Raw genomic sequence first — 209,029 nt, 5'->3', positions numbered from 1 at the left:
TAAGAAAAGGAAAAGGGGGAGGGGAGGATTTAAATTTTTTTTTTATTTTGGTGAGAAAGGTGAAGGGAAGAAAGGAAAAAAAAAGGGAAAAAAAAAATATTTATAAATGTAAATTAAAAATATGGGTAGAGGAGGATTGAGGAGGGTGTGGGGGGGGGGAATAGAAAAAATATAAAAAAAAAGAAGAAGGGGGGGGAAAAAGAATTTTTTTAAATTTGGTAAATAGAATGAAATTTAATATTTTTTAAATGTTTGGGGTGGGGGGGGAGGAAAAATTTTTTTGAGATTTTAATTTTTTTTTTTTAATTGTGAAAGTTAGGGGGGGTGGGTGGAAAGAAAAAAAAATGGGGGGGGGGGATGATGAAATGGTAATTTAAAAAAAATAAAAAAAAAAGAAGAGGGGAAAAAATTTTAAGATAAGGGAAAATAAAAAAAAAAAAAAATAAAGGGTAGGGAAAAAATTTAAATCAAAAAAAAAAAAAAAAAATAATTTAAAAAGGGAAAAAAAAAAAAGGGGGAAAAAAAAAAAAAAAAAAAAAAAAAAAAGGAGAAAGAAAGGAAAAAAATAGGGGGAGAAAGGGGGGGAAAAAAAAAAAAAGAAAAGGAGTGGAGAAGGGGAAATTTGGAAAAAGGAGAAATTAAAAAATATAAAAGGAAAAAAAAGAAAAATTAATAAAATAATAACTGGAATAAAAATAATATTATAAAAAAAAAAAAAAATAAAAAAATTTTTGAGAGGAAAAAAAGGAAAAAAAAATAAAAAAAAATTATTAATAAAAAAAAATGGGGAGGAAAAAAGGGAAATAATTGGGACCAAGGGGGAAAAAAAATTGAATATTTGGGGTGGTTTTGGGGTTAGAAGATGAAAAAATTTCGTAAAGGGAAAGGGTTATGATGTTTTTTGGGGAAGGGTTTATTATGATTAAATGTTGGGTTCTATTTAAATGAGGAAAGGAAGGGATTGGGCAAATAAAAAAAGAATATGAGGAAAAATTATGGGGAGGGGAAAAAAAAAAGATAAACTAAAAAAATAATAAAAAAAATGGGTATTTAAAAAGATAATCTTTCACCAAAAAATTTAAATTTTAAAAAAAAAGGAAAGAAAAATAAATAAAAAAAAAGATTGTGAAAGAGAAAAAAAAAAGGGGAGAAAATAAAAGAGGGGAGGGGAAAAAAAAAAAATAAAAAATTAAAGGGATTTAAGGAGGAAATTCTAAATGCGGGGGGGGGAAAGAAAAGTAAGAGAAAAAAAAAAGGGAAAAAAGGAAAAAAAAAATTTGAAAAAAAAAAAAAAAAAAAAAAAGGGGAAAAAAAGGGAAAAAAAAAAAATAAACAAAAATTGGGGGTTTTTTTGAAAGGGGAAAAAAAAAAAGATAGAAGGAAATAATTGAAGGGAAAAAAGGAGGGGAGTTGGGGTTTGAGATATTGTAGGGGGGGGGTGGAGAAAATAAGGTGAAGGGGGAATTGTAAGAATTTGTAGTTATCCTCTCAAGTGCGATGCACTTCCCAAAGATACCTCACTTATGTATCCAACGGTGCACTAGGCAATGCACCTTTAAAGTTCATCCTCTCAATCTCATGGCGGCCGTCGGATGCTCAAGTGCGATGCACTGTGCACTTGATAGGATAAAAATTTATAACAATGTCATTTACAAATATTCAAAGTCACAATAGTCAAAGAAGCAGTACATTAAATGGCAAGGCAGCGCATGGTCAGGTGCTCATTGACAGACATAGGTTGACATTAATAATAACTCTAATCTAATTAATAGTTCCCATTCATAAATACAGTAACCTTATTTTGAAGAGTTCCATTCAATCATCAGAGTTGAAAGATAAAAGAGAAGACTGTGTATAGAAGAGTACTCGTATTTAGCCATGGAAGGAGAGCATGTTAGAAGGAGTCTTGTTGTGATGATTTTAGTGTTGGCAATTTTGAAGGGGCAAGTCATAGGAGAGGAGCCGGATCCAGATTGGCAAAGCAATGCCTCCATAACATGCTCTCTCAAATGCTTCAAAAAATGTGTTAAGATGCGCCTATTCTTCTTTTGCATTGATTCTTGTTTAAAAGATTGTACTGCTGGCCCAGCAGATTGCAATCTCGGTTGCACAATATCTAGGTGCACCAATTTCACCTTTGGTATAACTCGCTGCATCTTCTGGTTTTTTTTTTTTAAGGTCTTTTTCTTTAGGTAGGATACTAATTAATTCAACTAAGTTGTAAAGCTTTGCCTGTTTCAATGAAAATTTGTTAGTAGAATTTTACATTTTTCTTTTCTATTTCTCAATGTCATCTTTTGCATTTTGCATCCAAACAATTTCGCCTTTACACGATCCAATGTAGAAAGATTTTTCTCCACAAGACTTCAAATTCTACCACTTGAAAGGATGATGCATGTGACAATCTAAATTGGTAAAAAGATAGGGGATGGTTCAGATAAGTCACATGTCAAATTTTGGACTCATATTCAATCATTTGTCTCGTACTTGTATTGGTATGTATCCTCATATATGTTCATGCAAGTACATACTACTCCGATTAGTATTGCACACTCTCCCATTTTTTGGATTTTTTAAGCCCTATTTTGCCACTTAGGAAATTCTGTTTGGACTGAAACTTGATATATGAGTAGTAGACATGTCCATAAAACTTGGGCCTTCATTGGATCATACCACGTGGCAAAGCAGGTGATCGACTTTCTCCATGGCCATGAAGGAAACTTTTGTGCCCTGATTCTTTTGGTTAATACCCTTAACAATCCTATTTCTTATTTGATTGTTGTTTTTCAATGGTGGAATGTATGTTTTTATTGGTACAAAAAATCCATATTTAGGCTTCCTTTATTTCCATGTACAAGAGTTGAAAAATTTTCATGTAAAATAGAAGTTTATACAGTTTACTTTGACGAATGATTATCAAATGCTCTTTCTGGCTAGAGGATAACAAGTAGCTTAATCCGATCGATATACAAACTAATCAATGAACATTTTGTGACTATTTTTTTTGTTATGATTTTTCTTAGGGAAAATTCTCTTTGAGCATAAGGCATTTTCTACACCTACTCACATACAATGTGTGTTATGTGACAGATGCGGCGAAAATGGAAGAGTGTCAGAATTCCTGCTCCAATACATGCATGAAGGATTAGAGATTGACAACCGCTTTGAAGAACATGATGAACATATACTAGTATTTTGGATACATAAGAATAAGAGGCTAATTATGTTTATCTTTGATGTAAGGAGATCGATGTAAGCATGAATGCTTTGCTTTATTAAATAGAGTAATGTACTTTATCTAAGAAATTTACATACATGGCTTCAAGTGGTTAAGAGACTGCCTCATCCCTTGACCACTCCTTCGCTTGAATGCTTACAGAACCAATGAATTATGGTACCTCTCGCATAACTTTAGGGCTTTAAGAGGGTTTCCGTTGTTATGAATACTAGATGGTCAATAGGTAATCCATTCATGCCCTTCGCTGAGGCCTAAACAGCAAAGGGCATGAAGAGATGGGGGAAACAGGGAAGGGAAATTAGATGAGAGAAGGAAAATGAAAAATGATATATAAAAGATGGGAGTAAAAGAAACGAGGCACAACCTAGTAGGTTAGGAGAATCTCAGCTAAATGGGGTATGGTACATGGATCCTTGCCCTCTAGGCTCTATCCGAGGTCATACTTGGAACAAGACCTAGACTATGCATGTCCTTCCTTACAACTTGTCCTATGGTCATCATTTTACAAATCGTACAACTAGGATCCCGCACAAATGTTAGTTGGCACTCCCTTATGCCGCTCAATTATGACATAATGCTGTTAATTTTTATTAGAATTTTCCAAGATGCCCTTTGTGAACCCAAACTACATCAAGGACTACAAATTTACTTTCAAGTAAATGGATATGATTGCTTAGTAACCTCGTCCCAATATTTTACCCTACTTTTGTGTATTTTTATTCTATGTACTATCTAAAGCTAAATCTGTTCATCAGCTTTACTTAGTATTATGCTTTGACCTCAAATGCTTAATGGATATTGATGTATTTGGTTAGTTTGTTGGTTATTAAAAAGGTGCAGAATTTGAAACATCATTTACATTGTATACATATTGTGCTATCTACGCTGGTTTTGAGCTTCTTTTTTTTTTTTTCAATCAGATCCTACTGAGGGCCCATAGACCACTCGGGGTGTTAGCCCAAAAGGGCAATTAGGGTGGCATCCCAACTCCTAGAGGAGATGGAGGCTAAGAGAGAGGGGAGGAGGGGGGAAAAATAAGAATGTTTACATCCAATGGGGGCGAAAGTAAAACCAACGACCTCTCCTTTGGTCTTAAGCTAGAGCCTAATTGCATCGGCAACCACCATCGCCAAGGTGCTTCCCCTTTTTAGTTTGTTGGTGGCAAGGAACTATGTGGTACATGGTTAACATTGGCACTTTTGATTTTTCTATTTGCTCCTTGATTTTCTTTTGGGTGGATCAGAAACAAGTTTTCCTTCTTAGGTGGTTATTTGGGTTGACAGGTCTAAGTTTGGTTGTGTGCTCAATTAAGTTCTTTTCTACAAAAAAGACAAAGTAATGATGAATTGTTTGTAAGAAATATGATGTTAGCCTCTACTATTTATTTAACCAAGAATAAGATAAAACTTTGATTCCATAAACAAAATTTTGAGGTTTGTCTTATGGGATGAAGTTCTCTACATTGGGGGTGCAGGGTGCGCCTAGACACATGGGGGTGGGCAAAAAGACAGGCCCCCTCCCTGAATGACCCAAACCCGCCCATGTCCCGCCCCATGTGTTTGTGCGCAGTTTGTGAAAAGACACTTCTACCCTCTTATTTTGAGGAAGAGAGAGATAGACACATGGGAGTGCTGATGTAGGCCACACTCCCGTATAGAGAACTACTTCCCTTAGTTTATTTATAGGCATCACATTCTTTAAAAAAAGGAATTTCCAGATTTTTGGTTCATAAATTTGACAGTTAGGAGGACCCACGCGGAGGAGAACTTTGTCGTATAAATTACAAATGACTATTATATGTTGCAATGCCCAAATCTGGCGCATGAAAAGGGGAGAAGGGGTATTCATGGGAATAAAATAAACATGTCATTGGCTCTGAGATGCACGTTTCACCTGCAGGTACGTGCAGATGATCCATTCTCGTATTTCCCAAGGTTTTGTTATCATCGAGGCAACTCCTAGTCTAGCCCCTTGAAAAAGATCTCATTTGACCAACTCAACTATCATTTTCAACTGGTCTTCTTTAGTTTGATCCTTATCCTCTCAAATGCGATGCACTGCCCAGTACACCTCACTTATGTATCCAACGGTACACTAGGCAATGCACCTTTAAAGTTCATCCTTTCAATCTCATGGCGACCATCGGATGCTCAAGTGCGATGCACTGTGCACTTGATAGGATAAAATTTTTTAACAATATCCGCTACAAATTCAAAGTCACAACAGTCAAAGTAGTAGTACATTAAATAGCATGGCAACGCATGGTCAGGTGCTCATTGACAGATGTAGGTTGACATTAATAATAACTCTAATCTAATTAATAGTTCCCATTCATAAATAGAGTAACCTTATTTTGAAGAGCCTGATCTAGATTGGCAAAGCAATGCCTCCATAACATGCTCTCTCAAATGCTTCAAAAAATGTGTTAAGATGCGCCTACTCTTATTTTGCATTGATGCTTGTTTAAAAGAGTGTACTGCTGGCCCTGTAGATTGCAATCTTGGTTGCACAATATCTAGGTGCACCAATTTCACATCTGGTATATCTCTCTCTCTCTCTTCTGGTTTTTTTTTTAAGGTCTTTTTCTTTGGGTAGGATACTAACTAATTCAACTAAGTTTTAAAGCTTCGCCTGTTTCGATGAAAATTTGTTAGTAGAATTTTGCATTTTTCTTTTCTATTTCTCAATGTCATCTTTTGCATTTTACATCAAAACAATTTCGCCTTTACACGATCCAATGTAGAAAGATTTTTCTCCACAAGACTTTAAATTCTACCACCTGAAAGGATGATGCATGTGGCAATCTAAATTGGTGGATAGATAGGGGATGGTTCAGATAAGTCACATGTCAAATTTTGGACTCATATTCAATTATATGTCTTGTACTTGTATTGGTATATATCCTCATATATGTTCATGCATGTATATACTATTCCGATTAGTATTGCACACTCCCCCGTTTTTTGGATTTTTTAAGCCCTATTTTGCCACTTAGAAAATTCTGTTTACGCTGAAACTTGATGTATGAGGAGTAGACATTCCCATAAAACTTGGGCCTTCATTGGATCATACCACATGGCAAAGCAGGTGATCGACTTTCTCCATGGCCATGAAGGAAACTTTTGTGCCCTGATTCTTTTGGTTAATACCCTTAACAATCCTATTTCTTATTTGATTGTTGTTTTTCAATGGTGGAACATATGTTTGTATTGGTACAAAAAATCCATATTTAGGCGTCCTTTATTTCCATGTACAAGAGTTGGAAGATAAAAATTTTCCTGTAAAATAGAAGTTTATACAGTTTACTTTGATGAATGATTATTAAATGCTCTTTCTAGCTAGAGGATAACAAGTAGCTTAGTCCGATCTATGTACAAATTAATCAATGAACGTTTTGTGAATATTTTTTATTTTTATTTTTATGAATTTTCTTAGGAAAAATTCTCTTTGAACATAAGGCATTTTCTACACCTACTCCCATACAATGTGTGTTATGTGACAGATGCGGCGAAAATGGAAGAGTGTCAGAATTCCTACTCTGATACATGCATGAAGGATTAGAGACTGACAGCCGCTTTGAAGAACATGATGACCATATACTAGTATTTTGGATGGATAAGAATAAGAGGCTAATTATGTTTATCTTTGATGTAAGGAGATCGATGTAAGCATGAATGCTTTGCTTTATCAAATAGAGTAATGTACTTCATCTAAGAAATTTACATACATGGCTTCAAGTGGTTAAGAGACTGCATCATCCCTTGACCGCTCCTTAGCTTGAATGCTTACAGAACCAATGAATTATGGTACCCCTAGCATAACTTTAGGGCTTTAAGAAGGTTTCTGTTGTTATGAATACTAGATGGTCAATAGGTAATCCGTTCATGCCCTTCGTTGAGGCCTACATAGCAAAGGGCATGAAGAGATGGGGGAAAGAGGGAAGGGAAATTAAATGAGAGAAGGAAAATGGAAAATGAAAAATGAAAGATGGGAGCAAAAGAAACGAGGCACAGCCTAGTAGGTGAGGAGAATCTCGATCAGCTAAATGGGGTATGGTACATTAATCCTTGCCCTCTAGGCTCTATCCGAGGTCATACTTGGAACAAGACATAGACTATGCATGTCCTCTCTTACAACTTCTCCTATGGTCATCATTTTACAAATCGTACAACTGGGATCCTGCCCAAACGTTTGTGGCACTCCCTTATGCCGCCCAATTATGACACAATGCTGCTAATTTTTATTAGTATTTTCCTAGATGGCCTTTGTGAACCCAAACTACATCAAGGACTACAAATTTACATTCAAGTAAATGGATATGATTGCTTAGTACCGTCATCCCAATATTTTGCCCAACTTCGGTGTTTTTTTATTCTATGTACCAACTAAAGCTAAATCTGTTCATCAGGTTTTACTTAGTATTATGCTTTGATCTCAAATGCTTAATCGATATTAATGTATTTGATTAGTTTGTTGGTTATTAAACAAAGTGGAGAATTTGAAACATCATTTACATTGTATACATATTGTGCTATCAACGCTGGTTTTGAGCCTTTTTTTTTTTTTAAATCAGATCCTACTGAGGGCCCATAGACCACTCGGGGTGTTAGCCCAAGAGGGTAGTTAGGGTGGCATCCTGACAACAAGAGGAGATGGAGGCCAAGAGAGAGGGCAAGAGGGGTGAAAAAAAAGAATGTCTCGCATCCAATGGGGGTGAAAGTAAAACCAACGACCTCTCCTTTGGACTTAAGCTAGAGCCCTACTGCATCGGCAACCACCATCGCCAAGGTGCTTTCCCTTTTTAGTTTGTTGGTGGCAAGGAACTATGTGGTACATGGTTAACATTGGTTCTTTTGATTTTTCTCTTTGCTCGTGGATTTTCTTTTGGGTGGATAGGAAACAAGTTTTCCTCCTTAGGTGGTTATTTTGGCTGACAAGTCAAAGTTTGGTTGTGTGCTCAATGAAGTTCTTTTCTACAAAAAAGACAAAGTAATGATGAATTGTTTGTAAGAAATATGATGTTAGCTTCTACTATTTTTTTAACCAAGAATAAGATAAAACTTTGATTCCATAAACAAAATTTTGAGGTTTGTCTTATGGGACGAAGTTCTCTGCATTGGGGGTGCCGGGTGTGCCTAGACACATGGGGGTGGGCAAAAAGACCGGCCCCCTCCCTGAATGACCCAAACCCGCCCATGTCCCGCCCCATGTGTGTGCGCAGCCTGTGAAAAGACACCTCTACCCTCTTATTTTGAGGAAGAGAGAGATAGACACATGGGAGTGTTGGCATAGGCCACACTCCCAAACAGAGAACTACTTCCCTTAGTTTATTTATAGGCATCACATTCTTTAAACAAAGGAATTTCCAGATTTTTGGTTCATAAATTTGACAGTTAGGAGTTGGGACCCACGCGGAGGAGAACTTTGTCGTATAAATTAAAAATGACTATTATATGTTGCAATTCCCAAATCTGGCGCATGAGAAGGGGAGAAAGGGTATTCATGGAAACAAAACAAATAGGTGATTGGCTCTGAGATGTACATTTCACCTGCATGTACATGCAAATGATCCATTCTCGTATTTCACAAGGCTTCGTTATCATCGAGGCAACTCCTAATCTATCCCCTTGAAAAAGATCTCATTTGACCAACTCAACTATCATTTCAAGTGGTCTTCTTTAGATTTGATCTTTATCCTCTCAAGTGCGATGCACTGCCCAGTACACCTCACTTATGTATCCAACGGTGCACTAGGCAATGCACCTTTAAAGTTCATCCTCTCAATCTCATGGCGACCATCGGATGCTCAAGTGTGATGCACTGTGCACTTGATAGGATAAAAATTTCTAACAATGTCAGTTACAAATTCAAAGTCACAACAGTCAAAGAAGCAGTACATTAAATGGCATGGCAGTGCATGGTCAGGTGCTCATTAACAGATGTGGGTTGACATTAATAATAACTCAAATCTAATTAATACTTCCCATTCATAAATAGAGTAACCTTATTATGAAGAGTTCCATTCAATCATCAGAGTTGAAAGATAAAAGAGAAGATTGTGTATAGAAGAGTACTCGTATTTAGCCATGGAAGGAGAGCATGTTAGGAGGAGTCTTGTTGTGATGATTTTTGTGTTGGCAATTTTGACGGGGCAAGTCATAGGAGAAGAGCCGGATCCAGATTGGCAAAGCAATGCCTCCATAACATGCTCTTTCAAATGCTTGAAAAAATGTTTTAAGATGCGCGCACGCTCATTATGCATTGATGCTTGTTTAAAAGAGTGTACCGTTGGCCCTGCAAATTGCAATCTTAGTTGCACAATATCTAGGTGCACCAATTTCACCTCTGGTATATCCCTCTCTCTCTTCTGGGTTTTTTTTTTTTTTTTTTTTTTTTAAGGCCTTTTACTTTGGGTAGGATACTAATTAATTCTACTAAGTTGTAAGGCTTTGCTTGTTTCGATGAAAAACTGTTAGTAGACTTTTATATTTTTCTTTTGTATTTCTCAATGTCATCTTTTGCATTTTACATCAAAATAATTTCTCCTTTACACGATCCAATGTAGAAAGATTTTTCTTCACAAGACTTTAAATTCTACTACTTGAAAGGATGATGCATGTGGCAATCTAAATTGGTGGATAGATAAGGGATGGTTCAGATAAGTCACATGTCAAATTTTGGACTCATATTCAATCATATGTCTCGTACTTGTATTGGTATGTATCCTCATATATGTTCATGCATGTATATACTACTCCGATTAGTATTGCACACTCCCCCATATTTTGGATTTTTTAAGCCCTATTTTGCCACTTAGGAAATTCTGTTTAGACTGAAACATGATGGCCTTCATTGGATCTTACCACGTGGCAAAGCAGGTGATCGACTTTCTCCATGGCCATGAAGGAAACTTTTGTGCCCTGATTCTTTTGGTTAATACCCTTAACAATCCTATTTCTTATTTTATTGTTGTTTTTCAATGGTGGAACATATGTTTGTATTGGTACAAAAAATCCATACTTAGAATTCCTTTATTTCCATGTACAAGAGTTGGAAGATAAAACTTTTCCTGTAAAATAGAAGTTTATACAGTTTGCTTTGACGAATGATTATCAAATGCTCTTTCTAGCTAGAGGATAACAAGTAGGTTAGTCTGATCGATATACAAATTAATCAATGAACATTTTGTGACTATTTTTTTTGTTATGATTTTTCTTAGGAAAAATTGTCTTTGAACATAAGGCATTTTCTACACCTACTCACATACAATGTGTGTTATGTGACAGATGCGGCAAAAATGGAAGAGTGTCAGAATTCTTGCTCTGATACATGCATGAAGGATTAGAGATTGACAGCCTCTTTGAAGAACATGATGACCATATACTAGTATTTTGGATACATAAGAATAAGAGGCTAATTATGTTTATCTTTGATGTAAGGAGATCGATGTAAGCATGAATGCTTTGCTTTATTAAATAGAGTAATGTACTTTATCTAAGAAATTTACATACATGGCCTCAAGTGGTTAAGAGACTGCCTCATCCCTTGACCACTCCTTCGGTTGAATGCTTACAGAACCAATGAATTATGGTACCTCTAGCATAACTTTAGGGCTTTAAGGTGGTTTCCGTTGTTATGAATACTAGATGGTCAATAGGTAATCCATTCATGCCCTTTGTTGAGGCCTACACAGCAAATGGCATGAAGAGATGGGGGAAAGAGGGAAGGGAAATTAGATGAGAGAAGGAAAATGGAAAATGATAAATGAAAGATGGGAGTAAAAGAAACAAGGTACAGCCTAGTATGTTTGGAGAATCTCAGCTAAATGGGGTATGGTACATGGATCCTTGCCCTCTAGGCTCTTTCCGAGGTCATACATAGAACAAGACCTAGACTATGCATGTCCTTCCTTACAACTTCTCCTATGGTCATTATTTTACAAATCGTACAACTAGGATCCCGCCCAAACGTTTGTTGGCACTCCCTTATGCCACTCAATTATGACACAATGCTGCTAATTTTTAATAGTATTTTCCTAGATAGCTTTTGTGAACCCAAACTACATCAAGGACTACAAATTTTCATTCAAGTAAATGGATATGATTGCTTAGTACCCTCGTCCCAATATTTTGCCCAACTTCGGTGTTTTTTTATTCTATGTACCAACTAAACCTAAATTTGTTCATCAGGTTTTACTTAGTAATATGCTTTGACCTCAAATACTTAATGGATATTGATGTATTTGGTTAGTTTGTTGGTTATTAAACAAAGTGGAGAATTTGAAACATCATTTACATTGTATAAATATTGTGCTATCTACGCTGGTTTTTGAGCTTTTTTTTCTTAATCAGATCCTACTGAGGGCCCATAGACCACTCGGGGTGTTAGACCAAGAGTGCAGTTAGGGTGGCATCCCAACTCCAAGAGGAGATGGAGGCCAAGAGAGAGGGGAGGAGGGGGGCAAAATAAGAATGTCTAGCATCCAGTGGGGGCGAAAGTAAAACCAACGACCTCGCCTTTGGATTTAAGCTAGAGCCCTACTGCACCGGCAACCACCATCGCCAAGGTGCTTCCCCTTTTTAGTTTGTTGGTGGCAAGGAACTCTGTGGTACATGGTTAACTTTGGCTCTTTTGATTTTTCTATTTGTTCGTGGATTTTCTTTTGGGTGGATCGGAAACAAGTTTTCCTTCTTAGGTGGTTATTTTGGTTGACAAGTCAAAGTCTGGTTGTGTGCTCAATGAAATTCTTTTCTACAAAAAAGACAAAGTAATGATGAATTGTTTGTAAGAAATATGATGTTAGTTTCTATTATTTATTTAACCAAGAATAAGATAAAACTTTGCTTCCATAAACAAAATTTTAAGGTTTGTCTTATGGGATGAAGTTCTCTGCATTGGGGGTGCAGGGTGCATCTAGACACATGGGGGGTGGGCAAAAAGACCGGCCCACTCCCTGAATGATCCAAACCCCATCCATGTCCCGCCCCATGTGTTTGTGCACAAATGCACTCCTAGACAAAGAACATGTGCCCTGTCTTATATAAGGTAGTGATTGTTTTTCTTCTGCCTTATACTGAACTGTGCTTCCCCAACACAAATATTACATACACAACCCTTTTTTATAGTACCAATAATAGAAAAATTCCCTTTTCACCCAAAAACTTTTCCATGTTGTTCACCCTGCTTTGATACAGAACCTTATTCAAGTAATTGACCGATTTAAATCCAAATCAATCATCCCCAATTCTGCTCTGCTCGATTCTCAAACCCCGCTTTTGTATCGACCATGAATGCACTTAGATCTTCATTTTTCCCATTACTTTTACTAAGTTTTTTATTTTATTTTATTTTATGAATGTGTAATCTTATCACACAAACCACACACCATTACTTTTACTATGTTAAATAGTAGAAAATCAATGAAACTTACCAGCAAGACCATAAGACTTTTGAATCAAAATTCCAAATAATAAAGACTTGTGCAAATATTTGCTTCTCCTTCCCCATTCCATTTTCTACGATTTCAGTCGATTCCTACCTATTCCCAGCTGATTCTTTCCGATTCCAATCCAATTCAAATCAGAATCGATGGAACTTGATCCCATGTCCAAAACTGGTTTTTTAATCCTTTAGTAATTTCCGTACTAAAAAATGGAATTCATACACTGGTGCAAGAATGATTTTAATGGTTGGTTTTGCTTTTATTCCAGAGGCCAGGAGCTTGAGAATAAACATTCTAAACGTTTCTCCAATTCTAAACAATTGGAGAAATGTTTAGAATGTTGAGTGAAAGGAGGACAAGGCTAGAGAGTTTCTTGGATTCCCTGATTCTGCAAAACAAAACCAGACACACTCAGTGAGGTACTACGGGATGGTGTTGCCTTAGTTTCTTGGATTCCCTGTTTTCCTCTCTTTTTCAAGAATGAAAGGCAATAACATTTCTTGTGAAGGCTTTTCAGAGGATAAAAAATCCTGATAACAGCCCATGAGAAATTGGAATCAATGTAGATTTCAGGGACAATTTTCGTTTTCTTTCCCACACTTCCCCTGTTTCTCTTTTTCTTGGTATGTTGACTGATCACCAAAACATTAAATTAAAAATAAACATCTAGTAGACCCCCTGAGGTTTGTTCACATATCTTGTAGTCCCCAATTTATTAAAACCTTACTTACGGATCCATATGATGGACGGAATTCTCGTTCCGTTATAGTCAACATGTTAAGTGATGATGTCAACAGATTAAAGGTTATGTAAATGCCAAAATTACCCTTGTACATCTTTAATGAAAATAGTCATAGTAGAAATTACATGTCTATCCTTATTTCATCTCCAACCTTAGAATTAAGATTTGGAGATGCCGGCCGTGAGGAAGAGCCAGGAAATCTCACTCATAATCGAAGGTACCCTTTCCCCTAACTAAATCACTCCTTAATTTTGCCCTAAATCCTATTCCATTTTCCTAAATCACTTTCCTTATGATGGCGGCAATGGCTACCTTCAGTTTCTCGATGTAATTCTTTCTACTAGATGCAAAAGTTAGGATTCCAGCTTTGATAGAGAAGGTGGCTTCTGAACATGGGATATTAGATTGAAATCGGTCATAAATGGAGTAGAATCCACACAAAAAAATTCGACTGGGATCGATTGAAATCGATCAGAATCTGTGGAGTTGCAGATGTGACTAAGTGCGGTGGAGAAGATGAAGTGGCTCACTAGGTTCTAAGCCTTTTTAACTTCAAAACAAAAAAACTATAGGGATTCCTCTCAGAAAAGAGCACACACCATCTCTTCCCTTTTGTCTTTTCTTCTCCTTGCAAACCCTGCACCGGATTCCTCTCTCACAAAAGAGCACACGCAATCTTCCTTTTTGTCTTTTCTTTTTTTCCTTTTGGTAAAACCCTTTTGTCTTTTCTTCTCCTTACAAACCCTGCACCGATCCATTAGAGAGAAAGAGAGTATTGCAGAACTTAGAACCGATTAAACCGAGGAAAAGGAAAGACAGGCCGTCTTAGAGGGAGAGGCAATGCAGGAAAAAAAAAATCATGGAATAAAGGACCAAGAGGCACGATGCCAATTTACTTCGAGGTTGAGCGGCAATGGAAGGGATGGATTTGAATTAGTTTGTGTTTGAGGATGATGAAAATCAAGATGGATAGTCTCTTCTTTTACTGCTATTGAAGATGGATCTCCTCCATTGGGTTGTTGTTGTCGAGGCTTTGACCTTTTTGCTTTTGCCTATTTATGTTGTTTTTCCTCGGCCCGTTCTTGACCTGCTTTTCTGTCTGGTTTCAGTTGTTCCTCCGACAAGGGCACCTTGTGAAGTTGAAAATCTGATGGAACAGTCAGGCAAAGAGAATGGTAGAATTGTCTTTTAAAATAGCCTTTGTATTTTATTAAAGATGTATAAAGGCTATTTTGGTCTTTTACTTTGTTAAACTAATACCTAACTAGCACCATGATATTAATGGGTCCGTAAGTTAGGTTTTAATTAATAGGGGTTACAAGATAGGTGAACAAACCTCAGGGGGTCTACTAGATGTTTACCTTTAAATTAAACATTATCAAATAACCAATTTAACCTTTTAGGATTGGTGTTTGGTTTGGGTGATTACACTTTCATAAAAATAAAATGACCAATTTAGACATTTAACTTGATGTCCAAGTCAGAAATATCCCCATCAATCCTTCTCTGCGTGGCACCTCTGGATCCATAAGACATTGCATTTATAATGGAAAGTTCTGATCAGATAAACTAGACACGTGGCAAGATTGGTACTCCTGATCCTGAGGTTGCTTCAAGCATGTTTTTGGCTTTTTCACTATTAATGGATATTAAAAATGCCCAGTGACAGTAAATTAAAGTGACATCATGAAAAATTGTGAAGATTTGCGAGTTGCGAGTCTTGCGACCCACTAAGTCCTCTTCAAAGAAGGACCCAAACCTCGAAGAATCCAGAAAGAAGACTTCGGCTATCAGTTTCGAACACCAGATCAGAGGAGAGGAGAAAATGGTTAGTGTGGTGGAATTGTTGCCAAAGGAGTATGGCTACGTTGTTATAGTGCTGGTTCTCTACGGTTTCTTCAATGGCTGGATGGCCTTCCAAGTCGGCAAAGCTCGGAAGAAGTAATCTATTCCTTCATCTCTCTGTTTCTCAATCTCTTTTTCTCATAATCAAGCAAAAGCCATGAATCCTTGATGATTTTTTGCAGGTACAAGGTTTTTTATCCGATCCTTTACGCCTCAGAATCAGAGAACAAGGAGGCCAAGCTTTTCAACTGCGTTCAGGTTCGATTTCTATAGAAAAAGATCCTGTTTTGTCTAAAAAAAATTCATCTTGTATGTGGGTTTTCAATTTGGTTTAATGGGTTTTGTGGGGGGATTGAATTAAATGATGGTGGGTTGCAGAGAGGACACCAGAACTCGCTTGAGATGATGCCTTTGTTCTTCGTGTTGCTTCTGCTTGGAGGGCTTCAGTATCCTGTGGTTGCAGCTGGGCTTGGCCTTGTTTACATCGTTGGTCGTTTCTTCTACTTCACTGGCTATGCTAGTGGGGATCCCAAGAAACGTATGAGAGGGTGAGTCTTTGAAATCTGAAATCACCATATTCGAATCCAAATGGGTTTCATTTCAATGCTTTTTGAAAGTTTTTTCTTTTGGGTTTTTGGATTATGAGGAATTGCATCTTTTCTGGTTTTGTCGATTTGAACAGAGGATTCAATCTATTGGCGTTGCTTGGGCTTGCGGGTTGCACTATTTCATTGGGAGTCAATCTTCTGCTTAGGTAAATTTTCTGCAAATTAGAGAAAAAACTGTTCATGTTTGAATAAAGGCCTAAAAGGGGAGGTTCAATCTATCTTTGGCCTTATTTTTTTCAGATTAGATGGTGTGTATTAGGTTTTTCCTTCAAGAACTTGTTCAATTTATAGAGACTTTTTCTCTCTCTCTCTCTCTCTCTCTCTCTCTCTCTCTCTCTGTCTCTCTTCTAATATTCATTTTCTGAAGATATTAACTACTAACCTGTGTGAAAGGGGAGGGGGGGAATTTTGACGGTTGACTGCAAGTAATTTTTTTAATTTTTTTCCTCTCCCTTTGGAAGAAGCTTCATCGACTAGGGGGGCTGGATTGGGTGGTTTGCCGTGGCAGGTAGCTGTTGTTAGGTTAACGACTAATGAGCATTGGTTACTCCCAATTTGACAATTCTTAGTCAATGTCAACAAACTCCGAATCTGTCGATCTCCAAGTCATTTTCTTAGTATTTCAACTTGAATCGGATTGATTTCTGAGTTGATTCTGGAGCGGACCAATTCCGGTTTTGAACAATTCGAACCTGATTTTGGTTCTTAAAACCTTGGCAACCACATTTAGGGTTATCAAGAGTTATCAGTTGACTTTTCAACTTAAACCTAGTTTCAGTGAAGAAAAATCTCTTATCTCTTAATCGTAAGTGAGATAGGCATCATTATAAGGGGAAGGATAGTTGTGATTTCGTCTAGTAAGACACAAAGAGTCAAAGATTCGTTATGGATATACTTTTCCTTCATCTATGGTGGAGAAAAACGTTATTTTTTTGACTGACTTTGAAAGCTTTTGTAGTTTTATTTCTATCATTAATAATACAAATAGTCAAATATAGAATTCCTAACATGTGAGCCATATAAGAAAATGATACCCAAAATTTGAGATTTGTAAAAGATAACTTCTCATCCAACCAAATTGAGGATCCAATCCGGATTCCAAAATGGATCTGGTTATGGGATCCAAACCTGGTTGAAAATTGAAATTGGATATTGAAATGGGTGCATCTTGGATCTGTTTTGTTGCGTTTTTCAATTTGTATATGTGAAGAAGTGCCCTAGGCACTTGGTAGTATGTGATGTGTTGAAGGCCATTGCTACTAGGAAGTCTTGAGTTCAAATCTCTTGGTTCACATCTTCCCTCCTCCCATAGGGTAACTTCCTTACTGCTTCTTCTTTTTGAAATCTTTTATGCTCCAGGCGCAAGAAAGTCTAGAAATCCACAGATGCCAGTTTCTTTCAAAAAATCTATTTTCATTAAGGGAGAGGGTTGGACACACCACTAGCTTTCCTGAAACTAGTTGGCTGTGCCCAATGGAGAGGTTGAGATGGGAGGGCAGGGAGGTCATTTCCATGTAGGATGGAACAGAGACAGAGTTTTACCCTTTCATTAATCACTCATTTTTAACCTCCATAAACCCAAAAGCTGACTTCTTTAGAAGCTGTCCCAGAAGTTTACCCAATCATATGCTAACATAGACAAAAGCCATTAGGAAAGTGTTTTTTTTTTTGTTTTTTAAACATTAGGAAAGTTGACATACAGGTCTGTATCTTCAAATTTTGAAGCTCATCTGAACTCTATGTTGCAGCATGTATTGGCCCCTTTTTTTTTCAATTTTCAACCATCAAATTCTTCTCCTAAACCATTGACTTTTCAGTATAGATCCCTCTGAATGTCACCTACCCGGAGACAAAAGGAGTTGGAACTAAATTTCATTGCCCTTGTGTTTTTTATTTTTTCATATTATGGGTGACTTTTTGGGGAGAAAAAAAAGTGTTCTTTTTATTATAGCTCTTAAATTTGGGGTTGACATCCCAAACACTTATATAGTTTGGGAATATTTTTAAAAGGAAAAAGAATGCAAATCAGTCGCTTGGTTCCTGTGCCTGGGATCATTTAAAATTAACATTCAACACTCAATGAGCTAAAAAATCTCATTCAATTAAATGATATTGCGTGCATTTTATTGGTTCTCACGCTAGTGCAGGCGCTAGACAATTGGTTAGTGTTCTCTTGCCCTTTTTAAAAATAATATTAACTTTCTCCACAACTACGCTTACCCGAGTTCATGGCTCGCATGACATACATGGCAAAGGGGCAATCAAAGAGATATACCACAAAGAGGGGGATGGGAGGAGATTTTAGTGGGTTCGTAAGAGAGAGGCTTGAGGGATTTTCATCCTTTCAAGTGCGGTGCACTGCTCAATGCACCACACTTAAGAATCCAATCGTAAAAACATGGGTAGTGACGTCTTTTTATCCTTTTAAGTGTTTGGTGTCGGTTGGATTCTTAAGTGTGGTGCACTGCACTTGAGAGGATAAATTCCGAAGTCTGAGTGGGTTTGAATCAGTACAGGGAGATATAATGCAAAGCTATATCGATGACCTTTGGGGGTGGGGGAAAAGGGAAGAAGGTTTACCAGTGGAATAAGAGCGCAGGGGGAGAGTGGTGCATTCTTCATCTTTGATATCATAAATCAAATTGAAATATCCGGATGGAAACGAAAACTGGGTCTAACATGAATTACTTTAATGAATGCAAGGTATACTAAAATGTTTTATGGAAACTAAAACAAGAAGAGAAAAACTACATTTTGTTAAATAAAAACTACTATTTACATTAAAGCAAGTTACTTTAATGATCTACATCATGCCAGAAATAATAAGAAAGAAAGGAAGAGACCGATACCTATCACAAAATAAAAGAAATAAAAGAAAATATACCAAATACGAAATATATGATGTCCCACGGCTCAAGTGGGGACAAACGATCGGCTTTTCTCTCTTTTGTCGGATAGAGTAACGACTATGTAAAACGGATTCGGGTTACTCAGACTTCAGGCATAGTAGCGGTTGTAAAAAGGAAATTTTCGCTACTCAAACTTCGGGTAGAATAACGATTGAAAATGAGCTCAAATCTAGTTAAGAATGGTGAAAAGTGGGGTTTCGAGTGGCTCGGGTTACATATAGGGTAACAGGAGTGCAGGCTTCGAACTAAGATGAATGGGGGATTGGAAGAAGACTCAAAAAGAGATTTTGGATACCAAAAACCAAGAAAACATGGTAGAGGATGCGCTTCCTCGAGGATGGAGTCTCCTTTCTTCATCAAACACAACGGTTTTGTCCGTATGCCGAGGCCTGTGGTGTGGTCCCCACTTTCTGCGACACCGTGACATCGTGAACAATCCCCTCCATTTTGGTCCAAATTTTGGTATTTTTTGGGATTTTGTGAAGTACCTCTTTCAGCATTTGGAAAAAAAAAGGGCTTTTGAATCATTTTTAAGGATGTGAGGACGATATGGATTGGGTGCAAGTGCAAGAGTTCTCTTTGAGAGAGATGTCAATGTCTATCTGTGTCCTGTTGTCGTCATCACTGGGGGTGACAAAATTCAACGTCTACATTAAGAGAGCCAAGTTAACCTCTTTGAGCCAGTGAATTCTTAACCCCCTTCACCTTTCAGCTTGCAAACACTATCCCACTTGATTACAAGTCCATTCCTACCAGCAAGTCGAGCCACAATATATAGTTTGTCCAAATTAACACCGAATTGCAAAGTAGGAAATTCAGATATAAGCAAATGGACTTCCATAATAAGGTCATTATTAAGAATCACATAGTTCTTTTTGAGAAATAAAATTTGGCGAACCCTATAATTATGTTTGAGAGAGAGAGAGAGAGAGAGAAACAATCATTATAGCTCTTTGAATATATGACAACTTTGGAGAACTGATTACATGTAGATGGTTGATCAGTTTATCAACAGAATGGTTACAATCGTAGCAGACATTATTGTAACACCATTTGCTGATTCAGTGATTACTACAAAATCTGGCTTGCCAAGACATAAGCATCCAACTAATATATTTCAATTTCTTCTACCCAGATGTCGTATGCTTTCCTGAGAATATGCATATCAAACCATGGAAAAAAACCTTTTGGACGTTTTGCTTGAGATATCTCTTTGGTGAAACCGATAGAGCAGAAAACCCCTGTCCTAGAAGGCAAGAATGGACCATTCAGATGTGTATAGAGTTGATAAACTTCTCTTGTGGATATAGCTGATGGGTACCTAGTTTTCCTCTTCCGGAGGGAAAGTAGAAAAGAAAATTAATAAAAATTAAGGATACTTTCTTTAATAAATAGAAGATGTCATTAGACATTACCTTGTTGTAAATAGCCATCAGGCCATGACATAGCATCCACCATGCAGGATCAACAATAGTAGTCTACAAGTATGAAAGCCAGTTTTAACCATGCCATTCAAGTTTTTTCTTCCTCACCAGAAGTCTCCACAATTGCAATCACCATCTTTGAAATGATGAAATCGACTGGAATCTCTTACAGTTATCTCTCTTTTTGTGATCATGGTGATGAATTTAATGGCAGAGTGGCAGTCCCCACAAACTCGCAAATTCTTGGTAACAAAAATAGGTTTGCCAAGGCTCAAACTTAGAATTCCAAATGCAATAGCCAGCTTCTCACTGTGGTAAAGGAGACTTCGCTCTTTCTCCTCCTCTTCAACATCTTGGAACACAAAACTAGTATCTACATGATAACCCAATTTCTTCATCTCCACCAGTAGTTCCTCTAGCTTATTGTATATCTCTGATGATTGTGGGTGGGACTGATCTCCACCAACAAATGCATGGATGATCCCATAAACCTCAACCCAACTGCATCCAGGGCTTTTCCTAAAACCCAAGTCCCTCTGCATGACTCTAACATGTGCTGCATCATCCCATCTCCCTGCAGCACTATATATGTTTGATAACAGTACAAAATTTCCAGTACCTTCTGGACCCAGCTTCTGAATATTTTTTGATACTTTTTCTCCGAGTTCAATATTCTCATGGATTCTACATGCCCCAAGCAAGGCTCCCCAGACACGAACATCAGGCTCGAATGGCATTTTTTTGATGAAATCATGGGCTTCATCCAGAAGAGCACCCCGGCCCAATAGATCTACCACGCAGATATAGTGTTCCATTCTTGGAATAATATTAAAATCACAAGTCATTGAATAAAACCAATGCTTCCCTTCCACAACAAGTCCAGAATGGCTGCAAGCAGATAAAAGACAGATGAAAGTCACATCATCTGGCTTCAGACATACAGTCTGCAAAGCATGGAACAGCATTACTGCTTCCCTGCCAAGCCCATGAAGTCCATACCCAGCTATCATTGCATTCCATGAGACAATATCCTTGTGCGGAATCCTATCAAAAACTTCTCTAGCAACATCAACCCTTCCACACTTTGAGTACATATCAATGAGCGCGTTCCCAATTGAGGTTTCTGATGCAAATCCACGAACTATTATGTATCCATGATTACGGCGCCCATGTTGCAGATCAGCCAAATGAGCACAAGCTGGAAGCACACCTATCATTGTTGCAATATCTGGTTCAATCCCACATATTTGCATCTCATGGAAAATAAGCAAAGCCTCCTCTACATTACCATTTTGTACACATCCCGAGATGATAGCGCTATATGAAACAGTATCTTTAGACACAATTTCATCAAAGAACATGATAGCATCATCTATCATGCCAGCCTTTGAATACATTGAAAGAAGCGTGTTTCCTACCATAATATCATAAACAAACCCTGATTTAATTGTGTACCCATGTATCTGTTTACCTTTACCTACATCTGTCAGCTTTGCACAGGCTCGAAGAACACTCCCAAGAGTGGCTGGTGTAGGACTCACAGCATCGTCAAGCAACATTTCATTGAACATCCCCAATGCTTCTCTCATATGATCACATAGAACATATGCTCCAATGATCGCACTCCAAGTTACTTCATTCCTAACAGTCATTCTGTTAAAAACTCTTTGAGCATAAGTTAGGCTTACACATTTCCCATACATATCTAAAATAGCAGTTCCAACCAGCACATCTTTGTCAAGAGCCCTCCTTATACAATAACAATGTAAGCCACTGCCTTGAATCAATGCCTTTGCCTGGCCAACGGCAGGTAGAACTGCAACAACTGTTGATGTGTTCGGACTTGTCCCTTCCTCCTGCATCTTCAGAAACAATTGGATTGTGTCTTTGTAGAGTCCATGCAGTGCAGACCCTGCAATCATGGCATTCCATGCAACAACATCTCTTTTAGGCATTTTGTCAAATATTCTCCGTGCCTCCTCCAAACACCCACATTTAACATACAAATCGATCAACGCAGTCGAAACAAAGACATCAGAATCCAACCCTGCTCTTTTCGCATGATCGTGAATCTCCTTACCATCTTTTAAAGCTTGTAAACTCGAACACGCCTTGAGAACAAAAGGGTAAGTGAATTTATTGGGGCTGACGCTCAATTCAACCATCTTGTAGTACAAATCAATAGCTCTATCAAAGGGTCCATTCCAGGCATAAGCTCTGATCATCGAATTCCATAAAAAGATATCCGGGTTTGGATTTCTGTCAAATGCAGGCCGAGCGAGGTCAATTTCACCACACGCAATATACATATAAGTAAGCTTTTCTTGTATAAGCGAATTGTTTATGTGGGTAGTGTTCTTAAGAAGATGCTGATGGATTCTCTTGCCTTGGGTGAGTGATTTTGATCGAATACAAGATTCGAGAAGCCGAGTATAGACAGCGATTCCCACATTGTTTGAACGTTCTAAGATTTTAATGGCCTCACTGATATTGGGTAAATCAGAAAGGGTCCTGAGAGCACATAAATTTGATCTGGATATGCTTTCCTTATGAAAATGGATCAAAACGTGAGGGCTTGGGAACAGAGGCTTTTGGAGTATGAAACACTTTGCAAATAACATATCTTGCGTTCCCGCGCCAGAATTCGGTATTGCAACGTATAATGGTTGTTTTTAATTTATACTGCATAGTTCTCCTCCGCGTGGGTCCCAATTCCTGGATCTTTATCCTCTCAATTTGCCTGCCCATACCCGACGTCAAGTACATTTAACAGCCCTGCTTGAACACACTGCTCGAGGTAGGGTCCATGTGGGGTCCATCTTCTTCTATTAGATGTACTTGACGTCGAGTACGAGCAGACAAATTGAGAGGATAAAAATTCCCCAACTCCTAACAGGGAAATTTATTAATGAAAAATCTGGAAATTCTTTTTTTTCAAGAAAGCGATGCCTATAAATAAATTAAACTAGACATTCCAATTTTCCAGTCATATATACTATTTTTGGTTTGGGAAAAAGATTTTTACTTGGTGGTGTTTCCTACGCCTCTCTTACAGGGCACCGTGAAATGATGCTTCTACCCCTGGGTAGATAGATACTCAGGCATGCTCCCCCATTGGCCCAGACACTTGTGTAGAGACCATGCGACCAAATAGAGATTTCTTGCTCGGTTGGTTTTTATATAAAAACATTTGTAAATATATATTAGAGGGCACGCCAGGGGCTCGACACAGGCCTGGCCCGACCCTAATCCAGGCATAAGAATCTCAACCCTGGCGCGCTCTGTGGACTAAAAAGCCCAGCCCAGGCCTAGGCTAGGGCGGGCTTGGGCTTAATTGCCGGCCAAACTTGCACCTCTAGTTCATACAATTACACCCGTCCTTTATAGGTCTCCTACATTGTAGAAAAACACTGTATTAAGCCACAATTCGTGCATAATAGAGTTGAAAAAACGGTGCATCAACAATTTTATCTCTGTAGATTCTATTGCAACAGGATTTGAGGTGGTGGATTGGGCCATTGTTCAGTACACAACTACTTTATTGGTAAATAATAAAGTAGCAGATCATGTACTCAGAGTTGCGGGTTTAGTGGTCATCTTTTAGTTGGTAGCTTCAACCTCATGAATATGCACATTTAATGGGCAAATATATGATTTTGCCCTGACATAGCCCACATAGTAAACATTCTAAGTCAATTTATGCACCAGCTTCGCCAACCCCATTTGGATGCTACGCATCGTTTACTTAGATTTTTAAAGGCTACACTAGGGCAAGGAATATTCCTTTCTTCTACATCATCATTTGATCTGTGAGGATATTGTGATTCCGATTGGGCAACTTGTCCAATAACCAGACAGTCGATGACTGGGTACTGCATTCTACTCGGCTCTAACCCCATTTCTTGGAAGACCAAGAAACAAACTAGTGTATCTCGGTCCTCTATAGAGGTGGAATATAGGGCCATATTCGTGGCCACATGTGAGATATCCTGGTTATCGTATCTGTTGAAGGATTTGGGAATTACTCCAACATCCCCAATCACATTATTTTGCGACAATCAAACGGCAATCCATATAGCATCCAATCGAGTTTTTCACAAATGCACCAAGCACATAGAAATTGACTATCATGTGGTTCGTGAAAATTTTCAACAAGGCCTTATTCGCCCAACCAAGATTCCCAGTTCGGATCAAATTGCAGATCTCTTCACAAAATCCCTTGGTCAGGAACTGTTTCAATATCTCAGTTCCAAGTTGGGCGTTTGTAACCTGTACGCTCTAACTTGAGAGGGAGTCTTACCAAATGAGTTTTCAGACTTATCTTCTGACTAAGCCAATTGATTTCATTACACAATCATAGGAAACTAATTGATTTCATTTCACAATCATAGGAGTTAATCAGAGGCTAATATTGGGTGATATGATTGACCCTTGTAATCTTGTACAAATTAGACACACTTGCATCAATGGAAATACACTAAATTCAAATCCCATCTTCTTGGGGGTTCATGTGTTTATTGGAGATATAGCAGATATCCCATATGATTTAGAGATTGAACTATGTGGGTATATAGTCAACAGCAATGAACTTCTCTATGGCTGCCTTCGACGCAGCAGCGAATTCATCATGGGCTGGATGTGCAACATACTCATTAACAGCTTCCAAACTCTCGAAAGTGGCCTCGAACACATGAGTGAAGCCCTCATGCTTGTTAGACGTGCTTATATCCTTTCCCCTGTTTTTTATTCCAACAACAAAAACCCAATAAATATTAAACAGAGAGAGAGACACAGAGAGAGAGAGAGAGAGAGACAGAGAGAGGGGGTGTTACCAGTGGAAAGACTTCATGGGCTCAATAAGATTGACAAGGTTTGCAAAGTTCTTAATGATCTCATCTACCTTCTCTGGTGGGGTATCATCCTTAAACTTTGCCAGCAAAATGTGCTTAACCACTCCCTTTGATTCCTCCATTTCTACTGTTTCTTTTTCTCTGCTTGTTCATTATCTCCTTGTGTTCTTTCTCTATATATAGTACAGGGTAGATATTAAGGTATACCTAAAAGAGACTCATTAGATTGGTTATGATGACCAAATCTCCTTCTTACTGTTTTGCAAAAAACAAGCATGATCAGTGATGCATAAAAAGTACAAGTGTCTTTCCATGCCGTATAGAAATGATTCCTGCATTGTAACTAAAGTCATATGCTCTGAACCAACGTCATTCCTAATGTGATCTCCATAAGCGATAAGTAAGATCCCATGGGGCTGGGGGTGTCACGGATCGTGCCAACTCCCAACTCTCTTATTAACCAAAAATCTGGAATTTTTTTCCCAAGAATCTGATGCCTATAAATAAATAAAGGGAAGCAGTTTTCTGTTGGTAAATGTGGCCTACGCCAGCACTCCCAAGTCGGGCCAGGGGCTCAACACAGGCCTGGCCTGACCCGACCCTAGCCCAGGCATAAGAATCTCAACCCTGGCCTGCTCTGTGGACTGAAAAGCCCAGGCCTAGGCTAGGGCGGGCTAGGGCTTAATTGCCGGCAAAACTTGCACCTCTTGTTCATACAATTACACCAGTCCAATCCTTTATAGATCTCCTACACATTTGTAGAATAACACTAAAGCATAGAACTCATTTGTATTAAGCCACAATTCTTGCATAATAGATGTTAAAAAAGATGGATCAACAGTTTTATCTATGTAGATTCTATTGCAACAGGATTTGAGGTGGTGGATTGAGCCATTGTTCAGTACACACTACACAGCTACTTTATTGTACCTAACAAAGTAGCAGATCATGTAATCAGTGGTCATCTTTCAGTTGGTAGCTTCAACCTCATGAATATGCACATTTTACTGGGCATATATATGAGTAATTTTTTTTCCTGGCCACTCGAAGGAGAAATTTTGTGAGGTCTGTGATGGTAGCGAAGGTGATGGATCGATCCAACTTGGAGGAGCATTACCTTATTTTATTGTCTAGTTGTATAAGCAAGGGAGAGTAGTGCGATTTGGGGGCATTTTTTTCATGTTAGGGTTTACTAGGGAGAGTTCTTGCTACGACTTTTAGTGTTCTTGGGAAATCTCCACTGTAATTTTTCTTCCATTACATAGTGAATCATCTTGAACTTCGCCCATGGATGTAGCACATCAAATTGGTGTGTGAACCACATTAAATCTTTGTGTCATCATCTTTGCTTGAATCTGTTTTGTTTCTTCATGTTTCTTGGTGTTTGTATTAACAAATCTTCATGACTTACATTTTTAAATTAAAGTTCTCTGAAAGTTAAATACAACAAATCAGGAGCTAGTACATGCAAAACTCAATTGATTGTAAGAGAGAGAGAGAGAAAGAAGAAGAAGAAGAAGAAGAAATGGAATTTTGGAGATATAGCAGATATCCCTAGTGATTTAGGGATTGAAATATGTGGGTACATAGTCAACAACAATGAGCTTCTCTGTGGCTGCTATCAACACATGAGCGAATTCAACGTGGGCTGGATGTGCAGCATACTCATCAACAGCTTCCTTACTCTCGAAAGTGGCCTCGAACACATGAGTGAACCCCTCATGCATGTTAAACGGGCTTATATCCTTTCCCCTGTTTTATTATTACAACAACCCAGTAAGTATTATAAATACACAAACAGAGACAGAGACAGAGACAGAGACAGAGAGAGAGAGAGGGGTGTTACCCGTGGAAAGACTTCATGACCTCAATTAGATTGACGAGATTTGTGAAGTTCTTAATGATCTCATCTACCTTCTCTGGTGGGAGATCATCCTTAAACTTTGCCAGCAAAATATGCTTCACCACTCCCTTTGATTCCTCCATTTCTACTGTTTCTTTCTCTCTACTTTCTTCTCCCTGCTTGTTCATTGTCTCCTTGTGTTATTAAATAGCACAGGGTAACTATTAAGAGAATCATTAGATTAGTTATGACGAAGTCTCCTCAGTTGTTTAGCAAAAAAAGCATGATCAGTGATGCATAAAAAGTTGAAATGTTGACAGGGGAATGAAGGGGTCTGTCTTTCCATGCCATATTGACATTCCTCTTTCCATGCCGTATAGAATGATTCCTGCACTGTAACACATTTTATTCATCTACTGCTTCAACTGTCGGTTTAGCTGTATTGATAGGAATAAAGGTAGAGATAGTTTCACTTTGGGAGATTCTATAGTGGAGGCAAGAACTCCCCAATTCCATCAAAACTTATTATGGGTGAATTTATTGAATTGGTTTATTAATAGACTTTGGGATGAAAATGAAAATAAAGAATTCAAAATTGGAGGAAGGGGTCAAACTTCCTGAATGAAAAACATTAAAAACTACTGTTATGTATGTCTCAAAATTTTGGATCCGTTTCGAAGAATGACCCGCTCCGACATTTTTGGTGGTGACCCGAATGGAACTTTTTCTGAGATCAGTGATGGTAGCGGAGGGCTTGGGCTGGCCCAGCATTGATCTCGTTGGGGGTGCGGGGGCTTTCCACCGAGGTACGGTTCGACCCAACCCGATCCGATGGAGGAGTATTTATATTCTTTACCCACTTTGATGTAAAGAGAGTGAGATTTGGGGTTTTCGATTTACGGTTTCTGGGAGAGAGCAGCAACGCCGTTTTGGATGTTCTTGAGGGATCTCCATTGTAACTTTCTCCGATTAACATAGTGAAACAGCTTCACCTTTGCCCTCGCCCGTGGATGTAGCACACCATATTGGTTGTGAACCACGTTAAATCTCTGTGTCGTCTTGCTCTGTAATTGTTTCTTTTCGTGTTTTGGTTGGTGTTTGCTCTAACAACTACAATAAAAATATAAAAAAAAAAAAGAAAATATGGGGATATTCCTTTTGATCAAATGGTTTAGCTTAGGAGAAAATTCTCTTGTCTCTAGTGCTTTTTTTTTGTTTTGTTGGGCGGGGGATAGGCAATATATTCAACGAAGCGCAATAGATACAGAGAACCACCCAATGAGGGGAGAAAGAAGAAGAAGGAAGAAAAAAAAACCAAAAAAGAAGAGGAGAGAGAAATAAATACAACACCTAAGAGGGAGGGCAAGCATGTAAGAGGGGAGGGGGCACCGCCAAGAAAAAGAGAGGAAGATTCCACGCTCTAGCAATAAGCCTATCTCCAAGAGTATCAAGGATTGCACTTAAATCACAACCAAGCATCCCACGAACTTCAAAAGAGATGGCGTTCCAAATTTGTAGATGCATTCTAGACTTGGCCATCCATCTTCTCAAATTTCTCTTGTACCAGATGTGATAAATAAATGCACAAAAAGCGAGTTTGCCCACAAGATCACAATGCGACTTGCCTCCGAAAGTGTACTTAACCCACACCCATTCATGCTCTATAGCTCGGACGCCTCGAGAGAAAGGTCAGCGTTTTCAAAGAATCTCAATCCAAATATACCGATAGTAGGGGCGGTCGAAAAAGAGATGCTCTTCATCCTCAGCCCCTTTCCAACAAAGAATGCACAGGGAATAGGCAGTGATATGCCTAGGAAAAAAAGGAGAGCTTGGGTTGGCAAAGCGTGAGAGAAGGCACACCAAGTGATGAAGCTATGCCTCCACGGATGACCTGGAAACCAAACAATATTAGCCCATGGGACTAGGGGGTGATGCAAGCGAATCCACTCCCAAGCTAAGGCGAAGGAGAACAACCCCGACGAAGTGGCAGTTCAGATCAAGTATCAATCCTCCCCTTAGGCCTTCTACGGATGTTTGGGAGGGCTGCCGAGGCATCTGTCAAGGGGGGGGGGGGGCGGATTCCAATAGCCATCAAGAAGAACAGATGAAGGTCATGCTTGGCGTGTTGGTCAAGTGCTCACTTGCTGAACGCTTGGTCATGGGTTCAAGTCCTGGAAACAACCTCTCTGGAAACAGGGGTAAGGCTGCGTAAATTTTGACCTTCCCCAGACCCTGCTAAACGTGGGAGCCTTGTGCACTTGGTACGGCCTTTTTTATCAAGAAGAATAGATGAAACTAAAGTCATATGATCTCAACCAACGTCATTCCTACTGTGATCTCCATTAGTGATAGGCAAGATCCCATGGGGTGTCAGGGATAAGCCAAGGCCGCCCGACTCAAGAAGCATCAGAGTCATAGGGCACTCTTTAAATGGAGTCCTTCCTAAGATACCTCATGTAGTTACAATCTTCCCATATACTAGGCTGCTTGGAAGACATCTTCCACACCATCTTCAAGGTACTAGCCAAACACACTTCCTTGATTCTTCTAAGCCCTAGCCCACACTCAATTTTGGGCTTGCACATAGAGTCCCAATTGATAGAATGCAAGAATCTATTATTGTCACTACCTTTCCACAAAAAAAAAAGCACTCATTAGAGACTCTTTTTTCCCGATAAATTCTCATTAGAGATTCCAGATGGTTAATTATTCTAGAAGGCAATCCAAAAATCCCAATCTAGTAGATGTATGATTTAAAAGAAAACCTACTTTGTGACCGGAGTCGGATGAATTGATTTCATTGTCTATGTATGTTTAAATATAAAAGAGAGAGAGGAGATTTCTCTGTGATATCCTGCTAATACAAAGTAACTAAGATATGTACAACAATGAAGACTCTATAAGGAAAGATTATAATCTAAGATCTGTACACACGTGAAAAATATGTTCAATACTCCCCCTCAAGTTAGACATTGGAGATCACGTACCAACTTGCCAATGAGATTATGAAGGTCAGATCTTCCCAAAGCTTTGGTAAGAACATCTACAACTTGGTTCCTTGAGGGGATGAAAGAACTTTTGATGTGGTCAAAAAGAATTTTGTCCCAATATAGATGACAACTGTCTGTATATGCTTTATTCTGTTATAGAAAACGGAATTGGAAGCAATATGCAGATCCACCTGATTGTCGCAATAAAGTGTAGCAGTGTGATGTGACACATGCGATGGTCATAGAGCAACTATTGCAATCAGTGATTTCACAAGTAGCAGATGGCATGGCATTAAATTCAGCTTCAACAGAGGACCACAAGACTGCATGTTGTTTCTCTAATTTGCAAGATATAGTGCTCATGCCAAGAAAGCTACAGTAACATGTGATGGAGCATCATGTAGTAGAGCAAGCATTCCAATGAGTTAGAGTAAGCGATTAAAACGAGTGGGCTAGTTGCAAATAAAAAAATTCATATACTAGGATTGGATTTAATGTATCGAACAACGTGAACAATCACTTGCCAATGAGGTTCTCGTGGTGTGCTCATGAAGTGACTTTAAGACATTACCAAAATATGCTAGATTTGGTCGATTAATGGTAAGGTATAATATGGTCCTTTTAAAGTCTTCTATAACACGCAATAAGCAAAATGGATTTAATGTATCGAACAACACGAACAATCACTTGCCAATGAGGTTCTCGTGGTGTGCTCATGAAGTGACTTTAAGACATTACCAAAATATGCTAGATTTAGTCGATTAATGGTGAGGTATAATATGGTCCTTTTAAAGTCTTCTATAACACGCAATAAGCAAAATGGTCAGTCAATGAACTCTTGACTATGTGTGTGCAAGAGGAAGAGAGATTGAGAAGTGAAACAATGGAAAGTGCACATCTCACCATGCACTACAAGGAGCAAAGCAGCAAGTCCTTACAAAAGAAGAAAGGGAAGTTGCCAGTGCAACAGACAATGCTAGAGAGCAACATGGGCGGCACTAGGGCGCAAAGAAAGTTCTAGCTCGTCAAAGGCAAACAATAAATGGAGCTAATTAAATGGGTGTGTCCTATGCCATAGGCAACAACACACACACTTTTGGGTGCGACTACGACTCGAATATATTCTAAGGGTTATGCTCAGGACATAGCAACTTTGGCCTAGAAGTAGTTGGATCCTCGGATCCATGCCAACAACTAGTCAAGAAGGGATGGTCATTCATTTGTTGGCGCATTTCGATCTAAACCAAATGGGGTCAAGGAGTTCGTTTTGCACATGTAGGACAGATAAGAGCGGTTGGTGGGCCCTCCTATAGTGTGATACCTCCCATTGGAGAAGTAGCCCTCAAGGAGCAGTGAGGTCCTTAGGAGTCCCCAACTACGAGCGTGGGAGACTTGCCGCCGATGGGGGCGGGTTTGAAGGGAGCAATGGGAACAACAATGGTGGGGTGGGGTTGCAGAGAAGATATGACAGAGAGAGAGAGAGAGAGAGAGAGAGATTCCCATTTCTGGCATGTTTCATAGCAAAAAATACACCCTCAAGTTTGTATTTACATAGAAATTCCCAATACAACACTGTGTGGTTACATCTCACTTCAAATACAGAGGAGAGAGGATATAAACATTAAAACAGAAAGAAATTATTGAAATATCAGAAACTTTGATTGATTTAGAGTTTGACAAAGGTGGGTTTGTAGTCAACAATGATGGCCTTGTCCAATGCTGGAAAGAACAAGTTTAGGAATTCAACATGGGCTTGGTGTGCAACATACTCTGCAACTCCTTCCACACTCTCGAAAGTAGACTCAAACACATGTGTGAATCCTTGATGCAGGTTCTCTGCGCTTACATCTGTTCCCCTGTTTTATTCAAAACAATCCCCACAATGGAATTCAGAAATTGGAACTATGAGGCAATCTAAACATAAAAATACAGAGACTTCATTCATAAAGTAGATAATACTATCCAAATCCATTTTTTGGGTATAACAGAAAAAAATAAAAATAAATTTTGTTAAGAGGTAGAATATTATGTACATAGAGAGAGAGATATGATTTACCATTGGAAAGCCTTCATGGGTTCAATGAGACTGACGAGATTGGCATAACCTTTGATGAGTTCGACTATCTTTTCAGGTGGGATGTCGTCCTTGAACCTGGCCAACAATATATGCTTCACAACTCCCTTTGCCTCCTCCATCGTAGCACCTCTCTCTCTCTCTCTCTCAATGCTTCCCTCCTTGTCTATTCCATTCTCTGCTATTTATAGATCTCAGCCTATAAATTTTTTTTTTTCTGAAAACAATTTATGAGATGGAATTAGAAATCATTTTGTAACTAATAGACAAAATAGATTATAATATGTGAAAATAGATGAGGCATACCCATGTGCAAATAATTTCTAGGAAAAAAGATTGCCACGACACCACTGTGCAGTTTTTGTTTTTTTTATTTTCTCTCACCAACTCTGAAAATAGTATGATACCTTTTTCAGGACAAATATTGATATTACAAGTAGATTCCTCCCTACACTGGCAGCATGACAAATCCTCTCCCTAAATTCTGTAACTCTAATTAATATTAGCTAGAAAGAACGTCACCCGATTGTGTACTATAGCATGTACCTGCGCCAAGACACAGTAGGACACAAAATAACTGACACACCCTTGCCTTTTCGTGGGGATTAGTGATCATTTCGCACCCAATTGTGTTTGGGTGCAGGTACACGCCAAAGTGCACGACTGAATGACGTTCCTTTTCACTTAATATTAATAAGAACAATTATTACCAAAATCACATTATAGCCATAGAAATAGAATCTTCTCTATGCTAGTTCTTTTATTTTATTTATTTTTCTGGTACATTGCAAGTTGCTTTCCTATCACCATTTTGTGTAAATAATGACTTGAAGCTGCAGTTTCAATGGTTCCAATCACTAGGATTGGTTCCATCTTTGTTCTTTTTTATGCCATCTCTGTTCTGGAAAATGAACTATCGAGGCATGATTTGTGAGATTATCTTGGGTGGAGCATGGGCAACCCTTTCAAAATCTTATTTAATTCCATTGCTGTTCTTTCTACTCTGGAAAACAAAAAGAGTAGATATATAAAGGTTAAAAAAGGTCAATTAAAAATATAATATTCAACTCAAAATTTTTTCTTTACTTTTCAAAGATTTAAGACAAAAAGCATGCATTTTCAATGCCCTTTCTCCTCTTTCTTTAAAAAATGCCATGTTAATGCAAAGAAGGCATACATTTGGGATTTGGATGGAATCATGGACTAGTAGAGAAATCAACTCCCAGAATAGCAATTTTGCAGAAGAAAAATGAAGAGAACGAGAAAAATAAGCAGACAAAACAAGATTTACGTGGTTCACCCCGAGAAGGAAGGCTATATCCACAGTCGAGCGATAGAACGATTCCACTACTTCTGTGAAGCAAAACACAAACCCTCAAACTCGCATCTCTCGAAGGGATAATGACATTATATAAGAAAACTCTAACCCAGAAAGTACAGGACTGCCTTGATCTACACTCATCTGGTCCGGGTTGAACCTGAACCAACATATGTCGAAATACATATCAAATCAAAAATCTCAACAAGCCCAACAGGGAATATTTTGACGCGATTCAACGGCAAAACGACCTGCTAAAGAATCACCACAACACGTTTTGGACTGAGATCAGGCTTCATCAATAACATGGATGGAGTGCTTATGCTTCGGACGCTTCCACTCCATTCCCAATGCCACCACAACAACGACAAACACTTGTTGTGGAGGTGGTGTCATAAGTCAATTACACAATTCAATTTAAGTTGTTATGAATACGTGCTCACTGACAGCTTAGCATAATTAGATGTATATTTATCTGCTGCAGTTCCTCCCGCTCTGTTTCCCCAAGTTCCTCTAATAGAGGGGGGTGGACCCCACCCGAGTAGTGTCTTCAGGTAGGAGTAGGGTGGTCATTTCTACCCTCCTCTATTAGAGGAACTTGGGGAAATGGACTTGCCCAGGAAATGGAGCAGATAAAGGTCCATAATTAGATAGATAGAAGTAATTTACACCTGAGAAATAAAAATTTCCCTCCCATAAATTTCTCATTTCTTAGACCCGTAAAAATTTTAAAGTGAAAATAGAGATATGCCGCAAAATGTTAAGTTTAGATACTCAAGTTTAATCATAAATACAGAAGGAGAAATAAAAGATGATGTAACACAAAGAATTAAAGCATGATAGATGAAATGGATCCGAAGGATTCCTTTAAAACTCAAACAAAAAAATTTTAAGATTATATGCGACCAATAATGATGTATAGAGTTAAATGTTGGATAGTAAAACAATATTCAAACAAATTTTAGTATAACTGAAATGAAGGTATTGAGATGGATGAGTGGTAAAACTAGAAAAAGATAAAATAAAAAACGAACAAGGTAAAGATAATTTAGGAGTAATTCCTATTCATGATACGTTGGGAGAAAATCATTTGAGGTGGTATAGACATGAGTAAATGAGGCTTTTGGATGTGCTAATAAGGAGAGTGATACGATCAAATTGGAGGAAATGATAGAGCCACGAGTACATTTAAAATGACTCTAGAAGAAATGGTGAGGAAAGACATACATAACTTAAAACTAGAGCCATTGGCATAAGCTACACTAGCATTTCTGTATCTATCTCTCTCTTCCTCGTGTGAAATGTCCTTATTGCCCTCCAATGTATGATACAATTTTCCTGCCCTTCATAAGTGGGCTACTCTCTTCCTAAGACGATTCTCTCCCAAAATTAAATTAGAGAGAATTACATAATCGTGTAAGATATTGTTTACAAAAGTTTCTTTTCAACTTAGATATTCAAAAAAAGAAATGTTTCAAAATAGTTTTGACTATGAAATAAGAGTTTTTATAGCTCAAGCGTCCGTCATTGATCTGCCTATTTGTTAGGATTAGGGATACCATAATAGCAATCTGAAAACACAAAAGAAAAAAAATTTGTCCCTAAATAATTTGGGAAAATTATCACCTCAATTTGCTTGCCCATTAATTTTCTCAATTTCATCTAATAGAGAGGGAGGGGGGAGGGGGACCCCACCCGAGCAATGTGTATTTACTATTTACTCTGCTATCATCTCAAGACCTCTCCTCTTTCAAATTCAAATTCAAATTTGAGTTTCACAAAGCCAACGGGTGCAAGCTGACCAAGTCCGCGAGACTTCTCCTCTTTTCTCTCTTAGTTGTTGAGATGATCTCTAGCTATAACAAATCTTCTCTCTCTCTCTCTCTCTTATTTTTTGAATTTTCAAATACTCAATTGTAATTATCTATACCCTATAAATACAAAGTCTCCTATCAAGAGAAGATACGAAGAATTCAAACCAATGCACAATTCTATCTTCCCTTCTTTTATAGTTCAATTTATTCCACACTTCATTGTCTCCTTGTATTTAGAATTTCTTCATCCACCGTATCTGACCCTTCGATTGAGTTAGAGAAGGATATTTTAGACCATGAACAATAAGGATTGAGAGTTAATGATGAATCAAAGTCCAAACTATAGGGTTGCATCACAAACTCTCCTTACCTTGGTGAACAAAAACTTAAGGGGAGATTACACTATTATCCATAAATGGGTTTCATTTTATAAGATTACTTACTGAATCTATAATCTAATCAAATTACACCAAAAAAAAAAAAAAAAATGCATTACAAAATTACCCAAAATAGCGCCCTCTCACATTCACTTACGTTTTTAACCCCACTCCCCTCTTTCTTTCCTCTCCGATCACCACCTCAACCCAGTGAGAAGGGAAGAGGTGATGTAAGAGGCTGAGTGAGAGAGAGAGAGAGAGAGAGAGAGAGAGATGGATGATGATGTTGCAACAATGTAGATGGAAGAAGCATTGGAAATGGTTTAGGACCCTTTTTTTCGGTAATAAGAAAAATCATTCGCAAGGAAGAAATTCTCCACATCCATTTGGGGCTCCAAGCTTGCCGAACTTGGACAAGATTTGCAGGGAAGAAGCTAAAAAGGGAAATAACATGACAGTTTGATTCTTTCCCACGTCATTTGCAGGAGATAGACTGCAAATGTCTGGTACAACATCATCAAAGAACACGTCGACATCATCAATGTCCGGGTCAAAAGTTGTTGTAAATAAGCATCTGAAACATACATATCAATATATATATATATATATATATATATATGTGACTAAGGGGGTTAGATTACGTATCTTAATGTGGACAAACCGAGGTATATATATATATGTGACTAAGGGGGTTAGATTACGTATCTTAATATAGACAAACCGAGGTTGATGACGTCAATCTCAAGCACCATATAATGCGTCATAAGCCTGAAAAACATGAAGAAATTAAAAGAAATCGTAGGGCTGAGTCGTGACAAAAGTCACTCTCCTTAATACTCTAGGCAACCTATGGTGCAGCCAGGTCCTTGTGAATCAATCTCCAAGATAAAACAGCGTTCCAAACAAAATTATCTAGTAATGATGTACTTTAAATACTAGGCTACAAAGGGCACAAAGAGTTGCATTCAATTGGATATAAACAACGGAGAAATAAAGCTATGAGGAACAATAAAAAGAAGTTTTCTCAAAATTATTAGAGAAATGGGCAAAACTCTTCTCTTTATATAGGAGAAGAAAAGACACCCCCAACTCCCCAAGGGATGTCCCCAATTGATATACCCACAAAACATGGTTTTTCCCATAAAACTTATTTGTTGACCATTCAAACAAGTCTTCCAATAGGAACCCCAAGGGGTCAGCTCAGTTGGTAAAAGACCAACTCCTCAAATAAGAGGTCATGAGTTCAAACCACCTTGGGGTCTATCCCCGTCCCCTATCCGCCTCCCTATTAAAGCTTTCCAATTCCCCCCCCCCCCCCCAAAAAAAAGTCTTCCAATAGATACACCCATTAGTCATTTAGGTGTCTATTAGGGAACAACAAAACCCTCTAATAAACTTTTTTAATAAAAAAATAACAATATTTTGAATCAAATATTTAAAATCATTTAAGATTCCAATAAAAATGGTCATCTCACCTCTTGGTCGTGCTATTGCTATATCCAAAAAGAAAATTCCTAGGTACCCATTGAGAAAGGCGTAAGCCTTGCATTAAGTGTATAATTGTCAAAAAGCTTTATGCGTACATAATGGGAGGGAGTACATCTATCCCACTTCTTATTCAGGCAGTGGTTGAGGACATAAATCATATTTCATTTTATTTTATGGATAGTAATTTTCAATTTACTTCTAAGGAGTAGCTGATTCTTTAGCTAGGAGGGCCATGTATGTTCTGAGCATGGCCGTTTGCCCTATTTCCACTTCATAGTTGAGGGATTCTTGTAACTTTGCAACTGTGAACTTTGTTCACAATCATGAATGGATGTATATTTGCCCAAAATAAATAAGTGTTAAACTGTCAAAAAATGTTGCTGAATGAGGGAGGAATGGAGGATCACTGTTTTTTGGTAGTTTTGTAATACAAATTTTTGTTTTAAGTAATTTGGTTAAACTGAAGGTTGTGTTGGTAGTTTTGTAAGCTGAATTTTTAGATAATTTTGTAAGTTTGGCAAAACTTAATCCAATCTCCTAACACATTTTATTTTTTTTGCAATCTTATATAATGAATAATTTATTTCCATATTGAATACATTATTATTATTATTACTATTACTATTATGGAAAATTTCTATGATCACTCTCCTACACTTACACTTTATTTACTCAAACTTCCCTGTCAAAAAAAATAAAATAAAAAATTGGGTCAATCGAGCTCACATTGTTGGATGAAACATCTTCTACGTGTCGAGCTCTTAGGCCCAAACTGCAAGGCACTATAAAGATTTTAATCCGTTTATCAGAGAGAGAGAGAGAGAGAGAGAGAGAGAGAGAGTCCCCCCTCCCCCATTTTTATGTCTTTGCATGGCAAGGAATCCTCCTTTTACCTTATTATTATTAGGTGAATTGATATTATCACAAATGTCTGTTATTTTGTCACAAGACATCTTTTAAGCGAACGTGTGAACGTGTGATATGTCTATTCTTTTTTTTGGTAAAAGAATGACCACAATTAAAATAGATAAATGTGACATGTCTATTCTAATTGTTGGGTAGAGATGAAATGTCTAAATTAACCACATGTGAAAATACAGAGATTTTTTTTTTTTTGTAAATAAGATGCAGAGTATAATTCAATCAAATACCTTGTTTTCTATTGGAAATAATGGACAGAGTCTAGATTAGCTACGTGTCTGTTTCCACTGCGAGTTGGGAACTGCACAATAATGTGTAGACACTTGACAGTTGATACACATGCATATAGACATGCACGAGATGTGTGCCAATACAAAAAAGAATACTTGATTGAATTAGATTATAAAATTTGACATATGACTAATCAAGACCATGTCATCTCTATCTGACGGTTGGAGTTGACATATCATCTCTTCACATAGCAAAATAGATGCCTACCTTTGTGATTGGCAAGTGGTGCCCAGTCTGGGAGCGCAACCTATGCTAGTGCTCCTGTGTCTATCTCTATCCTCCCCCAAAACAAGGGACAATAATGTGTTTTTTAGCAAGGGAGAGAGTTAGACACATGGGAGTGGGGAGCTCTAGTACAGACCATGTTTCACAAGTCGAGTCCGGATCCTCTCCAACCACATTGAAGAGGATTCCTCTCCAATGACGTTCTCATAAGGCCAAGTTTCATATCAGTTCATGGAGACTTAACTCCATTTTCTTTTCTTTTTTTTCCAGTTCTCCCTCTTTTTTAGGAATCCATAGATTGGGTATCGATCACCTATACAATCCATACGATATCAATACGACATTGACACTGATCGGTTGTATCGGATCGACCAATTTGTATCAGTATCAGTTGAGACCAATACTGATTCCTGGCTGATCCTGTCTCGGAGGACCAGTACAGAGGGTAAAAAATTAAATAAAAAAAATCTAATTTTTTTGAAGGAAGCAAGGGTAAACCTAATCGATCGGTAGAGACTGATATCGATTGCTAAAACGCATGGTGGGTTTTAGTTAGGGCTGTAAATGGATCGGATTCGGCTCGGATAGCGCTATATCTGCAAGTGCATCCGATTAGCTATTGGACAGATTCGGATAGTGCTAAACGGATACGGACACGGACACGGATCGGATATTTTATCCGTTTACATGTAAATATAGCTTTTCGGATAGCAATAGCCTATCCATATCCGCATCCGTTTAGTTTTCGGACGGATTTAGATAGTGCTAAACGGATACGGGAACGGATTTCGGCTATTCATTTACACCCCTAGTTTTAGTGCATGGTATTGGATCAAGTATTGGTCACTTGCAAAACCAATATTATACCGCTACGATATCAACAAGGATCGATCGTATTTGACAAAATTACCTATGATTTCCATTTAAAAGAAGATATTTGACTGTTTTACCCCTTGTCCGTACTGTGTCACCGATACTATATCAGCACAATATCAAGATCGACCACAACCGAAACTGTTACATATCGCCCCCGATACAAACGATATGATACTGATACTTCAAAACCATGGCGATACAGATACATATCGCGGACGATGCGACAATACTTCACACCATATTTAAGAGAATCTTCGCGAATTGATATGAAAGATAGCCTTAGGAGAGTCATTGGAGAATGGAGAGGAATCCTCCTCAATGTCGTTGGAGAGGATCCGGGCTCTTAGAGTTTGGGTATGTCTCAGTTTTCCGGCAATAAAATCTCTCATTTTCACAAGAACTGACCTCGCTACCCTCCAATGTAGATACCGTTTTATAGAATAGCATTGGTGTGCTCGTCTATGCGACTTGGTAACCCTACCCCTTTACTTATACTCACTTTGTACGGAGGGTTTCACCGTTGGCGCATGTAGGATATTCCCCAAATCCAAATCGACATAAAATTCCCTTTTTAAAAGGATGTTAGAGATCTTAACAAACCATTTTTTTCTGGCGTTTCGAATTTCCTTTACAATATCCCTAATCTCATGGCTTGAGTCCGTGATAGATTGGAAATTCTAATTTCTAATTTTTAATTTTTTAAAAACCCCCAAAAACCCATTGAAGAGATCCAAAGCTTGAAAACCCAGAAACCAAATTCCATCGATGGAAAGCATCGAGAACAGACGAGAGCAGCAGCAACAGAATAATGTGGAGGAAATAGAGACGCTTTCAATCGAACGGATCTTCGATGCAAAAGTTCTTCCATCATGGCAGGAGCAACTGACCTTCAGGGCCTTCGTGGTGAGCTTTTTTCTGAGTGGTATTTTTGGTGTCATCGTTATGAAGCTCAACCTCACCACTGGGATTATACCTTCCCTCAACGTCTCTGCTGGGCTTCTTGGGTTCTTCTTCGTGAAGACATGGACCAAGTTATTGCAGAAATTTGGGTTTCTCAAGCAACCTTTTACCAGGCAGGAGAATACCGTCATTCAGACTTGCGTAGTTGCTTCTTCCGGCATTGCCTTTAGCGGTAAGTCCCCAAAACCACCATCGCCTCTATATCTCCCATTATTCATTGCAGAATCCAATAGATAGGAAATTTTTTTTTTTTATGGATTTGTTTCCGAAGGAGAGTTGAACTCATCCTTCCTTACCCACTGAGCTAACTCCATTACGGTGCGACTGTGACTCTGTGATGAAGCTCTCCTTTTCAAGAATATCCTGTCCAGCACTCTGTCCGGGCTGCATATGCAGCGCAGCGCCGGACTGAGTGAGGCGTGAAAAGACCGTCTCACCACTGCTCGGGCAAGGCACTCAGGCAGGGGTAAGGCGGTCTTTGCACTCCCCACTCTGTCCAGCGCTGCAGGGCAGAGTCCTGGACAGGAGTCGGGCCTCAAACTGAAACCGATTCATTGTCTCGTGACATGTGCTTTGTTTCTGGCTTGCCATTTTAATGGTATACTTGAAAAAGTAATTCTTAGCTGTGCAAAGGATATTTATGGAAAGGAAATTTATGGGTGAACAGTGACTGAGCTATTCACCACCTCACCCCATCAAAGTCAAATGGTAAAAGGAAGGAATTAGGCCGGATGGGAAAATTATCCTTTTCAATTCCTAAAAGTTTGGCGGTAGAGATGTCGATGCGTGGCAGTTCGGACATTCAGTGGTTGACTATGTTGAGCTCGGACCATTTGATGTCCAAACTGTCACATGTCGACATTTCCACTGAGCACTGCCGTACTACCAAGCTTTAGGAATTGGAGGGGATAATAATCTACAGTATGAGAGATAGACACATAGGAGTGCTGGCATAGGCTACACTCCAGGATAGAAAGCTATTTTCCATAAAAAAATATTTGATACCGATATTTTGAAGGAAAAATCGTTCATGGTACTAATATTTCAAAAACCATGACTCCTTCAGTTATTTCTAACCAATGTCCTTTCGCCTGTGGTGATGGTCTGATGGATATAGATGAACCACATTCGAGAATTTCTAAACGAACTTCCCTTCTAGAAGTTGGGCCGAAGCTCCATTTTGTTGTCTCTCCCTTTATTGAACTGCTACCTGCCTAGGTTACACATACTTAACTCTTTGAGTGGGAATCATAGCTGTCAAGGCATCTAGGCAAACCAAGCCATTGTAGGGGTCTAGAAGCAAGGCAGCCAAAACGCTCACCCAGGGTACCAAGGCGACACTAGTTGTCAAGGCAGTCACCTAAGTGACGCCAAGGCCAAGCCTTGACAACTATGGTAGGAATTGTTTTACTTTTGTTAGTTCAAGGCCTTAACGATCCTCGCTCTCTCTGAATCTGTAAGTTCTAGTAAAAGTAAATCTTTAGTCTATGTTTGTTTTCATGTAAAAAAAATGTAGAAAATGAATTTTTAATTTTTTTTTTGTAAAAAAGAATTTTCCACTTTTTGGTTTTATCATAAAAAACGTTCAAAAAAATTTGAAAAAATAGGAAAATTTTCATGTAAATTTTAGTTTGCATAACAAAATATTTTACAACGAACAAACATGTCCTTAATGTAAAACATGCAAAAACAAGAGTGAAAATAGCAATTTCCTTATGAGTTTGGATCATCCTTTCACTAGGATTTTTGGTCTTCTGGTTCAATTGCATCAGTCAAAATCACTTAGAAGAACAAGCATTGCCTATGAGGAAGTAGAAATCAAAATGGAAAACAATTTTCATAGATCCAGCGTTAGATGTGGTCATACTATGGCCTACACGGCCTTTTTTTTTTTTTTTTTTCTGTATATACCTTGTGTACCTCAGAGAATCCTCACTAGAGTTTAGTCCATCTGCCATTGTAGGATCCTTGAACTTTTGTTTCTATTTTAAGACTAAACAGATGATGATGATGATGCTTTTGGCCCCTATTGAAATGCCCCAGGGTGGGAATTGACGATGTGATGATGAGATTCCTGGTATTATTATGGTGGAACACCAATCCCTTAAACATATGCTTTAGAACTTTGCTTACTTAGTGTTTGCTTGCTTGAACAAAACAGGAGGTTTTGGGAGTTACCTCTTTGCAATGAGCGAGGCTGTTGCTAAACAATCAAAAGAAGCTAACAACGCACAAAACATTAAGAACCTATCTCTGGGATGGATCATTGGGTTTCTCTTTGTTGTTAGCTTCCTTGGGCTCTTCTCTGTGGTTCCTCTTCGAAAGGTAATTTCAGTGAACTTATCACTCAGTTCATGTGAATAGAAAGGCAGTAGGGTCTTTAACTGGTTGAGCAAGGTCAGGAACTGATATCAATTTTGGACATAAGGTTTTTCATTTGAGGTTCCGATTGGCAGCGTTTGGATGGGCTTAAACCAGGCTAGGTTTGGGACCATTCAAGCAAGTCCAGAGACCTTACTGGTTTGTTGATCAGGCCCTCTGTTACATGGAAAACTGATGATACCTGAGCGGTTGAGCCTACAATATTACCAAATAGATTCTAATGTATCGATATGATTTGAAATATTTCTTTCTCTAGATGATGATGTTGTATGTTTACATTGTTTTCTTATGGTTTCTTTCAGATTATGGTGATTGATTTTAAACTGATCTATCCGAGTGGTACTGCAACTGCACATCTTATCAACAGCTTCCACACTCCACATGGAGCAAAATTAGCCAAGTAAGGCTGCTTGATGTAGACATGTTAAATAAGCCATGGGAGGTTTCTTATCAATTTTCTGTTCAACTCTTTTCCGTTTCCAGGAAGCAAGTCATGGCATTGGGCAAGTTCTTCTCATTCAGTTTCTTGTGGGGATTCTTCCAATGGTTCTTCACTGCAGGGGGTGATTGTGGATTCTCTAACTTCCCTACATTTGGTCTCCAAGCTTATGAGAAGAGGTAATAGGATGTTTTACAGTTGAAGCAGGATGATTTGTTTGGTCTTAAGACAGATATGATACTATAGGGGTATAGTGATTTCCTCCATCTGATGCTGATTACTTTGGTATAGGCAAAGAGAACTCTCTAGATTATCATATATTCAACTTATAGTTCATTACTAGGGAGACCCACTCCAGCCGCATGGACAGGTGACATGGCCATCTAGACCACCTGTGTCCTTGTCCATGTCGGCTTGAGATGGAGCTCCTTGGGTCATAATCACCTATGCTTCTTCAATTTGCATGCCAAATGCCAGTATTCTTAAAAATCCTCAATGTTAGACATTTATTGTTCTTTCTTGCTGTCACTCAGGTTGTACTTCGATTTTTCGGCTACATATGTTGGGGCTGGGATGATCTGTCCTTACCTCATAAACATATCAATGCTAGTTGGAGCGATTCTTTCATGGAGTATCATGTGGCCTCTCATTGAAGCTAAAAAGGGTCATTGGTATGCTGCGGATCTTCCTTCTAGCAGCTCCCAAGGCTTACAAGGTTACAAGGTAAACTGCTTTGGCTAAAATGAGCAAACTAGCAACTAAGACAACTATTTCAGTCATTACACACCCCTAACACATCTCTAATATAGAAAGAACAAACAAGTTCATCGGGCATGCTTGCATTTTTTAATCTTAAACAAACAAGGAGCATTGCACAAGGAACATTAAGTGTTTCCAATAGTCACCGTTGAATGACATGGGTTCATTTGATCCAGAAAAAAAGACAAGCAGGTTGAAGAGTTATGATTATCCTATGACTCTACCTGTGTACTCAATGATCATGGAAGGCTTAATAGCTGAGGAATCAATCCAATTCCAAATACATCAAGCACTACGATATAACCTAATTTAACACTCAAATCATTTGATACTTGAAGGAACTTAATTGATTTGTCAAAATCTTCTCCATCAATTACACACTTTATATTTTGCACTACAGATTTTCATTGCCATTGCGATGATCCTAGGAGATGGTCTCTATAACTTTTTGAAGGTCTTCAAACAAACTCTCTTTGGCTTGTTTCAACAACTCTATGGCAACAAAACTGGAGAGCTTCCCATAGCTAGTCCCTCTGCTCCTGCGAGCCCACCTCTCTCCTATGATGATCAGCGGCGAACCCAGATTTTCCTCAAAGATCAAATATCTCCATGGGTTACAATTGGAGGCTATGTTACCATCGCTGTCATCTCCACCATAACAGTACCTTTCATTTTTCACCAGCTCAAGTGGTACCATGTCGTAGTCATCTACATCTTCGCACCAACCCTAGCCTTCTGCAATGCATATGGCTGTGGACTCACTGATTGGTCCATGGCCTCATCCTATGGGAAACTTGCGATTTTTACAATTGGTGCATGGGCAGGGGTCTCTAATGGTGGAGTTCTCGCAGGTCTTGCAGCATGCGGGGTCATGATGAACATTGTCTCCACAGCTTCTGATCTGATGCAGGATTTCAAGACTGGGTACCTAACATTAGCTTCACCTCGTTCCATGTTTTTGAGCCAAGTTATTGGAACTGCAATGGGTTGTCTTATCTCCCCTTGTGTTTTTTGGCTTTTCTACAAAGCCTTCCCTGATCTTGGTGCCCAAGGGTCTACATACCCTGCCCCTAATGCTCTCATCTACCGCAACATGTCAATATTGGGGGTTGAGGGGATCTCATCTCTACCAAAGCATTGCCTTCAACTGTGCATCATCTTTTTTGCTCTAGCCATTCTTGTCAATGCTATCAGAGATGCTGTAGGAAAGAAATGGGCAAAATATATTCCACTCCCAATGGCTATGGCTATACCATTCTACCTTGGAGGCTACTTCGCAATTGATATGTGTCTTGGGAGTTTAATACTGTTTGTGTGGGAAAAAGTTGACAAAGCCAAAGCAGAAGCATTCGGACCTGCAGTAGCTTCCGGATTGATTTGTGGGGATGGGATATGGACTTTGCCCACCTCAATACTTGCTTTAGCTGGGGTGGAACCTCCCATCTGCATGAAGTTTCTCTCAAGGAAAGCAAATGCCAATGTCGATAAATTGTTAGGCTCTTAAACCATGCCTCAGTAGTTTTAACTATTCTGTTCTAGTTATATTAGAAATATCATTTTATCTTTGAACCTCTGCATGTATGTGTAAAGGTAAACAATATAGTTCCAATACATCAAACATGACCAATGTTATATAGATGTTTCAGCATGTTATAAATTAGATTTTTTTTTTGTGCGCAAGTTGTCTCCCACACCATATTAGTTAATATTAGACAAGTATATGTGATTTTCTTCAAAAGGGTATTAGATCACTTTGGTTTGAAAACTGTTGAGTGAAGAAAGCCTCAAAATTGTCACAGCAGCAAAGAAACCGCTAGGAATAGAGGTCCAACTCCAGGCCAGGCGAGTTTATCTTCACCCATAGTGAAGGAAGAGTTCCCTGGCCACAGACATCTAAACCCTCTAATTGAATCCAAGAAGTGCATTTGTGACCATAACAATAGAGTGTGGGAGTTAATGACGAACCCAAATCCCAATTCTAGGTCGCATCATTAGTAGAGAACTTAGTCCTACAAATAAACTTGGTCCAAGCTATTTGCATCTTGGCTAGGTTAGATTCAATCTTTACATTGCCTGGCCCAACCCAGCCCAGCCCGTCCTTTGGCTCACCTATGCAGGAATTAGCCTAGCCTAGCCTAGGTCTTAATTTGTTTGGTTGCAAGGGAAGTAAAAATTTTCAAACCTAAAAAAGAGACTATTATAATGATTAATTACCTAACAAGATTATATAAAATACATAAATTTCTTACCATATTCAGTAATGATTTTTTTAGACGTAATTTTTATTTTACATTTCAAATCAAAGGGAATTGGATGCAAAGTAATGTGAAAATTAATAATCAAATATGGAATTTTTTGGAGTTAGTTGCATAATCATGTGGGGCATTGATTTCAAAACTTACCTTGTAGGTTTGAAAATTTCACTTCTATCCCTTCCCTTTAATTTCCCTTGCAACCAAATGGAGCCTAAGTGATTACTACTAGTTCAGGCAATATCTAATCAACAAATAAATAGTCAAATCAATATAAAATAAAACTAAAAAATGACTTTGCTTAACCCGAAGCCTGGCCTGTCCATGGGCCTTTGTTTTTGGGTCCGAGCACAGCCCAAAGGTTGAAAAACACCAGCCCAAGCCCAGAAAATTTAAGACGGGTCTTGGTGGGCTAGGGTTTTAGGGCCCAAGTTGAGCCACTAGATAGAAAATATCAACCCTTGTTAACAAGTCCCATTTTAGAAAAAAAAAAAATAAAAATTTAAGAAAGGTTTGGTTAGGTATTAGTTGCAATTGAAGTTGTTGAACTGTCTATAGTGTACCCATTCGACCCATTTATAAAAGGCCTAAGGTTCACTAAATGGTTATTAAGATAAGCTTATTTAAGTGGTTCAAATATTTGCCACATGGCATAATAGATGTGGCTCAAAATTTATGGACTTGTAAACCCCATGGTCTCCGTGTACATTTCAAGTTTCAGCTCAAATGGTAAACTAAAACTTTGAAAATCTACAAACTATTAGAGCCTGCATGAAAATAAAATGGTGTGCATAAACAGAAAGATATTTTTGAAATTTTTTATTTTTTAGTAAAAGATATTTAAAAAATTGAAGGGTTAAATCTAATAGGGATAGGGTTCGATCGGTCATTCCATTTTTTGTATACTCATGTTTTGATATTAGAAAATAGATCTTGGCATAATGGCTAAGATTGCTCTATTACGATCTAGTGATTACAGGTTCAAAACGGGAATATATTATGATCCTTCTCCAACCCTGCGGGAAAAGGAGCCTCAAGCAGTCGATAGGCCCTTTTTTTCCTTTTTTTGTTTTTCCATATTTACACAAGACCTTAATGATATGACCCATTCCCAATGTCACGATCTTAAAAGCAATAAAAGTCCAAAATCAAAAGAGACACAATACATCAATCATTTTCTCTTCGAAAGGAAAAGAATTTTGGGGACTTATGGGTTTCCTACCTATTTGGATTCTACAGGGCATAAAGTCTTGGAAGAAATAATGATAACATATTATAGGACTTTAAGAGTTCTGTGATAATTATTATGGGGAATTTTACTATAAAAAAAAACAAAGATACATTATTATGGGAAAAGGATTCATGCACGGAAAAAAAAAAAAGGGGGTCGTTTCGATATTTCCATGGAATAATTGGTCTCCATACAATAGTTCGTGTGTGACAATACATCATGAACGGACATGCATGAAACCTTTTATCTATTATTATCTTTAGGGAAAAAGAATGCTATTTTGTCGTATAGTACCTGTGCCTGTACAGCGGGCTGTGTAAAATTATCACTTAGCGCCTCAGCCTCTAGTGAATTAAAAATTTTCATTCAATTAAATGTTCCTCCTATACACGTCCTTATTGGTCTTGCACTGATGCAAATGCTTCACGATAAAATAACGAGTTCTTACCCCTTATCATTATTACTTTTTGGAGAAATGTTCTACATGGTAGAATGTACCCCCTACACCCAGACACATGAGGGGTGAAATGACCATCCTGCCCCATAAAAAGTGATAATTATTATGATCATATTGATACCATTGTGTGCACTCCCATTGACCTATGTATGCACAAGAACCGCACTCCCCACAGAGAACACTTGGCTTTACTTTTTAAAGCTTTGTCATATATATTTTTTTTCTTCCTTTGACAAGCTTTGTCATACATCTTAGTGAGGAGTGAGGACTGAAGTTGTGCTTATAAATTTAAGATATTGGGAATTGGGAGGTAAGAGCTTATCAGGGACAGTTCAGTTCGATAAAGTGACTCCACTAGAAGTGAATTAAAGTCAAAGTTGGGTTAGAGGAAATTCAGATTAATTTAGAAAGTATTCGTTTACCAATATAAAAGTTCAGGTAAATTAAAAATAAATAAAAAAATTATCCACAAGTCTTGTTTATGATAATGGTTGATGTTAAATATCTTGTTAATTGTTATCATATCCAAATGTCTATTGGGGCAGTGCAATTGCAAGGGACGAAGCCTAAGGAAGTTGAAGGTCCTGAGTTCGACTCTGCCTCCCCCTTTAGGGTCATCCATCTGAGAGAAAACTCCCTAGTGAACATGGGGCCTTAATATCTCTCGATTCATATGTATTGCGAGGTCGTGCACGAGCCTTGGGAGAATTAGTCGACCAAAGGCCGGACACCTCCAATTCCAACAAAAATAAAAAATGTCTATTGGGGTTAGCTGTTAAGGTCCTTATCAACTGTGGTTGAGAAATATGGTAGCTAAAGTAGGTTACCTCATTATTAGCTTTCATGCTAAGACACTCTATGGAGTATTAAGAAAATCAGAAAGGTTAAGCATATTAGACCTGGATTAAGCTTTAAGAATTTCTAGATGCTTGAAGGAATAAAGGGGTGAAAATATGAATATAGATGTCATGACATGACATCATTGTCGTTTCTCTCTCTCCTGTAAGGGTAGTTATCATGTCAATATATCAAATCACATGACAAGAATCATATCCAATCGTGTGACAAGAAATACAGAAATGGTGAAAAAGAAAATCACAACCATTGTACTGAAAGAATGGGTCTAATCAAAATTATTTGCCCCAATATGATATATTGGGATAAAAAATGTTACTAGATATTCTTTTTTTATTTTTTATTAATTTTGCTATTAAAATAGTAAAAAATGAAAGCAACCATTTGCATCTCCTTTCTCCCGTTTTTTATTTCATTCATTTTTTTTTTTTTTTTGTCAATTTTTTTATTTAATTAATTTTTTAAATAGAGTCTATCTGTTCCTTGGTTTTAGTGCACGGTATCAGATGCTTTGAAGAGAGTCGATCTATTTTATGGTTTTAGTGCACGGTATATTAGAACGAGTATCTATAACCTGCAAAACCAATATGATACTGATACAGTATCAGCCTGGATCAACTATATCGGACAAAATTACCCTTGAATCTCCTTAAAAATGAGTTTTTCTGATCATTTTATCCTTTGTTCGTATCGTGCTATCGATATGGTATCGATACAGTATCAGTGACTAGCAAAACCGGTACATATCGCCCGATACAGGCGATACGATACCGATACTTAGAACCATGATTTGTTCGAAGAAGAACGTTGAGGATGAAATATTGAATAAAAAACTGAATTAAATAGAAAAATTGAAGAAAAAAATAGAGTAAAAAACAAGAGAGAGAAGAAGCAGGTGGGTGCTTTCAATTTTTACAATTTTAATGACAAAAATAGTTAAAAATACAAGAAGAATAGTAGGTTAAATAGATTAGCATATTACTAGGTGATAAGGAAGGACAATCTGAGTATTTAGAAACATGAAGGTAGAAGGAGGTCTAAAAGTTTAAAAGTATGGTAGTTTTAGAAAAGAAGTTTAAGGTATGATAGTTTTAGTAAATATAGGCTAAGTGTAGGATAGTGATAGTATAGAATGGCCACAGGATCAAAATCTAAGTCAGACCACAAGTCAAGCTGCAACTGACTTGCAATTTGAAAGAAAATTATACAAAAAAAACAAATAAGAAAGATTTTTCCATTCTTCAAAACATTAACATCACTTCTTCTGCTACAAAGTCTCTCAAGCTTCCAGTTTTGAAGTGGAATATAGTGTGTGGTCAGCTCAGAGCCTCAGAAATTATTATTGCAGAAACCAAATTGGTACATCAAGATTCAGAATTCCATCGATGGAAATAATGGAGAATCAACAAGAAGAACAGCAGCAGGAGCAACAGCAGCAGAAGAAGAAGAAGAATAATATTATGGAAATAGAGACCCTTTCAATCGAACGGATCTTCGATAGCAAGGAAGTTCCATCATGGCAGGAGCAGCTAACCTTCAGGGCCTTTATGCCGTTTATGGTGAGCTTCCTTCTGAGTGTTCTGTTCTGCTTCATCGTTATGAAGCTTAACCTCACCACTGGGATTATACCTTCCATAAACGTCTCTGCTGGGTAAGTCCTCAAAACCACCACCACCTCTTCTATATCATAAGGATTGTTCCATTGATGAGTGATACGGATCCTGGATTAATTTTTATCCTATGCTGTAACTGCACGGTGCTGTACTGATCATGCGGCGCTGCAGAGGCCATGTGCGCCATGTGGGGCCTGCTGTGCCACATGGCCTTTGCAGCGCCGCACGATGCAGTACAACACCATGTTGTAACAGCAAAGGATAATGATTCGATCCTGGATCTGATTTTGAATCCAATTTAATAAACGAGAGGTTTTGGGATGGATTTTTCAACCGTTCCAGAATCAAAGAATTTTGGGTTTAGTAATCGGGGTCGGCCAGGAATCAGTATCAATCTCCACCGATTTCGATATGAATCGACTGATCAGATACCAATTGCTCAAAACATGACAAGACATGTTTAAAATGCATTTATTAGCCTAAGGGAAAATGTTGGTATGCTAGCACCCTATGCATCTATCTCTCTCTTCCCCCGTTGAAGTGTAAGAGAGTCATTTCAAAGGGAGAAGAGAAAGATAGACACATAAAGTCCAGCATACCCATCCATCTCCCTTAACCTAATGGTATGGATTGGAAGATGTTTATTTGATTTGAGACATATTTGCATGTGTTTATTTTCCCGCTAAAAACATATTTGTATGGTTAGGAATGGAGATCTCCTACGTATTTGATATGCATACATATAAATATATATATTTGATTATGGGCAAGAGATATATATATTTTTTTTGTTTTGGATGAATATGGGCAAGAGATTGCTGCTTTGTCGTGTAGCTCTTGCACCAATGGGGGCTACTGAGAGCATTCATAGAGGCATTAACACAGATGAGAGTTTTGATTTTAGGAGGGATTGGGCAGTAATTTTGCACACTGCTTTGTCTAGGTACAGGAGTCACACCACTAAGTAGCATGGAACCTGCGACCAAGTTAGGAATTGAATCGTCACATTAATAAACGAATCAGATCCTCAAGGGGCCATGCTAGCACTGGTGTAGGGGCCACGCAGTGTGACAAGGAATTCCCCCCCTTTGTTTTAGGCAAAAGTTTTCCTTCACAGTAAGTAAAATGAATCCCACTATTGGGATGCCATAATGACCAATTTCCCTCCCTATATACAAATATTTGAACTATCATCCCCTCTGTTGGAAGAGTCCCATGTGAGTGCTAGAACCCATGAGTGAAGGGATTCTCTATCAATCATGCGAAACTTGATCTTTATAGATGATGATGTGAAAAACATGTCCACCAAATTTTGGGCCCCTATTGAACTGCAACATAATGGTAACCGAAGGTGTGATAATGGAACTTTGCCTGCTTGTTTTTGTTTGCTTGAACAAAACAGGAGGTTTTGGGAATTACCTATTTGGAATGAGCGAAGCTATTGCTAAACAAACATCAGATGCTAACAAAACACAAAACATTAAGAATCCATCTCTGGGATGGATGATTGGATTTCTCTTTGTTGTTAGCTTTCTTGGGCTCTTCTCTGTGGTTCCTCTTCGAAAGGTAATTTTTGGGAACTTATCACTCAATTCATGTGAATAAAAAGGTTTTATGTAGTTTCCTTAATGTTTTCTTTCAGATTATGATCATAGACTTTAAACTAATCTGACCAAGTGGTACTACAACTGCACATCTTATCAACAGCTTCCACACTCCACAAGGAGCAAAATTAGCCAAGTAAGACTCTGATTCTTGCAGACAAGTTAAAATAAGCCATGGAAAGTTTAGTTTCTTATTAATTTTTTGTTCAACTCTTTTCCATTTCCAGGAAGCAAGTCAAGGCATTGAGCAAGTTCTTCTCATTCAGTTTCTTGTGGGGATTCTTCCAATGGTTCTTCACTGCAGGGGATGATTGTGGATTCTCTAACTTCCCTACATTTGGTCTCAAAGCTTATGAGAAGAGGTAATAGAATGTTTTACAGTTGAAGCAGGATGATTTCTTTGGTCTTAAGACGGATACTATACGGGTATAGTGATTTCCTCCATCTGATGCTGATTACATTGATATAGGCAAAGAGAAAACTCTCTAGATTATCATATATTCAACTTATAGTTCTTTACTAGGGAGACCCACACCAGCCACATGAACTGGTGACATGGCCATCTAGACCACTTGTGTCCTCGTCCATGTCAGCTTGAGATGGAGCTCCTTGGGTCATCACCTATGCTTCTTCAATTTGCATGCCAAATGCCAGTTTTCTTAAAAATCCTCAATGTTAGACATTTATTGTTCTTTCTTGCTGTCATTTAACAGGTTGTACTTCGATTTTTCGGCTACATATGTTGGGGCTGGGATGATCTGTCCTTACCTCGTAAACATATCAATGCTAGTTGGAGCTATTCTTTCATGGAGTATCATGTGGCCTCTCATTGAAACTAAAAAGGGTCATTGGTATGCTGTGGATCTTCCTTCTAGCAGCTCCCAAGGCTTACAAGGTTACAAGGTAAACTGCTTTAGCTAAAATGAGCAAAGTAGCAAATAAGACAACTAACTTAGTCATTACACACCCCTAACACATCTCTAATATAGGAAGAACAAACAAGTTCATGGGTCATGCTTGCATTTTTTAATCTTAAACAAACAAGGAGCATTGCACAAGCAGGTTGAAGAGTTATGATTATCCTTTGGCTCTACCTGTGTACTCAATGATCATGGAAGGCTTAATATCTGAGGAATCAATCCAGTTCCAAATAGATCAAGCACTGCAATATTACCTAATTTAACAGTCAAATCATTTGACATTTGAAGGAACTTAAATGATTTGTCAAAATCTTCTCCATCAATTACACACTTTATACTTTGCACAACAGATTTTCATTGCTATTGCGATGATCCTGGGAAATGGTCTCTATAACTTTGCGAAGGTCTTCAAACAAACTCTCTTTGGCCAACATCTCTATGGCAACAAAACCGGAGAGCTTCCCATTGCTGGTCCCTCTGCTCCTGCGAGCCCACCTCTCTCCTATGATGATCAGCGGCGAACCCAGATTTTCCTCAAAGATCAAATATCTCCATGGGTTACAATTGGAGGCTATGTTACCATCGCTATCATCTCCACCATAACAGTACCTTTCATTTTTCACCAACTCAAGTGGTACCATGTCGTGGTCATCTACATCTTCGCACTGACCCTAGCCTTCTGCAATGCATATTCCTGTGGACTCACTGATTGGTCCTTGGCCTCATCCTATGGGAAGCTTACCATTTTTACAATTGGTGCATGGGCAGGGGCCTCTAATGGTGGAGTTCTCGCAGGTCTTGCAGCATGCAGGGTCATGATGAACATTGTCGCCACAGCTGCTGATCTGATGCAGGATTTCAAGACTGGGTACCCAGCATTAGCTTCACCCCATTCCATGTTTTTGAGCCAAGTTATTGGGACTGCAATGGGTTGTGTTATCTCCCCTTGTGTTTTTTGGCTTTTCTACAAAGCCTTCCCTGATCTTGGTGTCCAAGGGTCTACATACCCTACCCCTAATGCTCTCATCTACCGCAACATGTCAATATTGGGGGTTGAGGGGGTCTCATCTCTACCAAAGCATTGCCTTCAACTTTGCATCATCTTTTTTGCTCTAGCCATTCTTGTCAATGCTATCAGAGATGCTGTAGGAACGAAATGGGCAAAATATATTCCACTCCCAATGGCCATGGCTATACCATTCTACCTTGGAGGCTACTTTGCAATTGATATGTGTCTTGGGAGTTTAATACTGTTTGTGTGGGAAAAAGTTGACAAAACCAAAGCAGAAGCATTTGGATCTGCAGTAGCTTCCGGATTGATTTGTGGGGATGGGATATGGACTTTGCCCAGCTCAATACTTACTTTGGCTGGGGTGGAACCACCCATCTGCATAAAGTTTCTCTCAAGGAAAGCAAATACCAATGTCGATAAATTGTTAGACTCTTAAACCATGCCTCAGTTTTTAACTGTGTTCTGTTCTAGTTATATTAGAAATATCATTTTATCTTTGAACCTCTGCATGTATTTGTAAAGGTAAATAGTATAGTTCCAATACATCAAACATGACCAATGTTATATAGATGTTTCAGCATGTTATAAATTAGATTTTTTTTATTTTTTTTGTGTGCAAGTTATCTCCCACACAATATTAGTTAATATTAGACAAGTATATGTGATTTTCTTCAAAAGGGTATTAGATCACTTTGGTTTGAAAACCTGTCGAGTGAAGAAAGCTTCAAAATTGTCACAGCAGCAAAGAAACCGCTAGGAATAGAGGTCCAACTCCAGGCCAGGCGAGTTTATCTTCACACATAGTGAAGGAAGAGTTCCCTGGCCCTAGACATCTAAACCCTCTACTTGAATCCAAGAAGTGCATTTGTGACCATAACAATAGGGTGTGGGAGTTAAAGATGAACCCAAAGCCCAATTCTAGGTCGCATCATTAGTAGAGAACTTAGTCCTACAAAGAAACTTGGTCCAAGCTATTTGCAACTTGGGTAGGTTAGATTCAATCTTTACATTGCTTGGCCCAACCCAGCCCAGCCCGACCTTTGGCTCACCTATGCAGGAATTAGCCTAGCCTAGTCTAGGTCTTTGTTTGGTTGCAAGGGAAGTAAAAATTTTCAAACCTTAAAAAAAGGCTATTATAATGATTACTTAACAAGATTATATAAAATACATAAATTTCTTACCATATTTAGTAATGATTTTTTTTAGATGTAATTTTTATTTTACATTTCAAATCAAAGGAAATTGGATGCAAAGTAATGTGAAAATTAATAATCAAATACGGAATTTTTTGGAGTTAGTTACATAATCAGGTGGGGGCATTGATTACAAAACCTACCTAGTAGGTTTGAAAATTTCACTTCAATCCCTTCCTTTTAATTTCCCTTGCAGCCAAATGGAGCCTAAGTGATTACTAGATCAAGCAATATCTAATCAACAGATAAATAGTCAATTCGATATAAAACAAAAACCAAAAAATGACTTTGCTTAAACCGAAGCCCGGCCCATCCTTGGGCCTATTTTTTTGGGTCCAAGCACAGCCCAAAGGTTGAAAAACACCAGCCCAAGCGGCTCGGGTTTTGGGGCCCAAGTTTAGCCCCTAGATAGAAAATATCAATCCTTGTTAACAAGTCCCATTTAAAAAAAAAAAGGCCAAAGATTTCATACACGGCCATGCAAGCATGCACGGTCATGTCCCTTCTCACAAAAAGTAGGAAAAGTCATAAACTGCCCACCCATATTTAATGTCTCAAAACTCCCACCCTCTCACACACATGGCTTACACAGCCGTGTATGAAAACTTCCCCCTAAAAAAAAATATAAAAATTTAAGATTTGTTTGGTTAGGTATTAGTTGCAATTAAAGTTGTTGAACTGTCTATAGTGTACCCATTCGATCCATTTAGAAAAGGCCTAAGGTTCACTAAAGGGTTATTAAGATAAGCTTATTTAAGTGGTTCAAATATTTGCCACATGGCATAATAGATGTGGCTCAAAATTTGTGGACTTGTAAACCCCATGGTCTCCGTGGATATTTCAAGTTTAAGCTCAAATGGTAAAGTAAAACTTGGAAAATCTACAAACTACTGCATGAAAATAAAATGGTGTGCATACACAGATATTTTTAAAAGAAAATTTTTTTGGTAAAAGATATTTAAAAAATTGAAGGGTCAATCTAATAGGGATTGGGTTTGATCGGTCAATCCATTTATTGTATATTCATGTTTTGATATTAGATAATAGATCTCGGACTTCTCGACACAACGGCTAAGGTTGCTCTATTACGACCTAGTGATTAGAGATTCAAATCCAGAAACAGCCTCCACGAAGTATATTATGATCCTCCTCCAACCCTGTGGGGAAGGGAGCCTCAAGCAGTCGATAGGCCCTTTTTTTCCATATGTTTTTTCTTTCCCATATTGACACAAGACCTTAATGATATGACCCTTTCCCAATGTCATAGTCTTAAAAGCCAAAAAACAGTCCAAAATCAAAAGAGAAATAATACATTAATCATTTTCACTTCGAATGAAAAAGAATCTTTGGGGACTTGTGGGGTTTTCCTACCCCATCGAATTCTACAGGGCAAAAAGTCTTGGAAGAAATAGTGAGAACATATTACAGGACTTTCCGAGAAGAGAGTTCTTTGATACATTATTACGGAGAAAGGTTTCGTGCACGGAAATAGGGGGTCATTTCGGTATTTCCATGGAATCATTGGTCCCCATCCAATGGTTCGTGTGTGACAATACACTATGAACGGGCAATGCATTGAGACCTTTTATCTATTATTATTATTATCTTTAGGGAAAAAGACAACCCAGATCCTCTATGGCCTAGGTACCCGTAGCGGCCTGTGTGGCCCAGACTGGGCCGTGCTCGCAATGATCGCTTTACCCCTGTTCGGGCAAGGCGTTTGGGCAGGGGTAAGGTGATCTTTATGCGCACAGCACATTCTGCACCACTCAAGCCGCTACGGGCAACGCACCGTAGAGGATCTGGATCTAGAAAAAAAATGCTATTCCTATGCCTAGACACAGGGCTGCATAAAATTATCGTTTACCCTCCAATGAATTAAAATATTTCATTCAATTGAATGCTCCTACACACTCGTATTGGTCCTCACACTGGTGCAAATGCTTCACAAGAAAATAGTGATCTCTTTTCCCTTATTTTTATTATTTTTTGAAGAAATGTTCTATGTAGAGAATGTAGCCCCTACACGGACTTGGATCCTCTACAATACCGGTGGGGCGGCAATGTGGCAGTGCGCATCCTACAGCACAACAGAGCTCACGTGGCACACATGACAAACATGGCCTTTGCTATGCCATCGGATGTGCATTGCCGCCCGCCGGTATTGTAGAGAATTTTTATTTAAGATCTTGGGAATTGGGAGGTAAAAGCTTATCATGGACCAGTTCAGTTTAATAAAGTCAGTCCACTAGAGCTGAATTGAAGTCAAAGTTGGGTTGGAGGAAATTCAGATTAATTGTTATCATATCCAAATGTCTATTGGGGTTAACTGGGTAAAGTCCTAATCAACTGTGGCTGAGACATATGGTAGCTAAAGTAGGTTACCTCATTGTTAGCCCTCGTTTCTCTCTCTCTTGTAAGGGTGGTTACGGTTACCCTAAAAAAAAAAACAGTCAGGTTGGTTACCATGTCAATGTATCAAATCACACGACAAGAAATACAGAAATGGTAAACCTCAAGGAGCAAGATAAGAGACGAGGCCTAAGAGTTCCTGAGTTTGATTCCGTCTCTTTTCTTGGAGCTACCCGTCAGAGAGGATACTCTCTAGTGAACGTGGGGTCCTTGTATCTCTCGATTCATGCCTCAACACATGGTTTTATTGGTTTCCTATTCTGACATAGGGGCCATGTAGCTTGGTAGCGATCCTCTTCTCGTACATTTTATACACTATTATAGAGGAGAGTTTCGTTTTCTCATTTTCCTTCCCTTAAATTTTCATTTACTGTGTTCATAAAATTTTTCCTTATCTATGGTATAGAGTTTTCTTTGGAGAATTGATTGTCATAATTACTCCTCTTTCTATATTATAAAGTCCGAAAATGCCTTTATATTTCTTAAGAGATCCAATAGTCGTAAAGGTTATGGGTGAAGAGAATTTTGGCTCATCATGGGTGAAGGAAAACTTGATCATAAATTTTTTGAAAGGAGCAATCTATCATTAGTTGCATCCCATGAATTTTCTTTTAATTTAATGATAATGACAATTCTAAAATCTATATAGCCCCTCTCTCAGTAGTTATAGATTCTCCCTCTCCCCGGTAGTGGTAGATTCTCTTATAGTTGGTAGTTAAAATCCCATTGGACAGATAAGTAGGATAGGAGGAAAAAATCTCAAATTGATTGATCAATCATTAATTAGAAAGAAAAAAAAACTTTCCAAATTATTACCTCTTTCTCTTTCTCTTTCTCTTGATTTTTACGATTTTAGACCATATTTCCTTTCACAAAGTCTTTCACTATAGGCATTGGTTGTCAAATGACCAAGGGGAGGGTAGGTTCAATTTCATCAATAAGGATACGAATGTAATGATAATCTTTGAATAAAGTATCTATAATGCATTTTGAAACTCAACTCTTTTCTATTTTTCTCGTTTTAGAATGCGTTTTAGATCTAGAATCTATTATGAGAATACATAGCAAAGTTTAGAGTTAATAAAAAATTTAAACAAAATTTCAAATGAATTAATTTGGAAATAAGAAACCAAGGTCACGGAGTTGAGGTCAATGCTCGAAACAAACGATCCACCTCTTTGGAATCACTCCACACTTCTTTGAGTCCCAGATTTAATAGAGGCATTTTTTTTTGTGGTTGCAGCCTTGCAGGTCTTGCACCTCTACCTTAAATTACTTAAAAGACCAGAGATCCTATGCAGATGCATTAATTGGGTACCAGATTACTAACCCATCACCAATGTGGATTCATTAAATCCCTTCCAGTGACAAGTCTTCCATCCATTACTGATCACATCCTACACACTCCACAGTTCATACCGCCGCCCATATGACCTTTCTCCCTTATTAAAATCTTCTACAGTATCGGCGGGGTGGCAGAAGCCATGTGTGCCACATATGCCACGTGGCCTCTGCTGTGCCGTCAGATGTGCACTACCGCACCGCTGCTCCTGCAGAGAATCCTGATCCCCTTTCTCCCTTAACTTTTTCTAATCTCCAGTGTGTAGGCTTTGTCCACTCGTGATCAAATTAAGAACTTTCACTCAGTGGGTTCCACTATACAATGGCCACAGGTTCAGAATCTAAGTCAGACCACATATCAAGCTGCAACTGACTTGCAATTTGAAAGAAAATTATACAAAAAAACAAATAAGATCTTTGGATTTTTCCACATTTTGCTTCAAAACATCAACATCATTTCTTCTGCTACAAAGTCTCTCAAGCTTCCAGTTTTAAAGTGAATTATAGTGTGAGGGCAGCTCAGAGCCTCAGAAATTATTATTGCAGAAACCAAATAGGTACATCAAGATCCAGAATTCCATCGATGGAAAACATGGAGAATCAACAAGAAGAACAGCAGCAGCAGCAGAAGAAGAATAATAATAATGTTATGGAAATAGAGACCCTTTCAATCGAACGGATCTTCGATAGCAAGGAGGTTCCATCATGGCAGGAGCAATTAACCTTCAGGGCCTTTATGGTTAGCTTCCTTCTGAGTGTTCTGTTCTGCTTCATCGTTATGAAGCTTAACCTCACCGCTGGGATCATACCTTCCCTAAACGTCTCTGCTGGGCTTCTTGGGTTCTTTTTCGTCAAGACATGGACCAAATTCTTGCAGAAATCTGGGTTGCTCAAGCAAGCTTTTACCAGGCAAGAGAATACCGTCATCCAGACTTGCGTCGTTGCTTCCTCTGGCATCGCCTTTAGCGGTAAGTCCTCAAAACCACCACCACCTCTATATGTTAAGGATTGTTCCATTGATGAATGATACGGATGCTGGATCTGATTTTGAATCCAATTTAATAAACGAGAGTTTTTGGGATGGATTGCTCAACCGTTCCAGAATCAAAGAATTCTGGGTTTAGTAATCAGTATCGGCCAGAAGCGATACCAATCTGGATCGGACAGATTTACCCTGTTTTCTTTGAAAATTTGAAATTTTTTTTTTTTTTTTACAAATTTATCCTTGTCCATATCAATCTACCGATACAGGATCGGTCAAGAATATCGGTATGAATTGACCGAATCAATACCAATTCCTCAAACCATGCGAAGACCCGATTAAATTGCATATATTAATTAGCCTAAGGGAAAAGGTTGGATATGGTATGTATCTGTCTCTCTCGTTCCCTTTGAAGGGGGTAATGAAGTCATTTCAAAGGGGGAAGAGAAAGATAGAAACATAAGGTGTTAGCATACTCATCCCTGAGCCTAATTATAAGGATTATGTAGTTTATGAACTAGAAGATGTGTATTGGAATTTGAGACATATTTTCATTTTTTTTTTCTCATTAAAAACATATTTGTATAGTTAGGAATGGAGATCTCTTAAGTAAGTATTTGGTGTGTATACTTATATTTTGATTATGGGCAAAATATTGATGTTTGGTCGTGCAGCCCTTGCAGTAATGGGGGGCAGTGAGAGCATGCATAGGGACATCAACACGGATGAGAGTTTTGATTTTAAGAGAGACAGGGTAATAATTTCGGACACTCCTGTGTCTAGGTGCTGGAGCCACGTCAATAAGTAGCATGAAACCTGTGACCAAGTTAGGAATTGAACTATCACATTAATAAACAGATTGGATCCTAAAGGGGCCATGCTAGCACTGGTTTAGGGACCACGCAGCTTAATAGGGTATGTCACTCCCTTTGTTTTAGACTTTTAGGCAAAAAATTACCTTCACGGTAAGTAAAACGAATCTCACTATTGGGATGCCATAATTATCTATTTCCCTATATACAATTGTTTGAACTATCATCCCCATCATGGTTTGAGGTATCGGATCGGATCGGCTGATATTGGTCTGATCGGATCGGTATCGGTCGAGGTCGATCCCAAGATTTGACCGATACAATAAGGTTTGACTGGATCGTTGATTGGATCGCCCAACTCGGTTGGATCGGTCGATCCGATCTGATCCTTGACCGATCCAACTAATTATTTTTTTTATTTTTTCAAAGTTTTTTTTAGTTTTTTATATTATCTTGACCGATACCGATCGACACTGACCGATACCAACCGATTTTGACCTATTCGATCTAGATAATATCGGCCGATCTGATCCCGAGATCACAACACCCACCAACTCTGGCCGATACATGACCCGATCCAAAAAAAAAAAAAACAAAAAAGGAATTTGGGGGGTTTTCTGACCGATTCTAACCGATTTGTACCGATCTAGAAAGGTTTCTGCCATGACTAATCTTGAGTCCGATACCTGGATTTTGAACCTTGATCCCCATTGTTCGAAGAGTCTCATGTGAGTGCCTCCCCTTGATCGACAAAAGGAGAGCACATCAGTCACGACACGTTTCGATAGTTCCTCAATAGGAAGGTGGGGAGCAGAGACAATCGTGATAAAGAGGAGTTGTTGGTGCCTAAGAGCTCAATGATGCTTTTTCCTTTTTAGGGGATATTTATTAGGGAAAAGAAGGTTGCTTGGTCACACCCCCTATGATGCGTGGTGAAGAAATGACCATCCCAATCCCCATATTGTATGTTTTTATATACCATCCCATTGGTCCCCACACTAACACAGGGGCTACGTGACCATATAACATTCTCCCTCCTTTGTAACCGTCTGGATCGAAGCAGAATCTTCTTACTCGTCAGAAAATTTCTTCTACATTGTCTTCGTAGAAACTGACAAATTTGAAAATCATTTAAGAGATTCCCCAATCGTGACAAATTTGAAAATCATTTAAGAGATTCCCCCAATCGTGCAAGAAATCTTTGGTCATTTTTTTTTGGGGTGGGAGGGAGCAATATATGATTCTTTTGGTGTGGGTGGGGGGGAGGGGCAATATATGATTCTTGACTTTGAAAAGTAATCTTGTTTGGAAAGAAAACCATCCAATAAAAGGGGGCCCACTTGGATGGGCTAGTCCAGTTAGTTCCAACAAATTTCCTTGCGCTTGTGCGTGCCTTGTGGTGTGGGTGACTCAAATTCGAGAATTTCTAAAGGATCGTTTTCCTTCTGGAAGTTGGGCCAAAGCTCCATATTGTTTGATCCATATCGATGCACCAATACGGGATCGCTCTAGAAGCAATATCGCCATCTGTCAATTCTGATACGAATTGTCCGATTCAGGAGATTTGATACTGATTCCTCAAATCATGATAGTGACAGTACTGGCAGAACTTAACAGGTCTAACTCAGGCAGGTTTTGGTCTAGACCAACCCGACCCCGTCCAGAAAAGCACGTACAGGATGACAGATGAGCTAAACCAATTCATTGCGTAATTATTTTGTTCTAAAACTGGGTTAGGCCTGTTTAATCTGAGCCCAATCTAGCCCAAGATTGGCAAGTTTTACTATTGCAAGGTGGAGTTTCCATAGGTGTCACATGTTAATTTTGGTGGACAAATCACCATAGGACTGATTTTTTTCAGGATTTGTTTTTCTTGTTTCTCGGACTACTCTTACTGAACTAACTTTTCTAAACTTTATAACGATAATTGTAGATGTCAGATCAGTTAGAAATTTTAAGACTAATTATAGATGATGATCTGAAAAACATGTCCACCAAATTGTGGGCCCTTGTTGAAGTGCGACATAATGGTAACTGAAGGTGTGATGATGGAACTATGCTTGCTTGTTTTTGTTGTTTGATCAAAACAGGAGGTTTTGGGAATTACCTATTTGGAATGAGTGAAGCTATTGCTAAACAATCATCAGATGCTAACGAAGCACAAAACATTAAGAATCCATCTCTGGGATGGATGATTGGATTTCTCTTTGTTGTTAGCTTTCTTGGGCTCTTCTCTGTGGTTCCTCTTCGAAAGGTAATTTCTGGGAACTTATCACTCAGTTCATGTGAATAAAAAAGGTTAATATGGTTTCCTTAATGTTTTCTTTCAGATTATGATCATAGACTTTAAACTGATCTATCCAAGTGGTACTGCAACTGCACATCTTATCAACAGCTTCCACACTCCACAAGGAGCAAAATTAGCCAAGTAAGACTCTGCTTCTTGCAAACATGTTAAAATAAGCCATGGGAAGTTTAGTTTCTTATTAATTTTCTGTTCAACTCTTTTCCATTTCCAGGAAGCAAGTCAAGGCATTAGGCAAGTTCTTCTCATTCAGTTTCTTGTGGGCATTCTTCCAATGGTTCTTCACTGCAGGGGATAATTGTGGATTCATAGACTTCCCTACATTCGGTCTCAAAGCATTTGATAACAAGTAATATAATGTTCTACAGTTCAAACAGGATGATATGTTTTGTTTCAAGTTAAGACAGATATGATACTCTTGAGGGGATTAGTGATTTCTTGGTACAGGAAAACAGTAAACTCTCTAGAGTATCATATATTCAACTTTTTAATAGTTCTCACTTCAGCCACATGGACTGGTGAGATGGTCATTTAGACTACCTGACCTGTTGGACAAACTATTGAATAGCCAAGACACAGGACAGAATCACAGTGAGTAAAAGTTAAGTAGAAACAAACCAGAATATGATTCAATCAAAACTGAACATCCAACACTTGGATGGGGCTGAATATTAGATAGAACAATTCCTAGAACCTGAAGATCATATGCTCCAAAGATCAGTTTGATCCAATGGTTGGATTAGTCAAACTTAATGATGAACAGAATTAGTGACTAGAAAAAACAGAATTTGGAAACTGAAATGAAACAGGGATAACTCACAAACCGGAGGTCAGATGGAACTCAAGTTCTGGTTCAAGAAAGATCCTATAGAGTAGAATAACTTCTCAAAGTTTGGGCTCTATCTGATGGTTGGATTGAAAGAAACACTATAACAAAATTTCAGTTAGAATATGTTAGAAATCAGAAATCATAGGAAGGAAAACAGGGTAGAGTCCTGCAGAAAAAATGATTAACAAATATATTATTGATAAAAGAAAAAGACATAAAAGGGATGAAAGATTACCCAAGGATGGTCACAATAGAAGAAGGGATGGTTGTGAAAATTGACAGAACAGTGTGGTAGAAGAAGAAAGATAAAGAGAGAAGATGAGAGAAGGTAGGGGGAATATGATTTGAAATCACCAAGAAGCCTAGGTCAGCTTCACCACCAACCAGCTTAGGTTTCACCACCTAGGAGCCTGCAACTGATTCACCACAGCATCCATAACTCACAATATAGCAATTTTTGAACAACCAAAATTGTGGGCAGCTTCCCTTCTTCTTTAATTATAAAGTCCAATCTCCCAATACAAGGAATAGTAACCCTACCATGAGTGGGATTACTTTGTTGCTAAGCCATTAAGGATCTTCTAGAAAAAGATCCAATGCTACAGCAATAAAATAGAAACTTTCTAAAATAAGAGGGAGACACTTATATACTTCAATGTTAGACATCTAATTTTCTTTCTTGCTGTGATAAAACAGGTTTTACTTCGATTTTTCTGCTACATATGTTGGAGTTGGGATGATCTGTCCTTACATCATAAACATATCATTGCTAGTTGGAGCGATTCTCTCATGGGGTATCATGTGGCCTCTCATTGAAACTAGAAAGGGTCATTGGTATTCTGCAGATCTTTCTCCTACCAGCCTCCATGGCTTACAAGGTTACAAGGTAAACTGCTTTAGCTAAAATGAGTAAAGTTGGAAATAAGGGAACTAAATCATTCATTACAAACTCCCCAAAACATCTCTAATTTAGAAAGCACAGGGCATACTTGTATTTTTGAATCTTAAACAAAAATAAGCATTGCACAGGGACAGTCATTGTATCTAATAATCACTGTTGAATGACATGGGTTCAATTGATCAAAAAGAACAAAAGCAGGTTGAAGGATTGTGATTGTCCTATAACTCAAACCTGTGAACTGAATGATTATGAAGGCTTGATAACTGAGGAATCAATCCAGATCTTAATAAATCAAGCACCAAAATATAAGCTATTTGAACCTTTTATCATTTGAGCACATGGAGGAACCGAATTGATCTGCCAGAATCTTCTTTATCATTTAACACTTATCTTGTGTTGCACTACAGATTTTCATTGCTATCGCCGTGATCCTGGGAGATGGTCTCTATAACTTTGTGAAGGTCCTCAGTCGAACTCTCTTTGGCTTGTTTCAACAATTTTGTAACAAAAAAACTGGAGATCTCCCCATTTCTGGTTGCTCTGCTCCCGCGAGCCCACAGATATCCTATGATGATCAGCGGCGAACACAACTCTTCCTCAAAGATCAAATTCCAACCTGGGTTGCAATAGGAGGCTATGTTATCATCGCTGTCATCTCCACCATCATACTACCTAACATTTTTCACCAGCTCAAGTGGTACCATGTCGTGATCATCTACATCTTTGCACCAGCCCTAGCCTTCTGTAATGCATATGGCTGTGGGCTCACTGATTGGTCCCTAGCCTCAACATACGGGAAGCTTTCCATCTTTATCATTGGTGCATGGGTAGGAGCCTCTAATGGTGGAGTTCTCGCTGGCCTGGCAGCATGTGGGGTCATGATGAACATTGTCTCCACAGCCTCTGATCTCATGCAGGATTTCAAGACTGGGTACCTAACTTTAGCTTCACCTCGTTCCATGTTTGTGAGCCAAGTTATTGGGACTGCAATGGGTTGTGTTATCTCCCCTTGTGTTTTTTGGCTCTTCTACAAGGCTTTCCCCGATCTTGGTGTCCCAGGGTCTGAATACCCCGCCCCTTTTTCTCTTGTCTACCGTAACATGGCAATATTGGGGGTCGAGGGATTCTCAACTCTACCAAAACACTGCCTTCAACTTTGCTACACCTTTTTTGCTGCAGCCATTCTTGTGAACTCGATCAGAGATGCTGCAGGAAAGAAATGGTCAAAATATATTCCACTCCCAATGGCCATGGCTATACCATTCTACCTCGGAGGCTACTTTGCAATTGACATGTGTGTTGGGAGCTTTATACTATTTGTTTGGCAAAAAATTAACAAAGCCAAAGCAGAAGCATTTGGGCCTGCAGTAGCTTCTGGTTTGATTTGTGGGGATGGGATATGGACTTTGCCCAGCTCAATACTTGCTTTGGCTGGGGTGCAACCACCTATCTGCATGAAGTTTCTCACAAGGAAAACAAATGCCAGGATCGATAAATTGTTGGGCTCTTAAGCCAAGCCTCAGATTAACTGTATTCAAGCTATATAAATATGCATGTAAGTTTCAAACTCTGTATTCATAAAGGTAAACAGTCAAGTTTCCTGTACATCAAACATGATCAATGATAGATATTGCAGCATATAATAAGTTAGATAGTTTTGTAGGTGCAGGTTATCTCCCACACCGAAACCACTAACATATTCCCCATTTCAATCCAACTATAACCACTCTCTTTCCTCAAACCTTTTCTATACATCAGCCCTCTTACTCTCCGCATCTCCTCTCATGAGTCTCATCTTCCCTTAGCAGCATACATGTTAGCCAAGAGAACACGAATAAAATCTGATTTCGGCTCCAATTTAAAGAGCTCCTCCACAGCCTTTATTCTAAATACCTGCTAGCTCTGCACCCATTTAGCCTCATTTACATAGCCGGCCCATGCTTGTGCAATGCATTTCCCCTGCCTCAATCCCATATTTTGTTCACATTGACTGGAAATGCAGATTCCCTCTGCAACAGGGCTCTATCAGCTAAATGCTTATAAGACTGCACCAAAGGTCATTGAATTTGGTTCCCATACTTTCCTTCCTCATTTGATCAAATGTTTCCAATGCCTTTGCCACCTGTCCATCTGCGGGTTGAATCATCAAAGGTGAAGGGTGCGCGGCTGGCCAAAAGCAGTAGCATGTGTGCATGACCAAGGGCAGGGTATTACTGCTACCAGAGCCAGTAGTGAGAGACAGGACTAAGCTTGCTGCTAGCCGGGCCTTGGCTTTTGGCCTGGCTGCGGCCTTCGCGTTCACAGAATAATATATTTTTTGTTGTAATCATAAAGATAGCAATAAACAAACAATGACATATGATTCAAAGAGCACAACAGGTACAACCTTTGGCTTTGATACCAACTGTAGGTGTTCATTATAAACTAAACATCAACATAAGTTCTTGCCTGTTAACATCTTGAATCACTAAAACATACAAGACTAACATTTGTGTGCCCAAACTCCAATGTTGGTTAACGATAAAAAATAAAAAAAAACTAAATAGTTTCTCTCTCTTCCTCCCCTTTAATGTGTCTTAGCAGTAGGAGCTATAAATCATATAATGTGTGGGATAGAGAAATAAATCACAATTTCTGATTATAGTTTCCCTTTCAATTAGTTAACTATTCATTGAATGGGTATCAATTATAATTAGAATCATCAATAGAATCCAAGTTACCAAAAAACAAAATAAATCAATGGGATAGTGGTGGATTTAGTCATGTGGGCCACACTAAGTGGATAAAATATCTGTGTAAACAATATTATTTTGGATAGAATCACTACAAAATATGTTATTAATTTCCATACTCCATTTTGAAGTAGCTGAACATTCTGATTTTGTCATTTTTGTTCTAGAGTTCTTTACTTGTAAGAAGGCATGATTTTAACTTAAATATTTGGAGGGGAAAAAAAAAAGACTAAAATTTTGAGTTGGATAGTATACTTTTAGTTGACTTTTTTGATCCATTATATACCAACTCTTTTTCTTTTCGATAGTAGATATGGGATTAAGAAATAAAAAATTACAGAATTATTCATGATTTGAATGGTAAGCTCATACATCATGCCCCCAAATCCATGAACATCTAGTAGCAGTCTAGGGTCCAGAACCATTGGAACTGCGATTTTATGTCAATATTTACACATTTAATGAATCATGCATGCACCTATTGTTCATTTTTCTTAACAGAGTGGGATTAAGTAAGAACAATGATGAAATTAATTATGACCCTCCCCAGACCCCGCAGTGGCGGGAGCCTCGTGCACTGGGTACACCCTTTAAATGATGAAATTCTATACAATGAAGTGGTTGCCCATGCTCCATTCAACCCTGATAATCTAATGAATCATGCCTCTGTCACCATGAACATATAGATATATATATATGCCTCCTCTGAGGTGGGAAGGACAGAAAGGGACAGCCTTCTATATATGCAGTTGACTTGTGCACTATGGCACTTAATTAAATCAATCTCACTAGTTGCATAGCAGTTTCTCAGATTTTTTTTAAGGAGGCAAAAGCTATGCTATTTAAGGGGTGGCTTGCTGGCTTTGAATTAAGCAACTTATAGCAATCATACATAGAAATTGAAACACCACCACATTATGATGATTCCTATTTCCACCATGCCACTATGGCTTCTCCCCCTTCTAGTTCTCCTTCCATTGATTCTCATTCTAAAGAGCAAACAAGTGAAGAGAACAAACCTTCCTCCTGGCCCTCCTAAGCTTCCCATCATAGGTAACTTGCACCAACTTGGTGAGCTGCCTCACCGCTCTCTACAGCAACTCTCTAAGGAATATGGTCCAATTATGCATTTGGAACTTGGGTTCATGCCTACAGTAGTTGTCTCATCTGCTGAAATGGCAAGTGAGATCATGAAGTCTCATGATCTTGATTGTTGCAGTAGGCCTGATTTGATGGGCCCTAGGAAGCTCTCATACAACTTCTTAGACATTACTTTTGCACCTTACAATGAGTACTGGAGGGAGATGAGGAAGGTTGCTGTTCTAGAGCTTTTCAGTGTGAAGAGGGTTCAATCTTTTCATTTGATTAAAGAAGAGCTAGTTGCTTCAATGATTAGCTCAATTTCGAAATCTTCTTTATCATCAACTCCTATTAATCTGAGTGAGATGCTCTTTACCCTTACTGATGATATAACTTGTAAGATTGCTTTTGGTAAGAGTTACAAGGGGAGAGAATTTGATAATGGGAGGTTTGGAAAAGCTATTAATGAAGCCATAGCTATCTTGGGTACCTTCTCTGGCACCGATTTTTTCCCTTATGTAGGGTGGATCATGGACAAGTTCACTGGACTCGATGGAAGGCGTGAGAAGTGCTTCCTTGAATTTGATAAATTCTACCAAAATGTGATTGATGAACATGTCAACAGTGAGAGAGCTGAATCAGAGCATGAAGACATTGTTGATGTCTTGCTCAAAGTAGGAAGGGATCATAAAGTTGCAGGTTCTCTCACCCATGATCATATCAAATCAATCCTCATGGTAAGCCACCTATCTCCAATTCTTATCCATTTTTTTTAATGAAATGGTCTTAACACTTTTTTTTTATATTTGTTTTCAGGATTTATTTTTAGCTGGAGTAGACACTAGTGCTGCTACAGTAGAGTGGGCAATGGCAGAGCTTGTTAAGAAGCCAGAAGTGATGAAGAAAGTACAAGATGAGATTAGAAGCACTGTGGGAAAGAAAGAAATGATTGTTGAAGCAGACATTGATCAGCTTAAATTCCTTAAATTGGTGGTAAAAGAGACTCTAAGATTGCATGCTCCAGGCCCTCTATTGCTCCCAAGAGAAGCCATGAACCAATTTACCATTAACGAATATAACATTTACCCCAAAACAAGGATCCAAGTGAATGCTTGGGCAATAGGGAGAGATCCAAAATATTGGGTGAACCCAGAAGATTTCAATCCAGAGAGGTTCATGAATAGCTCAATTGATTTTAAGGGAGCACATTTTATGTTCTTGCCTTTTGGAGCAGGTCGAAGAATGTGTCCTGGTATGCACTTTGGTCTTTCAACAGTTGAGCTAACACTCGCAAATCTTCTGTATTCCTTTGACTGGGGACTTTCTGATGGGATGAAGAAGGAAGATATAGAAATGGATGAGCAAGCAGGTCTTGTTGTTCATAAGAAAGCTCCTCTTTACCTTATGCCTATTAAAAATTAATTTGATGGCATGGCCCCTTGAGAGGAATCCTATTTGCATTATTTGAAGTAATAATCATTACCCTACCACCATCTTTGTTGTATACCTACTCTCGTTGTTGCTCCTTTGTTGTGTATAAAAGAGCGTCCCAGTGCACGAGGCTCTCGCTACTACAGGGTCTGAGTGGGGCAAACATATGCAGCCTTACCCGCAAGAGAGGCTGTTTCCAAGGCTCTTTCGTTGTGTATCTAGCTTACAAATTAGTAAATAAACAAAAAAAAAACATTTGCCTTTTCTTTGGAGTCTTTTTTTGGGGGTTGTGAGGTGGGGATATTATTTACCTTGGATCAAAATGCATACACATACATCGAAAGCAAGAGCAGAAAGACATGATGATGTGCCGGTTGTGTAGCATAGGCTAACCCCTCCCTATGTTGGGTACCAAGTGCATGAGGCTCCTGCCACTGCAGAGTCTGGCAAGGGTCATTATGTATGCAGTCTTACACCTGTTTTGCAGAAAGGCAATTTCCAAAGACTCGAACCCATGACTACTTGGTCATAATGGAGCAACCTGACCGTTGCACCAAGGTCCACCCTCAAACAAACAGAGATGGACCGAGTTTTTTCTTCCCCACTCTTGAAGATATTTTCTGATTTCTGTCTTTATGCCATACTCTAGGGGCAGACAAGGACTTCATCCAAATCTGATTCCGAGAAACTTTCTCCAAAACAAAACAAGATCTTCCTTGATTCTTCCGCATTTAGCCAAATTATTGACTTCAATTCTACTTCCAAGTCTCAACCTTGCAATTTTCAGAGAGAACGAGTATTGGGCAGCTCACAGCCTCAGAAATTACTGCAGAAACCACCAAGGTATCAAGTTATATAAACGAGGATCACACTAGTTAAAAATATCCCCAAAACCCATTCCAGAGATCCAAAGCTTCAAAACCCAGATCCACAATTCTATCGATGGAAAGGATCGAGAACCAACAAGAGCATCGGAAGAGGAATAATGTGGAGGAAATAGAGACCATTTCAACCGAACGGATATTCGATACCAAGGCGGCTCCGCAATGGAAGAAGCAGCTGACCTTCAGGGCTTTCATGGTGAGCTTCGTTCTAAGTGTTCTGTTGAGCTTCATCGTCATGAAGCTCAACCTCACCACTGGGATCATACCTTCTCTCAACGTCTCTGCTGGACTTCTTGGGTTCTTCTTCGTCAAGACATGGACCAAGCTCTTACAGAAATCTGGGTTGCTCAAGCAGGATTTTACCAGGCAAGAGAATACTGTCATTCAGACTTGTGTCGTTGCTTCCTCCGGCATTGCCTTTAGCGGTAAGTCCTCAACACCAAGGGTTCAAAACTCTTGTTTTTTTGGGGTAAGAAACAGTTTAATTAAAAGCCTTAAACTCTCAAAAACACAATACAATACAAAAAGAGATAGAATAGATGTTAAAAAAAGGGTGTACCCACTCTGCACAAAGCTCTTGCCACTCTAAGATTTTAGAGGATTATAATGTACATAACTTTACTCTCCTACTGTTTTATCAAAAAAAAAAGTTTTACTTTTACTTCACAGAGAGACTTTTTCAACCCATGATCACACTTGATCACAATGGAGCAACCTTACCATTGCACTAAGGCCCGCCCTCGAGCAGAGAGAATAAATTTGTGAAGTGAAAAAGAGAGAAAACTTCTTTTGCTAGTTCAATCTCATCTCATTTCCTCTTATGCTTATTTATGGGTTTTAATGATATATATCCATGTTTCATTCAAGATCTAAGTGGTGGTATCCTATCATTTCCTCTAATGCTTATTTATGGGTTTTAATGATATATATCCATGTTTCAGTCAAGATCTAAGTGGTGGTATCCTATTGTGCAAATCTATTTAGTCATCCCTATTGGATTTGATCTTTATTCGCTATTTAAAAAATAATAATAATTGCAAATAAAAACTTAAGAAACTCGTAAGGAACAGGACGTAATTTTGTTGCTACACTTGCAATAGGTAGTGTAGTAGCACAATTTTTTGCTACGCTCTGTTTGTTTCTGTGTAAAATTTTCCAGAGAAAATTTTACGAGGCAAATTTTACTTTCTAAATGTAAAATTGTACATGTATTTTATTTTTTTTTTGGTAAAGTAAAATTGTACATGTTGATATTTTTTTCTAATGTTTGTTTCCATAAAAAAACAAACATTGGAACACTATTCAATATTTGAAATGAAAATTTTACGACGAAACAAACGGAGCCTCGAACAAAGATAATTGCAAAATAAAGAGAACTTTGAGTAAAATAACATTTAAATTTCAATAAATAGTTTCACTATGATTTATTTCTCCCACTCGACAATTCACATAATGGATCTGTGACCATAAAAAAGCTTAGGGCTTTAGAGAGATCTTGTTGCATGGTCAATTGAAATTATATGATTGAAATGGACCATAAAACTCACAAAGCCAAATTTTCAAAATCTAATAAAAATGCCACAAGAAAATTTGTATAAAATTAAAAAGAAATATTATAATATATTTGATATTTTTTTGGAATTATTTTAAAAATTAAATGGTGCATGATCTTTCATCAAATGGACCCACACACATCTCTACAAATGGCATATTGTGAAAGGGTTAGAAGTAAGGTTTATTGAACTATACAGATCTATTATGGGTAAGACTTGCGAGGCACATTATTTCATGAATCATTCTTTTGTTTTAGAGAGAAGTGTATGATCCACATTTGGTGGATCAGTCAAGCTGCCTTCTGCCTTCTTGGCCCAACCCAATGCCTTAGAAGCATGAGATATTGATTGAGGTTCGGTAGACCAGTTGACCCAGGAGCTGGGTGGGTAGGAGCTGGGTGGGTAGGCCTGAAACGGTTCAGCTCACTTTTCAATCCTGGGCCTGTGTACATGTCCAATTCCAACAAGGTCTACAATGAGAGTAGTGGCAAACTGACAGAACTAAAAAGGTCTAACCAAGGCTGGTTTTGGTCCAGGCCAACCAGACCTGAAGTACCCACAGGATGACATATGGCTAATTAGATGATGATGTGGAGAACTTATCCAAACTGCCACAATGGCAGAAATTTATTGTGTGACGATGGGATGTTTAGCAATTTGGATCGTCTACGGCGCAGCTGCCCGTCCTGCCTGTGCTGCCTAGACACAGGGCCACGCGCAAAGACTGCCTTACCCCTGTTCGAGTGCCTTGCCCGAGCGGGGGTAAGGCGGTCTTTGCACGTGGCCCTATATCTGAGCAGCACAGGTAGGATGGGCAGCTGCGCCGTAGACGATCTGCATCTGATGTTTAGTACTATTGTGTTGGAACCCCACTCCCTAAAACATGTACTTCGAAGTTTTCTTACTTGTCTTTTGCTTGCTTGAACAAAACAGGAGGTTTTGGGAGTTACCTCTTTGCAATGAGCGAGGGTATTGCTAAACAATCAACAGAAGCTAACAAGGAACAAAACATTAAGAACCCTTCTCTTGGATGGATGATTGGATTTCTCTTTCTTGTTAGCTTCATTGGGCTCTTCTCTGTGGTTCCACTTCGGAAGGTAATTCTGGGTACTTATCACTCAGTTCATGTAAATAAAAAGGTTTATGTGGTTTCCTTAATGGTTTCTTTCAGATAATGATCATAGACTTTAAACTGGTCTATCCGAGTGGAACTGCTACTGCACATCTCATCAACAGCTTCCACACTCCACAAGGAGCAAAATTAGCTAAGTAAGACTTTGCTTGATACAGACATGTTAAATAAGCCATGCATGCAAGGTTTCTAATCAATTTTTTGTTCAAATCTTTTCCATTTCCAGGAAACAAGTCAAGGCATTGGGCAAGTTCTTCTCATTCAGTTTCTTGTCGGCATTCTTCCAATGGTTCTTCACTGCAGGGGATAATTGTGGATTCTCTAACTTCCCTACATTCGGTATCAAAGCATTTGAGAAAAGGTAATATAATGTTTTCTAGTTCAAGTAGGATGATTTGTTTGGTTTTAAGTTTAGACAAATATGATACTCTTTGAGTGACTTAGAGATTTCCGCCATCTGATGCTGATTACATTGTGGTACAGGCAAAGAATAAACTCTCTAGAGTACCATATATTCAACTTTTAGGTTTTTTTATTAGGAAGTCCCACTTCAGCCACATTGATGACAAGTGGCATGACCATCTAGACCACCTGAGTCCTCATCCATGTCAGCTTTAACATGGAGTTCCTTGGTCATCACCTTTGCATCTGCAATTTGCATGCAAAATGCAAGTTTTCTTATCCTTCAATGTTAGAAATCTAATGTTATTTCTTGCTGTAATAAAACAGGTTTTACTTCGATTTTTCTGCTACATATGTAGGGGTTGGGATGATCTGCCCTTACATCATAAACATATCTTTGCTAGTTGGGGCGATTCTGTCATGGGGTATCATGTGGCCTCTCATTGAAACTAAAAAGGGTCATTGGTATCCTGAAGATCTGAGCTCTGCCAGCCTCCATGGCTTACAAGGTTACAAGGTAAAGTGTTGTTGCTACCCCCATGACATCTCAAATTTAGCAAGTACAAACAAGCGCATGCGGCATTCTTATATTTTGAATCTAAAACAAACAAAAAGGCATTACACAGGGAACAATCATTGTTCCCAATAATCACCTTCAAATGACAGGGTTCATTTGATCCAAAAGAACACTAGCATGCTGAAGGGATGTATTATAATCCTATAACTAAAACCTATGAACTGAATGATCATGAAGGCTTCTTACTTGAGGAACCAATCCAATTCCAAATAGATCAAGTGCCAAAATACAAGCTAATTAAAACCTCTATAATTTGGAACACAGAGGAACTTGATCGATTTGTCAGAATCTTCTTCATCATTTAACACATACCTTGTGTTGCACTACAGATTTTCATTTCAATCGCCATGATCCTGGGAGATGGTCTCTATAACTTTGTGAAGGTCCTCAGTCGAACTCTCTTTGGTTTGTTTCAACAACTCTATGGTAACAAAACTGGAGATCTCCCCATTACCGGTCGCTCTGCTCCTACGAACCAACCTGTCCCCTATGATCATCATCGGCGAACACAACTCTTCCTCAAAGATCAAATACCAACCTGGGTTGCAATAGGAGGCTACGGTACCATAGCTGTCATCTCCATCATCACGCTACCTAACATTTTTCACCAACTCAGATGGTATCATGTCTTGGTCATCTACATATTTGCACCGACCCTAGCCTTCTGTAATGCATATGGCTGTGGACTCACTGATTGGTCCATGGCCTCAACATACGGTAAGCTTGCCATCTTTACCATTGGTGCATGGGCAAGGACCTCTAATGGTGGAGTTCTCGCAGGTCTTGCAGCATGTGGAGTCATGATGAACATTGTCTCCACAGCCTCTGACCTCATGCAGGATTTCAAGACTGGGTACCTAACACTAACTTCACCTCGTTCCATGTTTGTGAGCCAAGTTATTGGGACTGCAATGGGTTGTGCTATCTCCCCTTGTGTTTTTTGGCTCTTCTACAAGGCCTTCCCTGATTTTGGTGTCCCAGGGTCTGAATACCCTGCCCCTTATGCTCTTGTCTACCGTAACATGGCAATATTGGGGGTCGAGGGGTTCTCAACTCTACCAAAGCACTGTCTTCAACTTTGCTACACCTTTTTTGCTGCAGCCATTCTTGTGAACTCGATCAGAGATGCTGTAGGAAAAAAATGGGCAAAATATATTCCTCTCCCAATGGCCATGGCTCTACCATTCTACCTCGGAGGCTACTTTGCGATTGACATGTGTGTTGGGAGTTTTATACTATTTGTGTGGCGAAAGGTTAATAAAGACAAAGCAGAAGCATTTGGGCCTGCAGTAGCTTCCGGTTTGATTTGTGGGGAAGGGATATGGACTTTGCCCAGCTCAATACTTGCATTGGCTGGGGTGCAACCACCCATCTGCATGAAGTTTCTCACAAGGAAAACAAATGCCAGAGTCGATAACTTGCTAGGCTCTTAAGCCGAGCCTCAGTTTAATTATGTTCTAGCCATATGTGAAATATCCATGTATTTTTTAAACACTGCATGTATTTAAAAAATAGTCAAGTTCCATTACATCAAAGATGACTAGAGATAGATGTTGCAGCATAGAATAAAATAGATGGTTTTCTGGGTGCAAGTTATCTCCCACACCAAAAACACTCTCATCTTTCCCAATCTCTATCCAACTATAGCCACTCTCCTTCCTCAAACCCTTTTCAATACATTAGCCCTCTTACTCTCCTCCCATCTCCCGTTAGCAGCATAGCGAAGAAAACATTAATAGAAGCTTATTTGGGCTCCAATCTACCTAAAGAGCTTATCTGCATCTTTCAGCCCTAACTCTAATTCCTCACTAGCTCTGCAACAATTCAATAGTGCACCCATGACTCGCACTAGGCTCAAAAGGCATGTCTCTCAAACATTCTTTAGCCTCATTTACATGGCCAGCCTGTGCAAGGTCAACCACGCATGTGCAATGCACTTCCCCTGCCTCAACCCCATATTTTGTTCCCATTGGCATGAAATGCAAGAATCCCCCTTAAACAAGGCCCTATCAGCTACATGCTGAAAAGGCTGCACCAAATTTGATTGAATTCGGTTCCATACCTGCCTCCTTCATTTGATCAAATGTTTCCAATGCCTCAGCCACCCACCCATGTTGTGCATAATAAACTTCAACTAGTATCCAAGAAATGACAATTTTTTTTATACTCATTGAATCGAGTGTTCTTTGACCATCACAAGCACCCACATCTTGAATACATTGCCACTAGAGAATTTTTTGCAAAAATCTGGAATTCAAATCCAAACATGATGATACAACCATGAATTTGTTTCCTGAATTCAAGATCTGGAATGTTTGCACAAGCACAGCTAAAATGCTTGAAAGAGAATATGCATCAGGTAGGACCCCAACATGGAATTGCTGCCTAAATAATTTAATGCTTCTTCCCCTTCATCAATTTGGACATTACCGCTAATAATTGAAGTCCAAGAGACGACATCAGCTTCATTCATTGAATCGAATATCTTTATTGAGAATGCGATAAGCATATGCTTCACATACATAACCAAGAGTGCACTGGCAACAAAAACATGGGGCTCAAAACCAGTTTTTAGAACCAGACAATGGAGTTGCTCCCCTTGCTTGATGGCTGAACTTCATGCCATGATCATTCATAATTGCAATGAATTCCCACGCTTCACTACTCCGACCATTACTTGAATAACCCAAAATTATCTAATTCAAGACATTGAATCTCTAGTAAGAATTTCATCGAACATTTGTGCTGCTTGATAGAGTAACAACTCGGTTGTTACAAGATGGGTCATCCATGTCACAGCAAGAGTCCTTAGAGAACACAAACTCAAATGGATTATCTCCAGGATAACTCCTAAAGAATAGTCACGGCTTTTGCCTTATCTCTACTTTGAGTATTCCTCAAGTAATGAACATTGTATACGTTGTAAACTCTTATAAAACTTCAATTATAAATACACCACCTCATATACCAAAACGGTATTGAGAATTCAGATTGAATTAAATCTCTTTCATGGTATCAGTCGCCTGCTACGATTCTTAGCAGATCAATCCAAGTTTGTTTCTTTTTTTTTTTCTCTCCTTTTTTCGTGTCTTTACACATTACAACAATGGCTACTTCTTCATCTTCCTCACTTGCGACCACTCTTGTCGCTCTCTTGGCTTCAACTCCATTTGGATTTGGAGGGAACATCTCACACATCCTCCAAATCAAACTCGACCACAGCAACTACTTACTGTGGCGCGCCCAGTTTCTGCCGCTGTTTCGTCTTCACGGATATCTCAAGTATGTTGATGGGTCGTTTCCATGCCCATTACCCACCCTTGCTGCCACCGTCAATACTACTACTCCAGCTGCACCTGCACAACCACAACGCAATCCTGAGTATGATGTTTGGCACCAACAAGATCAGATGTTGCTTTGTTGCCTACTCTCGACTCTAAGCGAGTCTGTGTTCTCGCTGGTTGTGGGTCTTGACAATTCACATGCGATATGGATGGCACTTGAGAAACACTTCTCCTCTCGTTCTCAAGCCCTCATTATGCAGCTCGAGTTCTAGCTCCGTTCCCTAAAGCAAGGAGCTATGTCTATTGCCGAGTATGTTCAAAAGGTAAAAACCATCGCCGCCCAACTTGCTACGGATGCTCAGCCCGTGACTGAAAGCCAGATGGTTCTCAGCCTTCTTCATAGTCTTGGTTCAGACTATGATAGATTTGTTTCATCCATCACTTCTCGTCTGGAACCTATTGGATTGGGTGATTTCTTAGGTATTTTGGCCAATCAAGAGGTGGTGTTGCATAACCAAAATCTAGAATCTGTTGCAGCCACACCAAGTGCGAATGTGGCTATCAAAGATGCTCCTGCCACTCAAAACTCCAGCACCAATCCCCAGCCCTACCGTGGCCGAGGCCGTGGACGTGGCAGAGGACATAGCCGGTATTCAAATGATCATCGCACCAAGATCACATGTCAAGTATGCTCAACACCAGGCCATTCGACCTTGCAGTGCTACCAGCGTTTTAATCCCAACATCACTAAACAGCAGCCACATCCTACTGCTATGTACGCTGCTCCTTCTCACACAAGCACTGACAAAGCTTGATATCCGGACTCTGGTGCAACTCATCATCTTACTGCTGATATGGCCAATCTTTCCATACCGTCAACTTATCATGGGGAGGATCAGGTTCGCGTAGCCAATGGCTCAGGTTTGAAAATCTCTCATATTGGTTCATCAATTTTAAGTCCACTTGTGTCTTCGTTTCGTCTTAATCGTGTTTTTCGAGTTCCCCATATTCAAAAGAATCTTTTGTCAGTTTCTCAGTTTACAAAAGATAATAATTGTGCTTTTGAATTTCATCCTGACTTTTGTTTTGTCAAGGATCCATCCTCAAGGAACATCCTTCTTCACGGCCGGAATAAAAATGGACTCTATGTTCTCAATGGTGCTTCTGCTTCAAATAATTCTTTTTCAGGTGTTGGATCTCCAGTTTCCAATAAAGTTGGCTCTCCTACTGCTTACCTTGGAGAACGGGTGTCTCGAATGGTTTGGCATGATCGATTTGGTCATCCTGCTTATCGCGTGGCGAACTCTATTATTAAGAAAAATGCCTTACCTGTTGATTCCTCTTCTTCTTCTGATTTTTGTGAACCTTGCACTTTAAGAAAGTCTCATCGTTTGCCTTTTCATGGCTCTTTTAGTACTTGTAATGCACCATTGCAGTTAATTCATTCAGACTTATGGGGTCCATCTCCGGTTATTTCTCATGGTGGTTTTAAACATTATATTTCCTTTATTGATGCCTATAGCCATTATACATGAATTTTTCCCTTAAACTCCAAATCTGAGGCGCTTTCTACTTTCATTTCTTTCAAAACACAGGTGGAAAAATATTTTTGTATTAATATTAAGTTTTCAATCTGATGGGGGAGGTGAATTTCAAAAAATTCAAGCTTATTTAAATACTAATGGAATTTTGCATTGCTATTCCTGCCCTCATACACAGGAACAGAATGGGATTGTGGAGCATAAACATAGGCACATAGATGACTCAGGTCTTACTTTGCTTCGTAGCGCTAGTGTTCCATAAATATATTGGGAGCATGCTTTCCAAACAGCTGTGTTTTTTCTCAATCGCATGCCCACACCACTGCTACAACACAAGTCCCCTTTTGAGGTTCTTTTTCAAAAGCAACCCCTATGTAATGACATGAGGGTTTTTGGATGTGCTTGTTATCCTTGGCTGCGCCCCTATCAAAAGCATAAATTTGATAATCGATCATTGCAATGTGTGTTTTTGGGCTACTATATTCAGCATCGGGGCTATCAGTGTCTCCACGTACCCACCAACAGGATCTATGTATCACGCCATGTCGTATTTAATGAGAAGCATTTTCCTTTAATGGGTTCACTTACATTGCCATCTCCTAGGCCCAAGCCCCACTCACCTATCACATTTCAGTTACCATTAGTGGCTCCAACCCAGGGGGTGCTCACCCATCCATCTCAGCCACCTCTCCTACCCTTGGCTCGGTCCAATACTATTTTAGATTTGCCCACCCATAACGTTCCTTCTCAACCTGATTCACCACACTCACTCCAACCCGAACCAATGCCACATCAGCCACCTACAACCGATGTTCCACCTATTCCTTCCCAATCGGTTTCCACTTCAACTCATCACATGCGCACTAGGTCCAAAAATAAAATTTACAAGCCCAAAGCCCTTCTTAGCCCACTTCAACTGAATCAATTACCTATTGAACCCACATGCTTTACCATAGCCAATAAGGACCCTAAGTGGCGGACTGCTATGGCAATTGAATTCAATGCTTTGGTATGGAATGGCACGTGGGAACTGATTCCTCGCACACCATCGATGAATGTAGTCGGTTGCAAATGGGTATACAGAATGAAAACACACTCTGATGGATCCATTGATCGATATAAGGCTCGGCTTGTCGCAAAGGGGTATAATCAAGAACATGGGTTTGATTATGATGAGACGTTCAGTCCGGTGGTGAAGCCCACGACTATACAGCTGGTTCTCTCTCTAGCAGTCACATTTGGTTGGGGCATTCGTCAATTGGACGTCCAAAATGCCTTTTTGAATGGCAATCTCACTGAGCATGTGTATATGGCTCAACCCCAAGGGTTCATTGATCAACGGCATCCTGATCATGTTTGCTACCTTCGCAAGGCTCTCTATGGCGTAAACTAGGCTCCACGAGCCTGGTACCATCGCCTCAGCTCTTATCTCCTGACAGTTGGATTCCAAATTTCCAAATCTGATAATTCTTTATTTATTAAGAAGGATGGTACCTCCATATATTGTGATATTAGTTTATGTAGATGATATCATAATCACAGGTAGTGAATCCGGTGGAGTGTCTTCCCTCATTACAAAATTGGGAAAGGAATTTGCTTTGACAGATTTGGGTGACCTCAATTATTTTCTTGGCTTAGAGGTGACTCGTTCATCTACTGGTCTTACTCTCAAATAGACCAAATATATGAATGACCTCCACCGTACTACCATGCTTGATTGTAAGCCCTGTGCCACTCCCATGGCCACTTCAAGCACCAAACTAGCCATGGACACTGGCCCCTTATTTGAAGATGCCACTCTCTATCGCAGTACAGTTGGGGCTCTCCAATACTTGACGTTGACTCGGCCTGATCTCTCCTTTAGTGTGAACAAAGTGTGTTAGTTCATGCACAATCCAACTTTGGATCATTGGATGGCAGTCAAACGCATATTGCGCTATATAAAGGGCACTACGTCACATGGCATTGTTATCCACCGAATTCCCAAATTTGAACTCACTGCTTTCACAGATGCAAACTGGGCTGGATGCCCTGATGATAGAAAATCTACTAGCGGGTATTGTGTCTATTTGGGCCCAAATCTCATCTCCTGGAGCTCGAAAAAGCAACCAACGGTTACACGGTCTAGCACCGAATCCGAATATAAGGGCCTGGCCAACACGGCTTCAGAAATCATATGGCTCCAGTTTCTGCTTCGTGATCTAGGCTGCAAGCTGCAATATCCACCGTTGATTTGGTGTGATAATATCGGGGCCACATACTTGGCAGCGAATCCTGTTCTTCATGCCAGGATGAAGCATGTTGAAATCAACTATCACTTTGTACGTGATCAAGTCTCCAACAAGGTCCTCGATGTTCGCTACATCACTACCCAAGATCAAACGGCGGATATTATGACAAAACCGCTCGCACATTCAAGGTTCAAGCACATAAGGGACAAGCTCACAGTTCAAGAATTCCCATTACGCTTGAGGGGGTGTGATAGAGTAACAACTCGGTTGTTACAAGATGGGTCATCCACGTCACAGCAAGAGTCCTTAGAGAACACAAACCCAAATGGATTATCTCCAGGATAACTCCTAAAGAATAGCCACTGCTTTTGCCTTATCTCTACTTTGAGTATTCCTCAAGTAATGAACATTGTATACGTTGTAAACTCTTATAAAACTTCAATTGTAAATACACCACCTCATATGTCAAACCGGTATTGAGAATTCAGATTGAATTAAATCTCTTTCACTGCTCAACTCAATTCCCCTCACAGAAGAAAAATCGATAAGAACATCTCCAACAATCACATCACATAACGTGTTCTCTTGAGTCTTGAGTACGTGAGTATGGATTCATTTCCATTCAACCAATTTCGATAAATTGCTGCATGAGGTCAAGGACAAAAATCACAGATGATCGGTTGTTGATTCATCATCCGAAAGAAATGAAGAGCCTTTTCAGGTTCATTATTCTGCGAGCAAAAGGCAATCGCCGGAGACCAATAAAAAGCAATTCTTTTGGTAATTTGATCTAGATGAAGTGACCACTGTGCTAACGATAACACATGATCAATCCTTGAGATTTTTTCCCTTTAAAAGGGTAACTTGACACAAGTCTTTCAAGGGCCAAGTTTCCCTCCACCCATAGGGGACGGTTCACCCATTATTCTAGGGTTCACAAACCACACCTAGGGTTTTCGTATGTTTCAAAATACTCTCCCGATACCCTTTCCTGCCCTCTCCTGTCCCTCAGTGAATAGAATCCCATTCACCATGGATGGAGGGTAACTCGGTCCTTCTTTTAATTACCTCAAAAGTCCTTTAAGATAAGGGTCATGCATATATTTCTAAGTACACATGTGAAATGACACTATTATTTTGAGTGTTCTCGTATGAAAATACGTGTTATTTTCGTATTATAGAGTTACTCTTTTTATTTTGTTCTTGTATTTGCTTTATTTTATAATATATGTGAGAATCTACTAACCCTTTTGGTGTTTTTAGTTTTGCTTTGCATCTTATGTTAGGATTAGGTTTTGTTTTCATTCCTGATTTCATATCTCCTATGTGTTACCATTGTTTTTACAATGGCTTCCTATGTTTTCTTCCATAGCATTGTTCTTTGGGTCCATTTATTTTAAGCTTTTGCCATTGTAATGTAAGGCTGTTCTCATCCATTCATGGTTTTTGATCATTTTCATTGTTTTGGAGTAGACCTTGCTCTTCCACAATTTTTCTTATCCCTCATATTCTTTTTGTACAGAGAATGAATGCTACCTGGGTGCATGCAGTGTGCTACCTCTGTGTCCAGACACGGGTAAAATTGTAAAACAAAAAAAAACAAAAAAAAAGAAAAAAGAAAAACCCAATTTTTTAAAGAAAACCACGGACCAAACTATCAGATCCGAGCCAATCCGTAGCGGCATTGTATTGGTTTCCAAAATAGCCGATACCAGATCTGATACCAAATACTAAATCGATGACCTCCATTAGAGCCGTCTTAGATTCATGTTTTTATTTTGTTAGGCCTAGACCCTAAGTCTAAGTGACCACTCCTTATACCCAATTTTTCTTCTCCCAAAAGAGATGGAATAAGGATGTTTCCTAAGCAGAATTCCAGTGTTCCCACCTATGGTGATTGATTGTGATCTTTAGCCCATTCATAACGTCTTACTTGTGTTGTGTATATCCGTCATTCCACGGTCCTAAAAATCGGTTAACCATTTGGGATTGGTGTGTGATTTGTGTGATTACACTTTCATAAAAAAAAAAAAAACAGAAGGGGTGTGTGGGTTTAGTCCCACATCGGCTGTGTGAGTGTGGTGTGTGTTCTGTATATCCGTCATTCCACGGTCCTAAAAATCGATTAACCTTTTGGGATTGGTGTGTGGTTTGTGTGATTACACTTTCATCAAAAAAATAAAAAAAACACACTGAGAATTAAATTTCATAAAGGCCGCAAGACATAAAGGTTGTTGCTCATCCATGCACACTTAAACTCGAACGAACTGGCTCTACACACTCTTAAATCGTCTTTGGACCCTCAGATATGGCTTTTCAACATCAAATTCATGGAATAAATGAATCAAATATGAGCCATCTTTTTGTGGACAGTTAGATCCATAAGTCTCCTATTTTATTGTTAAATTTCTATCAGAGTTTTTCAAGTGGTAAAATAGAGCTTTGAAAAAATCGAGGACTATATAAGAGAGTGTACAGTTTAGATATAGATAGGGAAGCATGCAAATAGACAGAAGTGTGTTTTTTATTCGATTAGACTTTGAAATTTGACACGTGCCAAAAGCAATTTTCCATTTAATTGAATGATGAAAAACAACATAGAATTATATAATTATAATTTCATGGAATTTACATACATTTTAATTTAACAAATTGAAATGAATTAGATGATCAAGGCTTGAATGCTGAAAATGTTATAACCGAGTTGTGTCCTCCAAAGCCGAAAGAATTGGAAATTGCTGCAAATAATAACAAGATAATAAAATATGTATGAATCCTCTTGACATTTTTACTTCAAACATAAGAAGGGAAAATTATCGTCTCCATTTATCTGCCCCTCCATTTCCTCCATTCATCTAATAGGGGGGGAGTGGACTCCACTCGGGCAGTGTGTTCGGGCAGGGGGTAGGGTGGTTATTTCCATCCCCCCCCCCCCCCCCAACCCCACTTATGAGAGGAAATGGAGGAGCAGATAAATGGAGACTATAAAAATCCCATAAGAGGGTGTTGTCATGTGCTTAAAAAAAGAGAACCTTTACTTTCCTCTCCCCCTCCCCCCATCCATAACTTTCATGTGACAATTTCGTTGGACGTTAAATTTGGTAGATATGTTGTTCACATTATCATCCTACCAATGTTAAACTTTGAGGCTATTACGACATTTCCAACTATCACTTTAGCTCTTTTATAAGAGTTTATACACAAAGTTTTGCTACTCACCAACATTAACTTCATGTTGCTGCTTCTTGTTTGCAACTGTATCAAATTCCACAAATGGCTCAACATTCTGTCATAGTTCAAGAAAAATTTAAGTACAAATCAATTAGTTAGAAGAACCAGAGGGAAGACAAAAAAAAATTTGGAGCTCTTAAGTAGTTTTAAATACACTCTTATTTGTCCTTCATTCCAAAATTTAAGAATTAAATTTATACATACAAATTGATTTATTGTTGGATGAATCCACCCAGTAGTTATGGCTTTTAACACAGCAATGGCTTCTAGACCCCCAGAAGCACCAAGACAGTGTCCTATCATAGACTGTTACAAACCAAAAGGATAAATCATATGATGAAGAAACAAAAGAATTAAGAACATAAAATGGAAAACTGATCACCCAAATCATATATTGGAAAGGAAGAATCAAAAGACACTACTTAGTTAAATCAATCCTTATATGAAGATGGAGAGAGAAAGAGAGAGAGAGAGAGAGAGAGAACCTTTGTTGCATTTATCTTCATCTCTGAAGAATTCTTGAATACCATTTTTATGGCATTCATCTCTGCTAGGTCACCTACAGTTGTGGAAGTTGCATGTGCATTTATATAATTTACCTGGGACAGTAAAAATTTTTTAAAAAAAATGACTCTCATAAGGTTTTGAAAATTAAGTAGATTGCAACTTAAACATTATAATGTATGCAGCCTTACCTCTGTTTTGCAGAGAAGCTGTTTTCCGACTCAAACCTGCGACCACTAGGTCACAATGGAGCAACCTTACCATTGTGCCTAAATGGTAGACATGCATGCTAAAAATAACCAATCCAACAAAAAGAGTAGTACCTACCTCCTCTGGTGAGACACCAGCATATTGAAGGCTTCTTTTGATACATGATGAAACACCAAGTCCATCAGCTCTTGGATCAGTTAAATGGTAAGCATCAGAGTTAACTGCACCTCCTAAGTATTCAGCAATAATTGGTGCATCACGCTTCATTGCATGCTCCAAGCTCTCCATTACCTGTCAATATACATGATTAATGTAAAGCACAATTGAGGCAGTTATATTTTATTTTTGAGTAAATTACTTATACACCCCCTGTACTATGGCTCGATTGCTTGACACTCCCAACGTTTGAAATTATTACTTGAAGCCCCCCTGCCTTTTAAGATTTCTTACAACTAGTCTATGTCTGTTAGTCGGTCATCATAAGTAATTTATTCTTTATTTTTTTATTTGTTTAAGATGATATATCTAATAAAAAATTCTCAGCCTTTAGCATATAAAGAAGAAGATGGCTAAAACATACCAAAACTCCAGCACCTTCACCCATAACAAACCCATCTTGATCAAGTTATATTTTACTTTTGGGTAAATTACTTGTACACCCCCTATACTATTACTCGATTGCTTGACACTCCCAACGTTTGAAATTATTACTTGAAGCCCCTTGCATTTTAAGATTTCTTACAACTAATTCATGCCCATTTGTCAGTCACCGTTTAGTACAGGGGGTGTACAAGTAATTTACTCTTTATATTTTTTATATATATTTTTTTAAGATGATATATCTAATAAAAAAAATTTCAGCCTTTAGCATATAAAGAAAAAGATGCCTAAAACATACCAAAACTCCAGCACCTTCACTCATAACAAACCCATCTCGATCAAGTTATATTTTATTTTTGGGTAAATTACTTGCACACCCCCTATACTATGGCTCGATTGCTTGACACTTATAAAGTTTGAAACTATTACTTGAAGTCTCCTTGCATTTTAAGATTTCTTATAACTAATCCCTGTAAATTAGTCAATCACCGTTTAGTATAGGGGGTGTACAAGTATTTTACTCTTTATGTTTTTTATTTTTTTTAAGATGAAATATAGGATCATTATCGTCTCTTGTTCCCTGCCTGGTACAGTGGTCCAGTTCCTCTCATAGGGGGCGGGAAATGACGACCTAACCTCCTGCCCAAACACACTGCCCGAGGGAGGTTAAAACGTCATTTCTGCCTCCCTATGAGAGGAAATGGACTACTGTACATGGCAGGGAACAGGACAGGAAAAAAATTCAGGAAATAGATTCCTAAAACATACCAAAACTCCAGCACCTTCACCCATAACAAACCCATCTCTATCTTTGTCCCATGGCCTTGAAGCAGTTTGAGGATCATCATTTCTCTGTGATAAAGCTCTACAAGCTATAAACCCACCTAAGCTAAGAGGAGTAATTGCAGATTCAGTTCCACCAGCAATAATCAAATCAGCTTTTCCTCCTCGAATGTGGTTGGCAGCAGCATAGAAGCAGTGATTGGAAGTAGCACAAGCAGTTGAAATTGAATAGTTTGGACCCATGAAACCAAATTCAATTGCAAGCATTGCAGATGCTGTGTTTGTCATTGCAAAAGGAATTTCAAATGGAAGTATTTTCCTGCAATCTTTCTCTATTATAATTTGATGAGCTGCATTGACATAAGCTGAATTCCCACCAATGCCTGATCCAACAACCACACCAGCTCTCTCCTTGTCCATCTGTGAAAACACCATAATGGAGAACATTAGTAATATATTAGACAAGAAATTTACCTGTGAAGATGATCATTTTTTTTTGTTTCCTTGTAAGAAAGTATTGAAATTCATGCCGATGCACTTATTTTTGTCACATGGCAAATTAGATGGAGTTCAAATTTTATGGGAGATGGTTGGGCACGCAGCTGGGTTTCTTGGAGCTACATGGTTGTGCCCAATGGAAAGGGTGCGATAGGAAGGGCAGGGGGTCATTTCCATAGGGGGTGGGAGAGAGATAAATTTGGCGTTGTGCCTAGCCTTTACCCAAATTTTATTTATAGGTAGAAATTATGGTTCTCTTCTCACTTGTCAAGCTTTAACCTAAACAAAGTAGGCCACATTGCATAACAAAAACATTTAAAAACTAGGACTACAGATACTACCAATAGGGTGCACCACAATACATGGGAGGGTATACCAATATACGGAAACGTTTTTTTTTTTTTTTTTGCAGGCGACCGACCCACAAGGAGTCATAATAGAGACCCACAGAAGGGCCAGAAAGGCAAATTCGGCTCTCCTCCAGCCGTGGCGCGAGCTGGAGGATCCAGCCCAGCAAAAACAGGGTTGCAAACACCCCTGTTTTTGCTGGGCTGGATCCTCCAGCTCCAGCCACTGCTGAAGGAGAGCCAGGTCCCAGAATGGCAGCCTAAGAGGGTCACAACCTACTTGCAAAGCAGGAAAGATACTAATAGTTATGTACTTCTGTTAGTTACTTTTGTTGGCGTCAAGGGGACTTGATCCATTACCAAGTCCCTGAAGCACTCTCCTAAGAGATATTAGTGTATCTCCTCTTGAATCACTATATTTCCATCCTAAATTCCTGAAACATGTGAGCTCAAATGGCTGATCGAGCCATATTATAAAGGTGGCCGGGTTAATTAAAATGAGAAAGAAAAGGGAAAAAACCAAACAAATTCGGAATTCACCACCTTAGAGAGTTTATTAGAGCCAAGGCCTGCATCATTGAGAGCCTTTGCACCAGCAACAAGAACGTATTTGACATAATCATCAATCTGATCATGGTCTCTCATGTTCTTGATATAACAATCAGTGGTGAATCCATGGATTTGGCCCGCGAATCGGGTAGGGAACAAGGAGACATCAAAACTGTCGATGGCACTGATTCCACTCTTGCCTTGAAGAAGACAGTCATAGTAGGAATCAACATTGTTGCCAAAGACAGAGACAATGCCCATCCCTGTGATGACTACACGTTTCTTTGGATCCTTTTCCCTCTTTGGAGCAGAGGATGTCATAGGAACAACTGATGCAGCTATTGGCATCAATGGCTGCTTCTTCATATTTGCTCTCTTTGTTCCATTGGATAACTTTGGAGACTCTCTAAGGAAGGGCTCAGTGATAGAGACATGGAAGGTTGGTGACTGGAGAGCTGCCATTTTGGCTACTGCTGCTTTGTGTTGGTAATCAAGAAGTCGTGAAGGTTATATATACGCAAAAGGTTTTGTGCACAGCCATGCATTATGCATGACCACCCACATAACCTTAGATTGAGGATGAGGGTTTACAGTGCCCCCTTTTCACTCTATCCGACGGTTGTATGCATAGTCGTGCATCATATATACATGAATAACGTGCACAAAACCTCTTCCCTTATATGGTGAAGAATGAATGTGTCCATGTGCGTGTGTGAGAGAATAAATAGGGGGTGAATTTGTTAGGCGGACAAGTTTTTCTTCGCTCAAGATGAAGGAAGAATCTCTTGTATATTGTCATCGGTACCATCAAATGACTAAAGGGAAGGAGGGTATTTTCGAGTTCATCAATAGGGATGAGAGTTTGTTGATGGAACAAGAGTCAAATATGATCATATCACTAGTGGGTTGGAGATTCTTCTTCCCCCATCCGCGAAAGAAAACTTTTGCCTTTTTTTTAAATTTTAAAAGAGGCATAACAACAATAACCAATTGTGTAATTAACTCAAAAATATATTAGATATAGTTAAAAAAAAATTGGGGAGGGTTCCCTCTGATGCCCATGTGCAGTTTCATGGGTTGGAGAGGGTATTACAGGAACCTTGAAAATAAGGGGATAATTAGGACATTTTGAAGGGGAGAGTATGAACAGTGATCTAAGTGGGGAGGGGGATGCCCGCCTGCGATTCTGCCAAAAAAACTGTCATTGTGGAGATCTTTTCCCCCAAAAAAATACTAGAAATCTTTTCTCTCCTCCTCCTACCTTCTCCACCTTACAGTCAAATATCCTAACTCAAAATTTCTTTAATGATCTATTTTTCATATACTTTTACTTTTCAATTTTCCATTGAAATTTTATTTTACTTTACATTTTCTTAAAAAGGTACCAAGTTGGGAGCCCAAATCCTAAGCGAATTGCGATTTCCAAATTGCAAGGCTATACTTTTCTAGCCTTGCAAATCTGACACAAAAGATGTCACATATTAGGTATCTTGTAAGTTGTTTTGAGTGATGTATTTTCCAGTTTATTTCAATAGTTGCTAATGTTTTAGCATATGCTCTTGCAAGGAGGATCTTGTCTGTTACGAGTAGGACATCATGGCCTCTTCCCGATTCCTATTTATCTGAACTATATCACCCAGATTCTAGGAGTGTAACTCGCTTTTCAGAGTAGATTGGTTTTTTATCCACAAAAAAAAAAAGGTTTTATACCATTACAACAATGACCATCTTACTCTAAATAGATGGGCAACTTATTGGCATGCATGTTCCTTAGAAGCGAAGGTCTCCCCCACCCACCCCCCCCCCCCTCCCTCAATCCATCAGAAAATGGGGGGTGCACCAAATCACTCCCCTCTTAAGGGGTATTGATGGATGTAACAATGGGTTCATCAATTTTGGTTGTTGTCATAATAACTCATGACTTGCCACATTGAGCAACCATGGGTGGGTCCATGTAACATTAGACTAATAGACTATGATCATAAAATTAAAACAGTGTCACTAGATTCCATTATAGTGAAATATATGACATCCTCTTAAGTAGTCGTTCTCTAAGGTTTCTGTTTAGGAAACATTCATTAGTAGTCTTAAAAAATCTGGTACATGGCATGTTAGTTGGATTTTAAATATCCATACTACATTTGATCAACTAAGATCATGAATAGTCATAAATAGTATTTGTACACAAAGTAGGGACTTGGAAGCAATTCTTCTAAAATATACCATTAGTTATGCTATCGTACTTATAGAGTGGTGAATGTGGTGTTAGCACGCGTTAGTGCATAGTTGGCAAAGCATTTGCTAAAGATAAATGGTGTTGTTGATGGATATTATTGTACTTGCTTCTCTGGTTATTATGCCGATAAATGGAGTAAGACTTTGTGCACACAAAGTTAGGTGATAGTTAGCATTGATGCTGTCCTAAAACCAAGAATAACTCCCCCATACCACATTAAAATGGAGGGAAAGGCATCAAAAGATTTTTTTAGTAAATGAGATTTGGTATATAATATTTATCAAAATACCCGTTTGATGTTTTTTCTCTCTCTAATGTGTCATTCGATATCTCAAATTGATCCATTTTCTAACCCATCATTGGTTGTGGTGTGCAGATTTCTTCTTACACTGCCCTAGTAGGAAACCGTCTCCTTAGATTAAAATACAGCCCGGCTACGATATATGGTGCAGAATGTTGAGCAATTAAGAAGCATCATATAGATAAACTTAATGTAAATGAGATGAGGATGTTGAGATGGATATATGGCAAAACTAGGAAGGATAAAGTAAGGATGATCATATTAGAGCTGGTTTAAGAGTTGCTCGAATACATGATAAGGTGAACAGTTGTCCGGTCAGTTGATCAGTGGTTTTCCAGTAGAGTGCATGCCCCCAGGAGATAAAGGGATTGGCTCTCCTGTTTAACATTTGTACCATAAGGTACCCCACCCCCTCCCCCTCGGCAGTGGTTAAAAAATCTCTTGTAACTGTAGTTAAAGTTTCATTGGACAGGTAGATAGAATTGACCAAAAAAGAAAAAGAATACATGATAAGCTATGAGACACACATATCCAACATGTCTACCATATAAAAAACTAGGTCATGGTGTGAATTAACCACACATCAAATTCCAGACTCGTTTAATTATAGATCCTTCCATGTATATTCATTTTACCTTCTATTCATATTAAAGTTTGGGGAAGAGTTTTCAATCTAGGATTGTGGCCCCAAAGCCAGCACATGGGCCAATGAGAGCATACGTGGAAACATCAATAAGGGCAGAATTTCTGCCTTTTATGAGGGTGGGATAGTCATTTTGCCCCATCCTATGTCTAAGCACAGGAGCCACACTCCCAGAACAAAGTCCTTTTGTCCTTGAAGTTTATCAGATGTTACTCATAAGTTTTTCTTTCAACAAAAAAAAAAAAGTCAAAAATTTTTCAATATTTTATTTGAGGTGAAACTTGACTTGTGAGCAAGACAGCTTACCTAACTACAAAATTCCAATCTTATCCAATGTGACACATGAACGTGGGATTTTACTGTGCAAATACTCTATACACTCGTTGGTTCTCTGCAATTCAATTTGGAAAAAGTTTTCCTCCACCGATAGAGGACGGTTCACCCACCATCCTAGGGTTCACAAACCCCTCCTAGGGTTTTAGCATATTCCAAAATACCCTCCCGATATCCATTCCCGCCCTCTCCTATCCGTCAGTGAATGAGATCCCATTCACCATGGGTGGGAGAAAACTCGGTCCATTCAATTTTTTGTCACTTTTAAACGCATTCTCATTCAAGCATTCCTGTTTTAAACTTGTTTGAAAACACATTCTTTTCTTTTTATACGTTTAATATTTTAGGCTTGTTGAACAATGATTTACTTAATTGATCATACCTTTCAACGTTATTTTAGGCTTGTTGAACTATGGTTTACTTGGTTGATCATATCTTTCTCTATCAAACTTTGATCGCCTTGATTCGTTCGCCGGCGTAAAGCGAACTTGAATTGCTAAACTTCTCATGCTATCACCTTTAACTCACATTCAATGCACACACTTGAAAATTGAGATACAAATTGATGCATCTGCTGAAAATGGTTTCTAAAACGATGACTCTCAATTCCATCTAAACATGCATCATTCTGGGAGTGTATTGATTGTGTTGACAACACTGAATAACACCATAGCCAAGCCACATTGTTCAATAGGACTCTGGCCGAGTTCTTTTTTTTATGCTGTAAATTTGAAATTGTATTTTGAATGATATTGGATGAAAATATGTCTTGGAATATATAGGAATTAATGTTGGAATGTTATGATTGTTCTGGAACATTAGAAGCAGGTATTACGGAAATATTTTTCAATTTATAGAGTATATTGCCCATTTTTTGGTTTTTTTTTTTTTTTTTTTTTGGTCTAGACGTTTAAAACAAGTAGTGTCCATTTGCGTTATTTTTTGCCATTATCTGTTTTTTTTTTAACCCTTTTTTTGTTGGAATTTTATGTCGTTTAAAACCCTTACCATCCGTTTCCGTCCCGTTTTTATTAACTAAGCTTTTTTTTTTTTTTTTTGGTAATGTTTATATTAACTATCCTGGAAACAATAAAACTGGAAGTAGCAGACGTGTTGAAACTCCTAGTGCAAGCCAGGCATTATTTAAGGAACAAGAAATGGAGTTATGCTCCTCTAACCTTTCCCTATTAGAGATTTAATTCCCATTGCAAACCACGCAGAATTATACCTCCAACTCCAAGGCCTCAAAGCACACCAGCTTTGAGAATGCACGCCTATACTTGACTACAAAGAAGTTATATGCAAATACATGGAACAAACCTCGTACATGATTTTTTGAGTTTAAAATTTAACATATGACCAATCTGAAGGGTGATGAGGTTATTCACACTGATGGATATCTGGTGAATCAAAAGAACTAGGAATAATTGCTTGTTGGGGAAGTGTTCTCTGTCGGGGAGTGTGGCTCCTACACCTGCGTGAGGGCCTATCAGTGCCCCGCTTTCAATCTATGGGGCAGGGAGGACATTTTACAGGGAGGAGACACACAAGGGTGCAGGCAACAGGAAACTTCCTTGTTTTATTTAGTTTCCTCTTTTCATTTTCCCTAGAACATCTCTATGGCCAACCCTTGAAGCAACAGAACTACTACTATTCCATGTAGAGTAATTGGAGTTCTAAATCAATTTAGGAGGATTAGAGGGTCAATTTATGAATCTGTATACCTAACCCAAGAGCTCATGAGTAAAGCTATGAATTTTTTTTTTTTTTTTTTTTACATACATAGAGAGACTGGTTAGAGATTCTCAGGTGGTTATCTGGTGGGATTCCAGTAGGCATTGCAGGTGCAGGTAGATTTCTGCATCTTCTATCTCCCTCTTGATTTCTTCTTCTTCTTGATTTCTTCTTCCTCTTGATTTCTTCTTTTCTGGTTTCCTACTTTATTTCTTTCATCTGAATTTCTTATTGAACTAGCCTGCAGTACTCTCTGTTCAAAGGGGGGGGGGGGGGGGGGGGGGGGGGGGGGGGGGGGGGGGGGGGCGGGGGGGGGGGGGGGGCCCCCCCCCCCGTGGGGGGGGGGGGGGGGGGGTTGGGGATGGAGATTTTGATTTCTATTCCTTCTTCTGGTTTCTACTTTATTTCTTTCAATAACTAGCCTGCAGTACTCTGTTCAAGTTTCTATTTCCAGCTAGCTTCTGGTTAGAGTTGCTTCAGATTTGATACCTAAGTTCCTGCACATCTGCTGTCTTGAATTCTGGCGCGAGATCCTGAGTCTGATTAGCTAGAATCAGTTCTAGTATCACTGCCTTGTATTCCTATTTCCTAGTGGTACTAGGAGGGCCTGCACAGCTTTCATCTGAAGTCAACAACTACTCAGCCTGATACCAACTAAATGGGGTCAGCTACATGGATCTTTTGTGCAATCCGGGTAGGGTTAACCCTAATTGGATCGCATGTGGACCCACCCAAACAAGAAAACACTCAAAGTCCAAAGTTAAGCGGCAAAAAAGTAAATAAAGCAATGTTTAGGAAGAGGATGGCAATTCTGTAAATGGATTGAAGCTTATAAGAGTGGCAGATTTGTAATTAATGGAAGTCAAGTGAATGGAATAACACTTAAGATAGGGAGGTATTCTTGGAACAGTAGGTAAATAAGACTCAATAGTAATAACAGATTATGGAGAGGGCAATATAGGAATACGGGTTTAAAAGAGTTTTAATTAATAACCAGGGGAAGAGGACTCGTCTCAACCTCTAACCTGTGATATGAGCAGTACAGGAGGACTCCTTGCAGTGAAGAGAACTCAAACGATAGGAGTTCCAAGGGTATGGAATTCGAATCTTCACCTGTTTAACCCACTGGCAGCAAAGGTAAATATCTCACCTGAAGACAAGCAACTTCCTGAAAATTTTCTGACAGTAAACAGAGACCAGACTTGGTCTCAGGTTGGATAACACACCCTGAGAGGAGGATTTGGGGAGCCAATCCTAAACGTTTTGGGTCACCCTAGACTGATAATCCAACACAAAAAGTTTTGGGTCAGGCCGGTTCTCCACTGGAGAGTTCTAAACAACGCTTAAAGGACTGGTATTACCGCCAGATGCAGAATAGGAGTGGATGGACAGTAATACAACAGGAGGAAAAATAATTAAAGAAGTAATAGAATAGGGAGAAAGGAAACTAATATAAGGAGAGGATGAATAAAATAAGAGGGAAGTAAGGGCTGTACCTGAGATTGGGAAGAGATTGAAGGGAGATCAATTGGGGAAGAACCCATCCTGGGAGGAAGAAGGAACCACCAGACACTGGTTTCGCATGCTTACAGCAAGCACATTTGCACAAACAAGCTTTTCATTCTATTCATTCAATTCTGTGTTCTCCTACGTATTACAATGAATATAAAGAAACTCCCTAACATATTAAAATTGGAAACTAAATAAACTAGGAATAACTCAAATTAGCAACTACCAAAATAATTTCTACGTAATCTACCCACCAAAATAAAATAAAATAAAATAAAGATTGCATCCTATGTAGTCTACCAGCCCTTGCCAGACCAGAAAACTGATTTGGACCACTTGGTTTGGGCCTTCAAAGGAGGTTTCTGTTCAGCCAAGCTAAGGCAACTACTTCAACCCTTACCCCCCAATCAGCTATATTCGAGGTCATACTTGATAAAAGGCCTGAGCTATGGATTTCTTTCCTCGCCACTTCTCCTAGAGTCATTTTAGGTCGATCTTTGGCTCATTTAGCTCCTATTTGAATCAAATCACTCCTCCATACTGGAGCATCCAAAGACCTCCTTTGAACATGGCCATGCCACCTCAAACGACTTTCTTGTAGCTTATCATGTACGGAGCTACTCACAAATTAATATGATCGTTCCTTAATTTATCCTTCCTAGTTTTGCCACACATCCATGTCAACATCCTCTTCTCAGCAACACTGAGTTTCTTAATATGATGCTTCTTAACTGCCCAACATTCCAGACCATACATAATAGCCGGTCGTATCTGTCCCATAAAATTTTCATTTTTTCAAGGAATACGTTGATCACACAAAACTCCAAATGCATCCTCTCCACTTCATCCATCCTATTTGAATTCTCTATGAAACATCACCCTCTATCAAGGGCATACCCAGTGCACAAGGGTCACGCCATTGTGGGGTCTGGGGAGGGTCACAATGTATGCAGCCTTACCCCCACTTCACAGAGAGGTTGTTTCCCTACTCGAACCTGCAACCACTAGATCGCAATGGAGATATCCATGGGAAAAAAAAATGCATAACAATAGCTTGAGACAAAATATTCATCCCAGGAAACTGCTGAATATTAAATAGATTTCTGGTTACCAGTACTCTGGGAAGTCCTTGAACAATTGAAGTGAAACAAGGATCTGACAGGGCAGTCTCCATGAAGATTGTTTTAGTTATAATTGATGAAGGGATTGACCTCAGACCAAAGTCCAGATTTCAATTAACTCTAGCAAGGAATACACTCATGAAATTATTACCAACAGATCTTTGCTTTACCCAAATTCTCTAGTAGCAATTTAAAGTTCATCCTGAGACTGAGGCCCGAATCAGATTCTAGACCACATTGATCACAATACCTCTGCTTTCATTTTCAGAAACAAGAGAAATTCAACAACCCCACAAAGTAGAATAGTAAATTTAACCAGCTAACAGTTTAAAGAAGCCAAAGGAAAATCACTAGATAGACTATATTTAATTTCTGTCTCCCAACTTTACAAGAAAAGTTACTTACAGTAGCAATTCTATTCTTAATTTGGGGAAGCAGAACTACTGCAGAACTTTGTAAATTTATCCATAGATGCAGTAGAACAGATTTTTAATTTCCTTTTCCCATTTCTTCCAACAATTCATGGGAAGTTGCCATGGAATATTCAATAGCATTGCTTTGAAATTTTTTCAAGAACAAAACTGGAAATGAACTACAAGAATTTTAACAGAGGTAAAGAGATACCAGGAAACCCATTGTCGCCGTACAGAGAAACGAACTCATCTCTCCAATTATTTCAAATACTCAACAGCAAAACAATCCCTATTTTCAATTCTCCGAATCAGTCCCGAAGAGCTTCATCCTTGTCAATGGAGTCTGCAAAAAACCATCGACCTCGAACTTCTTTGGCGAAAGATCATGGTACTTTGCAAACTGTTCTCTTGCCTCTTTGTTTCTATCAAGCATGCTATAAATCACACCTTGGCAGAAAAAAGGCCTGAAATCTTTTGGGTCTTCCTTTGCTAGTTCTTGGTAACTCTTTAAAGCCTCATCAATATTTTTCTGAAGGAATTGAATCTGAGCCATAATTAATCTCACATCACGCGCTTCCTTACTTTTCTGCTCCTCCTCTGCAAGTTCCAGTGCTTCTTCGAGACGCTTTAAAACAGCCACTCCTTCTCCACAACGGTCCATAAGCAAGGCATTCTCGAATAGGGCTTCGAAAGAGAGAGGATTTACCGCCAAAATATCTTCGTAAACCTTTCGAGATTCAGCATTCTCTCCCATCTCATTCAGCAACCTCGCCATTAGAAATTTCCACTCCACCTCCAACGGTTGAACCTCAACTAGGCGTCTCAAGATCTTCAAACCTTCCTCGTCTTCTCCGTCTTCAAGCTTCCGTTGCAAGAGAGATTTCAACGCATCAACAGCATCAGAATGCGACTCAAGAAACTGTGAAAGCGGCGATTCCTTGGTTTCTTCCTCTTCAAACGCTTGCTTCTCCTCCGTCATTGTCTGCGGAGCCTCAGCTCTCGCAGGTAACCCAGAGAACCTCCCGAGCGTCAAAGCTGCGACTGTTGTAGTCAAGATCACAGTTCTAGCTACGTTCTTGATCCTCCGGATCACAGGGTTTTTCTCTCGTCCAGTCGATGAAACGCCAGTGGCAGAAACCCTAACCCTAATTTGAGAAATCGAGGGCTTTGGGGTGGAGAACCGGAGATTCGAAGGAGGCCATTGTTGCAAAGTTGGAATTGAATGAGGAGAGAAGAGAAGGAGATTGGGTGTTCCGCCATGGGCAAGGACTCCTCTGGTTAGAGAAATGTCCATGGCTTAGGATTTTGGGTGACTACTGAGAAGAGTTTGACCGTTGCAGGTTTAGCTGGAGATGAAGATGAAGAAATGAGGTTTTTGCCTCGCTGGTTAGTTAGGGCTTTTGTTTGCAACATGAGAAAAAAACAAAACGTAAAGAAAAAAGACAATAAAATATGAGAGAGGGTTCTTTGTAGGGGTGCAAGTGCAACCCGCCTTGAACCCCAACAGGGCCTGTACTGGAATATCTCGGCTGTGAGGGCAGATTAGGGTTGAGAATTTTTAACTCTGAGCCTTGGGGTCGGATCAAGGTTGAAGACTCGGATTTAGGGGTGTAAATGAATATCCGTTTTTCGTATCTGTTTAGCACTATCCGAATCCGTTCGAGAGCTAAACGGATGCGGATACGGATATGCTATAGCTATTTGAAAAGCTATATTTACATGTAAACGGATAAAATATTCGATCCGTATCCGTGTCCGTATCCATTTAGAACTATCCGAATCCGTCCGATAGCTAATCGGATGCGGATGCGGATATAGCACTATCCGAGCCGAATCCAATCTGTTTACAACCCTACTCGAACTTAGCCCAATCCAACCCAACCTGACCATGTCTTCTTTTTCTTTCTTCTTTCTCTTTTTCTGTGTTTTTCTTCTTTTTCTTCCTTTTGCTTTCTCTTATTTTTCTTCTTCTTCTTCATTCTTCTTCACCCTACCAGCCTGGTTCAGCCCCTACATCTCCCTTCCCCCTCCCCATGCTCAGAGCCAATTAGGGTCAGTTTGGCCCGACGCTGAGGTCAGGTCAAGGTTAGATTTTTCTGGCCTTGAGGCAGGACCTGTCCGAGATTGGGCCTAGCTAAAGGGACTCAGGATTGGGTTTTGTTTTAAAAAACCCGGCCCAACCCGACCTTATTGCAGTCCTTATTCTTTGTATGCCATTGTGGCCCATGTGCCAGTGTGATGGCCAATCACAGCATCAACAGGGAGATTTTTCATATTAAAGGGAGTGGGGCGGTCATTTTGCCTCCCTTCTTCTAGGGCCTGTAGGCACAAGCGCCACAAAGCTGGGTTCTTTTACCCTAACCTATTATAAAAAGTCAGTGAGATTGAAAATGACTCCCAAGTCCACATAGGTTACTAATGAGACTCAATCCAATATTTCAAATCTCCAATATTTGTCCATGCGACTAGCTCTGTGAATCTAACTATCATTGCCATTTTCAATTCTTGTTGGAAGCCCCTTGCCTTCGCCTCTTGTACACAGTTTGCTATTCCAAAATCCATAAAACCTCAAATAAATCTATGTTGTGAACAACCCTAGAAGCTCATCAGACCCTGCTAAACGCGGGAGCCTTGTGCACTGGGTACGACCTTTTAATCATAGAAACTCATCCTGAAATTCCACTACATGGGTCATGGGTTATGGGTCATAGGTTCCAGAAAATAGGGTGATATACATTGGCCAACCTTTATGTCACAGGGAGGGGGTGATGAGTTCAAATCTGAAATAGTAGATGATTGGATAAAACTCTCAAACCGGTAATCCAACGATTAAAATGAGCAAGAGTTAAACGAGGATTTGGCTTTGACTAAAGAAAACAACATTGATTACGAGCATGTCATATAAACTATAGTGTAATAGCAACCATAGAAAAGATACGATGCAAGTCACTACAACTAAAAGAAGTATTAGAAAGAAATGAATAGAAAATGTGTAATAACGCGTTTGCTTGGAGGAATTTCGTCCTCAATCATAGAGACCTTGCAAACCAGATATGTTTAACAAATTTACATGACAGTAAAATCAGATTCATTTCCCTCACAACAAATGTCATGGTTGGTCCATAATTGAAGCGAAAGGTAGCCTTTGCTTTGTAGGTAACCCACCTATCAAGATCTTCCAAATAAATTCCATTAAACTGTTACGAATACGAATTAAATATGGATTTTGACTATCTATTTACATCACTATTGGAGACTAGAGAGTAGAGTCGTGAGTATGTAGAGAACAGTGTTGCAGGCACAATGTCTGCTTTGGATGGTGAAGATTTTGAGAAGACAAAAATTCAAGAAGACAAGAAGGTGATGGGTTGAATCCATTACTGAAATTACATATATTTCCTCATGAAGCTTTGTTTTTTTTTTTTTTTTTTTTTTGTTAAATTATTTGTAATATAAGCGAATTGATAAGAGTATTATTAGTATAAAAAAAAATATTATTCATAAAATATTACTTAATCATGTTTTTATAATTGGACCTAAATGGATCAATTCAAATTATATCCGATCTGAAATAGAAATATTCATATCAACGTCCGATTAGCTTTGAATGGATTTGGATAGCTTTCGGAAACCGATTTTTTTATGCTTAAAATATGAGCAGTGGGCCTGTGGATCTACCTATCCACCAAATTTCAGTCCCTCCTAGTTTAACATGTGGTAGAAATAGGTGAACCACCCAGTGAACCTTTGCCTTTTTCAAGAAAGTGAAAGGAATAGGGAATAGAAGCACTTAAAGGTGTCAATTTGAAGACAACTGCTGATCAATTGGTTGTAGCCTTCCCAGTACAGTGCAGGCTCCTAGGAGTTCATGGGTTCAACTCTCCAATCTTCATCTTATGCCATAAGGCACCCCCTACTCCCCTCCCCTCCCCCCTTCTTCTCTCATGTAGATGTAGTTAAAGTCCCATTGAGCACTTAGATAAGATAGATCAAAAAACAAGTGTCAATTTGAGACCGAAACCGGGAACTGTTCCTGAATCGACCTGCTAAAACCCAGAATCGATCTGTCCCATTACTAAAAAATTCTTCATATTCTAGCAATGTGGGGAATCCTCTCCCTTACTTGAACAAACTTGATATAATCATTGTCAGGGATTCATTTGGCACCCAATTACCTAAAAGTTACTCCGGGGTTCAGCAAAGGTCTGCTTGAGCCTTGAAGCATATAAAGTGATTTTAGTGTCAATTTGAGCCTCATTTCTTCAAATACTGAAAATTTTCTACCCATAATCATTATTAAACTCTAATAATCTCTAGTAAAATATCCCATAAAAATTGGCAAATGTTCATCTAATGGGTCCTTGTGATTACATAAATTAAGCAGCGGTAAAACTGCTTACATTCTGACCCTCCCAGAATCGTAGTGGCGGGAATCTCGTACACTAGGTAAGCCCTTTAATCACGTATTCTTCCTAGAATTGTATCTTTCCCCTTCCCATGCCTTCACTTGTCCAACTTTCTAACTCTTCCATATTTATAAGATGGCTTTTGCGATATAGTAGTAAACGTATAATAACGAGAGCATGATAAAGTTCAAATACTGCATATTATATGACCAAGGGAGAGAAATCTCAATGCCACACCAATGGCTGTCCTGAAAAAAGGTGTCATTCACATAGGACTACATATTAAGAGCAAGAGAGAAAATAATAAAAAAAAAAAGGGTGAATGGTCGCGGTACGTACGTGAGAATTTGTTTGCAGAACGTTGTTCTCTGCTAACCATTGATTTCACCAAGTAGAATCTGAGTCGTTGAACCGCTTCTCCCTCAGTTCACCCAAAACCGTGACAGCCGGTAATTATTTGAAAACCCAATCCCAACCCAACGGATTAATCTCGCGAGGATTATGTTTTTCCGAAATCAAAGGGAGAGTGGGAGAGGTGAGCGGATCCAGATCTCTCTTGGGGATCTCTTTCTTTCTCTCTGCATCTGCTATTGCTTATACGAACAAGGTAAATCTCTCTCTCTCTTGGGCGTACCCATGTATCTTCCTCTTCCGTTTTTACTCTGTCTCCCTGGGCTTTTCCATCCATCTTCCTCTTCCGCTTTTATCGTTGGTTTCATCTTGGCTTTCACCAACTCAGTAAGAATTGGCTTTGATTGGATTGAGAAGCCTCTAGTTTTCACTAATCATGATTTAGAATTGGATGGTGGTCTGAAACGAATGCACAATAGCTTAGGAAACCTAGTTTTGACGTGAACAGTGCAGCAAGATCTGTCTGGACTGGAGTGCTCTCTTTTTCTGATGATTTTGAAAGTTCGTGTGAGGATGATGAAGAGGGGAAAAAAAGGGAGAGGAAAATAAGTTCCAAGAACAGTTAAGAGCATCAGAAGTTGAAGTATGTCTGCTTTTGCTGTTGCATTGGGTTTCTGGGGTTAGTAAAAGAGGGTGGCTGGTTTCATGATTCAAGGTCCATAACTAGAGCTCTGTGTTCAAGAGTTAATGCGAGAATAAAATTCAAGAAATCAAAATTGAATTTTTGCTTGGATGGATCAGGGAACTTCCCTGTTTTCTCAAGCTTGATTGCAAACCCTGCTGATGAAATTGAAATATCATCAAGCTGAGTATTGCAATGTTTACATTACAGATGTTAGACACCGCATGAACATAAAGAGAAAAATTCATAACATTTGGGTTCTCAAGTATAAATTTCTTGAGATACCCATACTAAATAATTAGATCATCCAAGATAATTTGGGATGCTAAGGTGTTGTTAATATTGGACTTCAATCAATTCTCAGTTTTGATATTACTTACACAGCGACAGTGCCATTCTTAAATGATGTGATTTTACTTTTTGACCGAGCTACACAATAATATTAACATTAGGATAAGTCAGAATTGAACAGCTGAAGAGCAGAGAAGATGAGTGAGTTTAACATACTTGATGACACCACAAGTTGAGGGCCTGGTGGTTCTTCACCACCTCCTCCTTCGAAGAATGAACCAGATAAATCTAGGGTAAGGGCTTTGACGGACACTTATCAAAAAAAAAAAAAAAAAAAAAAAGCTTTGACGGACAGGCCATGCCTGCTCCTCTGCTGCTGCTTGATTTTACTAGTGCAAGGTCTAAAAATTCATTCCTTCCATGTTCCATCCTTTCCTAATTAGCTAATGTAAAATCGAATGTCCAAAATAGAATGAAAATAAAGATTAAGAACAAGAATCCAAATGGCGCACTCCACCTTATGGCGTTAACAGCAAATCACCGCTCCATGGGGTCGCACTCCACCTTGTGAGGCAACTTCCAATCGAGGACCTGGCAGAATGAGGGAGAGATTGAGAGGGTTACGGTAGAGGAGAGAGGACAGCATAAATCAAAAAGAGATTGAGAGGGGTAGGGAAGAGGAGGGAAGAGAGAGGAATTGAAATGATATATCTCTGCATATATCGCTGCAATACCATCGCCAATCAGATGGAGAGAGAGAGAGAGAGAGCGCAGAGAAGGGATTGCGGGGAGGGAGATTTCCACCGACTGTCAGGGTGACAGCAAGTCTAACACTAACTAAACAGACTCATACATTTTTACGGTCCAGATTTTTTTGGTGAAATCCACGGTAATGAGAGAAGTACGTTTCCCAAACTAATTCTTAAAAGGACGTATCGCGACCTTTTTGCCATAAAAAAATTCCATGCGAAGAAAACTGCTCTCTGGCGTCATGGGGAAGTTTTTCTCTATTTCTTAAAAATGCTCCAGAATTTTTAATTTCAATATAACCTGCAAAAGCACAACCAATAGCCCAAAATAATGGACAAGGTACATCCTACAACAGCATAACCAACAATCTAGAGCTTATGGCTATGAGTAGAATTTAGTATCACAAGATTTCTAAAAAATCAAAGTGCATGTTTGCATAGCTTATTGAGCTTCTGCTTCTGCTTCTGGAACCAGGAGTTGGCCTTTTGGATATAGCCAAAAGGTGGGACCAATAAGATATAAAGCATAGAGACAGCAAAGACTGAATGCTCTTAATTTTTGAGTGTCCAACCATATATTGCTCGATATATGCTTTCACAAATAACAGATTTCTTCTTGCCTCTTCTTTTCCTATGGGCTAAACTCTTCTTTTGCTCAGTGACATCTTTCTTTTTTTAATTTTAATTTTTCCATTATGCAATCTGTCCCGAAATGCAAGCTTCAATTTGAGGTACAGACTTTCATTATTGAAGACATCTGGATCAGATCTTTTAACTCATCAGGTTCTAATGAATCCAAATTCACCATAGCACAATTATAGCTGTATTTCATGAAAATGCTAAAAGACAGATTGTAGAAGCAGGAGACGTTTGAAGTTAAAACAATTAACTCATATCATGCAATATATAAAGAAATATAAACAGTAAACCATGTAAATATAAGATAATTTAATAATTAGAATGAAAAATGGAAAATCTAACCCTATAAAACTACAAACTGTGTGACATGACTGTACACATATTTTGAACCACATCAATATTTACAGCAAGAAGGGGAAAACCTAGCAACATTAAACAGCAGCAAAGTGAGGCCATCATATTCCTAATCTCTTTCCACCACATTCTGAGCAAAACTTGGATGTCTCTCTCAAATAAGGAGCCCCACATTCGTCACAGAACTTTGCAGGGCTTGTTGGCTAGAAAACAAACACCAGAAGTGTGTCAATGATGTTTCTTTGTGAGCTGTCTCTAAACAAAATTATGAAAAACAAAGCAACTAAGTTCTAACAGCAGTCCATGCAAAAAATGAAAAAAAGAGAGATAGATATTCACTACCCAAGAACAAAAGAAACATCCATAAAGCACCAAATTTAATAGCACTTCAAAGATTAGACGACTGAAGGCGATAAAGGATCTTTTTGGTTCATAAAAGGATACTGTCAGAGTTTTACAAAAATAAATCATGCCACACCATGAAACTGTTCAAACATCAAATTATTGACGCAGCATTGCTTTCTTGTAAAGCAACAGATTCATGACACTCATTAATACAATGAAGCAAGGATTTAGAGAGTTGGTTGATCTTCGACAAGTATTTCTGCAATTTTAGAGCATGAAGCGGAAGAACAAAAAACCCTTCTCTATGTTCATAGACAACCAATCCATTTTCAAACACACTTGGGAAGCTAGCCCAAGAGACCGTTGTTTGGTATAATGGCTCCCATTTTCAGTCACTATCTTGATTTACAATGACTACCTCTTTTGGACAACGGTGTGCAAGTGGCGAATCTCTTGGTTTCCATTTTAAACAAACGAACAGACCAGGGCCTAACTATGATATATTGGGGTCTGCAACATTAAGGAGAAGACTGAAAGATATAAAGATCATTTAATATTGCAGTTCTTGGAGTTTCTGCTGAATGCAATTCAGGAACCTCTGTGGACTATAGCCTGTTAACATCTAGATAATTTTTCTCCCAAGTTAATCAAAGATTAGGAAATGGAGGGTTTCGCTTCTGTACACTATTAAATGTTTCATAAACATTTGCTTTCTTTCGAAAGGTATAACACTTGAATTTTCTCTTCCATTCCATGTTCCCAAAACGGATCCTATCAATTATTTCACATTTTCTATGAACATATCTATTTCAGGTATTCAGGGAATCCTCCTTACTAGACAAAATACTTGTCGATCTGATCCCTGATCATGATCATCCGATCTCACCTAGGATCGGTTCTTAAAAATTGCCAATAAATCTGAAAACACATTAACATCCATAGCTTACCCTCTTTGCTTTGTTACCTGTACTTCTCTTCACCAAATACCAAGTCCCAACCCCAACTCCATCTTCTCTTTCTTCTTCTTCGTCTTCTTGCTTGTGTCCATCCCTGATCATTAGTTGCATACCATCTTCACGCTTCCTAGGAAACTTTGAACTTCTCTTCGTCTATTCTGGGAAGAATTAGACACCTGTAGCTCATCCTTTTTGTCTTGACGACAACAGAAAACTGGCTGGAGCTATTAACATGCACCACAGAGAAGCTTAACAGGAGCACTTCTTTGCTCTCTGATTCTTCATAGCATAGCTGGAACACATCTCAGTAGATTTCATATATGTTGCTTAACGGATCCCTGATTTTTGCAGGGATCGGGCAGATCTAGGCAAAATGATGAGCATCCTTGAACTTTGCAGCATGGGCAGCTTGGATCTGAGAGAAATGACCCAAAATCGACTGCAAATCCTCTTGCTTCATCTTTCCCCTCTTTTTAAAAGTTCTGATCCAAAGCACGTTAGATCAGCCAATCTGCCCCATCCCTCAAACACATATATGTATTGGTCAAAAAAATTGTATTGGCGACTGCAATCTGCCATACTTAAAGCCATGCAAAGAAGTATGCATTGGAGACAACTTGATTACAGCGCACTGCGCATTCCATATCCAGATACATCAATATAACAAAATGGAATGTATCCTATAGGTTATTTATATCAAATACAACTTGCAGGTATCAAATTCGCTTGCACACATTATATTATATGTTTATACCAAATCTAATTGAATTTTCTAGGTTGATCTTATCTAGACCTGGTTCCACCTACACATTTTAACCAACCACTAACCTGCTTACCTACACAACGGAACATGTTGACAGGATATAAGCGTTTACAGACATTATAATATCTTGATGCATATACATTTTCATCTAAATATATCTCCATCTATTTTATACATGTAGAAGAACTTCAAATTTGTCTTTCCTAGGTTGTAGCTGCTACTGCATATTCTCAGATGTTTCATGCTGATCAGATACATGAAATCCCCCCCCCCCCAAAAAAAAAGGATCTTTAGCTTCTTTTTGAGATATAATTCAGATGCAAGCTCCCAATGACCAAGGACATAGCTCAACCACAGGGAATCACCAAGTGTTCCCTTGAAAATTTGGGACTACAACCACTGAATCCAAGGAGCTTTTCAGCCAAAAAGACCTAGATTTTAATAGAAAATGCTAAGAACTAAAAAACAGGAACGTTCCATTAACCTAAAACCTAATCCTTCTACTTTTTGCCAAGAAATACGTCCATGAAATGGTAGCCAAGGACCATTCTTTTAAAGATTGACTAGTTACCTAACTAATAGACTCACAAAACCCACTGGAGATGTTAACTAGATGGAACAATCAGAAAAAAATTTAGGACACCAAACCATTTATCCATGTGGAGGGAGAGAGAGCATGACAGACAGTCCATCTCATATCTGAACCTCTGGATCACCAATTTGTACACAAAAAACATGTGTTTGCGTGAGAGTATGCATGTGCACAGGTAAGAGAAGAATCAACATCATCTTACAAAAATACAACAGAGAAGACAAGATTAGCTTGGGAAACTGCTAACTACAAATGGCCAAACAATGTCATTCAAAATACAGAATGAATAAGGATGCTTTTAAAGGAAAGAGATGCTATTTTAAGATAAACTAAAAAAGAAAGAGAAAATGAGGTAACCTAGTCCTAGTACATTGCAACATGACTTTTCCAGAATCTCTAAAATAGAATTCCAATTCCAGCCAAGTGGAAGTGGCAAGGGTTAAAAAAAAATCCATGTAAAATCAAAACAAAAATTCATTCAAAGGAACACTCACCAGTACATGCAAGCGCCCTCCAACATGGCCTCCAGTGAGGGGTTGCAAGCAAGACATGTGTTGTGCCATAGTTGGTGATTGAAGGCCATGAGAAATCTCAGGAATATGTGACGAAGGTCCACACGGATGCGGATGAGAGAAATGCATCACATGTTGATTATGATGAATGGGTTGACTATGAGGTTGGAGTGGATGAAACTGGGTTTGATGTGGGAGTTGTTGTATGTGATGTTTGGATTGAGGAGGCTGCTGATTCTGCGGCTGCCAATAAGAAAAAGAATATTAAGGCCCAATATTATGTGGGTGATTTTGAAGTTATATCTCTGTAACATATGGCTTAAGCACCATCCAGTTACCAAAGTGACAAACGCATTGCACATGGGCAAGCCAACATATATGTGTTTAGGACTAGTACCAAAACTTTGGACTGGCCCTTCCCAGCCCATAAAGAGAAGAATGGGTGAGGGGCTCAATATCTCTGAAGTTTAGGATAGTTAAAGTTAGGGCTAAACCTGCCCAAAACAAAATGAAGTTCTAAGAGCATCTATTTATTTTCTGAAAAACCAAAGTTAGGGCTAAACCTGCCCAAAACAAAATGAAGGTCTAAGAGCATCCATTTATTTTCTTAAAAACCATTCACTAAATTTATATACTCTTAAACAGCTTTGGACTTATGAAGGAAACTTTTTCTTTTAAAGCAATTTTCCCATAAGGGGGTTTTCAGTATTTCTGTAAACATTTAAAGCCCTGAAAATTGTTGGATCTTTAATATATGATTTTCTTTAAACCACATTATGCATCCAAATCCTATATAACAACCACATTCAGAGGGCTGGTCCTTAAATCCAACTTCTCCCAATCATCATCTCCCAAGTCATCACATTTATGGATTGAGGGAACTGCCCTCTGATGCTTGTTATGATTTATGAATGCATTTCAACCCATAAATCTTTCCACTTAAGCAGCTACCAACAAATATTATTCCAGAATCAAATATTCAAAGTTCAAACCAGCATATTCAAGCCACATCTGAACCATCTTCATAGACCAAATTGAAGGCAGTTTAATCCAAACAAAGAAAAGATACAGAGTTTTGGTCCTCTTTGTCAGAAATTATATTGCACCTTCAGTTTTTCAATAGCATTGAGTGGCCAATCCCCTAGTGTTGACTGTTGGCAGACATTTTTTTTTTTTTTTTTTTTTTTTTTGGGGGGGGGGGGGGGGGCAAGTACCCAAGAAGTTGACCACCATGTTCAGATGTCTAATGAATATCAAAGTACCCCCAAGAAGTTGAATGAAATCTATGGTCTAATGAGATCAATAGCTATTGAACCCAATAAAGTCACCTTCCTCTACAAAATAAAACCCAGCCTAATAAAAGATGCTTCTGTTTTTCAAAAGTTATTGATTTTTTCCATTCTTCAGATTTAAAATCTAAAAACAAACTGCCAGCGTTCTCCCTCTACCAAGGAACATATTTTCTTTTTTTTTACAAGGTTTCTTAAGTCTGTTGACAATTTTCTTTCTACAATAAGGCCAGGGAAACCACAATTCCTGTCTGGCTGTCCATAATTTCCTTTTAAAAAACAGTATCTCAGCTGTCTTGATGATGTGCCCTTGCAATAACTAAAAGGTCAAAAAGGCAAGTGAAAGCACAATGACTGCGTTGCGGTGGAAAAGAAACCTATAGGAATAATGTCCTAGTTTTTCCTTATAACTAAAAGGATTCAGATAGTTGAAAAAAAATACATCAACAGGGAAGAATGAAGTTATAGAGAAGTTCATACTTCATTAAGAGGGCGGAACCCTGGGGCTGTAGCCATTGCACAAGAATTATCCGCACTAGAGAATGCCTGATTGCATTCAGTCATAGGACAAAAACTCAGCATCCTCCATAAAAGTAGTCAAAGAAACCAAATAAATTTGCATGTAAAAGGGTGCTTCAAGCTTACTGGCAAACCAGGAATGTTGGACACAGAATGTGATGCAACACGTCTATACTTATGTCTGGGTGAATAGAACTTATAGTCTCGAGCTGAGACAGCTACTTCCTCCCGACCTGTCAACCTTTTGAACCTGGATTACAAGAAAATGTTGTCACACATAAAGTATAACAGACGTTTATATTCAAATGGAATCAAGATACGACAGTGTATTAATAACTAGACTATGAAGAACAATCAATTTACTAAAATACAAACCATAGTATGCAATCCAACAGCCAGCCATAGTATGAGAATCAGCATGCTCCTACGCACCACTGAGTATGAGAAAACAAGATAGTATTGTGCAGAAAAGATGTACAAGTACCATAATGGAATTCATGGAATGCATCAAGGTTTATCCCTTCACAATCAGGAATTTCAACAATAACGTCTTGATGGCTTCCCACCCAAAATCCCAAGCTTCAGAGTGGAGAGGCCCTCCGAGGGTCATAAACCCAAGCAAACAAACACTACCGGACCGACGTGGGACTAACCCCTCCCCAATTCCTGGCCATGTAGCTGCACTCACTGCATGTCTGCATCACGTCTAAGACACTATGCATTAATATGAAGAGTGAAACCATTCTCTCAGGCCCAATATTAGACCCAGATAGTCAATTAGTCGGTGGGCCTAAAGGATCACATAGGTTGTATCAATTGAAAGGTGGGTCCTAGTTTTCTATGTGATCCATGTGTATTGTTCTTGTGTCTGTAAGCTTTCTCAAGCATAATGAACTCATACAAACTTGCTCCTTCAACCAGTTCCAAATTATCCTTGAAATAATCTCAAAAAACCAACCATATTACAGATCAATAGATTGTTTAGCCTGCAGGTGCTGTCCCACATAGTCTATTGACCTTTCAATTGTACCTATTATTGTGTCAACTAACGGAAGGTACCGTATCCTAGGGTATGGAAGAGGCGGTTGCGATGAGATCGATCCACTACTACTGCCACCAGGCTATTGAACTACCATTGGCGTGTATGGCTGGGTTGGGACTATGAATATGTCGTCCACAAAACCTGACCCAGTTCTCTGACTGTTAAACTCATGTGCAGAGTGTACTGACTACAGCTGCCCAAACTTATCATAGCCACTATTATTCGGAACCAGTGCTCTCATGGCCATATTCATAGTCATACTGAGGCTGAGATGCATGCCATGAGTAGACCCACGACTGATGCTCACTAGTAGCAAATTTGATGTTGGATGAAGCTTCTTTGTGCGGTCCGACGAATTTTCGGTGGAAAATGGGATCAAAACCATGCAAATTGGGTTTTCAGGGGGTTCTTTGTCGAGACCAGCGAGAGTAACGAGATCTCGACTGGTCTCGGTCGAGATCTGCACATTTTATATGGGCCAGGAACTTTAGTGAACCAAGATCTCGGTCGAACCGAGATCTCAGCCGAGATAATGTAAACCAACCATTTCGCCACTCATCTTGTCTCACCTTTCCAAAAAAGCGAGATCTTGCTAAGTTCTTGTTCCATGATTTAAAGATTCTTGAACATTGGCTGGGGTAAAGGGTTGTGGATCACCGTAGGCCGTGACCTCTACCAATTAATGTGATTCTCTAACCTGGAAATCAGATTTAAGGCTATGTTTGGAAGCGGAAAAAAATAAAATAAAATAAAAATTACATAATAGGACAAAAATCATTATGACACTAATGATGAGTTAATGTGTCTGTCTCTCTCCTCTTCAAAAAATTTCAAAAATTTTTCTCATCTTTTCTTGGCTTCCAAAACACAGCCTAAGAGAACAAACCCACAGGACAGAATAGCAGTGTAATAAGAGATCAGAAATTAAGAGCTTTAAACCAACAAACATTGAGAACCCAGATATTCCCAAAACTGGTCGAAGGTAGACCATAGTTGTCATGGCATCGCCATGGCGTCCTGGCGCTGGAGAAATGGCCATATCGACCAACGCCATGGCGTCCCTGTTTCCCTAATCTCCTATTTTAGCCTTGCTCTCACCATTTGCTTGCTAGCAGAATTTTGGGGCTATTTCTCGTAGGTCTGGGCGATTCATCCTTCCAAACCTTTGGCTCAGCCCCTTTCAATATTGAGGCTCCATCGCACATCAGACCAGCACCTCCATTACTACCGTCAGATTTGGTTCAGTTCCATCGATCTCTTGGTTGCAAGTTCTTTCAATTAGATTCTTGGTGCCCTTGAGAGAACAGGTTGTGGCGACTCTTGCCTGAAGCTTCGTATCGATTGGGTTCTTACGAGGAAGGCCCACCTTCGAAATAACTTCCATTCTGCCACTGGGTTATGGTTCCTTCTTTGGCTGAGGAGTCGTGAAGTTGAAGAAGACTGAATTCTTTTGTTTTTTGTTTCTCGATTTCTTATCTATTAAACCCATTTTCCTTAGTTCCCAACATTACTCTTTTCTTTTACTTTTATTCCCACCATCTATTATTTTCCATTTTGTTCCAAGTATACCCTTTACCCATCAAATGTGCTATCCCACTTCCTGGTTTATTTTCTTTATTAAATTGATTTCCATTAATTACAGTTCTGCCACTGCTTTACAACTTCAGATTAATTACAATTCTGCCATTGCTCTTAGAAATCTTGATTTATCTACTAGTTTGCCATTCAACTTTGCCATTCAACTTTGGATTTAATTACAATTCTGCCATGGTCGACATGATCGCCATGGCGCGACATGTCGATATATCGATCAGACACCCCTCCACGTACTCGGATCGCCGTGACAACTATGAGGTAGACACAATACTACCCAAAATATTCCCAAAATCGCAAACAGAACCAATGGTTAGATTAGAAGAAAAAGGGGTGAACAGAAAAATAATAAAAGAAACTTGAATATCTTCAGATCAACACAAATGGCTTTCAAGTTCCGATTGATAAAAGGTAAGGTAGAAGGAAGAAAACTCACCAAATTTGGGTTCAATCATTGAAGCTACTGTTGTAGGGTTGAAGTTATTGTTACAACAGTAACAATTTGAAAACAGAATCGAAGAGGAAAACCAGGACCGGAAACTGCTGTAACTGGGCAGAATCTTCAATAGAAGTGGATCGAATACCCCTTTAGCAACAGTATGGAAGGTTTTATAGGTCTTATTCTACTACCAAACAGCAGTCCAAGAAGTACCAGAAACTTCCCACTCAGGTTCTAGGAATGCAGAAAATAGAAGACAATGGAAAAAGGAAGAAGGAAAGAAGAGGGGGATATGACCAGGTTATCACCACCTCTGACCTGCGATTGGATTCACCACCAATCGCTCCTTTGCTTCACCACCAGGGGGCTGCTGATTCACCACAGTAGCAAGCAACTTCATTATGAAGAAGACAAAGAGAATAGCCAAAATCGTGGAGCTTTTTCTCCCTTGTTTCCAGATATAATTTTTATTTTTAGATAGGTAGGGCCCAAGGAGAGTTGAACACATGAACTCTTAATTGTGAGGTGTTGGTCCTTTCCAATTGAGCAACCCCCTTGGGGTTATATTATAATATTAGATGGCTGAATACAAAATTTAGTAACTCTCCATGTGTAGTTGAGTACTTGACTTACAAGCAACCCAAAATTAGTAACCCTTCTAAAAGGGAGATCTAATGACTACAACATAAACAATGAAGAACCAAAATAGAAACTATTTGTAGCTATTGACTACAACTAAGCAGCTATTGCAAAAAATAGAAACTAGTGTTAGAAATAAAAACTAAGCAAAACAGCAACTTCTAGAAGATATTCCAGCCACTTTTCTTCATACCAGGGCCCACATGTGACTTCTAGAAGCTAAACCAAGACCACCCCGCAAGATAGAACCAAACCCACAACCATGGTCACTGTTGGGCCATCTTTCTCCTACACTCATACTGCTTGAGCTCTAAATCAAATAGTTTCTATCTTGTAAGTTACTAAATCTGGTACTTCCAACTCGGGTTCTGACTTTTTATTTTGTGTTTCACTTTCCTAATTCTAGAAGGGTTTTATATCTTTGAATAGGACTGCCGGATCTCAGTCAAACTTTTTCAGTTTGTTCTCTATACCTAATAGACTATTGGACCAGAACTTGGACCCCATCTGATCTGTTTTGATTGAATTATTTGAACTTCTCTTTTGCTGGTTTTGGTTCCTACCCTGCGATACTGGAAAAATATCAACTTTGCCAACCCTAGACCTGTAAGGTAACTTAGAACCCCTTCATCAAAGGGTCCAATAGCAACCTTAGCCCATTTACCATGCCACAGGCTACTAACAAGTTGACTTTGTTAGCCCATCCTGCATCACAGGTTAAAAGGGGGAGGTTGAAGAAATTTTATATTCATGAAAGACAGCAGTGGGCACCTCTGGAATTTACATAACTCAATTAACAATCTTTATATCAAAGAATGGTCAGAAAGATCATAAAAAGAAATGTTTATGACTACTCATCTTCTGGAAAAAGAGGGGGGGGGGGGGGGCGTGCATATAAAGAGAAAGAACTTCAAAGAAAGAGTTCTATGAAGCTCCTTATGAGAACTAATACAGGTCAACATGGAATGGTTCTCAAAAGCTGGATCATGCAAATTTGTTTACTGAATTGTATTAATGAGCATAACCTAACCCCCGATCCAAGATCATCGCTAAAATGATTCAAGCAAAACCAAACTCCTATCCGTATAGATTTAACTTTTACACACACCCCCCCCCCCCTTGGGGAACTGCAAAAGGTGATGACAAGCATGATTTATTCACCAGCAATAATAAACATGACAGTAAGGCCCAAACTACACAACATACAGAAAAAAAGGGAAGTTTCCACTTACCATTCTGCGTCCTCAGTAAGCAAACTATTTGGCTTTTCAACAATCATTAAACCATTGACTACAACAAAACGAACCCGCTTCTCTTCTTGTATTACTAGTTCGGGAAATCTCGTCCTTGTCTCAAGAGATGTTGCCAATTCCCTTCTTTTAAATGTACAGTGTCCTATATAGGAAAATATCATGATACAATCCTATAGGTAAATAATATGACAAGAAGACATAAAAGGAAACAACTAGTAGAGCATAACAATTCCCAGAATCATAAACCAAAAGATTTTCCTTTTATCCTTTACATTGGCATCACAAGCATGGACATTTCAATACCTTTCCTCGGAAATTTTCTGGCTAGCCTTCTATACAAACCACCAGCTGCTTCAAGGGCAACCCCAATGTTCTTCTCACGAATGCCATCCAAGGAAGTAAGTCTCATATTCACATCATTAACTAACGTCTCATACAAATTGGCCACATACATCAAGGGCAAGACAAACCTTGAATCGCCCTCATATTGGACTTCTCTATGCTTCCTCTTGTTTAGTTTATCTTGGCCTGATTGGGCACCATATTCTGACTCAGAATCGGCCACTTCTATGACATGCTCACTGATAAAATGATCCACGATTATTTGTAAAAATCTAGCTCTTGCTGTTTCAATTGGTACAACATCTGGTTCAACGTTCAAAACTACTTAGTCAGACTCACTCAACATGGGAAAAGTATGAAATAATCAACATATCTACAGAAATCTCCCAAAGCGAATCATTGAGTAGTTTATATCAAACATACAAAACAGAAATTGCAAATCACCTTCACTTGTCAAAACATCATACGTTGGCCTTGAAGACCCACTATTTTCGAGACCAGAGCGATCTTCTTCCACTCCAACACCATGAAGCGTTAAAGAACTCCTATAAGATTCATGCATGCAATCCTGATAAAATACAAACCCCCATAAAGGCAAGCAAACACTTCCTTTCCCTTATTAAAGCAAGCCCATTAACCAGACTTCAAATTACAGCCATTATACCCAACCAAGGCCCAAAAATACACATCTAATAAATAAAAATACTTGGTTCAAATTTTAAAAACTTTTGCCACCCAAAAATTTAAAAAGCACTAGAAAGTGATAAAATCCAGCAAAATGATTTGTTTCCAGTTCAATTGAGAGTAATTCGAGTTTAACTAATCATAAAAGAAGGTATAAACAGGAAAAGCTCAAAGAATCAAACTTACAACTGAATTGGACCCATCGTCGTTCTCCAAGCTATCTTCTGTCACTGCATCACGATCCACGTCACTAATCCCATCAATCTCCCCTGGCCTACCATCTACAGTGTTAAGATCGTGCAAGGAGCTTCCAATAAACGAATTCGCAGACCTCAGGTTGTAGTGCGACCCAGGGACCCTAGTTCCCATCACTCAAAACGAACGACCCCCAAAGCCCTAGAAACAAATTAAAGCTTACAAAAACTATTTCAAAACCCCAAGAAATCGCGAATCAGTGACCGAAATTTGATTCCCATGATTTCTTCTTCATCCTCCTCTGAGGAATTCAAGTCTTGTACACTGTGAAGTCTAAGAGAAGCCCTGAAATGCTTGAATGTTATGTTCTCATGGAAGATTTTTCAGTTAATTTCCCGCTTTAAGTTTGAAAACCGAGAAGAGGAAAAGGAACACAAAAAACCTAACAAATATGTTTCGTTCGGTTTTAGCGCGGCAAGCGAAGGATACAGAGAGAGAGAGAGAGTGTGTGTGTGTGTGTGTGTGTTCTGAGAGTTCCAAACCTGTGAGGTTCTGACCGTACCTGAGCTTTTTGTCTTCCAAAACCAGTTTCCAAGCCTCTCTACGACATCCACACCTGCTTCCAAGCCGGCAACCCTAAATTGGTTTAAATAGTAAGATGTCAATTTACTATAACGCCCTTACCATAACACAATAACACAGTCCTTTAATTCAAATCCCTTTTACGTGTGTCACAAAAACAAAAAATCCCTTTCATGTGTGTCACAGTGTCCGCATAATTAGTAAATTTGGATTAGAAAATTATGTGGAAAAAAATTTGGTAGAAGGAAGAAAAATAATTCAAATAATTGTTTTACTAATTTAAGAATTCAGCCAGCAATTTGCCAAAAAAAAAAAATAGAAATTCAGATACGAAATGACGAATTGAATCGGGAATTATTTATTTATCTTAAAAAATAATCAAAAATACTATATATTTATTTTTAGATATTATCGATTTCATATTATCAAATTATTTGTATAATATGCACATTAAGTATCAAATTTTCTCTAGGGCTTTAATATCAAAAAAATTGTCATGGATGAGGCCTCAAGGAATGCCACGAACTATGCTTACATAATAGAAATAGAGTCACAAGTCGGTTTCATGAACTTCCAAGAGATCCCCCACCTTTAAGCAGAAAGGCTATCTCGATTGAGACTTTCTACTTTCAAGACATCGAGCATAATCGGAGTTTAAATATCTGATCACTTCCAACTGATCAAATCCTATATACAAAAGCATGTAATTCTTAGTTCCCCGAAGATATCTCATTACCTTTCAGTAAATATTTGTCCTATATACATAATTAATGTTTGGGTGAGTGCAAGTCACTGTATACATAAGGTTCTCTATAGCTGAATAGTAAGGAATATCTGTCATATGCGCTCATTTAGAACATTCTGCGGGCACCAACTCAAATTAAATTTGTCACCTTTGATGATAAGAGCAACACTTGACCAACATTCTTCATACCATACCTCTCAAAGACTCTATGAATATAGGTTTTTCAGTGATAGTCAAAGTAATCGACAAAATCTATCGCGATAAGTCTATGCCAATGTCATTATTAGCAAGCCAAAAATCATCTACATATAGGACTAGAAATATAAATTTCTCCCATTGAATTTTAGATATGTACACCTATCAAAGGTATTTTCAACAAATCCTTTTTTTGGTAAAGTGTTTTCAACAAATCCAAGAGAGATAATTATGTAGTTGAACTTGATATACTACTATCTCGAAGCTTGTTCAAGTCTATATATGGATTTCTTAAGTCTGCACGCTAGATTTTTCTTTCTTTGTACAGTAAAGCCCTCAGGCTGGTTCATGTAGACTTCCTTATCTAAATTCGCATTCAAGAATATCGTTTTCACATCCATTTGGTAAAGCTCTAAGTCATAAAGATCCACCAAAACCAATATGATCCTAAGAGAATCATTCTTAAATACGGGAGAGAAGGCCTCATGGTATTCAATGGCTTTTTTATGAGTGAAACCCTTTGCAATTACTCTAGCTTTATGCCGTTCAATATTACCCTTTTAATCGTGTTTGGTTTTAAATACACATATGCAACTAACCGCCTTAAAGCCCAAAAGTAGTTCAACGAGTTTTCAAACACCATTATCACTTATGGATTTCATCTCATCTTTCATAGCGTTTATCCATTATGAGTATCACTATCATCCATGGCCTATGAAAAATTTATCAGATCATTCTTGATTTCTATATCGAACTCTGATTCTTTGAGATATACTATATAATCACCTGGAATAACAGACTTCCTAATTCTTTGAGGTCTGTCTTAAACTTCTAGTTGAGGTACATTCACAGTATTCTTTGAGTGAATCCACCAATTATTACATGAGACATCAACTAAATTGGTTTGAAAACATACACAGATAGAATCAATTACAATTATTTTATTAAACAATTTTTTTTTGACAATATTTCTAAAAGTGTCTCTACCTCTTATAGAAGAAACACTTCCCTTTGTCAGATTTATGGTCCTTGTGGAGGATTTACCATCTTTGTACGTGTTATTTTCTTGCCCATTCAAAATTTTCTCTTTTATGTATTCTAGTGTGACACATAATTTTGAACCGTTCAAAATTAGCACATTATTGAGAACAGTAATGGGTGATGGTCCCACTGAAGAAAAGCAAATAATACATGCTTATTAAACAAAAAACTTTGAATTTCAATAATACTAGAACAATAAAATCCAGAGTAACCTATTGTATCACTACAATCAATCCTTCGGGATTGAGACTAAAACACACTAGTGGTTCACTCAACAGGTGTTGTAAAACACCTTTGGGGCAAGACAATTAAGTCAACACCATCAAGTAAGATGTATACCTTCGGATTTTCTCATCCTAACCTGACCGCTAGACTATTACATATAAATCAACAAAGTCAATAAAAAATGTATACCTTCAGATATTCTCATTCTATCTTAATTGTCACATAATGATCAACATAAGGCCTTTAAAGTCTTGCATTTAACTTGATGTATTTCAAAGTTATATATGGGGCTAACAAATAAGATAAACACAATTAAAAAGAATGTATACCTTCAAATACTCTCATTCAACTTAATTGCATGATTATTAATATCTTAAATCTTTTTTTACTGTCACTTAATTTCAATTATGATGTTATTATTCCAGTTAGATCTCTTTGAATTTCATAGTTGATTTGCTTATGCGGCAATCAAACCACTCAACTTTCAGTTATCTTCCCAAAAGAATGATAATAATTGATTTAGACATAAGAACATATATAATAAGTTTGGCCTCTTAAACCTATCAAACATAACTAATACAAACCATAACTTCACAGACAATAAGACCAATTATAATGCCCATTATCCTTTATATTGATAAGTTGAAGAAACCCATTAAAACATATGGGCTTTAAACATGTAACAATAGTTAGGCCCTTAAAAAGCATATAACCAGAATATGGATCTTTTAATAAAAAAATAGAGATAGACATATCAAACAATTATGGGCTGCAAGTATAAACAGACTTTACTTAAATGACAAAACACAAGATTAAGCCCAACATAAAATAACAGAATATGGGCTCAAGAAGCGAGAAAAAAGATCTTGTTTAAGTCATGAAACCCAAGTCCACATCAAATAGCATAACTTTAGTCCAAGCCCAACAGATTAATAGACCCATCAGCACTTGGGCTAAAACAACAGATTTTTTCAAATTACAAAGCCCATTAATTGTATGTACAGACCCATTAGATAAGAAACATTAAGGATTGATAGACCAATATCTTGGTCTATCACCCTCTAAAATTTCACCTTCTTCTTCTTCTTCTTCACCCAAAGAGACCTGCTGCCTCTGCCAACTTCATTCACATTTTCTTTAATAAAAGAATGACTGAGTTTCCCTCTACCCGGATTATGAGAGGGCAGGAATGGGTATCGATAGGGTATTTTTGGAACATACTAAAACTCTAGAAGGGGTTTGTGAACCCTAAGATGATGAGTGAACTGTCGTCCTCTATGAGTGGGGAAAAACTTTATCCATGTCACATAAGTAACACGAGAAGGGTCATATTTGTCTATTCAAAATATTCAATAATATCGAATTAAAATAAAGTAATGCTACATGCGAGTAGGGATGTAAACGGATCGGATTCGGATCGGATACGGATCGGATGTGATCGGAGCCGGATATTCCCTGGTCGAATACGGATACCTCTAAACGGATTCGGATGCGGATCGGATTCGGATTTTCGACCATCCGTTTACATCTCTGCCTTGTGTAACCCGGACCTTCCTCCCCCTAGCGGATACAATTCACTCTCAATCCATATCTCTTAGATCATGATTCTCTTTTCATCATATTCTAGAACTTATTTAATCTTCAAAAACCCTTGAAATCATTATTTACTTAATTTTTTATTATTAAGTATTCAGATTTTTTTTCGGACAGATTTTAATCGGAGTATTCGGATTATTTTCCGGATATCTCTAAACGAATACGGATGCCCCTAAACGAATACGGATGCGAATTCGGATTCGGATTTCGGTTATCCATTTACATCCCTACATGCGAGTCCCTCCGGAAGCAATGCATGAAGATGCCAACAAATTTTATTTTTTTTTCCTTTTAAAATTTCACCGCCCATAAATGGAAATATGCATGATGTCCTACTAGATCCTACCATGCATGACTCAATTTCACCATGCCTCTTCTACCAAAATTTTTTTTTTCACCATGCCTCTTGCATCTCTCTTATATTTGGGATGCATCATACAGTTGGAATTACCCACCATTGAATCATTCTGTCATCATACTAACTAGGAATCTTTTTCAACACAGTCATTACCCATGCTTCTCCAATAGTTTTTTTTTTTTTTTTTTATTTAAATTAATTAAACATAATTTTTATATTCTATTATGTGGGTTAAATATAAATCAATTCGGCTCTCGTCCAGCCGTGGCGGCGGGAATCGAAGAATTCAAATCAGCAGCAAAACAAGAGGTGCTTGGATCATTTCATAGATAGGCCCCCTGTGAAATGACCATACCCCCATATTTTTGTTGAGTTGGGTCCTCCAACTCCCGCCAGAGCTGGAGGAGAGTCAGGTCCAATATAAATGGGATCTTGTCGGCCAATGCAATCCCAAATCAGTAATACCAAATCAGAGTCTCTGTTGAAACTGACGAAACTCTGATTTCTCCCTCTTCCTCATCTTTAATGTACTTAACTCATTGAGTCTCATAAATGAGAGTGACAGAGAGGTCCACATGAGTTCTATACATAAATCATTAATTACGCTTTCCTCCCATTAAAGTATGGACCATATTGATAGAATTTCGGTTTCCAAATTTTCAACCACTATTATGAAATAAGTTATAAATGAATCTAAACAAATTTGTGAAATCAAATAAAATCTTATGAGACAATAGAAAAATCTTAGTCCCGTGGGACACCCAAATACGCAAACAAAAAATCCCCTACAGATAAGTCTAAATACTTCTAAACCAAAATCGTGTATTAAATCCCTGATTATATAGAAAAAAAATCTCCTTCAGTTCCCTAAAAGTGCATGGCAGTGTAACGTAGCTCAGGGTAGAGAAGTTGGTAGCTCGAACATCCAACGGTGTTGAACTCGAAAAAAAATAAAACAAATGAAGTCAATGAGCTCAGATCGTTAGATGTCCGAAGTGCCTGATGTCGACCTCCACCCGAAACTACACCGTAGATCATAGTGCACCATTGGAGAATTAGAGGGATCCAGATCCTCTACTGCCGAGCTGACCTGCAGAACCGTGCTGCAAAGACACGATGAGACACACAATGACTACCTTACCCCCTGCTCGAGCGCTTTGCCCAAATGGAGATAAATCGGTCATTGCACGTCTCACCGTATCTAACTGGGCAGTAGAAGATCCAAATTAAAATTGGAGAGGATTTAAATCTTGGTTACTTTTTTTGGTTGTCGGATAAGCATGACCAAGATGCATGTGCTGCTTAAGGCTGAATAGAGAAAGAAGAGAGTAAGGTGGCATGTGCGTTAGGAAAGTAGATGAAGCAAGTGGGCGAGCATTCCAAAGGGGAAGGACAGTTGAAGATGAAACCCCACGCCACACACAATTGTATGTATGTGGCTATGACAAGTTGACAACTACCGGCTCTCTCTCTCTCACGTGTCATTCTACAAATCTCTCGAAGCCGAACCAAACTCCTCCTCTGATCTAACCCCCTCTCTCAAACTTAGTGTCAACGACTATGAAGTAAGTGGAATCAACCGCTATGATTCATCCATCACTTACTAAAAGAAGAAACCGCTGTGATTCATCCACTTCATCTCTCTCCCATCCCTTCATGGCTTACATTTCCCTCTCTCTCGTATATAAAACCCTTCTCCCTCTCTCTCAGTTCAGCACTCTTCCCTTCTCCTCAATCTCTCTCTCTCCCCCTTACATCTCGTCGATCCTCTCTTGCACGTGCTCAAAATGGTTGCAAGTGCAGAACCAATCCAGAACGGCGTCCATTTCCCCGTGAAATACTCCAACGACACGTGTGATGAAGATCCCTTGAACTGGGCGAAGGCAGCCAAGGAGCTTCAAGGCTCCCACTATGATGAGGTGAAGCAAATGGTGGACCGGTTCACCCGATCCGACTCGGTCGTTCTCCAAGGCCAGAGCCTCAGAGTTGCTGATGTAGTCGCTGTCGCCCGTCGTCAACCGGACGTAACAGTCCGTCTCGATTCGACCGCCGCTAAACCACGTGTCGACGAGAGTTCCAACTGGGTAATGGCTCAATCTTGCAAAGGCACTGACACTTACGGTGTCACAACCGGATTCGGTGCAACTTCGCATCGACGAACCAACCAGGGGGTCGACCTCCAACGTGAGCTGATCCGGTTCTTAAACGCCGGTGTCATTGTCGGTGACGGCAACGAACTCCCCGGTGACATCGTTCGTGCGGCCATGCTCGTGCGAACCAACACACTCTTGCAAGGCTACTCTGGCATCAGATGGGACATTCTCAACACCATCATAGACCTCATCAACGCAGGCCTCACACCACTACTCCCCTTACGTGGCACCATCACAGCCTCTGGTGACCTCGTTCCGCTATCCTACATCGCAGGTGTAGTCACTGGTCGTCCCAACTCCCGCGTCCGCACGCCCTCAGGAGAACTAATATCCGGGTTAGAGGCGCTAACTCGCGTCGGGTTAGAGAAACCGTTCGAATTGCAACCCAAAGAAGGGCTTGCCATCGTGAATGGGACCTCGGTCGGAGCGGCACTCGGTGCGATCGCATGCTTTGATGCAAACATTCTTGCGGTGTTTTCGGAAATTATGTCGGCGATGTTTTGCGAGGTAATGCAAGGGAAGCCGGAGTTTACCGACCCGTTAACCCATCGGTTAAAGCACCACCCGGGCCAGATGGAAGCAGCGGCTGTGATGGAATATGTACTCGCCGGGAGCGCGTTGATTAAACACGCGGAAAAGCTTCACGAGTTCAACCCGTTACAGAAGCCGAAACAGGACAGATACGCGCTCCGAACATCTCCACAGTGGTTGGGTCCTCAGGTACGTATGTACTAAATTATCACATTGATTAAAGTTGCGTCATTTATGCCACGTGTACGGATGGTAATGAGTTAGCAGTACTGTTCATACACTTTGAATGAAAGACCCTTTTGACCAACCCCAAGGGGTTAGCCAAGCTGGCTTGGAGGGAACATGACACTCCGCCTCAAAAAGTGAGGTCTCATGATCAAATTTTTGCAAATTTCTTGGGATCACCCACCTAAGGCTCATTAGGGCCCAGAAACTCTATGTTCGTGCGGGGTGTGGGACTCATGTACGAGCCTAAGGGGGATAAAAGGTAGGATGAGATTTTCATCCTCCCAAATCCCAAACATAAGCATGATTTTTTCTTTTTTTTTTGTGGTAAACATAAGCATGATTTTTTCAACCCTGCAGACATGGTGTACATGTGGAAAAGTTGACTTTCACCGCTCTGAATAAAGTCTTTTTCCTAAAATACCCCTTATCCCGCACACATGGTCGCCAATACCCTTATGACCCTGTAGGCGTGTACCGAACAGCATACGCACAGTCGCACACTACCTGTTCGATTAATGTCCCAAATGGAACTTTTCTCATTTTTTTTTTGAAATCACAGATAGAGGTGATAAGGGTGGCTACCCAAATGATCCAACGAGAAATAAACTCAGTGAACGACAATCCAGTAATCGACGTCGCTCGTGACAAGGCTCTCCACGGAGGCAATTTCCAAGGAACCCCAGTCGGCGTTGCCATGGACAACGTTCGCCTCACCGTGGCGGCAATGGGGAAACTGATGTTCGCTCAATTCTCTGAACTCGTCAACGACTACTACAATGGTGGGTTACCATCGAACTTGAGTGGCGGGCCAAACCCTAGTCTCGATTACGGGTTTAAGGGTGCAGAGATTGCCATGGCTTCTTATACTTCAGAGTTGCAGTATCTAGCTAATCCGGTAACGACCCATGTACAAAGCGCTGAGCAGCACAACCAAGATGTGAACTCGTTGGGTTTGGTTTCCGCAAGGAAGACAGCTGAGGCGCTTCATATTCTAAAGCTCATGACTGCGACATACTTAGCCGCGTTGTGCCAGGCCATCGATCTACGTCACCTTGAGGAGAATCTAAGGCATACCGTTAAGACAGTCGTCGCACAGGTGCGTAAACTTGAGCAATAAATAAACCAAAAACTTAGGGAGGATAGAATTTTCGTCCTTCAATTAATCAAATCCATGGTCTGCAGGTGGCAAAGAAGACACTGAGTACTGGACCAAATGGCAAGCCATTACCGGGCCGGTTCACAGAGAAGGACCTGCTCCAGGTGGTGGAGAACGAACCCGTTTTCTCCTACGTAGATGACCCATGTCGACCCGATTACCCTCTGATGCAGAAGCTCCGGCAGGTATTGGTTGAACACTCACTAGGAGCAGAAGAGATGGATGTGTCACCCAAATCAAGTGTGTTTGGACGGATCAAGCTCTTCGAAAGTGAACTTAAGGAGCAGTTGAACCCACAGATTATGATCGCACGTGCGAAATATGATAATGGAACTGCACCGCTTCCAAACCGGATCGTGGACTGCCGGTCCTACCCGGCCTATAAGTTTATCCGATCAGTGCTTGAGACTGAGCTGTTAAGTGGGACTAGGAAGGTGTCCCCTGGAGAGCAGATCGAGGCCGTCCATACAGCTATCTGTGATGGGAGGATTGTGGCACCGTTGATGGAGTGCTTGGATGGGTGGACCCAGAAGCCAGGATCATTTTGATTCGTTTGTGATTGCTTTCTTTTTTCAATTTTTGTTCAGTTTTTTTTTTTCATAAATTCCTGACCAGATTGAAGGTTGAAGGGTGGAAATGATAATAAATTATAAATGTTTTTCTTTCCTACAAGATCAGTGTAAAAGAAAATCTGCATAATACAATCAATGAGGGGTTGGAAAATGGTATCATCCATATATGGTTAAAATAAAAGAAAGAAATGTCAGGGTTGTTTTTTGGTTAGTAATGTGAAAGCTCATGGTTGAAGATTACATAACTCCAAGATCCATGGATCGAAAATGGGTCATACTATTGTACATGTCACCGATAAGGCCTTCCTTGCCAGGAAGTCAGCCAAGCTGTTAATCTCCCTCGGAACAAAAAGAAATCTACATGTTTCCAAACAAGAAAAAAGATAAGTAATATCTTCCAAAATAGGACGGAGGGTAAGTGGTGAAGAAAATAAACCTTCCTCTAAATAGTGTTAGTTCCACAGATCCAGGTGAGGTCTGATTCGTTGGTCGCGGTGCACATGATTAGAGGTCAATAGCAAATTCCATGGCATTGCATTGGCTTGGTTGATGAGATACGAGACTTGCCTAATGGTTTTCGGAGCTATGTTTTTATGTATCATGTGCGTGAGGTTAATGCCTATGCTGACTTCTTGGCAGGCTTCCTCAACTCATGTAAGGAAATTCACCTTTGTATAGATAGTCGTTCGACAACACTTTTGAGAATCTTACGAAATGATGCTAAGGGGAAGAAATTCTATAGGATGTAAATAATTCTCTTCTTAATATTATATATACTTTCTCAGTACGTATTCCAAAAAAAAAATATAGTATGTACAAGGGTAGCGTAGTATCTTTATCCCATAATTTTAATATCCCATCTAGAAGCCAAAGTTATACCCCCAAATTTTTTTTTTAAAAAAAAAACACTTGAAACCAAAGATTTTTTGCTTCAACTGATTAAAAATTTTAGGTGTAGGGGTGGAACCCAAGTCTAAACATTTGAAGCTATAACTACTTAAAAATTTAGGGATAATGTTTTATATGGCGGAGGGCTTCCTCTCTCCGTGTCTCTCTTTCCAATGTGAATCCCCCACAGAGATGCTCTCTCAAATTTTTATTATGTATTTTGGAAAAGAAACTGTACAATGTCGTTGTATCACACACTCCCTCACAAACAATCGGCTCACACTCTCTTTCCACCATTAAACTACATAGTTGATGGCTCAAAATCTTACCCTCCCAATCATCCCAAATTGCAAACAGGGGTCCGAAGAAACTCTTGCCCTAATTATTTTTAGGGAAATATCTTTTTGTCCGATAGTAGCCTATGCCAGTACTCCCATGTGTCTATCTCTCTCCTAGGAAAGGGGGCAGTGATGTCTTTTCATATTGAGAGGCGTAGGCCACACTCCCGGACATAAAACTTTTTCTTTTTCTTTTTATGTACTATAAGTACCAATATTTCACATGTGTATTTTTTTCTCTTTCTGAATGTATGTATTACATAAGACATATTTGCATTGCAAGAATTACTTAATACGGGGGTCAACCTGATAAGTTTGTCAATATGATTCACCAATTTATAGTCATGTGGCGGGATGATGTGGTTATTCTGACTGTTGGATAGATAAGTATAGAACTAGAATAGCCACATGCCATATACAATTTGAAGTGAATGGGAGGGGTGGATTTCAAGCCATCAAATGGGAGAAGTTTTTAATGAAGAAGAAAGAGTGTGTCTGTGTAAAGGAATTCACACGAGGACAAATGATGATGACAATGAGGCTTTTAGTATGTCAAGAGAGAGTGAAGAAACGAATCCTTTTCCCTCTAATAAAAAAAATTAGGGAACATTACCTAGATCGACTTAGATAAGAAAAAGTATTACAAAACAAGTGGATTGACTTGGTTTTACATTAGCTGTTCTTGTAAATCTAAAATAACATTCCATGTAGTGACATTCATTCTTATATTTGAGATTGAATTTGAATTGAAGGGCCATGAAACCACAGATTCATACTAAGACTCGTCTATTTGCGTTTTCTATTTCCCTCTTCCGGATTGGCATGGATTACAGTGTGGATTTCTTCATGTCGATTGACATTGCTGGAATAAAGAAAGGCGGATAAAAGACGTGATTGGCGACTGGGTGGGCGGAACTAAAGCTTTAGGGTCAGAGGTCGGCTGTGTTCCGGGATTGTCTTTCCATATAATCAAATCCAAACCTGCAAAAATTCAGGTTGATAACTCCACTTGCAAATTAGGATGATCCTCATATCATAACCCAATAAGTTTAATCTACCATGTTCATGTAATAAAACTTGGTTTAATCAGGCTCGGTTTCTAATTGCTTAAATGGGTCGGGCCCTGACAAACTTACTCAAGTTCAATTTCCTTGTCTTAATCTGTGCAGGATACCATATACCTGGATTGAGTTTGGCAGGATGGTCCTATATCTTTTTGACAGACGGCAAGCTCACATTTTTTGCTGCAAGCTATATTCACGCTTCTGACTCTCTGGAACCAGATCTTTTTGGAATTCGTTAAGGACTTAAGCATGCCACCAGCATGGGGTTGAAGATTAAAGAAATATGGTGCTCAAACAAACAGATCATTGACGTTCTTCCATCTCCAATCAAAGGTCCTTGGCCCTGGCACCTTATAAAGGATCTTGTTGATATAGCTGACATGTCTCAAGACATTTCTTACCATTTTATAAGACATCCCTTATGTTTAACTATAGCTAGGAATCTGGCCAAACATGGTCAGGCTATGAACGATGTATATTACCTTATGCTTAATGTTATCTTTTCTATTTTCCACCTAAAAAAAAACAAATTATCCATTTTTTTTTCCTTTCAAAACCAAACCCCTTATTAAACAGTCAGTCAGGTTCCAATTTTAAGATGTTGTATTTCTGTATTGGTTAGTAAATTTTTTTAGGAAGAAGGAAGCTGCCCGATGATGTGACGGAATTTGAATTTGAGGAGAGAGAGAGAGACATAAATCAATTATTGTATTATCATGATTTAGGATAAACTTTTCTTACACTGGTGTCTGAAGGGTCAACCACCATTCCAGGGTCAATAAACATCTCTCCTATTGGACGGAGTCAATAATACCCCTAAGGTTGTGTGTGATACCCTCTCAGCCTCTCCCACCCATCCGAAGGAAAACTTAGTCTATTGTTTTATTAGGATAGAATTTACGTGAAAGATTTTTGTTACCTAGGGTGGTGAAGAATGAATCACTTCGTGATTTGACATTATAATTGGACTCAAGACTCTTAGGATGCGTTTGGTAATGTTTAGAACGCCGTTCAGAACAGTTCTTTTGTTCTAAAAGAACAAAAAAACATCAAAATGCGTTTGATTGTGTGGTTCGTTTTTTCGTTCTTTTAGAATGAACCGGAGGTTATTATCACCAAAAGAACGTTCTTTACAGACCGTCTCTCTGCAAAGAACAAGAACAAATGGAAGGGGACAAAATTCAGGAAACCCGTGAATTTTTGAGACAAAACCCGTGAGGAGAAGTGTGGAAGGAAGAGGTCTCTTGCCCGTGGAAGTTTGGAGAAGAAGAAGCAGATCTCGCTCTGCAACCCGAAGGTCAGATCTTTCTCTCTCTCTCTCTCTCTCTCTCTCTCTCTATCTCTCGCAGTCTCTGCATCTCTCTCTCGCTATTTCCCTCTCTCTGTCTCTCTCTCTCTCTCGCACTCTCTGCATCTCTCTGCATCTCTCTCTCGCTCTTTCCCTTTCTCTGTCTTTCTCTCTCCCTCTCATACTCTCCCTCACTGTCTGTGTGTCGTTCTCTCGCTCTTTCCCTCTCTCTGTCTCTCTCTCTCCCTCTCATACTCCCCCTCTCACTGTCTCTGTGTCGCTCTCTCTGACGATTTATGCAATTTTTCCCCATTTTGTCTCAGGAATTGGATCAACATCCCTTTAATCAGCACCCCTCAATTGAAAAGGTATGGGCTTCAGGGACTTTTTGAAGAAAAATTGATTTTAGGTATTCTCTGTTCTAGGTATACAATTTATGGATTTTATTCTCTGTTCTAGGTATTAATTTTTTGTTTTGTTAATTTGATGTTGCACCTCCTTACTCATCATGCATATGTGTGTTGATGTCTCTAATCTCTGTTGAACCTTATTTCATATTGCTGCTCTTGCATATAAAATAACTTGAATGTTCATTTACCTTCTTAGACTTCCAGCAAACCCACTTTAAGTTGTGAAAGTTTGATTTGATTTGGTAATCAGATCTCTCTATTCCCTTTTTTCAATTTGAGTAAATCGATTTGTTTGATAAAGGGATCTAATATGTGACAAAGACGAACACAGTTACCCTTAAAATCCATGATGTCTTGGGTGTTTTAGATCCTAGTTGACTCTTTGTTTTTTTGGAGGGGTGGGGTAGTGGTTGTGGCCCTTGTGGGGATTGATTGAAGCTGACCCTCCAACTTTGGGGGATGACTTTTGTAGTTTCCCTTTAATAGTTGTGGAATTTGAGATTGGGAGAGTGAAGGAGGAGTTGACAACCGGGCACTTTGTACAGTAGATTTTAAGCATAAAAAGTTAGGCATTTTGAGATTCTCTTCTCTAAAATGAACTGATTATTAGGCTTTGATGAAGCAGATATTGTGAGGTGAAATATATGGCCTACTCAAATTCTAAGAAAGCCTATGGTAATGTTCCATTTGTGTCTAATGCAATTTTAAGTACTGTCGTGACAACAGAGCACTCTGTACAGTATCCCTATGATACCAACAGAGCCTATGGTAATGTTCCATTTGTTTCCTTAAGTCTGGCTAAATTTCACATCTTTGTATAGTAGAACAAGGTGAGATAAGAAAAAGGCATTTTATCTAAAATTCTAGCAAGAACTGAGCTCTAGTCTTCAACAGGGTAGTTGTTTCGAATTTTCTGTGTTCAGCTAACCAAATGTAATGCACTTCTTTGTTGTGGTGTTTCTTGGTTGGGGCTTAAACTTTTCTGAGTTGGGGTAACAATTGAACTATTATCTGTTATCTCTTTCTATTTGCTGGAGCCAGTTTGAACTTTGAACTTTCTGTAGTTGCTAATCTGGTTTAAGAAATGTTTAGGATGGGAGAAGAAAAGAGATCAGACTATAGTTTTGGGCCTTTTTCCATAGACTCTTGAAGAACAATGGCAATGTCTGGGGTCCCAAGGAGGGAGGGGAGTTGAGAGTTCATGAAAATGTGGAGGAACTTGCCACCGATTTGGCTGACTATATGGCTGAATTATGTGAGATATCAATGAAGAAGAGGGGGTTTTTTGCCATTGCCTTATCTGGTGGTTCTCTCATCAGCTTGATGGGGGTAAAAACGCTTTCCCTTTCCACAGCTTCGTTGAATTATTTCTTTTGGTGCTTCTTGGGTCATTAAAATTCATTCATTGCAAATTAATTCAAAAAAAGAACGGAGAATATAATTTGGTTTAATCTGTTGTATTAATTTATTGACAACTTGATGGGTCTTTAGCTCAAATTGGTAGAGCACTTGGAACATGAGTATGTTCCAAGAGGATGGTGGTTCGAGTCCACCAAGGCCCTCTTTATTCAACTGTTCATAGCATAGTCAATTATGGCACTAATCCATACAAGAACCCAATTTTAATGGCATCTTTGAAATTTGACATATATTTATACTTACTTTGGTTATGTTAATGAGATATTTTAATTTTATGCTAAGGTTGGTAATAGAAAAGGATTTTATAAGTCTTTTTTTGCTATAATTGACAAAGAAATGGCATTATTGTAATTAATATCAAATAAGAAAAAACAGGTTTTACCAAACACCATTTTCGTTCTGAACGACGTTTTTGAGACCGTTACCAAACGGTTATTTTTTATCTCAGAACACCGTTCCAGACCAGAAATGCAAAAGAACGTTTCTAATTAAGAACAGACGTTCTTTGTTCAAGAGTGGTGAACTTGCAAAATTTTCAACATGCCACTTGGCAAATAACTTATCAACATTTAGGTGGGTCCATAACATATAGGACTTCACTCGTTTCATTGGTCAAATTTTATGTAACATTTTTATCATTTTTTTTTGGTAACTTTTAAACCATGATTTGACCTAAGTAGACCAACTCTTTTCCTTCTTTTATTTCTGCTTGGTGTTCTTATGATGCTTGTAATGTATCTTTCCCTAGACATTTTTAATTAATAAATTATCTTCTTACAAAAAAAACAAGAGATCAATACAAGATCCTCTATATCGTGGATGTACCGATGCCCTTCATTTCTTGCCACATGCCAAGTGGTTAACTCTACAAAGTTCACCAACCTTGGTGAATTCTTTGAGAAACTCCCATCACTAATCAGTTAAAAAGCAATTAGGGTTATTCAAAATTCATATTTGTGGGAGATGGAGAAGAGTTTGTATGAGTTGCCTGTGGCCCTGTGGGCTGTGGTGGAGAACTCGAGTCGAAGGCTCTTTAATCTTTAATCTGAAGCAAGTTTTAGGACAGATTGTCAGGCGTTTCTGCTTTTCCCAAATAGCCCGGGATGTGACAGTAAATAAAAGACAGTTTAAGCAAAACCAAGCATCCAAAATAAGAGACATCCAAAGGTTCCAAAGTTCCTTTCTTCTCAAGTAGGTTATCAGCTTAGGGAGACATGATTAAGCATTCAAAATAACAGACATGACTAATCCTAACAGAAGAATATCTAGTAGGCAGCACCATGAGAGCCACACCCGAAGGAAAGAAATTTGGATTAGCTCAATGTTAAATACAAAAACAGGCTTTGATTAATACAACAAGGCTTCTTTACTGTAATGCAGAAACAACAGCTGCATCATACAATGGCTCCTGCAAATAGAAACCAGTAAGTCCTATGGGCTCTTGCAACACCAAAAAATGACAAACACCCCCTCCCCAACACCCCCCCCGGCCTTTCGGCTGTCCTCTCCTAAGAAAACAAGACACCGATTCTCTTTGCAAAGTCATCCCCGTCTTCATCATCAAAGTACTCTTCTTCTGGATCCACATTTTCATCATCCCCACCGTCGGCCTGCTCATAGTCATAATCTCCATCCCTGTGATCAAAGTTTTCGAGCTCTTGATCTTCCATTGGATCATCAAACATAATTGCATTTTCTGTCTCAAGCTCAGTCCCCCTCTGAGCATCCGAAGAGTCACCTTTGTGAACCACATTATCACCTTCTGAATAGATCTGACCTTCATTGTCCCCAGCAGCTTTCACTAGATCAGCATTCGAGGACCTGGATTCTTCCTTACCACCCGACTGAGTCTGATGATTGGCTTCTTTCGCAGGCTCTGAGGTCTGAACAATCTCTGTCTCTGTAACTTCTGACGTCCCTGGGCTGCCTGTGATGATTTCCCCACTCTCTCTTGGGCTATCTACCTCTCCATTTCGTGAAACTGTGCTATTCCCAGAAGATGCTGTTTCTGCTTCTCTCTTTCTCTTCAAAATCTCACTCAAAGGCTTTGGGCCCTCAAAAGAAAGTGAACCTTCAGATTCTTGATAGCCCACTAGTTTTCCCATCTTCAAGTTTTTCTGCTCCTTCAGGGGCGAGACCTGTCGAACCTTTGCATGCCGACCTTCAGTGCACTCTGAGACCTTTGCACTTTTCAGCGCAGTAAAGCTTTTCGGACCAGTAACACCTGAAGTGTTATAATCCACCCCATCTCTTCTGTTGAGGGCCCCCCTAGTATTTCTGGCCTCTCCAAAGTCATCCTCGCCTCGCCATTTAATTCTGTCTTGGTGCCTTCCCTCGTGGGGGGATATTGAAGGCCTGTCTGGTGACAATCGGGCACGGTTTCTTCCTCTATCCATTTCCCTCCCTGGATGCGAGTCATTATGATTGCTGTCCGGTGAAAATCTCCTAGGAAGCGTGAGTCGACAATGCAGCCGATTGCTTCTAGAACTCTCATGAGGCATATGGCGTGAATCTCTCCAAGAGTGACCCCGGTTTCTCTGATCCTGAATGTGACGATCACGGTCATTCCTCCGATGAACGTCACCACGACGATGGTCAGGGCTAACTGCCGACCTTGAATCATTGACCCTCCTCTGCTTCGATAGCCGATGGCGCAGATCTGACTCAGCAATCTGATCCAGCTTCCCAACTCTAGGGTATCCTCTCTTTTCAGGCATAGATGGCCTTTTTGATATCCACTCAGATGAAGCCCTTCGCTGTTCCGAAGCAAACTGATCTTGCATCTGCCCATATGGATCATAGCCACATGGATCATCATATGGTTCTTGGTCAAATTTAGCAACCGGAGCATAATCAACTGAACGGTCATATTCAAAATCATTCCCAGAGTTCAAACGCCTTCCCTCATGGCTGGCTGTTCTTTTGTACTCGTCTCCAGTTTGACAGTACTCAGAATCCCTGAGTCCATTATTAACAAGAACATCAAAACCAGGAGAGGATTCCCTTAACTCATCAGCCTCCTTACCATTCTGAAGAAAGCGATCATCAAATGCCTGAGCCTGGCGACTATGCTGGGACCTTAGTAAAGAATTCCCACCAGCAATAGGAGGAACATTTGGTGTTACATATTTAAGACGCTCATCATCCAATGCATTAAGTGACAGTATTTTTCTCTTAACTACACCATTATTTGGCACTGAGGTTTCAATATTCATAACTTGCTTTGGTGGTAGTGGAACTTGAACTGTCTTGGCAATGTTTTCTAGGGCAATCTGCTGTTGAGTACACCTTTGGAGGCCCACAAAAGTCTTCTTTCGATTCTGGGGCTCAGAAACAGTGGCGGAAACTTTTGTTGTTTGTTGCTGTGCGGATGGATCACTGATGGGTTGTGGGCCATGTATGAAGGTGCATTTGTCACCCTTCAAACAAAGCCCCTTCTGAAAGTAATAGCAGGGAACAGGTTGTTTACCCAAGCTATAAGCAAGAGTATGGCCTGGAGGCACTTGTGATGCTACATTTTGCAAAGGCGGCATAGAGGGGTTTCCCACTGAAGGTGCTCCTGGAGTTCCTATCAAGCCATCAAGTGGCTGAAAACAGAATATTAGGCATAGAACTCACATTTGGATGAAAGCAAAAGATGATTATAAAGAATTAGAAACCACATGTTTATTTGTCCTTCTCAATCCAAAAGACATATTAGGACAAAAAGACTCACCGGGTGCCGGAATGCACATTTTGGATTCAAGCAGTTACCGTTCATCCAGTACCAGCAATCCCTAGGGTTAATCCTGGCAGCTTCGCTATGGCGATATTCACATTCATTTCCCTACATGAAAGGAAAAAGGGAAAGGCAAGGGTTATAAGAACGACTGTCACTATGATAATCAGAGGCAACAAAGATCATGGTTAAATAAATTCATAATGGCTTAAAGCCATGAAACCCACATGATTGACACTCATTGAAATGGTTCAGCGAAAGAAAGATTGCTTAGGATGAGAACTCATCAAGAAGACAGATAATTTTCTAGACTTTTTAAGACACCAAGAAAGACATAATAATTCATCAAAGTGCATGGCCTGCAATCGAGAACTCCAAAATTATAATTCACAACAAAAGGGAAACTGTGATGAGAACAAATGGAAAGTGTTTTTACAGTCATAATTATTATTATTTCACGAGTGAATAGTACTATATTAGATAATACAAAGGTACCAAAGTGTGTGATAATGATCTGGTAAACAAGGTGTACATTATAATTACTGCTACAGGAAAAAAATATAAAAGGGATTAGACTCCCTGATTCAAAAGACATATTGTAATATTTCCATATAACATTGTTCATTCCCTGTGCACATTGCTAAAAGCTACCCACAATTTTCCTTTGCATAATATTTTTTTATGCATTCATTCAGGCTCAGCTCATTTTGACCAAATATTACTTAGTCATACAAGTGCAATGTTTCAAACACTAACATATTGATTTGCGTGAGAAGCTTCTTCCCTCCCCACAACCCCCCCCCCCTAAAAACTCCCCTCTCAACAACATTTCCTCCACATCTGAAGCCCATTCTTATGATGCTTCTCGTTAACCAAAACCAGTTTTCTTATTAAAAATTTTTACGAATTGTTTAATGCATAAACCATAATCTGTTACCCATAGCCCAGTATCCCAATTTTTTTAACAGCAACAACAAATACAATGGCATCTTCCTAACAGAACAGTTTTAACCCCTATAAACTTTAATATTAAATAGAAGAAAAAAAACTATTTTTGATGCCTAGAAGCAAGTACATTTCTCTATTCCATTTTTCATTCTCATTTTATAAGGAAATTTCAAATATATAATAGTAAAAAGAAAAGAAAAATATAAACATTTAGTAGTGTGTATTTATACTTCTATTCTGTTTCCCAAATTATCAAATTTACCTTCCAAGTAAGTCACAACATTTTTAATGTCTCTGTGATTCTACAATAACCACAAGCCTTGCAATTCATTGAGAGAGAGAGAGAGACAGAGAGTAAACCCAATCTGCCATCTAAGGCCCCATGCAAGACAACTTAAAATCAGATTATTTAGTCTACAAACAATTAGGACAAATTGCAATCCCACCAATTACATATCCTTCATTAACGAATAAAAGTCCTCACTTTTCTGTTGTCTTAAAGATATTTGCCAGACTGATTCCAGTCTTTACAGGAAGATGATCAATGACAAGACACATCATACGCTTTGGTTTTTTTAACTTAAGGGGAAAAAGGTCCCTGGCTTGGCGCCGTAGGTTACACCATCTCTCTCTCCCATCAATTGATGAATCGTCCCCTGCCCTACCCATTGGCTGGCTCCGCACCCCACCAGCTCAGAGATCACTCTCTCTTAATTTGAATTTCGAGAGCTTGAGCTGCCAATGTGGATACATGTGTTCAAGTATGAGGGCAGGCCACTTTGTTCAAACATGCCTAAAGTCAGGACCAACTTAAATCCACCCTCATGGAACTGAGCAGAAGCAGGCCTTGTGTATATTTTCATAGTGGGATTGCATACCTCTTGCTCATCAACAAATATGTCTGCTCTTATCCCCAATTAAAAAAAAAGGAAAGAATAAATATGACAACTGTCACTTTCTAGCAACTGTCACATTCATTTAACTATATGCACTTCACCATACATGTTTAGTTGATAACTTATCCTAAAAGAGGCAAAGACTTGTCATTACTTTTCACTTTGGACTATCTGGACCTAGTTTTAATTTTCCACTCTAGAAGTGCAAAATTTTAAAATTTCATCATCTACGAATTTCCATAAAAAGCAATTAGAGGTTTACAGAAGCAATTGCAATATGGCCCCTAACGTTTGAGTATTCCCGTAAAATTAATTACTTACCTGATAATTAGATTTCACCATTACAAGCAATTTTCTCATGCCATTACATCCTAGTTTGGGAATTGACTTCAGAATTTCCATATGCAGAATTGAACTTCCACCCAATCACATCATGGAAAAACAAACCAAAAAGAATGTTTTAAAAAAAAATCTGATAGATAGGAAAAAGATGTTCCTTTTCATTGTCTCCCTTTTAACATAGATATTTCTAGAAATAAGATGTCAAATTTGTGTTGGAGGAGGGACAACAATTCTACATAATCATGCTTCCAATAATAAGCCAATCTTTACATAGGAGCAAGGAAGGGTACACAATTTAAATCTGGTCACATCAAACAAAGGATGCAAATCAAAAGACAATGATGGTTCTTGATTAAAAAAGAAAAAAAGAAAAAGAAAAATTCCCCACTATGATGAATCCCAGCCCATGCAGACTAAGGAAAACTCACTTCGCAAAACAGCCATGCTTTAAGTGTCAAAAGTTCCCACAAATGGCTCTTCGTGTTAATTTACTACTTCTAGTCAGGGTTTTTGAACTCCCAAACAAAAGCACAATAAAATTGGATCCAAACAAATCTTACATAGAATAATTTAGATCCAACAGAATTAACAGTCAAATGTTTTCTCCAGAATTGTCTGAAAGATCAAATTTCAATCTTATTCACCAATTGTCCAGACGACTTATGGCAAAAAGAACAGTATAATTCATACCGTTTCCACACAAAAAATTCCATGTCTTCTGCAAGCTAAACTATAGACAGGATAGAAAATACTCTACCTGCCCACAACCTGAAACACAAAGTTTCCATAACCAAAATCTAATTTTTCACGAATCCAAGCTCAGGTTTTCTAGTTACAAAAAACTTAATCAAGCAAAAGAAAAAGAAAAGAAAAGAGAAGAAAAACAATTCAATATTCAATCGGGAGGGAGGGGGGAACTCGAACAAAATAAGAAAACACCGCCGCCTTCTGTAATCGAGATCCAAAACAGAACCAGTTAATCAACCGACTCTTATCAAGACGATTCAATAGTCAATCCAAGGAAAACCCATGAAACCCTAAAAACTAAAAACCCTAACAAACAACAAGATTCAAAAACCCAAATAAAAATTAAGAAATCGCACCTTTTTGCAGGTCAAAGGCGATGCAAGGAAATAAACACAATCGGTATTCCTTTTCAGAGACTCTTCCTCAGCTGTCGCCACGGCCTGACCTGACTCCCGAGTCCCTGAATCCATAGCCGCTCCGCAACCTCAGAAGATCCCTTGATTTCAAACCCAATTCGTGCCACGATCGAGAGGGAAGGAGGGAGAGAGGTTAGGGGCGAGGGGAGAGTGAGAGAAGGGGAGTGGAAAAGGGGGGGGGGGGGGGTGAGGGGAGAGAGAAGAAGAACAAGAAGAAGAAGAAGAAAAAGAAAAAGAAGAAAAGAGTTGAGGCTTTAGAGAGCTCTCTTCTCCCTCTCAAGTCTCAACCTTCAACGAGTGTATGAGCCTTCACCAAAGAATACTTTCTATTTATGGATTTTGTCTGTACTTCTCTAGGTCGGCTAATCTCATAACAGGATACTTTCCTGTCCAATCATGTATCAGTAAAAGGCATCTCACTGTAGTCCAAGTAATATTATGATCAAAATAATTACTAAATGGTGAAAGGAATGGAGTGAAGTGAATGCAAGGCATTAAGGCTTCTACCCAAAAAAGAAAGTGCATATAGGGATTGAGTTCGCTATAGTGATCTCCCACAATAGGAGTAGATATGTTATTTCACAAGAGGGAGAGAAATAAAAAAAATTAAGGAAGGTGTTAGCATATATGATATAGTCGCTTCGTGAAAATATAGAAAAAAGAATGTTGCCTTATTGTGTGGCCCTGCAGCGAGACATAGCCCCCTAAAATGATTGCCCTACCCTCACCAAAATGAACCCCCCAATCGATGCCCTTGCAGATTCCCTCATTGGCCCTTGTGCTAGTGTAGAGGCCATGCGATCAAATTGTATAATATAATTTTCAATGGTAGTAAAATGAGAGGGGAGGGGGGATCTACACTATACAGGATGACATGGAATCTCCATGTCCAACCAATGGAGCATAGGAGAAGGTGTTGCATTGTTAGGCTACCAAGGGCCCCTTTGTCAGAGAGGAGAGAGTGTCACTGTAAGGTATACATGGGTGGCATGTACATTATTTGGAAAATAAATTATAAAAGAAACTTTTAATTGAAGGTCTCTTTGCTATCACATTTGTTTTTGTTTATGAGCTATTTTTTTTAAAAATATCATTAATGAAAAACATTTTTTTTATCAAAAATTGGAAATCGTTTGATAACCATTAGACATAATAGAGTAAAGAATGGGAAATCGTTTGGTAACTACTTATGTGTAAATAATTTTAATTGGTGGGTGAAGGGATTCCCCCTTCACCCATCTTTCTCCCCACATTATATATTATTATATATAATATAATATTATGCATTATAAAAATATTATTTATAATATATATATATATATATATAAAACAAAATCCTTCCTTTTATATTATATTATATTTTATAATAATATATAATATAATATGCATTGTATATAATATTATATATAATATAATGATATAGTATGTATTATATTATATAGTATTTATTATATATTATAATATTATATTATGTATAATATATATATATATATATATATACTATTTTTTATAATATATGTTATTTATATATGTAATATAGTATAATATAATATATATTATGGACAAGAGATCTCTACTTGGTCGTTAAGAGAGAGAGAGAGAGAGAGAGAGAGAGAGAGATGGGTAAAAGGGAGGCTTTGTTTCTAATTTTATTGATTTTACCATCTTACCCTTACTTAAATAGCAATTGTGCACATGTTCATTAATGGTACCTGCATAAATAATTAAAAATTTGAAGTAGAGTTTTAATGTAAAGAAATGTGAGAATATAAGGGATCAAAATATAGAGAAGTTAGAAACTAAATTATGTTCTCAATGATATTTTGGATGGAGGTGAAGTAAGATTTAATTTCCATATTTAATGTTTGGGAGAATGTTTACATATCCACTAACACCCCCTATTGACTTAATCGCTAGGGTTCGTCATTGGCTATCCCCTGGCTTGTAGTGTTCATTACTTGGTAGAAAAGACATTGCCTAAATATTTTTTAAGTTAATTACACTGCATTATGATTATAAAAAAATTTTATTTCATTATTATTTTAAGGAAAAAAGAACTCTATATGAGAGTAGAGTGCTTGATGGATTTTTTTAAACGCTTTTAAAATTAAAGATTCAAAATACGAGTTTATTTTTTGGTGTATTTTTTGGAGACACCTTTGGTTGTATCTCTTCCTCCCTATACTAGGAGAGGAAATCTTGTCTATTTCTCCAACATTTTTTGGATACTATTTTCATCTCCACCTTAATATGTTAGTGTCAGTGAGTTATTGAGTATAGCCTTTGGATTCTCTCAGTAATCATATTTAGTAGTGCAACTTATGTGCTTAGAGAATTGTTATATTTTAGAAATATAAACGCATGATCAACCCAGATTGCACAAATTGGGAGTTTAAAAACCTTAAGGACCCTAACACACTCTCATAAGGGTTTTAATCCATACTCATGGGCAATAATCTGTGACACATGAAAAATGTATTAAACAATAAAATGAAAGGTGGTATAAGCATAGAGGGTATAGCGGCTTGTGTACTTACAAAAGAACCCTCATACTATACTCATAGCTGGAACATGTCAAAGTCTAATTGGTCGACAATTGATAATATATATGGTAAAAGGACAATTGATATCTTATCCATTTATAAGTTGACCGGTTATACCATGTGGTGGTCCATATGTCTTACTCTTACATAACAATTAACATAGATTTGCGTTACTTATTAAAATAAAACACATGTTAAGTGATGCAAAGACAACTATTGACATTTTTCAAATATTCAATGGAAATAAAGACTCTATCCAGGAATCTGGCTCCTTCACCCAGACACAAAATAGGGCAAAATGAACACCCCAACCTCTAAGGAAGGTAGACATTCTAGTATTCTACCTTTGTTGATACTTCTACGCACGTTCCCTTTGCAAAGGGGTGTTATGATCATAGATAGATGGATTATTGTATTGGGTTAATTTGTTAGGGTAGATGGGTAATCTATATTGGATTAGCCTACTAGGGGTAGTTGGGTAATTAGAGGATAAATAGTTGTTATAAATTAGGGAATGGGGGTCATGTAGAGGTATCCAAGAATTAATCAAAATCTCTTTTCTTATCTTTGTTCTAGGAGGTCACCAACCTCGAAGTGGTATTTTTCCCTTTTCTGTTATTGGGTTCATAACATTGGTGCTTTCATTGAGAGAAATCGGCAACCAACCATGGCCAACAAACTCCGCCTCATTCCATCGTTCACCCTTGCTCAAGAATTGAAGAACATTCTGGCCTTGTTGCTTGATTGCAAGAAGAACTGCTTCAAGATGCAAAACAACATAGCAGATCTGCGTCTTAGTTCTACGGCAATCCATGAGCAATCAAAGAAACTTCAACGTCTGGTACAGGAATCAATCGATGAAGAAAATTCCAACGTCATGGCAGACCCTGAATCTGTGGAGCAAGAAGACGATTCCAGTGCAGCGAATGCAATTGCATCAGAGATAGTGGCTTCAGAGATTGTTGCATCAGTGCCTTCGAGGCTCCAACAAAAGGTCGATGAGCAGCCAGATTTGGTGGTTCCGATGCCGGTGATAGCCGAAGTACTCTCTGATTTCACCTCTTTTGCAGGATACGATGCCGTGTTGTTGAAGAATCCCAATAGCGTTCCGTTGCAGTTCGATCGTGTGGAGACTCTGATTTATTCCAAGCTAGAAACACCACCGTCTTCTCTTCCATGTCTCCACTCACTCCTCAACATCTTCACCCAATCTGAGCGTAAGACTCCCTCCCTTGTTTGTATCCCTCTCTTCCCTTTTCTGATTTGGAGGTCATGGGATTCCGACGGTCAAGACCCCAATCCACCGATTAGGGCCAGTATGGTGTTCGATCGAGGAAAAATGGAAGTCAGGGCAACGACGAAGGTGACACGCATTTGTCGACGACAAAGCACAACTATCACACTGGTGATCCAATTACCCAACTATAACAACTATTTATCCTCTAATTACCCAACTACCCCTAGTAGGCTAATCCAATACAGATTACCCATCTACCCCTAACAGATTAACCCAATACTATAACCCATCTATCTATGATCATAACAAGGGGTCACGCTCCCAAACATAGAACATATTCCGATATTCAAGTTAATTTTTTTTTGAGTGAATGGTAAATATATTATAAGAAATATAGAAGAATGAACAATTGAAGATGGCAACCAAGAGGAAATCCTCTAATTAAAGAGACAACGGGAAACAAAGCAAAAGATAATACACCTAGAGTATTGAGAGGGGAGGGGGGGGAAATAAAGATTTCAAGAATAGATCATATGCCTATTTCTAGCAATGTCAAGACAAATCAAACAAATTATAAGAATTTTATCCTGAGGATGACCACCTTCTTTTTTTTCCATTCCCAACAGGTATGATGGATGACCGCATTAGATGCCAACTTGCCTAGGGAGTTGGATCAAGACTTGCCATTAAATGTTTTTTGAACCCACCTCCATTCTCTATCACCTCCATTCTCAATCAAAAAGAAAGATAACCGTACGAAAAAGCCAACACTTGCTAAGAATATATTTTTACATAGACTTGGAAAAGAGAAAAAAAAAGCAATTAATCAACATTTTCGAGGCAACAATTTGAATTGACATGTTTCTCTAAAGAACAATAACAACAAAAAAACTCGGCCTTTTCCCAACTGAATGGGATCGACTACATGGATCCGTGCAAAGGAAAAACTGAGATCTACATAAATAAAATTAAAGTTAGACAAATAATATACCCTCTGAAAGGGTATTGATAGTTTCGATCCCATTCAATACCTAACCCATCCCATCTGATACCCACCCCGTATTTCGATACTGGTATCATTGAAAATCCCATCCTAGAACCGTCCTATCCCATTTATTATTTGGTATCAAAATTAGATCCCAATATCGTCCCGTTTATTAATGGTATGGTCCAGTACCAGGTTTTAGCGGGACAATTATGATCCCACATTGACACCCTTAAGTAAGAAAGGGGGTAAGAAGACCACAGTGAAAGCATCAGCGCGGGATTTATAATTATTAGAACGTGATTTTCCAGAATCACACAGAAGGTTGTGAATTGAATAACTACCCTTGTATTGTAGCGCACAGTGGTGTTCCTCTTATATTATCTAAAAAATGAAATTCAGCAGATTTAGAAACATTACTATAACTTCTAAGTTTTCAGACTGATGAATTAATGCAATACAAACAAATAGGTGGAGAATTTAAAGGCACCGCAGGTTTATGTAAACCCTGCATATGTTGTGCATATTTATATCACATAAGAAATCACAACAGCTGTTCAAAGAGTTCGTAATCTCAAACTTCACCTTATACAACTATTATTACTGCTCCATCGTGGAAATGCTACCTTTTTCTCCTGGAAAATCTGCACCAATTTGAAGTAAATTCAATTCAAAAGCAAATTACATTGGTAATAAAGCCATCAAGAAGGTTAGTCTAACCACACAGTTACTCTATTCTCATATCAAGGGCTAATAAAGCCATTAAGAAATTTAAGTTTTCTTTCCTGAATGAATAAGGTAAGTCTAACCATACACCCAAAGGGATTTCATTAGTCTGAAATACCAGCTGGACTACTGAACCCCTCAAATTAATGAAGTTTTTACCTAGTAGAAACACCAAAACAATTAAGCAGAAGCCAATTACATAAGATGGAAAGTTTTATTTGTTATGGATAGAGCTCAGCTCTAACAGTGACAGACAATTATTTGAGCAACTTGGACATAGATCATGGCAGTGACAGACACTTGTTAATGTAGACATATGGATAGATAAATGAATGTAAACTCAAGTTAATTATAGCCAATGCTATCCTGACACATGTTTTGGATGCTAGGTGTCCCAACCAGGAAAAATTATGAAGCATTTGGAGGGAGTGGGTGGGGGGGGGGGGTGGTTGACTCCAATCATTCTTATTAATCTTCTCAAGTTATCTGACACTTGAGCAATTAAGCAAGGCCTCTGAATAAAATCTGAAGATCAATCACATTCTGATGCAGTGAATCTTTCCTTCTTTCTATTTGTTCTAGTAGCTAATTAGTAAGTCGGTATTCATCCGTGAATCCGAACTTGGAACTTTTTGTTTGAGTCCCAGATCCCTATTAATGTATAAGAGAAATCAACAGAAGACTTTGCAGCCCAGTACACTACTCTATGGATCACATTTAACCAGAAGCCCAGAGTCGTGATTGGCCAGAGGCATTCTATTTTCTTTTTTGGTTGAATTTTCTAGCATACTCTTTGTACTTACGCTTTACTTAGTTTAAATTTTATGTTTTACTAAAGAGCCCAAAAGCTTGGACTAAAGTATCAGCTTGATATGCAGACAAGGAGAATCATGTAATTTCTAACAGAAGAAAAGTATCATGAGCCATATACTTTCAAGTCACAAAAGATTAAAAGCAAACCACAAGAAAATCATCAGCACAAGGGCCAAATGATGTGTTAGGTCATACCATCTTGTCTCATTTTCAGTAGCCACAACAGCTACCAGGAAAGGTCAGATGCTATGTTTCGACCATCACACCCACCATTGCTTAGCCTTTGACCACCATTCGAGCTTATGGCCTCAGCCCCTTGTTTCCCTAGTTTCTTCACATCCTCGGGTGAAAGGATCTTGATATACCACACATTATTTACAAATGCCCTGCACATATAGCCATACATTCCATCAGCTGACAGACACAGGTACAAATTCTACATTTAGACCCATCACTATTTACAAAATCATCTAAGAGCAATAATTACTACTTCCGGTCTGTATCACATTACAGATGCTTCAATCATTGAAGCCATCTCCATTAGAGATGCAGTGAGGGAGGGTGTCACAAGAAGGCTTTGTAGGAAGAAAGCTACATGTTACACAAATGCAAAGTTTGGATCTTTTCAATGACGATGATCGATGCAATAAGCCTTGGAAGATTATGGATATGGTTTTAGAATTAAAAATGGCTTGTTAAATTTTGGAGAATTCACATTATCATACTTTCCATGAACCTATAACAGGAATGCTCATGCATTAACCAAGTGGGGTAAAGATAATGTGTGCTAGAGTATTTAGGTCATCATGTAGAGATTTATTTATTTATTCATTTATTTCTTGGTTTGACTCGTCCTGTAGGGAGGATTATCTACTTCTATCTGGTATGCGTGTGCAAACAACAGTCGAACTTTTTGAGACCATCTATAATGATGCCTGTATTCTTTGTCTTTGGTGTTAATAAATTTCCCTTCATAAAAAAAAATTATAAAATGAGTTCATTCTTATTAGGAAAAAGGTTTTCTGCATGGCCGTGTACACAGTGGTCACTTCAACAATTGGATGGGAGAGAGAGGATTGTGTAACAACATTTCTGCCCCCCCCCCCACCACCCCGCACCCCGGAATGAAGCACCCAATGCATCGACCTTGTATGTAAACGGCGCATGCAAAAAAACTGGATCCTCTTAATATAAAAGAACAGTTGATGAGCATAAACCCAAAAAAAAAAAATCACCAAAAAGGCTAAAGAAAATTGTGTGTGCTGTTTCAGCTCCATTTGTTTCGACATAAGATTCCCAGATGTAAAATGGTCTGAAGAGTTGGCCCCACAGTAAAGTTGATCTCCTTTCATTTTGCTTCTGATGAAACAAACTCTAAACTTAGGTATATTACATTCTCTATTAACTTCAGACCATCTTACATTGAAATAAACATATTATTTAGAATCTATATTTCAAGGGAAAAGGGTGGGCACGCCGCCAGGATGCCCACCCTGTGTTTGTCTGTCCCTCCCTCCCATGGAAAGGACTACCCTGCCCCTCCCATCCCACTCCACCCATTGGTCAAGGCCGCCCGCATACCTGGAGCGGGTGGCGTGCCCAACCTTTGCCCATATTTCAAAAAGGTCTTCAGGTAACTTTTACACAGTACTTACTCCCAAGGGTCGTCTCCAAGGAGAAGGATATCATTCTCCCTGTCAACGAATACAAGCTGCCAGCTTGATCTTAAAGGGTCATCCCGTAGCCCCTCAATACCGAACATCTGACCAAGCTCCTCTCTCAGCTCATGGTAGCTGTTGAAGCGGGTGATGTCCAGTGACCTCCCAACTGATCCTGATTTGTAGACCTGCACAAATCTCAAACAGCATCATCAAACCAATTGCTTTACAATGGAGTCTCAAATGAGAACCAACTTCCTGCTCACCTTCACAAACGTTTTGGTTTGTGGATCAACTTGCCCCGCACTATGCAGCAAATCAGAAGAATCATCCATGCAACCATACAAAGGACTATGAAGGCCAGAAGCTCCAAAAGGAATGGAGGACACATCAGCATCAATTGAAGAGGTACCTAGATTGGGCACTGAATTGGGAAGCAGGAGCTCTGATGAATCAATGTTAACACCAAATAAAGTATGGGTCTGTGCATCTGCACTACAACTGTCAGCCTCCACAGAGCCATCTTTGCCAGTAAATTGTGGGACAGATGCAGAGTTACCAAAAGCATTGGCTTGTGAAAAGGCAAGTTTTGGTACCCAGGACTGCTGTTGTTGCTGCTCACTCAGCATGGACTGACCAATTCTTGGGAAATTCAGGATATTGCCACTCCCATCAGGACAAAGTGAACCCAACATACCCTGCATACATGAAGGGTTTATTGCAGCTGAGAAGGTTATGTTTGAATCTGTAAAATCTGGTTTCTGGCATAAAGGAGCAGATAAAGTTTGCTGCTGCTGGAGATGATCATTTGTAATCTGAAAAGCTTCCTGATATGTTTGTTGCTGCTGCTTCTGCTGATCATTTAGTGGCAGAAACAGTTGTGGCTGCAAAAGATGTCGAGGCTGGTTATCAGCTAAATTTTGGGCTTGGGAATGCACAATCTGCTGAGAAAGTGATTGTTGTATCATTTGCTGCTGCAACAGTTGATTAGGTCCACATGACTGTTGCTGGTATTGGAAAGGTAAAGGCTGCTGAAATTGCATATATTGCTGTTTCAGAGGCTCGCCACTTCTTATTTCCTGCAAGGCTGCCGCTGCGAGGGCCTGGTATTGTTGATCATGTTCATTTCCCAGCAATGGCAGATCAAGCCTCCGCTGCATCCAGGAGCCCACCCCAAATCCCTGAAAATTCAAGGATTGAAGACTTCGCTCTCCATTATCCCCTCTCAGCCACATGAAGGCATTCGCTGCATCATCTTTACCATCTGAAACAGAACAGTAATAAAACAACAACAATAATAAAAACAAGCCTGATATTTGCATTGAAAAACAACATATCGGTGGTGAAGGATTAACAATTGCAGTAACTTTCTTGGCCATTGAGACAGATCTATCCCCACTGATGAGGAATCATTTACAATTCAATCTATCCTATCTACTGATCACCTATATGGAAAAAAACGTTGTTTGTTATTGGTAATGAAAAGTCTCAGGGTAGTACCTAAGACCATTTTAAGCAAGAAAATTGGGTTTCATCTCCTCTAAAATTGCATAGGGATTGGTGGAATCTATTTGACTAATGATGTATCTGAGGTAGATAGGAACTCTTAAGGTTCTAAATTCAAATTTAAGTATGCTGGCTTAAATGTGACAAGTAGAACTGTTAGTAAACAGTTGCTGTATGACAATCAGCTATGGTTTCAATTGTTAAAAGCAGCACAACAATCAAATGAGGGGGAGGGGGGAGAAAACACATCAGAAAAGATAGCAAACCCTAATTGAACCTAGGGAATGATTTTCTTAACTCAGTTTCCAACTGTACTTATTTCATATTTTCAGTTCATTACAGAGTTCACAAAATATCAAATAAAGGAAAGAAAAAAAAAATAAAAAAAGAGCTACCCAGTGCACGAGGCTCCCGCTACTGCAGGGTTTGGGAGGGGCAAATGTACGCAGCCTTACCCCCTACTTCGCAAGAGGGGCTGTTTCCAAGTTTTGAACCTGCAACCAACAGGTTGCAATAGCACAACTTAACCATCGTGCCAAGGCTCACCCATTAAAGAAAACAAAATAAGATAGGAATTTTTTCTGACAACTTTCATAATTAACAAGGAAAGAGGCTGTTTCTAAGTTTTGAACCTGCAACCAACAGGTTGCAATAGCACAACTTAACCATTGCACCAAGGCTCGTGCAGTAAAGAAAACAAAATACGAGAGGATTTTTTTTTCTGACAATTTTTCATAAACAACAAGGAACTCTTTCAGTAATATGTCTAAAGTTCTTAAAATCGAAAACTTCTAAACCCTAACTTAAGTTTGCATGGAACATAACCCTCCTACCAACCTAGCCAAATAGACATTTGAATTGCAACCACTAAAAGAAAAACAATTTTGAAAAGAAAATAACAAAGCCCAAGTAACTAAAAGAAAACTGCATTGATTTTTCAACAGTAGACAAGTATGACAGCCTCAAATTGATCCTTCCACATCATAAATTCAATGTGTTGGAGATTTGTTAGTGGAGGTGATATCATGGGCCGGCCAAAATTGGTGGAGAGGTGGAGGTTATGGAGCTATGTTATGGACCTGAACTAGAATCCAGAAGGTAAGAGTAGAAGTACGAGAGGGTAGCTCTTAGCAATAGTCAAGAGCTGCAAAAATCAGTAACTTGATTTTAGTCTTTAACAGAGACCGAAATAAATAAATAACTAACAAGCATCATATATTTCAAAGTAGATTTGGCTTGCACTACATATGTTGGTCCAAGTTTCAAGTCTCCTCTCTAGCGTAGTTTAACTCTGAATTCTTTAAGACACACAGCTAGTTAAATTGGTCAGTCCAGAGAGATTTGTACTCTAGACCTGGGCTTGAAACCTTCATCTACTAAACATTAAACATCAACCAACTACCCAAAAAATAAATAAAATAATAATTCAAGCTTCACCTCCGTAATTCAATTAAAAAATAATGAAAAACCTACAATCATTGGACATTCCCAAGCTTATATTGGGTTACTATGTTTGAATCACAAGAAAATTATCCACTTTCTAGTTCCAAATTGCATTGGGACTTGAGAAAACAGAATTCAGAAAGTAACTAAACCAAATGATGTCATTCAAACAAAATCTAGGACTACGTATCAAATGTTGAGGCTATGATTCAGATTTCCTAAACCAAAATAAGAAAAGCAAATTGGAAAGTAACCTTGAACAGGTATACACCCAACTCAAACCTATTAAAAAACATTTTAAAAAAAAACACCCAACCTCCTAGAGAGTTCTAGTTAAACATACCCCTCATCAACAAAAGCTCCCTAACAACCGAAAATTTCAAATGGCTGATACCCCAGTTTCTGGAGAACTTAGTGTCTATTTGATATAGAACCATCCCGTCTCAATCAGCTGCATGGTGTATAACATATAAAATGACTCGAAATTTCAACCCATACGGATCCCACAGCGGCTCCAGCCCAGTCAAAATTTTCACACATGTTCAGCCATATCTTTTCAACTGGCTGAACGAAATAAGAACCTCCATTGGACGGGCACGCTCATGACCTGCCTCAGATTACCAATTAAATCAAAAGCAAAGTTGGCAATTGCTTGGGGTTTTGAAATGCTCAAAGTATGGCAGATCTTGTAGTCAAAACCATGCCCTTTACTAAATATTTCTCAACCCAAACCTGCCCCAAGTTACCATGCATGGACTCGTCAATTTATTAGGCAAGCACACCCCTAACCTGATAACATACCCGCATCCATTAGAGGTTGGCTGGGGGCAATGGAACGGTTTAAACCATAATTAACGAATGCCAAACCTAAGTGTAAGCCCCATACTAATTTGACAAAATAGCAGAAGTATGAGTTTTACAAGGCAAGATGATAAGCAATGAGGCTAGCAAATCTGCCCTTAACCCAATACAACTAAGATAAAAACCCAACAACTAGGTTTGCAATATGCTGGCTACAAATCCAATTAAAGTGCGTACCCAGTGCAAAAGGTTCTCGCCACTATAGGGTCTGGGGAAGGTCATAATGTACGCAGCCTTACCCCTACTTTGCGGAGAGGCTGTTTCTAGAGACTCGAACCTGTGACCACTTGGTCACAGTGGAGCAACCTTACCGTTGCACCAAGGTCCACCCTCTACAAATCCAATTAAAATGGAGTAAAAAAGTTGGCATATCCATTCTAGAGGGTCCTTATCTAATGCTTCACCCATAGTCATCATATTATCCCTTGTAATACATGAACAATAGCAGCATTGATCACATTTTAAACAGAAATTTTTTTCTCATAAGCGTTTAATACATCCCATGTTGAATAGTAAACAAGCAAAAAACCTTTCCTTAGCCTAATGTCACGGACTTAGACCTCTCTAAGCAACCGCGCCGGCACTTAGCACTCACGCTAGCACTAAGTCAGCCATTCCACAACTCTAGCAAAGGACTTAGGAAGAGAACTTAGAGAACACAAGAGAGTATGAGAGAGTTTGAGTGAATGGAACTTGTATTGCACTAGGAATTTTGAGTACAAAGCTTGAATGCTTGCTTGCTTGGTTGTTGGGTGGTGCCTTGGCCAAATGAGGCCACCTCTATTTATAGGCAACCAAGAACCCAAAGAATGCCTAAGATATTTACAAGTGTCAACTATCCAATGGTTAAGAAATTTCTAATCTAAGGGACTAGAACATTCCCACCTCCTTTGTGGAGAATTCTGGTTACTTGGAGATCTCTAGAAGTCTCCTCACTTCCTTAACTATATACAAGGTTTCTAGAAGCTTCTCTAGAACCTTCCTTAACCTTCCATGCTTTTTGAGGTTCTAGAACATCTCTTCTTCAAGTGTAGAGAGTTCTAGGTCATGGACTTGGTTTAGCCCAATGTCCAAGTCCATGGGCTTGCAAGTTAGGGTCGTGGGCCTTTGTTGGGCGGGCTGTGACACTAAGCTCCATTCACTGCTACGTTCCTAGCTCCAGTTTGATCATGGGAAAGGAGGCAAATACTTCCCCATGTATGTAATATACCCATCATATATAAAGATTGAGCCATTTAAGAGTTAAGGGACATTCGTTTTTTTTTTTTTTTTTTTTTTTTGGGTTGAGTTTGAGACATGTATCAATGCCACCCCCAATAAAGTCAGGCATAACTATTTATGCAACAACAACAACAACAACATAGCCTTATCCGAACTAAATGGGGTCGGCTACATGGATTCTTGCTCTCCAATCAGCTCTATTCGAAGTCATACGTTGTAGAAGGCCTAGGCCATGAATGTCTTTCCTCACCATCTCTCCTAGGGTTATTTTAGGCCTGCCCCTGGCTCTTTTAGAGCTTTCAATCTGAATCAAATCACTTCTCCAAACTGGAGCATCCGCAAGCCTCCGTTGAACATGGCCAAGACACCTCAAACGACTTTTCCATAGCTTATCATGAATCGGAGCTACTCCCAACTCAGCTCTAATGTCGTCACTCCTTACTTTGCCTTTGCCACAAATCAATCTCAACATTCTCATTTTTGCTACACTTGGCTTTTCTATACGCATAATGCAGCATCTTAACTGCCCAACATTTCACACCACACATCATGGCCTGTAAAATTTTCCTTTAAGCTTTAAAGAAATGAGCCGATCACACAACACTCTGAACGCACCTCTCCACTTCAATCAACCTACTTTAATTCTCTAAGCAGCATCATCCTCTATATCACCTTTATTTATGATTGAGCCCAGATACCTAAAATAAACACTTTGTGGAATCTCCCTCTCATCAATATTTACCACCTCATTAATTGTACTAGTGTAACTAAAGTTACACACCATATACTCCGTTTTTGTTCTACTTATCTTAAAACCTTTTGATTCCAAGGTTGATCCCCATAGCTCCAACTAAGCGTTAATCCCTACTTTTGTCTTGTCCACCAACACAATATCATCAGCGAAAAGCATACACCAAGGAACCTCATCTTGGATGTCTCTAGTTAAATCATCCATGATAAGGGCTTAAGACTAATCCTTGATGTAACCCAATTGTAATTGGGAATTCACTACCTTGACCTTTGTAGAGAACCTAGGACCTGTAACCAGTAACCTTAGAGAGAGAAGAGAAGAGAGAAAAGAGAGAATGAGAGAATAATTGCTTGTATTAATTGATAGGTAAGCCCCTCTATTTATAATAGAGAGGAAAATTACAAGAGACTAAAATAGGTGATGTGGGACTAAAAGCCACATAGCCGACTTACACTTAATAACATAAAAACTACCCCAAAAAAACCAGAATACCCCCACGATATTCTGGAGTACATATTCCAACACTCCCCCTCAAACTGGATTATACAAATAATTAAAGAAAGAAGATCCAGCTTGGACTAAAGAAAAAAGAACTCCATAACAATGCTAACACTCCCCCTCAAGTTGGTGCATACATGGTACTAATGTTCAACTTGAATAAAATGGGAAAAAATAAGTTGTAGCAGAATCCAGCTTCAAAATGAATGCAGCTCCCAAATAAACCTTCAAGAACTTGAAAAAATAGATCTTCAAAACTTGGACAGACATGATCAGCAAACCAGGACTGGAATGGCTTCTAAAAAAGGCAACTTTCAACGATCTTCAATAGCTATCCAGTAATGAATCTCAGATTGTCATAGTGACATAGAATCTTGAAGTGAAATAACTAGAGCAGCAAGCAGGGAAAACAAACTGAATTAGATGAAGAATATAGATAAAGAAAACCAAAACCGACCTTGTAGGAAAGGGAGGAAACAATATGTATATCATACAGGAGCTCTAACATGGCGGACTATCCAAAGGGGGACACGGGTGGATAAATAATTTTTTAACACCTGCCCGTTCCCAGGGGGACTCGATACCGTGACCCCTGCCTGCTCTGATACCATGTAAAGAACCTAGGACCTGTAACCAGTAACCTTAGAGAGAGAAGAGAAGAGAGAAAGAGAGAATAAGAGAATAATTGCTTGTATTAATTGATAGGTAAGCCCCTCTATTTATAATAGAGGGGAAAGTTACAAGAGACTAAAATAGGCGATGTGGGACTAAAACCCACATAGCCGACTTACACTTAATAACATAAAAACTACCCCAAAAAGACCAGAATACCCCCACGGTATTCTGGAGTACATATTCCAACACTCCCCCTCAAGCTGGATTATACAAATAATTAAAGAAAGAAGATCCAGCTTGGACTAAAGAAAAAAGAACTCCATAACAATGCTAACAACCTCCAACTGTTCTTACGCTAGTCACCACATCTTCATACATATATTTAATTATGTCCACATATTTACTTGAAACCCTCTCTTCTCAAGAATATGCCAGATTAAATCTCTCGGGACCCTGTCAAGGGCTCGATGCTTTTTCTAGGTCAATAAATACCATATGGAGATCCTTCTTGCCCTCTCTAAACCTTTCCATGAGCTTCCTATGTAAGTAAATAGCTTCCATCGTAGATCTTCCTGGCATAAAATCAAATTGGTTCTTTAAAATAATAGTTTCTTTTTTCAAGTGGGTTCCTATAATCCTCTCCCATAACTTCATAGTATGTCTCATTAGTTTTATGCCTCTATAGTATTGTAGCTCTATAAATAATCTTTATTTTTGTAAATCGGGACCACAATGCTTTTCCTCCATTCATTTGGCATTTTTTTACCTCATAATCTTATTAAACAATTTGGTAACTCAAGATAAACCACAAATTCATAAGCTCTTCCATACCTCCATTGGGACCCCATCTAAGCCAGGTGCCTTGCCTACTTTCATCTTTCTTAAAGCATCTTTCACTTCAAACACCCTGATTTTGCATATATATTTACGACATGTGGTGTCTAGATGAGTAGTGCAGCCTTCTGGGGTACTATTACTCAAAAATCACTTCATTGGGTAGTCTGTAAAAGCACTTTCCATCCCTCCTTAATGTCCTCATCCCTTATTAGTACTCTATCAGCTTCACTTCTAATACATCTTATATGGTCGAAAGCTCTACTCTTCCTTTCTCTCATTCTAACTATCTTATAAATAGCTATTTTCCCCCTTTCTTCGTGCTCAGGTTATTATAAACGTCTTCATATTTTTTCGTCCTTGCTTTTCATAAATCATCTTAGCTTCATTTCTGGCAAATTTCAACATTTTTTTTTTATCCTCAATAGCCCTAGTCCTTTGCCATGTCTTAAAACTATCTTTCTTAATTTTAATAGCTGCTTGAACCTCATTATCCCACCATCAAGTCTCCCCAGGGGTATGTCGTTTTCCTTTCAATTCACCTAAGACCTCTTTAGCAACCTTTTTAATACATGTTGAAATCTCGTTCCACATCGCATTGGCGTCTCCCTCAAAGTCTCACTTTCCTTGTATGACCACTTTATCAATAAATGAATTCAAAGAGTCTCCTTTTAGGCTTCACCACCTTATCTTAGAGCAAATAGACTTCCCTATCTTACGATTCTGCATAATGAGACACAGATCCATCAATTTATGTTGAGTGGTTAGGCTATCCCCAGGTATAACCTTACATTCCTTACATCGATCAATCTAGTTGGCTGATATGATTCTCACTTTTGTATGCGACTAAATGCTCCTCTCTCTTTTCAAAGAAAGTGTTCACAATTATCATAAGCCACAGCAAAATCTAAAACTGAGATCCCCTCCTCATTCCTCTCTCCAAAACCATAACCTCCCTGTGCGCCATCATAGCCTCTACGATCTCTCCCCACATGTCCATTCAGATTACCCCCTATAATCACCTTTTCTTCTTGACTAAAACCTCACATTAATCCATGTGTTCCCAAAATTGTAACTTACAATCTTCATCCAAACCTCACATTAATCCATCCATGTGTTCCCAAAATCGTATCTTACTACCTTCATCCAATCCTACTTGTGGTGTGTAACCACTAATTATATTCATAACCTCTTTCTCCAACACAAGCTTGACGGATATAATCCTCTTCCAATCTTATAACATCCACCACATTTTTCTTTAGATCTTTATCAACTACTATGCCCACTCAATATCTATTATTTCGATCTCCCTTATAGTTGTCCAACTCCTTATTTTTTTGCCCTTCCATCTAGTCTTTTGTATACATGCAATATTGATCCTTCTTCTCTTCATCGCATCTATCAACTTTAGACTCTTGCCCATTAAGGTACCAATGTTCCAAGATGCTAATCTAATCCTATGCTTTTGGACTAAGTTCTTCACTCACACTTCTCCACAGAACGAGAAACCTTGTCTACTTGAAACCGCATCCGGGCTAAGACACGGCGCATCGCATATAGGGGACGCCCTTGCAAAAGGTCAATAGGACTTGAAACTTACGTAATAAAGATACACTCATATATAGGATCTTTGCAAAAGGTGATTGGCTGCATATATTACGGTATCAACTGCCTACTTGACGCACCAAGAAAATATTAATATAAATAAATATATACAATAAAATATTGTTAGAACAAACACCAACCAATACACGAACAAAAATGAAACAGAGCAAGATGACATGGAGATTTAACGTGGTTCACACACCAATATGGTGTGCTACGTCCATAGGCGAAGGCGAGCATGTTTCATTATGTAAATTGGAGAAAGTTACAATGGAGATCTCTCAAGAACACCCAAAATGGCGCTGCTTCACTCTCCCAGAAACCCTAAATCGAAAACTCCAAAATCTCACACACTTTACAACAAAGCAGATAAAGAATATAAATACTCATCCATCGGATCGGGTTAATCTATCGGCCCAAGCCCTCCGCTACCATCACAGATCTCAGAAAGAGATCCATTCGGGTTGCCATAAAAAATGTCGGAACGGGTCATTCTTCGAAACAGGTACAAGAATTCGAGACATACATAACAAATATAATAAGATGAGCAACCCCTAATACATTGGACAAACAAACTCAACACTTAAAAAGAGAGCCTAATTGTTGAAATTATTTATCCACCCGTGTCCCCCTTTGGATAGTCCGCCGTGTTAGAGCTCCTGTTTGATACGTATTGTTTCCTCCCTATCCTACAAGGTTGGCGGGTCGGCCTTTTAGAAGAAGTGGTTCCAACATAGTATCAGAGCAGGCAGGGGTCACGGTATCGAATCCCCCTGGGAGCGAGTAGGTGTTGAAATTATTTATCCACCCGTGTCCCCCTTTGGATAGTCCGCCGTGTTAGAGCTCCTGTTTGATATACATATTGTTTCCTCCTTTCCTACTTCTTTGTTTATCCACCTATGTCCACCTTTGGATAGTCTGTCGTGCTAGAGCTCCTGTTTGATATACATATTGTTTCCTCCCTTTCCTACAAGGTCGGCATTTTAGAAGAAGCGGTTACAACATGGTATCAGAGCAAGCAGGGGTCACGGTATCGAATCCCCCTGGGAGCGGGCAGGTGTTGAAATTATTTATCCACCCGTGTCCCCCTTTGGATAGTCCGTCGTGTTAGAGCTCCTGTTTGATATACATATTGTTTCCTCCCTTTGTTACAAGGTCGGCCTTTTAGAGGAAGCGGTTCCAACACTAACAATATGCATACTTGCTAGAAAACAAGAAAAGGAAGTCATACACCTCCAGCAATCCTATAGAAAGACAATATTTATGGGAGGGTTCTAATCAAGACATAATCAATAAGCCGGTCAGATTGAAGACAGAGAACTATTTGAAGAGAGAGAAACGAACATGCAACTTCAAAATGCATAACCTAAAGACATACAAAAGAAAAATTATGCTTTTTCATGTACAAATCAACGAGACAACCAAACAAGTTCAGTTAAGTGGACAATGCAAAGAACAGGAGGTCAAGCCACAAGTAATGAAACAACTAGATATAAGCAGAAAAACCGCTTACACAACAAAGCAAGAAAGTAATAAAAAGTATCAAATGGTTACCTCCTTACCGGAGGGTCTCAATCTAATTGAGCCAAAAGATCTTACCGTAGAAGAAGCTATGGTAACTGGAAGATCTCCACACGTCTGTTCTAATAGATTTTACTGCAGTGATGTAGCCGAACCCCGGAAAATAACGCCGCAAACAGCAGGTCTCAGACTGTGACTAGCTCGATTGAATCCCAGTCGAAATCTTGAAAACCCCTTTCTTAGGAGGGAAGAATTTGGCAGGAGTCTCTTACCTGAACTTCTTGAGGTGTTCAGGGATGGGGGAAGTTAGCATAGAGAGTCGGGGATGGGGAAAGTGAGCAAGAAAGATTCGGGGATAGGGAGCCACTTACCTGAACTGAGTGAGAGAGTTGGGGATGGGAAAGTAAGCGAGAGAGAGAGAGTAAGTGTTGGGGGCTGCGAGAGGGTCAAGGTAGGGAAGGTGAACGAGAGAGAGAGTTGGGAATGGGGATTATAGTGCGAGAAGTTAGGGGATGGGGAGTGCGAGAGTTGGGGATGTAGATTATTGCACAAGGTAGTTGGGGATGGGGATTACTGAGTGAGACAATTAGAGATGGGGAGTGCGAGAGAGTTGGGGGTGGTGATTTGCTTTACCTGAGCTGAGCGAGATAGTTAGAACACCAATATTGAACAAACCCTAAAACTTTAACACGGCGAACCCAATAGCTTGAAGGATGAGAGATTATTGAGTAATACAGTTGGGGATGGGGAGAGAGAGAGGGGGGGGGGAGCGCGAGAGGGTCGGGGTGGGGAGGTAAGAGAAAGAGAGTCAATGGAGAGGTCAGGCATAACTATTTATCAAATTCAAAATTTTTGCTAGAGAATTGCCCCTCCCCCACCAAGCATCTGACCAAATTGTCTAACATGCTTGAGCATCATTATTCTTTTGACAAGCAAACCAATCCTTAATAGTTATCTCTAAGTTTCAAAAGCAAATCACAACCATGGTTACCTACCTCAGATGGATGGAAAACAATTAATATGAGAAAACACCTAAAAAATCCAATCGTGCAAATGGAAAGCAAGAATCCTAAAAAGGTTGCTTCCCTCAAAAATGGAAAGGAGAAAAAGAAGCATGACGAAAGTAAAGAGGACACTCTCCGCAGACTTTAATCTCAATGGAAGGCTCACTTCCAACTTCAAGAGAAGTTTAGGACCAGAAATATTTTCAATAAAGATAATTACAATTTGAAGGCTGCAGCTTTCACAAGGCAAACTGGCATCTATGAACTAATATTATCAGGTTAATCTGGGTTTAATATAACATTGATCATTAACAGTCAATCATGGTTAAATCCTTTTGTTCTTTACCTCCGGGATGAAAGTTTATACAATTATCACAAGTCAACCTTATGTTACCATATATGTACCCTATGTAACTGACGCTCAATCCAGTTCTAAAACATAGCTTATAGGATGGAAGGCCTTCATTTTACATGCCACAAGGGGGAGGGGCACTTAATCATATACACAATTATGCATACACAAACACAAACATTAACTCAAAAAAACATTAATACATTAAATCATCCGAAATTTTTTTCCTAACTACACATCCTATTCATTCATGTTTTGATTAGGATACTTTCCAATTTTTATGAATTGTTAAATGATCAATAGAGTCCAAAACTTAACTAAACCTCTATTTCAACCATAGTTGTCACTCCGTCTAGGCGTTGGAGGGGGCCTGAATGCAAGACGATACCAACAAGGCGACCAAGGCAACTCTAGTTGTTAAGGCACAGTTGAGGAGTCAAGCCGATACGAAGCTGATCTACGACCACCCTAGGGGCGAAAGCGAGCCTTTGGCTCGCCTCCTGGATGCCAAGGCAACGCCTTGACAACCATGATTTCAACTCTTTTTTTTTATTTTTTGTTGGGGTGAAAGTACAAGATTCAAACTTTACGCTAAAGCCTCACATAATTGCACAAAAACTAATCCAAAACACTGGTACCACAGATTTTTTCTGCATCAACAAAAGACAGCAAAAAGGGGCCAATGCTTAGCAATGGTAAAAGGTTTACACTGCCAGGGTCAATGCCTGGGTTTGAGTCTTGAGGGCGGCCATTTTGGAAAAAATGCCAATGGTTAGGACCGACTCCAAACTCAACCCCCCCCCCCTTCTCCAAGGACCCCACATAGGCAGCAATGGATAATGGCTCTTTTAGAGAAAGATAGCAAAAAGTAAATATAAAGGTTATAACAAACACATACCATGCAAAGAAGAAATTCCAGGATGCCAAGGTTGTTTAAGCCTTAGCGGGAACAATGATGGATACATTGGAAATGTGGTTAAAGGCTCAATCTCCCACAAAGAAACTCTTGGCTGTCTGTCACCAGCAGTCGATTCATCCCAACCAACCTACACATTTAAAAGTTAGAAGTGAATTATGACCACTACTATTAAATTTTTAACTAAAGCACAAATTTTAAACATGAAAATAAAATTCTCAGCTCACACAGATCCCTATAAGATACCTCAATAGCCCTTCATTTGTGACTCACAGCAGGACTATTCAATTTGAACATTGTCCAACTTGACACAATACAGCTCATTAAGGATTGATAGAGAGATGCAACCATGATTTATCCATTGTAGCGGAGTGGAATGAATTAGGTGAACAAAATAGTGGATAGCAATAATATGACCATGGGCAAGTGGGCAACTATTGACTTCTGCAGTCATAGGAAAGAAAACTGGGAGATGAGATTACTCCAAAGAATATTTTGCATTTGTCTGATCTGCAACAGCCTGGTTTTAATATCTACCCTCTACTAGAAATGGTTTCAAAATGATTCTTAAGTCCCACAAATACTCCTTTTCTCTTTACAGGAAATTCTCACAAACTGTCAGAACAGGAAGCTTCAAGGATTTAGGTATTGGGATCAGATCGGCTAAGGCTGATACCAATACAGATAGAGATACAGATACCGATACCAGATCGGTGGTACAAAAACCAGGGAGGGCAAAATTGTTTAAAAAAACCAAACATATCAGATTCTTTCGGGGGGCAAAAGCGTCTGATCCTGCCTGAACTAAATCCTTCGGCAGTTGGCCGACTGACTACCCAGCCTTGATAGTCTGTACTCTGTATCCTCCAAGGACCAACGTCCATTGAAAACAAATGAGTGGTAAATGAGTAGACAATTCTGATCATTTAAACTTTATCTTTAGACCGCTGGAATGTGGGATGGTTAACAATGTTCGTAACTTCAAAAGAATTTATCAAATTATGGAAAAATGCTTCCAACACCAATGATGTATGGCAATGGGTAGGGTTGGGAAATGGCCTTGCCCTTACCCATAAGGCATGTAGGGGATCTTTAACCTTACCCCTATAGGATAACTTATGGATTTACAATTGCCCTAAGCCAAGGGCAAAAATTCCATTACCCGGTTGATAAACAGGTAAGTCAGATAAAGCATATCAATGGTATTTCAGCCTGTATTTTCTGATTTAAATTCAAAATTTTAAACTGGACCTTTGGTAATTGGACTTTGGATGGACCTTGAGCTACATGCTTATCAATAGGATATGGCTATTTGGAATGGAATAGGCTGGAGCCACTGGGCCATAGGGATTGTTAATACATACATATGACGATATGAAACAAGTCACATATATATACCTAGCTGGGAAGGTAAACAGGGAGTCTAAGAATGGCTTACCCTTAGACTACCCATTTAACTAGGTGGGTAAAAGATGCTCACCCTTACCCTCCCCGTCGTTTATTGGTAAAGAATCCTTTTCTTATCTTCTTAAGTAGGAGATATAAAAGAAATTACATATATGTAATTTCTTAGTCGAGATCTCGGGTAACTCGAGATCTCGACGTCAACCCATCTACCTCTTTAAAGTGCACCTAATTTGACAGAACTCGATCGAGTTTTGCCCAAAGCCTGTTTTCTTCTCCATTTGAAGGTTGTGACTCATTTTGGCTCTGGATTTGAAGTTGTAACTTGCCAGAGAGTTGATTCAGCTGCACATTTGAAGGATTCAGCAACACATCTTCAAGATTCATCTCAAGTTTGAAGGATTTTGCTGTACTGGGCCCATATTCCCAGTCCCAAACCAGCCACACCCATACATTCCTCAATATACAGTAGTAGTGGATCTCACGCCTCATGGCAACCGCTATACCCTAGGATAGGAGACTTGGCATATGCTGATGACTACTCTTATATGATTGTTGTAGAAAACTATGTGCAACAGTACAACAACACTATGTCATGGGAAGACTATGTGGCACTAGTGGGGACTGAATGCTTGATTCAAGGGAATTTTATGTGATGATAGTTGTAACATTGTTAAACAGTTTGATGTATCACTTTAACATTTCTAATGCTTATTAAGTTGTTTTACCATTAATTGAATGTTTTGCTTGCTTTCTATTACTAAATTATGTCATTTATGTGTAGAGTATGGTATTTTAGTACGTCGTCGCGTACCAACTTAGGGTCCGATGTAAAAGTCCTATTTGGACTTTGTTTTTGCAAAATCTGATAATGCGAATGGCCTAAAATAGGCTGACTACCAAGTTTCAGACCCAAACTAGGTCTAAAACCCACCAAGTTGAGGTTTTGAGTTGAAAAAAAAAAATGCACCAACTCAACCGAGATCTTGCGAGATCCCAGTTTTTCCCAGAGTCAAGTTCTGAGTTTTAGTACCTTGAGCTAGGCAGGTCAACAGGGAGAGAAGAGGTATCAAAGAGCAACACGAACTGGTTGTACCAGCTGGAATTGACCGGAAAACCCTGAACCTAACTGATTCCTTTATCGGTCGTGTTCGGTTTGGGGTTATTAGGAACCAGTCCAAAACCAACAGGACTAACTGTTAAAGCCAGCCGAAACCGAAAAAGCCGCTAAAATCCAAAAAAAAAAGGAGAAAAACGATAAAGGTTTGTGTGTATTAATTTCTTTTTATATATATGGAAAACCGGATCCGAACCTGTAACAAACCGATAATGGACCAATAAAAGCCCGTTAAGACAATCCGATAAAAACCAAAAACTGAATCTCTCCTTAACGATTCAACTTTGGTTTGGGCCCGTACATGCATAAAACCTTTTCGGAGCGACCATTTGACACACCTAAGGGAGGATAAGAGTTGCTCACCCATGCCTGACCCATTTAACTACGCCATTTTGACCAAAATTTCACGAAATATTTCAATGAAACGTGGGTTGACTCAATAGGCATACCAGATTTAACCGAAATCTAAGTCTTGTTTCGAAATTTCGGTAAAGAAATGTTATAAATTCAACATTTCAATCGTGAGTTTCAACAATTTCGATAGGAAGAGGAAAAAAACCCAGATTTCATGATTTTTGGCCAAATCACCTAACATTTTTTGGTGGAATAAAGTACTGGGGACTACTAAAACACATCTACATTGACGATTTGCGCATTTTGCCCAAGATTTCAATTAAGAAATACTTGACAATTCTGGAACAAGGTGTTGCAGACTATCTTGTTGGTGTATAACATGTACCAATGTAATGTTATTCATAAGTATGACATATGACATGATTTGATCAACAAAAAACAACAAACAAACAAACTCAGCCTTATCCCAACTTAATGGTGTCGGCTACAAAACAAGTAGGGAAACTGAGATATACACAAAAGGAGGATGGAGAGATGAAAAAAAAGGGATGAGATGAGAAATGCAAAAATGGAAAATAAAAAATAAAAGATAGGAAATAAAAGGAAAAAGTAAGACGTAAATAAAAGGAACGAGGCACAGCCCAGTAAGTCGGGAAAATTTCAGCTAAATAGGGTCTGCCATATGGATCCTTGCCCTCCAATTGGCTCTGTACGAGGTCATACTTGGTACTAAACCTAGACTATGCATGTCCTTCACAACTTCTCCTATGGTCATTTTAGGCCTGCCCCTAGCTCTTTTAACTCCTTCAATCGAGATCATATCTCTCCTCCTTACAGGGGCGTCCTTAGGCCTCCGTTGAACATGACATGCCTTGATGCTTTCCAATATTATGCCTTTTATTTCCTAATGTATATTTTAGTTGTTTTAATTGACTTTTGTTTGTTATAGTACTAACTTATGTGTAAAATAGGCAAATATTAGAGAAAGTATACAGCAGGGTACGGTGTACAATATCAACTTGGGGTCTGAAACCAAAATACCATTTTGGGTGTGTTTTTTTACAATTTAAGTTTCAAATTTAGATATGCTTAATTAGGGTTTCCTTGAAATTTCGGGCCAAAATATGGTCATTTGACCACCAAAACTTACAAGTATAATATAACAGATTTCAGAAATCCAAAATATTTCGGCCTCAACCTGGGTCGAAACCCAGGTCAGAATCAAAATTCTGAACTATGAACTGGCACATAAGAGATGCCTACACTTGGTCATTTCTTGCTTATATGGTAAAGCATCCTTATCCTTACCCTCGAAAGTAGGGGCAAGTACGGCAGTTACACGGGTACTGACCAGCCCTAGTGTGCAAGTGATTCCTGCAGCAATAGTTAGTTCTGAACAGGAGAGGATGTTTCATCATTTTGACAGTGAAAATAGGGGCAGATGGATGCCATGAAATCCTAACGGAGAAGTATGGACTGTTGGAATATGTAATCCAAAATACCGTGGGGTATTCTGGCCTTTTTGGGGTAGTTTTATTCTTCTTATGTTATTAAGTGTAAGTGGGCTCTTCTTATGTTATTAAGTGTAAGTGGGCTATGTGGGTTTTAGTCCCACATCGCCTAGTTTAGTCTCTTTGTAATTTCCCCTCTATTATAAATAGGGGGGCTTACCTATCAATGAATACAACACATTATTTTCTCTCATTCTCTCTTTCTAACCCACGATTCTGCCAACATGGTATCAGAGTAGGTGATCTAGGTTAGAAAGAAAAAAAACCCTTATTCTCTTCAATCAACTTCTCCCTTCTTCTCCCTTTTTCGGCTTCTCCTTCTTCTGGTTTTTAGTCTGTTTTATCTTATAAGAGGGCAGCACTAATATGGAAAACCTAAACCAATGATTTAGTTGCTGCCCTCCCACAACCAACCTATCTAATTTTTACAATTTTCAGCTCTTCCGCTGAGATGAGTTGATCGATTGCTGAAGAACCTTGGGCTGTACTTGCTGCTGAAAAACCTGGTTTCGTTGAAGGTACAACCAATTTTTTTTCTCTCGATTTGCCGTTGATCGAGGGGCTGGAGTTCAGGACTTGCCCTATTTTTGCTCGGTCTCGCTTTTCTTGTCATGAGGAAGATCTCTGATTTCTCTTTCAGAGCTATCGTTCTATTGTTGTTGTCGTTTGTTGGAGTCGATTGAAGGTGTTGCTCTCGATTTGAATCTGGAGAATCCATAAATTTGGTTTTGCTGCTATCTATTTGCTGACGACAGTATCGATTTGCTGATGGTTTCGATTGGGACCCTTCTTGTTGTTTCTCGGCTCTATCGAAGGTTCCCGCTGGTTTGGGGTGTTGAAAATTTTCTGCTGCCTGGTTCGATTGCTTCGAGTGATGGAGTTGAAGGTGTCTTCTTGGTATCGATCTATTCTGCCTCAGTTTCTTTTAGATCTATCACATCAGCAACCTTCTTGCGATTTGGGTTTTCTCCAAAAACCTGATCTCTATCGATCTCATCATTGGCTCATCTTCTTGAGCTGCCTTTTGGAGGATATTTTGGACTACCAGAGAGAGTAATTCGATTACAGTTTGGGGCCATTCTGCCGGCTGGTTTGTGAGATTTGATTAAATCTCTATCTGCTATTTTTTCTGCTGATCGGACTAAGTTTTTTCTGGTTGGTCGATTCATGTTCTCCTTCACTCTATTTTTTTTCTGCAAGATGGTATTTGCTTTTGTGGTCTGGTGTTTTTGTTGAGTCTAGAGGTTGAAGACAATACTTCCGCCTCTAATTCACGCTGGAGGTTGGAGATGGTGCTGCTAGTTCTTGGTAGAAGTGCTGCTAGTTCTTGGTTCATTGATTTTCTGTTCTTGATAAGGTATTCTTGTTGAGATCATGCACCATGATGAGTTGCTGTTGCTGTTGCTGTTGCCGCTGCCGCTGGTTCCTCTTCTTCCCTGGTTTCCGCTGCCCAGCTTTCCCTGGTTTCTCTGTCGTAAGGTTGAAGACAACTTTCATAAGTTGGTTTCTTAAAACCTTATTTTGTGATTTCCCATAATACGCTTCTCTCTATCTCTTATTATCTTTTATCCATTTTTTACATTCCTTTCCTAGTTTACCCTTTCTACTAGGGAATTAAATTATTTTCCAAATCTGTCCTTGCACAATACTACCTAATTGACCCCTTGCAAAATTCTGGTTATTTACGGAACTGCCATTACTTTTTAATACATTCCCCTATTTGACTACCCAATTGACCCTTGAAAATTTCTGGTTTATTACCAGTTTGCCCTTTAGCTTGGATTGTATTTAAAAGTGGATTTCCACCAAATTACAGCCATGCCATCCTTTTTTTCCAACACCGTTCCATTTCAATAATTCTAATTCCCTTCATATCCCATACCTTTGGTATTTACCCATAACACCTTTGGCAACTTCTGGTAAATTACAATTTTGCCATTCCTTCATTTTTAATTACCCATAGCACCTTTGGAAAATTCTGGAAAGTAATGTTTTTGCTATTAAACCTTACATCATCTCCATTATTTGTTCACGTGTATCACTACACGTGAGGGGGGATTATGTACAATACACCTGCAGACATTGCAGAACGCAGAACTTGCAGGAACATTGGTGCAAAACATAGAAGATCAGTTTTCTCCACCATTGCTATTGGGTATCCTTCGTTATTGGGTTGAGTTTGCCATAAGGAGGAGATTGAAATATTGAAGAGTATTGAAGATATTTGGTTGTTGCCTATTTGAGGACTTTTAGTTGGGTTGATACAGTTTTTTTTCCACTGCCTGATTCAGTTTGTTTTCGTTGCTTGCTACTCTAGTTATTTCACTTCAAGATTCTCTGTCACTATGACAATCTGAGACTCATCATTAGATAGCTCTTGAAGATCGTTGAAAGGTGCCTTTTTTGGAAGACATTCCAGTCCCGGTTTGCTGATCATGTCTGTCCAAGTTTTGAAGATCTATTTTTTTAAGTTCTTGAAGGTTTATTTGAGAGTTGCATTCATATGTCAAGCTGGATTCTGCAGCAACTTAGTTTTTTTCCATTTTGTTCAAGTTGGGCATTAGTACCTTGTATGTGCCAACTTGAGGGGGAGTGTTAGCATTATTATGAGTTATTTTTTCTTTAGTTCAAGCTGGATCTTCTTTCTTTACTTATTTGTATAATCCAGCTTGAGGGGGAGTGTTGGAATATGTAATCCAGAATACCGTGGAGTATTCTGGCCTTTTTGGGGTAGTTTTATTCTTCTTATGTTATTAAGTGTAAGTGGGCTATGTGGATTTTAATCCCACATCGCCTAGTTTAGTCTCTTTGTAATTTCCCCTCTATTATAAATAGAGGGGCTTACCTATCAATGAATACAACACATTATTTTCTCTCATTCTCTCTTTCTAACCCACGATTCTGCCAACATTAACCCACATCGACTAACTCTGGGACCTTGGATGACTTCATATACCAGTTGGGTCTCTCCTCCAAATAGCTTAAGCTTTTGGGCTTGGTAGCAATGCCACCAAACCCACTACATTAATGATACATTTTTGTACCACTCAAAAGAAGGGGGCACATGTGCCACATGTACTACCACTCAAAAGAGGGTGTTGGGAATAATCCCACATCCACTAACTATAGCACTTTGGATAACTTCATATACCAGTTGTGCCTCCACCTAATGGCTTAAGCTTTTGATTTGGATGATTCAATAAAGTGACTAATTGATGCCCCATTTGCAAAACTATTCTATGATGAAATCCATTTTCTACGGATTCTATCAATATAAGTACTTTGCATCCTCTTTCTAAACTGTAGAATCTTAAATCCCGATTGAATCCCTTGAGATCTAATGACACATGAAAAACAAACTCTTGCTCAGAACGAGGGCATAGAGCCTAGGAAACTCAAAGCTGACAAGAGGCACCCCAGTTACTCCCCAGCCCCCCCCCCCCAAAAAAAATCCCAAACATGTCTCTAGTGTAATAAAGAAAAATGGCATGAGAAAGAATAAGATCGACATACATCCACGTTAAAAGGACATAGAGCCGCATCTGCAATCTGTTCATAGCTACACGGGAGTTATCACCATTGTTTTAACTAAGGGATCCCCAAAGATTCTCCCATTTATTCAGACGCACATTTTTCCCTTCAATTTTTCTTTCTTAGTTTTACGTCAGCAAAAAACTATTAAACCTTGAAATATGTTAAAGAAACAAAAGGGGGGGGGGCAATTCAAATCAAGCAGGGGAAAAAAAGAATAATAAGCAAAAGAAAAGAAAAACCACAGCACACGTAAAATAAGTTACTCAGCAAAATTAAAAATAAAAAAGACCTGAAATAGTACCATCTCACGCTCATGACACCATAAAATCCCTAACCCAATCGCCTACATCCAGTCCCTAAAATACCAACAAAGAGACCCCCACCCAAGAAAGAATTTAGGACAAAATAGAATCCTTTCAGCCTTTCCAAAAAATTTTCTACCCCTGCCCTCCCCCCAAAACACAAGCCATTAGTAAATTTCCCACTGCCAAGTAATCAAACACCACTTTAACCCACTTAAATTAAATTGTCATTGAATGTCTAAAGACATTGCCATGCGAAAGCAAACCACAACTTTGTAATAGGCCCCACAACCTGTCTCCCATAATTCCCAACAATAATTTAAACAATCTCATCTCTTCGAATTAAAACAAAGCTGACTTCCTACTTACATCAACAGTACAGAGCTCTCCTTCCCAAATACTGGGACCATTCAACTACATCTCCATAACACCATCTGGTTCTTCTTATACATCATACTGAGTCATTGTCATCCGATAGTCAGATTCATGACATCCCCCACTTAGCAACATTTGGTACTCTGGATTTCCATCTTTCATCTTCCAAGCAAAGTTCTAGACTAATACTATTGTCATTTATTAGTCAAAGTTCTTTTCATTCATGAGAAAATATCAATTACGCAGGACTCAAAATCAATTGTTTGTTAATAAAATTTAGGCTTTTGTGTTAGGAGATCAGTTTCATGCATGTTTTTGGGAGATGGTCCATAATCATGGAAACAACCAAGAGCTCAAATTGCTGGAATGTTTATTCTGTACATTAGCTGCTATGGGAAATCTGTAAGCAAATCCAAGTGATACTTCATCAATGATGATTTCAAATTTCCAGCAAAATTATTTGCAACCTGGTCCTCATAAGAGACCGAAAACAGGGAAATTTTTTATTAGGAAATAAGTTTCCCATTAAATTATTGAAAATGCTAACCTCACAGAAACAGTGAGATCATAGTCCAGTCACATGACAGTAAAATCTTATTTATTTATTACCCCACTTTACTGGGTTTCCGATGCTCTTTGTAAACTTCACATAGTCCGGTGAGGCAACTATGAAGTTGTTTCTGTGAGTTCAGCAAAAAAATTAAATTACATTCAGCATAGAACACTCCCTGATACATAAATACACATCTGTTATTTTCTCCCCAACAGAAATTTACTTTGTCATCATAGACTCTCACACTGCCCAGCATATAGACAATTAAAATTATTTTAATGACAACAGTAGCAAGACAGTACTAGGCTTTGTGCTCTTTTAAAAACAATATAACACACGTGCATATTTACCTTGACAGACCGCCAATGAGAGTTTGGCCAACGGACAGGATCAAGATCACTTATCCCAGTTATCGTGCCCATGTACCTGAATTACACAGGCTTTATCAGACAAAATAATCCTACTTCATTAATCAATGTTTTCACACTCGAAGCAGAGATCCGTGAGTTCACTAGCAAATGCACTGTCCACTTCAAATAATCCAATCAAGATCAGAGAGTTTGGAAGGTTATCACCGTGCCTAAAACATATTAGATTACTTATATGAAGATGTGAAAGCATAACTTAAACCAGGACATAATATCAAGCACCAAATGGCTTAACCACCACAGCACAGTTGCATGATTGATTTCACTCTTACATAACAATTCGGTTATCAAAGACTATACGCTCTTATTTCTGAGGGAAAAAAAAAACTCTGTCCGGGATTGTGGCCTACGCCAGCACTCCCATGAGTCAATTTCTCTCCTCCCCATATGAAAAGACACCTCTGCCCCCTTGTTTTGAAGAGAGAGATAGACACATGGGAGTGCTGGCGTAGGCCACACTCCGGGACAGAAAACTATTTCCATATTTCTTATATTGAAGCTTGACTTCATCATTCAAACAGCAAGTCCGGAACAATTCGACTGTAGGGAAAACTCATTTGAGGGTTTCTTTATTCCTCATTGCGCCACGTGGAATGAAGATGTGGTAATTCTGACCATTGAATAGATAGTAAATGGTCTGGATTAGTCACATGTCAAATTTCAGAGCCTAATTCAATCAAATACCCCCTGTATTGGCATGCATCCCCATTCATGTTCGTGCATGCCTACGGTACTCCAAAGTCCAAATCCAACCACTACTTTGCACTCTCCCATAGTCTGGAACTTTTAAACCTCTATTCTGCCCAAATCTCTGTTTTGGAAGAAATTTTAAATGAGCAGGGGACCTTGGAGTCTACCTGTCTACAAAAATTGGGCCCATTCAATCTGTCACACAGTAGATATTTGGGCCATCTTGATAAGCTTATCATGGCAGGCCATTCTGAAAAGTTTAACCCTAATAATAATAATAATAATAATAATATTATTATTATTATTATTAATTTTCATGCAGTCCGTAGTTTTTTTCCTAACCGTTTAAGATCTAAAACATTAATCAGACTTTGATCTCTAAGATTGAAGAGGCTGCTTCTGACTCATCTCTTCGCCCTATTTCTCTTGCCAACCCCATTTATAAGTTTATAGCAAAAATCATTGCTAATAGACTTAAGTTGGTCATTCTGCACCTTTTATTCTAAATCTTGATATCCATAAAGATTTTGATTCTCTCAAATGGGATTATATTACTCAACTCCTTTCCAGAATGGACTTCCCTCCTAACTTCATTCATTGGATCCATTGTAGTATTCCTAGGGTTCAGTTCTCAGTCCTTGTCAATGCTTCTCCTCAGGGTTATTTCGAGTCTAAGGTGGGGATTCATCAAGTCTGCCTAATCTCTCCTCGGTTGTTCTCTATTTCTAAGGAGGACCTTCCAAGTGCTTAAAGCTTAAAACTATGCAAACTCTAATCCAGCCTTTTCAAGTGTTCATCTAGCGTTTGCCGATGACCTTATCATTTCTGCCAAAACCTCCGTCCACTCTGTCTCTTCAATCGCAGAAGCTTTGGACACCTTCTCGTGTATGTCCGGTCTCAGCTTTAATCCTCTCAAAACCTTACCTTTTTTCGCTAGAGTTTCTGAAGACTTTAAAACTCAGCTTAAAGAAATTTTGGGTATTTCGGAAGGTATTTCCTTATCATTTATTTACGCCTACCTTTGATATCATCAAAGCTTTCTACCCATCACTGTTCCCCTATTTAGATAGGCTTCGAAAGAGATTACAATTATGGAAACTGGAAATTAAGATTCTTTCCTATGCTGGTCTTCTTGAACTCATTAAATCAGTTATGCAGAATTCCTAGATCTACTGATATGGTGTTTTTGGGCTTTCAGCTTCCATTATTTCCAAAATTGAATCCGTTACGTCTTCCTTCCTTGGAAAGGCCAAGAGAACTTTAATTTCCTTCATCCTATTAGTTGGGAAAAAGCTTACCTTCCAAAGGATGAAGGTGGGTTGGGTCTTCGTCGAGTCAAGGAATCTAATATTGTGGGCATCATTAAACTTATCAGGAAAAATTGTCTAGAAAGGATAACATTTGGACTAAATAGGTATATTCAAGATATCTTTAGTCGGACTCCATTTAGACTTCCACTTGCCCTTCATATACAAGTTCGGCTTGGCGAAAAATCCTTAAATATAGACATCGTATCAGGGATGTAATCCTTTCAAGCATTGATGATGGATGTGACATATTTGTGGCTTGACAACTGGCACCCCAGTGGTGTGCTCATTTCCAGATATGGTGACCGTATCAGATATGATGCGATGTTGGCTCTAACGTAATGGCTAAGGTCTCCTCCACTATTAGAGATGGTATTTGGTGTCCTGAACTTAACTCCAGCAATCCATTTGAGGTCTAGTCTAGTCTCCCTAAGTCTCTCAGGAGACCTAGGGGCAGTGGTGATTCAGTTCAATGGATCCCAAATACTTAAAAGAAATTCACCTCTACCTCTACTTGGAATCTGATTAGAACTAGATCTAAAAGAGTGCTTTGGCATAAGATTGTCTGGTTTAGATCCAAAAATCCACGGCATAGTTTTACTATGTGGGGTTCTTTGACCTTATCTCTCCCTACCCAGGAGTTCCTCCTCAAGAAAAATTTGTCTATCTCAAGCTGTTGTCTCTACTAGAACTCTCCTAAAAATATGGAGCACCTCTTCTTTTCTTGCTATCTCTCTCTAGTTTTGTTTGGCAAGGTGTCCTTAGAAAGTGTTGGCCTCACCATAGAACCATCCTTCCCTTTAAGAGAAAATGGAGGTGGATCTTGAAAAACTTTAGAGGTAAATCTAATTGTGATTACATTGGTAAACTTGCTTTTGGTGCTATGATTCATCATATTTGGCGGGAACGGAATAAAAGAAGATGGATCTCCTTGACTCTCACAATTGAGCAAATTGGGAAGCCATCACTTTTGAGATCAGATATAGACTTCTCCCAATTCGATCCACAAGCTCAGACACTTTAAGAAATAGACATTTTGCCTCATCTTGGGACCTTCCTCTTATTTCTCCCCATCCCCGTGATTCTTGATGTATCATCCTTTGTTAGTTGTTTCTCCCCCTCCACAGGTTTTGATGTATCCTTCTTTCGATTTTGTTTCTTCCCCACCCCGATTTTTTATGTTCCATCCATTAGTTAATTGTTTTGTTTCTCCTGTTTGGGATCTCTCCCTTGGAAAGTCTTTTTGACTTTTGTTGTTCTCCGCCTTCTTCCTTAATATATTTCTATTTCACTCAGAACTAGTATATCCTCATCACTCATTAAATTCATGCATTTTAGATTGACTACCAAATATCTGCATATACAAGAAATTTCAAAGCAATATAATGATGTCCAAAGATTTAATAAAGCTAATACCGGCGGACACTAGATTCTTCAGTCTCAAAGAGCATCCGGAAACGCATCCCGACAGATACACGAGTATGAAAAACTGCTTTCACATACTTGGAGAGGGGTATAACAAACTCTGATGGACTTGCCCTGGAAAAATAACAATGAAACAGTAAAGACAATATTTAAATCATTAGAAGAAACAAAGTAGTACAAAAGAAATTTGGAAATCATTAGCTACCTTGGATTGTAAAAAATTGTGAAACGGCTATTAGTGGCAGCAGCATGTGCCGCAGCAGCAAGGAGACCTATATGCATGCTATCACTTGATAAAACAGATGAAGGCATCACAGTTTGTGACCTATTGGCACGGCGAATCCCCAATAACAGCTGATTCTTTTCATTCCTAAATTTGATGCCAGAAGAAGAAAATAAGCACCAATGGAATATCCATCAGCATTGTCTGAAGGATCGAAAATTCACATCAAAACTATTGTATTGGACACTGAGTACCAAATAAAAAGAACAGAATCTCCAGCAACAAGTCTCTTGGCACTGACAAACACACTCCACCCTGTGGTAAGAAGATGTCTTTTGGGCTGTCCTGCATGATGAGCAGGCGAATTGGATGATGTATATATATGTAAAAGCAGAAACCATAATTTGCACACAATATACTCTGGAATAGTAAAATCCTCTTGGTACGTAAACTTACCTAACAGACCACTACATACATGAAATTCTCAGCAGTTCCAAAATACATACATAATTCTTTCTACAATACTTTATCAATGAACTCAACCCTATGGACGGGACCAAATGTATGAACAGAAAAATAATTCAAGCCAATGGCTTTAAATAGAGTGGAGAATCAATGGACAACCATTATGTTAGCTATAATTGATTTGAGCACATGCATATTATACTAGAATATAACCCTGATAGAATAAAGCTGCATAATTTTTGGGGCAGGCTGGGATGATCATGTCATATTCACTTAAACAGACTCCTGACATGTTTAAACTTGTTCATTGCAACTGTTATGGAGTAGGAAACAGTTTCTTTGTTCTCCTTTTTTTTTTTTTTTTTTTTTGTATTTGATAATCTTAATAGGAAACAGAATTACAGACGACAAGACAGCAGTAAGTACCAGAGAAGAAAAAACTAGGGCTATTAAAGCTATGTGTTCATCCCGTGGAGTGTAGGCAGCTCTGATCTCTATGGATTACCCTCTCTGGTCCGCTCTTAATTGACAAAATGGCCGGATATTATCTCCCATAAATTTGTAAAATAAGCCAGAAGAATAAAGTGTAAAACGAATTGGCGGTTATCCATTAAAAGACAAGTACTCTCACCGACTGAAAGAAAGGAGAGAAGGTTCATGGGCACATAGTAGTCGTGGATAATAAATACTCTCAACTTACCTCGAAAAATATGTCTAAATTTCCACTCAACATCATGAAGATCTCTTGCAATAAGTTCTTGGGCGGGTGGCTGCTGAGAGAAGTCCTGAAATGATTTTTTGAAACTAATAGTGAGAAATAAAACATAGCTAAGGACCATCTACTATAACCAACATAATTGAATTGGCATGCTAAAAGCCTACCAGTGGAGGAAACACTTTCTCAGCAGCACGACGAGGAACGGAGAATCCTCCATGAGTACTGGTATCACTTGCAGTTAGAGTCTTGCAGAAATAATTTGTTGGCTGCTTGCTTGGGATTCCCAGGTCCGCAGGTAGATAACCATCCTTCCGTTCTTGCTGGGTTAGCAGAAATTTTTAGAATTTCAACTTAGAAGAAAACACCATATCAATGTCAAGATGAACTGATGAAACCCAATAATTGGAAAGCCAAACTTGTGACTACCGTAGTCAAGGGCTGCAATGTCATTTGTGCGTAAACTTCATCTGTTTCCACGTCAGCCTGAAATTCCACCCCAACAAGCTTTGATCAAACCCTTATCCAACCTTAACCAGCAATTAACTAACAGTAGAACCAAAGCCCAGAACTTACATGCATAGTAACATCATGGAGTTGACAGATTAATTGTGGAGGCAAGTTCGGATAATTCGGTATATGCCCATCAACTTCTTTGTTAGTTGAAACTGCAACCTGAGTGCCAAAGGAGTCAACAGAAACTCCTCAATTGAACACAAAGACAGGAACGAAACACCTATTTTACGTGTACCTGTTCACTGTGACCCTGAGGAAAGTAGACAACACGGCTGCCGACCGCTGGTAGGGACACAAGAGGGCCAGCACAAGCATGCCAAAGTTCCGAATTCAAACATCGCTTCTCCCCTATCCAAAAACAAAGCAAAATTGGAAGATATTATAAGTTTCAATCGGAAAATGAGGTTAACTAAGAACGATTCAACCTTCAAATTGAAGACAATAAGAAATTTTTGTAAAAGAAGCATACCGCCTTCTTGACCCGGCTGACCCATCCCCGCAGTCGAAAGCTTCATTTTCAAGAAATCTAGATTCAACAGACCTGACTTGAAGAAATCGATAGCTTAAGCATCCTGCCGAGCCTGCTCCACTGTACCATTCCTGTTCAATCCTGAAATCAGAAAATTCTTCTGCAACTATTTCACTCTCAGAACCTTCAATCCCAGCCAAAATTCACCATTTCATCTACCAAACATTCGCATTACACAATCCAGACAGAAATCTATCATCACCGAGAGCGAGCTAAACTAGATATTTCCAGTAGAGGCTATATAATATTAAATATTCATGACTTCCTCTATAAAATAAACAATACCATAACTCAAATTTCCATTTCTATCACTCTTTCTCTCTCTCTCCATCTCCTGAACCACCACAGCTTAAGATCCCAAACACAGACAATCAAGCCTTAAAACTGAATCGCAAAATCTCAGAACTTTTTAAACTGACTTCATTCGTCAATCTAGAATCGCAAGTCCTCTACAACCGAACTTTGACAAACAGAAAACCAACCAAAATCGAAACAAATCAATCACATTCACAAACTTAGAAGATCGCGCGTTTCTTTACCAACTCCGAAACCGCATAACCAAAGGAAGGAAAAAGAGAGAGAAATCAATACAGCTCTGAGCAAAGCTCGTTCCCCGAGTCGCCATGAAAGAGCTTTTTCACCTCTGCAAGATTTAGAGAGAGAGAGAGTGAAAAAACATGCTTTGAGCTTTATTTCTCTTTAAAAGCCTATCGCTATCTCTCGAACAGAAGAAACTCAGAGAGTAGTGACCAGTGAGAGAGTTGCTTTTCAACAAACACAGAGGTGAGAGAACTAAGGGAAAGAAAGGGACGGGACGTAGTTAGTTCGGGTATATCTTAATCTTGACCGTTGGTTTTCCCGTACTTGGAGGATCTGAACCGTTGATTGAAACTGATGCCCTGACTGATATGACGAGAGGCATGTGCTGGTGCATATATTAGTGGTCGTTGTCAGAGTACGGAATGAGAAGGAAAGTAGAAAAAGAGAGGAGGGGGAGAGAAAGCGTGTAATAAATTGAACTTTTTATTTTATTTTCTGAAACTACAAAAAAAAATTTAGTATTTGTAAGATACGCATCAGTGACCATAGATCTTAACTGTATAGACCATTTTGCTTGCGGGAAATGATAAAGTAGACCACGCTCCACATTACAATGATACATCTCCATAGATCAGATGTAATTCAATGGTTAAAATAGGTTTAAATATGATAAATACAGTCTGATTTAAAGACCCGGAAGCTGGATAAGATTCTTTACAACGTTGAACAAGGAAAAATAAAGGAGACTTAAGGCGCTTATTGGTAACCTTCAACGGAAGTGGTTTTCGTGTTTTTTTGATTCGTGAGAACAGTTTGAGAGTGGAATTGTGATTGGTATATATCTGTTCCGTTTCTTTGCTCCCATGAAGTGAATCGGAGTTACAATTGCTATTGGAACAAGATTTTGAGAGCAAAAAACTTAAAATCAATAGAGGGCCAAAAGCCCGACTCTTTCGTGCTACTCCAGTCGAGACAAAGCGAGAGAAAGATCCACTCCCAAGTCCCAACAGAGGAGGTAAGTGCCCGTGGTCAGCGCCGTCTCTCTTTCTTCTTCTTCTTCCTCCGTCTTCTTCTCTTCTTCGTCTGCAACTTGCTTTCTTCGATTCTTCTTCTTCTTCCCTTTGCAAGAGCTCTAATTGATTTTTTTTCCACCATTAGATCCCGAAATTCCTACTCTACAATGGCTTTTGTAAACCCTAACCGAATACGGTAAAGTTTTGATGTTGCAAATTTGGTAATTCCAGTTGTGATTACTGTTCTATTGCAGGATTTGGGAACTCTAACCTTCTCAATTTCATCAGATTTATACTTATATAATCCATTCTCTTATTTTTTTTATGACAAAATTATGAAATTTCAGGTCATTGATAGTGTTCATGGCTTAATTTTCAGAAAAAAAAGTCAGCTTGAGTTTCTCACTTCTAAACATCACAAAGAAAGCTATCTAAATTTACTCATGCAGTTAGTTGGTTGCAAAGAATTGGAAGAGGTTTGGTTGTAGTTGTTATGGCACTTTATTTCTAGATTAGCTCATTTGTTCTCCTGATCTTTCCTCATTCCCCATCAAAAGATAAATTTTGAAACATTATAATCTCTTGAGATGACATTTTTGTAATTAAAATTCTCAAAAATTGGAATGATTATACCAATTGTATACTAATCATTGATTCTGTTCTAAATATACTTCGAGATCATTTCCAACGAAAGTTTACCAATCGGTGATTTTGCTCCCAAAAATCATAGCACCCCCCTCCCCCAAAAAATAATCTACCCAAAGTCATGGATTTGAAAGCGAAAGTGTTACCAATCAGAGCCTTAATGGCACCTTATTCAAAATTAGCAATTCCAATATTAGGAGACAAAAGGATTTGGTTAGCTGCAATTGGTGCTTCGATGATAGATTTAAGATTTGGTATTGTATCGATGGATCCATATTGATAGATTGATGGTACAAACAAGGTGAAAAATAAAATATTAAAACCACTCGTTTCAGAATCTTTAGAGCAGAATCATATGGCTGACCCGTATTAATATTGGTATCGATGGTGATCAATTCCAGCTAAACTAGTCTAATTTAATGATCCAAATGGAAACAATACATCTAGATTAAAGTTAATGTAGATTAATCAATAGGCATTATCGTTGCTAATCAATTATGCACCTCATTAATACAAGGTGGAGGATGCCTTCTAATTAATCTACTGATCTACATTGGTTTAATTTCAAAGCTAATAAGCTGTAATAAGTGTAGTGAGGGACTATGCCACATTCCATGTAAATATCCCCCCCCCCACCCCCCAAAAAAAAAATGGTAATGAAATTTACAAGAAATTTGTGGACTAACAGGCACCAAGTCCCTTGTTAAGATTAACAAATTTCCAAAATTAGTTAATGGCAGAGATGTCTATTCATAGGGGAAGAAGAGAGATAGATTCATAGAGTCACTTGAGTGTTGGAGTAAGCAACACTCTTAGATAAGGGGGGGGGGGGTTTTTTTCTTTTAAAAGATGGGAAGAAGAACGCTGTCCAATCACATGGCTTGGGGGCCAACAAGGGGACAAGTATGGGGATCAACTATGGGGACTTTTTATAACGCAAGGCCACATAACCAGGCATTGTTCTTTTGTACTTAAAAATTAATGGACTATCAAGAGGATGCACAGATTTGTGATGGGACCACAAGGATAACATTAGATGAGAGAATAGATAGTTGAATTTCAGGATAAAATTTGATAAATTATTCCTTAGATATCCAATTATAAGATCTAAAATTGAAATTAATGGCGATGGGAGTGAAAATAAGGAATAACTCGAGAGTAGATCAAAAGCAATCCCAAGACACTACAATCAGCCAAATCAAAACATCTAAAATTGAAATTAATCGCAACTGAATTTGATCCGAGTCGATTCGATCAAATCCAATTCCAAGGTCGATCCAGGGCTAGCCCTGGTGGTTCGCTACTCCCTTGGGAGAACTATGTCAGGAGCTTGATCGGTGGTTCAAGTCTCCTTAGCAGCACCAAACCCACATTTACTTGCTTTTCAAGAAGTGGAGCCTATGTGGGTACCATATTGATCCCTTGTGGGTCTTCTCTTATCTCCTTGTGGGGTCCCGATGATCAATACCCAATAGGCACTTGACAACTGCACCAAAAAAAAATCCGATTCCAACTTTTGAAAGAGTGCTTCCAAATGAGAAAAAAAACAGTACCCATAAAAACATTCTTTCTTAAACAATTCTGAAAAAAATTATTCCAAAAAAAAAAAAAGGGGTTAGTTCCTTCCTTTATTGTATTAAGTTTACTTGCAAAAGGTTTCATTAAGAAATTTGTTTATTAAATATCGGTCTAAGAAAGGAAAAAATTATTGTATTAATAATTATTTGTTGCAAAAGATTTAAAAAGAGTGACTTTATTATAGACGTGGATATCTTACCTGAGGTATGGTCCGTCAATTTCAAATCTACGTAGAAATCTTTATGAATGGAATTGTGAAAGGGAGTGACGTCGTTTTCACTTTGAAATTAAATCCACCAGTCCTCCTCTGTTCTGTTCAAGATCTCTACTACTCCTTTATATGGTCCCACATTTTTTTTCCCCCAAAGATGACTCTTCTTGACCAATCAACCTCTTTAGCCACTGTCCAAGGTTCAAGAACCAAGAATCGAATATGGGATTGATTTTACCATCAATTTCTATTCGAATCTGGTTGGATCAGACTAGTTCGAATGAGAAGATTAACCCAATCCGCTTTTATTTCTCAAACCATGAAGTACAAGAATTATTGAACCAACCTTGGTTTGGACTTGATCTACCTAATACACATTTGGTTAGGTTGAGAACCATGATTGATTGACTTGTTCAATAATCAGATAAACCACTTTCCAACCTAGGAAATGGTAAGGCCCCATTTGATTAGAGGGGACTCATGTGGTCGGGGTGGAAAAATGCTTATGTGGCATTTCAAAATTCCACCCCCAATCTTGTTGAATCTGGATCAGCTACCCACATGGGGACGAGTGGGACAGATCTGACCCCTTCATGGGGCGTGGGTTCCACACCCTATGGGCGGATCCCACACCCCCATGGAGGGTTTAGATCTGTCCCCACCCGTCCCCATGTGGGTAGCAGATCTGAACTCATCTTGTTTGGTTATCTTGGGGTGGTGAACTTACAGAAGCTTAGAAAATATCATTAAATGCTTTGTTTGTTGATTTGGCATTTCAAAATCCTACTCCTAATTTATTCAAAATCCCACCAAATTTGTGGGTCTTTGATTACTCTTCATGGAAAAATTAACTTTACCTCAACATTTTCACCCCAACAAAACTCTACCAACATGTGAGTCCCATCTTCCCAACAATCTCACCCCACCCTCCCCATCTAACAAATGGGGCCTAAGCGATAATTCCCAATGGAACTATGATATTCTTGAACGACATTGATCCAAAGAAGCCTTAAGGTACCGTTTGTTTGACAGGGACTTAGGTGAGGTGGAAGAATTGGGGTGGGGAAGTGGTGATATGGCACTTTAAAACCCCACCCCAACCTTTGTTTGTGTGACTTATATTTTTGGTAGAATTTGTTTGTATAACTTGGGGGTAGTGAACTTACAAAAGCTCAAGTAACAACATGAAATGTGTAGTTTGCTGATGTGGCACTTGAAAATCCAAACTCGTGATATTTGAAAATCCTATCCCTATGTTGTCCAAAGTTCCACAAAAAAACAAAGGACTTTGGTTACTATTCACAAGGAAAAATAAAAAACCTACCCCTCCCCAACCCATTACATTGTAGGACTCACTCACACAACATTCCCGCCTCATCCTCCTCATCAAACAAATAGAGCCTTAGGTTCCTTTCAGTTTTATCTTAATACTCTAAAATATGCAGGCCTTGATTGTTTGCAAGGGAGCCTTGATTGTTTGCAAGGGAGTATGGGGTGGGATAGTTAAGCGAATGAGTCATACGTTTAGTGGGGTGAGACAACAAGAAAAGTAAAGATAGACGAGGAAGAGGGGGTGACGGGCGGAGGGTGAAGTTAGCAATGACAATGAGGGTTTCAAGGACACATGGTTTGCTGCCATTGACATCTACTTGTCGTTGAAATTAGAGGTGGCTCCTTAATTGTGGAGTACCTGAGTCGAATTTTTATTTTGTCCGGTTTCCTGTCTGATATGTTTGTTCAATTCCTCTCATAGGGAGGTGAAAATTACGACTTAATCTCACTCAGGCAATGTGTTTGGACAAGGGGTTTGATTGTCTTTTTGGACCCCTATGAAAGAAACCGGACATCAGTACCAGACAGGAAACCAGAGAGGATAATGATCCACCCGAGCCTAGTGGAGGACGAAGGAGGGTCCAAATCGCTAAGGGAGTGAGCGTTGATGAGTCCTATGTAAGACCTCATCCTCCTATCCACACCGATCACTCTTTCAAGCTCAACGAGGTGTTCAATGCTTACAACATCGATGGATGATAGAGAGGCTCGATCACTAGGTTCTTGACGACTCTAGCTTTTCTATCTTCTTCCACAACTCCAATGAAGAGATCAATATTTTTGGCCCATATCCTATCCCATACCTAACTCATTGGGTAAGTGGAAAACACTTCTTCCATTTGTTGTTTTTAGTTGTTTTTCTAGCCTTCGATTCTGAGCCTCCTCTTGGAATGTAAAATCCTTCTTCAACAAGTTGAAAACTCTCCACCAATACCTAAAAATATAGGCATGCAAGGTCAATTAATAAGTGTGGCCACTTGTGGTGTATTGTCAAGCCCCACAATCAGCATTTCATGTTTTCTTTAGAAGACTATTATTTTCCAATGGTTTCTAGGCAACCAACGTTTGTAGCTAATTCATTTTCTGATGTGACCAAATGACTAAATCCTTGAAGAAGAGCGTATTAATATACGAGGCTCCCGCCACTAGGATCTGTTAAGAATTATAAAATACGTGGCTTTACCCCCGCCTCTCCAAATAAATAGTTGAGAGATCAAAATAAGAGAAACCCACATAATGCCGTGAGTTCAGATCTACTACCCACATGAGGATGGGTGAGAACAGATCTGAACCCTCCATGGGGTGTGGAAACCGCCTCTAGGGTGTGGGACCCACACCCCATGGAGGGGTCAGATCTGTCCCCACCCATTATGTCCTACTTGATCCTGACTCTAATGAATCATTAAGCCACCGAATACCAGAGTGTAACATTAGATGAACATATCACAAGGATTGTGCAAGCAAGTTGCCTACTTCCATAACATATAAAATGTCAAATTACTTATAAGTGGGACCAGACAAGGTGACATTAATTTTGTCCAGAGAGGAGTGCATATATATGATGTGGATGACAGAGAAAAGCCATTAGGTCCCATGTCAAGAAAAAAGAGCCACTCCCTCAATCATGCATTTCTAAGAATGTTACCCAATTAAAGTAAACAAGAATCATCAAATCCTTGTAAATCCTAGTTAAGGGCATAATAAGCACCAAGGGCCCACCTTAATCATTCAATTATTATATCAAGTTTTGAAAATTTGTTTCATGGAAAGTGAGCTTGTTCTCATAATTCCCATACAACTAACTAGGATTCTCTAAGACTTGTATAATAAAACCCTAAAAGGAATGTAAACATAAGGACCCATTGAGTGGACCATTTGGCTGAAATTCGTTTTTTTGGAGCAAAAGGACAATTCATGTGTCTTCAAAAGCAACAACTGTCCTACAAGTAAATCCAAGTGAAACATTTCTAGATTTTCCCTCCATATATAGATTAGTGAAGATATTTATTTGGGAGAAAAATTTTCCTTGGGGAAAAGTATGGCACTATCATCCATGTCCAAACACAGAGGAGGCAAAATGATCGATCCACCCCATGAATGGTAGAAATTCCATTCCCATTATGCCAATAGGAGCGTTCTCATTGGTTCCTATGTGTGCTCAGGGGCTACACTCCCCTATAAAGAATGCCAACCCATTTCTTTGCATCAAAAGAAGAAGGAAAATCCATTCATCATCTCCATATTTATATATATATATATATATATATATGTGGGGGGGGGGACCCCTATCAAGTCGCGTAGTGCCTATGCGTAGATATAAAAGGGAGCAAAATGATGGCCCCACCCCTTGTGAAATATGAAAGATCCACCCCTACTGATTCCCTCGCCCATGCTCTCATTGACCTATGCTGGTGCGGGGCCACTCGACCATATATATATTTTTGGATAAATAAGTCCAAGGAGAGCTGAACTCATGACCTCTTAAACACGACATGTTTATTTCATGGAAGAATGTTCTCTGTGCCGCAACGCAAGCTGCGCCCAGGCACATGGACCTGCCACTCAGGGGGATAGGGTGGTCATTGCGCCCACCCCTATGTGCCTAGGCGCAGCCTGCGTTGCGGCACAGAGAATGGCGCCCCTTACTTTATATACGATGAAGTTGCAAAAAAATACATCAATGAATAACTAGTGGGATGCATTTAAAATTATAAAAAACCTCAAATAGATTAAACATAACCTTGTAGAAACAGGGTTAGGGTTAGGGTTAGAAAATTATCCAATAACTTTGGTCTGACCCATAATTCAGATTAAATCATTAAATTCAATTTCAAAGAAGTGATAAAGAATTACCACCGTTACTTAGCAAAAGAAGATGAGGCAAACGTGAAAAGCTTGGTCAAAAGGTTGGGGAGTGAACCCAAATTAAAGAGAGTTAAGGTTGGGTTGGGAACGAAGAGGTGCCATGAAATATGAATTGTGGCGTGTGACAGAGGTGTGTAGTATCATTGCAAGACTTAAGATTTCATAACTATTTGGAGGGGTCCATAAAGAGCACTCCCATTAGATGCTTTGTTTTATCCTAGACATCCTTACATGTCATGAATAATTCACACTTGACTGTAATCCATTTGCTTTATGTAGTTAGTTATTACTTTGTTCAAAAGTGGTGAATGAAGAATTGCAGAAAAATTTAGAGGCAACAAGAGAGGCCCACAAAGTGGACAATGCAATAAGATAAAAAGTATCATATCTTGAAACCGAATCGAATCTGATTATAAATTTTAACCTATCTTTTAAAAAAGAGATTTTCTTATTGAGACCTTTTAAGATGTCAAATGATTTTTAACTTTATTTTTTTACCTTTTTAGTATAATATGTTTTTTTTTTTTTTTTTCAAAGGAGAGTAAATACTGCCATTTCACGTGTATAATTGAAAAATATGTAAGATAATGATAATTTTTATAATAATATAATGATAAATGATTTTTATATTATTTCTGAATTTTTTTTTAATACCTTTAATTTAAAGAACTTTTGGAGACACGACAAGAGAGTTAAATGAATATGTCAAGTTCTTTGTACATTTATAGAGGTATCATTTAGACGCTCAAAAAAAAAAAGAACAATATTGCTTAAGAAGACCACCATCAGACCACATCTTAACCGCACACTTGGGCCAATGGTTGGATCTAACCAGGTCAAGATATATCTAGACCCAGACTCCATTCTTTACCTTGGTTCTAAATATTGTTCCAAAACATTCGTGTCATTGTATATACAATCAAAAAGTTATTTTTTAACTAAAAAGTTAATCATTTAATCTGGAATTGGACCGATACGATCAATCCATACCAATATCAGTATTAGTATTAGTGTGGGGTTGTGGTTGTCTATATGGTGAACTTAAGATCATTTGAAAGAACTACAAGGAAAAAGGTATCCGGCTCCTCTACTTGCGAAGCTTGTACTTCCATCCTACTTCTATGAGCTCCCAATGCTTCACCTGGAATGACATGCATCCAATGGTGGAGATTAAAAAAAAAAATTCAAATTTTTTTGAAAACCTCATGATGTCCTGTTTGAACCACTTTATACCGCAAATCAAACCCACCCATATAGTTCGGCTCATCAACCTAAACCCATTTCACTCAAACTAAACCCAAACCTCTCATCAGCCTAGGGTTTCATATCGATTAGACGATTCCCAAATCCTCTCCATCGCTGATCCCTTCTTCATTCTTCTCTACTTCCACCTGCCTGAGCCCTTCTTCTCATTTCTGATTTATCTGTATCACTTTAGGGAAAGTGATGGTGTTATTCCTATTGTTTTTAGGGAGGTCGTTGTGGAGAGTATGACTCCGACAGATCCAAGTCATTGGCTTTTCTTCCGGAAGAAGCTGTTTGATATTATTGGGTGTATACAAACCATTTGAATACACAAAGACTTGGACTTGGATCTGTGGAGGAATAGCATTAGGATTTACAAAGGCGTTTAAGACTTAATTCGGCCGTATTATACTGTATTTTCGGTTCACTTATGGATTTGATTTAATAAAACCTGCATCATTTGCCAGAACTTTCCAAATTTTCATCGATTTTCTCCTAAATTACAGATGACAACACAAATCTACTAGGGCCATACTTACATGAGGAGCTACACCAATTGATTGGTCTCATCCTTGGGGTAGGCCCAGTTTGAACTTAGCCCAACCATGAGAAATTCTAGTCACTACCCTACATGACCTTAAATCATCCAATCGGACCAATCCTGTTTTTTCTTGGACAAAAAGGGATTTCACAAATGCACCTCATTTACATAGTCAATCTCATATAAAACTTGACAAGTAACTTGTAGTCTTGAAGAAAGCAAGAACTGGGTTTTCCTCTCACGGCCTACTTTCTTCGATCGTGGTCTTCAGTGTGCCATGGATGCGTTCTGAGTTCGGCCGAGATGTGGGCGATTGTGTTGCTCTGAGTATTCGGAAGAAGAGGAGAAGGTCAGTTCGATCGGGGTCTTCAGTGCGCCATAGAAGAGCTCTGAGTTCGGTCGAGATGTGCGCGATGGTGTTCTTCTGAGTTTTCGGAAGAAGAACTCAGAAGAGAAGGTTTGTTCGATGGAGAGGTTGGGTTCTCGTATTTGAGGGTTTTTAGTTTTCTATGTACGATATGAAACCTAGTTTGGTTTGGATGTTGATGGGTTTGGTTTGGGTGAGTTTGAACCGGTAGGTGAGTTTGTTTTGAGGTTTAAGGTGGTTCAAACAAGTCTCATGTGATTTTTAAAAAAATTTGAATTTTCTCAATACTAGCCGTTGGATGGCTGTTAGACCAAGTGACACAGTGAGAGCTCATGGAAGTAGGATGGAAGTACAAGCTTTGGAAGTAGAGGAGCCAAATCCTAGAGATCAAACATCGCTATACATCTTCAAATTTTGCTGATTTAATTACATGGTGGCAATCTTATCTCGTAGTGTTGAGCATTTGAGCCTTATTATTTACTGTTGGATCTCAATCCTATACACACAAGGCATGTATTGCATTTAGACCGCAAGGATGGTGCTTACAAACTGGTCTTCATGGAACAAATTAGCATCTCTTGAAATTTGATTTGGTGATGCCTCTCAATTTTATAACATTTATGCAGAATTTATGTTAGTAACTCATTCAATACGTAGCGAACAACTAGTGACTAGCGCACTTGGTAGCATGTAGTGTGTGGAAGCCCATTGCTATCAGAAGGTCTTGTATTCAAACCTCCTAGTCACTTCCCTTCCCCTCTTTTCCTAGCCCCGGTATGTGATAGGACCGTGTTGCTTGGCAATAGAGGATCTGGATCCGAGCCAAAGATTACCTAGTGAGTCACTAGGGGCTAAACCAAAATGCATACCCTTGATTTATACGAAAGGAAAGTATTTTCCGACAAATATTGAGATACCCTTGTATAATAAGATTCTTCACCTGATCATGGACATCTGAACTCTTTGATTAGTATGGAGAAATATGGGAGTTAAGGTGCACTTTTGAACATATAACAAAGGAATTTTCTTATTGTAATTTGTAACCTTATCTTATATGATTTGAAATTGTAGAACAAAATTTTCTGGCAGGCTAAAGATAATAAATAAACTTTACAGCCATGAAAGGGGTGACGAATGTAAAAGTGTTGAAATTGGAAAAATAGTAAAGTTAAGGGCTTGCATGATAACACTTCTATTTCTCTTTTTTTTTCTGGTCCCAGGAACAAAAAAAGAGTAGAAATCTGTTTGTTAATAGCGGCTCATTTTTTATGTTTCTGAGAATGAATAGGGACAAAAAAAAAAAAAAAAAAAGACTAAAAAATAGAAAAAAAGAAACTCCAATTTGGAACTTCTCTATTCCATAAATAAAACGGAGAAATAAGGGGGTGGCCGGGTGGGGGTATTCGACCTATCTCCACAACTCTCATCTCTGCGAGACTCTACCACTGCCTCCACCACCGTCACCACCGCTACTGTACCACTATCATCACTATCGCCACCAGCTCCACCACCACCACCACTATCACCTCCTCCACCACCGCCACCAACTCCACGACCACCACCACCTCCTCCTCCGCCACAACCTCTACCGCCACCACCTCCTCCACTACCACTATCATTGTCACCACCATCACTGCCACCACCACCTCCACCACCTCCACCAAAATTTTGGGTATTCAATGGGATTTTGAAAATTTATCGAAGTTCCAAAAACAAAAATTATTGCGCATAACAATTGCATTTCTGTTTCTTTTCTAGCTCAGAAATAGAATTTACTATGCGTTACCAAACATGTATTTTTGTCAAGAAATTTGACCCAATAATAGAAGTAAAAACAAAAAAGTTATCATGCAAGCGCAAAATATCTTATGGAAGAAGTTGGGTATGCCACCCACTCCAAGTAAGCGGGTGGCCTTGCCCAATGGGAGGACTCGGATGAGATGATCCTTTCACATGGAGAGGGGAGAGAGATAGACACAGGGTGGCACCCCCGCGGTGTACCCACTCTTTTTTCCATATCTTATATAATAGAGTTTGGCATTAAGGAGTAGGTACCATGCCCATATTCAACAGCAGGGGCCACCAGTGTTTCACTTCTAAATTTATGGAAAAGGGAGACACAGGGAATGGGCTACCTACCTTCCCATCATATTGGCTGGCACATCTATGGTTTGAAAGCTACAGCATGGGAAACGTGTTTAGTTAGTAAAGCCCATCTCCTCAAGGCATGGAAAAGAAGAGTGAAGCAACTCTTTTATTCACCGAATTTGATTCCCCAATATTGAAAAGAAGAATCAGAATTGTTAGCAAATTAACAGTTTAATAGTCTTTCATCAGATTTCATAAGATGCCAAATGGGCACTTTAGATTGAATGGTGTTATTTTTTTTGGGTGAATAAAAAATTAAATTAAACTGAAAAAATAAGAATACAAATGAGAATTCTGTTTATTTATATTTTTTGAAAAGTGAGAAGATGAAGGCAAAACAAATTAAAAGGGCAAAAATATTAATACACACCAAGTGGGTGGGAGTTGGACTGGATTGAGTGAATCCTAAAAGACTTTGCCAATTTTGCATTAAATGGGACACCCCCATAGTCCATAGACTTTACTTGAATTTTCAAGCAGGCAGGCCGAGTTTTCACTATCTCACCAAACAAACCCTTCAAGCCATTTGATTTTTTAGTTCAGCTGGGATACAGATATTTGACATTGTGATTTATTGGGTCTAACAATTGCGTAAACATCAATTCTATTGTGACAACATTCTCATGAGTCTATCTCTCGTCTAAAAATTAGGGATACAAAGGTATCTTTTCATATGGGGAGGAGAGAGATAGACTAGTCTTTTGGTAGGGTTCTAGTCTTTAGGGTTCAAATGTCAAGATCGGAAGCCTTTGGTGTCAATTCAATTGGGCCCAAATTTTGTGGAAAATGATTGCCCACCTGATGCTTTAGTATGCGCTTCCATTGGCCCCGCACGCACAACAATTTCCCTTTATTCATTTATGGGAAGGTAGAGTAGGGTATGCTAGCATCTCTGTGTCTATCTCTCTCCTCTACACATAAAATGATCTTGCTGCCCTCCAATGTACAATATTATTTTGCACACCTTATTGGTTTGCTCATCTATGTCTCTTGGTCAGAGAACCCTCTCCCTTCATTTATATAGAGTCAACATTTTCAAACCAACCGGATATCCCCCCTTTATCATAGCAAACATCTAAGGGCTCAGACTAGTGAGTCAGGTTGGTAATTGTGAATCCCAATATGATACAAAGTCAATTCGGCCATAAACCCATAAATGACCGATTTGGCCAATGTATATTTCTTTCAGCCGAGTTAGAAACAGGGATTGGTGGATCAATTTGGATCATTCCTGGCCGTTACTGAGTCAACTAAGCCAATACAGTAGACTCGGTCCTAATCCTCATCCCCAATTTATGTGTCACGGAAGTTTAAAAGAAATTTGAGTCTTCTAGAAAGAAAAATCAACAACTTACCTAAAACAATTAATTAAGGAAAAAAACCCACGTGGTTAAGAATTGAGATAGGTAGCCAAATTTATTCATTGGGGTTTCATAGAATCAACCTTCCTTCCTATTAATCCGGAAGTTCTTTTCAGATAAAAGAAATGATTGAGTTCCAAAGCCAAAGATCATAATTCTCAACGAGCAATTGAAAAGATTCTGGAGCATCCTCCAAGTAGCATGGAGATAAAAACTAGAACTATCGGAATATTAAGAACATGACTTTTAGACAACTACCTGTTCAGTTGGTCGGTGTCTTGCCAATAGAGTGTAAGCTCCCAGGTTCGACTCTCGTCTTCCATCTTGTGCCTAAAGGCATCCCTTTCGTCCCCCCTCCCCACCCTCTAGGTAGTTGTAATCAAAATCCTATTGGGAAAATTAATGCACAGGGGCGTGCCCAGGGATGCCCACGGGATCTTTTTGCATTGCTTTTGATACTTCTGAACTTATGAAATCTTTTGATCATGATTCCATTTGAAGGACAAAAATGTTATATCTATGGCAGGTAAGGTTAGGTTAGCAAGTTGCAGGAGTATCCGGCCACACACTCTTCTGGATTAGGATCGTCTCCAGGGAGCCTAGTGCCCAGGGTGCTGGCAGGGGACATCCAGCGGTTGAGCTGTGCCGCACACATCTCGGCACATGCCTAGGGATGTGTGAGACACAGCCCAACGGCTGGCAGCACCCTGAGCATGCTGAGCTCCCTGGGGATGAGCTAAATTCCACTGATCTCTATGGTCCATCCCTGCCTTGGGATTCTGACTCTGGAAAGCACACTAGGGATTAGGGTGTCAATCAATCGGTTTGATCCGGCCTTAAATCAGTTTCAGTACGGTAGTGGGCTAACCCGAAGTTGACCTGCTAAACCCAAATTTGGTTTTGGTTCAGCCTTTTATTGGGCTGGCTTAACAAGCTCTTATTGGGTTTTTACCAGTTTGGTTTCTGTTTTCCATACATATACGTAAAAAATAATGGAAATTTTATTTTATTTTATCAAAATTTCTGGTTTTTCCCATTTCAATTCGGTAGGTCCGGTTCAGTTTCTTCCGATTTTGTGAAAGCCCAGCCCAAAGCCAAACAAATAGTGAATCGGTTTATTTTTCAACAGCCTGTGTCTGTCTGTTCAATTTTCAACAGCTTGTGTCTGTCTCTCCCACCCCTATGGAAATGACCTCCTTACCCTCCCCACTGGGTACAACCGCAAGCTTACCTGGAACTGGCAGCTTACCCAACCCTCTCACTTCTCAAAATTATTGAAATTTTCATCATTCTACCAAAGTTTTATCTTTCCAGAGGCAGCAGTGTGTTATTGGGCTGAAAGTTCCCATGAGTAGAGAGCCTAATTGAGTCAACAAATGCAGAAAATGAGCCCCTAAAAAAATGCTCACATCTATCCTCCATGGCACATTAAGGTAGTCATCCACCTAATGAATTTTCTTTTCAAAATGTTTTCAGAAGCTCAACCCCAAGAAGCACTCTCCGAAGAGGACCAAACATGGGCTATGTGAATTTCCACAAATTTGAAGTTACACCAGCTGGTGTTACAATGGAATTTTGGGGCACTATCCTGAATGCCATTCAAGATGCCCTGATGTCCCAGCACTATCCTGAATGCCAAATGACACTACAAATTCTGGATGTCAATTGTTGGGACGCCGTCTAAATGTTTGGATAGCTCTTCGAGATAGGAAAATGCATTTCATGTCCTCCCCCACTTCCCTTCCATCCTATCCTGTTTGCTGGTTTCATTCAACAGAATTACTTGGCCACTCTTGCAACCCATACACCATCCCTGAGAACATCCAAAATTTAACCTTACAATCACCCTACCAATTCCCACATCCTAGTAGCTAATCTCAACGTAGATATGAATTGGGTTATGATTAGTTTTTGCACTAGTCAACTCCATCTGGCTTGATTAACTCCCCATTCTCAGTAACTCATGCTTCTGGCAGGATTTCAAGTGTAGGTATTCCCCAAACCAAGTATAAAACCTAGATTTTGTAACCAATTTATGAAGACCATTTTCAACAAACATCCGAGACAACTTATTTATAACTATGATGCTTATATGCATGTTAAAATACCACATACAAAAGAGGGGGGGGGGGCACATATACCTTGGTGAAATGGCCAAGGCTGCTCCAAGGAATAAGAATAGGAATTCAAGTGCACCAATTCCAGCAGGAAAAAGAGGAAGGTATGCGGCCAGTTCTCCTGACATACTCTGCTTGCTGCTCAGTTTTTGAAGCTTGTTGATTTCTCTTGGCTTCGGCTTCTGCTCGCTTCTCTTCAGCTTTATGCCTTGCTGCTGCAAGCTTGTTCATCAATCTATCATGTGCTCGACCCCTCATCTTTTCCACCTCAACCTGAAAAAATTATGAACAAGCGTTTTAGTGTGAAATGATGCATAAGTTCAGAAACTACAGACAGCCCTAGATTAATTCTGTTGATAAGCAATGGCAAAAATGTAGCTCTACAGAACTTGAAGGTTGAAAGTCTCAGCCCGTAAGCAAACTCAGCCAAACCTTGTTTTTCCATTTTCTGGGGCACGGAGGGGGTGGTGGGTAGGGGTTGGTTTGAATTTTTATTTTTATTTTTATTTATTTATTTTTTTTTGGGGGGGAGGTTTATTTTTTTTAAAAGACCACACTGTTTATTTATTGTCTGAGAAAAGGTTATTCTGAATTTGTTCTATCTATTCTCTACCACCTATTCTTATGAAAGCTACCTACAAGAGTAGACTGCCTTCATTGTATGATAACAAAGAGCATCATTATGGTCACACAAGTTCCTACACCAGGCTGAACCAGAACCACCAGAAAATGGTGATCCAGGTAAACTTATCCATTTTCAATGTCTCTTTCTGGTAAACTGGTGCCCACTTGAATGGTTAATCAGTATAAAAGAAAGAGTCGGAGATGAATAGCAACTGTGTCCTAATTTCAATAATACTAAAAACTACCCCTCAACTATTACATTATACCAAACATATCCACCCTCCTATTCTAATATATCATATCTATCCTAATTCCTATCAACTCCACCACTGTTTGCTGCCAGTCCCAAGCCCGGATAAAGGAGTGTTGCTGTGTTAGGTCAGCAGCCGGCACCAGATAAAAACCCAAGCCAAACCCTTTTACATGGATTTTACAACCTTATACTATAGACGTTATGTTAGGGCGTTCCCCGATAGAATAAGCGATGCGCTACACTATGAGCCGGGTGCAGTGAAACGGGAGCAAAGGTTAGCTAGGGCATTCCCCTCTAAGAGACGTACCGCGTCGGCACCCGGATGCAGTGATAGGTAGGCAAGGGTTCTTGCACCATGGACGAATGCGGGTAAAGAAGCTAGTCCAAAAGCGTCGGATTAGACAAGCATCTTGGAACATTGGATCTTTAATAGGTAAGAGTCTAGAATTTATAGATGTTATGAGGAGAAGAAGGGTTAGCATAACTTGTATTCAAGAGACTAGATGGAAGGGTAAAAACGCTAAGGAGTTGGATGACTTCAAACTTTGGTATACAAGGGAAAAAAGTAATAGAAATGGAGTGGGCATAGTAGTGGATAAATATTAAAGAATGATCTGGTGGATGTTAAAAGATTCGGAGATAGGATTATATCCATCAAGCTGGTGTTGGAGAAAGAGGTTGTCAATATAATTAGCACTTGCGCACCTCCAGTAGGATTAGATGAAAGTAGTAAGTTACGATTTTGGGAACACATGAATGGATTAGTGCTGGTTTTCGTCGAGGAGAAAAGATTATTATAGGGGGTGATCTGAACGGCCATGTTGGGAAAGATTGTAGAGGCTATGAAGGTGTACATGGAAGACATGGTTTTAGAGAGAGAAATGAGGAGGGGATCTCAATTTTAGATTTTTGATGCGGCTTATGATTTATTTATTGTAATACTTACTTTGAAAAGAGAGGGGAGCATTTAGTTACCTTCAAAAGTGGACATCATAGTAGCCAAATAGATTTATTCCTAACTAGAAGGTCCGATAGATTGGTATGTAAGAACTGTAAAGTTATACCAGGGGAGAGCCTAACCATACAATATAGATTAGTGGTCATGGATATGTGCCTCACCACACAGAATCGTAAGAAATGTGAGCTTATTTGCCCTAGGATAAGGTGGGGGAGCTTAAAAGGAGATACTTTGCAATCATTTACTAATGAAGTGGTCAAACAAGGAAAGTGGGAGTTTGAGGGAGACACTAATACAATGTGGAATGAGACGACTACTTGTATTTAGAAGGTTGCTAAAGATGTCCTAGGTGAATCGAAAGGAAAACATCATTCCTATAGAGAGACTTGGTGGTGGGATGATGAGGTTAAAACAACCACTAAGACTAAGAAAGTTAGCTTTAAGACATGACAAAGGACTAAGGAATTAAGGAAGTAGAAGATCTACAAAGGTATAAATTTGCCAGAAATGAAGCTAAGAAGATTGTAGGAAAAGCAAGGGCGAAGAAATATAAAGATCATTATAACAACCTGAGCACAAAGGAAGGAGAAAAAGCTGTTTATATGATGGCTAAAGTGAGGGAAAGGAAGTGTAGAGACCTCGACCTTGTTAGATGTATTAAAAGTGAAGATGATAAAGTAATAATAAGGGGGTGAGGACATTAAGAAGAGATGGGAAGGTTATTTCTGCAACCTACGAAATAAAAACACCACATGTCATAGATATATACCAAGAATTAGAGTGTATGAAGTAAAAGAAGCTTTAAGGAGGATGAAAGTAGGCAAGACAGCAGGCCCAGATGAGATCCCAATAGAAGTGTTGAAGAGCTTAAGAATTTGTGGTTTATCTTGGCTAACCAAGCTATTTAATAAGATTATGAGCGAAAGGAAAATGTAAGATGAATGGAGGAGAAACATCGTGGTTCCGATTTACAAAAATAAAGGTGATATTCAGAACTGCAATAACTATAGAGGCATAAAACTAATAAGTTATACTATGAAATTATGGGAGAGGGTTATTGAAACCCACTTGAGACAAGAAACTACTATTACGGAGAACCAATTTGGTTTTATGCTAGGAAGATCCAAGATGTAAGCCAGTTACCTAATTAAGAGACTTACGGAAAGATTTAGAGTTTGCAAGAAGGATCTCCATATGGTCTTTATTAACCTACAAAAAGCCTATGATAGAGTCCCTAGAGAGTTAATCTGGCAAGGACTATAGAAGAGAAGTGTTTCAAGTAAATATGTGGGCATAATTAAAGATATTTATGATGGTGTGGTGACAAGTGTAAGAACTATGTGGAGGGGGGGGGACAAGGTAGTGAATTCCTAATTACAATTGAGTTATATCAAGGATCAACTTTAAGCCCTTAATTATTTGCGCTTATCATGGATGATTTAACTAGAGACAATTAAGATGAGGTTCCTTGGTGTATACTTTTTGTTGATGAAATTGTTTTGGTCAATGAGACAAATAGAAAAAGGAGAAGGAGGAACCCTCCGTGATTAGTTGCAGAAAAAGGAGAAGACAACCAAAAAACTGAAGATCTCAAGAAACCACAATAGAAGGAGTACAGGAGAGACGGTAATGATGTGATCATCGCTGGTTGGCGTTAGTTCAAGCAGACAGTTAATGGCAACGTAAGTGTTCAGAGTATTGGTTTCTTGTTTTAGAAATGGAGATTTCTTTGGCGCAACTGAGTGTGGAAGAATTGTTCTTCTCCTTTTTGTCTTTTATTTCTTTTTAAAAAACAGGGCTATGGACATGTAGGTAGGGCTTAATGGGCCAGATATTATCCGGAACCGATTTGTATCTGATGCGATTATTTAGGACATGGATGTATCCAATATGTTTAATTCGTAGAAATAATAAAATCTATAAATGCAGAGAATATATAATTTATAGGAATTATGTATGTGTGTACTTTTTAGTGAAAAAAATGGTATCATAGGTTGAGATGACAGAAGCATGAATTTGTTATTTTCTCTTCTTTTATGTTTAACAGGATATCAAATATCCGATTTTATACTTGAATATTTAAAAAGATATGAATACAGATCCATCTACTCATTTACAGCCCTACATGTAAGGTGAGCTAGCTGTCATGCCTCATTTATAAAAGCGGAGGGTTTCAAGCCAGCCTTACTCATTTAGGCTTCTCTACGATCAGCTCGACCACTGGGAGAGAGTGGTCTACAAGCAGCTTGACCGCAGGGAGAGAATCACTCAGCAATGGGCATGATTTATTTGCATTCTCGAAACCAGACACTTGACACCAACCCAAGTGAGAAGAACGATTGGTTTTCAATGAGACTCACCGCCCATGGTTGGAATGTACTGGTTCACATCATTTGCCTCCCCTCTTTGGGTGGTAACACAACTGAAATAAGGCAAAGCGAGACCAGAGTCCATAGTGTAATCTCTTCATTTGATGTTGTAACACAGAGTGAGGAGAATTATTCCGAAAGCAGGAGGAGCATCTTAGTAAGCAAACTAGGACAACTATGACTCAGCTGTATTCAATCTTTGTACTGTGCCAAGGCTTGAGGTCTGAAACATTTCTGCCCTAAGCATAGCTTCTAGTCAGAAACTGAACAGAAGCGGTGTGGTCGCTGAAAGACAAAGATCAGATGCCAGGGACTGATACCCTGTAGTCCTGTACACCCCTTTAGAATCACAGCCCAAACTACGGCTTGAGAGATGCCTGATTGAGATACAGAGAGCAGCCGACTTGGCAGCCATCTTTCCTTGAACTCTCTCATGAACTCTTATCGGGGAAATTTTTTCTTTCCATTTAGAAAATTGCAAGTAGAGGTACAAGAGTTTGATGATGATTTTCTCATGTATGTTATTTGATCTCTCCACTGATGTCTTCATTTTTAAGGATGGGGACACAACAAGGGGAGAGAACCATGTATAGAAGATTGGAGACAAATTTGTTTAGCAGTCCCTGAGCAGTTTGGATAAGAGAGTGTTCAGTAGGGTTCTAAAGGTGGGGAATTCTCTTGGCTTCCACCTCTATATACCCAATAAGAGTATAATTGGAATACCTTTCAAATACCACAGGAGGAACAGAAACTCAGAAAGCTTTCCATAGATCTTTGGGTCAAGGTGAACTTTAACGTGTTTGGTTTACTAGAATTGGTCAGTCAAGAGATAAGCCTTGCCATGTCATGGAACCTTTTCCATGATAAAATTTTCTCTTCCTAAGTTTCTAGGGGAAATTTGAGATGCATGCATTCAGCCCCATATTCCAGATTTCCTAGCCGATCACTTAGATTATTTAACTAATCTAGGACTAGGAATCAATTATTATTATCTTTAACCTTTCTACACCAAAATAAAACATCAAATGTTAGGACCTATGATAAAATGGACCATTTTATGTTCACCAAACTTTGAACATACAACATCATAAAGAAGTTAAACTCCACCTACTGAGAGGCAGCCCCTACTCCAAATTTTCTTGCTATAGTCGTTCTGATTATGTAACTAATTCAGGACTATTGGTCAATTAATACTTTTTTCTATACCAAATAACGTTAAATTTTAGGCACCCATGATCAAATGATCAACTCGAACCATCTTGCTTCACCAAATTTTGAACAGTATACATCATCATAAAGAAGTTAAAACTCCGACCACTGGGGAAAGGATCTTCACCAGAGACCGAATTAACTTTCTAGGATGAGAGTTAAAAAAATGGTCCATACAAAGTGCACAGAATTCAATAGAAATGATGCATGATGATTCCATATAAAGATTCTCAAAAGGAGAAATTTTGGGATATTATTCAAAAGCACTAAACTAAACTCACCATTGTAAGCATTAACTGTCAACTGGGTAGCTTAAAGCAGTTTTAAGTAACAGAAAATACCTCAATTTTCCTCATCTCGGCCTCTGTCTTTGCTTTTTGGTGATTTTCCCATGCTTGGATTTTGATCTCTTCACGTTTGTACCTGAAAACTTTCACCATAACTCCTCATCTGATAGACTGAAAGCACATACTAGGAGGAAATAATTAAAAAGGAGGCATGCTTATTGGTAATAACCCTTTTGACTTAGTGAGAGAAACTTGTCATGAACTGACAGTTCCAGCTAATTGAAGAATCAAACTGCGATTCTTGCAAGAAAACAACAGCCAACTTTTTGGAATTTGGATCAAGTAATTTAACCTGGCCATATACTTGGCTTTCTCTGCTTCCTCCCAGGCAGCCGCACGGGTCTCAATGATACTTTTGGCTTGTTGATCCACGGGTACAGTCTTAAGTGAAGTAGATGCATCCTTATCCTCGTCGTCCTTGCTTGCCCAAGCAGCAATATTTGTCTTACCAAGCTGAGTTCCAAGAAGCATTATTTCTCTCCTAGTTTTCATTTGTAATTCCTTCTCTGACAACTCTTCTTTGTTAAGATCTAGAGGGCAATCAACTGTCTCAACAGGAGATGAAGCAGGTGCAGCTCGGCCAGGAGTTGAGGGCCGAGAAGAAGATGGGCTGCGCATTGGCGTTGTTGCTCTCACAGGTGTTCCAGTCCTGGAAGGTTCTTGGCTAGCGATAGGAGTCATTTCTGTACCCATATCTCTCATAGACACAGACCTAACTGTAGAAGGAAGTGCAATGAATGTTGTGGCACTATGCACAGATACGGATGAATCATGCCGGCTCAGGCTAACTGCACAAATTGGCATGCAAGCAAAATACTTTCAAGCTCAAAATTTTTACCATGATTGAGAGTTCAAGAACTATAAATTTTCTAAAATTTTCATATCCAGTTATTCACACTGCTTCAACTAAAATAACTTTGGATCACTGGCAAATTTTTTTAAGTTTATCAATTCATTTTCCATTTGACTGGTATAGAGGTTTCCATGACAAAATAAAATTTCACTACTTCTGTACTTCATTCTTTTAGGAACAAGAATGAAGAATCCACTCTGATTGCCCTTCCTGGCAGTTGGTGTTCACAGGGCAGTCCATGAAGAAGTTTGGGCTTGTACCCAAGGTTACGTATCTTACCGTATCTGCCGATACTAAACAATACATATTGTATCTTTAGGTACCAATACAGTATGGTACCGATACGATACCTAAAAAATGTATTGACTGTATCGGGTCGATACATGACCTGATATGGTCAATACATGGTCGTTACCTATCAATTCACTTGATACATCTCTTATAAACTAAAGAACACGATTCATGACTACAAGCTCTTACCGAGAGCTCCTGTAAAGCATTCTAATCAATTTTTTTTTTTTTTTTTTTTGCAAAGTCAACTTGATTCCTTTCTTCTATTGGCAAAAGCATAGTGTTGATTTCATCATCATTTAGGGATTCAAAAACTTGCAATTGGGGATCGAAGCCAAATTTTCACAAGAACATTTATCTATCCAAACTTAGATTTTTTGCTCAAATATTGATTTTTAGTGTTGATTTTGCAATGGATCACTATATTTGTGGAAAACAACCTGAATAATTGCATTAAAGTAGTTTTTTTTGCCAACGATGCGTGCATCTAAACCCTAAATCTCCCCCAAACTGAAAATGACATCTTTTTTGGTATTAGTACATGTAAGAAACCTTATCCTTTATACATAATCAATTGAATGCACTTGAATGCACTTGTCTCGTCATACTTTGTTCTCGTTTTTATACATAATATATCTTATATATTACTTAATTATATTGTTTTGTGCTTTAAAACTGTATTTTGCCTGTATCCTAAGCATTTTTATATGTTTATTGACCATTTCCATGCGTATCTTGTGTCTCTCTGATACAATACGACATCTCTTTAAATCACCCTTCCGATACAATACCCGATGCCAATACTTTAAACTTAATTGTACAAGACCCTAAAACAGATAGGTGAGGAGGGGCAGTGGTCTCTTTTTTGTCTCGACTTTTTGCCATCATGACTTGGCATACTCCATATAAAATATTATATTCTATTATATAATAAAGATGGTACTTATCTATGTGAATCATGATTAATTTTTTTTTCATTGATCCGTATTGTTTGTGATGAAACTATAGAACATTGTTTTATTTTCCCAAATCCAAGAAAATAACCATAGATAGTGGCTATTGCAAAGTTATAACATTTTAGCTATGGACCTTGTGTTTATATCATCACCCAAATGGACAGACTCATACACCATATCATAGTTGTCAAGGCGGTCGAGGGGTGGAAAAACTTAAGGCGACACCAACCAAGGCGACCCAAAACAAACCGCCTGGACACCTAGGCACTGCCTTGACAACCTTGCACATACTTGTATAGTCAATATTGAAAATATATATATATATATATATATATTTCTTTCTTTTGCCTTATAAAATCTGAAGTTTTGCATAACTAAGACATGTAAACATTAGGATAGTACTTGGGGTGGGGCAGGGTGCAGAATTGGAACTTAGGTACATATGTCTCAACCATTAGGAGGCAATGGCCCACCTGTCAACCACTGTGAAGATATTGTCATTGCTATATATCCATCTGGTAAGTTTCACAACTAAAATGCATTTTCCAACATGGCAATACGAATTAAATGGTTGAATTAACTTTGGCATCTTTGGTTTAACAGCTGAGAAGACAGGGTTAGAAGCTCAATAAATGGTGACCATATGATTAAGATGTGATGCAAAATTGAAATGCAGCTAATCCAAGGGGTGTTTTACCCATCAAAGAATGATCGTGAACAGATCAGCCATATGCATGGCTAAAAATGGTGGATCATAAAGGGAAGGGAAAGGCTCTCCACTGGTTGTGTAAAGAACATTTTCTAATGCATAACACAAAAAAGAATTACTACATACACAGTATGAGTTGGGGCACAGGACCACCACTACCAAAAAAGATAAAATCCCCCCTTGTCAGCACTGCCAGAGATGGGACGGAACATCTACTGGGGTATACATATGGCACTAAATCCAGATGCACTTACAAATCTATTTCTTCATTAGGGCTGGCCATGGGTATCTATTTACCCATTTTCCTACCTTAGTCTAACTAGTTTGGAGGGCAACTGAGTAAGGCTAAAGATTTCTTACCCTATTAGAAAAGGGTAGAATGAGGAGACTTCACCCTCCCACTTTACCTATCTAACTAGGCCACTAGAGACAAAAATAATTAATTTCATAATTCATATCATTTTATAATTGAATGTACATATAACCAGTCCACATGCCCATAACCCACATTGACCAAGTATTCATAATCCATAGGCCATAAACCCATAGCCTATTTAAAATCCTCATTTTCTAAGTGCAAAATCTAAAATCCTTACCCAAGTTTACCATTGATGAAGTTTTATGCACTTTGTTAAATTGTTGGGCAAAAGGAAATTCTATATGGATAGGCTAAGGATAAGAGCAAAGTCTTACCCGACCATAATAGGAAACAATAAAAATCCCTTAAATCCCTTGGAAGGTGTTAAAAAGGCCATTACAAGATCATAACCCACCCATTTCCATTCCTACCTTTCATGTTTTTCCCTGCTTCTAATGGTAGATACCCAACAAGCTACAAGGAGCAATAATTATCGTGGATGGCTGACATTCTCAAGCAAGACCAGTTCACATTTACAAATTTTAAATTAATTCTCCTTGAACACGTTTCAACTGACAAAACATAAACATACACTTCAACATATTGTACACCAATGTTTCACTTGATGGTCCAATTCATTTTTCCATTTTTTTTTCTTTTGTCTTTTGGATTGACTGGTCTTGTTGAAGAATTGCCTTACCAAGTCATGGAAGATATTCAAAGGGATATGCTAGGAAAGCCTAGATATCGGTTTTGTTAAAGTTAATTCAGTTTTTTCTACTGTGGAGGACCTTCCCTGTTGATGGCATTGCCGAAGGTGGGGGCTTGGTCATTCCCTCTCTGTTTTTTGTAATTCCCTGGGAATGCCCAGGTGCTTTCTGTAATCCTTTTCTAATTAAATTCATATTGCTGATCCTTAGCAAAAAGGAGGAAAAAAAAAAAAATATCTGCTAGAGTTCACCCCCCATTTCCATATTATATGATACTGGGACAAAATGGGTTTTTCAAAATCTCGCTTTCTAGGGACAAATACATTCATATTTTATTGTTATAGGAGAAAAAATAAGATCCTTGTAGTCCAGTACAGTTAATACACAGACGTGCAACCAGGATAGGACACAAGGGACCATGGACAACAACTGAAGAAAACGTGATCCTGGTAACATATTAATCTGGTCGTAGCACAATAATTGTTCAAATGCACCTTATTATAATTCATAACGATAACATCGCACAAATACAAACATTAAAGAACAATAAAACACGAGCAGAATTCGTAAATTAAAGTTGGCTTATGTTAAGAAGAATAAATTTAGGTCTGTCTTTGTTAGCAGTGATTGAAATTTCAGGAACTGTTGTATGGGAATTATGTAGGATTGACAGAAGCAGCAAATATAAATATGTTCACCCAAATTAAAACAATAAAACAATATGAAGACCAATTTGTTGAGTACTTAAAAACTTGCTTACTTGCTGAATCTGAAACAGAGCTCTCGACTATAAATGCCGGCTTAGAATATGATTCTGCAGCTGGATTTGTGTCTGGCATCCAACTAACAACCTTCTGTGCCCCCACTTCCTTCTTGGATTCGCTCGGATCAACACACTTGGTATCTACATTGTCAAAAGCAACTATTTTTTCATCTGGAACTTCGAGAACAACCTTAGCAGCGGATGACCGACTTCCATATCCGAGCAGACCAGTTTTCCGAGATCCAACCGGCTGCCCACCAGGCAGTTGGGATGTCCCACTCTTAGGCCTGTTCGACGTTGGGCTCGCAATCCATTTCTGTGCATCATCCCACTTAGAAGGGGCTGGTTTGGAGAATGGAGCAAAGGGCACTCTGTGGGAGGCCCTCTCAGCCCTCTGAAATTCAAATGTAGAGGATGATACACTTGCACTCTCGTGTCCACTATCATAGTCTAGAGACCCATCATCTTGAAATCTAATTCTCGAATTTGGTAAAGAATGTTCCTTTAATCTACGATCACTAGCCGTATCAGAAGCTAACGTGTCTGCTGTCGTTGTTGAGGTTGTGCAGTCAGGAAGAACATCTACATCTTTGCAATTCTCAGAAGTACCAATCCCTAGAGGAAATAAATTTACAAACCCGTGAACCTAATATACTTAGAGAGAATGGAACAAAAAGGCATAGTGAGTTTGCAACCCCAACAATTTCTCACTGAAGCTGACAGAATTAAACAAGAAAGAAAGAAATTCCAAGTTCTAACCTCTGTCATCCATCTCACTAACTGTAGATCTCAAAGAACACGTAGATTCCAGCTCTTCCACTTCGTTTCTCTTCTTCTCAATCCCCAAAAGCATACTCCTTAACTTACCAGGAGAAAATCCTCCGCCCTGCAAAGAAAAACAAAAAACTTGAACCCAAAAAAAAAAAACCCCCCGTCTCCCAAGCTTGATCCCACGAAATTCAAACTGAAAAAGATCAACCTTAAGTACGAGAAATTCACTAGTTATCTCTCAGATCTTAGAAATATAATTCGTCTGCAAACTTCATTGTCAGGGTTATCCATTCCAGTTCCTCAAAATTCGGTCCTGAAAACGGCAATTCGAAGAGACTTGGCAGAGAAACCCAAGCACATAACAGAGTTTGAAAGCTCAGTTGCAGAGACATTGGGAGTAGAGAAAGCAAGGACATCAATCCAAGCAAAGCTATATTCATAGAACCAAAACAAAAAAAAAAACAACCAGAGAGAGAGAGAGAGAGAGAGAGAGAAGGTAGAAGAGACAAGAGTACAAGCCTGAGGTTTCTCTATCCTTTCGTAATCCATGTGAGCTTCATTCATCAAGTAATGGCCGAATGGTTAGAGTGGATTCTTCTGCCTGCTGCTGCTGTTCCTCCGCAGTGCTCTGGCTATTCCCAGTCATGATTTTGAATAGTTCATTTAAGAAAGAATCTTCCATTTATACTTTATAGTCTCCAAATTCTGCTCACTCATTCAAGTTGAACTGACAAGAAAACAAAAAAAAAAAAAAAAACAATTTAAACAAACAAAAAGGCCATTACTGTTTGAGTAATTTACAATAATGCCACTCTTTCATTAGCCTCTAAGATACATTATTTAGCTGTTGGTTGGATAAAAGACAATCAAAGTCTAGTTGTTATCTCAAGGAAAAGATTCAAGATCTGACCACCAACCAATTCTTTAGTTTATGTTCTCTTTTGTTTGTCCCCTTGGGAAGCTATTCGGAAATGTAGTTCTTATGTGGGAACATGTTGGGAACTTGGGAACCATTAGAATGGAATCTAAAGATGGGCAGTTTTCAGAATTTCGATCCCAAACACCCAATGGTGATTAGTGAATAGCAAGTATATTTTTTGTAATAATTTTTTAGTTTATGTTTATTTTTTGTAATAAATTTTTTTTTCCTGATATGATACTTTTGAGGAAGCCAAGAACACCTTGGCACAAAATTATAGGAGCTTTCACATTTTGAAAGTTTGTGGAATGTGGATCAAGGATTTAACAATCGGTATGGCCGGTTTTATACTTAGTTTTTTTTTCACTTAAAATTAAGTCTTTTTTATGTTTTTACCCTTATCCGTATTGATACACATCAGTATTGACCTCTGTTAATATCGATATGGATTGGCCGATTCAGTTAATCTAATACCGATTCCTCAATCCATGGTGTGGATTGTAATCTCTCGTATCAGACTCTAGATGTCATGATTTACACAGACGATTTTATGAATTGATATCGGATCAGCCGATCCGTATCGGTATTAGCCACTTATATCGATTGATACAATATGGATCTGGATTTTTTGGATGAAAAAAGAGGTGTTTTGATTCAGATACGTATCGATAAGGTTGATCCATACCTGTAGTGATTTCATCATTGATTGATGCCAATACTGTAAAATGAAGTAAATCCTTGTTTACATATGAACACATAGTTTTTATCCTCTACCTTTAATTAACTACTATTAATTTTTTTTAGGACAAGAGAATGCTAATTGGTTGTGTAACCTCTATACCAGTGCATTGGAGTACGTATAAAGGCATTGGTTTGGATTCGATTTCACTAGAGGTTGAACGATCTTTTCATGTGCTCCTTTAGGATATTTAATCCTTTTAAGAAAGCCATGACTACTTTGGACAAATAATTAATGAAGCCCAACAAACGATGTTCTTATGATAGTAGAATGTCGCCACAAATGTTATGCTTGTAGCCCACCAAACACATTAATTTAGGGCATCATTTTTAACTGAACACTTACCCCACCAGATGCCTTTGACAGAATTTTCTACTTGAACCTGAAAAGGGATACCAATTCATCAAACCAGCTGGTCGGTCATAATAATTCAAAATTGGACCAGTTTGGTTAAGTGGTAGTTCAACTCTAATCAACTTGCAACAACATTATGCACGGTTAACTTTAAGACATTTACAACAAAGTTTAAAATAGCAAAAGAACAATGTAATGTCCTTTCTTTTTTCGATGATAAAAAAGGAAAAATAAGATTAATTAATATAAGGAAGTATACACAGTATTCTTGGCCTGTGCGTGATGAGCCAAGTTAGACGCTAAAGCTATACAAAAAGGTTCCCCCTGATAAAGAAACTTATCGTTACTGTATAAGTCCGAAATATATAGCAAGTCTTTAATATGCTGCCACGGCCAGACGGATTTGGTTGGAGATGGAAGAACATCGGTGATCATAGAGTAGGAGCACCATACTTCTTGAATCTTCAATCCCAAAACTGATGCATGATCTAGCCCAGACCGAATACTGTATAAAATTGGCTCCAGTTCTGAGGAAGCTAACCGGAATCCTGCAACAAAAAGGGTAAATCTTCCTCCTGTCAAATCCGGGTACTCAATCCGGGTATGTAGTAGCCTGCACAGATTAAGACATGAAAGTCTAGTTTTGGTACAATGTAATGTCCTTTCATTGAAATTAAAATAGAGAAATAGTACAAGAGCTGCCAGGTCAGCTAGCTTAAGGATCCCTTGTTGTGATTGGATCATCTAGGGTTGGGTTTGGTATACATTCTAGGTCGATTTCACATTGTCAAACAATAAGAGTCTGCATGATAACATTTTTGTCTCTCTATTTCTCTATTTTTTTTTTGTTACTAAGAACAAAAAAATAAGAGAAATTCGTTTGTTAACACCAGTTTACTTTTTAGTTCTTGGGAATGAACCAGAACAAAAAAGTTGCTGAAAAATACAAAAAAAAAAAAAAAAAGCTCCAATTTAAAGCTTCTCTATTCCAAAAATAAAAGAAAAAAATAAAGGGGTAGTTGCTCTTTAATGAGCACATGATTAATTTGATGGGTAAAACAATAATTTCATGTTCAAAATAAAACATCACCTCCAATGCAACTTCAACCACCGCCACTACATCCACCTCCACTGTCACCACCGCCGCCACCTCCACCTCCACCTCCACCTCCACCTCCACCTGCACCACCACCGTCACCACCTCCACCTCCACAAAAATTTTGGGTATTCAATGGCATTTTTGAAAATTTGTAGTTCTAGAAACAGAAATGGTTGTACATAACAAACGTGTTTCTATTTTTTTTTTGACTCAGAAATAGAAATTATTATGCGTTACCAAATGTGTTTTTAATCATAACATTCAGTCAAACATTAATAATAGTGTAATCATAATGTTGAACTTATGAATTTATATGTTCCATCAAAAAAAAAAAAACCCTTATGAAATGTCATTAGTCTTGGACTATGGGTTACATGTTCTATCATCTATGAGTTATTTCAAAGTTATAAATTCATTAGCAATCATAACCTCAACGTCTCATGTGGTTTGGTACACCCTTCCTTGGGACAGTGTCTTGGCCGAAGCCTCAACAACTCACAAAACGGGTAAAATGACGGGTCATATTTTGGCCAAAACCTCAATGCCTCACAAAGCCAATCGTGGTGCTTATTAAGGCCCGATATACTTCATCGAGTCATGTCTTGACATCAGTTTTTTTTTTTTTTTTTGGTGAAAGTCTTGACATCAGTCAGTACATGATTAGTCTTTCATTTAACTCATGACATTCATTCTGCATTCATATCGTTCTACAACATGATATTATCATATATTTTACCAAAAAAAAATATTATCATATATTATATTTGGTTGTATAATCGATATAAATCATGAAACATGAACATAAGGAGTCAATAACAATATAACATTTTTACCAAAAAAAAAATCATATAACATGAAACCAATATATTCGATCTTTTTTTTTTGGGTAAGAAATATATCTATTGAGGAACAGGGCGCAATACAGTCGAGGCCTCAAGGTTACAAAGATCTTTGAGCCAAAGAGTGGAGTTTTGCCAAATAGTCTTTTGCACCAAGGATGCAGCTTTTCAAGCTAGAGAATCAGCTGTTGGACAAGTGTGTGTCCATCAAACTCGGTTCGATCTGGTTCAACCCGGTTCATCTTTGTATTGAACATTTATACATTTTAGTTTAATGTTGTCACATGCGATATAAACTTTTTGAGCATTATGTGTCCGTAAGTTATACTTAAAATGGTAGTCACAACTAGGGTTTGGGCTAGGCACCCTTATCATATGGTCATCGCATTGGGTATGTCTAGACATGTGATGTCAGGGTACGAATGTGAGTGCTCACATATTTGATGTGTGCATTGGCGAAGAATCTACTTTGTCGATTCCCTCATGTATTACTGCCAGATGTAGGAAGGGATAGACATGTGTCACTGACACCCTGTACCTGAGGGAACCCTGTCACTGCAAAGTGTGATCGCATTCTTTGGTTTATCAATGACTGAGACTCAAGCGAGTCAAAGCCGATGTTCTGGGAATGCGTGAATACTTTGTGAGTGAATGAGTTATCCAACACGGTCACCACTGCCTGATTGGGGAACACCAAGATAGAGACTGTCTGTGCATGGTCGGATCAGAATCTAGAGCCAGTACCGTTTTGGAAATGGTTTTGCAAAATTTATTTTACATAAAATGATACATTATTTATAGTTATTTCAAATAAAGTGTTTTATCGAGTTTTGCGGGACCCGATCGGATGCACAAACGCTCTTATATGGACATGTACTATGGATTGGGGTTTGGCAGTACATGTGTACATGCCCTAGATTCCATAATGATGGTGTTGATTAGTGGGGGGGGTTGTATATGATAAATTGTTATCATATAGGAAGTTATGTAGAATTTGCTAATTTAATTGACTCTTTATTTAATTAATGGATTTGGTGCTAATTGTAATTATCCATTAATAATTAAATAAAGAATCTAATTAATACTTTCCCTATTAGATTCTGCTTCTTCACCTGTGTAGCACTTTGAGTTTAAATAGAACTGCCAGACTGAGAGAGAGAGAGAGTCAGACTCTCACTAGGGCTCTATTAAATTTATCTAGGATTTAATTAAACCCTATTATTATAAATAGGGGACCATAAAACGCAGAAGAGAGCAGCTCTCCACATTTTTGGGGCAGACACTCTCTCTCCTACGTTTTTGGTTTCTCTCTCTCCCTCTTGTGATCTCTCTTCTTCTTCTTGCTTCTCTCACCTGTGTTTGAGAGTTAGGGTTTGTGAAATCCTAGATCTGTGCTGAGGAGTTTGAGGGCATCTGGGATTGGCGTGTAGAACCTTGGTAGCACCATTGGAGGTTCAGATCTGTTTGCTTGGAGCGCTCATTGGAGGAAGAATCACTGTCTATTGGAGGAGCAACACTTGAGGCTCACCAGGTTAGCAGTTCTTTATTAATTCCTTCTGTTCATTGATTATTAATATTTATGGGATGCGAAAGAAACTCGAATCGATTAATTTCCACTGCGCATTCGAGTATGGGATGGATCCCTCTTGCCATGTGATGGACTAGAGACGAATTTCTCCGTCCCTATTGTGATAATTAATTTTATGGGACGAAATAGGGAAGGAGAAACCCTAATAGGGATGCACCAGGGTTCCCATGGACGACCATAGGAAACCCTAAAATTTAATGGGGCACCCATGGGACACCATGGGATAGCCCAGGGTGTGTAAAACCCTAATTTTTCTGTATATTGGTTTCCCTAGGGAACCATGGTTTGATCCCTGGACTGTTGTTTGACCAAAATCGGCAATGTTGTTTAATTCTCTAGGAACAAAGAGAAAATTACAAGCAACTAGGTAAGGTTATTGATGCTTAATGTCCTCAATAATAGGGGCAACAAGGAGAGGAATTGATTTTGTTGCAGGGGAGAGTAACGTGATAAGGTATTTGTTGTCATACTCGACCTCTAGATTGTTGATACCCTCTGAAATGGAACCAACATATTCAATCCCAATTTAGCATTTTATTTAATCATCGCGGTCTTATGATATTTCACCCCCAAAAAAAATATTTGTGGTCTTATGATAAATCACATCAATTAAATACTCCCACTCACCTTCAGCCACTAGTAGTCCAATTGACTTTAATTCCAATCAATAATTATACTTGGGAGGCAATGGTTCTGTTGCATCAGGAAATCTTCAGTAGGTCCTTCGGGTGCTGTAACCTGCAAAAGGACGTCAAAGACAAGGGAGAATCGGTGTGGTTCCAGCCTAGGACTCTTCGATGTCTAAGTTAGATCTCTCTTAACAACAAATGAATTACTGAAATTCAAGATGAATAATGGGTTAGAATACCTAAGTATTTATAGTTGAGTATGGCAGTGTGGAGAATCCCTGTTGGTGATAAATATTCTTCGTGAAAAAGTCTATCACGTAGTAGGGTGTCTCTTTATGAGACATAGAGTCCTGGTAGGGAAGATGTTCTCTAATAGATAAATATGTGTATTCTTCACGTGTTGGATAACGATCCTTGATGTATAAGTCCGGATAGGATCACATCTCTTTGGGATAACGTCCTTCTAATGGGATAACGTCCTTCTAATGATAAGATGACGTAGACCTTGGCGGTGACGTCATGGTTGGATGTTGGCTTGCATGGAAGACTTGATTTCTGGATGACTTCTTGGGTCTATTCCTCTTGGATTTGCCAAATGGGTTCTATCGTGGTCCAACTTGGGCCAACCTCTCTTTTGGGTCAGGATACGTGGCATCTCGGGACTGGCCTGTGTATTTTTGGTTTATCAGGTTCCTAAAAAGATACAAATTCAATCATAAAATAATCAATCAACAACAGCTGGATCCGAATTCTTGAGATCCGGTTCATCGGTTCACCTTCCAAGAACAAATGGAATAGTCTAATACCAAATGACCAATTCAGTCAAGCCGTTTGGGATCCAACTCGCCGGATTGGCGAAGTGGCTCACCGAATCCGCCAAAACATTGCTCGCAAGAACAACTCATCCCAAAAATTTTAGGGGTCAACTTAGGGTTTCTTCAACCCACCAACATCAAGGCTCCAAAAATGGTCCAAAAACAAACACAAAATCCTTAATTCAACATGCATTCTTCTATTCTATTCAAACATCAATGGATTAACAACTTAACAAAGAATCTGGTATGAAACCCCTTCTTGACTCTATTCTTCTCAATCCCTAACATCAGAACTATAATGCCATCAATTTCCCTTACATCATTCTGAAAACAACTTCCAAATCCACAATATATTAAATGCACCAAAAGCTTATCTCAAAATACTCTCTGATTCTCTAATTCCTTCCTCAAATCTTTAGTTTTTTCAGAAATCCCTTGGTATAGTTTAAATTCCAAAAAACATAAAAACAACCAAACAAACAAAGGATTGACTTTTATTTTTGGTAGACAACATAGGACTAACAATGAACTAACTAATGTGAACCTATAAATTGAACCAACCCCATTCAAAACCCAAATAAACCCATGAATTAGAACATAGCACACAATATAATCAACCATATAAATTCCAAAATTTCACCTTAATAAAATTATGGGAGAATGTTTTCTGTGCCGGTGGCACAGGCTGTGCGCAGACACATGGGGGTGGGCAAAATGACCACCCTACCCCCCTAAATGGCAGGCTCATGTGTCTAGGCACAGGCTACGCTGCAGCACAGAGAACATCACCCTTAAAATCATATAGTCAAATATCAATGGTCTTACCAGTCAAGGCTGGCTCCTGCTCGAACTTGTCGATACACCTACTGAGACAATAATAAAATATTATAAATAATCATAATTAAATACGGGGTATTACAGACAAAGTCTCCCAATTAAGATTAATCTAGTGTCATATTTGTAGATTTATTTGATTAAATTCTATGGTTATAAGTGCTATCATGAGAATCAATACTTTGGAATTATTACAATAATTAGGGGCGTTAAATTTCAGACCGAACCGAACTGAACCCTTATTGGGCCAGCTTCAGTCTGGGCTTTTATGAAACTGGTAATAACCAAAACGGCCGAAGTGGAGTAGTGGACCTACTAAAACCGATAGAAAACCAAACTAAACCCAATAAAAAACAGAAACATGCATAAGAGCAGGTTAAGCCAACTTGATAAAAGACCAACCTGAACCCGGTCGAAACCAAACGATGGGTTAATGGTTTGGTTTCGATTTGGTCTATTATTAACCAAAAACCGGTTCAGCCAGACTGAAGCAATTGATCGAAACCCCTAACAATGATATACAAATAAGAATCTAATTCCTAAGTGTTTAATACACAAGTATAGAACAATTCTTGTAGGTGTCCATCGCCATTGAAGTTTTGAGGCCTATTCCTACTTTGATCTTACTGAAATGACTTGATTTTCAATTAAGGTTTTG

The 209,029-nt window shown here is 38.8% G+C and overlaps 16 protein-coding genes across 25 annotated transcripts; 6 read left to right on the top strand and 10 right to left on the bottom strand.

Moving 5' to 3' along the window:
- The first annotated feature begins 15,133 nt into the window (after positions 1 to 15,133).
- Positions 15,134 to 16,027, top strand: LOC122664795 (microsomal glutathione S-transferase 3-like). Its single transcript, XM_043860773.1, has 4 exons — positions 15,134 to 15,363; positions 15,450 to 15,525; positions 15,646 to 15,815; positions 15,950 to 16,027. Exons 1-4 carry the CDS (start codon positions 15,248 to 15,250, stop codon positions 16,023 to 16,025), a joined length of 438 nt encoding a protein of 145 aa, XP_043716708.1. The 5' UTR covers positions 15,134 to 15,247; the 3' UTR covers positions 16,026 to 16,027.
- A 3,519-nt stretch (positions 16,028 to 19,546) lies between these two features.
- On the bottom strand, positions 19,547 to 22,835 carry LOC122663821 (pentatricopeptide repeat-containing protein At3g16610). Its single transcript, XM_043859471.1, has one exon. It carries the CDS (start codon positions 22,827 to 22,829, stop codon positions 20,313 to 20,315), a length of 2,517 nt encoding a protein of 838 aa, XP_043715406.1. The 5' UTR covers positions 22,830 to 22,835; the 3' UTR covers positions 19,547 to 20,312.
- A 1,931-nt stretch (positions 22,836 to 24,766) lies between these two features.
- LOC122665366 (stress-response A/B barrel domain-containing protein HS1-like) lies at positions 24,767 to 25,180 on the bottom strand. The gene is made up of 2 exons (XM_043861497.1): positions 25,041 to 25,180; positions 24,767 to 24,944 (listed from the first exon to the last, which is right to left on the bottom strand). Exons 1-2 carry the CDS (start codon positions 25,178 to 25,180, stop codon positions 24,767 to 24,769), a joined length of 318 nt encoding a protein of 105 aa, XP_043717432.1.
- A 1,440-nt stretch (positions 25,181 to 26,620) lies between these two features.
- On the bottom strand, positions 26,621 to 27,081 carry LOC122665883 (stress-response A/B barrel domain-containing protein HS1-like). The gene is made up of 2 exons (XM_043862015.1): positions 26,905 to 27,081; positions 26,621 to 26,810 (listed from the first exon to the last, which is right to left on the bottom strand). The coding sequence occupies exons 1-2, from the start codon at positions 27,042 to 27,044 to the stop codon at positions 26,621 to 26,623; spliced, it is 330 nt and encodes a 109-aa protein (XP_043717950.1). The 5' UTR covers positions 27,045 to 27,081.
- Positions 27,082 to 31,518: 4,437 nt separating this feature from the next.
- On the bottom strand, positions 31,519 to 32,137 carry LOC122664136 (stress-response A/B barrel domain-containing protein HS1-like). The gene is made up of 2 exons (XM_043859838.1): positions 31,948 to 32,137; positions 31,519 to 31,747 (listed from the first exon to the last, which is right to left on the bottom strand). The coding sequence occupies exons 1-2, from the start codon at positions 32,085 to 32,087 to the stop codon at positions 31,558 to 31,560; spliced, it is 330 nt and encodes a 109-aa protein (XP_043715773.1). The 5' UTR covers positions 32,088 to 32,137; the 3' UTR covers positions 31,519 to 31,557.
- A 7,863-nt stretch (positions 32,138 to 40,000) lies between these two features.
- Positions 40,001 to 66,174, top strand: LOC122664130 (probable metal-nicotianamine transporter YSL7). 2 transcript variants are annotated; one of them, XM_043859832.1, is made up of 7 exons: positions 40,001 to 40,052; positions 59,301 to 59,673; positions 62,590 to 62,753; positions 62,830 to 62,927; positions 63,019 to 63,153; positions 64,330 to 64,519; positions 64,942 to 66,174. In XM_043859832.1, exons 1-7 carry the CDS (start codon positions 40,041 to 40,043, stop codon positions 66,043 to 66,045), a joined length of 2,076 nt encoding a protein of 691 aa, XP_043715767.1. In that variant the 5' UTR covers positions 40,001 to 40,040; the 3' UTR covers positions 66,046 to 66,174. The 2 variants fall into 2 exon arrangements, with proteins under 2 accessions (XP_043715767.1, XP_043715766.1); XM_043859831.1 differs by lacking the exon at positions 40,001 to 40,052 and having other exon boundaries at positions 59,277 to 59,673.
- LOC122664133 (probable metal-nicotianamine transporter YSL7) lies at positions 40,103 to 54,278 on the top strand. 2 transcript variants are annotated; one of them, XR_006333295.1, is made up of 8 exons: positions 40,146 to 40,407; positions 42,397 to 42,560; positions 42,920 to 43,017; positions 43,101 to 43,235; positions 43,590 to 43,779; positions 44,216 to 45,360; positions 50,964 to 50,983; positions 54,240 to 54,278. XR_006333295.1 is itself a non-coding variant. In XM_043859835.1 (6 exons), exons 1-6 carry the CDS (start codon positions 40,218 to 40,220, stop codon positions 45,317 to 45,319), a joined length of 1,881 nt encoding a protein of 626 aa, XP_043715770.1. In that variant the 5' UTR covers positions 40,103 to 40,217; the 3' UTR covers positions 45,320 to 45,419. The 2 variants fall into 2 exon arrangements, 1 of the variants encoding a protein (XP_043715770.1); XM_043859835.1 differs by lacking the exons at positions 50,964 to 50,983; positions 54,240 to 54,278 and having other exon boundaries at positions 40,103 to 40,407; positions 44,216 to 45,419.
- LOC122664131 (probable metal-nicotianamine transporter YSL7) lies at positions 64,219 to 75,853 on the top strand. 2 transcript variants are annotated; one of them, XM_043859833.1, is made up of 6 exons: positions 70,676 to 71,086; positions 73,148 to 73,311; positions 73,386 to 73,483; positions 73,573 to 73,707; positions 74,076 to 74,265; positions 74,655 to 75,853. In XM_043859833.1, the coding sequence occupies exons 1-6, from the start codon at positions 70,720 to 70,722 to the stop codon at positions 75,756 to 75,758; spliced, it is 2,058 nt and encodes a 685-aa protein (XP_043715768.1). In that variant the 5' UTR covers positions 70,676 to 70,719; the 3' UTR covers positions 75,759 to 75,853. The 2 variants fall into 2 exon arrangements, with proteins under 2 accessions (XP_043715769.1, XP_043715768.1); XM_043859834.1 differs by lacking the exons at positions 70,676 to 71,086; positions 73,148 to 73,311; positions 73,386 to 73,483; positions 73,573 to 73,707 and adding an exon at positions 64,219 to 64,329.
- Positions 68,187 to 69,809, top strand: LOC122664134 (cytochrome P450 71B34-like). Its single transcript, XM_043859836.1, has 2 exons — positions 68,187 to 69,083; positions 69,163 to 69,809. The coding sequence occupies exons 1-2, from the start codon at positions 68,187 to 68,189 to the stop codon at positions 69,766 to 69,768; spliced, it is 1,503 nt and encodes a 500-aa protein (XP_043715771.1). The 3' UTR covers positions 69,769 to 69,809.
- Positions 75,854 to 84,013: 8,160 nt separating the features above from the next.
- On the bottom strand, positions 84,014 to 88,598 carry LOC122664135 (3-oxoacyl-[acyl-carrier-protein] synthase I, chloroplastic-like). The gene is made up of 7 exons (XM_043859837.1): positions 88,098 to 88,598; positions 86,695 to 87,129; positions 85,444 to 85,617; positions 85,098 to 85,211; positions 84,817 to 84,918; positions 84,601 to 84,667; positions 84,014 to 84,119 (listed from the first exon to the last, which is right to left on the bottom strand). The coding sequence occupies exons 1-7, from the start codon at positions 88,563 to 88,565 to the stop codon at positions 84,052 to 84,054; spliced, it is 1,428 nt and encodes a 475-aa protein (XP_043715772.1). The 5' UTR covers positions 88,566 to 88,598; the 3' UTR covers positions 84,014 to 84,051.
- A 7,708-nt stretch (positions 88,599 to 96,306) lies between these two features.
- On the bottom strand, positions 96,307 to 97,761 carry LOC122663710 (protein SLOW GREEN 1, chloroplastic-like). The gene has a single exon (XM_043859341.1). It carries the CDS (start codon positions 97,685 to 97,687, stop codon positions 96,689 to 96,691), a length of 999 nt encoding a protein of 332 aa, XP_043715276.1. The 5' UTR covers positions 97,688 to 97,761; the 3' UTR covers positions 96,307 to 96,688.
- A 6,044-nt stretch (positions 97,762 to 103,805) lies between these two features.
- LOC122664471 (uncharacterized protein At2g02148) lies at positions 103,806 to 115,670 on the bottom strand. Of its 3 annotated transcripts, none has more exons than XM_043860296.1 (8): positions 115,020 to 115,666; positions 114,594 to 114,717; positions 114,111 to 114,452; positions 113,787 to 113,949; positions 108,968 to 109,091; positions 108,803 to 108,868; positions 107,016 to 107,276; positions 103,806 to 104,068 (listed from the first exon to the last, which is right to left on the bottom strand). In XM_043860296.1, the coding sequence occupies exons 1-8, from the start codon at positions 115,200 to 115,202 to the stop codon at positions 103,967 to 103,969; spliced, it is 1,365 nt and encodes a 454-aa protein (XP_043716231.1). In that variant the 5' UTR covers positions 115,203 to 115,666; the 3' UTR covers positions 103,806 to 103,966. The 3 variants fall into 3 exon arrangements, with proteins under 3 accessions (XP_043716231.1, XP_043716233.1, XP_043716234.1); XM_043860298.1 differs by having other exon boundaries at positions 114,594 to 114,694; positions 115,020 to 115,181; XM_043860299.1 differs by lacking the exon at positions 107,016 to 107,276 and having other exon boundaries at positions 115,020 to 115,670.
- A 5,823-nt stretch (positions 115,671 to 121,493) lies between these two features.
- LOC122664470 (phenylalanine ammonia-lyase-like) lies at positions 121,494 to 133,856 on the top strand. 2 transcript variants are annotated; one of them, XM_043860295.1, is made up of 4 exons: positions 121,494 to 122,643; positions 123,242 to 123,778; positions 123,865 to 124,419; positions 133,846 to 133,856. In XM_043860295.1, exons 1-3 carry the CDS (start codon positions 121,558 to 121,560, stop codon positions 124,384 to 124,386), a joined length of 2,145 nt encoding a protein of 714 aa, XP_043716230.1. In that variant the 5' UTR covers positions 121,494 to 121,557; the 3' UTR covers positions 124,387 to 124,419; positions 133,846 to 133,856. The 2 variants fall into 2 exon arrangements, with proteins under 2 accessions (XP_043716230.1, XP_043716229.1); XM_043860294.1 differs by lacking the exon at positions 133,846 to 133,856 and having other exon boundaries at positions 123,865 to 124,422.
- Positions 131,246 to 137,035, bottom strand: LOC122664468 (zinc finger CCCH domain-containing protein 32). Its single transcript, XM_043860293.1, has 4 exons — positions 136,825 to 137,035; positions 133,533 to 133,643; positions 131,324 to 133,404; positions 131,246 to 131,283 (listed from the first exon to the last, which is right to left on the bottom strand). Exons 1-3 carry the CDS (start codon positions 136,936 to 136,938, stop codon positions 131,326 to 131,328), a joined length of 2,304 nt encoding a protein of 767 aa, XP_043716228.1. The 5' UTR covers positions 136,939 to 137,035; the 3' UTR covers positions 131,246 to 131,283; positions 131,324 to 131,325.
- Positions 137,036 to 142,075: 5,040 nt separating this feature from the next.
- LOC122664467 (auxin response factor 12-like) lies at positions 142,076 to 173,872 on the bottom strand. Of its 3 annotated transcripts, none has more exons than XM_043860290.1 (15): positions 173,362 to 173,872; positions 173,128 to 173,240; positions 172,953 to 173,051; positions 172,806 to 172,862; positions 172,544 to 172,699; positions 172,362 to 172,446; positions 171,451 to 171,541; positions 171,179 to 171,343; positions 170,965 to 171,087; positions 167,474 to 167,549; positions 157,956 to 158,103; positions 145,113 to 146,110; positions 144,844 to 145,034; positions 143,384 to 143,574; positions 142,076 to 142,293 (listed from the first exon to the last, which is right to left on the bottom strand). In XM_043860290.1, exons 1-14 carry the CDS (start codon positions 173,405 to 173,407, stop codon positions 143,415 to 143,417), a joined length of 2,508 nt encoding a protein of 835 aa, XP_043716225.1. In that variant the 5' UTR covers positions 173,408 to 173,872; the 3' UTR covers positions 142,076 to 142,293; positions 143,384 to 143,414. The 3 variants fall into 3 exon arrangements, with proteins under 3 accessions (XP_043716225.1, XP_043716226.1, XP_043716227.1); XM_043860291.1 differs by having other exon boundaries at positions 144,844 to 145,044; positions 145,123 to 146,110; XM_043860292.1 differs by lacking the exon at positions 142,076 to 142,293 and adding an exon at positions 142,381 to 142,495 and having other exon boundaries at positions 143,369 to 143,574.
- A 15,556-nt stretch (positions 173,873 to 189,428) lies between these two features.
- Positions 189,429 to 201,224, bottom strand: LOC122666113. Of its 2 annotated transcripts, none has more exons than XM_043862224.1 (6): positions 201,075 to 201,224; positions 200,544 to 200,670; positions 199,782 to 200,399; positions 195,437 to 195,932; positions 195,139 to 195,220; positions 189,429 to 189,657 (listed from the first exon to the last, which is right to left on the bottom strand). In XM_043862224.1, the coding sequence occupies exons 1-6, from the start codon at positions 201,117 to 201,119 to the stop codon at positions 189,454 to 189,456; spliced, it is 1,572 nt and encodes a 523-aa protein (XP_043718159.1). In that variant the 5' UTR covers positions 201,120 to 201,224; the 3' UTR covers positions 189,429 to 189,453. The 2 variants fall into 2 exon arrangements, with proteins under 2 accessions (XP_043718159.1, XP_043718161.1); XM_043862226.1 differs by lacking the exon at positions 201,075 to 201,224 and adding an exon at positions 200,764 to 200,992.
- Between the last annotated feature and the right edge of the window lie 7,805 nt (positions 201,225 to 209,029).

This window comes from Telopea speciosissima, chromosome 6 (assembly GCF_018873765.1).
Source record: "Telopea speciosissima isolate NSW1024214 ecotype Mountain lineage chromosome 6, Tspe_v1, whole genome shotgun sequence".
Classification (NCBI taxonomy): Eukaryota; Viridiplantae; Streptophyta; class Magnoliopsida; order Proteales; family Proteaceae; genus Telopea; species Telopea speciosissima.
Note: the sequence above shows the minus strand (reverse complement) of the source record. Positions and strands in the feature narration are given on the sequence as shown.

Coding starts and splice junctions, on each gene's coding strand:
- LOC122664795 (XM_043860773.1), top strand. CDS start 15,248: ATGGTTAGTGTGGTGGAATTGTTGCCAAAGGAGTATGGCTACGTTGTT. Junction 15,364..15,449: donor GTCGGCAAAGCTCGGAAGAA/GTAATCTATTCC, acceptor GATTTTTTGCAG/GTACAAGGTTTTTTATCCGA. Junction 15,526..15,645: donor AGCTTTTCAACTGCGTTCAG/GTTCGATTTCTA, acceptor GGTGGGTTGCAG/AGAGGACACCAGAACTCGCT.
- LOC122663821 (XM_043859471.1), bottom strand. CDS start 22,829: ATGTTATTTGCAAAGTGTTTCATACTCCAAAAGCCTCTGTTCCCAAGC.
- LOC122665366 (XM_043861497.1), bottom strand. CDS start 25,180: ATGGAGGAATCAAAGGGAGTGGTTAAGCACATTTTGCTGGCAAAGTTT. Junction 24,945..25,040: donor CCCATGAAGTCTTTCCACTG/GTAACACCCCCT, acceptor AATAAAAAACAG/GGGAAAGGATATAAGCACGT.
- LOC122665883 (XM_043862015.1), bottom strand. CDS start 27,044: ATGGAGGAATCAAAGGGAGTGGTGAAGCATATTTTGCTGGCAAAGTTT. Junction 26,811..26,904: donor GTCATGAAGTCTTTCCACGG/GTAACACCCCTC, acceptor ATAATAAAACAG/GGGAAAGGATATAAGCCCGT.
- LOC122664136 (XM_043859838.1), bottom strand. CDS start 32,087: ATGGAGGAGGCAAAGGGAGTTGTGAAGCATATATTGTTGGCCAGGTTC. Junction 31,748..31,947: donor CCCATGAAGGCTTTCCAATG/GTAAATCATATC, acceptor TGAATAAAACAG/GGGAACAGATGTAAGCGCAG.
- LOC122664130 (XM_043859832.1), top strand. Junction 63,154..64,329: donor CTCAAAGCATTTGATAACAA/GTAATATAATGT, acceptor GTGATAAAACAG/GTTTTACTTCGATTTTTCTG. Junction 64,520..64,941: donor ATGGCTTACAAGGTTACAAG/GTAAACTGCTTT, acceptor GTTGCACTACAG/ATTTTCATTGCTATCGCCGT.
- LOC122664133 (XM_043859835.1), top strand. CDS start 40,218: ATGAAGCTCAACCTCACCACTGGGATTATACCTTCCCTCAACGTCTCT. Junction 43,018..43,100: donor CATGGAGCAAAATTAGCCAA/GTAAGGCTGCTT, acceptor TTCCGTTTCCAG/GAAGCAAGTCATGGCATTGG. Junction 43,236..43,589: donor CTCCAAGCTTATGAGAAGAG/GTAATAGGATGT, acceptor GCTGTCACTCAG/GTTGTACTTCGATTTTTCGG.
- LOC122664134 (XM_043859836.1), top strand. CDS start 68,187: ATGATTCCTATTTCCACCATGCCACTATGGCTTCTCCCCCTTCTAGTT. Junction 69,084..69,162: donor ATATCAAATCAATCCTCATG/GTAAGCCACCTA, acceptor ATTTGTTTTCAG/GATTTATTTTTAGCTGGAGT.
- LOC122664131 (XM_043859833.1), top strand. CDS start 70,720: ATGGAAAGGATCGAGAACCAACAAGAGCATCGGAAGAGGAATAATGTG. Junction 71,087..73,147: donor CTCCGGCATTGCCTTTAGCG/GTAAGTCCTCAA, acceptor TGAACAAAACAG/GAGGTTTTGGGAGTTACCTC. Junction 74,266..74,654: donor ATGGCTTACAAGGTTACAAG/GTAAAGTGTTGT, acceptor GTTGCACTACAG/ATTTTCATTTCAATCGCCAT.
- LOC122664135 (XM_043859837.1), bottom strand. CDS start 88,565: ATGGCAGCTCTCCAGTCACCAACCTTCCATGTCTCTATCACTGAGCCC. Junction 85,618..86,694: donor GTGAAGGTGCTGGAGTTTTG/GTATGTTTTAGG, acceptor GTATATTGACAG/GTAATGGAGAGCTTGGAGCA. Junction 84,668..84,816: donor ATCCAACAATAAATCAATTT/GTATGTATAAAT, acceptor GAACTATGACAG/AATGTTGAGCCATTTGTGGA.
- LOC122663710 (XM_043859341.1), bottom strand. CDS start 97,687: ATGGACATTTCTCTAACCAGAGGAGTCCTTGCCCATGGCGGAACACCC.
- LOC122664471 (XM_043860296.1), bottom strand. CDS start 115,202: ATGGGAACTAGGGTCCCTGGGTCGCACTACAACCTGAGGTCTGCGAAT. Junction 114,453..114,593: donor TGATGTTTTGACAAGTGAAG/GTGATTTGCAAT, acceptor ACGTTGAACCAG/ATGTTGTACCAATTGAAACA. Junction 107,277..108,802: donor GGTTCCGCCCTCTTAATGAA/GTATGAACTTCT, acceptor TCTTATTGGCAG/CCGCAGAATCAGCAGCCTCC.
- LOC122664470 (XM_043860295.1), top strand. CDS start 121,558: ATGGTTGCAAGTGCAGAACCAATCCAGAACGGCGTCCATTTCCCCGTG. Junction 122,644..123,241: donor CACAGTGGTTGGGTCCTCAG/GTACGTATGTAC, acceptor TTGAAATCACAG/ATAGAGGTGATAAGGGTGGC. Junction 123,779..123,864: donor TTAAGACAGTCGTCGCACAG/GTGCGTAAACTT, acceptor CATGGTCTGCAG/GTGGCAAAGAAGACACTGAG.
- LOC122664468 (XM_043860293.1), bottom strand. CDS start 136,938: ATGGATTCAGGGACTCGGGAGTCAGGTCAGGCCGTGGCGACAGCTGAG. Junction 133,644..136,824: donor CGCCTTTGACCTGCAAAAAG/GTGCGATTTCTT, acceptor CCTTTCATGTAG/GGAAATGAATGTGAATATCG. Junction 133,405..133,532: donor AATGTGCATTCCGGCACCCG/GTGAGTCTTTTT, acceptor TTCTGTTTTCAG/CCACTTGATGGCTTGATAGG.
- LOC122664467 (XM_043860290.1), bottom strand. CDS start 173,407: ATGAAGCTTTCGACTGCGGGGATGGGTCAGCCGGGTCAAGAAGGCG. Junction 173,052..173,127: donor CTCAGGGTCACAGTGAACAG/GTACACGTAAAA, acceptor TTTGGCACTCAG/GTTGCAGTTTCAACTAACAA. Junction 143,575..144,843: donor CTTGGAGACGACCCTTGGGA/GTAAGTACTGTG, acceptor CTATATGTGCAG/GGCATTTGTAAATAATGTGT.
- LOC122666113 (XM_043862224.1), bottom strand. CDS start 201,119: ATGAATGAAGCTCACATGGATTACGAAAGGATAGAGAAACCTCAG. Junction 195,933..199,781: donor CTCTGTTTCAGATTCAGCAA/GTAAGCAAGTTT, acceptor CAATTTGTGCAG/TTAGCCTGAGCCGGCATGAT. Junction 189,658..195,138: donor CCGAGATGAGGAAAATTGAG/GTATTTTCTGTT, acceptor TAATTTTTTCAG/GTTGAGGTGGAAAAGATGAG.